Raw genomic sequence first — 272240 nt, 5'->3', positions numbered from 1 at the left:
GAGGGTGTGAAGATACTTTAGGTCTTTCTCATACTACTAATATCATTCAGTTTTAGGTATTATGTGATGTTACTTCTGAATCTGTCCTTTCTTTCATCCTCAAATGTCATGTTCACACTCTTAGCACTTTTCAATATATTCACGTGTATTTCTCCACATCAACTTGGCATCTTCCCATCTTAACACATGACACACATTGTGGTAGGGGGTGACCATTTTCTTTCTTTTTTTCTTTTTCTTTTTTTTTTGCTATATTGGGGATTAAACCTCATGCATATTAAGTAAGCATTCTCCTACTGTGCCATATGCCCCTTATCTTGGAGTGACCTCTTAAAAATATATATTACTGTCTGAATAAAAGTACTCCACAACATTACACATTTTTCAAAAGAGTTTGATCTCCCAACTGACTCATAAAATCTAAACAATATATGTTCCTGATGCTTAACTCCCCATACGTAGAGAGTCTTGCATATTCTTTTAGCTTTTATGAACTCCTTAAAAAATTTTTAACTTGAGAGGGCCTTCGGAGTGGTGAGATGATTCGGGCCTGCGGCAGGGGCCCGGCGAGGGGAAGCTAGGACTTTCCCCGACCCCATAGACTCCCAGGTCAGCCTGCTCTGCTGGCTCCACCCTGCTAGCTTCCCCGCCAGCCATCCCAGCTTCCATTCAGAGGGCCTTCGGAGTGGTGAGTTGATTCGGCCCGCGGCAGGGGCCCGGCGTGGGGGAGCTAGGACTTTCCCCGACCCCATAGACACCCAGGTCAGCCCGCTCTGCTGGCTCCACCTTGCTAGCTTCCCCGCCAGCCATCCCAGCTTCCATCCAGAGGGCCTTCGGAGTGGTGAGTTGATTCGGGCCCGCGGCAGGGGCCCGGCGAGGAGGAGCTAGGACTTTCCCCAACCCCATAGACTCCCAGGTCAGCCTGCTCTGCTGGCTGCACCCTGCTAGCTTCCCCGCCAGCCATCCCAGCTTCCATCCAGAGGGCCTTCAGAGTGGTGAGTTGATCTGGGCCCGCGGCAGGGGCCTGGCGAGGAGGAGCTAGGACTTTCCCCGACCCCATAGACTCCCAGGTCAGCCTGCTCTGCTGGCTCCACCCTGCTAGCTTCCCCGCCAGCCATCCCAGCTTCCATCCAGAGGGCCTTCGGAGTGGTGAGTTGATTCGGGCCTGCGGCAGGGGCCCGGCGAGGAGGAGCTAGGACTTTCCCCGACCCCATAGACTCCCAGGTCAGCCTGCAGTGCTGTTTCCACCCTGCTAGGCTCTCCCGCCTGCCATCCCAGCTTCCATCCAGGTACAAATTTCTATATTTCTCCCCTCCCACTGAGGCCATAAAATTTCCCCAGTTCAGCTGCCTTGCACACTGGGCCTGCTCTGTAGGGGCATCCCAGAAAGAGGGAGTGCCTGTGCTTCAATACCCTGCCTGGGGAAAGGTAGGCATTCTATCAGTGAACTCCCTGCCCAACAAGGGAACCTGACCCGATACCAGAAGTTCCAATAGAGAGCATTTGATCGAAGAGATGGGCAGACGCCAAGGCAAGACCTCCTCCAACAATCTGAAAAAATACATGAAAATATCAGATCCCAACGACCCTACAACAGAAGGATTTGAACACTCTAACCCAGATGAAGTGGAAAAAAGTGCCATTATGAAAGCAATAGAGTCCCTTAAACAGGATATGAATAACTCCCTTAAGGAACTGGTCGAGAAGTATAACAAAAAGTTTGAAGAAATGAGTATAGAAATGGATGAGAAATATAACAAAAAGTTTGAAGAAATAAGTAAATCCGTGAGTGATACCCTGAGAAACCAAGAAAAAACAATCAAACAAGTAAAGGAAACAGTCCAAGAATTGAAAACTGAAATGGAGGCAATGAAGAAAACACAAAACGAGAACCGGCTGGATATGGAAAACCTAGGTAAACGAGCGGAGACTACAGAATCAAGCATAACCAATAGAATACAAGAGATAGAAGAACGAATCTCAGATTCTGAAGATACCATAGAGAAAATAAATGCTCTGGTCAGAGAGAACGGCAAATCCAACAAATTCTCTTCACAAAACATTCAGGAAATCTGGGACACAATAAAAAAACCAAATCTAAGAATAATAGGGATTGAAGAAGGAGAAGAACTGCAGATCAAAGGCCCAGAAAATATATTCAACAAAATTATAGAAGAAAACTTTCCCAACCTAAAGAACGATATTCCTATGAAGGTTCAAGAAGCATACAGAACACCGAATAGATTGGATCAGAAAAAAACATCCCTGTGCCATATAATAATCAAAACACAAAACATAAATATTAAAGAAAAAATTTTAAGAGCAGCAAAGGAAAAAGGTCAAGTAACTTATAAAGGTAAACCTATCAGGCTTACACCGGATTTCTCTATGGAAACCATGAAAGCCAGAAGATCCTGGATAGAGGTACTGCAGAAACTAAGAGACCATGGATGCAAACCCAGACTAATATACCCAGCCAAGCTATTGTTCACTATCAACGGAGAAAACAAAATATTCCAGGATAAAAACAAATTTAAACAATACGTAGCTACTAATCCAGCCTTACAGAGAATATTAGAAGGAAAATCACTACCGATGGAATCCAACATTCCCAACATGGCCTACAATAACTCGAACATCTAGCGACCATTCACAAGCACAAATCAAAGAAGAAAAACACATACACTCTACTACCTAAAAAAAAAAAATGACTGGAGTCAACAACCACTGGTCATTAATATCACTTAATATCAATGGACTCAATTCACCTATAAAGAGGCACAGACTTAGAGATTGGATATGAAAACAGGATCCAACATTCTGCTGTTTACAAGAAACACACCTCAACCACAAAGACAGACACTTACTCAGAGTAAAGGGTTGGGAAAAGGTTTTCCAAGCAAATGGACCTAAGAAACAAGCGGGCGTGGCCATTCTAATATCTAACAAAATCGACTTCAAACTAAAATCAATCAGAAGAAATGGAGATGGACATTTCATACTCATAACTGGAACAATTCATCAGGAGGAAGTCTCAATCCTGAATATCTATGCTCCTAATATAAAGGCACCCACATATGTAAAAGAAACTCTTCTAGAACTCAAGGCGGTCATCAAACCACACACACTAATAGTAGGAGACTTCAACACTCCTCTCTCACCAATGGACAGGTCAATCAGACAGAAACCAAACAGAGAATTGAGAGACCTATTGGAGGTATTGAATCAAATGGACTTAACAGACATCTATAGAACACTCCACCCAAATAGGAAAGAATATACCTTTTTCTCTGCAGCTCATGGAACCTTCTCGAAAATTGACCACATACTCAGTAACAAAGCAAACTTCCACAGATACAAAAAAATATTAGTAACTACCTGTGTCTTGTCAGATCACCATGGACTAAAATTAGAATTCAACAATAATGCTCCCCCCAGGAAGCCAACAAACTCATGGAAACTGAACAGTCAACTACTAAATCACCCCTGGGTCAAGGAAGAAATAAAGAAAGAAATTAAACTCTTCCTTGAATTTAATGAAAACAAAGACACAACATACTCAAACCTATGGGACACTATGAAAGCAGTGGTAAGAGGAAAGTTCATAGCACTAAGTGCCCAATTAAAGAAAGCAGAGAAAGCACACATTGGAGACTTAACAGCACACTTGAAAGATCTAGAAAAAAAAAGAAGCTGATTCACCCAGGAGGTCTAGAAGACTGGAAATAATCAAACTGAGGGCTGAAATCAACAAAATAGAAACAGAGAAAACAATCCAAAGAATCAATGAATCAAAAAGCTGGTTCTTGGAGAAAATCAACAAGATTGACAAACCCCTATCCAAGTTAATCAAACGGAAGAGAGAACATGCAAATTAATAAGATCAGAAATGAAAAGGGGGACATAACCACAGACACAGAGGAAATTCAGAGAATCATTAGATCTTACTATGAAAGTTTATATGCCACAAAGTTGGAAAATGTAAAAGAAATGGACATTTTTTTAGATAAGTACCATATACCAAAGTTTAACCAAGAACAGGTGAACAATCTAAATAGACCTGTTAGTCGCGAAGAATTAGAAGCTGTTATCAAAAATCTCCCTACCAAAAAAAGCCCAGGACCAGATGGTTTCAATGCAGAATTCTACCAGAACTTCCAGGAAGAGCTAATACCTATACTCCTTAAGGTATTCCACAATATAGAAACAGAAGAGTCATTGCCTAATTCCTTTTATGAAGCTACAGTTACCCTAATACCAAAACCACACAAAGACACAACCAAGAAAGAGAATTACAGGCCAATCTCACTCATGAACATCGACGCGAAAATTCTCAATAAAATACTGGCAAACCGAATCCAAGAGCACATTAGAAAAATTATCCATTATGATCAAGTCGGCTTCATTCCAGAGATGCAGGGCTGGTTAAACATACGCAAATCTATCAATGTAATCCATCATATAAATAAACTGAAAGAAAAAAACCATATGATCATCTCACTAGATGCTGAAAAAGCATTTGACAAAATTCAACACCCATTTATGATAAAGGTGTTGGAGAGACTGGGGATACAAGGATCATACCTAAATATAATAAAAGCAATATACAGCAAGCCGACAGCTAACATCAAACTGAATGGAGAGAAACTCAAAGCCTTTCCACTAAAATCAGGAACGCGACAAGGCTGTCCACTCTCTCCATACCTCTTCAATATAGTGCTTGAAGTTCTAGCAATAGCAATAAGACAACATAAGGAGATCAAGGGGATTCGTATTGGAAAGGATGAAGTTAAACTTTCGTTATTTGCTGACGATATGATAGTTTACATAAGTGACCCCAAAAACTCTACCAAAGAACTCCTACAGCTGATAAACACCTTTAGTAACGTGGCAGGATACAAGATCAACTCCAAAAAATCAGTGGCCCTCCTATACACAAAGGATAAAGAAGCAGAGAGGGAAATCAGAGAAGCATCACCTTTCATGATAGCCACAAATAGCATAAAATATCTTGGGGTTACTCTAACCAAGGAAGTGAAAGACCTATTTGACAAAAACTTTAAGTCTTTGAAGAAAGAAATTGAGGAGGATACCAGAAAATGGAAAGACCTCCCCTGCTCTTGGATTGGGAGAATCAACATAGTAAAAATGGCAATACTACCAAAAGCAATCTATAGATTCAATGCAATCCCCATCAAAATCCCATCAAACTTCTTCACAGACCTTGAGAGAACAATAATCAAGTTTATATGGCAAAACAAAAAACCCAGGATAGCCAAAACAATCTTATACAATAAAAGAACTTCTGGAGGCATTACCATCCCTGACTTCAAACTCTATTATAGAGCTACAGTATTGAAAACAGCTTGGTATTGGCATAAGAACAGAGAAGTCGACCTATGGAATCGAATAGAAGACCCAGATATTAACCCACAAACTTATGAACACCTAATTTTCGACAAGGGAGCTAAAGGTATACAATGGAAGAAGGAAAGCATCTTTAACAAATGGTGCTGGCATAACTGGATGTCAACCTGTAAAAAAATGAAAGTAGATCCATATCTATCACCATGCACAAAAATCAAGTCCAAATGGATTAAAGATATCAACATTAATCCGTCCACTTTGAACCTGATAGAAGAGAAAGTGGGAAGTAGTCTACAAGATTTAGGCACAGGAGGCCTCTTCCTAAGTAGGACCCCAGCAGCACAGACAATGAGAGAAACAATGGGATCTACTGAAACTGGGAAGCTTCTGTAAAGCAAAGGACACTGTCAGTAGGACAAAAAGGCTGCCTTCTGACTGGGAGAAGATCTTCACCAACCCCTCATCAGACAAAGGTCTGATCTCCAAAATATACAAAGAACTCAAGAAACTAGGCACTAAAACTCTAATTAACCCAATTAAAAAATGGGGTACTGAACTTAACAGAGAATTCACAACAGATGAACTTCGAATGGCCAGAAGACACTTAAGGTCATGCTCAACCTCCTTAGCGATCAGGGAAATGCAAATCAAAACCACTTTGAGATACCATCTTACACCTGTCAGAATAGCTAAAGTCAAAAACACCAACGATAGCCTATGCTGGAGAGGATGTGGGGTGAGGGGAACACTCATCCATTGTTGGTGGGAATGCAAACTCGTGCAGCCACTGTGGAAATCAGTGTGGCGGTTTCTCAGGAAACTGGGAGTCAACCTCCCTAAGGACCCAGCAATTCCACTCTTGGGAATATACCCTAAAGATTCCCTAACATACTACAAAAGCATTTGTTCTACTATGTTCATAGCAGCACTATTTGTAATAGCCAGAACCTGGAAACAGCCTAGGTGCCCCTCAATAGAAGAATGGTTAAAAAAGGTGTGGAACATATACACATTAGAGTTTTACTCAGCGGTAAAAAACAATGACATCTTGAATTTTGCATGCAAATGGATGGAAATAGAAAACGCTTTACTGAGTGAGGTAAGCCAGACCCAAAAAGAGGAACACGGTATGTATTCACTCATAAGTGGATTCTAACCATAATTAAAGGTCTTTGAGCCTATTATTCGTGATCCTAGAGAAGCTAAATAAGAAGATGAACCTGATGAAGATTATTTAGCTATCCACCAGGAGGTAGGAAATAGACAAGAGTCCCAGGTAACCTCGGGTGCATGGGGGGGTGGGAGGGTCGATGGAAGGGGAGAGGGTTAGAGAGAAGGGAGTAGGGGAGGAACGGGGAAAGCTTGGTGGCCTGGGATGGGGGGGGGAGGAAGGATGAATATGGGATCAGGGAAGAATATATTTCAACTAAGGGAGCCATTTTAGGGTTTACAGGAGACTTGATTATATATGGGATCCCAGGTCCAAGGAGAGATCCCCCAGATTGCTCTCTGGACAGAGGAGAGGGTGCCTGAATCGGCCGTGGCCCATGACCATACTGATGTATATTTTGCTTATCACCATAGATCCTTCATCTGGCGAAGGACGGCGATACAGTCGGAGACCCACATTGGAGCACCGGACTGAGCCCCCCGAGGTCCAAATGAGGAGCAGAAGGAGGAAAAACATGAAAAACGAAATCAGTACTGCGAGGGATGCTATCACCCACTGATACAAGGGAACGGATCTGATGAGAGTTTACCAAGGCCAGTTGGACTGGGACTGAACGAGGACGTGATCTAACCAGATCACTCGGAATTTGGCCGGATTCTATGACTGTGGCTGGCCCGAAGTCTTTCTGAAAAGCCATTGACTATGACACTGGGACCTGTTTCCTCTACATATACTGGATTTTGGGGATCCAGTCTGTTTGGACACTCACCTTCCTGGACCTGGAGGGAGGGGGAAGGAACTGGAACTTCCCACAGGGCAGGAAACCCTGACTGCCCTGGGGGATGAAGAGGGCGGAGGAGGGGGAGTGGGGGGAGTGGGAGGGTGTTGGGAGGGGGGGTGGAAATGGAAACTTTTATAATTTAATAAAATTTACTTAAAAAAATTTTTAACTTGATTGTGATATTTCAAATCTCAATACCTTCATACATGCTCTGTTACTGCTGTCCAAAATTGTTATCTCTATTCAGTAGATCAGAATTCATCCATTCTGAACTTTTAGTACAACCTCAAAAATGACACTGTCTAAGATCCTATAGCACAAAAAGTATGTCATTAGTATACTATCTACTATTACACAAATAATGTCACTTTGCTTATGTGTTTTTCTATTAGATGGGGAAATACCATATACTTGTGATCCTGGTGTCTAGTTATGTGTCTTACATGGGATAAGTGTTATGCCAATATTATTAGGCAGCATGTGTGATTTATTGTACCCTGTAAAGATTTGTCACTTGTATTAGTTTAATAAAACACTGATTGGCCAGTAGCCAGTCAGGAAGTATAGGTGCTGTGACTAGAATAGGAGAATTATGGGAAGAGGAAAGGCTCTGTCTGCAGTTATGACCCAGACCAAGAGGAAGCAAGATGAAAATACCTCACTGATAAAAGGGACCTAGTCATGTGACTAACACAGACAAAAATTATGGACTAATTTAAGATGTAAGAATTAGTTAATAAGAAGCCTGAGCTAATAGGCCAATGAGTTTATAACTAATGTAGGCATCTGTGTGTTTCTTTGGGACTGAACAGCTGTGGGATCAGCAGGGACAGAAACCTCCATCAACAGATGATTTGGGGTTCTTGCTCTTGAACAATTTTGTGTTAAAATATTCAGCAAAAACTATGCAAGAAGTCTAAATGTGCTTGTTAGCACATGCTCCACCTTGCAAATGCAGTAGGTTTACAATGCAGAGTGAACTGTTATAGTTAGATAGGAATGATTTCTAGTGATCTATTCAGTGTATGGTGACTATAATAAATGTGACACCTTGTGTACCTAAAATTGCTGAAGGTAGATTTTAAATACGGTTTAATAACAAATAATAAATAGTTTGTCACAGTTTTACATGTCTATATTTTTAGCATAGAAAAAATAGAGGTAGGAGGATTGATTCTTTATTTATCTTTGCTATGTAGTGAGATAGGTAGTGAGACTCTGTCACAAAAATAATGAATGAATGAATGAATGAATAATAAACATGTGAAGTGATGGAGTGTTGACTATTCTACATTGTAAACATGCATTAAAATATAACAATATATCCTATGAATATATACAATTATTTGTTCATTAAAAATATAATCAAAATTTTCAGATTTTTAGCTAGGTATTATGGAACTAAGGTTCTCTTCTCAGAGACCATGATGATCAGTTACGAGGAACTCAGATTGACTTCAAAGGACTGGATGAAAAGTTTCCTATGTGACAGCAAATTCTATACATATAGGAGAAATGGCCACAGTTCTTGCTGAATTTGTCATTTCCTTTTCTCTTGTTGGAACGAGGTTTCTGAGGTATGGCTAAATTAGTTTAAAGATGAAGTGAAATGCCATTTGCCTTTGCAACAGCACACTGAGTTTCCTGGAATTTGTAGATGATATTAAAGCTAATATGAATCAAAAGGGTGCGTCTCAGGGACCTCACTGGGTCACTTATGCAAGCTCCACACTTACCAAGTAGATGGAAGTAAGAACTTTTTACTAAATATGAAAAGAGTAATTTTAAGAAAGCTTTCAGATGGCCATTCCACCAAGGAAAAGCATGTACTTGCATTAATATTTTAATGGAATTGATATGGTAGGGAGGACAGGCTTAGCAGTTCTGAATACTGTTTTCAAACTTATGTTCTCCAGATTATCTGCTTGTGTTTGGGAAGATGCTCACCGGCAAGTGATGTACGGACTGAATAAATATAGCTATTCACAGATAGACAGATATATATGTGTATAGAGGGTGCACAGTTCAGCATGCAAAGTTTACTCCTACTTATTTGTTTTTCCTGAAATAATTGATCGATTAAAAACTGTTATTATTTATTTACTGATTTTTCTGAATGACAGTGGCATGAGCTTCTGCATAAAGAGACGTTAAGACAGGAATAATTTGAGACCAATTCCTTCTGAGTCTAATATAATCCTTGTTATCAGTTTTCATTCTTTGGCAGAGCTCATGAAGGAAAATTAAAATTAAAATTAAAATTTTGTATTAAGGCGGCCAGCTCTCTCCCTTTAAAAAGCAGCAGATATAAAACAGGGATTATCTACCAGGGAACTCCCACAGCTGATAAACTCCTTCATTGATGTGGCTGGATACAAGATTAACTAAAAAAATATCAGGGAGGGGAATGGGGAAAATATATAGTTCAATAAAAAATAAACAGTAGCCCTCCCGTATACAAATGATAAATGGGTAGATAAAGAAATCAGGGAAGCAACATCCTTCACAATGGTCACAGATAATATAAAAATCTTAGTGTAACTCTAACCAAGTGAGTGAAAGACCTGTGTGACAAGAACTTCAAGTCTTTGAAGAAAGGAAGTAGAGAAGATATCAGAAGATGGAAAACTCTCCCATGCTCATGGATCAATAGGATTAATATAGTAAAAATGGCCGTCTTATCAAAAGCTATCTACAGATTCAATGCAATCCCAACATAGTTCCTTTATAGACCTTGAAAGAACAATACTCTGCTTCATGGACAAACAAAACAAAGCAAAAAAGCCCAGGATAGATAAAACAATTCTTTACAATGACTGGTCCAGTTAGAGACCCAGGCCAGGAGAGGGAGCCCACTCCTGATACTGCCTGGAGGGCCAGGACCCAGAGGCTGTTTACCCAGAGACCTAGGTTAGAACCAAACATAGCTCACAAAAATGTCAATGTAATGATGCCTAATGATATATATGATATTCTGCCATATGCATAGATTGGTGTCTAGCCCAATTGTCATCAGACTGGCTTCATCCAGCAACTGATGGAAACAGATGTACAGAGCCACAGCCAAGCTAGGAATCCTTAGCTTAAATCTGTAGAGGTGGGGCTAGAAGGACTGTAGGAGCCAGAGGATTCAAGGACAACACAAGAAAACTCACAGAATCAGCTAACCTGTGCTCACAGGGCCTCACAGAGCTTGAACCTACAACCAGGGAGCCTTCATGGGACTGACCTAGGTCCTCTGCATGTATTTTGTGGTTGTGTAGCTTGGTCTTTTTGTGCGACTCTGAGTACATCTGAGGTGTGATTATGCCAATTGTGGTCAGAAGACCTGCCCACTCTGGGTGGTGTCTTTCCTTTGACAGGGAATTTTGGATTTTATAAGAGTGGAGAAGAGGAGTGGACCACTGGCATGAATGCATTCATTGCTCTCTTTCTTACTGTAGATGAATGTCATGTGATCAACTGCTTTAGGATCCTGGTGTCTTGACTTATCCACCACGATGGACTGTAACCTGGATCCTGAGCTAAAATAAGTCCCCCCCCCCACTTAAGTTGCTTTCATCAGCATGTGTATTTTATCACAGCAACAGGAAAGAAACAAGACAACAAGTAGAACTAATTTGCTTCTGTGGAAACTGTTTGCAACGTTCCTGGTCTCTCTGATATGCAAATTAAGACCATCGATGATCTAGAATTCTGTAGTGGATTTGGCATTCCAAAAATGGTTTTTACAGAATCTATCACTGTTGTATACCTTCTTAATATTGTAAATTTGATTTCACACTGGAGATAGGGTTTCTGTCCCTTCTCCTTGAATCTGGGTGACTTGTTAGCTTAACTGGGAAAGTGGCATTTTGTCATGTCCCATTCAAGAGCAGTATAGCTTCTGCTATATTTGATGGGATACCTGGAATAACTGGAAGTTCTCATTATGAAGAAAGAGTCACCTCTCAGTCCCTTCTATATTCTTGATTTATTTCTTTGTGAACAAAACAACCTTGTATGCTAACACTGCCGAGGTATCATATCTTACAGAATAGCAAGTAGGGAAAAAAGTTTGTAAGAAATTGAATAAAAGTGACTATATTAAAAACAATTGTTTCAAATATTCATGGAGTTAAGCAGATACAACCTGAAGTTTACAAAATCTTTTTGATACCTTACATGTAGAAAATAGGCAGGAAAAGTATTTTAGATAGTAGTTTTGTGGGAGAAAGTGATTGGTATAGCCATGGCTGAAGAAGTCAGACGAATTTGTGTTTTTGTTATCTCCAAGTCAGAAGCAGAAAGTACCATGAAAAACCGAGCTTCACCTGTCAGTGAAACGCAGCTGAACGCGAATCTGAACCCCTTTCTCTCTCTCTCTCTCTCTCTCTCTCTCTCTCTCTCTCTCTCTCTCTCTCTCTCTCCCTCTCCCTCTCTGTCTGTCTCTCTGTGTATGTGATTGTGTGTGTGTGTGATTGTGTGTGTGTGTGTGTTATGTTTGAGTAAGAATTAATGGATAGAGATCTACCTATCTCAGAATCAGAAATTTTTGATACTTTCTCCTGAGACCTAAAAACCCTCTTTCTGACCCCAAAAGATATGATCTCAGGTCCTGTTCTTTGGAAGCAGATTCCTAGGGAGGTCACAGGCTCTCAGAGAAAAATATCTGTGTAGACACTGTACTTCCAGCTTCTGAGTTGCCGATAGGATTCTTGGGTATCAGGTTTTATCAACTAATTCATCCAGTTGTTCACCCAGTGCACACATACTGAGTAGGATTGTGGGCAGACCACATTCGAGGTTCAGGATATACCACTGGGAGCAATCAACACAAATCCCCTGCTTCGGATAGTGGAAAGAGTCTGTGAAGAAATAAATGAATAAGGTAATTTTAGTTAAGTCCTTTGAAGAGGAGACAAAATAAACAGTGTGGGCAGAGTCTGACAGAGAAAGCCTTCTCAGAGAAGATAATTCTACTTAACCTAAATCAGGACAATTAGAAGAGAAAGAACATTCTAGGCAGAAGAAACTGTGGCTAAACAAATCCCTGAAGTGGAAATGAACTTGGTGTATTCAAGGTAAAGAGAGAGTGAGGCTCCTGAAACGTAATAATGTAATTGTTCCCTCACACACTGTGTGTGTGTGTGTGTGTGTGTGTATGTGTATGTGTGTGTGTGTGAGAGAGAGATTGTGATGGTATGAGATTTTCTGTGTGTATGTGATTCTGTATGTGTGTGTGTGTGTGTGTATGTGACTGAGTTTTGTATGAGATTCTCTCGCTCTGTGTGTGACTGTATGTGTATGAGATTTTCTCTGTGTGTGTATGTGACTGTGTTTGTATGAGAGTCTGTGTGTGTGTGTGTGACTGTGTGTATGAGAGTTTTCTCTCTCTGTGTGTGTGTGTATGTGTGTGTATGTGATCCTTTCTGTACATATGTATGTTTGTGTGCATGTGTGTGTGGGGTTGAATAGGAATTAATGGCAATCCTCCTGTCTCGGCTGCCTGGTCCTTCTAGAGTACTGGGGTTGCAGACACATACGTGACTGCATTCAGCATTTTTGTGTGGGTCTGGAGATTTGAACTCATGTCCTAGTGCTTATTTACAAATGCTCTTACCTAATCAAACCCCTTCTTTGTCCTTACTGCACTATTTTTTTTTGCAACAAAGATACTGTATGAGAACAAAATTGATCTTAATTACCAGGTTTTTGGCATCTAGTTTTGTGTCTGAGACAGGAGTATCTACCACTTTCGCCCAGTACCAGCTCTGCTTGCAATCTTGGTGGGTAGGGGCACCGCCCAGCTCTCACTAATTTCAAGGAATAAAGGAACGGTATTCTATGAAAATCAATGAAGAGTGACTCTTGACGTCAAACCTTTTATTTTGTAAGTCCTTGGATTTAGTGCTTCAAATCGCAATGCCAAAGTTATTTGCCACTGAGTGGTTTGTGGTTGGACAGCTTTAAAATTCTGCTTCGAATACTTCATTAGAAATGCGTTCTGTGTCTACTTCAGGGCTTGCCTACCACAGAAGCTCGAATGAGGTCAAGTGTGTTACTGTGCAGAATAATATGCTTGGCTGGTCACAATAATAAACCTGAGATCTCTGTTACCGAGAAGGATTTCTCCTTAAAAATTAAAGCAATGAAACGAGATGAAATGCTAAGTTTTTGAAATATATTAGGTATCTGGAAAGGCATAATTATTGCATAGGTTGGATTGTGATGTCCCTACTCTCTGAATCGCTATGTTGATAGAGTAAATCCTGCGACCTCAGAATGTGACTGCATTTGCAGAAAGGCCTTTGTGTAAATCAACAAGCTGAAATAAAGCCATCAGGTGCATCCCAATCCACTGTTTTTCAGAGGAATGAGTAAGAGGCCCTAATTGTACACACATATGGACAGAAAGAAGACAGCATGAAAGCAGAGGGAAAACACTAGAGACATGAAGATGGTCAGGTAAAGAGGTCTGGACCAGATTCTTCCCTCCGTTCTCACGGAAGTGCCAGTCTCTTTGGGACCTTCCATTCTGACTTCCAGTCTCCAGACCTAAGTTGCTAGGGTTTAAGGCATCTAGGCATCTAGTTTGTGGGCGCTCACTAAACTCCCTAACAAATGAATTCAATTATGTCTGCTCATTACGCTGTCTTCTTCCTGGCCCCCAATCTTGCACATTGCAGTAGTCCTTATTACTACTGAGGTGAGAACTTTTTCTTATTAACTACGGAGAATTCCTCACTAGAGAAGATCACAGGCCTTCAGTGTATGCATGACCACCCAAGGCTCGGAATTCTCATTTCCAAGCCTCAAATGTTTATTCCTCCAATTGCCTGCCCTTCTGCATCTGCATACATGCTAGCTAATCAGAGGATAATTTATTTTTAAAAATTTATTCTTCCCTTATATATTACATCCCAACTTCAGTTTTGGGATAATTCTTTAGGAAAATATTATTTTTTTGTAGTTCTTTTCATGAGAAATTTTAACAGAAAATACTCCCATAGAATATGTTTTTCATCTCATGATCACAGTTTGTCTTGAAAAAGAAAAACAAGGCTTTGAGGACATTGTGAAATTACTGTGGGTGGGGACAAAAACTTAAAACTTGAAGAGACTCAGAACAAACTGATAACCTGATTTATGTTTTTCTGATACATTTATAGCTTTATAATTTTAAAGATTTTACTCTGTTTGTAGTATATGCTTTTAGTAGGCTATATGGAATCACATTCAGCAATATAATTAAAGGTTAAATATAATATTAAATGTACTGTGTTACACATGTGTTTTGAAGCTTGCATAGAGACACATACAGACAAACGCCACGGGTAATTAATATGCATTTCTTCACACTGCTATTCTTTTGCTGCAAGAACAATCTCAGAATCTTTCAAGAATATAATATGTTATCAATTACATGCCCGGTGTTGCAAATAGATGGCTTGAGCTTACTCTTTCTTGACTGACATTGCATATCCTTTGATCTACATCTCAACACCTCCCGCGCCAACACTTGCTCACCACCCGTGCGGCTTGGAGGCTGCGCCCTCCCGAGGGGGGCGTGTGAACAATAAACAAACCACCATAATGGTAGACACAGGGCGCTAAGATGAATTTGTGGGCTTGCAATGACGCATCTTGAATTTTCCTGTAGTTCTCGAATCACCAGTTTAAGAGGAAGGATACCTGAATGGAAAAGCTTTTGGACACCGCTGACTTAGGGCATCTTCATGGCCACCACACAAGTGTAAACGGCCCAGAGTCTCAGTTCTGCTGCGATTTCCGGCACTAACTGAATACAGCTCTCCACTGATGTCGAGAGTCGAAACTCTGAAATTTGGTTTGCTGCTTACTTATTCCCCCACAACATGATTTTTTTTTGTTTTGTTTGAGACAGGGGCGTTAGAGTCCTAGTCCTTCAGTCTCTCAGATTCTGGAATTACATGCATGTGACACCAGGCCCAACTATTCTTCCACATACTTTTGAAGTTTAGAGCATTTGCAATTGAGCTTGAAATGTAAGGTTTCTGTGAGAACACACTGAAGTATTGAATCTGCTTGACACATGATGCATTTTTTTCATTTCTCATTTTTGTCTCTCATCTCGGAACCTTTTAATATTACAGTTTTGATTGTCAGTTTTGCACCATTAATCATGTATTTTCTTCAGACACCTTAAGATTGGGTTTTCAAATCTGTATTCTGTTAACACATTTTTGTGTTTCTGCATACTTGCTTTCAGTCCTCTGTTGTTTTATAAAATGAGTCTGTTTATGTATCATTTTATGATCACATTATGTATGTGTGTGTGCATGTGTGTGTGTGTGTGATTTATTGCGTGTTTGAGGATCATCCATTTTAGCAACATCAGACTGACATTTCCATCCATACCTTCTCTGCTACCTTGTAAGTGTCTCTCCCTGATTCTTAAACCACAGACTGGCAATTGCACCTCTTGAGAGAGGTTCTTCTTAGAATTCTTTGAGAAGTTGTCTTAAAAAAAAAAAAACCCTGAAGAATATATGTGGGGGCACTCTATTTTGTACACTTTTGGTTTCTACATTATTTTCCAATTAAAATATTGAGTTCTGCCTTATTAGGAGTCTCGCTGACATTTCTTATGGTTGGCTAATTTGGAAGCTACAGATAAGTAGTAATCTTAATGGAAAGGATTTATTCTTAATTGCGTTTTATCCACAAGCAAGCTAACAGTTATTCTCATTTATTCTTTCATTTTTACAAGAATATACGGAATATTTATAGGTCAGACACTGCGCTAGACACTGAGCTACACAAATACAAATCCCACAGTCAATATCTTCATGTAACTCTCTGTCAAGGGTCATTAACAAGGCCTGTGGCCAGCTGTCTGGGGATTAAGTCCTTAATTGGTGTTGGAACTGTTCCCTGGTTCCCAGGCCACAGATGTGCTACACACTCATCTCTTTATGTGTGTGCTGAAAAGCCAAACAAAAACTGTATGTGTGGGGCACGCACAAGAGTTCAAAGAGGTGTCTACAACAAGTGATTCCTGCGGGGGGATTCAGGCCCTTTTCCTGTGATCTATGCATATATTTTCGCCATGTAATATGTTGTGATCAAGCAACTCCACTCCAACAGCAGGAAGCAGGCTTGAAAGAGTGTTAAGAGACTGGTGCATACAGGAACATTGCAGATTAATAATTAACTGACATTTAAATTGAGGAGGAAAGAGAAAGCCCATTACTCAAAATGAGGGCCAGGTATTAATTCATTGAACTTTACAGTGTGATACCAGTTTTCTCTTGCAAGGGTTAGCAAGCGTAGTATAGAGGTGAGGTCACACTGGCTGGCCTTCAGGCTTCAAGGTAAATTAGAATAGTTTCTGATATTTGCTACCTAGTTTTGGCTTACACAACAGACTGATGCAATGTGTGTGCTTACCGCACTCAATGAAGATGTCAGCTGGCACAAATTAAAATTCTTTATTATAAAGGTAGCCAAAGGCATATTTTAATAAACCTGTAGTTGTTACATGGCATAACATATTGTCCAAAATAATAGCATAGCCATGATCCTGACTGGTGTTTTAAAAAGGTGAGTGGTTAGCTATGGAACTCCCTGATGCAAACTTGGAAGATTATTTATCAGATCTCCCTTCGGAATCTCTCCCTTAGTAAGGAATCATCAAAGAATAAACAATTATTAACCTAGAGGACAAAAGAGAACACCACACACACACACACACACAAAAACAGTTGATGAAAGATCAAAAACTCGAGAAATCAAAAAGTGTTCCCATAATTAGAATGAATAGAAACCCAAATGCCTGTCGGAGGAGGAGTGCCTGTAAGACTCTGGCTTCCAGAATCTCTGGGCCATGGTGGTGAGGTATATGTTTGGCAACCCGAGTGAACAAAAATCTCTATACAAAGTAATTGAACTTCCAGATTCCTGCCATCTACCCAGGCAATGGGAAACCACCCCTCTCCATGTGTCCTCGCTGAAAGCTGGCTTAATCTGGAGGAACTGAGTTAAAGACTTCCTGCTCTAGAGCCAACGGTCATTGCAGAAGACAGAGGTGTATTTAGAAGCCAGGAACAGTGAGATCATGCAAAGTATTTAACGTTAACATTCACAATGTGACATGATGCAATATGATGTGAATTGATGTTATATGATATGTTATGTTATGTTATAGCTCTTCTCTTCCCTTGGGCACAGACTCTTTGGACAGTCAGATTCTTTCCTTCTTGCTATAGAATCCTGAGGCTCATCTGCTAATCAACTTCTTATTTTTATATGTGAAAGGGCAATTGATAAGAAGTAGACATTAGAGAAAAGAAGATTGTGCGTAGGAGAGACAGAGAGACACGCAGAGAGACTGAAAGAGACAGAAAGAGAACAAAAAAAGAAATCTTATATCAGTAAAGACAGTGGAACAGAATGAAAGGAAGGAAGGAAAGTAGGAAGGAGGGAAGAGAGGAAGAAAGAACATCAACAACAAAAACCCCATGGCTAATAGTCTGATGAAGAGAAGAGACAAACTCCTCAGAAATTCATATTTAGTAGAATTAAAAAGATCAGAAAAAAAGAAATTAAGATGTGATGAGCATGAGGTTTTCTTGAGCCTCTCTGGGTACCAGGGCTTCTGGGAAATATTCACCTGTAGGAATAGGAAATGTCAGAAAGTGTGTGGGCATAGACAAAGGCAGAGGTCAGGGATGCAGGAGGCGATGGACTGGACAGTGGACAGCGGTGTGCATGTGTGTGTGCGTGGGTGTGCCTGTTGGAGGCACTGCTGGTCCAGAGCAGACTTCTTATCTCTCTCTGTGCCTAGTTCTTTTTAGGCCAGCCACTGTATCATTTCCTATCTAGTGAAAAGACCGGGACGGTAGGTCTTTGGCAGCATAGAATCCATACTGAAGCTGCTGAAACTCCGCAGGAATAGCAATAAAAATTCTGACCACAAGAAAAAGGTAGTTCTTGTTCCAGACTACTCTTGTGGATCAGTAACAGTTTGGGTTAACCCAGAGATATATCAAATCTAGGGGAATTAGCCAACTTCTTTTTCCTTACATAGAAATTGAAACCTCAACCTCAATGTTTTTTACTTGGATCCAAGTCTGTTAGTCGTGGATACCAGAAGAGCTTAAGAATACAATATTTAATCACTCATCATGTAATCTAGATTAGTTGTTGCAAATGCCCAGACCCCCAAAGAGATGAATGGAAAAAATTACTCCAGAAAACAAAAGAAAAAACACAAAACAAACCAACAAACAAATACATGCCTCAGAGCTATGAATTAGAACCTCCGGTGTCTTCAACATTTTTGCTTCCATGATTCTGTTAAAGCTCCTACTTCAAGAAAGCATCCTTTGAATCATACCTCAGTTGGAAGCTTGACATTTCCTACTGGTCATTTCAAAAGTAAAGCTACATAATAAGTTTTGTGTCTTCTTAACCCGGAAGTAAAAACATTATGCTTCGTTGAATCGCAGCAGAATCTCCTGCTCCTTCCCAAGGGGGCTTGACGACTAATGAGTCCGAGTTCTTTCACCGGACCGAGGTGCTGTCTAAATGCCTGGCTGGGTGCTTTCCTCCTGAACTGTTGCACGAAGTTGGTTGGGATTGTTTTTCGGTGTGGAGTCCAGAGCTTTCAAAGCAGCTCCTGCAGTGTTTGAAGGGAGCCATCAGGATGAAAGTGAAATTGAGGGCGCTGAAGAAGCAAATGGTCGAGTTTCGAGGTCCAGCAGCTGTCCACCACAGGGATCAAAGATGCATTTCTCTGCAGCTTGCGAGCGGCACAGTTTCTGTGCCTTCCATTTTAGACATCTAATTGGACTACATCTGGGTTTAAAGGCTGCGGGAAGTGGGCGAAAAGGCTGACTTCCTCTCTAGCCCTCAGGAAGACAGGACGCACCGCAGAGCAGAGCTCCTGCTGTCTGTTATTCCGAGCAGACCTGGCCCATTTTCATATTTTAAGCCATCAAATGGACAGGTTATGGCCTCTCAAACAATGGAAAACAATTTAAATATTAGCACTTTTCCTGGGTGAATAAAATTAGTTTCTTGGGGAGCAGGCTTTCTTTTTTAAAAATCGTTTTTGCTTTTTTTCATATATTATATCCCAACAGTAGTTTTGCTCCCCCCCCATCACCCCTCATCCACTTTTCCTTTTCCTTTCAGAAAAGGGTAGGCTGCAAAGGCCTCTTATCAAGTTGCGATAAGACTAGACATTTTCCTTCATAATAAGGTCGGGCCTGGATGAGGTAATACAGTAGAAGGAAAAGGGTCCTGAAAGCAGGCAAAATAGTCAATACACAGCCTCTGTTTCCACTGTTAGAGTACCACAAGAGGATCAATATACACAACTATAACATCTACACAGAGGACCTAGGTCAGACCTATGTAGGTTTTGCCGGTTGGATCTCTCTTGGCCCCTGTGAACCCAGGTTCATTGATTCTGTGGGTTTTCTTGTGATGCCCTTGGTAGAAGACTATTTTCCTGCTCCCATAATTCCTTAGTGTCTTGTAGGGTTTCTTGTTTTTTGTTGTTGTTGAGGTTTGGTACCCTGTAAGATTTCTACATCTCCTGTTTTCATCTTGTCGGTTGGTGATGCAGGTCTTGCTTAGGCAGCCCTGCTGTTGAGACTTCATGGGTATAGCTTCCTTGGGAGAAAACAAAGCAGAATACATGGGAAGGGGTTGGAGGGAGGAAAGAGAAAAGAAACAGTGATGTAGTTAAATTTTAATGTCCCCCCAAAAGACCCACCCCGGAAATGTAGTGCCAATATCCCTCAAACTACTCCATAAAATAGAAATGGAGGGGATGTTACTTAACTTTTTATTTATTTATTTCAACTTTTTCTTTTACAGAGCCAGCATAGTTCAATACTCAACCCAGGTAAAGACAACAATGTAGAAGGCCGCAACCACACTCTCCACCATAGATGGCGCTGCACCACCAGGTGAGCTAGAAAGCTCACACGTGTTGGTATTTTTCCACTACTCCCAAGGTATCACCTGGGACTGGGAGCAGTTGACCAATCCAAGAATGACACGTCCAAAGCAGGGTCTGTTTCCTATATAAGGGATGGGTTCCATCTTATCTGGGTCTCCGCCATGTTGGCTGATGCCCGCTCTCCCAAGGGGCATTAAAGCTTTACTGCAGAAGGATCCTATGTGTACCGCGTGGTTCTTGCTGGCGAGACGGTAGCGCGGGACACAACAAAAAAGAAATTTCAAGGCCAATCTCCCAATGAACACAGATGTAAGTATTCTAAATACAAAACATGTACATTGGAGGCTCTTCTGGGCTACAGAGCGCAGTGCTGTTCCCCAAAAACTAAAATATACAAATAATCAGAAAGAAAATGTAACCATCACAACATGTGGATATATATCACGCTGTCTTTTCTGCATTACTCTGCATTCTCAACTGAGATATGAATCTTTTCTTGATTATGAAAAGGTCATGACGATTATGTGTTCTGTTATTCCTTCCCACTTATTTTTTATTTGTTGTTTTCTTTTATGAGTTTCTGTCTAATGAAAGTGGTGCTACTATCTCTGCATCTTGTGACAGTTTCCCCTGTAACATTACAGTGGGGGTGTACACTAGTGCATTTAAAAATTGTCTCAGTTTTTAAATAAGAATAAAATAAGAATAGAGTAACTTAAGCTATTAGAAAATAATGTAATGGATATTTACATCTCAAAATTTCACCACAACAAAAAACTATTCTTTTATGTATTTCTTGATACTCATCTGTGAAAGTCTCTTTAAAATTGTTTCTTAGAAGAGTTGCCGAGTCATCAGAGATGTACCATTCTGATAGATTATCAATGTGTCTTCCAAAGTAACCTCTCCAATTTTGTACCTTCTACTAAACATGTAGGAAAATAGCTATTTTGTATTTCTGCCAAGCTTTGAAAGTTTCACTCCTTTTAATCCTTGCCAGTCTTATGAAATACAATTCACTTTAATATGCTTTTTCCTTATTACGTGACAGGTTGAGCATTACATATATTGATGTAGCCAATGTGATTGTCCCCTATAAATTGCCTGTGTTGTAGATTTATGTCTTATTTTTTCTACTGTGTTTTCAAAGTAATTGCAATTAAGAACTTAGTATATATGCTTACACACACACACACACACACACACACACACACACACACACACAATTTTTTCCCCATGAGTCAGCATCTCATTCTGTAGTGTGCTCTCACATGGAATTCACTATGTAGCTCATATTGACCTAGAAATTGTAGCAATATTCTTACCTCAGCTACCTGGTATTGTAAGCACAAACCCACCATGCCTGGAAGACTCTGTCTTTTTGAAGCAAAATTTGTGAATTGTTTCCTTTGGCTTTGTGTTTTTCTTGGAAATTTTCTCCATGCTTTAATTTATATTTCACTTGCTACTTTGTACAATTAACAAATCTGAACTTGTACACAGAGACAGGGAATAACAATATTCAACCATAACTGAGTAATAATTTAATTATTCAAGTATTATCAGCTGTAGTGTCCACATGTTCATTTTGCTTTACAATACAGTCTTTATCAGACTAAGTTAAAATATATACATGGAAGTAATCATCAACCTTGGATGAATGCTAGTTGTAACATATTTCAACTTGTTATTTGCCGTGAATTAAGATGACATTTAAAGGCATTTTTATTTGGTCTAGGTATTTAACTCAATGCTAGACTTTATGGTGTTCAATTCCCAGTCGTCAACCCCTAATATCTAAAATAGAAAGCCTATCAGAAGTGTTTTTACTAAAGCAGTTGGTAACAGTATACCTGAGAGAAAAAAAATCAATGAGACAAAACAAAATTGTCAGATAAAAGTCAAATCCTGCAGAAAACCACAAGGTTTTTGGATAGTTTCCCTTTGGAAACATGAACACCAATAGGGGGGCATGAGGCATTGAAACTTGTCATTTCTAAGCAAGTATAAAGGTGACTTTTATTTACAACAAAGACAATAAATCATTGCTTCATCATGTGGTTTGATTTTTCTGCACAACCCACATTGTCTCCAGACCCTCTTTAATCTCTATTTCTTGGAAATGGTCATTTCATCTGAGACTGTTGATTCAACTGAACTGAACCATGACTAGCTCATATTTCTCCATCTTTTTTCAGATGATTCTATAAAAGACCTTGTCTACACCCACAAACTGACTAGCCAAGAATTTATGGCTGAAATTTCTCTATCCTGGAGGCTTGATGTAGATGGATGAGCAAGACTAATGAGAAAAAGAGACAATAAACAATTACCCAGATAACCAATTAGTAACAATTGTGATGTTGCTGATTGTATAAAATAGTTGCTAAGGGTCTATAGCTTAAACATTCTCAGTTGAAAAGAACCTGAAATTCAGGGTCTAGAGAATTAGATAATTTTGTAAAGCACTTATTGTGAAATAATGAAAGCATAAGTTAGTTTCTGTCATCCCACTGAAAGCCGAGCATGTCTCTGTGTGTCTGTAATCTCAGCCTTAGGGAGGTAGCAGATCCTTGGGACTTGCTGTCTTAAGAGTCTTACTGAATCTGTGAGCTCCAGGTTCAGTGAGAGAGCTTGTTTCAAAAGATAAGGTGGAGAGCAATTGAGGAAAATAATTGATCATGACCTCTGGCCTCCATGAACAAGTTGCACACATGTGCATATGTACCTACATAGACAGACAGGTAGAAACACACACACACACACACACACACACACACAATGTATCTGTATATGCAATCTAAAATCCCCAAATTCTTCAAAAACAACACTATTGGAGTACCAACATAATGTCAGAATGAAAAATTTGTCACTTCAAGAGATGGGTCAGAGTCCAAAAGCAAGCAAATCAAACCTGGTGTGTAAGACCTCTCTCTGCCTATGTAAGTGGAAACAAAGCATAAAGAACGCCATGTAAATATTCCAAGCTATAAAATGAAACCATAAACATCTCTGCATTCAAGCATTTTACATGAAGGATGCTAACCCGAACAAGGGAGCCTGATCTATGCTTGTGCTTGTGTGTGGAGTGCTTCAGGGCAGGAGTCCACAGTAGGACACAGGATCTGAGACAAGAAGTGGATCAAGTTTCTAGGTTAAGATGGCAGAGTAGGATATCATATCAAGACAATGAAAACACAACAGATTGAGGAAACTGTTTGGTATGCACAGATGTTCCACTTGGGAAAATACTCCCCCCTCCCCCACCGAGAGTATGTCATGTAGAAAAACTGCTGTCCACCATAAAAACTAACTGTGCTATGCACCAGATTTTCAGGGAAAGAGAGTATCTATGAGACTGCAATTTAGAAAGCGTAGAAGGAAGACAAGAGGAAGCATACTGCTTGTCAGTCTCTAGCAACATCTTCATCTCATATAGCTCATGAACCACACCCTCTAACCCGCTCTGACGGGGAAAGAGAGTCTTCAGGGTTCTTCACCCATCCTGTAACATGCTGAATATCAGAGGGACATTAGATCCTTCTCAGTCTTCCAAGGGTTCAGGTACTCAACAGGAATTGTTGAGGAGTGATGTCTACTTTGTATCCTCCATCAGGTGACTCATTTCAACTCTGGGAATGATATCCTGGACAGAGGGAAGTGATGCCATTTTGAGCCGACTGTTAATAAATTATGCCAACATTTGACTCTCAGTTGCTAGCCTATTTTATTCTTCATCTGGCAAGATAAATAAAATCCAAAATAATTGTTCCATTTTTCTTTTAAGACTCGTTAATTGTTTTTCCACCTTTCTCTTCTTTCTTTGGTTGTGTTTTTTGCCAAACTCATTTATATATTTTTTTGTGTGATTTTAAATGTGTTATGATCATGGCTTCCCAAAAAAGCCCCAAACTTTTAGGTGTCACTATTTTAAAATCACTAAAGACCTTTTGAATTGAGTAAATCATAAAGCTTTCCTTGTAGTACATTAGCATTTTGGGTTGTGCTTTCCATGTTGTTCCTCAATTAAATGATGTGACATAATTGCTTATTCATGGGATATTCGAAGAAATGCTTGATATTCTTTCTTAGGATCCAACTATCTAAGTCCATTTATACCTTGTTCTTAATCTAGAAAAGGGCAGTTTTCTGTGGGGGCAGAGTGCGGCCTGCATGTGCTGAGGACTTTCTTGCCTTATGGTTTTACGCACTATGGTGAACTTGTTTCTTCTTTAAGAGAGTCTCCCTCTTGTCACTGTTATTTAAACAATTGTTCCTTCTTGGTCATTATTAGTTCAGTTATCAATTTTCCAAATGGCTTCTACCACTGCCTAAGAGATGAAATTACCGGTGAAAGGAATCTATGTGTTCTTGACAGCCTATTGAATTCCTATCAGTTTAGTGGCGGAGGAGATCTTTCTGACTTGATTTCAGTGGAAATGTGATGACGGTTTGTTGTGGAATATTACTTGAACTATGTAAATATGTGTTACATTTGTTTCTGCTGAATTTGTTTAATGGTGTAAAGATGTGTTACTTTGCCCATCTTAGACATGTGTTTGGTATAATAAAAAGCTGAACAGCCAATACCAAGAAGTACCTACATATAGTAGTTATATGTAACATGAGGGGGCCTACTTGTTTGTGTTTTCTGTGCCTCACAGTACCCTGCAACTGTTTAGTCCCAGAGAAAATCAACCACAGAGAACTCCGTAAGTTATAATGCTGATTGGCCCATTAGGTCAGACTACTTATTAGCTAACTTTCACATATTGATTAACCCATTATTTTAATCTATTTTAGCCATGTGGCTCAGTACCTTTTTCAGTGGGGCAGCTCACATCCTGCTGTTTCAGTGGTCTGGGCAGGAGTGGGAGGAATCAACTTCCTCCTCCCCAGAATTCTCCTGCTCTCCTTGCATCATTTCCACTTCCTGTCTGGTTTTCCCACCTACACCTCCTGCCTGGCTAATCAGCATTTATTTAAAACATGATTGACAGAATACAGACAATTCTCCCGCACCAGCTATAAAATAGTATTATATTATAGCTATGTAGGCGAGGCTGGTGGAGAGAGAGAATAAGTAGAAGGGGTATCTAGGCTAGGGAAAGGAGAGAACAGAGAATGAGGGAGAAAGAGAGGGAGATGCCCAGGCCCAGCTAGACAGACATGAAGAAAGAGGAAAAAATAGGACACACAGAATGAAAGAAAGTTAAAAAACCCGGAGGTAAAAACATAGATAAAGAGAAACAGGTTAAAAGCAGTTATAAGAGCTAGTGAAAGAAGTATAAAATAAGGCCAAGCATTTATAATTAATAATAAGTCTCGGTGTCATGATTTGGGAGCTGGTTGGTGGCCCAAAAGAAGTTATAACAGTTAACTTAGCTGTGAGATAGACAGAATCCTACGTATGATGTGTTTTCTTTTCTTATGACTTACTTATATTTCTTTCTTGTGCGCGTGTATGTGTGTTGTAACTGTAATTTTTGCTTGATACCTGTTTTGTTTTATGTAACTTTACTATGTTAAAGTTAAAACCTTCCTTTTCATTTAAACAGGAAAGGGGAGGTGATATGGGAGTCCCCTCTGTATGCTATGAATACCACTGGTTAATAAAGAAACTGCTTTGTGAGCCTATAGCAGGTCAGAACAGAACTAGGTGGGGAAAACTAAATTGAATGCTGGGAGAAAGAAGACAGAGTCAGAGAGAAGCTGTGTAGCCCCACCGGAGATAGATGCCAGAACTTTAGCTGGTAAGCCGCAGTCTCATGACGACACACAGATTAATGGAGATGGGTTAATTTAAGATATGAGTTAGCCAGAAATATGCTTAAGCTATTGGCCAAACAACTTTGCAGATAATCTAGTTTCTGTATGTTTATTTTGGAACTGGGTAGAACAGAAACCTCTCATTACATGTGTATACCTATGGGCATGTGTAGGCCGTAAGAGGACTTTAAATTCTTTGGAGTTACAGTTACAGACATTTGTGGAACACTGAAGCTCCTGTCCACAAGATTGCAAAGCACGTGGTGTTAACCACTGGGCCATATTTGCAGGCCCAAAGTGAGCAGCCTATGTTTTACTAAGCACTTCAGAGCACAAAACTGTTGCTTTACCACAGCCCACAATGATTCGGAAGCTTTGCCTTCCCCAGCTTTAACTCACATATATCATACTTATCTGTTGTCCACTAACACAACGAGCTATTTCTCCATTTAGTCAGCTCTGCCTAGACAATGTTTTCCAACCCTGTGGACTGAAGGTCCTCCTCATTCTTCTTTTAAGTTTTTGTTAGAACCTTGCTATGAGTCAAAGGAGAGTCTTCCTTCCTTCCTTCCTTCCTTCCTTCCTTCCTTCCTTCCTTCCTTCTTTCCTTCCTTCCTTCTTTCCTTTCTTCCTTCCTTCCTTCTTCCTCTTTATTTCTTTTTTACTTTTTACATTTTCTTGGAAATTTCATATATTATTGTGTTTATGTCATTTCCTTTCTTCCTCTCTGTTGTAGGAGGAGGCTGCTTGTTCTTCCCAGCCACCCAGCTAGCTTAGCCCTGAAATAATCACACAGAAACTGTATTAATTAAATCACTGATTTTTGGCTCATTAGCTCTAGTTTCTTACTGGCTAACTCTTATATTAATTCAACCCAGTTCTATTTCTCTGTGTATCACCATGTGGCAGTGCCTTACAGGCTAATATTCTCAGCATCTGTTTCAGGTGGAGGATCCATGGCTTTTCTCTAACTCTGCCTTCCTCCTCCCATGCTATAGGCCAAGTCAGTTTTCTTTATTCATTAACCAATAAAAATCAACACATAGACAGAAGGACCTCCCACACCACCTCGCTTCTCATCCATCTCCCCCGTGTTCATACTTCCCCCCTCAAGTTCATGCATTATTTTTCTTTTTCAATCTCATGATTGCTGGGATTACAGGCACACATAACTCATCAAGCTTGGCCTGTGAATCTTCTTAACGTTGAGGTCATAGCCTGCCATATACTTTTCTGTAAGAAAAGTTTATTATTTCTTTATATTGTTTACTATAGAATGAAACCCTGTGTTTTGCTTATTTATTGTGCTACCAAGGGAAAAGTGAATGCTATGTCATGGGAATGGCATGCTTCATTATTGTGTTCTTGATAATTATGGTATGATCTCATGTGTTGTAAATCCTTAGTAAGTAATTAGAATAGGTGACCAAAAATTATCAAAAAAATTTTTTTTGGAGTCAGTGAGAAGTCTGAGAGAGTAAAGGCACTTGTCACACAATCCTAATGACCTGAATTCCATGTCAAGAACCTATGCAAATGTGGAAGGAGATAACTGACTCGAAAATATGTCCTCTGGCCTCTACATGCATGCTATGGAATGTACATTCACACACAAATACTAATAGTTAAAAACAAAAATCCCTTCCAAGGTTATTAAATGCTTGTTTAACTTATTTAATTACTAAACCGGAACAACCAATCTATGCTTCTGTGAGTAACCTTTAGCAAAGTCATAGACCTGAGCTTATATTAACAGGAGGCAAAGAAATACAGACCACTGAGAGCTTTTAGAATGGCGCACACAGCATATATTCAGACTTGCTTGAAGGTGCAGAGACTTAGCAAAATAATGAAAAATTAGGAAGCCAACACTAAGGAATAGAGAGAAACTCAGAACCAAGCCTGACTCTGAGGCAGTATTTTGGCGAAACAAATCTGCCAATTCTAAAAATGGTGTTTCAGAAGGTAGCATTTGTAAAGTTTCTAGATAAGCTTGTAGGGAAAATGAGGCTAAAATTTGTCAAGAAAGGTTAACACTGGTCGATGTGGTTTTGTACTTGATGATCTGTCTTTGAAAGCTCCAAATATACAGGTACTCTGTAATAATTACTTTTAATGAATAACTTGCCTAAAGATCAGAAGGGCAACGATAAACCACTAGAGATCAGGCAGTGGTGGCACACACATTTAATCCCAGGATTTGGAAGACAAAGGCAGATGGATCCCTGTGAATTCAAGGTCACCTTCGGTTACACAAGTTCAATGAAGAAACAAATCTAGGTTTTCGTGGCTTACACCTTTAATTACAGCACTAGGGAGTCATATGCCTTTAACCCCAGCTCTAGAGGGAGAGAATATAAAATGGGAGGAGAGAGAGGCTGAGTCTGCTTAGTCTGCTAGTCTCTGGTTGCCCAGCCTTGGTGAAGCAAAGACTTCTCTAGTGGTTTGGCTACTTTGTTTAACTCTTTTTTTGGGTTGAACCCCAATATCTTTCTCTGGATTTTTATTATTTGTGCTACAGTTCTCATTGTTATAATTATCATGATGCATATTCAGCTTCTAGAGCTCATTAATCATAGATCATCTATCCTCTGTACCATCTGAGCAATATCTCCTCACTTCTTGCATGTCCCAGTCCCTGAAAATCTCATTCTGTTCTACTTTTGTGAGTGTTTGGCTACTCTAGATATCAGGAACAAAGAGATCATGCAGTATCTGTCTTTCTGTGTTTGGCTTGTTTCATTTAGCACAGTGTACTTCAGATTAATCATGTGGGAGAAGATGGCACAATTCTTTCCTGTTAAAGAGGCAATAATACTCCATTGCCTGTGTCTGACATTTTTTTCTCTGTCCACTCATTTGATGGCAGGTAGTTTTATCATGCCATCCAACTGAGAATGAAGCTGGTTTGATGCAGACACAGAGAGTGGATTTTCTTTTTCTTGGGTGTTCAATCAGGAACATGATTTCTGCGCCATGTTCTGATTATCTTTACAAACGGGGTCTTGTTATGATATGCAGGCTGGTCATGAATTTGCTATGTAGGCTGCACTGGCCTTGAAGTCAGTATTGTTCTTCCTCATCCTTCTCTACACTAGAATTGCGAGCAAACCACATCAAGACTAATTACCATGTTTGCATTTCTAAGGCGTCACTAGTATTTTTCATCATGACTCTACGTATATTTCACGAAACAGTTCTTTCAATACATGGTTCAGTAATCAGTTAAGCAACAAAGCCACATAATTTCAGGCTATTTTTTTGAACAGCTTAAAACGTGTATTTTCTTGACATGGTTGGAAGGGATGCACGTTACTATAACTATGGAAGACAGTGAGACAACGTCTCCCTCTTACTGTTTGGTATATATCCTAATGAAATGAAATCAGCGTGTTGAAAATAAACGAACACTTTCATGATTTTTTTCAGCATCAATCACAATAGCCAACAAAGAAACAACTGACATAAAGAGAATGAGTTTAGGTATTTTAGCTCAGTGGTAGAGTACTTGCCTGCCACCTGTGTGCAGGTCCATGGGACTGATTCCTAGAAATTCAGAAACGGAAGGAAAAAGAGAACTGTGTTGCTTAGATGCCTTGGGTTATGTTTGAACTCTGAAATCGTAAAATCCCGCCACTGGAAACACTATGGATTGACTTGTAGACTATCATGTCAAGTGAAATGAGTTGGGTACACATAGAAAGTTCCTTGTGATCTTGGTCATATGTGGAGTTTAGGTATCAAGTAAGATGGTGTTAGTATTATTTAATAAATGAACCCTTAGAGCTGGCAATATGAATCTCTATTTATTTAAGTATGATGAAAATTGCTATATTTACCATATACCAGACAATTCAAATTCATGAGAACACGAAAAATTCTGTTTCCTTATTGTTTTATAAGACTTTTGTTTTATTTCTATATACATGTTAAATAGTATATATTCATTAAAAAGCCAACTTTTAAATTTTGGGTTTAGCTTCTTATATTTATTTTTATCATTGCTTATCTGGGATCAATTTTACTTAAGTTTAAAGTTTCTTTTCTTCCCTCCCTCCCTCCCTCCCTCCCTCCCTCCCTCCCTCCCTCCCTCCTTTCTTTCTTTCTTTCTTTCTTTTTTTCTTTCTTTCCGGTGGATCTTCTATTTACAGGTTTTCTCAGGTGAGTGTATGTGCTTGTATGTGTGTGTATGTGTATGCACATGTGTGAAAATCTTTATTTCTAAATGATATTTTGGCTGTATAATGACATTTAGCCTTCATTTATTTCTTCTAATACCTTGAAGATGTCATTTTTGTTTCCACAGCATCCACTGTTTCTGTTTCTAACTCAGCTGCTGGTCCTATCATGACTCACTTGGAAGGCTGTGTGGGCTCTTGCTACACTTGGATATTTTATCTGCCTGCTTTTAGCAGTTTCTTTCTGACATGCCTAGTTAGACTTATCATTGTATTAGACATGCTTTGGCTCCAGGACTGCTTCCTGAATCTGTGACTTGACGTTCTTTTCAGGTTTGGAACATTGCCACCTTTTATCTATTTAAATTATGCTTCTGTCTAATGATCCTTGTCCTTTCCTTTGGGGGTCTTAGCATCAGACCTGTGCAACATTGCCTGCATCCCATATATTGTTTTCCTCATTTTATTCCTTTTCTCTCCGTGTGTTTCAGACTCAATATTTCTGGCAGCCTGACAGATCCTCCATTTCATTGATAACTTCATCATTTGTATCTGATGTCCTGTTGAACTGATGTAATAATTTACTGGACTGTCAGCTGAGACTGACATGAGCAGGGAAATACAAAGTTGATTTTGGCATCAATTTTGTATTTATAGAACGTCTTGTGTTATAGCAGTAGCTATAAGGATCAGTTCGTGTTGGCTTCTCAGTGGATGCTAAATGAACTGAAGATGAAAGAAGATAATTGTTATGATCTTAATGAGTACCATTACTACTATATTCCCAGCAGGCAGTCCTACTCCCAAGTGTATATGAGCTGCATAAAGTGAACTCAGTGGGCCATCAAAAAGAAATATATAGAAGAAAAGAAAAGAGGACTTGAAGCTGGGGTGTAGGGTGGGGTGTGAGGGCAAATCAAGAAGGAGTTAAAGGAATGTGTGAAATTCTCAAAATATTGATAAAGTAATATAATTAGAAAAGTGATGTCACAGATTAATGGTTAGTCATGCTGATTAAAATGCAACTTACACAAAGTAGTTTGATGGGCACATAACATTGTTAATAGTATATATGGATCTTGTATGATTATAGATCTGATACATCACAAAAGATTGTATTAATTGTGTAGTATTCCTTTTAAAAATGTTTGATTGAGTTTAAAAATGTAGAAATAACAGGGAAAATCTGTAACTTGGTATATACAGTGAGATGAGCATTATGAGAAAGAAAAAAGAGGTTGAGAAATTCCATCAGTAAAGATATCAAAGAGACAAAATGAAAAGAATTAAAATTGATTAGCTACTCAATGGATATAAGCATTCTCCTCAAAGACAAACTTCAGAATTTAATCTGCAGCTTTTATTAGATATTACTAAGTTGTTACTTTTGATAGTTATTATGGTTATATGTAGGAGAGTGTTTTCATCCATAAGACATACTTAATGAAATACTGATAAATGAATATTTCAAGTCATCCACAACTTATTTTCAACAGAGTTGACAGATATATACTTATGTACATATCTATAAAAATAATTATATATGTAAATCGCACATGCTAAAAATATGCGTGGAGATTTTTCATCAGTGGTCAAATGAAAACAGCATAATTAAACAGTAGTATGACATTTTTCTCCTATAATCTCGGTGAACATAATTATGCATTATATATACATATTATATTTCTAATGGTAAGGCAGAAAATGTGGAATACATTTTGGGCAGAATTTTTTAAAATAATGAAAAATGAATATTTGAAAATAAAAGGATAGTTACTACATATATTGGAATTATTAACCTTCAAACTGTTTTCCAACTATTTAAAATGAAATTCCAGTTTTCGGTATGTATTAATCTAGAATGACTAGATTTGTTGACAGTGTTGGTTTTTATCTTTTTCACAACAGGGCAGCAAAACTGTCTTAGACATGTTATTGTATCAGTCAACAAACTATAGGTGCCATTGCCCGTTATGACCAGACTCCCTGCCTTTTGCTTTCATCTGAAGTATTTTTGCTCCAGCAGTTTTTTCTGCACAGGAAGAGACTGAAGATGTTTATTTCACCAGCCTGAGAATAGGGCTTCTGGGCTCTCTCTCTTTTTTTTTAATGGGTAGTGTAAGCTAGCTTCCTTCCTCTGCTTTTTTAGTCCAGTAATGGCACAGAGATATTTCTGTATCATGTTTTTCACTATGTAATAGATTCTAGTATGATTCCCCTGAGTTAGATTCTATGGAAACATTTTCCTTACTAAGAAAAAGAAGTGCATGTGAAATTAAAATGCTGCTTCTAACTCTGGATGGAAGTGATGAGTCTTGAGGTCTAATGAGCACACGTTTCTAAGACTGGTGAAAATCACAACTAAGTTTTTTTCCCTTCTATCTTAGAAGATGAAATATTAGATCATCCTAAGATGATCCTAGAAAATATTAGATCATCCTAAGATGACCTATTTATTTATTTTGTATACAATATTCTGTGTGTATGTCTGCAGGCCAGAAGAGGGCACCAGACCTCATTACAGACGATTGTGAGCCACAATATGATTGCCGGGAATTGAACTCAGGACCTTTGGAAGAGTGGGCAATGCTCTTAACCACTGAGCCATCTCTCCAGCCCCCTAAGATGATCTAATATTACTTTCTTTTTTTTTTTCTGTTAGACTTGTTTATTCAAGTATCCGAAAACACTCTTTCCACTTCCTTCCCTCCTCCCAATAACCTCCCGCTCCCCCCACTCCTCCCACTCCCTCTTCTCCTCCCTCAACATTCCCAAGAGCAGTCAGGGTTTCCTGCTCTGTGGGAAATCCAAGTTCCTTCCCCCTCCCTCCAGGTCCAGGAAGGTGAGCATCCAAACAGGCCAGGATCCCAAAAAGCCAGTCCATGCAGACGAAACAAGACCCAGTGCCATTGTCAATGGCCTCTCAGTCTTCATTTGGACCTTGGGGGCTCAGTCAGCCCCCATGTCAACCACATTCGGAGAGTCCGGTTTGACCACATGCAGCATCTGTGATGATATAACACACTCCCCTCTCATATAGAACCTTCTACCCAGGGCCAGTACAAATTCCTCAATTTGCCTTTGCATTTTGTATTGTGTTGTCTAGGGAGAAATTGTGAGAGTTTAAGAGCTATTTTTATTTGTCTATTAACGTGTAAGCATTGGCATTACGCTAGACCTTTTCCCATTTTATGTTGTTGCTATTTCTCAAGAAATGTGTGTGAAGCGTAATTGGGGAAACAGTTTAGGGGTGACTGACATTCTTGACGAGAAGAGAGTTGACTTTGAGGACTAGTCATTGTTCATAAGAAGATAGAAGAAGCATAAGATTAAACTGTGAACAACTATCATAAGACCACCCTTATTTCAGATTGGAAAGAATATGCTGGAATGAATTTACACTTATGTATTCACAGTTTGACACTACCTCCCTAAGAGGGGCCTTGTCTTCCTTTTTGACTCCACTGCACACCCTCTGTCTCATTAAGCAGAGTGACATCCCTCCAGGATTGTGGGTGACTGGTGCAGATATGAACTCTGTCAGGACAGTCACTGCATGACATTAAGTCTGGGCAGGCTTGAATGACAATCCAGAAAAAGAAACAATGGGAAATTATCCCAAGATAGGGAATCATTCAGTATGTTCAAAACCAGAAATAATGCCACTGGGCCTGAAGCTTAAGGCTGGGTTATAGTGTAACAGGAGGCCACAAATATGATTAGATTGGAATGAACTCTTTCTGCAGTATTGTGTCCTGGCCACCCCAACTTCATAAAACCATCAGCAATGATAACTTCAAGACTCTTATTTTATGCCACAGAGCTTTGGAGTGATTGATCATGCAATTGTCAACAGGTCAGAGTTTAACTCTGGAAGCGTGGAGCTCCTGTAAGCAAACACAGCTCTTGCCTAGTTGTAGTCTAAAGCTGAGAGAACACAGTAGCAATGGTTCATAAAAGATACAAAGACCTCGAGGCAACATTACGAAGCAAGGAAAATGCTCATGAAGACTGATAAAGGAGTATGGAGTGCCACAGCCCTATAGCCTACCGTGATGTGGGAAATGGGAGGGACCTCTAATCAGCTCAGGGAGCGGGCAGGAGAAAAGGCAAAATTTGACAACTGGATTCTTTTAGTACTTGTGATAAAAATAAGAGAAGAAAGGTAACACCAGGGAAGGAACCACACAGGCTGTGACAGAATTTTGAGAAATTAAACAAGACAGAACTTCCTGAATTGGAAATCGAAACTGTTTTCATTTCTTGGTCTCTTCCAGGAAAATAATACCAAAGAAATGAAATCCAAGCAGACCCATGAGAGCTTCTGTTAGAAGCTAGGAAAGACAGATGTTGGTGTCTCAGACTCTTTCAGTGAGGCAGAAGCCGTGGGCCATCTAAAGAACACAATGGCGTGTCTGGTAGACAGTCCTCACTGAAACACCGTCACTCTTGAGCCTGTGGCGTGAGCAGAATTAGTTTGGTCTTAAAGTGTATCCACTTTTTAAAGGAAAGATTCACGGTATGACTATTGCTTAATGGAATAAACTATGATTTGACAAATCAAGACTTAAAGGGACTTGTGTTAGTTTGAACTGCCAGTGACAGGAAAAGCAAAAATAAATAAATGAAGAAAGGAAGAATTGGAAAGCTCTTGGACTCTAACTTACCTCAGGTAGAAAAGAGATTTATCACAAGTTGCCAGATGCTGCATGTGCATCTTGCTCCTAGATGCATCTGACTAATGTCACAATAGGGCCTTAACTGAGGAAAACAGATACTGTGATTCCCAGTAGTGTCAGGAGCTACATGATAAAGTCTCACAACATGACTGCCTAAATATGAACAGGGACAACAACAAGAGCAACAGCCAGGACAAAATAAGCAAAGAAAAGCCCATGAGACCTCAGCCTTGTGCAGAGAACTACAGGCAAGAAAGGAATGTTGAATGTGGGAGAGATAATCATTCTCAGGAAGAACACCAATGGGCTATTCAGTTGGTATCAACCACCTGGTAGTGCTCAGCCCTGAAAGCATACATATGAGTAACATTAACGAGACTCAGTGGTCATATTTAGTAATATAAACATATATTTATATGTATATATTTATGTTTCTGTATAAATTTATTATATATGCATATAAATATACATATATGCATGCAACAATAACTTAAAAATAAATTTAAAATGGAGCAATGAGGGGCATATGGGAAGATTTGGATGGAGGAAAGGGAAGGAAGAAATGATGTAATTATATTATAATCTCAAAAATATCAGAAAAAGAATAAAATAAGCAAACCACAACAATAACAGCTAAAAATTTAACATCAATGTTATGAGAACATTGATATGGAAATACGTAAATGTTTACTAAAAACCATGCGTTTCCTAAATTTATTGCATATTGAAGGATGTCTGATTATCAAAGAAGAGCTACATTTAGACTTGTGAAGAAATTGAGGTTCAGTTAAAAACAGGATTGTATTATGAATGAGTAAGAGTGCAATGTCAGAAACACAACAGGATGGAATATGATATGAATATTCTATTACAGGAACTCAAACTTTTAATAAGTCATTCCCTGCACTTGAGAACAATCAATGAAAATAAATATTGCTAGGAAACACAGAAATTTTAAGTGAAACGTCTGCATTCAAGTGCTGTTTCTTCAAATCACTATGGCTTTGACTTAAGACAATTTAAACAATTTTACATAAACATATCTTTACCTATACTATATGAACAATTATTGTTCATATACCCTCAGACTATTAGGACAATTAAGTGGAAGAACATATCAGATTATCTATCTTAGAACCCGGAAAATGGTATGTGCGCCATAATGGCACCTGTGGTCACATTATCACTGTAATGGCTATTTCATCATTTGCGTCATCTTTATTATCAGCACTATGATATGCTACGATCCAGGCGCTAACCTGCATGTTGGGTATATCATTGTCATTGAGATGTACTTAATTCTGGTACTGATAGTCTAGCATGAGAGACAAGCAATTAAGTGAGTGATTTCAATTTTGACTTCTAACTGTCCTGAGGAAATAAAAGCTGCTATGTGCACAGGCATATGCTGAGTACACAGTGTGCAGCTTGTCTCAGAGCCTTGAGGAAGCCTTGGAGGGGGTGGAGTAGGAGGGCAGCCATTCCTCAAAACCTTTTCCAATGGCCCGAATCCAACCTAGGAGGCTTCTCTACTCTCTACCTTCATCATGACTTAAACAGTCTCTAAAATGCTCATCTCAAAACACCATGACATTAGAAATAAGTTTACAAATATGTACTTAGGGGAATACACTTAGATTGTAATGATGATGAAAGCTATTCTTAAATCTCAAGTGGATGTTCAAATTTAATTTTCACAATAAAATGATTCAGATCGTTCAGAGAACATTGGACTCTTTCTGGTTAAACATTTAAGTAAGACATTGAAGTTGGTGGGGTTGTGTGTGTGTATGCGTATGCATGTGAATGTGTGTGCACGTGCGTCTGAGAGAGAGAGAGAGAGAGAGAGAGAGAGAGAGAGAGAGAGAGAGAGAGAGAGAGATTTGAAAAGTGCACTGTATCTCTTGGAAATAAACTACAGTCTCTCTCCCTGCATGGCTTAGCCTTCTCTTCGAGGAGTTATTTTGCCATGCTAATTTGTATTGGAGTCTTCTGTCGTTTTCCACTTCCCTCTCCCAAATTGCGCAATCATCTGTGCTATCCGTAGTCCAATTTGAGAAATAATCGAATAAAAATAAAACTGAGAGGCATGTTTCCATGGCCTGGCTAAAGGGAAAAGAATTTCAATAATGTTGTCTTAGCACAGCTCCTCTCAGAACCGCTTCTCTGCCCTGATGTTATTTTTACTTCCCTCAATTCCATTGGAAAGCTGCAGAAAGTGCCTTTTCAGAAGCCCGAATCTCCACCTGTCTAGATGTCTTTCTAAATATTGAAACTGAGCTGGGGTGCTGTGCTTAGACACGCTCTCATCTTACTGGGAGTCTCTTCGAGCTCCTCATCCGGGAGCCCTGATTTTTATTTCCCCAGGAAACCAGCTCGATGACTCCCAGCCTTTGCAGAACAGTGTTTGTGACTCATGATTTCTATTCTTCTCCTTCAGCACAGATCAACTCCAAGCAGACTTCTGTTGCTTAAAACTCATTTTACTTGCCTATTGTGATCACCGGTTAATCATATGCTGTTTGTGAAACATAGGGAAGAGACAGAATTCTGATTTATTTAGATAATTGGTTTTCAATTCACAAACGACTGGGACATATCAAGTAAGATTTGTGGGTTTTTGTCATGTCTATCATCTTCTATCAATTTCTATACATTTCATGGTTATGCATCTGTTCAAATTGTGAACCTATCATTTATTCTCTGACCAAGATATGGACTTGGGAGTAAACAATGGTGGGCTTGAGTAATGCCAGTTCTACTGTGTGAACTTGAGTTAGTTATCTGAAAAAGTCACTCTCAACTTTTCATTCCTAACATGCTAGTAGCATAATTGTCTAATGATGGAGTTTAATCAAATGCTTTCGATATTTTATTTTTCACTTACGTGCTTAGGGAAGTTTTGACTGCTACAATTACTAATAATTCATTTCCCTTCATTACCATGACAATCATTGTTTAAGTAGGAAAAATGACTATTTAAATGGTAGGTTGGTAGATTTACCATGGTGCATCATAAAATTATATGTGCATATCTGCTTGTACATGTACATAGACAGATTGATTGATCAAAGATAGATGATAATATTTCACATAATTGATTTGCCCTTAGTAAAAGTTATTTCTTATCTGGCACTTTCCTACTATATATTGCAGACAGAATATTCAGTTAACATATTGCCTTATTTTCATAAACCTTAAACTCAATCCAACTTCCTCTAGAGAGCATTTTATAAGAAGGTAAGATACTCAGGCCACTGATTTTCAAGGTTTTATAGCAAACCAGCTACAGTAGACTCTCCTGGTATAAACTTTTGCATTACAAATGCTTTTCAAAGGGTATAACTAGAGCTTTTCCAATGGTCTTTATGGTGCGATAATGTTCCATGGCTGGAAGATTTTAAAGAAAATGTTAGAAAAGGAATCAGTAACAATGTATAATTGAATAAAGTAATACATATGCAATTGAAATAAGAGTAGAAAACAAGACAAGAAAATACTAAAAATATGTGAATCACATCTTATCTAACATCCATGATTTAGGAACAAAAAGAATGAGAATGTACTTTATTGATATTTGCCAATAATTTAATCCTTATGCAGAGGGCAATCACCTTAAGCATCATAATCTATTGTATCTCTCTCTCTCTCTTTCTCTCTCCATGTGTGTGTTTATGTGTGTGTGCGTTCATGTGTGTGTAGGACACTAACTGATACCGTGCATCTTCTTCAATTACTTCTTCCCCTTTTTTTCTGGGACAGACACTTTCATGGAACCTGGAGCTTTCTCTGTGACTGAACTGGCTGATGAATGAGCCACAGGATTGTCCTGTCTGCTTGCTTAGCACTGAGATTCCAAGGTATGCCTCACGGTGCCAGACTTTTTATATTGGTCCTGTGATGTCAGGCTTTTTATATTAGTTATGGGGAGTCAAATTCAGGTTCTCATGCTTGTGTGACAACCACTTTTAGGACCGAGTGTTCTCTACAGTGCACTTTCATCTATTTTAAATGAATTGCTGGTGTAGAAGACAGTGTTGCAGAATTTTCTATCAAAAGAAGCTATTTTCAACTCTTTTTAAACACTTATCAGCGAGCCCCATCCTATATACACGGACATGCTTTCTTTCTTTTTCAACCTAAAATACCTTTCCTCTGAACACTTGCACATTATTTTTTTGAGTAAGCAGTAAGTTCAGATGGACTAAATACCTTTGCTGTGATGATATTTATGAGAATCCCCTGTCCCTGAGAAAAGCTGTAGCCTGTGTTACATGGAAATGAAACTGCCACATTCTAAACTCATGAATTTATCTTACTGAAGTCTATCTGATCACAATCCACATAATGATTCGTTTAGGTAGGAAAGAAATGCATTGCATAAATGCTGTGGCTTGATTGTGTGCTCCCAGAGTATTTTGAAAAATTTGATCCCATGCTTGACAATTTTGGATGTGTTTGGGTATTAAGAATGGAGTCACATTGTTTATAAAAGGAGTGATGGGAAGTGAGCTCCTTCTTCCTCCTGCTCTGCTTCTGCATGAAAACACAGTAAAAAAAAAAAAAAGGTTCACATGACAGTCTAGAAACCTCATTCTGGACTTCTTAGACTCCTGAACTGTAAAAAGACAGAACAAAACAAAACCAAGTTTCTATACATTACAGATTAGTCAGTGATACTCTGTTAAGGTAACATAGACTAAGTTAACAGAATACGTCATTAAAAGATGGTTAAAACAATCATTTCAAAGAAAAATTATTTTGAAAAGCACACATTTATTACCAGTCTTTGAGAGCTTTATTTCCTTGTATTTATGCAGACTGCAATAGCCGAGTAGTTTGGGGCCCTGCACACAAAGCAAGTGATAGGAAATTGTGGTTATTTTTCATCTACCAGAGAGGAACTCTTTACGAATATATTACATTGCAAGGATGAGCATTTTTTTTAAGTTAGACTTTAAATGATTTAATTTTCTTAGCTATTAAACTTTTACAGGCATGCTATACTGAGTCAGGGTGTTTCCTTTTCTTTCTGAACAGGATCTCACTCTCTAGCCCAGATCATTATAGGTCTCACTGTGGAGGCAGGCTGGAGGCTCGAACATCCAATTGTCCGCTGTCCGCCATCTCCTGGGTGCTGGAAGCAGAGGCCTGAACAAGCTTACCAGGCTCACCGCTTGTTTTCATGAGACCCAGAGTTCTGGGGATGATGTAATGCTGACTCTCTGTAGCTTTCTCTGATGCTAAGTCCAGAACACAAAGGGAGCCACATTTCCGTTGCTTCCCTGTGAGCAGAACTGTCCACCCAGCCCTTTAAGCCTTTGCTCCACATCCATCAGAAAGGAAACTGGAGCTGCTGTTTTTTTTCCCTTCTCAGTGTTGCTCATCATCTTTTCATGCTTTGCTGTCTTTTCACTTTTATCTGAGTTTTACAGCAAGATCAGTGGAGATAGCTGGCTGGAGGGGTTTTCTGTTCTTGGCTCTCTTACATAACGAACCCTGGGTGTTTATATTAGGATGCTCTTATACTGACAAGGAAACAAAAGCGGCCTTCCATTCATTGCTCCTGCACCAGCTCTCCCTTAGCACAGGCACCCCACCCTATATTTTCCCACATTTTGTTGTCAGATTTCTCTATCGCATTCTCTAACTTTACATCATTGGATCCTAAGAAAATTCTGATTTCTTCCAAAGGATAACCCTCCTATCAGTATGATTATTTTTGGATAGCTTCTATCAACTCGCACCCCCTTGGTATGCTAGAGTTTACATCTTCCCTTTCCTCCCGGCTAGTTCTTTCTGTCAGTCTCCTTTCATTTTATGTTCCCTCAAATATTTCCTCGGCACAAAGCTAATATTATGAAACCGGAGTCCTTCATAATTGATTCCTGTCACCAATATATAAGATATAAATTGTTTTATATAGTCATTATTAGTATATACTATAAATATTTCTTTCATTAAAACTAAAACAGTGAATTTATGCAAAGAGTTTTGCAGTTATTATGCTTTCAGGAGATGCTATCTATTACTTGAAATGCATGGGTTAATTTGCATTTATTACTAGTCTTGCTATTGGCAATTTGCATTTAAGCTAACACCTTATTCCTTTTCTATATTAAACTTATGACATTATAGAGGCGAGAACAGACTTATGACTGGAAGAGAATGGATGGTGGAATTTGGATATAGTTGGCATTTTTTTTTAGTAACTGGAGTTTACCATTCTTACATTGATAATTAATCAAAAATATTCCATAGATAATTATTATGGTAATATCTCGGTCGAGGTTCTCTCCTCCCAGACATGTTAAGTTTGACAACTGAAGCTAACTTCGTCACCAAACAGTAGCATGGATAGCAAAATTTGCTCTTCAGAGATGTCTTCTTCCACTTACATCCTGGTACTTTACTTCCTTTTTGGATATTGATCCTTAGAACGCTGATAGAATTATAGAATGGCATCCTTCTTAGGCTCTGGCTCCTCCTCCATCCCACCTACCTCCCCGTCTCTCCTTGAAGTGTACACACAAATACACACAGAGAACATAATCTCTTTGGTGATGAATGTAGCATGACTTGCATCATGTTCTTCCTCAAGATGATCTTTCGGAGTCCTAATGTCCGCTACTTGGAGTATGATTTTGTTTGGAGACTGGGGCTTTCTAGAGGTAACTGGGTCAAAATGAGACCATTACCATGGGTCTCTGCAATATGTGGCTGATGTCTTTAGGAAAAAGAGAGAAAGAATTTGGTACAGAGATAACATACCCGGAGGAGGAGAGAGATGTGAGGGGACCTGGGGAGAAAATAGTCAAATTCAAGCTGAGGAGAGCTGGCTAGATCACACTCACTTCTCAGGGCCTACAGAAGGACCTACCCTGAATTCAGGAACTGTGGGACAAAACATTTCTTCTGGGATACCCTGCGGTTTGTAAAGCTTACTTGCATCAGCACTAGCCGCACACACAAGGCCCAACAGACGTTTGAGTTAAGCAGGACTTGGCTGATGAGAGCTTTGCTTGGTTGCTTGGTTATTTCAGACAAAGGAAGCTGAAGTTGTACTTTTCGGAGCATTCTGTTCCCGGGATCAACTTTGAAAACTTGTTTTGCTTTATATAACCGTGATGTGGTGACTGGAAACCTACATTTAAGTGAAGCGTGGAAGTGGGGCCTTGGAGAAGACACGGGGAAAGGCAATCCTCTGTCACCTGTAAACAGATGCATCCTGCCAGCCTTCATTAAGGAAAAGATGCAATTGGCTTTAGATTCTCGCTCACTTGTTGGGAGGGGTGGGGCAGTGGGGTGACGGGGTGTGGAGAACTATGCCTAAAGAGAGCAGGCTAAAGCTCCAGAGAGGGCAAGAATGGAGCTGTTCAGCCTAGATTCCCCAGACCCACCCACCCACTCTAGCTGTGTGCTCAGGCGAGCGGTGCTGAAGGAACAGCTCTAGCAGAGGCTGCTTTCGGGCGGGGGTGGGGGGAGGACTAAAGCTGTGGTTCCAAATCTTAGCTGGGCGCCTTCACTCTCAACTGGGTGAGCTTCCCGTCGTCCCCTGCCCCCTGTCCTCCGGTCGGCCTCCGCTCCCGGCACAGCCAGCCGGGCAGAAGGTCTGCGGCGGGGTCGGACTGCGCCAGCTGGACCCGCCCCGAGCTCCATGGTTCGCCCAGCCCCGCGCGATGGTGACTCTGGGCGCGGAGGGTGGCTGTGGGAGAGCCCGCAGATCGCAGCAGCGTGAAGGCGGGGAGCGCAGCGGGCGGCGGGCGGGGACTTTCTCCCCGACCTAAGCACCCAGAGAAGCGGCTCAACCACCTGAACCCCGAAAACGCCAACAAGTAGTTTCTCCTTTGAGAAGGGCGGCTCAACTGGCCGCAGAGACTCCGTCTGGCTGCAGGGAAAACCTCGACCACTTGGAGACCCAAGCAGATCCACTTTTCTCCCTGTTTCCTTAAGGTATCCGGGGACTAGGAGGGGGAGAAAGGAAGGGCGGTGCAGGCGGGCATCCCCCTGCCTAGCTGTAAAATTGTGGATGCGAAGCCCCAGGGAGAGACTTGAAACAGCCAGTCTTCCAGCTCAGGAACGCAGGGGGTGTGCCTCCTGCGGTTTCTCCTGGGCCTCACCCCTCCTCGAAAGCAACCCCCAACTCTCCAGACTCTCCACCCAAAGATGTTTGTCTTTCTTGGGAAGGGGGAGGGGTGGGATCGATTGCTCACTTTTGTCCTCAAAGATGGATCCTAGTTAGTCGTTTCCTTTCCCAAGTAATAATAACATTAGCAACAGGGATAACAGTAATGGGAAAAGGAAATTGGATGAGGAAATTAGTCAGAGGTCTCCTTGGTGAAAGGAACAGGCAGCAGGGACGTGTGTTGTTGTTGTTGTCGTTGTTGTTGTGACTTCTGTCTTCAGTTTTCTGCCTGGTAGGTTGCGGGAGGTGGGGGGGGGGGGTGGGTGTGGGTGGGAGGGGTGTGAGCCGGGAGCCCAGCGGGCAAAGGGTAGTCCCTGAGTACTGGAGACCAGAGTGCTGTCCAGGGTTGGCCAAGGGTACGCAGGCAGCTGGAGCGTTCGAGGGCCCCCGCTCAACACTGCTAAGTTGCCTTTGCCAACCTAACTCCCTGATAGGGAATTACACTGAAACCGGGGGGGGGGGGGGGGGGGGGCGGGGATACTGAGGGAGATAGGGATAGTGGGGAAGGGGGTCCATCTAAGGACAGGAACAGCCTGGAGCAAAGACCGGTGGCGGAAAGGGTCTGGGGAGGGAGCAGTGGAGGGTTTGGGAAAAGAAAGAGGGGCTTGGGGGCTTCAGGCAGATTGGATTTGGCAGGGATAGAGGAGAAACATGGTGGAGGGCAAAAAGGAAGGAGAGGTCAGAACCAAGGGTGGACTGTGTGCCGCAAGAGAAAAGGTTTCCTGGAAGGTCAAGGAAGACTCAACTGTTGTTCGTTCTCTGGGAACCTGGGCCAGGCATGATGCAAAAGGCGGGGACAGGACTGGACACCAAGCTCCTCCTGGGAGGGTCCTTCGCACTTGGCGAGCTAGGCATCTTGGCACTCTTGGGCTGAGGTGGGGGTAGGGAGAGGGTCATGGTGCGTATAGGACTCCCAAGAGCTTTAACTTGGTGCTGTGTTCGCCTCCCCTAGTCATGTCTGAGCCACAGAGATGGGCAAGATCGAGAACAACGAGAGGGTGATCCTCAATGTCGGGGGCACCCGGCACGAAACCTACCGCAGCACTCTCAAGACCCTTCCCGGAACGCGCCTGGCCCTTCTCGCCTCCTCTGAACCTCAGGGCGACTGCCTGACCGCTGCGGGTGACAAGCTGCAACCGCTGCCCCCTCCGCTCTCTCCGCCGCCGCGACCGCCTCCCTTGTCCCCGGTCCCCAGCAGCTGCTTCGAGGGCGGCGCGGGCAACTGCAGTTCCCACGGTGGCAACGGCGGAGACCACCCTGGGGGAGGCCGCGAATTCTTCTTTGATCGCCACCCGGGCGTCTTCGCCTATGTGCTCAACTATTATCGCACAGGCAAGCTGCACTGCCCCGCCGACGTGTGCGGGCCGCTCTTCGAGGAGGAGCTGGCCTTCTGGGGCATCGACGAGACCGACGTGGAACCCTGCTGCTGGATGACTTACAGGCAACACCGAGACGCGGAGGAGGCGCTGGACATCTTCGAGACACCCGATCTCATCGGGGGCGACCCTGGTGATGATGAGGACCTGGCGGCCAAGAGGCTTGGTATTGAGGATGCTGCAGGGCTGGGAGGACCCGATGGCAAGTCTGGCCGCTGGAGGAGGCTGCAACCCCGCATGTGGGCCCTCTTTGAGGACCCCTACTCATCCAGAGCCGCCAGGGTAAGACCCGAATCTCCCACCGTTCCCTGTGGTCGCAACTCTTTCAACTCTCCTTCAAACTTCGGTTCTTTTCTCCAACAGCCCCTGAGATGAACAGGAGGAGAGGAGCCCAGGAGAGATGGTTTTGAAGGGCTTCGTGTGAAGTAGGGAAAGCCCAGAGACCCCCTACCCCATCTTTCCACTCTCCCCGACAGTCACTCCACAGATCTCACACTCAAACAGATTTACTTTAGCAGGTGAGACTCATATAAGAGTCCAGGGCTGTGTCCTAATGCCGTTACTATATATATTCACCTTAGTTTTTGCCTTAACTTTTCTTCTTCCAACTTTTTCCTTTAGCTAGGGTGTGTTTCGGAGCCCGTTGCCCATCCTGATGTGACAATTTCAATGAGGCCCGACTCTCAGATCTGTTTCACCAGGGCAGTAGCTCCAATAAAGATCTAATCCGAGGACTGAGAGGGGGGAAATGGAATCCTTGTCTATGTGGTTGGGTGGAAGTAGGGGTGCAGGGTGCATTGTTTTGTGGGAAGAATGCTCTTGAGCTTGTCTCTTCCCAAGGGAGAAGATGAGTGTGTTGTTGCAATTGCTGTCCCCAATGATCCTGTCTGATGCACTCGCGGGGGGATCCTCAAGTTGGGTGTCTTTTCTCTTAGGCGGTTCCTTTCAGGTTGGTGGTGTATGCATCACCTCATTGAGCTGTCTTCTGTTCTCTATAACCAAGTAACGCTGATTGTTGAAAACTTTCCCTGACTTTTTATGTTAGACTCTTAGCCTCAAAGTTTCTTTTTGGTTTATCCTTTAAATGAGAGATTAAATTTAGTCCATGTCTTTCCTAGTTAACTTCCCAGATTCCCATGAAGGGACGACAGAAATCACCAAGGATGGTGTCTTCAGTTTAAAGGAAATAGGAAAAATAGAAACAACCAAAATAATACAGTATATGAACTGGTCTTCATTATATACGAGGACAGAACACTGAATTAGTAAATCTTTGCCAACTGCGTATGTCTTGTATTTGCAACCCAGAAAAGACCCTCACCACTGCAGGATGGGTAATTCTCCCTGCCTAAGTTCGGCTCCGTCTTCTTGACCAGTTTTACTTGAACAAAAGAAATCCCTGCATCTTAGCTATTATACCACTATCTGCCCACTAACTTTCAGGGAGATATACTTCTGACACACCTCAGAAGTGTGCATATCTATCTGTGTTGTTTTCAGGCAGAAGTAGAACACAAAAGAGAAAATATAAAATGGCGATGATCTCTCGAGTCTGGCCTTTGAAGTCATGCATAAGTTTTAGCATGGCCCTACATTCCTATATTCAAACATGGAAGTACTAATGTTAATCCTAAAATTTTGTTTTTAAAAGTACTCCATAATTACAAAAGAGTTTTCATTTTATAAGCGATTATTGATAGATGGACATGGTGGTGCATGCCTTCAATCCCAATACTTGGGAGGCAGAGGCAGCCAGATCCATGAGTTCAAGGTTAGCCTGTTTTACTACAGAGCTAGTTCCAGGACAGTCAGGCTACACAGAGAAACCCTGTATCAAAAAAGTACTTACTTATATAAATAAAATCACAGGTTCATAAACATTCCTTTGTATTTTTTGGTTTTCAGCTGAGTGCTACTGTGCTCTCTTCTCCCTGGGTGGTTAAAGAGATAATTTGATTTTGTTTACAGACTCATCATGTGAACATTTTCTTCAGTCTGTGTACAATAAAATAGACGGATGTTTTATTATCATTCCTCCTGATAACATAGCATGATACCTTCAGCTTGTTTTGTATTTGGTTGTAAGTCAGACTTTATAACTAAAAGCTTAACAAGGTGCCCAACTTTTATTCTTACTATGAAATTTGATTCTATTGATCATTAGCCAAAGGGTAATCCATTGACTTGACAGTCGCTCGGTTTAGTAAAAAACATACTTTGATTTTGTTGTAATTATGTGGAGGATTTGGCCTGTATCTGCAGATGAGGAAAGAATCAAAAGATTACCACAAGGTCAGGAGAGGGGAAAAACAAAATCAGCTGACAGTCACTGGCCTGAAATCTGTTTTAGAAGTCACCTAGAAAAGTCCTTCTCTTTCCTAAATGAGATGAGGAAAAATGAAGGCTCAGATATCAAGAAATGGCCAAGGTCATACGTCAAACTTTTAGCACAACCATAATCATTCTACTGGTGTCATGACATCCTCCCAACCCCTTCCTACAGAAACCTCTGATTATAACAGGCTAGACTGTGGCATCTCTGCAAATCCTAGTGCTCTCGTGAGTCAATGCTGCCTAAGACATCAGTTAGGGTTCCCTCTTGAGAAGGTCACGTTTTAAAATATGTACATTCTAGAACTTTGACTGGTAGAAATCTTACAAAGCACCATTCAACAAAGGGATCAAAATATGTGACGATCTTCACTTCTTTCATGAACCATGTTGGAATTTTCTGCTATTGGCTAGTCAATGTACTCGCTTTTGTTTGCAGACTCTGAGTTCAGAAAAGCACCTTTCCAGATCACTAAGGGTTACCTAAATCAGACAGCACAGGTTAGTTCATAAGCAAATTAATATTTGAGCTCCAATTATGGCCTGAGTTAATGATACCAGACTGTTCCCTCGTGCAGTATACCACTGAGGAGGCACCGGGTAAAGCTGTTTAGGTGGTGTGATTCTGGGAAACATATATCAGTTATCAAATGATTTGCATCAGCTATGGTCTTCTTGTCACAAATTGCATTCTCAATAAAGTTAAATATTTTATAAACTTTTTACTTTTACATTAGTTCATGTTTTTATTGAAATATGTAGATGAACAATTTTAACTGTGCTTCTTTTTCAGTTTTTATACTCATTCCTTGATTTGCTTTATAATTTTCCAATGTCAAGGAGATTTGTGCAATTTTAAAATAGGTCTGTTTCATTTTGACTTTTATGACATACACGGTCACACGACAATATACGAAATGGTAGTTGACTTTTATGACACTGTAATTTTGTCTTTTGTTGGCTGGCATGCCCTCTTTATCTAGAATTTTAATTTATGATCTAAGTAGATATTTGAGAGATTTTGGTCAGTAAGTTTCTCTGCCATACTTATGAGTTCCTTTCCTTAGTAAGAAATTTATAAAAAAATGCATTTAAGTTGTCAGGGAAATCTGTGTGGAAAACTGATCAGGAAAGAAAGGAGAGATGGTTATGTTGATGGTGTTGATGGTATTTGCAAATTGTGACTGGCAGGGAGGGATGCATTTGTGGAAGTGTTATGTATGGACTTGCAGATTAACATTTATGCTTTAGAGGATGAACTTTTATTCAATATTCAGTGCAATAAGAGGATACCATAGGCAGAAATTTCTTGGTAGAGCTGGTAGATTTTTTCTGACTCACTATTACTCTGAAAATACTCTGGTATAAATCACCAGGCTTGAAAATATTTCAAGAAATGTGTGCCCAATTCTAAAGTGCTGAGGGAAGGGATTATGTTGATCTTTGTTCTTCCTAGTTTTACTCTGTGGGTGAAGTGAGGTGACTGGCTAGCCTCACTTCTGTTTGAGAGTGTGTCCCCTTTGTGGTGACTTATGCATGTTTTTAATTACCAGGTAGACTTTCCACTTTTCGTAGCTAGGTTCAAAAAGGATTTTTTTTCTTATGGTTATATATAGCTCATTCATAAATGATGGTAGCCAGTTGTGAATTTATTTTAGAAATCTTGTCTCTCCAGGTTGTATTTATTATGTAATTACTCTACACCAAAATCTACATAAAATAAAGGGAGGGCATGCAGAAGATACACTTCTTTGTTCCCAAAAAGCTGATTATTTCATTTATAATAAAGCATTTCCCAAAAACATCACCTGGATTAGAAAAGCAAGCAAGACAGGAAAGCATTTCAAAGGCACTAAAGTGTTTCCCTAAATAAAGAAATAAAAACTCGTCTTTTTTCAATTGTTTGATTGTAAAATCTATATTCTACCTGTTGTTATAATACCAATAATGTTACATATTTTTCCACTCCAGAGACCCTGTTTGACCTTAGATTTCCATCTATCTATCTATCTATCTATCTATCTATCTATCTATCTATCTATCTATCTATTCATTTGTCCATTTACCTATGTATCCATCCATCCACCCATCACATATTTGTCTGCCTATCTATCTATCTATCTATCTATCTATCTATCTATCTATCTATCTATCTATCTATCTATCCATCCACCCGTCATCACATATCAGTCTGTCTGTCTGTCTGTCTGTCTGTCTGTATCTATCTATCTATCCATCCACCCGCCATCACATATCAGTCTGTCTGTCTGTCTGTCTGTCTGTCTGTCTGTCTGTCTGTATCTATCTATCTATCTATCTATCTATCTATCTATCTATCTATCTATCTTTCTATCTTTCTATCTATCTATCATCTACCATTCAAAGCTCATATCTCCAGACTTCAGCCTGTGTTGCAGTCTTCATCCTCTTCAACTCATTTTGGGTGTGTTTTTGTCACAATGATTTTCCTTAGTTAAAAATCTTTAGCTGATGTCATAATTTCAGAATAAGATTTATGTTACTTAATATGACAATTAGGATTTTTATAATCTAGCTGCTGCTTCTACCTCTTTGTTTTCAAAAGCTTCAACATCTTTCTTTTTGCCTTCAAAAAAAGTTAATGGTCAATTGACTAAAAATGGTGCTCTTGTATAGGTCAGTTAGTATAGTCCTGGAGTTTTAATTTGAGGCTTCTTTTAAACATGATTTTTTTTATTTTAGAATAATCTATAGCCCCTTTCCAAGTTCATGAAGGTTATACTTGTATCAAACAAGTGGACTATTAGAATGTGGCTAAGTTTCTTCATTTTTTTTCTCTATTAATTTTGAATCATGGCCAACTGAAGGACAAAGCAAATCCAAGTTCATATCCTTGAGAAGGTGTTGTTGTGATGTCTGATTATCTTTTTTGTTTTCAGTCTAAACATCTTTGACCTTTTCCAGGATGCTATATAATTCCTAAATAAATTCAAATCTAGTTAAGTTAATATATTGTGATGATTAAACAGGACCAGAGAGTATCTGAATCTCAACACATCAATAAAGGAACCAAGGCACTTATTGGTTACATTGTAATTTTGGTAGCATATATATCATGCAATGAAGAGTTGCTTCATTGTTGGGTACCAGGTGTACCAAAGATGGATGCGGTTGGGCACACTAAGTATGACTTTCATGTATCTTTATAACAGCTCATTTGTAGACCCAAGTTTAAAAAATTGAATGAGAGATGAAGTGTTTCTTCCTTGTCAAGAGGCTCTTTGCTAGGCAAATAAAAATAAGAGAATGTTCAAGTTTATGTGAAGATGAAGATCTAATTTTCCCATTTGAGCATCTAAATCAGCATGACTTATTTTTACTACCACAAATAAAGTAAATGTGTTTTTTAAGTCTTATATATTTTATACTTCTGAGTCATATATCCTTTTTATTATGGCAACCTTTAAGATATAGCTAAATGAACTAGCAAAGGCACTAAAGATAAATACAGGTCTCCAGAAGGAAATATATAGTGACAAAAATTCTAAATAATAACCGTGAATATATTCTAGAATCATAATTCAATTCTGCTTGAAATTTTAGGGGCTTTTCTTTCAGAACAGTTCAGACAGTCTTTTATGATAAAATAACATGGTTTACTGCTTGTTCCACAGGCTGAAGGGTGGCAATTTTAATTCTATGCAGTCAATATTTTCAAATCCAGGGAGTTGAATGTGGGTTTAGAGGAGGGAAAGAAAGCTGAGATAGAGAATATAGATAGAAACAACTGGGGAAAAATATCTGTATTAGGAGCTCTACAGGAACTTTGTTCTTATCCTGCAGTCAACACAAGTTGAGTTCAGTTCATCTGCCTCTGCCTTACTCCAATAAATAAATGATAAAGAAAAAACTGGGGATGACGCATTGGACTGTACCCAAATGTCTTTTCATCTCTAAAGTTTTGATGTTTGTAGGGTAATTATTGCTAAAGATCCTGGGTAGGAACAGCCTGTCTGTACTCATGCTGACTGCGCTCCGAGAACTGTCACACCAATAAGGTAAACCAGAATTGATTTTTTTTCATTTGTAACTTTCTGCCCTTTTTTTTTCTTCCCCCCTTACAGCTGTTGGGTAGCTGCTGCTCTGGTTACCATAGAAACAGGTTAGCTCCTAGCTTCCTGTTTCCATTGAAAACAGCTTTCTCTTAACCACATATTGATCTCAGGAAATCATTTTGCTGTGACTCTGTCAGGAAAGCCATAAAGATGATCTGCTCCATCATTTCCGAGGTCTAAGATGCAGGGCAGGTGTAGATCCATCCACCCACAAGGGTAACTGATTAGATAATCTCAATTTTATTTCCATTTGAAAAGTGCCTTGGCACAGACACCATCCTTTTCTCTTTGCCATATTTTATACAGCAGGGAGAGTCTTATTCATGTGAGCTTTCTGAGATGTGTCTAACACATTTAAATGTTTACAAAACTGTCGAAAATCCTCCAGTTTCTAGCTCCTTCATAACCTCGTCTATCAGAGCGAGTGTGGAGAATAGTGTGCTGTCCTGGCACACTTGAAAGCTAAGATTTAATGTGTTCATTTATGAGAACTTTCAAAATGATATGTTGTTTATTATATAGGGCTCTGCATTTCTTCTTTGAGAACACAGCCTATCACAGGATATATGTGTTTACATATAGAAAAAGATGAATACATTGTCAAGGAACAAGTTTATGTCATTTTATATGGAAAGAAGACGGAGGAGATTTGTAGGAATGTGGTTTGAAATTTCAAGAACACATTAGGTATTTGGGAGACATATATTTCCCAAATAGTTTATATTTGATATATATCAAATAGATATATACATTTACACACACACACACACACCTCAAATATAAACTATTTCCATAGGATTTATGACTGAGAAATGCAATAGACTTTTAGTGTTCATGAAGATTAGATTTGGAAGAAAACTCAGTCATCTGCCCCAATTTCCTCATTTTGAAGAGACAACTGACTTGTTCTGACCATGACTAGTTAGTGATAATCAAGGGGCTAGAATTAAGATCATCTGACTTCTGGGTCGGTATACTTTCCATTTAAACTTGCTTGCTTGGTCAACCATGTGCTTTGAATGCACACATTTAGCCACCAAGAAGCAGCAAGTATGTTAGGAAGAGTAATGTCAATCTCTGCCTAAAATGATCGATCTGTGCTTGTTAAGCAAATATCAGGAAGGGGCCACTTCCGTAGGGACCGTCAAACAGATGTATCGGTCCAGCGCTGCCTTCTTCAGCTCCACATCCTGTCTTTGTACCACCTTTAAAGCCTCAGAATTAACCTGCTGACAGGACGACATCCTTTTCATTCTCGGACCCTGAAAGCTTGACTCCTTGGTGTCTAGAGATCTTTCCTTGTTTGACTCATTAAATTTATTACTTTTTGAGGTTTGAGATCCTGGTTTAACCTATGAGGGATGGATAATGTATTTTGTAGAGGGCAGTCTTTTCAAATGTAATTAGCATGGATTATGTGTTTATACTTGGATAACTGGTGAGTAGGAAAGATAAAGTGTGTTTAAGGCTGGTGGCAATCTACGTGTGATTTGGGCCATTACTATGATATCAGTAAATAAAATGTACTTTTTTCTGAACTGTATTACGATGGTCAGTTAGTTGAAGGCATGTAGTGGGACTGTAAGGCAATGCTCTAACTTTGTGAGTGTCAGACAGAATGCTTGTTATAGGAATCAAAACAGGAAAGCTCTAGGCAAAATGATACTTATCATGTGTAGCTAAAAACACTTCAGGACTGCTAGAACTGGTCTCGCCTGAAACTTGAACACGATGAGGACATTCCTTCAACATGACAGTCTTTAGAATTCAACGTGTTCAGAAAATTCCACGAAGATACTTCAGGAGTGTCTAATTTATTCTTCACATTCTTGTGTGTGAAGATCTATACTTGTGTGTTATCAAAAAGTACTGCCATTTTTCATGCGTCTAACTAAATGTTTAGATTCTGTTTATGCAGACAAGGTCCAGCTAAGGTTATATTCCACCTGTTTACCAAGTTTATTGTTCCTGCTGACGTCTTTAAAAGCTGAAACAAAAGCTAACCGTCTTTTGAGGGGGGGAGCGGGGCTCTTTGATTTTTTTTTCCTTTTTTGAAGTAGGGTCTCATGTTGTTCATGCTGGTCTTGAGTTTATTATGCAGTTGCAGATAACTTTGAATTCCTAATCATCCTGTCTCTACCTCCCAAGTACTAGGATTTGAGGGATGTACCTCCATGCCTAGCCTGAGATAATCTTTTTTAATAGATACTTAGTCATTTAGTCTCAGCACTAAGAAGTGCTTCTCTTTAAGTTGCCTCTCTAGAAAAAGACTCAAAGACAAAAAGTCAACAACATTAGGCACATATGTTCTTTTATATTACATTGATATTTTGTGTAGGTTAATAAATACTCAGGGAATCAAGGGAGGGAAAATGATATAATATTTCAATCAAAACATCTTCAAATATCCAGTAAGCAGAAAATACACTACTTTTAAAATAAAATACAACCATTTAAAATATTATCAACATACCCAAATAATATGTTTAAATTTAAGACTATATAATAACAAATTATATTCATACAAAACCCCTTTAGTCAAATAATTGAGTTTTTGAGCACTTTATAGGAAGTATATAAAAATTTCACATCTGAGTTCTGAAGTGTACACCAGAAATTCAGACATGAGTTGTTTATTTTAGTAGTTTTGAATTTATGGATTTATTATAAAATATTACTTACTCAAAGAAAATATAGTATGCTAATTATGTTGATGCTGTAATAATCGTCATAGGACAAATAAACTTTTCTCAATTGGTGTTGTTATAGTGATTTTGGATGAGATTAGTGAAACTAGTGTTTAAAAAAAGAAAACCACACAGTTACTATGGTTTAACTTACCCTTGAGGAATCTTGCAGAGAGACATGATAGAGCAATTATGAAAGCTGTGAAAAAATCTGCAACGCCATGACTCTTGAAGGAAGGTTCAGTAGAAAATGAGTCTCGGTAGTTTAACCCGAGGCTATACCTGGTTGCAGGAAGAACCACAAACCGCGATTACCCAAGCACCACCCAAGAACAGACTATCCAAAGGAAATGTCTAACCTTCCAACCGCTGTAGATAGGATCACCTGCCAGCACACTCATCAGGACATCCCTAAAAAAATGTCAGCCAACCAGCGGTCCTGAACCTCAGAATCCCCTCACCCCCACCTTTACTACTAAAAAACTCAACTCTAACTGAGTTCGGGGCTCTCCAATTATGCCAATACATTGGGAATATGGAGAGACCGAGCTTGCAAACTCGTATAAAATAAAGGCTCTTTGCTTTTATATACAGGACGGGACTCGGTCTCCTTGTTGGTTTTGGGGGGACTTCGCGGATCTGGGAGTAACAGGTATCATCATGTAGTTCTGGTTGATTTGGAACTTGCCATGTAGACCAGGTTGGCACTGAAATCAGATTGCCAGCCTCTGACTCTGAGTGCTGTGATAATAGACATACACCTTCATGTCCCAATTAAAATCATTCAAAATAAAAAGACTCCCCCAAAAAGAAAATGTGCAGAATATAGCTGCATCCTTTTCTTGTCTATTAAACTGAGTCTGAAATAACAGGAGGTGTTGGTTTCTTCCATAACTATTAGAGTTGCATGATGAAATCAGAGGGATTCTCTCCCAGGACTGTCATATGATCAACAGATGTTGCAAAGTTGAACTACTGTATTTATACTATGAATGATATATACTGGTGAACTTATGATTCATCTCTAGTCTCATAATGGAATATATTATACCTTGCTATGTAGAGGCACAGAATGCAAACAAATTAATGGCATGAAATTTAATTTAATATATTAGACTTCAAAGACATTAAAATGACTAGTCTTAATGTAAAAGTTGGGTTGCGTTTAGTTAATTTTCTAAATTTTTATCTACTACTCACATGTTAGTTGCAATGTTCAAGTTACCAGATTTTTTTATAGTTTTTAAATTTAGTGTTATCTCTTTAACCTGTTCCTTTAAAAAATTTTGGATAGCAATGATTTAATGAATCTCTGATTCATCTCTCTTACACAATTTCTCTTTGATATTTGATTTGTAGTACTAAGCATAATTGACAGGGATATTCATACACTCCTTTGCATTGGGTTTCTTTGTTGATGAGCTTTTCTGTTTTCTCTCCCTTACATTCATTGGGTGATGAACTAGCATATTGTTGCAAAACATGACAATATTCTCATTTAACTGAGAACCAAGTGAGAAACGAGAATCATTGATCTCAGCGCTTTTAAATTTGTGTCTATCAACTCACAATTGCTTTAACAGTTGGCCAGGACTCCACTGCACAATAAGAATGCAAAAGAAATTGAGACTTGGCATTTGGCTCCAGGATACATATTTGCAGGAAGAAAAAGATCTATAACTTAATAGTTATAATATCCTGCATTACATCCTGCACATTTCAGTGGAGATAGGGATATAAGGTAAATGCACAGAGTAGGGCGGAAGCTGTGCTATTGTGTAAAGTAGACAGCATCTAAACTAATTCCCAGCAGATATGTAGACATTTGCAAATAACTGAAGGGAAGGTCAACAGAGCACAGAAAAAAACATGGATGCTTCATAGCGAGTATCACATCAGGTAATATTGAATAATAGTGAGGTCAGAGGGCATGGGGTAGACAGGATGCACAAGGGCAGAGGGCATGGGCTATAGTAAAGACAGGATATCTTAGCTTGCAGCACTGCCTTTTAAACCCCTTATCTTCTTTGGGTCAATGGGATGAAAACCTGTCTGTCTGCTCCCAGTAGGTTTTGAGGTGAGTGTTCAGGGTTGGACTCCATCTGACAAATTTTCATTCTCACAACATCTTAGATTGAAGTATGATCTTTGGAAGCTATTTCTCGGGGTTGCCTTTGGCTCACCAGACTAGAAAAAATTAACAATATTTTACTTAATGGTTGCTATATAGATAAACTAAATGTATTTGTGTTAAAAATTCAGGCCCCATTCTAAGAACATCGCTTGTATTGCTATAATTAATATTACTGTTTTTGAGGCATTTTGAGGGGGGTAATGTAGTAATAATCAATCGTAGGGAAATTTTCTTGCATCTGGAATGATCTTGAAGAAATTATTTCTCCTTGAGAATTGTCTTCTGGGTACGGAATGACTATTGGACTGGGAATTTGACTATTGGTCATCCGTGCTTAGATAGAGATTAATTAGAACAACATCCTATATATTTTCATGATGTATCACGCATTTTTCAAGTGACATACTGAAGACATATTCCCTGCCTTTAATATGTTTGCAACGTACTGAAAGAGAAAAGAAGGATGGTGGCTTTGCCGCATCATGGCATCATTAGTAGATACAAGTTAACAGTGCTTTGGAGACCAACACAGTCATGTTGGAACTGGAGCATCTTCCTGAAGAGAATGAGGCAGAAGAGAAAGAGAATATCCCCAGATTTCTTCCTCAGCTACCGGGAAGAGCCTAAATAAGTTTCAAAAGGAGAGGAGGGCGGGGCCTGTTCAAAGCACTGTGGGTAAAGGAATACAATTAGGTTACTTAGGGGTAGAACATTCAGCCAGTGGTCGAGCTGATTGGTTCAAAAGGCCTGGGAAATTCTATCGCACAAGTCTAGTATCTGTTGGTAATCAAACTTTTCTCTTCTTTTCTTTCTTTCTTTCTTTCTTTCTTTCTTTCTTTCTTTCTTTCTTTCTTATTTTTCTTTTTATGAATCTAGATTGAATGATTATGGTTTGGATGTTGGCTCATAGTAATCATTCTTTCATGGGCTCTAGAACTACCATATTTAGAATTATTTCTTATGATTCTTTTCTTTTCATATTTCTGTACCAGCTACCAAATTTCAAAAAACATTTTATAGATATTATAACTATTATGCTTTGTGCCTCTGAAAATTCTTCATAGGTATAATTCACGCCAAAGCAGGACAGAGAGGGATGAGCACCTTCCCATCCAGGAAATACAGAATTTATGTTGCTACTACTTTGAATTAAAGTCCATGAATAGAAGATTAAATTTTTCATTTCTCTGACACAGACCTGGCTGCCCAATGTCGTCATCCATGTGGATTCCAAAGTTACCAAATTGAACTAGAATACTATATGACTCAAAGGTTTGAATAAGCCTCAGGACATTGCTTCAAACAAGAGCTTTCTTTAGAAAGGTTCAGAAAGGAGCAAAAATGGTGAGGAAGAAATAAAGACAAACAGAAAAGCATCAGAGAGGAAGAAGATGGTGACGTCAGATCCAAGGACAAGAAAGTCCTCCCAATGCATATGCACACTTCCTTTTCTAAGAAACTTGTTTCTTTTCTTTGGCTATAAACTATGATCACTGAATTCTATAGCTCTTCAGATGCTTTGAGTAACTTCTCAAACGTCCAGCCATTGTTTTCAATTTTGCCATAAAAATACGGTGTAGTTCAAGTGATAGTTTCCCCTTTTAGCCTTGAATACAAGGAATGTGTTCCCATCTTTTCCTCAGGCACACCATGGTTATCACAGCCTGGAATGGCCTACCTCCCCACCTTGGTTTAATAGAGTGATGCAATGATCTTTTAACATCCGCAAGCCTTACTCCTTCTCATCTCGCAAACGTTCTTCAAAACTCTGTCTTTGTCCAAGCTTCCATCGCTCTTCACAGGCTTGATCTAGCGCTTCACTTTCTTAGGATTGCCATAAGAAACCACCACACAGCTAGTGACTTAAAACAGCAGAAGCAGACCCTCTTACACCTGTGGGGTCTGAAATCAGGGAACCAGCAGTTTTAGCTTCTTCTGGAGGGTCTGAAGGTCAAGCTACTCACTGCTGGTGACTGGTGGTTGCTCAAGGCCTTGGCTGCCTCTGGCCATGGGAGCATCACTCTAGGTGACGGTCACGTGCTTTCTGATCAGTCTTGTTTTTCTTCTGGTAAAGATCACAAGCAGTGGACTAGAACCTACCCCAATATATGTCTCCACTTTAATTTTACCAATTATATATGCAGATATGCTTTTCTTTTAGATAAGGTCATGCCATGATCGTTGTGGTATACAAGAATTTGAGCATTATTATTCATCAGTTCTTTCATTTTCTGTTTTTGTTATATAATTTAAGCTCCCGAGAAAAATTTCTTACTTTTTCTAAAATTTTCGTTCTTTTTTAAAAATTGAGACAGAGCTCTCACTCTGTAGCCCTGGCTCCTCTGGATCTCATTATGTAGTGCAGGCTGACCCTGAACATGCAACAACCCTCTCGCTTCATTCTCTCTAGTGCTGGGGTTGCAGACAGGACCCATTGCATTGAGTGTTTTTCTTATTTTCTTTTGCCCCTTTCCTTATTCTGTCATACTCTCATAGGTGAAATGCCTCTGTGATTCTTCTGAAGATATTAATTTTGGGGAATTAAAAAAACCTCTCTTTCATTCCTGACTTTAAAGCTTGTCTCTTTCTGGACAGTATTTTTCTGTTAACCTTCTCGCATCTCAAGCGATTGGTTCTCTTCAAATGCCTTTTCCCCTGAAGGGCTGAGGGTGACTGTGGCCCAGAGACAGTGGGCAAACAGACGATCATGCACAAACCACCTCTATGGGGAGTGTATAAGAGCAGATGCATGAACTCCAGCTTCCTGCACCAGTCTAGGAAAGTAAGTGTGATTTGGAGACAGGCTTTTTTGTTCTTTTTCTCCACGCACTTGGAGGAAATCTCTGGGTAACTTATCAGTTCCCTCTACTTTCCTCTGTCATACCAGCCTATTCATGGAGGAATGGATTTCCTTCTTGATTCAAGGGGATGTTTTGTGGATGGTATTCTTATGGCTAATTCTGTAGACAGTCACTAGGAAGCAGGGCTTACCCCAAACAGTTACTCCACATCCAGCTCCCTTACCAGGTTTGTTGTATCTGAATTTCAAGTTCCTCTAGATTACACTGGGAATGAAAGGCTAATCCTAAGAAATACTCTCAAAGCTGAAGAGATGGCTCAAGGGGTAAGAGCTTTAGCTATGCATGCATGAATAGCAGAGTTCTGCTTCCATCACTCATGTGGAAAATGGAAGTGGCAGCGTGGCTTTCTTAAACTCAAGTGCTGTGGACTTGCTGGCATCAACCTAGCATTAGGTTCATTGAAGAACCCTGTCTAAAAAGAATAAGGTAGAGATGGATAGAGAAGGACACTCGATGTCCTCCTCTGGTCTCTTCTCATACAGACTTTTACACTCTCACACACAGGTACACACACACACACACACACACACACACACACACACACGTATAAACACACAGACACATACAAGACATACACAGACATACATGCACAGACAGACAGACACACACACATAGATGCATACACAGACACACACACACCCAGAGCACTATCTCCTATAAATAATTTTTAATTGCATTACTCAATATTTAAGTTGCATCTTCATTAGTTAAAACCTATTTGCTTCATATCTGAATATTTTTATTTAGAACAAAATAATTTTTTTTCTGATCTTAATCCTTGTGTTTTATGTCAACATTTTAAATGAGATTCGAATAAGGAGTGAGGCTCTTGTCCTAGAATTAGATTGTGGTTGTGTGTCTGTGTGTCACCTAATGAAGGAAAGAACTGGGAAGTACAAAGTCAAGGGAGTTCATCTTTGTTAGAGTGTTGTAGTGTTCAGTTCCACAAACTTGGATGAATGTTGATGATGTCACACAACCTTTTCTTCCTTGGTTGTAGATTTGTATAACATTATATGCTTAATGCCATATTCAACATTCTATTAAGCATTAAGTCTTCACTTAAATGTAGTATAACAGATAAAATTGCATACTTATGTCGGACATTGTTTATGTAACTTACATATGAAACAGTAGTCACTAAATGTTAGGCCTGGGGCATTACTGTACTCTGCTGCAGATTTTATTCACACTTCAACTTATTTACTTTATAGATGCTTTAATCATTTCAAGCATTCAAGTTTGAAATGAACTGTGACACATATACATTGTGGAGCTGTACAATGTTTTGTTTTCTCATAAACTGACTCTATAAGCCTATTTCTATTTTTTATTATTGCTGTGGAATTTTTGCTTTGTATATGTTTTTCTTAGTGACTAAGACACAAAAGTGTGAACGAGCCTAGGTCTACACAGGGTCTGGATAATAAGTATCTCCATCCTCCTCCTGTGCCTTTTATTCCACAGGGAAGCTTTTCCAGGCAGCCACACACGTGGAGTTGTCATCTCTGAGGACAGGGCCCCCTGTAATGGAGCTGTTCTATAGTTAACAATGTTGTCACTGTAGAAGGTGTGCATTCTATAAAAATGATTTTAAAAAGTCTAGTGTAGCCCATGCATGACCCAGGAGCATAGCTGTTTGTTATTGTTATCGGGGATTCTGTGAAAATATGATTGTGATTTTTCTACTGCTGGTATCACAGTAGATTTGTTTATACCAGTGTTACCCCAAATGCACTGTAGATCATGCTGACACTTTATGACAGCTACCACATTATATTATTACTAGGTGACCAGAATATTTCAGCCCCTTTCTAATCAGATGAGCACAGCATAATACGTATGGTTGTTGCTTACCCAGAATCCCATTACATGCCACATGATTGTATATGCCCATAGACTTCTCGTCCTCAGTGGTTACGGAGTTGTGTAGCAGAGGCTCCTGCATCCTTTTGGTTCCCCATATTTATGGATAATAGGTGGTAATTTTCCTTGTAGGTTTTTTGAAAATAGCAATTATATATGTTTATGGGACATAATGTAATGTTTTGATATATATTTGTAATGTGGAATGATTAAATCAGGCTAATTAACAAGCTCAGAGTATCATATACTTATTTTTTTTGTAGTGAAAGCATTTAAAATCCTCTCATTTAGCCATTTTGAAATATAATATGAATTATTTATTCTAACTACCGTACCGTGCAGTGGATCTCAAAAGCTTAGTGCTCTTAGCAGGCTTTTATCACAGTCTAAATAACTTTCTGATTTCCTTGCCTAAGAGACTGTATTCCTCTCTGATTCTCTCCCACAGAAGCAGTATTTCTTTCCTCTTCTTCGTTCCACAGTTCTCTCACCTTGTTTTTTTTATCTACTCTAGTCCTCAAATACTCAATCCAAATGAGAAATTCCAAAGCCCATAAGCAGTGTGCAATTTTAATTCCTGTTAGACTAGCATTTAAACACTTTCTGGAAATCATTCTTTGGACAACAGTGACACTTTAATTTGTCACCTACCTACTGAGAATACATTTGTAAGAGTCTTGAACCTTGACCACTCAACAGATGCTCGCGAATCTCCGCAGAAATCATGCCCTTAAGTTGAAAGGATGTTTACATATTAGTGTGCCAGGGTAGCAATGTCAGTGGGAGAGTATGTCAAGTCCTCATTAGGCAGAGATGTATCTGCCTAGCAGTGACAGATGACACTGGTTGTCTTGCTAAGTAGATGAAGTAAGACCTTTGCTGAAGGATACTGTGTCCTCAGGAAAATAGATATTGCAGAAGTAATGAAATCAGACAAGGAGATAAGGCCAAAGAAAAAAAATTCCTATTTAGCTCATTTTTGTTACTTGACTTCATTTAGCAAATTAGGATTATCCAAAAGTGATTTCCCCCCACATAAACTGGAATAAATGATATCAAATAAATGAAGCAAAGAATTTTTATATTTAAAATACAATTATGCCCAGATATTTCAACTAAGCTGGAGCAATATAAAGGCACTTAACGAGACACACATACATCACTATGGGGATGAGAAAAACCTGTTTCTAAGACCTTACTCTACGTAACAGAGATGAAGGAAAGTTATTTTTAAAAAAATGTGAGATGGCACAAGAACTATAAATGATAACAGAATACTCAACACAGAATATTGGGATGACCAGGTTGTTTTAAAACAAAAGTCCTTTGCAGTTTATAGTCTCACACAAAAGTACTATTAAGCCATAAAAGTAAAACTTTTACAAAAAGACACTGAAAAAATATTGGCTAGATGAAGGGACACATTCTTTGCTTTTCTTTCAAAGGGTATTAGACACTCATCATATTATTTTCTAAGATAACATAGCCATAAAGATATGCAGAAGACTTTCAGTCTGTGTGTGTGTGTGTGTGTGTGTGTGTGTGTGTGTGTGTGTATGTGTTTACGAGTGCTAATGTATGGGTGCACATTGATTGTAAATGTATGCACACACATATAGAGGCCAGGGATTGGCTTTAAGAATCATTTCTTTGGGAACCAACCACCTTGTTTGAGAAAGGTACCTCACTAGGATCTTGGGCTCATCAAGTCAGTTAAGTTGGCTGGCCAGGGGTTCCAGAGATGCCATTTGTGTCCACATCTTCTTTCCTGGAATTACAGTGTGTGCAACCTACAAGCTTTTCATGTAAGTGCTGGGAATTGAACATGGGTCTTTTTGCACTGTACTGACTGAGCTGTCTATCCAGCACTATAGATATTGTATCTAACAGTTCTTGTGACCAGAAACTATAGAACCACATCTTTGAAATTTTTAAAATCAGATTCGGCTTTTAAATCTCAAAAGGGATTTCATACTTGACTTCATAGAGATTATCCATGTTTATCATAAACATTCTTTAACAATTCTCCTCCTTTGCTTCTGTGAATGGTATGTTGTCGACTGTGATATTTTATTTAGTCATGGGGTTATATAAGTACGTCATTAGTAGTTATGCAATTACTACCATAATTGTGTTCCTAACATGATTTCATCATTTTGAGTCCATTTTTAAATTTACTTTTCAGTTATCATGAGAAAAATTTTTGTGTATCCTTTTAGAGATGAGGGTACCCTAATTGCACTCAGATATGAGTATTATTTTCCATAGAGTGGAATTCCAGGGCACACAATTTTGCTTCCTAAAGCCTAACTTTTCGGGCTGATTCTCTGAAATTAAGGGAAAAAAAAGGATAGCTAAAATTCCTATGTGTTAGGAAGAAGATGGGAACCACTACACAAATTCTGGGCCTGGAAACGACTAATAAAGCACTATACTCACATTAAAATGTAAAGGAAGATGAGACATTAGCCAAAGGAGGTAAAGTGGCATTTAAAAATTAGATTTAAGAAATAAGGATTTGAGGGATGGAAGGGAGAGAGAGGGAGAGAAAGGAATGAAAAGAGGGAGGGAGGGAGGGAGAGAGAGAGAGAGAGAGAGAGAGAGAGAGAGAGAGAGAGAGAGAGAGAGATAGGACTGAAGAACTGACAATAGCCAGAGGCAGAGGGGATTAAGGGAAGTACTTAGGGAGCAAAGTGTCTCAGGAACTCACATAAAGTTGCTTTGGTTGATAAATCCTTAAAAACATTCTACCTACTACTATTAGTTTACTTTTTTATTTGTCAGTGTTCATCAATTTTGTATCATTATCTCTCATTTTATATTCTTGCAAAATCTCTGATGTAGTCCTCTATACTTCGGATTTCCTGAAGATTGTTTTGCATTTTTAAACCTGTTTGTTCCTCTGACAGGTGTTTACATTTTCTACCATAGCTTTACGGTTTTTGTCTGCTTGACAATTAAATTGCTTGGCTATTTAGATAGCTCTTAGTAGTTTTGGAGGGCTTATTTGTAATGAATTTTAACGTTTCCCATTTGTTTTTGCTTCGCTGATTCAATATCTAGTCACGTTCGCCAAAAATGTCAGTCAGGAAGATTTAAAGGAAGGCCTTTCGTTTCTGGAACTTTGGGAACATTTTGTCTATCTCTTGCTACAGTTCTGCATCTTCTTTTTATACCCTCACCCTGTATGTCCCTTGATATGTCCCCTCAGCAATTCTTTTTCCAGAGGTAGGGTACCATGATGACCACTGTCATAGGTGTTGGCATAGCGTGACATAGCATTATACTCACACTGCTATATAATAGACGTAATATATAATATATTCTTATAGTATATTGTATGACCTTGGCTGGCCTATTTCCATTTCATTTTTCAGTAAAAAGAAATTATGATGGTAGCTATAATGAGGCCTGACTGATGAGAATTAAGTGGCACCCTGTATTTACCTTGCACAGCGGGATGTTTTATGTAAGGGAAGCTTTCTATAGACCTGAGTTTTTATTATGTGGATCTCAAGTGAACACCGATGTTCAGAGTCTATTGTGTAATAATTGGTGCTATCAACCAACGCCTCATTGTGCGTCTAGGGTGAAGGAACGGAGGATTACTTTCCTTTGTTACACAGCTTAAAATCAAATCTAGAAGGTTGGGGAAGAGGTTTTAAAAAGTACTCACATAGTTTTGTCAATAGATTTTTATCACATAGCTGGTAGCCCTCTATCAATGCCTTGACCAGAAATCAACTAGGTAGGGTTCCTATGTAGAAATGAGATGTGACAACAGCCCTGATATCATTGCCCACTTCTCTGGATGACCGATAGGAGATGAATGCTCACCTGATAGAGGAAATAGAGATAACTTTTCTTTTTTAAATGAGTTACTTCCTGGGTTCTGGCCTGTTGGTATTGTCTGAAATATCTAGGGTTGGTACAGTGTGTTGTATATGTTTTTGTAAATATGAATTGCATGATCAAACATGATCCCTAGCAAACTTTCAGTTACAGCTACACAGTCAACAAGTATTTTTCTGTTAGTATCTATACTAAGTTGTGGATTGCTGTACACTAGCAACAACTGGTGATCAGAAATCCACAGATCACTAAAAGCTTGTATTTCTCTTTGTTCTCCCATAACACACACACACTCTCTCTCTCTCTGGGTGTGTGTGTGTGGACATATATAGGAGGTCTTCTTCATTCATTTATTTTTCTCCTGTTATCACTCCTTACCTTATATATTTTTATTGCTTGAGAATTATTATTACATTCATATAATGAGTTTTGTTAAAATTCACCCCCCCATTTCTCTCTCATGGAATTCCCCCCTTTCTCTCACTAATTTTCCTCTAATTTCATGTGTTCTGTTTTTATTTGTTTGTTTTTGTTTTTCGAGACAGAGTTTCTCTGTAGCTTTGGAGCCTGTCCTGGAACTAACTCTTGTAGACCAGGCTGGCCTCAAACTCATAGAGATCTGCCTGCCTCTGCCTCCCAAGTGCTGGAATTAAAGGCATGAGCCACCACCGCCCAGCTCAAGCGTTCTTAAAGCAACAACAACAACAACAAACTAAAATTAACAACAAAAACAGCAACAAAACCATGGACACTGGTTAGTGCCAATTGTATGTAATTGTATATGTATGGGTATAGACCCAGTTGGTGGAGCATGGATAATCTCTCAGTAGCCTCATCTGCATTCTGAAGAAAACAACAGCTATGGGTTAGCAATAGTTTCCTGTCCATCCTGGGATTATGGCTGGTTTGATCTTGTGCCTGTTTGGTGCAATCACTCATGGTTGCTCTGGGCTCATGTATGCAAGGGAGCTGTCATATCTGGGAATCACTGTTTCGCCATTCTGGCTTTGCCTCTGGTTTTTACAATCTTTCTGCCCCCTCTTCTTCAATGCCTTAGTGGAAGGGTTGTGATAAGGATGCTCCCCTTTGAGCTAGGAATTCCACAGTCTCTCATTCTCTGCACCGTAACCTGTTGTGGGTCTCGATATTAATTATCATTTCCTGTGAAAAAGTTTCTCCAGTCTGGCTTAAGAAAAGAGCTAATCTATGTGTATAAAGAAATACTTATAAAGTATAAGCCCCGAGGAGGCAGTTTATTAATATGTCCACTAGCAGAATAATAGTATTAGGCTATTGGGGTTTATGACCTAAGTGGCCTTATTTTATTTCCCTGGTTAATGCCACTGGGCAGGAATCCTGTTTTATGAGGCCAGCTTTAAGTTTAATCTGAAAAATTGTTGGTTACTCCTGTATATTTGTGCCCTTGTTGCACCAGTGAGTCTCTCTTGCCAGGTCAGTCATTATTATAGATTACAGAGTTCATATAACTGTGTAAGACCTTAGATAGTACCTTTTAGAACTGTGAAAACTAGGCAGTAGGATGGAGCTTCCAGCTTGGTGCTGTATTGAGTTTCCACATCCTATGTCTCAGGTATGTGATATCTTCAGAGACAGGGGCTCATCAACAAGTTCTGGAGGGTACCTAATAATGTTTAGTAGGGTCTATGAGACTCCACTGAATAAAACCTGAAAGGAAATAGTCCATGCTTGACACTGGGCTTTGCCTTTGATAGTCCATGGTGACAGGAGGCCACACTGTCCCATCACTATTGAGTAGCTCCTTTTATGCATGTGCCTGCCTTAGGATGCTTGCACAGTAGTGGGTCTGCACATCACATTCTCAAAGGTATTTAGTGATGGTTATTCTTCCCCACACTCCTTTCTCTGCCCTGTCTTGTCATACATACCTCACTCCATCTCAACCTTCTTGTTCCATTATTTCTCAATTCATTCTTCAAACAGCTGCATGCTACACCCTCGTCTCTTGAAACTCATTCACCTCATGGTGTTTTCCTATTTCCTGTCTTCTATGGGCACTCCACCTTAAACACAAGTAGATAAAGGTTCAAATCCAGCACACACATGAGAGAGAACGTGTGGTGTGTGTCTGTCTGTGCCCGAGTTAACTTACTCAGAATGATTTTCTTTTAGCTCCATCCTTTTCCCTGCCCATTTCATCATCTCATTTTTATTATAGCTGAATAATATTCCACAGAGTATGAGTATCACACTGTCATCTAACTGAAGGATATCCAGGCTGTTTTCATTTTCTATCTATTATGGATAGAACAGCAATGATCCTAAATGAGCAGGTGTTTTTGTTCCAGGATACAGAGTCCTTCGGGATATGGCAAGGTGTGAGGGAGCTGGATCATTTTGCAGGTCTATTTGTAGTTTGGATGGCTAAGGTACAAAAGACAAATGACAATAAATGCTCGCATGAGTGCGGTGAAAGGGAGTCGACTTCCTCACTCTTAGTCAGAGTGCAAACTGGTGAAGCCAGCGTACAAATCAGTGCTCATCATATTTTTGAGACAGGATAGCAAACTGAACCTGGAATTGACTAATTCAAAGAGAATAGCTTGCCAGTGAGCCGCAGGGATCCTTTTGTCTTTAATGTAGCAGTGTTGGGATGGCTGGCATGTACTCAGCTTTCTGTGGGTGCTGGGATCTGAACTCGTGTGTCCTGACTTTCACAGTACTTCCCCAATCAAGCCATCTCCCCAGCTCCTCTATCTTTATTTTATGCATCTACTCTTCCTAGGTTATATATTATAAAGAGAATTCAGAAGAAAATTTCTTCAGCTTTTATAGTAAAGCTTTTTTATATAAGAATAGTCCATGCCCACAAAATTCCGACTTAGACATACTTACGGTGCGGTGATGTGCCAGCTGTAGCTCAAGATCTAATTTTGGAAGCAGTTACTGCTCAGTTAGAGATAGGTAGCTCCTTTAGCCAATTATTATCATCACTGTAAGAACAAAAGCAGGCATGGTTGGGTCCTTGCCAGAGATGATTTTTATGGTCCTAGGGCTAGAGACAGGAAGATTTAATAGCATTTTCATGAAAACATTATTGGACCAAAATGTTTCAAATAACCTTGTATCATTTCCTGCATTTACTTACTGCTACATGTCTTTTATTATTTGCACTTTAATAGTCTATAAAATATTGCTTTTGGAAAAGGGGGAGATTTTATTATTATTAAATAACTATGCACAAAGGTGATAGAATTTGAATTTGAAGAATTTTCTTTGGAGCTACACAGAAACCTATCTCAGTACATGCAGATTAAAAAATGTCCAAGTGCATGCATTTTTTTTTGCAACTTAAGTTTTCATTCTTTTATTCATAGCCTTCAGGTTACCAAGTTCATGATAATTATTGAGGTCATTTCAGGTGGTCAACAGTCAGGTGGCAGTTAAATGTAAATTAAGCAGGTCTCTTTCCTCCTACACTCTGGGTAGGGTGTCTTCTTTCTTTATGTGGATTCTCAGTTACTCCCTATGGGTTCCAGTGTGCTATCTGCAAGTAACTGTCCTCTGTAGCAGGGGTGGCTTGTGTCACTACTGAGTTCCTCTTGATTCAGTGAGGAGCAAGAAGGTGAAGAAATGCATCCGGGAAAATGAAGATTAAGACAAAGGCCGTACCAAAGAAAACACTCTAAATGACCAATTGGGCTAGTTTGCTAGATTAACCTTTGAATACCCCCTGTGCTTTAAGCAACAGTGATATCAAGCTGAAGGCATGAGCTCCATTGGAAGAGTTCTTCATGACACACCCCCTTCAAGGTATTGTTCCCTCCCCTTCCAGATTCAGAATGCACATCCTTTGTTGCAGTCTCCCTGCAACATAAAAACTGCTTGTCTTTCTTCTGAACATTCAGATTCAGGAGAAATCCTTTGAGCCTTTCTTTTCCACCCAGACAATATTACCTTATGTATGCCAAGATGGGTGAATTCATGATCCTTCTGTTCCCAGCTTCTTTCAGGTATTGCAAGCATCCGTCACCCCATTTGACATGTACTTATGGCATATATTAAAGGAGAAATCAATTATTTATCTAGGTTTTGTTTTGGTGTGTGTGTGTGTTTGCACATTTGTGTATGGGCTATAGATTGACATTGGGGGTCTTCCTCAATCAGTCCCAATGTATATTTTGAGATGAAGTTTCTCAGTAAACCTATTACTCACCAATTCAGCTAGACTGTTGGCCAGTGAGTTCCAGAGATCACTTTGTCTCCCTCTACCAAGCACCATGCTCTGGTGTCTCTTTGTGTTAGATGAACGCTAAGGACCTAAACTCGGGTCCTTGCATTCAATGACTGACGTTACCGACTGAACCATCTCCCCAGCCCTGAATTTTAAAGGCCCTTGTCCTAAAGCTGTGTATTATTTTAAATGAGTTAAGATGTCTAAGAAAAAGAAAGTGGCGCCTGGGATTTTCCTTCTCCCAACTGCAGGACCGGAATAGAAAGATACCAGTTTTATGACATGATTCAGCTCACTGTATGCTTGAGTTTGGTGAGTCAGGACAACATCTGAAAGTTTTGGTTATGTAACTGCCATATACTCATGATGATGAATTGAGAAATAAGCTGTGAATATAGCATATCTTCCCTCTGAACTAATAACAACCCTTCTTTCCTTAGTGTGCACAACTGATGAAATGTTAGATGTGTGGTTGGCTGGATTACATTCCAATCTGGCATTCTCACTTTTAGCAATTAATTACAAGAAAATATATCAGATATGAAAAAAAAACTAATTTCATACTAAGTGTTCCTTGGAAAGTATATCGCAGTAGCAAAAGTCTTGAAGCAATCACTTTAATTTCAAACAGAAAGTTGTAAGAGTTGTATGTAAGTTACGACAATCCAGTTGTTTGCATCATGTAAATTGAATCAAGAGAAGACTGGAAATGTTCAGAAAAATAATTCCAGCTGTAGGTGAATTCTGAGGACAGGGTTTTCCCTTTATTTAGCCGCAAACAATGCAATACTGAAGACATTTGCATTCACTTAAACTGTAGTAGTTACTACGAGTAACACACAGACAGCTTAAACTGTGTAGGAGGGTGTATGTCGGTTACATGCAAATGCAGTTTTGTTCCTGTAAAAATCTTCAATATTAATGCCTTTTGATATCTATGGTGTCCAGAGACAAATCTGTTATGGTTAAGGAGGGAGAGTATTCCATTGGGGAAATACTTAGGATAATACAGTAACATAGAAATATATTTTCCAAAGTTTTTTCTTGTGTGACATGTCACTAGAGAAGCATGTGTTACATACAAACTAAGTCATAGTTTCGTGAGTTATAATTTTTAAGTTGAATCAAAGGCACATCACTTCCTTTTTATCTAAAAATTTATATAATTCTGAATATTTACTAACTTTATAAAGTGTACATATATGATAGCTTTATATTTTTATTTTTATGTATGTTGGTGTTTTGCCTATATGTGCTTGTCTGTGTACTATGTGTGCACAGTACCTGCAGAGGTAAGAAGAGGGCCTTGGATCCCCTGAGATTGGAGATACAGACCCTTGTCAACTGCCATGTAGGTATTGGGAATTGAATCAGAGTCCTTTGGAAGAACAGCCAGTGTCCTATAATTATTTTAATTAATTAAATATATTCATTTATTTTACATCCCCACCGCAGTTTCCCCTCCCTCCTCTTCTCCCATTCCCTACCCCCACCATCCTTTTACCCCGCCACCCCCAATCCACTCCTCCTCCTTTTCTGTTTGAAAGGGGCAGACCTCCCATGGGTGTCAACAAAGCATGGCATATCAAGCTGAGGTGAGACTTAGTTTCTCTCCTGGCATTAAGGCATGGTAACAGCAGTGCTCTTAATGGCTGATCTGAACCACCCCTCCAGCCCCCTGATGTAGTAGTTTTAAAAGATCAAGTTAGAGAAGCATTTGTAAATGAAGGTATTGGTACTGTAGATGCAAAAGCCCAGGGGATCTATTGACTGTCTTCTGATTTAAAGCAGCAGCGAATTTCTGCAGACTGTGACCTCTGATGTCTAAGCTCCAGCGTTCACCACCAAGAGAAAGCATCAGTGAGAAAAATTAAGCACCGAAATTGATTTCACTTTTTCAGGAACTAGACGTTTATTGAGTTTCATGTCCATTAAGTGTTATTGTTGCCAGAGACTATTGATGTTGGCTATGAAGAGATACAAAGTCCAAACAGGCATGGGGGTGGATGGAAGTGGCCGCAGTAGACAGGTGAGCAAAGTAATATGTATTTCAATTGATTCAAGAGAGAGGTGCATAAGAGACCTTAAGGATAAACATCTAAGGCCAACCTAAAAACAGTTACAAGCGATTTCCTTGAGAAACTGACCTGAGCAAGGTCCTCAAGGTTCTTTGTAGGTAGGAGCAGAGTAAGGAGAAAGATAACCTCAAGAAAGGCACATCAGATGTGCCTTGTGTTTAAGCACTCCCCACCCATCAATAATGTGGGTGTCAGCATGCAGAGGCATAGGGTGTGTGGTGCGGGAAGAGCTTAGTGCTTCTCTTGAAATGCTATAGATGCTAGAGTTCACAAACCCCAGAAAGAAATCTCAAAGAAGGCTAAAGAAAACTCCCCAGTGTGTAGGTTTGTAGCCTCTTCTGCTTCATAATGCCACTGAAGGCATACCTCAGTTTTCTCTCATTAGAATTTTAAGGGGTTGAATAACCAACATGGCACAAGAAGAATGATGGTCATTCATTTAGTAGAAGTAATAATTTTCTGGTCCCTGGCTGTTTTGCCATCTACAACGGAATACTAGAAACCGGGTAATTTACAAAGAACAATAACTTATTAGCCTGTGGTTCCTGGTGTTAGGAAGTACAAGAGCAAAGTGTCAGCCTCTGGCGAAAGCTCTCTTGCTGTTTCTCCTATGACCTCAGAGAAAAGAGGAGAACGGAGGGAGAGAATACAGACAGAAAACAAGGGCCATTTCTAAAAACTCCCTCCTATCATGATTGACATGTACTTAATTCATCAGACTGTTGTCCCCATGACACAAATTCCTTCTGTTTTGTCTCCATTTCTCAACACCTCAGCATTAGAGATCAAGTCCACAAGACATAAACATTGAGAAAAAATTCAAGCCATAACATTGCAGTAATGTTTATTTTAATACTTAGAAATGGAGCAGTTGCGCAAAGTAACAATCACAGGACAGTAGCATATACTCTTATTGACCCAGTTTGAAGATGTCTTGTAATTCTTGATAGGGGAGTGTAGCCAGTCACATTCTGTCTGTGGGGCATGTTGCCCTAAGGCAAAAATTTACCTATAAACCTGGCGGGTGTGCTTCCCCACGCTCTCTCGCTTGGCCCCTGTGTTCTTGGGTGGACCGTTGGGACTCTGGTGTAAGTTTTCCTTCTGTTTATTAAAGCTGTATTTTTATATTAAGCTAGTCTGGTTGATCTCTAATTACCGATCGACCGCGCTCCTTCAAATTCTAGTGCCCATTACTGTATGAAACATACCTTCTGTTATTATTCTGTTATTATTAAGTTGCAACTTAAATCCTCTTTAAACCCTTGTACTGGCTGGTTTGGTGTCAACTTGGCACAAGCTAGGGTCATCAGAGAGGAAGGAGCCTCAGTTGAGGAAATGCTTTCATGAGGTCTGTCTTTAAGGCATTTTCTCATTTAGTGATGAACAGCAATGTGGAAGTAAAAGCCAAATAACCCCTTTCCTCCCCAACTTGCTTTTTGGTCTTGTTGTTTTGTTGCAGCAAAAGAAACCCTAATTAAGACAAATTGGTAGAAGCACAGTAGAGTCTTGCTGTAACAGATTTGACCATATTTTTGGAGAGGATTGTGGAAGGATTTTGAAGCTTTGGGCTAGAAGAACAATTGGTTGTTAAGAGCTCAGTGGGATGTTCTTTAGGAGCTTGAAAGATAAGAATGTTGAAAGCAATGCAGAAGATGGAGGCCTGGCTTGTGAAATTTCAGAGAGAAGTTTAACAACTCTGTCAGGGTTGTCTGTTATTTCGAATCAAGATCCTACAGTTCTCGTTAGCTGGGGCTGAAGAATCAGCTGTGATTAACAAGATACCTGAACTACCAAAGCAGGATTTTACTTTGCTGGGATTCTTGATGCTGGTCTGCTGGAGTTAAGAAATTGTGGTGATTAAGAAGAGACCAGCTCTGCATACCAGGCTAGCCTAAGACTTTCATGGTTGTTGTGTTTATTTATATTTCTCCTCCTCCTGTTCTGTACAAGGGAGCAGGGAGCAGTAAATACAGTTAATGATGAAAATGCAATCTTGACACATCTATGAATGAATACCTCCCACCCTTTTGTTGTCTCGGGCAGCCCAGGGCCTGGAATATGCTAAGTACCTGCTGTGCCATGAAAATTAAAATTTATTATTGAAAAAAAAAAAAAAAAAGGAAGAGACCAGCATCACTGAAGTGAGATCTGGGAAGCATTTCCTGAGACCACACAGAAGTTGTGTTTCAGAGGCGGCCAAGGTTACACCTTGTGCTGGCAGCAGGACTTGATAATGTGTCAGAGTCACCCAGGTGGCACTGGTTTTGAAGGTATGAAGAAGTCATGAAGAGTAGCAGAAGCTTGTCACTGTGAGAGGTCAGAAAAGGTTACTGGTGAACATGTAGCCTTAGTGGCACTTGAAGACCCAGAACTGAAGGGTTCTTGCAAAGACGCTGAGGCTTGACACCATGAAGATAGCCTATGAGAAGCTACTGACGAAAGTGCGGCCCAGTTGCGCCAGAAGTCCCCAGCATTTTGGAGATGCCAGTACCATGGGATGACCACCAAGAACAATAGCAGCAGTGGAGCAAGCTGTGTGTGCTGCAGAGCAGGTGGGGCCGGAGAAGTGACCCAAGTCCTCTGGAAAAGTCTAGAAGCTCATGAGTGAATCCTAGATAATTGGACATTGAGTTATTTATACAGTTGGAGTTTGATTTTGCTTGGTTCGGATTACGATAGTGCCCTGATTCTTCCCTCTTGAAGAAGGTATTTAATTTTGATTTTTAAAGGAGCCCACAGATAAAAGACCTGAAGTTTTAAGATATTGGATATTTTGAAGAGACTGAAATTTTAATGTGTTTTAATTTGTAAAGAATGGGGTACTTTTAAAATTAGTTATGATTTTAGTATGAGATCTTGGGGATGAATAAGACAAAGAGTGTGGCTTAATACTGATGTGTTTATGTGTCAAATTGACAAGGGATGTATTGTTTTGTCTGGTTTTGTATGTCAACTTGATACCAGCTAGAATCATCAGAGGAAGGAGCCGCAGTTGAAGAAAGCCTACATGAGATCCAGCTTTAGGGCGTTTTCCCATTTAGTGATCAATGGGGGAGGGCCCAGTCCATGGTGGGTGGTGCCATCTCTGGGCTGGTGACCCTGGGCTGAGCAAGCCAGTAAGCAGTCCTTTTCCATGGCCTCCATATCAGCTCCTGCCTACAGGCACCTGCCCTGTTTGCATTCTGGTCCTGACTTCCTTTGATGATGAACAGCAATGTGAAAGTGTAAGCTGAATAAACCTTTTCCTCCCCAACTAGCTTTTTGATAATGGTGTTTTGTTTCAGCAATAGAAACCCTAACTGAGACACTTGACAATTTAGATTTCACTTGTATTTATTAATTTATAAAAAAAGATAATCCAGCTTTCAATTTCTTTTGATCATGGAAATAGTCCGAAATGAAAATATTATTCACGTTGACTTTCTGTTCTATGAAAAAGAGATTTCTATTATTATCATGGAAGATATAATCACAGAGAATCGATATTTGAAACATTTTTGTGGGAATAAGGAAGAGAGAGCATTAAGGTGGGTTTGAAAAGAATCACAGTTGTAGCAGTAAGATTCCTAAAGGATGCTGGCAGGATTTCAAAGGCCAGGAAAACCTTGTGAACATTAAAGAGGTAATAGTTTTGTCTCTGGGATTTTGTAATTCTGCAGTCTGTTCATAAATTGCCTAATTCACACCTGAAGATAACACACTGTAAATGAAGACCAGTGCTGTTTTTTTTTAAGTTATTTTTGGGTTAGGTATTGAAACTGAAACTACTTCTTTTAGTCATCTTCTATGATAAATGATTCACTTTTTAAAAGAAATTAGTCTGGCTGTGAAGTTGCATGTTTGCCTAAAAAGGATTTGTCAAATTTTGTTTTGAAGTCTCTGCATGCTTGGTCTGTTTGAAAACACACGTGTTAAGGAGCACTGATAACTCTGCACCGTATTCCTCTGCTCTCATGCCAGAAAATTCTAGTCCTTTCAATTCAATACTGTGGTTTCTCAATGTCTGTTATCATACAAAGGTTTCCTGAAAGGGGTCACTGTCAAGTTCATCTCTGCTATAAATACAATGATGAAATAGTAATTAGATTGCTGGCTACTCCATTAATGAGGGGCCGGGGAGGGCAGGAAGTGGAGGGACCTGTCTGTCCAGTGACAGAAGGTTGTTATAACGATGATGCAGTCATTGTTTCCCTTGCTTTGTGGTCCAACTCATTGTTTCTTAATTATTGAGTTCCTGTCCCCAGCATCCACCATGACTTAAAAAACAGAAAAGCTTCTGATCTCTTGTCCTCAACTCCAAAATCCAAAAAGGTCTGTAAAGAGTGCTCTTTATTTCCTTTAAAGCCGATTTCTTGTCCTGAAATGCGGTGAAGCTATTTATAGTCTTCTTTATTTATCACACTTAATGTGAATGTTTTGATTGCTGTAGCAATATTAATGTGCTTGATTATGGGGTACTGCCCTCCACCCTGCTGGAGGCATTGCTTAACACATATTAGACATATCATGTTGCTTTTCTGAAATCTAAAATGTTGAAAATTCAGAAATATATCTAACCTTCGAGGCTTTGAACAAGACACCAAAGACCCTAGAAAATCCCATGTGTTCTGTAGTCTGCAAGAGTCAGGCAGTTTTCTTATCCAAAAAATGAAGATATAATAGTGGTCACAATTAAATAATTCATGTTGTGTACTATGATTCATTTAGTACTTTCGCTTTTCATGCCAGTCATCCTGGTGACTCTGTAGGGTCTTCAAAGGACCCCACTTTAAGGCCTGAGAAACTTGAGGAGTAGTGAAGTTAAATAATGTACCTGTACCTTTTGGTATACCTGAAACTCATGAAGAAAGACTTGAATCTTTATCTGTGGGGGTCACTAAGGTCATTTTGCCCTTGTACCTTTTTAGTCTCTCCACAAAAGAAAGTTTACTCAAATTATTCTAAGAACCAAACCTGTTGAGTTTTACAGTCAGTTACAACTGGCACGAGCTAACTGTTCTTGCACACAAAACCCTACTTAAGAGAGGCTTCACACCGAGATTAATGGCCCACTCCTCCCTAAACATTTTGAGGTTCTAGTGGGATGTAAGAATCTGATCTACACAACGTTAATGAAACCGATGTGGTCTTCCCCTGGAATTTGTAGTAGTAGGGTCAGAAAACAATTGTGATACTGCTGATACAATTGCTCTTTATAAAGACAAAGGGCATGTACACAAAATCAGCATAAACACTTTTGAGTATTTAGTATTATATTTATTAAGTTTCAGAAGTGAAAGGAGCCTTTGGAAGCCTGACTTTAGGTCTCTCTTGAAATGACAAACAGCACAATTGCTTGTCGCACAACGGAGTCACCCACACCCATCAAGCCAGAGAAGTCAAGCATTCCATCTAGCGACTTTTTATGAAGCGGGGTCCTCAACCCAACTGGGAAAGAGCTTTAGTGACATCAGTTCTAGATTTACATTCTGGTGAGACCAAACTTCAATCCCCTAATGCTATTTATCTTATGCTAGCTTAAAATTTTAATTATTTTTATTATTTATTTATTTATTTATTTATTTATGCCGGTCTGACCTATAATGAGTCTTTCTCCATCTTGCCAACCAGCTCCCAAATAATGTCATGGAGTCTTCTTATTAGTTATAAAAGCTTAACTTTTAGCTTAGGGTTTTCTCAACTAGCTCTTATAACTTAAATTAACCTATTTATATTTATCTATGTTTTTTTCGCATGGTCTTACCTTTCTTTCATCCTGCACCTCCTGTTTCCTCTCCATCTGGCTGGTGACTCTGTCCTTCTTCTTCCCAGAGTTCTTCCGTCTCCAGGAGTCCCACCTAACCTCTCCCTAACTATTGGACATTCAGCATTTATTACACCAATCAAGGAAATATATTTTTACACAGTACACAACCATAACACTAACCCTTTGGTTATAATAATTTGATTTAATTGCAGGTGTTATATAAAAGAGTATACTCTCACAAATGGATGAGTTACTGGTCTTAAATATTTGTTATTTGTGCAGGAGACCCAGGCCTCACTCACCTCATTCTAACCCTAGCACAATGAGTATGTAACTCGAACTTACAGATCGTTTGATATTGGGGTGTTTGTTGTGGGATCTGCACGTGTTATTTGAAAATTGATGTTACACATCTGCACCCACTTCATAACATTTAGTCACATTAATATTCAAGAATGCTGATCACATGTAATTAATGATCTAGGATATTCAAGTTTGCTGTTGCTTCTACATCTTGTAAGAAATTAAAATTCCCTTAAATGATTTTTTTAATGGGGAGGGACAAAAGCCTACCCCAAATATAACACAGGAAACCCAAAAGGTGGGGATACGAAAATGCTCTGAGGTAGATTGCAGTCCTCCCTCTATATTGTTCCTTCATGTTTAGTGACAAGAATGCACCAATACAATTTGGCTGGTTGGGAAATTTATACATGAGGATAATATTATGGAACTAAAACAAAGGACATATTTTTAAACATATCTGAGTTTCCAAGCTTTGGAAATAATTAAATATTCAAATACCATGATGAATAGAGCAATAACGGCTTTATGTGAATTTTTGCATACTCAATTCAGATCTATTTTTACATCTTATGAAACTCTTTCATTATGATGAACTCTCTTTTGAAAATTTCTTTTAACTTCCATCCCTAAGTCCTACTTTAACATGTTTGTGTTTACAAAAGAGTATATAATTATGGAGTATATTAGTGAAGAAGGCAATGACAGGCACGGGATCACTATGGGACAAGAAGTGGTTCTGTGATAATATGAAAACCAGGCATGTGTATGTAAGAAGTGGGGTCTACTCTATATCCATCTTTTCTCTGTCTGCCTGCAAAAGGGGAAGGCAATATGGTGAGGCGGAAAATATGATTGACAGGTTCAAACATAAAGTAAAAAATTATTAAGTTGCAGTTCTTATTATTTTCCACGGACATTATAAAATAATTGTATCCATTGAGTAGCCTTCAGAGGCAGCGAACTTGATGTAATTCTTTCATGTCTGACGGATGACTGTGGAATTAAAAAGAAAAGAAGTATAGCCAAAGAATTTTAGAGCTAGAATGGACTTAAAATTAAGATGTGAGGATGAAAAGATGCTTGATTTTTGTTTGGTGAGGCTACAAATACAGATTGCAAAGTAGAATTTGTAAATTATTTTATAGTTAAGTGTATAAAAATTTTGTGAAATTGTTAAAAAAGAGATCGTTGCTAATAGAGTATATGATTGGTATATAATGATGTATAATAGAATTACATATTGTATTGTATAAAATATTGAACCTGATTATTAAGTAGTCTGTTAGGTCTTGGCATCTCAAAGATATTATAATGACCAGCTTCGCTTTACCCAGCTATCTCTGGATCCGTGGTTGTAATAATTGTACCATGTCCAAGTCAGTTCCCATCAGGGGGGTAGGAATTCCTAGACTGATGGTTTGGAGACTTGAAAGGAAGCAGCAGGCACACAGGGGGTGGGCTGACATGTGATGTTGTAGGATTGTACCCTCGCAATTGCAGCCTGTCAGAAATGAAGGTTGGCCTTGGCTGAGGAATATTACCTTAAGTTATAACCAAAGAGTGTGAAAGTCCCACACATTCTAAGTTCTCAGTTCCCAACACCCAGTGGGGAATGTTTTCAGTATTATAAATTCAGAAGACTTCCATGTTGGTGGTCTATGATGAGGTGACATATCAGTAATTTCATAAAGAAGAAAGCCGACTTACACATAGCCTGATGTTCTTTCAAAGTAGCTGGAAAATAAAGGTGGAGGTTGAACGCTGATGTGCTTTCTGTTTGAGCTTTTCTTTGCTACAGAATAGAAAACTGAATATTCAAAAATTATGAATGAGCTATGTGAATTGAAGCCTTGAACAGGCTTATTCTCCTCACTTAGAGTTATATAATTCATTTTTATTTTCTTTGCATATGTGTGTGTATCTGTGCCAAAGCACATATATATAGAGGTCAGAGGCCAACCTGTGGGAGTGTGTTCTCTCTATCATGTGGCCATAGTGCATTGACTTCAGGCCTCACGCTTGGTGGTAACCCACTGAACCACCTCAACAGCCTGATATCTAACATTGTTTACAAAATAATAAATAAAAGGTAATAAAAGTATTTCTATTGTTTATAATTTGTAAGCCTTATTTGTAAAATTGAGGCAACATGTTTGATAGGGATAAGTACACTATAATATGAGAGTCTGTTTCCAGTGACTGTCCACAGAAGCCTGCATCATCTCTTCCCTCTTAGACTAGCTGGGGTGAGTTAATAGGAATTAATGACAGGTCCATAACTGGAAAATATTACGTGGCAAAAATGAAAGTATTTTACAGATGTAATTAAGACTCCTAATCAGTGGAGCTTATATTAATCAAAAGGGAGTCTATGGAGGGTGGCTGGGAATTAATTAGATGGATCCTCTAAGACAATTCAGAGGTCAGACACGGACAAGGCCAGGGAATTCTGAATACAGAGAGAGTATCCTGCTGATGTTGAGTAATAAGTTTCTTGTAGTGAGAAGGTTCGATGGGGACTTTGGAAGAATGACCTTTAGGAGATGAAATGTCCCTAAGATGACAGCTGGGCAGAAAATGAGTCATATAGTTCTGTATTCTTGAGCAGCAGAAGCCTCATAAGAATTAAAGAACTCAGGAGACTATTCCATAGCCGAAACATGAAGGCAGAACAAACACCAGCTTGATATGCATGGCCCTGTGAAGTCTAGAGCAGCTATGTTGTGCCAGGACTTCCAATTTCAGGAAGTCTGGGATTGGTGTGGGACAAGTCTGTATTCTGTTGATTATGTTTTAAATAAACTCTGATTGGTCAGTAGCCAGGCAGAAAGTATAGATCAAACAACCAGACAGGAAGTACAGGCGGGGCAAGGAGAACAGGAGTATTCTGGGAAGACGGAAGCTCTTTCTGCAGTCCTGTCCAGACACTGAAGAAGCAGGATGTGACCTGCCCCGCTGATAAAGGTACCGAGCCATGTGGCTAGAATTTATACTAGAATAATGGGTTGATATAATTTATAAGAGTTAATAAGAAGCCTGAGCTAATGGGCCAATCTGTTTATAACTGAAGGAGACCTCTGTGTGATTTTCTTTGGGGCCAAATGGCTGTGGGACCTGGTGGGAGGACAGAAACCTCAATAAAGCAGGCCCTTATGTTACATGGGATAATGGATAGATGGGGTCCTCAAACATGACAAGGTCATATATGACTGCTGTTGACAAAGGTCAGCATAAACACACACACACACACAGACACACACACGAATTTGCTTCATTATAACATACAAGTCTCATTGATCCACACACATTAGGTAATATCAATACTTCTGGAAGAAAGCCATTAATAGAAGACATCATAGTATGTTTTTTTCTAAGAAATTAAGTTATGACTATTGAGTTTGCTGAGGATATTATAGATTTTCACTCTTCAATAGAGTGGTGTGAACCATGTGACTTACCCACATCTACATCATAGTCTAATAACTCCTCGCACAGAGGAAGCCTGAGCTCTGTTGTTTAGAATGGGTGCTCACAGTGCAGGCTGCTTTGTTGTTCTATGTCTACCTGAAAGCGTCGGGACAATAGGACTTTCTGTCTGGGCTGCTCTGTATGACCTTTGGCACAAGTCACGCAGCCCTTCCTGTGCCCATGCCTCGTTTTGTAACACGAAGGTACCCATGCTGGCTCCAGCTGCCTTGCAAGGCTGCATAAATCACATGTGACACTGGATGGGAAAGAACTCAATGAATCCACAGAGCTCAGGTTATTTCGAAGCCATCCTCCATGCCTTTGCCTTACCCTGTGCTTAGAATTCTTGAGATGTCAGCTTGGGAAAAGGTGTTGAAACACAATCATCCAGGACTCGTTTTTCTTTTACTGGAGCACAAAACATGGAAACAGCATTTGAAAGGTGTTCTCTCCTGTGCCTTTCATTTTTAGCACTGCCTGTCACTCCCAGGCACAGAGGACCATGGATGATTACAGGATACCAGGCACTTTTATGGAAATTATAATATGGGGTAAATTTTTTAATGTGTTCTTTCTTAGTTTTGAAAGTAAGGAAGGTGACATTTTATATTATGTAAAACAAATATGTAGATTGCATTAATTCTGATCCCACCAGAACTAAATGAGAAGTTTCTCTGCAGTATGATAGCTTTGTTATCCGATGGTACTTTCATAGCTCTTTTGATTAAACAGACTTTAAATGAGTCACTTTTGTATATAGAACTGGCCTTTTAACTCATATAGACCTTCACCGGTATCTTATCAACTTCAATAATTTGTGCTGCCTCACTGAGTATTCAACAACTCACCAAGCTATTTTAGCTTAACTAATTGTAATCGTCAATGAATGATTCAATCATTCATTAAAAATATTTTCTAAAAACAAGCAAACAAAAAAAGTCAGACATGGCACGCCTTTAATCCCAGCACTTGGGAGCATAGGCAAGTGGATCTCTGTGAGTTCAAGGTCAGCCTGGTCTACAAGAGCTACTTTCCAGGACAGGCTCCAAAACCACAGAGAAACCCCCTCTTGAAGAAAACGAAACAAAACAAAAAATTTCTTTAGTGTTTATTGTGAGCAGGATTCTGGCATTTGTGTGATCATGAATTTTAACCTGGACCAGAACATAAGGAACTCAGACAAAGTCAATTCCAATTAGTTTTAAGTTTAAAAGGACAATTTGGTTATCTCGATTTACTCATATTTATATTAATCTCTAGGTTTCAGAAAAGAAGACCATGTGTAATAAATGTGTTGTTTGTTAGATGATTTTGACCAACTCTCTCTCTCTCTCTCTCTCTCTCTCTCTCTCTCTCTCTCTCTCTTTTCCACACCTGTCTCTGATAAATTTTCGTGACTAACACATGAATACCTGAACTTCACAAAGAAAGATCCTTTTCTTAATTATTACTTGGGTCCTTTTTATATAAAAAAATTCTCTTATACATTACAAACCTACTGCAGTTTCCCCTTCCTCCACTCCTCCCAGTACCTACATCTCTCTCCCTTTCCCTCCCCCAGACTCATTCCTCCTCTGCTTCCCTTCAGAAAAGAGCAGGTCTTCCATGGATATCAACTGAACATGGCGTAGCAAGTTCCAACACTAGGTGCCAACCATCATATCAAGATTATATGAGGAAACCCAGGAAGAGGAAAAGGGTTCCAAGAGAAAGGTAAAAGAATCAGAGACACCCTTCACTTTCAGTGTTAGGAGTCCCATAAAAACACCAAGATACATAACCATAACTTAGCTCAGACCCAAGGACTTAGCTCAAACCGATGTGAACTCCCTGGTTGCCCCTTCAGTCTCTGTGAGCCTCTAGGAGCCCTGTTCATCCTGTGTCTGTGTTCTTATGGTGTTCTGAACCTCTCTGGCTGTGTTCTTATGGTGTTCTGAACCTCTCTGGCTCCTTCACTCCTTCCTTTCCTTCTTACTCAGCTTTCTTCATGCTCGGCATAATGTTTTATTGTGAGTCTCTGCATCCTTCTTGCACACAGATCTTCAGAAGCAGTGGCAGCCATGCCCTGATCTGGCATAGGGAATCTGGTGAAGGACAGTAGAAATCATGAGAAAGAATGTGAATATTTATTTCTGCCAAACTAAATCATTTGCAATGTGTTCTAATATCTAGCTGGCTTTCACAGACTGATATATTCTTTACTATCACAATCGATCACAAAAGTGATTTGATGCTAAATTTCATGAAGAAATGATTCTGATCTTTGAGTAATTTCCATAGATGGTTGAGTATGAAATAGAGACTGTAGTTGTCAAAGTGAAAAAATAATGCATTTTGTGACTGTGGTTTTCTGTAATGGAAACCAGGAGAAGCAGTCTTGTACTCCATGGAAGAATACACAAACTAGTTAGCCAATACCAAACGGTCAGTCCTTAAAACACACATGCGAGTAATATTATCCAGGCTGAGTAGGCTGTATTGAGGAATATACATGTCTCTGCAGATACATATATGTATGTAACAACAACAATTAGTGAAAAAATAGGCCATGCATTTGAAGAAAAAGAGCGAGGAGAGGTACATGGGAGGGTTTGGAGGTAGGAAAGGGAAGGGAGAAATTATATAACTATAATCTCAAAAATAAAAGAAAAGAGCTGTTTAAAAAGAACGATTAAAAATACATACAAAGTGGGAGCCTAGTCTGTTTGGAAGCTCACCTTTTTAGACCTGGATGGAGGGGGGAGGACCTTGGACTTCCCACAGGGCAGGGAAACCTGACTGCTCTTAGGACTGGAGAGGCAGGGGAAGGGAGAGAGGGGGGAGGGGGAAGGAAACTGGAGGAGGGGAGGAGGTGGAAATTTTAATGAATATATAAATAAAAAAAAGCAAAAAACATACGTTAAAGAAAAAGATGGCATTTAACATTTATCACTCTCCAAACAACTGGGTACTGTTTAATTTTTACTGACATATTTTCTGCAGAAAGTTATGTGAAATCTCTTGGTGTGTGGAAACTTGCCGGTGTATAATTGCAGCTTTGTAGTTAAGAGTTCACCCAAGGGGCAACTTTTGTCTACAGTCTGATATCAGTACTTTTCAGCTTCTTTGAACCATCATTGATCAGTTTTTTTTTGTTTTTGAATCAGTTCTCTGTTGTACAAGACAGTCTGGCATATATGTTTGGTAGAAGACTCAACATTTCTGGCAAATCTGTGTTTAACAAATGCTCCTTATAGTATTTTATGGACTACTATGTGCGCCACTATGCTGAATAACTGGGCTATATAGAAATATTTTCCTGTTTCCTGATTGCTTTGTTCAACAGAGCCATGTTTTTCAGTTTTGTTCAAATCACTTATTAAAAATATCAGCTTTTAATTTTATTAGTTACAGAAGGATGAATGATGACAGTTGGAAGAAATTGAATTTGTAGATAGCAATTCTAAATTGCTTGAGTTTTCAGCTCATTTTGGTTCTTCTTTCTTTCCCTTCCCTTCCTCCCCACTACCCTTCTGCCCTCTCGCATGATCCCCATGTTCCCAATTTACTCAGGAGATCTTGTCTTTTCTTACTTCCCAGGTAGATTAGATCTATGTATATCTCTCTTAGGGTCCTCATTGTTGTCTAGGTTCTCTGGGATTGTGAATTGTAGTCTGGTTTTCTTTGCTGTATGTCGAAAAGCCACTTGTGAGTGAGTGCATGTTATATTTGCCTTTCTGGGTCTGGGTTATCTCACTCAATATGATGTTTTCTAGATTCATCTTTTTGCCCACAATTTTAAGTTGTTATTTTTTTCCACTGTGTACTACTCCATTGTGTAAATGTACCATATTTTTTTCATCAGTTCTTTGGTCGAGGGGTATATAGGTTGATTCCAGGTTCTGGCTATGACAAACAATGCTGCTATGAACATAGTTGAGCACATGTCCTTGTGGTATGATTGAGCATCCTTTGGGTATATAGCCCAAAGTGGAATTGCTGGGTTGTGAGGTAGGTTGTTTCTAATTTTCTGAGAAATTGTCATAAAGGATAGATTTTAACATTCATTTACTTCTTCTCTGTTGAATTTACCAATAGTATATTTTCAAAAATATTTCTTAAGATACTCCCCACCTCCTCTTACATCTGGAGGATTTGGGGGGAGGGAAAACCATAATCAGAATATATTGTATGTAAAAAAAAGTCCACTTTCAATAAAAGAAAAATAGAAAAAGTAAATACAGGGAATTATAAAAATATTTCTTTTAATTTTTGAGGTCATAATATAATTACATCATTTCCCTTTCCTTTCCTCCTTTCAAACCCTCCATCCATGCTCTTTTTCAAATTCATGGCCTCTTTTTGTTATTAACTACCAATAATATTTTTATTTTACAGATAAAAATATTGCACATGTATGTATCTTTCTTGTTAAATATAAGCAAAAGAACACAAAACAAAGGAAACCAGAGTTAGTCACACATAACTCTCTGCATATAGACACCCAGCCTCCTTGATTGACATACATGGATTTGCACTTTGAAAGAAAAGTTCATTTTTGAGTTCCCATGCCATTATTTCCTGGAAACTAAGCCACGCCAGAACACATTCATTTCAATTTTACTTAAGAAGCGACAGAAAGTGACACTCGTGTGTAAATATAGGTTACACTGCAATTTTAACGGTTACAATATTTCGCAGGAGATGACTTTATTGAATCAGCGCCTGCTTTTGAGCGTCTGAAATGCCTGTGAATGGCAGGCAGCAGTGGGCGAGCAACTGTTATGAGCATGACTGCCACAGCGGGATTCCTTGCCTCACGTGTCAGGGCTGCGGGTAAGGACAGCGCGGTCGTGGGGAAGCTTCTTAATCATTCTTCTGTTTGTTTTCCTTGTTGGTAAAAAAGAGAAGTTGCAATGATAATCTCAGCATAGTGCGAGTCTGAAGAGTGAGTGCAGAGTGTCATAACATTTGTATAATTCGTTTGGGGCTGAAAAGGCAGGACGGAATCTCAACCATAAATGTTTGACTGCTAGAGAGGCAAAGTCCCACGGGCAAGGCCTGAAACAAGCATACTTGTAGGCCTTACTTTTAGATATTGAAATGCAGAGATGCATTGAATCACACAAAACAGAGAGTATCATTTGAAAAAAGCTTAGTTCCCCATTTTATCAGTTGCTTCCTACTTTATCCTTTCTATGGATATGCAATAATTGTGCAACAGTGTAGAATTTATAAAACAATGACATTTATAAAGCCAGAGATTGATTTATACTATAGAGAATAGGCTATTGATCTCACTTTTTTTTTAAAAAAATTTTCACATCACACAAAAACATATGTGTCTTTAATGTTCGTTTTACTACTTAGAACTTGTTAACTATAAGTGATTAGTATTCAAATAAGTTATTAATGTGCACACATTCAAAGTCATTTGCTCTGTTTGAGAAATGTTCTTTCTCACCATCTGGTTGATTTTCCATTCAGGAATCCGTTTTAAATAGCAGGTTTTTTACCACTTATCTGCTTATTCTCCATAATTTGCATATGAGATAACCCTAATTCATTTCCCTCAAGAATCCGGGTCAAGGGGATACAAGAAGTGACAGATAACCAGCAAGTAAAATAGTCTGAGAAACAGAAAGACTGTTCCCTCTCCCTACCATCCTCTCATGTTGGGCTTCTGTGGGAAGACATAGTGATGGCCTTGAACTCTAGGACAAACAGATATCGTCATCCTGCCTGAGACCAAACTCTCCCATCCTGCATGCCTGCCAAAAGGTCAGGTCTGGCCTTTCAGATGCACTTGTATGATTGTCTGCCAAGAATATCTTCCTGGTGAGGACAGCCTTTAAGAGGAAAGATCCTCTCACATTTAAGTATGGGAACTCACAGAAGTAGGTCATGCCTTTGGACTTTCAAAACTGGTAAAATACATCAGCCGTGAAACTGTCCCAAATAGATGCTGCCTAAAGGAGCTGAAAATATTCCCTTCCACTAACCTGAAGTACAGTGAGAGGAGGAGGCACCTTGTAAAAGAAATGAAGCCAAAAAAATGAGAGGTTTTCGGAGGATGAGAACAGACATCATTAAGTCTCACTTTTCTTCTTAAAAATCTGAGGCCCCATAGTGTAAACCTCTTGTATATGTAAGTGGCAGGCTTGTCTGCTGGATATAAAATCTGCATATGTTTAAAATACAGTATCTATCACCTCAAAGGATTGTCTGATGTTCAAACTATTGAGACTTGACCTCTGCTGGTATGCTAACAAGACAGACTAGGAAGAGAAAATTTGAAGTCATTCATTTCTAAGTTCAGAGATACACCTTATCAGGTGTCATTTGTATGGTGGAAATGGGTCTCACTGATGTGAATGGATCCTGAGTTGGTACTCTCAGCATGCCAAAGAGCTTAGTCTTCATTTTATTTGAAGCCTACCATCCTGGCCATTGAGAAACAGCAGGCTGTAGAACTCATATAGCCCAAATCTTTATTAAGACATAAATAAGAAATATCTGTCAAAGAAGTTGAGTTGAATTTTATGTGCATCTCAGAAAATTGTTTATTCCATATTTAAAAATTTTAAATGAGTGTTTTGATCTTGAGAGAAAAGCTCAAGGCAAAACTCAACCATGTAGAAAGATTCACTGGGGTTGAGAAAGGTGGATGGGAGAGGAAGAAGAGAAGAGAGATGGTAAGGACCGAGGAAGGGAGGGTGGGGAAGAAAACGGGAAAAGGAAGGAAAGAAAGGCAGGAAAGAGAATATATAATTTGTAACTGCCTGCAATCTCTAATGGATTTATCGTAGGGCTGGGTCAATGGCTTTGAAGGCACGAGCACACACTGCTCTTGTTGAGGACTCTGGCTCATTTTCAACACCCATAGTGTGGGTCACAACCATGGCTAACCCCAGGTCCAGGGAACCCAGTGCCCTCTTCTGACCACCACGGGCACCAGATATGCATCCATACTGACTTAACATTTATACATGTAAGTCAAACTAAATAAATATGAAAACGTAGAAATTCAGTCAATACTATGTTCTAGGAGAAACAAATTACTTTTGGTTGATTGGATGGGTGGTATATATGCTTTCTGGGACTGTAACAACAGGAGTCAGTCTTGATAGAATTTATTTTTGCTTCATTAATCTCTTTTCCATGTATTTCAGCATTTCTGCATTAATATTGTGATTTTTGTATGTCGGCATCCTTTCCCCACAGATTGAACCCATAGGTGACCAAGGATGGGGGAAAGGCTTTACTTTGCCATCGTAGGAAAATTTAATCAAAACATATTCCCTAGTTACAAGCAGTGCTGTATGAGCCCAGAGGGCTTAATTCCTGTTGCAGCTTGTGTGAATGTCACTCCCAAGAGCTGGGCAGTTGCTAAGCAGCATGACTGTGTATGGCGACTCTAGTTGCGAAGTCTTCTGATGCAGAAAATTTACCAACATGATTACAGCAATCTTTTCCCTTCATTTACATTGCTGGGGAAGAACTGGCAATAAAAGTCTCTACCAAGCAGAGGTTTGCGGTGTCCCAGTTTTGGGTTTGTAATACTTGATAGAACAGTGTTCTTCAAAGGTTCCTGAAATTGGGGTCTTTCCTCACTCAAAAGATATCCGAGTTCTTTGTTGGACAGTGCATGTTCGCTTGTCCTCTAAATTTGTTTTTGAGTCAGAACTTGAAATAGCTTTTCATGTGGGTTTTGGGGAAAAGTCAGTTCTTACTTGGATAAATGTCATTACATTTTTAAAGTGTTCCTATAGAAATAAATCTAGAATATTTATAATGTACTTTTAACTTTAGCAATTTTGTTTACTTCCTACAACTTAAGGTTTGATAATATTTGGCATTAGTACTTTTATGATGCCTGAAAGAAATTGCGCTCATTAATGGGTATGACATTATGACATCTAAGTTCCATTACTTTTTACAATATGAAATCTAATTTATATGTGTACCTATATATAGGTTTGCCACATCATACATCACAGTAAAATGTGGGAATGAAATGTTCTATTTTATTTGTATAGGTTTTATAGGTTATTTATTTTATTGTTAGCTGTGTGTATCTGTGTAAGTGCACGGGAAGGAGCAGCTACCTGTGGAGTCCGGAAGAGTGTGTCAGGCCTGGAGTTAGAAATGTTTGTGAGCCACTTGAACGTGGGTGCTGGAGCCATATTTAGGTCCTTGGCAAGAGCGTTGTGCTCTCTTAAAGAGTGATCCACCTCTCCAGTCTCTTATTTTTTATTTTTAAAATAGTTTCTGCTTAAGACTCTCTATTCTGATGGACGTGTTTTTGTTTCTCAGTTTTTTAAAGGAGAGAAGTGGAATTTTCAAATCAGTAACATAATTGAAAATTATATGTTATGTATTCAGAACTATATTTTGTGGTTTCTCTAGCCCATTGAGTTTAAGTATTTAAGTTTCACTTGGCTCTTAATGGAACACTGAGTATACCTAGGGTTTAGGAAGGTAGGATCGAGCTTAGAAGGCATCAGTGAATTTATCAAAGAGTAATTGTTTTTAACAGCCTCACCCTCACTATTTTATAGGTTCTATCAAATCTTAGACAATAATTTTAACCGTAGATTTATAATTAGAAGTAACACATTCAAGCACTGTGTGGTAGTCATTAAATTTTTCAAATTGTGGTTACACAGCTTGGTAAACTCATGTTTCAACCTTGGCCTTGGGATGTATTAACTGTATAATCTTGGGCAAAGTATTAATGTCTTTGTTAATGAAATTGCTCTAGTTAAGAAATGTAAGCGACTTTTCCCACTTTATAATATGATTTATACCCATTTTGAAGTTTACATATTTTTTCTAATGTCATTAACCTGCTATGCTGTCATAACAAAAATGGTTCAGGGAGATAAAAAGCAAAATTTAAAGTTACACATATCTGGAAACTAAAAGACCCATTGAAAGGGGCTGCTTGTGTTGGCTTCTTTGGCGATTCTTTTCCCTGACCAATTACTTGCTGTGGACTCATATGTTTTGTCTCTGTGTTGGTAAATGGTGGCTCTATGAGGGTCTCACTAATAACTCCATATAGTTCATCATCTCTTTGAAACTCCTCTCTTCACTGACATAGCCATATTCCAAGATACTAGCAAATAGGGCTTAAAGATAGTAAGTTTTGAGCATACTCATCCCAAGGTCTTTGCATTCATCTCTAACTTTTTCAGCTAGAGTCTGCTCACATAGGACCTACTCTGTGATAAGCTCTTGCTAGGTCCAGGAAACTCAAATATACCAAATACTCCCTCTGCCCTTAATTAAGTCATGGGAAGGTCAAACTGTTTTCTGAATTTGACTGAGCTACAGAATGACTGAAGGACTTAAACATCTTTAGACTCCTGAATACATGCAACTCCTCTGGCTTAGGCTTGGAATTTGTAGTTATAGACACATCACTGGACAATGTGACAGTTTTTCCATTGAATAGAAAATAGATGTTATTTTCCAGATATTCTGAGTCCTTTTCTGTTCACTAACTGGTCTATCTCAGAGATGTCAGTCCATGAACTTAGAATCTCAAGTGCATTGTCCAAGACTGACACAGCTGAACTGTGTAATAGAAAGAACTGTGCTCTCTGAATGCATTTCTTGCACACTGATAAATTTTCAGCCATACAGTCAGACAACCTCACATGCTTCAACAAGGCTGAATATGGACTCTGAAGGCAGCAACAAGCTAAACTACTATTCACAAAGCCAGAAGTCATGTGTTTCTTAACTTCTACTTGAACTGAAGGACCCTGTTTTAAAAGCTCGGCTGCCAATACAGTGTTGAGAAGAGTGGGAAGTGCCAAGGCATGAGAGTGCTGACCTACCATTTGATGGGAATGCTGAAGGATGTTGGGAAGCAGGAAGTTGAATCTAGTTGGACAAAGTAAGGAGTGGGGGGTGGGGCAGGACTTGCCATTGAAGTGTCTAACTTGTCTCTGGCCAATTTGCTCTTTCTGCTCTGTGTCTACCATAAGATGAGCAGCTCTTCCCATTCTGCCTTTACATTCTGGTGTTCTGTCTTCCTAAGGCACCAGGAATAAATGGTGCCATCCCACCACGAAACCTCCAAATTCACAAGCCCATTTCAATCTCTTTACTTTCTGAGGTAACAACAAGCAACAGAACATGGTCACACCTGAAACTTTTATTGAATGATAAATCAAAGTCCACTGCCAGACCCAAGTTTCTGGCTGTTAGCTTCTTGTGTTGCACACATTGTGACCTTCTGTCTCTTTCTCCTACCTAGGGTGTATTTTCACCATGTCTGAAAGCCTTTTGACACAGGAGGGTGCCCTTCCTGCTGCATACTCAGTGTCTGATTAGGACAAGGCCCAGATAAATATTGTGTGGTGTTGGTTCTATAACCAGGTTATATTCGAAGTCTGGAAGAACTAAAAGAAAATCTGTGGAAGAGGATACATTATTACAATATATATTATACGTATATCTGAGGAGGCCTTGGTCTTTGTATTAAAACTATCTAGGTCCATTTTCAGATTAATCTTTTCAGAGGAAAAAAATTCAAAGTAACTTTGTTGGCTGGAGTCCTGTTATGGTCCCTTAAGTTCCCAAGCCCCTGTTTCTAGTGCTTTAACAGCCAGATTGATTTTTTTAAAAAGTAAATGTCGTGGGAAATGTCATAACCGTGAAAAGTCTTTGCTTTGGATTTCAAAGTTCCAGTTCTCTCCAGAGGGAGAAGCAAAGTGACAGACACCCTGTGCAGAGACAGGAGGTGGCCTGGGCCTCTGCTTTCCCTGCTATCTAAAATGTGCGGTTGTGTCCTTTCTGCTTGAAGCATATCTAAAAATAAACGTCAGTCATCTGTTGAAAGGTTTTCAGATGTATGTTATTATTGTTAAAGCATTCAGCCAAAATGATGGTAACTCGCCCCCTTTCAATTAAAGTTACAAGTTAGATTTCACTGCCCTTAGCGATTACAACAACTTTAAAAGTTTTGCATAGCAATAGTCTTAATTTTATTTCTGATCTACTTCATAACCTGTCTTGGTGGAGTCACAGACCTACTCAGGTGAATTAAGAAATCAAAACAGTGATAAAATTTATGCACCTATAAAAAACATTGTGGGAAATGTTAATGTCTATCATTGACCTCTATTAACTTTGAATGTCAATTGCATAAATAGTCTAGCGTGAAGAGAGTGACAAATATTTGTCAAATACAAATTGCAACTTGAATCCATGACCTACTTGAGTAAAATCCAATTGATATGTATTTGACATCAGTGAAGCTAAATGATGTTTAAGTAATTTCAGGAGAAAATGCTTACTGGAGGATGTGCGAGCCAAAGGTCCACTAAGTTTTAATTTTCCACGTAAAATGTCTTTTAGTGATAATTTAATTGCACTTCATACTCGGAGCACACACCTTACCCTTTGAACCAGAGACATTGTCAAATAAAGCTCGGCAGAGCAGGGAGCCACATTTAAAGCTTGGCATCTCAAACCGCATTCTTTAAGGAATGCAACTTCTTTTCTTCACCCCTTCCCATCTCATAGGTGCTGTATATGTCTTTATCTCACACGAAAACCTGTTGGCTATGAGTGCTGTAATTGCTCACCTACAATAGTCTTGCTTGCTGTGATTTATGGAGCTATGGAAATAAGAATCAGAAAATGCATTAAGGGTGGATGGATGAGTTAGAGATTTGGCTGGAAGGCACAGAGAAATTAAAAGACAAAGTATGCGATTCATGTTTACAATTTATCAGGGTGTGCTGGAATAGATAGTTCCTGGTTCAGTATTTTAACAATGCCAAAGACTAGGTTTCTGTGATTTTTTTATTCTTTTCTCTGAAAACTACAAATAATTGATTTTTCCGTCATCATATGCATGACTCAGGGAGAAGGACAGTAAGGACTATGGACTATAGAGAGGTGGAAAAACCAAGCCAAACCCCTAAATCTTTCCCCCTAATATTTCTTGGCTATTACCAATTGATTATTGCCCTTTGCTTTAAGGCAAAAAGAAAAATTAGGAACAAGAAAACATCGTTCACTCTCTCCATACCTATTCAATATAGTACTTGAGTTCTTTGCTGGAGCAATAAGACAACTGGAAACTTTCAAGGGATACAAATTGTAAAGGAAGAAGTTAAAGCATCTTTACTTGAAGAGGATATGATTATATACATAAGTGAACCAAAAATATTCTCCCAAGAAACTCCTACTGTTGATAAGTACTTTCAGCAATGTAGCTGAATATAAAATTAACTCAAAAAATCTGTCTTTGCTACATACATTTGGCAAGCAGACCGATGAAGAAAACAGAGAAACACCACCTTTCATGATAGCCCTCAAATAATATGAACTATCTTGGGGTTACTGTAACTAAGCAAGTGAAAGACACATATAATAAAACTTTAAGACACTGAAAAAAACTGAAAAAAGATATGAGGATATGGAAATCTCTTCATGTACATCTATCGGTAGGATTAACATGGTAAAAATGGCCATCTTACCAAAAGAGCTCTGTAGGTTCAATGCCATCCCTTAAAATTCCAAATACTTCTTCACAGATCTTGAAAGGATAATATTCAGGTTCATATAGAAAAATAAAAAAATAACAGAATAACTAAAACAATTCTGAATACTAAAAGAACTGTGAGAGATACAACTAGCTCCAATTTCAAGTTGTACTACAGATCTATAGTAATAAAAAACCAAAGCAACAACATGAAGAATAGACACATTGATCAATGGAATTGATTTGAAGATCCAAACATAAATCCACATGCTTATAAAATTTGATTTTTTTGATAAAGAGACCAATGATATACACTGGAAAAAAGACAGCATCTTTAAAGATTGATGATGGCCACACTGGATGTTGGCATGTATAAGGAAGCAAATAGATCCTTACTATCACCCTACACAGCACTCAAGTCCAAGTGGAATAAAAATCTCAACATAAACCCAGATACACTGAACCTGGTAGATCAGAAAATGAGGAATAGCCGTCAACTCATTGACACAGGAAAATATTTCCTGAATAGAACCCTGCTAGCACAGGTACAAATCCCAAAAATTAATAAAGGGGAAATCATCAAACTGAGAAGCTTCTTCATGGCAAAGGGCAATGTCCTTTGGGCACAGTGGCAGTCTATAGAATGAGAAAATATTTTCACCAACTCCACATTCTATAAAGGGCTAATATCCAAAATGCATAAAGAACTAAAAAAAATGAGATAACAAAAAAAAAACCCAACCCAATTAAAGACAGGGTACAGATCTAAATAGACAGTTCTCAATAGAGGAAACTCAAATGGCTTAGAAACACTTAAAGGAGTGTTCAACATTCTTAGTCATCAGGGAAATGCAAATCAAAACTACTTTTTAATTTCCTCTTATACCCATGAGAATTGCTAAGATCAATAAAGAAATGCCAGCTCCTGCTGGCCTGGATGTGGAATAAGGGGAACACTCATTCATTGCTGATTGTAGTGCAAACCATACAGCCACTAAGGAAATTAGTGTGGCAGTCAGGAAGATGGGAATGGATCTAGCTCACGATCCAGCTTTATAACTCCTGGGAAATATACCCAAAGGGTGTTCATCCTGTATCTCAGAAGCACTCAATCATATTCATTGCTGCTATATTTATCAAAGCCAGAAACTGGAAATAGCCTAGATTTCTTTCAACCTAATAATAGATGGAGAAAATGTGGTAAATTTGAACAATGGAGTATCACCTGGCCGTTATAAAAATAAAATCATGAAATTTACAGGTAAGTGGATGGAACTAGAAAAAAAAATCATCTCTAGTGAGGTAATTCGGACTCAGAAAGACAAATATAGTATGTATTTGCTCATATGTAGATATTATTTGTTAAGTAAATAATAACCAAGCTACAATCCATAGAAACAAAGAGGTTAGATATTGGCTAGTGGGTAGGGGTGAGTAGAGAGATATTCCTGAGGAAGGGAAACAGGTAGTTATGGATGATGAATGAAAAGGATTGGAAAAGGAGGATTAAGTGAGAAGGGTGAGGCATGGGGAGGAGGGGTGAGGAAATTATGGAAAGAGACAGCTAAAATTAGGGGCCATATGAGGGGTAGTATGGAACCCTAATGCAGTAGAAACTTTTTACAATATGTCCATATATGAAGGTGATCTAATGGAAATCGATAAATAACGGGGGAGACAGAGCCTTGAATGGCCATCTCTTGTCAACAAACAGAGCTTCCAGTATTGATAATGAATTATAGCTTATTGAGTTGGTGGCCAAAGAGTCTCATGAAAATCCCCTAACAACCCAAGCCATTGTCAAAACTATATAGGTTGTTCTCCACCTACTGATGGCAAGGCCCCATTTCAGCAGACAGCATCCATAAAAGTCATTGAACATGAAGAAGTGAAGTTGGTGCCTACAAAGAGCCTTCACTCCTATGTGTTAGGGTTTTTGGTACAGGAAGGTACTTTCCATGCTTCCAGAGGAGAAGTGTAAACATCAACCTGTCACAAATTGTTTCATCTACCATGGTGTCTTGCCTACAGATTATGCCAGTTCAATGACAAAAATCTTGTGGGAGTAACCAGGCAATATCTGATTTTACTTTAGTCACACTCTACTAAATGGAACCCATACTTCACATTACCTTGGTGACCAAGAACCTGAAACGAGATAACCCAGGAACTTAGAGTAAAACCAAACGTTACTGCTCTGTTTAGAACAGCAGCAACAGCAAAAAATGAAGCAACTAATAACTCCTAATGACATTGTGCTATGCTCATAAATATGTGCCTTGCTCTGTCGTTATTAGAGAAGCTTCCTCTTGCAGCATTTGGGAACAAATACAGAGACTCCCAAACAGACATGATGCAGAGTGTCAGATCTTGAAGCACTTGGCTCTAATTGGTATGTCTCCATCACAAAATCCTTCCCCTTAGGGCTCAGGGAACCTTGCAAAAGGAAGGGAAGAGAGTCTAAGAGCCAGAGGGTGTAGAGGACACTAAAGAAACCAAGGCCCTCTAAATCAATAAGTTCAAAGTTCCTATTAACTTACAGAGATTACAGTAGAATGTATAGGACCTGATCTGGTCTGTACCAGGTCTTTCTGAATATTATGATTTCCGTGGTAGAGATTTTCATGGGGTTTCCGAGGGCACAAATGAGTAGGCTTCCTTTTCTTATGCCCCCGTTTATGATCATTCCCTTCTGTTTGTTTGTTTTGTTCTTTCCCAATGAGTTGATTTTGTTATATGCATTATTATCCCTTAGAACATGTTTGTTTTCTAAATAGAGACAGAAAAGGGGTGCATCCGGATGGGTGGGAAGATGGGACAAATCTGGGAGGAGCAGAGGAATCGGAAACTGTAATCAGGATATGCTACATGACAAAAAAAATCTATTTTCAATAACAGGAAGAAAAGTAGTTGCAAGGAAAATCTAAAAGAAGAAATATGGCTGTATTGTAAAAGAGCTTTTTTATGAGCTTTGAATTTTACTTTCCTATCGTCATGTATCCTAAAATAATGTTTTTTCATTGATACTTTTCAGCTCTTTAAAATTCTTGTGCACTGTACCAAAGAAAGGATGGGATTAGAGTTGGCCCCCAGGACATACTTGGTTGACTTCTGTTCTGAATTCTGCATATTTGGCTTTGGGGCTGTCTGCAGTCCCCAAAGAATCATTGCCCAGATTTCTGCCCACGTTCTTTGGGCTGGAACCCTCAAAAGCTCTGAAACACACAACCCTTCCTGTTGACCAGAAATCACACTGACCAAAGACTTCTCTAAACACTAAAATGCTACTTCACTCTTAATCTTTTTTTTAATTAATTTATAAAAATTTCCACTTCCCTCCTCCCAATACCCTCCCCCTCCCCCCTACTCCCTCTCCTCCTTCCTCTCCAGTCCTAAGAGCAGTCAGGATTTCCTGCCCTGTGGGAAGTTCAAGTTCCTCCCCCCTCCCTCCGGGTCTAGGAAGGTGAGCATCCAAAGAGACTAGGATCCCAAAAAGCCAGTACATACAGACAAAACAAGTCCCAGTGCCATTATCAATGGCTTCTCAGACAGCCCCCATGTCAGCCACATTCAGAGAATCCGGTTTGATCACATGCTCGTTCAGTCCCAGTCCAGCTGGCCTTGGTGAGCTCTCATTAGATCAGTCCCCTTGTATTAGTGGGAAAACACACCCCTCGCGGTCCTGACTTCCTTGTTCATGTTCTCCCTCCTTCTGCTCCTCATTTGGGCCTTGGGGGCTCAGTTCAGTGTTCCAATGTGGGTCTCTGTCACAGTCTCCATCTATCGTTGGATGAAGGTTCCCTCTGATCCTGACTTTCTTGCTCACGTTCTCCCTCCTTCTGCTTCTCATTTGGACCTAGGGAGTTAAGTCCAGTGTTCCAATATGTGTCTCTGTCTCTTTCTCCATCCTTCACCAGATGAAGGTTATATGGTGATATGCAAAATATTCATCAGTATGGTTATGAGCCAAGGCCAGTTCAGGCACCCTCTCCTCTGCTGCCCAGGGAACAATCTGGGGACCTCTCCTTGGGCCTGGGAACCCCTCTAGAATCAAGTCTCTTGCAAACCCTAAAATGGCTCCCTTAGTTGAGATATAGAGTTCCCTGCTCCCATATCCATCCTTCCTCCCTCCCCGCATCCATTCCCCCAAGCTTTCCCCAATCCTCCCCTTCTCCCTTCTCTCTAACCATCTCCCCTTACTTCCACTCCCACCCCCCATGCACCCAAGTTTGCCTGGCAATCTTGTCTATTTCCAAATCCAGGAGGATAACTATATGATTTTCTTCAGGTTCACCTTCTTGTTTAACTTCTCTAGGATCACGAATAATAGGCTCAAAGGCCTTTAATTATGGCTAGAATCCACTTATGAGTGAGTACATACCATATTCCTCTTTTTGTGTCTGGGTTACCTCACTCAGTAAAGCGTTTTCTATTTCCATCCACTTGCATGCAAAATTCAAGATGTCATTGTTTTTACCGCTGAGTAAAACTCTAATGTGTATATGTTCCACACCTTCTTTAACCATTCTTCTATTGAGGGCCACCTAGGTTGTTTCCAGGTTCTGGCTATTATAAGTAGTGCAACTATGAACATAGTTGAACAAATGCTTTTGTAGTATGTTAGGGCATCTCTTGGGTATATTCCCAAGAGTGGAATTGCTGGGTCCTGAGGGAAGTTGACTCCCAGTTTCCTGAGAAACCGCCACACTGATTTCCACAGTGGCTGCACAAGTTTGCATTCCCACCAACAATGGATGAGTGTTCCCCTCACCCCACATCCTCTCCAGCATAGGCTATCATTGGTATTTTTGAGTTTAGCTATTCTGACAGGTGTAAGATGGTATCTCAAAGTGGTTTTGATTTGCATTTCCCTGATCGCTAAGGAGGTTGAGCATGACCTTACGTGTCTTCTGGCCATTCGAAGTTCTGTTGAGAATTCTCTGTTCAGTTCAGTACCCCATTTTTTAATTGGGTTAGTTAGAGTTTTCACTCTTAATCTTGGGACCCTTGAAGTTTCTTCTTCATTCTTTGTGGTAACATGTCTCCTTTTATGTTCTGTTTTTTTCTTGATGCCCTCCCTCAAGTCCAGCAGCTTATACTTCCCTCATCCTTCCCCTCCGCAATATTAATCTCTATTCTGGCTCTTCTCAACTTCTTGGATAATGACTGTCATTACTTTTGCCCTTTTTATTAAGAAATAGTAAGTTGGGGTCACCTGCAGGTGCAACAAGTTTTCTCATCTTGTGTTATTGGTGGAGAAATGCAGCCCACGATCTTGTAGATAAAGAGAGGTATAAGGAAGGCTTTGCTTACGGAAAGTTGAGTTACTTTCATTTTATTCTAATATCTCTCGTACCAATTGTGATGTCAAAGGAAGTCCACCTTTGTTGGTTGGGATTCCATCCTGGTACAATCATTCTAGGACTGACTTTATTGTCTTAAGTGATTTTGTGTCGCATTTGCTTAAAATTTGTTGTAGTCTGGCTTGGATCACTTTTATTTCTAGTTTGATTTTTAGTACCTCCAAAGGAGCTCACTGTTCAATAATGAGAGTCAAGAATGTGTAGCCCAGGAATCACCTCCGTTTGCAAATGAAAAGCTAGTACATTGATGCATCCATAACTGCTAATCCAATATTGAACTCGAAACTTGTAACGGCATAATAAACAAGGGAATTTTTATTGTGAGAAAGGATTGAACCCAGCCATTCTCATTTCCCCTAAATTTGTGTAGGCAAGTTGTTTAGAGACAGTTAATTATGGAACCCTTTTCATATGCAGTTTATAACACATATGTAAGTGATGAAGTGTGTTGAAACTTGAACTTCTTAATAGAGCCTATCTTCAAAGACAGAAGCATTAATAAAAACAAATTTCAGTTTTTCAAAATGGTTAAATTGTGAAAGAGATTCTATGTGGCAGTTACCATGTTGGGAAAGAAATCAGAAGATTCTTCTATGACTATTTATAATCTATATAATTAGTATTTATAGCATAGCAGTCATATGATTTATGAAATGACATAAAAAGAAAATAGAATTATAAAGTCTTCTTGTGATTTTCCTCTTTTACTTGTTTGGGTGAGTGGCTCACACATTCTATGACTCAAAACACACCTTTGCCTGTCAGGTTTCTTTTTTTACAACATGATGGCTTCTATCTAGGCTTCCAGGCACACCAGATGGTATTGGGAGATTTAGTCAGCCTGATTTATTGTAGCAGAGTGTCCACGTGTTATAAATGCCAGAGATGAGGAGCCTTAGATGCCAAGATGCCAAGGCGGCATGAGATGGGATTTGGTGAACTTCCATGTGGGCATCAGGCAGGGAGGCTGGAGTTAGACACTGTTGAGCCAGGTGTAGTGGTTGTTGGAAAGATCTAGAACAAAGAGTCAGATGTCTATTCTAAAAAAGTCAATTCTATAAATTTATTTGCTTGAAATGCACCTTTACATGTTTTAGCCATCATTTCTCCAGGATCAAGACATTAAGAAGGTACTTGAAACAAATCCTTAAACATCAGTGCCAAGAAAGATTCCGGGGGAGTCATCTATTCCCATATGCTCCACCTATGTTTGGGCATGTTAGATTTAATCCCAGACTTTAGGGCATGGCAGGTAAGTGCTGTGCCTCAGGGTTACAACCATAGCCCTGGCAGATTCTCTAAATGCATTTCTCAATAATACAAAGGCAAATGACATTTTACAGGCTTAAAATATGTGAAATGATAGTATTCTGATGTATTTATGATAAGTTGTAATTTATGTTTATTTGGTGTTTTTTTTCTTTTTACTATTACTGGTACCATTTTGGATAAACTGAGTCCTTAAATTTATATTTCTCTTTTAATTTTAAATAATTTTTTATGTGCTTAGGGTTTTGCCTATGTGTATGTCTGTGCACCATGCACATGTCTGCTGCCCCGGAGGCTGGCATATCTCTTGGAACTGGAGTTACAGATGGTTGTGAGTTGCCAGGTGGGTGCTGGGAATCAAACTCTGGTCCTCTTGAAGCGTAGCCAGTGTTCTCAACCACAGAACTGTCTCTTTAGTCTCTCTTTCTCTCTCTTCTTGTTTTTGAAAGCTACACAGCCCATAACTATTTTTCTAGAGTCACCTTAGCAGATACACACAGTTCACTCCAGACTTTGTTATAACTCTCATTGCTTGGGTCCTGAAACTGTGACTAGGGGTAGTGAGGCAATGAAGGAAGGGCGGGCATACATATAGCAAATCTGGGGTATAGTGGGGATGTGTGTTTAGAGAGGGCACCAGCTACTGCTAGCTACCCAGAACCTCATCATGTTTATTAGTTAGAGTATGGGGGAGGATTTTCTGTTCTCTGTATGTGAGAAGTCTTAGTCTATAAATATCTAAGAGGAGTAGTTGCTAGTCTTTGGACACACTGACCTTTCACTGGCACTTGGACTCCAGAGGAACGCCTTGTTCTCTGGGAAAGGCTTTGCCACCCCTATGAGCCTGAGGCATTAGAGCCCTGGGCATGGACATGCCATGTCAAAGATACACATTCACTCAGGACTTTACACAATTAGGGTTTCCTCTTCTTCCTGCAATGCTTTGAGTTTTTTCCCTAGTCATCTGGCTATCATATTATTTTTAGAAGAGGATTTTCCATATGACGACTCAGAGATTCTCCACATTGTATAAATTACCTGTAAGAGCCTGTGTGAGCACTCATTTGCTGTTTTCCTTCCACAACAGAAAAGGTCGAGAGTTATGCTTCCATGATGTACCTTTTCAGACTGAGAGAGCTCATTTCTCCTGTACTTAATCTTTTTGTGCAAAATTTTATAAGGGTTCAGTAATCACCCTTAGTAGAAGCACAAAGTCTTTTTGCTTTATGCAAAAAGTGTCAAGGTAAAAAATATTTTTGGTGTTTACAGAGTTTGTGTAGAACATACAAACTATCATGATGTTTAAAGTGATGTTTTAAGTCTTAATTTAAGAACAATAATCTAATCTAATCTATCTATCTATCTATCTATCTATCTATCTATCTATCTATCTATCTATCTTTGTCTATCAAAATTCCATCTGTTCTTTAAATTTTCTATGGAATGTTGAAGCTTATATTTTATCTACTATTTTTTAATTTAAATTTTTATGATTATTTAATTTAACTATTAAGATAATTAATTAAAAAGTATTATTGACACCTAGAAGGTTATTTACAAAAATGTAAAAGGTATTTTATTCTATATCCAGAATTAAAGCTGGTTAAAAGAAAAAGTCCACATTTGAGGAACAATATGGGAGTTTTTTCTTTCTGAGTTTGGATGACTTCAATATTATATACTCTTAAGTTCATTCAATTTTCTGATTTCATATTTCCTTGTAGAGTAATTAAATTTTATTTTGTATGTGTATCTTATTTCATTATCCATTCAGATTTTGATATTGAGGTTGGTTCTGTTTCCAAAACACAAACAAAACATATGGAAGTGCAGAAGCATCTATGCTAGGGCATGGAGTTCTCTGAGTGTATGCCTGGGAGTAGAACAGCTGGGTGGAATGTGGGTATGTTATACATTGAGAAAGAGACAAAGGGTATTGTTAGGTGATGCTGAAGAGCTGAATCACATGAGATATGAAGTTAAAATATTAATTGGTTTTTCACTTTCAAATCTGTCATAGTTTTGTGTGTGTGTGTGTGTGCACACATAAAATCTGCAAAAAGTGTGAAAATGTAAAACTCCGAATGAAGCTTCATGGTTCAGAATTGCCATTCTAACTATGTAGAAATTCACTGAGATGTGTAGAGTTTTGAACTGAGCAAGAGTGTGTTAGGGTGGCTACCTTAATTTAACTGTGTGATGAGTTCATTATACTGAAGTTCTTTTCAAAAGTAAAATATTAATATTTTATTTATATTAAGTATGACAATAATTATGTCACCTTTTATTTTTAAGACTGTTATAGCATGCACAGATATGTATTTGGATACTCTTAAATGAGGGCTCATAGTTTAGTAAAGAGACATCCATATCACTGAATAACTATGACATACCTCAAAGAACTATCAATGTTTAGAGAAAGATCAATTCAGTCTGCTAATTGGATCAAAGACCTCAGAGGTGTGATCTTAATGTTGAATAGGTGTGTATCAAGTGCATAGATTTGGGGTGGAAATGATGTTTCTAACTTAGAGGGTAGAAACTGTAAAAGCTTGGCAGCACATTATGTTTTCCAGAAGGGAAGTATGCTAGTATCAACAGTGGGGGTACAGTGCAAAGTTGAGTAAACTTCTAAGCAAAAGTCCTCAATTCCTTCAGTACTTCTAGGTAACTTTCAGTTCTCAGGACCTAAAATGGGTTTTTAGTGGTGAATATCCACCACTTTGTGCTTTCTGAGTAAAGGATATTGGGGAGCTAATCCTAGTAGACCCTGGATGGAGAGGCATAATATTAGCATGTTAGAGGTTATGCAAGTCAATGGCATGAAGGCCAGAGAAGATAGGAGACAAAAATCATGGCAAGACACCAGAGTGTTTTGAGAATTTTGGGAAATTAAAAACTCTATTAAAAAACCAAGAATGTTTATAAATAAAAACCCGATAGTTTAAAAGCAATGACTCTATTGGCAGAACATAACTGAAGTTCTTCTTGAATTTTCCTCAATAATCTTCTGTTGAAGACCTGAGGAAAAACAACTTGAGAAAAAGTGATTGAGAAGGAAGGTGTTGATCATTTGAATCTAAATTTAATGATCATTTATGTTTGGTTTGATTTATTATCCTCCCTTTCATATTACCAGATAATTGTATGAGTAATTTTTCTAAGCAGGTAATTAAAATACTTTTCAGTGATACTTTAAATTCTGGGATGCTATTCAAAATGTAAGTGAAATAAACACTGGCCATTTAGTTTATAAATGTGGGGCGTTAATGAAGATTGAAGACGCCTAATCTGAGAATTGAGCTAGAATACTCATGGGAAGATAAACTATACTTACTGATTGTTGTTTAATTAGAAACCTGGCAAGGAGAACTATGCTCCACAGATGAAATTTCCAGTGGAAGCTGGAATTACCCAGTTAGAACCATATACATTTTCTTGACTTTCATCATGCAACTGGAGGTGATTTAGAGAGATGGTTGATGAACAGTGTTCAGAACACCAAGATACCGTAAGTGATGACCAGTGAGCGGTGTTGATTTGTGAATGGACGCTGTCAACTCAGGACACTCATACTAGGATTTATATTGCAAGAAGCAGAGTGGGTGTGGAAACTACAAAGCAAATGACATATTTGCAGCACACATAGGTACACACGTGGATTCTTCACATTTATTAGATGTTACCCGTGTGAGTGACTGTACATGGGCTGTCCTGAAATGCAGGCTCGTTTCACCGAGTGACTGGGAAGTGGTGATTTTATGATTTGTTTTCACATTTTAATATTCTGGTAGATATTGATAAGATGATAGCAACCTCCTGTTTCTACCAGGGCTATTTCTCAATTTTGAATATTAGTCATCATAAGGTCCATCGCCCTCATAATTACAATGTGACAGAATGATGTAGGATTCCCTTTGTATGCTGTGAATGCAATTTGTTAATAAAGAAAGTTGGCTTAAGCCTGTGGCAGGGTGGAGCAGAGGTAGGCAGGGAAGATCGAACTGAATGCTGGGAGATAAAAGGGCGGAGTAAGAAGAAGTCATGGAGCCACTGTTAGAGACAGACACTGAGAACTTTACCCAGTAAACCATAGCCACATGGCGACTCACAGATTAACGGATATAGGTTAAATTAAGATGTAAGAGATGGCCAATAAGAAGCTAGAGCTAATGGGCCATGCAGTGATTTAAATAATATGGTTTCTGTGTGATTATTTTCGGACTGAGTATCCGGGAACCAACAAGCAGCCTCCTCCTCACAACAACAGAAAGCAAATAAGAAATGATGTCACTTTTTAAAAAAGATTTATTTATTTTTGTTTTATGTGCATTGGTGTTTTGCATGCATGTATGTCTGCGTGAGAGTGCCAGATCCCCTGGGACTAGAGTTACAGACAGTTGTGAGCTGCCATGTGGGTGTTGGGAATTGAACTTTGGTCCTTGGAAGAACAGCCAGTACTCTTAACCACTGAGCCATCTCTCTAGCCCCCATAATGATGCCATCCTGAGAATCTTTACGTTGTGAGAACACAGAATCTTAAAAATTTGAATTGAAAGTTAGGTTAGAATGAAGAGGGGGAGGAAAAGACAAACGCTGGGAAAGCCGAACTAGATACATGTTATCATGCTAGGGGATATTAATGCAGGAAAAACATTCAGAAACTTGGAAGTTCTTTGAAGAAACGGGGCTAAATCTTTGGGAGAGGCTCTAAAGCTCCAGAAATAACTTCAGTCAACATCCCATTTGTATTTAGAAAAAAAAAAAAAGCAAACAAGACAAAACAAAAAACTAGATCCTCCTTCCCAAATGCAGTATAACACAGTGATAAAACTCAGCTCTCTTACTGAATTTCAAACTTTTGTACTTTCTTTTGCACTTTCTAAGCATAAAGTCGCACCTGCAAATGTTAAGATTATTCCTTTATTTTGTTTGTCTTTCAGACACTTTTCGTTTTGTTTATATTTATTTTCTCAGTTCTTCTATTTAGATCTCAACACAGTTGTACATAGAGTCAGTAAAAAGTATTTCTTAGGGAAAAGGAAGCTATTAACTAAAATGCTTACATTCTTAGTCACATAAAACGTTACCTCTTGAGTCTCTTATTTGCATATAGCTTTATATTTCAAATCCCTGCACAGCAACAAGATCCATTAGCTATAGGAGGCTGATAGTTACTCACTCGTCAGGATGGGGGAAGTTAATGCTATTGTAGAATTTATCTATAGAAGTAACATTGAGTTTATTAAATAATTTAAAACAATAGCAAAGAGACTTGGAACAGATATAGTAAAATATCATGATGCTTTAATCATGGATGTTATTTATAATAAACTGAATATCTTCTATATTCTTGGCATGTTTCTTAGCTAAACACCACTATCTGCTTACCCCAAGCATGTATGTTGTACTATGAAATGTTTATCTTGACATATAACAAGCAAGGTTCTGAATGGTATCTACTCTTCTTGACAGTGATTCAAGTTTTTAATTTTGTGGATTCATCTTTGGTCTTCATTTTAGGAATAGATAAAACAAAACAAAACAATACAAAACCAAACAAAACCCACTCACTATAGATGCTGACCTAGGAAGGAAGGCAACTGAATACTAATGATACAAAGTGAAACTATGCCCTAGGAAAGACCTAAGGTATTGTTACCTCAGACTTCTCCTTTAGGATATGGTGTTTTCCATGTTGGAAAAAACAGTGTGAGATTTGTAGTGGGAACAGCAGGCCACTTCCCACCGCCTGCCCAGCTAGCTTTACCCAAAATAATTACACGGAAACTGTATTCATTTAAACACTGCCTGGCCCATTATCTGTAGCCTCTTATTGGCTAACTCTTACATATTGATCTAACCCATTTCTAATAATCTGTGTAGCACCACGAGGTGGTGGCTTACCAGGAGGATTGTCATGGCATCTGCCTCACTTTCCTTCTTCCCAGCATTCTGTTCTGTCTTCCCCACCTACCTATGTTCTGACCTATCAGGCCAAGCAGTCTCTCTATTAACCAATGAAAGTAACACGTAGAAAGACACACCTACATCAGAGATTAATGTGTCAAGCATATCTTCATACTGTAAAGAATCAGCAGCTAGTACAAAAATCTATCAGATCAAGCATTTGTTCTTTTCATAATCTTAGAAATTGTTGGGTTTAGTTATTTCAGATTGCAAATTATAGATGTGCTAAAAGCAACATGGGGAAGTATTAAGAAACCCACTCCTGAAATTGTATCCATTGGTGGTTTCAGGTATGCATTTCTGTGGAAAGAGTTTGGAGAAATTCCTAAGTCAAGACATAGGTGAGGTCTGCAATTTGAAGATAAGTGGGTAGGCACAGATTGCCTTTGCATAGATAAATTGTGCATTAGTTCCAAGGCTTTAGATTTCTGATTCTGTTTTATTTTTTTTATTCCACTAAAACCACCCTAATCTGGCAAACCCAAAGTCTTTGTGTTGCATGCAGGCATTTTGTAGCCGACTCCCATGAAGATGTCTTTCCCCTGACTTTCCCATTAATACAAGTTTAAGTGAATATCAGGTTAAGTGAACTGACTTGGTTAAGCTCTTAGGGCCATTTGGAAGATGGACACAGTATTTGTGTCAGAAGGGGGGCATCATTCTCTAATGTCAATTAATAATTTGTATAACAGATGGAATCAGGGTGGCCCAGACATGGCTACAGTGTATTTGCAAGACAAAAGTATTTATAAAGTTGTGTTTGTGTGTGTATGTGTGTACGCATGTGTCTATGTGTGCTTTATAAGTATTAAAATTGTGGAACATATTTTTGGTAGGTTATGAAAATGTATCTGGTAGTTTAGTAGTCCTAATCTAATAGTGTAGTCAACTGTTGTAAATTAATAAGTTATTAATGATCTTGTAGACACGGTTCTGCCAATTCACTGATTCTCTTTGCTCTCTCATGTTGCTAACACACAGTGAGCCTTCTGCACCACATTTTAAAGATATTTCTGGGTAATATCCATTTCTTTTACTAACTTATACTTCAGAACATTTAATTCCCTGTGGATGCTTTTGACACAGTAATTTTAAACAGAAGATGAAAACTTAAAACATAATTGTTAGAAATATCAGGCAAATATATTCAATGCATTTATCTTTGTACAATAAAAATTATATTCTGCTTTTATCTGCTCTCAGTGATAAGTGAAACCATTATAATTTCTAGTACAATATCAGTCATGTAAAAATGGGCTTTCGTTGTGCGTGCCAATGTTTTCTTAGGCAATCTTTACTTCCATGTGATGATGCTTTGCCATCTGTATGTCATTTTTATTATCAATTGAAGAGTATGCCTACACGTGTATAAAAATACTGCTGACACTTAAATTAGTTTTAAATGTCTAATTAAAACTTCCATCAAAACATAGATGCTAGGAATTTTCAGGCTGACTTGCAGAAGGGTTTGCTAATATTTTGCAGACAAAGCAGAAGAAATCAAAGTGAAAAATATGGGAAATACGGGTAGTTAGTGGTTGCATTTGTAAGCATTGGCTGTGGAAAAGCAAGGTGTGAGGATTCGATGTGGAAACCAAGAACTAGTAGGGACCTTGGGGCCAGACTTCAGGGATTTCTTTTAGACTCGTGTGTGTGTGTGTGTGTGTGTGTGTGTGTCTGTGTGTGTCTGTGTGTGCTCGTGTGAGCACGTGTATACATATGTGTAGATACCCATGGTCAATCTCAGGTGTCATTCCGCAGGATCAGTCCTCCTTGTGTATGGAGAGGGTCACTCATTGTGCTGGAGTTTGCTGATTAGACTAGACTGGATGGCCAACAAGTCCTGGGGATCTGCTTGTATCTGCCTCCCCAGGTGATACCTTACCTGGTTTTAAAATAAATATAGATTTTGGGGATCTGAACTCAGATCCAAATGCCTGCATTACAAATACTTTACTGACACAGCTTTCTCTTTGGTCTATTGAAAGCTATGTAATTCAGGAGATTCAGGAAAGCTCAGGATGATAAAGAGGTGAACTGTTACTCTAGAATGACCATGACTGAGTGATGAGTCTTAGTGATGAGCTCAATCTCCATGAGGGCAAGCAGTTAGGATTATAGCCAGAGCAACTACCAACTCAATGCTGGTATTTCTAGTTAGTTGCCGCAGTAGAAGGAAGAGACCCAGTTGGTGAAAATCTTAGAAGGCTGGCTGTCTTCCAAGAGGACAGCAGCTGGTATACATGCTTGTTCAGAAAGTAGGGAGGGGCACTCAGCTGTGAACAATGATATGTAAGTTCTGGAGAAGAGCTGGGGCCTTGGACATTGCCTAGACTTATTTCTTCACTTTGCAGATGAGGGAACTGAAACCCCCAAAGCCTTAATTGCATAAAAAGTTGGTCCATTTTCCTGGGATTAGACCTTAAATCTGTCCACCTCCACAGTGATAGTCTTTAGAAGCAGCACTGTGTCTATAGGCTGCAAAATACAGACTCATGGAAGCTACTGCTTTGGTTAGCTGGTGCTCTGTGCCGCTCTCAGATTCGTTCAAGGTTACAAATGGGTCGCTGCTGCTGAGATATTGACCTCTGCCCCTACAGAGAGTTAAATTAAAAGAGAAAAATGGAGTGCAATTATTTAATCCTTTTGCCTCTTTTCTCTGGAAGAAAAATGCCTTTCCATGTTCCCTTCCTTTGAACATAGGCAAGTAAAAGGTCCCAGCCCACCCCAGCTGACTCCCAGATGACAATTTTACCCTTTGCTCATACAAGAGAACCATCTAGAAAGGGGAGCCTGGAGTCCCCATTCAAACTTCCAATAGCTGATGCCTCTGAGCAGAAATGACTTTTCTCTCCCTTTACTGAAGTTTGTCACCCCCAAATTATGACTGTTAGTTACCACGTTTAGGGGCTGAGTAGTCATCTCGCAGGGGATATGGTTATTTACTTGAGTAGCAGTTACCAGGGAGGTCAGATGTTGAAGAAACTGATGAGCCTATTTATTGGTTTCATTGTCCATATTATCTATTCCAAACTAATTTTTGGCTTACAAATGACAAACTTGTCTAAATGGTTTAACAAAAAATTCACTTGTACAGATTTGTGGTTTTCGTAAATATAATGGCCTTAATACTCTCCCCTTTGTCCCCCTCCCGGTGCCAGATTTTCTTGGTGTTAACTCTCTGGTCTACCAGTCATGGTGTGTTCCTGAACAAAGCCTTCTAACCTTTTCTGCTGCAGGAATTTTTCCAGAGGTCATTCAAGGGTGTGTAGTTACACACTGGGATTTAACCTGTGACCAGCCCGGAATCTGAGTTCCGGCATCAACAGCTCTAGTTATATCATCTAACCTCTGTATGGATGAACCTCCCAAGTGGTGTCTACAGTGTGGTACAAATAGGCTTCACAGACGTTTGCGTGTTAGGATGGCTTCTTATCAGCAATAGATACTTGACTTGCCTATTGCCATCGACCTAATTAGCCGCCCTGTGAAGTATTTACGAAAGAAACCATTGTCTTTTTAGTGTTGAACCAAGCATGGGATTGTTCGTAGTTTTCTTTAACTGTGATATTTTTAAATTTTTTTCAAGTAGCTTAGAAGAGAAACAAGTGCTCACAGTCATCACAGATTTCTTCAGGAATGTATAATAGATTTTAATGTAAAATATGAACTATATGTCCAAAGTCAAATGTTGGTCCATGTTACAGCTGAAAAGGGAGCTTTTGCAGATTTCTGGTGGGACATCCCCTCAGTGCAGGCAAAGTTATAGCAACCATCATCTGAAAATGTATTTTTAGAGAAGGAGAAGGAGCCTGGTAATAATATTTGTGATAATGAAAAGAAATTAAAAATGAAGAAGCAATTAAAATTGAATAGAATTTACCTCAAAATTATTGTGTGCATTACAAAATTTTGTCTTCAAACATGACCTCCCTTTTAAAGAAAACAATTTCATCCTTTCTCTTGTTTGCCTGGCTGTTTTCAAAGCAAAGTATCACCTAAGCTTTCCTGTCTTGTCTCTAACCGTAAGTCACGACTGCAATTGAGGATGAAGTAAAAATTTCGGTTCATGTTTTATTCTTTGTCATTATTTTTCCAAGACATGGCCTTATTGTTATATCTGGGCCAGCTTAGATACTTGAAAAGAATGCTTTACTGTACAGTAGAATGAAGTGAAACGAGCTGGTTATTTTAATTCTGAAGAAACAGAGGCAGCCATGCTGATCTTAAAGATGTAGACAGTAAGTAATTGATTTATTAGGTCCCTGGGGTCTCTAAGACATTATCCTAGAATGCCTTTATTGTTTCAACTGTCCTTCGGTGAGTAACCCTGGCAAGTGTCGGGAACCTTTCTTAACTCCTATCCAATCTTTATTTTTTGATTGTATTGAAAATGATTTTTTTCTCACATAATATATCCTAATTATGGTTTTCCCTCTCTCCTCCCAGTCTCTTCCCTCCTTCCTCTCTCAATCGCATCCTCCACTTTCCTGTTTCTCATTAAAGAAGAAGCAGGCTTCTAAGGGATAATCAAGAAGTAAAATATAAGATAAAATAATACATAGTAATATGACAATGTAAAGAAATAGATGGAAAAGAACCCAAGAAAAGAACAAGCAAAAAGATATGGATGCATATGCTCATTCATTTGCACACTCAGGAATCCCATTAAAACACTAAACTAGAGGACATAATACACACACACACACACACAGTACCCATAGGGTAAAAAGAGAGAAAGAATATCTATATAAATAAAATAAAATTGAAAATAAAAAATAAGATAAAAATTTTAAAACAGTCATGACATAACATTATGAGACAAGGAGACTACAATGATGAAATTGAGGTTTTTTTTTCTGCTACCGTGCAACCTACCCTTAAGATGAATTTGTTGCCAGACTGAGACTCCCTTGGAGAAAACTAAATTTTCATTTGAAAGTGATCTTCAATTGAAAATTGATTCTACGTTAGGCATGGGGTTGTGTGTCTCCTTCTCCTTCAGCTCAACCCTGTCTGGTGCACACTCATCCAGGCTCTGTGAGTTCATATGTACATCCATCCTGTTGATTTCCAGGGCCTTGTTTCCTTGGGGTCCCCCATCCCCTCTGGCTTTTATACTCTTTTTGCCTCCTCTTTCACAGGTTTCTAGGAGTCCCAAAGGGAGGGATTTGATGAAGACATCCCATTTAGGGTTGAATTTCTCAAGGTCTCTCATTCTCTGCTTGTCTGGCTGGGAGTCTCTGTATTTGTTCCCATTTGCTGCAGAAGGAAGCTTCTCTGATGACGGCTGAGCAAGCCACTGAAGGATGAGTGCAATAGAATGCCATTAGGAGTCATTCTATTGTTACTTTTGTTGTTGTTGTTTAGGACAGTAGTATTTGGTTTTACCCCAGGACCCTGAGCTATATAGTCTAAGGTTCTTGGTCACCCATGCAATGCCATATAGAGACTCTATCTCCTGGAGTGAACCTTAAGTCAGATCAATCTATTGGTTGGTTATTCCTGCAAGTTTTGTACCACTATTGTTCTCACATATCATACAGGCTGGACACCAGGGTTTGTGGCTGGGTAGGTGTTCATATTTCTCCTTTAGTAGTGTGTGGAATACCTTTCTGTTCCAAGGACACTAGTCTTTTTTTGAAGACAATCAAATGGCTTGGTTTGCATGTTGAGTTCATTTTCCTTTCTGAGAATTAGGACACAAAAAGACATTTAGAAAGGTTTTCTAGCTAGGACAGGAAAAGTTTCAGATACACTGTGCTCTAAATCAAGCATTCAAAAAAAAATTCACAGGACTCTGTTTATGTCAATATCAGTGAGTCAATCAACATGAGGGCACAGCATGGTCACAACTGGTTAACGGCAGCCCACTCCAAGCAGCCCGCTGTATTTCCTTAGTGAGCTTTCAGTAATGCTTATAATCTTGATTAATTAGACTTTTCTCTCTAGGAAATAAGCTCAATGATTATTTTTTGGTTATTGGTGGCTATGATAATAAATATGTACGGGTAGTAGGAACACTTGTAAAACTACCATAGAAAGTAATGGGTTTCAGTAGGCGTTCTCAGAATATTACATTTTTGTTGATCTTCTCACACTCCCCTTCTTTAGCTCCCTCCTGCCCCTGCTTATCCCCTTTCCCTCTTCCGCAGCCCTGTCTTAGTTACTTTTCTATTGCCGTGAGAAATCATTAGAACCAGTTCATCGTTTCTAATAAAGAGTTTACTGGGGCTTGCACTTTCGGAGGGTGAGAATTTACGTCTTGAGGCATGACTACAAGGTAGAGAGGGCTAACTGGAAATGATGTGAACTTTTGAAACCTTGAAGCTGCTCCCTAGTGACACACCAACAGGACCATACTTCCTAGTCCTTACATAACAATTCTATCAGCTGGGGACCTAGTATACAAACATGTGATCCTGTGTGGTCATATTCTTTCTCAAATCACCACAAGTTCCCTATTTCATTTTATGTTACATGTCTTCCATGAACCTGCTTTTTTCCCCTTCTGTTTTCTTTTGAATTTTTTTTTTGTCTCCTGGTCCCAACCATTTTTCTACCTTTCTTTTTTGTATATAAAGATTCGATTAGAGGTTGTAGCATTTATTTTGTTCATGTACAGGCTGTTTCATAGTGATGGAAATGGGAGTAGATGAGGATGGAATTTCAGCAGGATTCATGTTTGAGTTCACCCTTTTCCGGATTGCCTCATGCAGCAGTGTGGAAGATTTGCGTAGACATTTCATTGTTAAGACATGCGGCTGCAGGAGCCATTGTCACTCTTAACAAACTTGATCGTGTCTTTTCTTTAATATGTCCTAATTTACTCAAGCAAGATTAGTCCATTTCATTCTTGAATTGATGAAACCTTTGGTTATGACAAATAAATATATCACATCACAGATGTAGTCATCAACATCTTTAATAATATTAACTAATATGAAATTCTCCAGAACTTGGGTGCAGAACATGACATATAAAAGAGTTAAAGATGGAATCCTGGAGGAATTGGTATTTATAGGACAAAAAGGGAAGAAAAGTAAATGGTAAGGGCTTCAGAAAAATGGTTAATTAAATAGAATAGGGTAAGGCTGTATTTTGAGAACTAAAGAAAAAAAGGAATACCAAGCATGTTCATTAGATTCAATGGAGGGGGCAGGGCATCACTAGTGACCATGGCAATGACATTTTCTGAAAAAAAATGACATCAGCAAGTTGAAGCAGTGTTAGGAGAGACTTATGGTAAGGTAGATAGTGTCCTCATAATTACAAATTTTGTGGAGAAGGGAGGAGGGGATAAAACTGAAATAGGATGGAGTTTTTCAGTGGAAAATTTCAGAGCAAAACAGACTCTTCAACTGTAAAATAAGAGAGAGTCTTGACTTTTATTGTAGGTGGCAGAAAAGATGAGAGAAGGGTGAATGCTCAGAGGAGAGCAAGGGGAAGAAGTGGAGTTGAGTCTTGTTAATGTAAGAGACTTTGTACCATGTGTTGAAATAGAAAATTTGCTTAAACATGAATTTACTTTCCTCTAACATCAGGGAATGGGCCTTGAAAGTAAGTGTGATCTACAGAATGAAGAATTCTGAGTCTTTCCCCAATAGACTGTAAGCATGTCAGAGAAAGACCGTGTTACATTATTATGTGTTATTCTCAGGGAGCATGCACGGTGACATACGTAGCTCTCCAGTAGTGATCAGAAAACCTGAACTTGAATCTAGTCTTCTATAAAGCTAAGGTTTATCACGAGTGGGTAATAAGTGATCAAGAGCACATCCATTGTTACAATCACCGAACCTGTGATGGACACAAAGATGTTCTCTGTCCATGAATCCATATAAGATGCTCTTATATTTCCTTTCTCTGACATTCAATACGCTACCCTTGATCATTTCCACTTGCAGGACCACTACCATAGCCTTGCTATTACATATCCCTTGGTAAATTACATCTTGGGCTAAAAATACTTATTTTCATAAGTATAGGGAGTGTGGAGATTAGCATGTGATTATTTAGCTCTTATTTTTCTACAAAGAACTTAATAGAATCATTAGTGTTAAGAAAGTTGGAGATTGAGCCCTCCTGGAGGACTTGTTTAAATATGGGATTAAAATAATGGAGCTCGACCCTGCAGTCGTAAAGAAGGACACTTTGGTGCAACCACCATCTTTATCACATCCACACACAGCTGTGCGTGCATTATGGTCAGGGAGTTAAGAACATTGTTGCCTAATGAAATAAGCTCGCCTCCATCTGTTTCGCCCCGAACCCACTCCCATGTGCTATGTGACAGCGGACAGAGAGTTTTAAAAGAACCGGATCTTTCAACCTTACAACATAACAATCACTGTTATCACAGCTTGGCCATTTGAGTGACACAATAGGAAAGCAATGTATTTATTTACCAGGGTTATCTAACAATGTTTATGAATGAGTTTGCTGGAAACCATTCCTTTTTGTTAGAATAAGTATAATAATTTATAACCTGGCTAATCACACCAGCATTTTGGAGTATTTAAGGCAAAGGAGACTGCATCATATTTTTTTTTCTTCATATGATATACTTTAGTCAAACATTAGGTGAGTTCAGAAATCCTGCGGAAGAGGAGGGGAAAGGAGTATAGGAGTCAGAGGGGGTCAAGGACACCATGGGAAGGCTCGCACAATCAACTAACCTGGGCTCATATGGGCTCACAGAGACCGAACTGACAACCAGGGAGTCTGCATGAGACTGACCTAGGACCTCTGCTTGTATGTTACAATTGTGTAGCTTGCTCCTCTTATGGGAATCCTAATAGCAGCAATAGGGACTGTCTCCAGCTCTTTTACTGGCATTTGGGAATCCACTTCTCATCCTGGGTCACCTTGCCCAGCCTTAATACATGGGGAAGTGCTTAGTCTTACTGCAACCTGATATGGCACGTTTTACTGATTCTCTGGGAGACTTGCCCTTTCCTGGACAGAGATGGAAGAGGAGGTAATTGTGGGGTGGGGGTGAGGGAATGAGGAAGAGGGACTGGGAGGGGAACATTGTGGGGAGGCTACAGCTAGGCTGTGAAATAAATAGATGAATAAAAAAAAGACTATGCTTTAGGAGACATTTATATGTATTAGCATCAGCGAATTATCTATGAAAAAATGCTTCCAGAAAAGGCCAACAGCTGCTTGAAGATTGTCTAACCTTACTGCTTGCAGTCTGAAATTCTATCACTCTGCAAAAGGAGAACAATAGCACACCTTTTTCCTTGCCAGCCCTGCAGACACACTGAGACTAGTAATATTGTTAGAAATACATGTAATTGTGCTTGCAACTTCTTTCAGTCCTGACCTAACACATTTAGCCACCTCCATGCCAATCCAACGTTAGGCATTTCTCTTTTTCTCCAATCGCAGCGTCCTCTTTTCTAGGTCGCACTGCTTTAGAGAGCACAGGTTTCAGAGAGCACAGGTTTGCCTAATGTTTGGATAGAAGCATGCCTTTTTCCTCATATGCTTTTCTGGGTTAAGCAGAAATGCGGCAGAGGACTTTTGACTATCAAGTTACTTTGTTCAACAATAGTGTTGCTCATATCCACTTAGTTATATTTTACTTCTATCAAGCTACTTTGAAGCAATCGGAAACTGACCTGTCTGAGAATTGACAAGTGTCTCAGCCCATTTGTATCCAATTCACAGCTTGATGATAGCTCCATCTCCTTTCTGTGACTTGTTTAATTTCAGTGTCTCATACTTACATTACAATGTGTTTTTGAAATTCATAATAAATATCCAATATTACTCCTGATACAGATTATTAATATCTTCTTTTCCTGACACCAGCTGCTTTTGATAATTCCAATTATCAATACAAATTCTTCAGCATGGTTGTTTCAGGACTCTGGTTTCTTTGCAGTCCAGTTCTGGTTGTAGAGTATGTGATTTATACCCCTCAGGAGGTGAATAAATTCACACTGTTATTTCCAAATGCTTTATGAAGTCAAATAAGCTTTAAGTTTACCTCAAGCTAAACCAAGTCCACTTGTTTGATTTTGCACTGTTTTTTTTTCCTTTTCCACTGAGCCAAATGGAGTACTTCCAAGTGGACCTGAACTGAGGCATTGACTTTGAGTGTGAATGGCTTCTTATGCAGAAAATAAGAATATATTAGTCATCTCAGCTGAGGAGAAACTAAGGAACGGGGTCAATTCTTGCATTAGAAATAGAAAAGAATGAGAGGAAGGATTTTTCTGGAAATAAAGACTTGAGTATAAACTTTAGAGCTGGTTTGGGAGAATGTGATGGAGGAGGGTTATCTGTCTATTGTTACTTTCATTGGTTAATAAAGAGACTGCCTTGGCCTTTTTGATAGGCCAGCCCTTAGGTGGGTGGAGTAGACAGAACAGAATTGTGGGAGAAAGAAAGCAGAGGCAGGCAGACGCCATGACTCTCCTCTCTGAGACAGCCGCAGGTTAGAATCCTCCTGGTAAGCCATCACCTCGTGGTACTACACAGATTATTAAAAATGGGTTAGATCAATATGTAAGAGTTAGCCAATGAAAGGCTACAGATAATGGGCCAGACAATGTTTAAAAGAATACAGTTTCCGTGTAATTATTTCAGGGGTAAAGCTAGCTGGGAGGCGGGTGGCGGGAAGCAGCCCACCGTTCCTTTTACAAGGATGTTTTAAGTTCATTTTAGATAATTTAGTATATATTCAGTAAAAGCATATTTATTATAAATGATTGGGAAGGTTGCATTTAGCCTCTGAAACCTAACAAATCTCCTATGTAAACAGGACTCCATTATCAATTAACTGATTAAAGTAATTAAGTAACACATTTTGTAATTTGTACTATATTTGGCCACCAGATTTTGTAGATACTTTCAAATGTGAAGTATTACTACTGGAAAAAACCCCATTTCCATGTCCTTAATATTGGGCTTTAAAATCATGAGGTTTTACTTATCTTTTGTATATAAAATAAAAATTTAAATTTTTTTATTACTGATACAAATTCAATTCATGAATGAATAAAATCAAATCTTTGTAATCTGAAAAATATATTTCTTGTTTCTTTTTGCAAAATAGAGACCAAAAATTCACTACTGGATATTCATAGCTCAGTACTGTAGGCACATGCCTTTAAACACAGTGCGTGGGAGACAGAGGTGGAAAGGTCTTTATGAGTTCGAGGCCATCCAGGTCTACAGAGCGAGATCAAGGACAGCAAGAGCTGTTACACAGAAAAACCCTTTCTTGGAAAAGAAAGAAAGAATGAATGAAAGAAAGGAAGAAGGAAGAAAAAGAAAGAAAGAAATTCCCAGTATGCATTTTTTTTAAAGATTTATTTATTCATTAATTTATGATGTATACAACATTCTGCCTGCATGTATGCCCGCAGGCCAGAAGAGGGCGCCAGATCTCATTACAGATGGTTGTGAGCCACCATGTGGTTGCTGGGAATTGAACTCAGGACCTCTGGAAGAGCAGGCAATGCTCTTAACCTCTGAGCCATCTCTCCAGCCCCCCCAGTATGCATTTTAAAGGTCATGGTTTGTAAATGGCTGTCCCCACAGGTTTTAGGTCAAAATTCCCAAACGGACTTTCACAACTAGAAAGGAACAACTAATTGACCAGGAAAATATTTTTTTTTACTCTGGTCCACAGGATCTAACTAAATAGAAGTTGAGCTCACTGTCCCTGACAAAGGACAAAGCATGAATGGGGACAATTTGGTTTATAGTCCTCCTACGAGACAGAAACAGGTTTAACAAGTGCCCTCATCATTTAGGAAACAAAACATGTGACTAGTTCTTTCATCCCCTCTTCCCTTATTTTATTTTTTTTTCCTAGAATTCCCTTGAATTTTTTTCCCTTAGCAGTAAAAAAGAGAAAGCACAATTTCTAAAATTTTATAATTTGGCTGGAAAGTATGTGCTTACGTAAAAAAAAAATCATAATCTTTTTGTGCAAATATTTTAATATTCTTTGTGAGCACTCTAACTCTCCTCCTGAAACTTCTCAAATGGACCCAAAGGAAGAAGGGAGAAGGTCTACAGTGTCTCTGATGGCTTCAGAATTGAATTGTGCTGCGGTTTGGACAGGAGGATCAATGACAGGGACTATACTGATGACCTAGATAAATTTAGAGAGACACATAACTTCTTTGATTTGTCAAATTTTAAGTTCTTTCCATGATATAATTGTATAACTGCCTCGTCAATATGTTGTGTGCTTGTATCATAGAACCATTCTGTTAGGTCACAGTGCATCTAGGTGGGTGGCATTTAGAATTATTAACTTCTCCTAATTTGAAATATAGTTTCTTTATTCATATAATGTTCCTCTTCTTTTTCAATTCTATAGTATGAAATGATTGTCACCAGATTTCTTTCGGATGACATGGGATCATGTCACTGTCAACTACGTCTTTTCTGACATTTTCTGAGTATGTGGCTCATCCGTGAATCTGTTGCTATCTACTTTAAAGTGCAGACCTTTTCATTCCAGCAGTTTCTATCTGGTTCGAAACTTCCAACCCATTCTCTTTGTAATGAGTTTTTACACTGCCTTGTGAGGATTTTTTCTAATTAGATAACTGATTTAGCTACCCTACCCTTAAAAAAAAGCTAAAACCAAGAAGAGAATAAATGTATGTCTCTCTTTTATGAAAAGTTGGATTTTATGTTGTAGTATCACTTATCAAAGAGCTGTTTTTATTTATTTTTTTCACATGATATTTTTATTATGTATTTTCTACTCTTAAACTCTCCATCTCCCTACATGCCCAATCTTATGTTTATATTTCCTTTCCTGTTTCCTCTTGCCCTGTCTTAAAGGAAAAGAAAAAGAAAAAGAAAAAAAGAAAATGAAAATGATTTCTTACCATGGTATTTTGTGATTCCTAAAACTCAAATTTCATTTTCCAATCATATTTTCAGTTTTGTACAAATGTTCTTAATTTTCTCCTATCTTGCCCACATGCTGAACATAGAACAGTGAGAAGGAAAGCAACTCAGATTTTATATCTTTTATATTATATATAACTGAGAATGTGGGATTGAAATATCTAAAAACTGTATGTCTGAGGTGGAATGTTTTTCACATGTAAAGAACTCAAAACTAGCTGGGCGGTGGTGGCACACACCTTTAATCCCAACACTCAGGGAGGCAGAGGCAGGCAGATCTCTGTGAGTTCAATCCAGCCTGGTCTACAAAGTGAGTTCCAGGACAGCCAGAGCTATACAGAAAAACGCTGTCTTGAAAAACCACAAGGAAAAAAGAAGCTGAAGAGAAGAAGGAGAAAGAGGAGGAAAAGAAGGAGGAGGAGGAAGAAGAAGAGGAGGAGGAGGAGGAGAAAAGGGCTCATAACTAAACAGAAATAAGCAACTGGCACATTCTTAATTTTAAAACATTCAAAGGATATGATGGAACATTTTCCAATAAAGGGTATGAGATAACTAATGAACATGTGGAAAGATGCTCAACATCATTAGTCATTGAAGATACAGAAATAAGCCACAGTGAGAGACCATGTCACTTCTAGTAGGATGATTTTACTGAAAAAGAGTAGACAATAAAAAGTGTGGGTAAGGATGTAAATTGTAACACAGGGATATTGATCAGAATGTAAAATTTTATAGTAAAACTTTCTAATTTGGAAAAGATTTTGACTCTTTGGGTAGCTTAAACATAGAATGAACACATAACAAGCCAAACAACTGTACTTTCAGTTACATACTAAAGTCGCTTGGTTATAAGTCAACTTTCATGTGAATATTTATAGCAGTACTAATCACAATGATCAGAAAGTTAAAACTGTGTGAGTGCCAATCAACTGGTGAGCAAGTAAATACAATGCAGCAAATCCATACAAGAGATCATGATTGAGCTTTAACAGTGAAGTAGCGTTATATGAGTGGACTATGAAAATATTGTGTTAAGTGATAGAAACCCTATACGTAGTGACATTTTATAATTTTGTTTATAGGGAATATTGAGAATTGATACATCTGCAGAAGGTAGATGAGTGGTGACTAAGAACTCTGAAAAGTGATGGATCAGAAGTGAATGTCAAATGGGGTGGAATTTTTTTTGGCAATAAAAAAAGGCATAAACTCAGGATGGTGGGTAAAGTTATGTAATATTCTAATAAATTAAAAGCAAACTGGTGTACACATTGCAGAGGTGACTTGGAATGACTTGCAAATCACCTCAGTGATGCTGTTATAAAATAGACTGTTAGTTTGAACAACCAAAACTTAATAAAGTAATTGAACCTATAATTTAAAATGTTCCTACAAAGAAAATTCCTGGCCTCAGATGGCTGCATTGGTAGATTCTAGTAAAACAAACAAACAAACTGGAAGAAATAATAACCATTGTATGAAGACTCTCTCACAAAGTAGAAGAGGTAAAGATGCTTTCTAACTTATTCTGTGGCTTTTTCTCTAGCTTTCCTCTCTCCTACAAAAACAGAGCATATAGAAGAAATGAACCCTACAGATCAATGTTGCTTATTAACATGAAATCAAAAGTCATTTCATGCAGTATCAAATACAATCTAATAATATGTAGGTATCAGTTGAGGTTTATGACAGAAGTGTAAGCTAGATCTATCACTGACAAATCAGTGTAATTCACCTTTGTACCACATTAACCAACCAATAAAGGGAAACAGTGAAACTTTCTCAACACACTATGATATTAATCAATGACTCTTTATAATACAATTTCCCTGCAAGCTAGGGAAGCAAGGAAGCAAGCTCAATCAGTTACCACTCGTTAAAATAAACCCTGAAGCTACCATCACACCTAACAGTAAAAACCTGAATGTTTTTCCATTCAAACAAAGTGTTCCTTTCCTCACTTCAATATTGGATTTCTGATCCACTTTGCAGGAGCACGGGCTCCATTCATTTAATAACAGTTGCATTATCCAGCCACGGACTGAGTCTGTGGGGACAGTGGTATAGACGTTGCTCCCATAGTACCACAGTTTGCTTTGCTTTTGCCATTCTTTAACTCATTTGTCTCATTATTACTGTTAAGTAAAGCATCGTCTCGGGTGATCACAAAGATGTTGGATATTCCTTCTTAGCCTCTGCGGACTTCTCTGCACTCCTGTCTTCCGTGCTTTAGTTCAGTGTTGTCTTCTGTCCGCTGCACTCTTTGCTTTCTGTTTCCTGACGAGAGTCAGCCGATTGGAGGAGCTGACAGAGACCAGACTTCCAAGGTGTCTATTTGTTCCTCCATCATTTTCACTGGCAGAAGACCAAAGCTGCCTTCCAAACACCTGCAGCTCTGCAGAGTTGCATGTGGATTCCCTGAGCCTTTTCCCAGCTCACTCACTACAGGGGCGCCTAGTGTACATGCCCTGCTCTTCTTATATGCTTACTGTTTGTTCCTGGTGGTGTTCAAACAGAAAGTAATATTATTCACTTGGTTTGTATTTTTTTTTCTTTCCATATACGAAATGACGGCTGACTTGTTCTTAACAGTCTCTGAATATGGAAAAGGTGTTTGTGAGTGTTTTGACTTCAGGGGTAAATGAACATCTCTACAGCATTAGCATTCAGTTATTGGTGCCTAAGCTTATTATGATCAAGGCGAATATCATAGAAGAAGAGTTTCCACAACCTTTCATGAATTCTAGAATTGCATTTCTAGATCTAGTATTTTTTGATAAGTATTTATAACTTTTCTTTATATTTTATCAGAGTATGAGAATGCATACACTGAAAAATATCTAATCAGTCATCATCCCTTGAATATCGTTTTTCCCATCATCTGGGAGAGTTGGATTTTTACTCTAAATGGCTTATTAAATTGCTAATTTAATTTTCTCCTTGTACCTTGCATGGAATACACATGTTCTCCTGATTTACATTGGAACCAAGTCCTCTGAGTGCTATTCTGTGGTGATTGGTAGAATTCTGATGGGCGTTAAATTCAGTGTGTTTATAGCTTCATATTATTTGATTTTATAGTCTCAGAATTCTCTCTTACTCATTGTGTATTATAGTATACAGAACAATGATCACTTACATTGACTTTTGTAGTTAGGACACAGTGGTGAAACAGATGAACACTTTTCAAGATTTATTAGTAACATTCATTACAGATGCACATATGGTCTATTTTCTACATTTTTATAAGCTAAATTTTAAAAATTGCATTGGGCTTCATCAAATATGAATTTAAACTTAATATTTTATCCAATGATAGCACCATTCCTATGAAATACAGTTGCTAACTGGTAGCTTATATTCCAAACTTGACTGTTTTGGGTCATGCTAGTTACTTATCAGAATCCTTACACCATAGGCCCATAATAAACTTCTATTAACATTCTGGGTCTGAAGTAGCTATTTTTTTTTAAAAAAAGACCTATTGATTACAAATAAAACAGAGGTACACAGCATATTTAATAAAATATTTATTTAGAAAGACAATTATCACATGTATTCACTAATAAGCAGTTTTTAAACATAAAGCAAAGAAAGCCATCTCACAAATCACAATCCCAGAGACTCTAGACAACAATGAGGACCCTAAGAGAGACATACATGCATCTAATCTACATGGGAAGTAGAAAAAGACAAGATATCCTGAGTAAATTGGGAGCATGGGGACCTTGGGAGAGGATTGAAGGGCAGGGGAGAGGCAGGAAGGGGAGCAGAGAAAGATGTAGAGCTCAATAAAAATCAATTTTAAAAAAGTACCTCAAAAATATTTAGTCAGTCCATTTTTTTTGCAGTAATCATTTCCTTACTTAATAATATAGAATCTGGATGATCAAGTATTCAAGGCACCTTCCAAAGGCAATTAATCAGCTAGAAAATGTGGGTTTCAAAGTGAGAATGGCAATTTTGTCGCTTGAAGATGATATCACTCGTATGATTTGACCCCTCATATAATTCCCAGCCCCGGAACATCTCAGAGGAGCACAGGACATCACAATTTAGGAGAAGGCGCCTGAGTTGGAACCAAAGTTTACTCCCAAGGCTGGTGTTTGTACTGACAATATCTGGTTTACTTCAGTGTAGTTTTCGTTCCTCCCCCAAAACTTCCTGACATTCAACAATCTTGCTTATTTACATGTTTTTTACTGAAAGTGTCAAGTATATCAAAAGATGAAACAATCTTGCCTCGAGTAACCCTACCCCCCATTGGCTTGTGTACTATGCAGACTGAATTTTGCTTACTTTGTAATGCGACCACTTATTTATCTATTCGTCGTTTTATCCATTAATCTATTTATGTTTGGCAAATTCCAAAGTAAACTGCAGCTACAAACATACATCTGGCTAAATATGTCAACAAATGCATTTGATGCTAAATAGAAATAGCTTGTGTTTGTTTATATTTAGTGTAAGTGCTATGCAAAACCCTTTGCTAAGCCTTATAATTAGTGGTATCTTACTGATACCGCACACAGAGCTGTGAGTATGGCATTGATTTTATTAACTCCATTTTGAAAATGAAAATAGACTTAAAGCAGAAACATGACTTTCTCAAAGTTATTTTCACCTGCAGTGGCCAGCCAACTTGTTTAGTGTTAATATCCATTCTGAGGTTATGACTCTGAAGTAGGGCTGGGATTTGAACCAGAGAAGTCAGATGCCAGAGTCCCAGCTTCTGTATTTGTCTTCTGTTCCTGCTATAACACATAACTATGATCTTAGTGTTGAAAACAACCTCCATTTACTATCTTACAGTTCTATCGGCTGGAAGTCTATGTGGAGTACAGCACAATTAAACCCCTTGCCTAGGGGCTTTCAAGTCTGTGATCAAAGTGTTGTCTTGGCTGGGTTCTGTGTATACGAGGAGTCCACCTCCAAATCTATTGAGCTACTGGTCAAATTGGGTGACCTGTGGTTATATGATTGTCTCCACATGAAAATATCAGTTAAATTTTGAAATTTACCTTTGTTACATAACATGACAGATCTGAAGACATGATTGATGAGGCAGTTATGTTTGTCATTGTCACAAATCAATGTCATTGATTTCAACACTTGTTTATTGTAACTAAATCTTCTAATGATTTTTTAGTGCATATTAAAAATCGTGCACAATACTTGAAGGTACTATGTGGAGGAAAGTATTGTAAAGTTCATATTTACTGTTTGGTGTTTGAGTGATGTTGAGGGTCATGTATATTGAGATGTTAAAACTGAAGTCCTTTCGACTGGGCGGTGGTGGTGCATGCCTTTAATTGCAGCACTTGGGAGGCAGAGGCAGGTGGATCTCTGTGAGTTTCGAGACCAGCCTGGTCTACAAGTGCTAGTTCCAGGACAGGCACCAAAGCTACAGAAAAACTTTGTTTAGAAAAATCAATCAATCCATCAATCAATCAAACAAACAAACAATAAAAAAACAAAATAAAACAAAACCAAAACAAAACCATAAAGGTTCTCCAAGGTCCTCTGATTCAACTGAACAAAACTCATATGAGCGCATGGAGACTTAACAGCAAGCACAGGGCCAACATGGGTCTACACCGGGTTCTCTGTGACTTGATTATAACTTTCAGCGTAGTGTTTTTATGGGACTCCTGAATATGTGAACAAGTGGGTCTCTGATTATTATGCCTTCTCTTGGGGCTCTTTGCCTTTTGTTGGTTTGCCCTGTTCAACGTCAGTATGAGGACTTTTGTTTTATCTTTATATATTTTATTTTGCTTTGAAAGGAAACAGAAGCTATCGTTCCCTTTCATGGGAAATATCTGTTCTATATGCAGAGAATCACTGTGCTTCTCTTTTAGGAATCTTAACCAAAATTTCCCACCTGCCTATGAACATTTGTAATCATAAAGCTTTGTTTATTTTGGTGGATAAGTACCTTGGTTGCCTCCAAGCCTTAGGCATTTTCTCAACATATGCTTATTCTAGTAAAATCACAAAGGGCATTTTGCGCACGAGCGCCTTGGTGTTTCCAAATGGCAGTCATAGAGGAGCTGTAACAGATGGGATGGATTTGTCTGTGAATGGCAGATGTTAGAGATTCATTCAGGATTGTCTGTAAGGCTATATGAGTTAAAGGGTGGACTGAATTAGAGCTTTAATTCTTGCCTTTCTGCTTCACTTTACTTGTTTCTGGTCTCATTGATCTCTGGATACATATTTCGTTGTTTATTATTATGAGAAATCTTTTTATAAGGTATTGCTTCCACTTTAGGCTTTAAACAGAAATTCACCTCACATACAATGATCTCTTAACAAATGTAACATATGTAACAGTGTAACATATGTAACATATATTACAAATGTAACATAATACACAGATGAGAATGAATTAACTCATTTCTAGCACCTTCTCTGCCCACTGTGGGCTGCAACCTCTTTGCAGGGCTGAACGATCCTTTTGCAGGAGTAGCATATTAGATATCTTGTATAGCAGACATTTAAATTACAATTTGTAATGGTAGCCAAATTAGAGTTATGAAGTAGCAAAGAAATAATTTTATGGTTGGGGTCCCCACAACATGAGGAACTCTATTAAAGGGTGAAAGCTTTAGGAAGGGTGGGAGCCAATGAATGCTCAGTACTATAATGTGCTATAATGATTTCTGCATATTCATTTAACCATAACTTAGATGTGATTCACCTTTGAAGCATTCTCATTTCCTAAATCTGGTACTGGTACAAAGGGAGCACTCATTTTTTTTTTTTGGTTATTTAACTAATCCCATCATCCTTTCATTTTTATTAGATAGAGCTCTTTCAGATCTGTCTTGTGCTAGTCAAGGTCAGGACCTGAGACAAGACAGATGAAGATTTCTAAAAATGTTTATGACTTAGGTGAAAAAAGCATGCTAATAAGCTGTTGATACAGATTTTGAATTGTTATCATTAAGAGTATTAAAGGAACATGACCTAAGTAAGGTTAGAGACTTGAAATGGAAATGAATACATGCATGCCAATACATAACTATATACACATACATCTTATAGAAAATGTGTTCTTGTGACAAGTGTCCCTAAAGGATAAACAGAGAAAGATGTATCTTGTGATTGGATCATGGCTAGTGGTTGGCATATCATGAGTACTGTAAAGAACTGAGTAGAGCTGTGTAGACCTGCTGATTTTAGCAAACTGTGCAGAGATTTACTTCTGCCTAAATTTTTATGTATTCATCTAGCCCAACAAATTCCTGAATTATTAATCTGTCATAAATATGTCTTCTGAAGTGCAATAGTACAGTGAGATACCAAGCATAATAATATTTTATAAATATGTCACTTTTATAGTGATTATTATGGACATTTAACTTTTTATCTCTAATAAACATATTTTCATCCTCACTTTCCCACATGATCCTCACACCACAGCAGAGCTTTTCCTGAATAATCTTCTACTGCCCTCCAGTACTTTGTCTGAATTCCTCTCTCACTTTCTTCTGCTTCAAGTCATATACATGGGGAATGTTGGTATGCCAAGGGCTATACTATACACTGGAATAAAATAGGTAAAGACACACAGCCCTGAATGTATGCATTTTTAACACTTAGTTCTTGACAAATGGGAGAGTTGGGAAAGGCAAGCTCAATGTAATCTTTTTGTCTCCATTTGAAGCCAATGTGTACTTGTTTTCTAGAATATTCATTGATCTGGTTGTGGGTAGACAAATCCTTCCAAGCATGTTAATGTCCTGCCCATTTTCCCCCATCCCCTAGCTGTGTTGTATGCTTGAGTCGTCCTCCTCAAGTTGTGTGGATGTGCTTATTATTGATTTTCTGCTGCTTGTTCATTTGCCTTGAGTCTTGGGACCTGCACTGATAAGACAGTAGTGTGACGGGTGTTGAGATGCATAATCATGAGAGAGAGACAGAGAGAGACACAGAGAGAGAGAGAGAGAGGGAGAGAGAGAGAAACACACACACACATACACAGAGAGAGAGAAAGAGAGAAAAAGAGAGAGAGAGAGAGAGAGAGAGAGAGAGAGAGAGAGAGAGAGAGAGAGAAGAGGTTTGAATGAAAGTTGTCCTGGTCAACTCAGTACAAACCATGTCAGAAATGGCTATTCAGTCTTCATCTCCCTGTAAGGAGCTTGACTCTTAGAAGTGGAGGAAGATTTTCCCGTCTTGTGACAACCTGACCTTAGTTTTATGAATCAATATCAATTGAAATTCTGAGAGGCGGGAAGCCATACATCTCATTAGCAGGTGAGTGGCTAATTGCACCTTCTCCAAAGAAAACACGGAAATAAATAAAGCATAATGGGCTCTCCACTCACAGTTATCTGATTAAATGCATTTCCTTTCGCCAAGTAGATGAAATTAATGAGTTTCAAGTTTAACCTCATTTTTAATAACATACCCAGGCATTTAGAATCTTTCTGAGGTTTGCATATTTATTTTTCCTTCATGTAAGATTTGAAGGACAGAGCTCTAGGTAAGGCCTTTTATTCCTTCTCACTAACAAAGGAGGTTGAGAAGTGAGTATCGTGTTCAAGGATGTGAAATTCTAGCATTCCTGGTGGTTTATTTATTTATTTTTTTGGTGACAAATAGTGTTTTCTTTGAACTCCTTCTTCTTTTGGATACTTATATTTTAAACTACAAGAGACTTTAGTGCTCCAAATATTTGCTTGCCTTCTTTTTAACTATGTATTGGAAATTACAGCATTATGAATACCTTGTAGGGGTTCAAATACAGCAACGCAGCCACCAGCTCCCAGGGCGTGGTTTTAAAGCTGCAAAGTTTACTGTCAATAATTTAGCTCTTTCCATTTTCACATTGCTTACAGCATTTTTTGTAATAGACATTAAGTACATATATGCATACAGTCTGATGCTGATTGCGTTTCTATTGCTGAACGAGTCGAAAGAGTAAATTTGCATTGTAGGCCACACAGAATTAAGTACAGTTTAAGTTTATGTTCTTCTTGTTTTAATTTTTTGGTTATTATATGGAAAGGTATTCTCACTCATCCTCTAGGCTTTTTTTTCTTTAAACAAGATGTAGATAGTGTCATGTTAAATATTGTAATCAAAGTGGATTTCATCAGTAATTAGAGTAGGAGAAATCAGAGGGTCAAGGTAGCCTTGTAATCTGGATTTCCCACGAAAGTATGTGTTTGAAACTGGACCATCATGGCCCAGCACCAGATATTTTCTTGCTCGGCCACTTTCCTCTCATACTGAAAATGTATTTATCATTATGACATTTATTATTATTTGTGATTATTTTACTGTTAGCTTACATAAAAGTACTAGCTTCGGTAAAAGGACTTGCCATATATTTTTTAGATGGTTACAGACTTTTGTTGTATAGCTGGAGTATTTGTGGAAGAACTTTTTAAATTTAAATATGAAAAGGGAATTTTGTGAGCAATTAATCACTTATTTGAAAAGTTACATTGTATCAATGATTAAAATATTCCCTTGAAACTTCTGAGATAGGCTCTACTACTTTTTATTTTTATTGCATTTATCTCCCAAATAGACAGACATTATTTTTTTAAGGTGTTAGGTTTTGTCTTTTTCACCTGTCTCTTTGTTTTAGAGCAACACTATCTGATGTTTCCCAGTTAATTCTCTGCCAGTGTTCATCTTTATAATTCTCACCCTTAAGGATTCAGTTCCTCTTTGAAGATCTCTGGCTCGGGAGAGATACCCCACAGGATGAAGACCTGTCTGTCTCTGTCTCATGGTTTTTCTCCATGGCTTGCGATCGAAATGTCCCATTATTAATTCTGAGTGATCTCTAGAACTAAACAAAACAGGATACCAGACTGTCAGTTTCTTCACTTTCCATTGAGCCCTTAGGCAATGTTCCTTAAATAACGAGCTCTCTTTTCTCTTGTCAACAGTCGGAGAACTGGCCTTTTCCTCTGCAAGTGAGAGAGAGATCCTGTAATTTCCAATAGGGTTTGCATTTAATTTGAGCTACAGTTCTAACTAATGCTGTCATGTAGCTACTAATTCGCACTTTGTTATAAAGTGTGACTTTTGCCAGAACCCGGAGATTGTTACTACCTGCGCTCAGCAATTTCCACTGTTAAGATTCCATTCATAAATCTCTGTGACAAGTTCCAAAACCCAAACACTAACTGAGACAAACAAAGAAGAAAACAGCACATAGTGCATTAACTAATGTAGGGCACGTATAACACAGCATTGCTTTAGTGAACATTCTAAAAATGTTTTCCAAATGTTTATTATAAATGAGTGTTTTTCCCCCCTCTTAAGCTGTTAGGGTCATTCTGTGGAAATTATAGGGAGAGATAGTAGCTCTCTACCACCTAGTGTAAGAATTCAAAGAGCCTTTCACTTTTAAAAGTCTGGATAGGGCTCTTTTGGTCTTGCTGAATAGAAATTATAGATCGACAGAAGGGCAGTTCTCTTAATTTTTAAGACTGTGAGTTGTAGAGGCTCACAGGCTGGACTTCCAAACCCAGAGGCTTTTCCCTTTAACTCAGAGATCTAGAGGCATGGCTCTAAGTGTGGAAACTCAAATACTGAATACTCTTGGTGCTCAATGCAAAGGGTTTTTTTTTTCTAGGTTTAGTGTCAACACCCAGTGGCTACAGTTACAGCTGAACTTTAGGTATTGAGACCTTGGCCCTTTAAGCCTCTGTGAACTTCTCCATTGAGTCTCGTAAAGGAGGCAATGGAGTCTTTGTAGTTTCAAGACCCACATGAAGCTCTTTTCATAGTCTCTTATCTTTTGATGCTTCCGTGTTTCCATTACTTTATGGCTTTGAAGTACTCCTATGATTCTCAGTGTCAGCGGATTCTTCCTTCATTGCTCCTTGAAGTCCTGGAGCCATCTCCTCCACGTTTTATCTTTATGACGCTTGGCATGGAAGCCCTGCCTCTCTAGGATGCAGAGCTGAGTCTGTTACAAATTGGAGTTTAGAGTACCAGGCCATTGGTTCCTGTGGTCTCTGGGAAACTTTAGCCGCCTCCAGTTTGTATCAGGGATTTGTCAGCATCCTCCTGCCTGAAGTTGCTCCTGATACCATAGCTGTGGTTGAAAACTTCAAGTTTTCCTTTGTTATTGGTATTTGCTCCCAAGACAACCAGCTGAACCTACTCTATCTGTGATGAGCAAGTAGGCAAGAGATCATTTTGCAGAACCAGCACTGGGACCTAATGCTATAACTATGGGAGTGGTTGGTACCCAAGAGGGAAAACTTCTAGACTAACCTCAGAAAGTGGCTAACAGTGTGTTTAGTAATCAGGACCGGGCTGCTTCCTGCTTGTGCATCAACTGTAATTCAACCAATCTTTTGTATATGCTTGAATTCACCAGTTCCACCAATCACAGACCTCACACCAAAAATCAGTTATTAGCTTTACATCAATAAAGATCAATTACAAGTCTCACAAAAGTAGGGATAAGCATGCACGTGCGTGTGTGTGTGTCTCTCTCTCTGTGTGGTATCTGGGTGAGGTGGATTTCCTTCTAGATCTTGAGGAGGACCAGCTCAAGGAATGGGAGTCTCCGAGCAGCTGTCGTTTATAGCTGAGGTTTGGTTGGAGCAGTGCACGCTGCTATAAAGGTACCAGAGAGAGGCCTCCTCCAGCAAAAGATTACGGTTTCAGCAGAAGTCACAGCGGTGGTGTCCTTGGAAGACGGGTAAACTTTCCTCAAAGTGTTGGTGAAATGTTCAAAGCAACTAAAGTGTAGTAATGCTAGTCCAGTGTTCTGAACAATGGATTATTCCAGGCTCAAGGCAACTGGGTGCACGAGAATGGTCTGACAGTTCCCAATCAGTCAGTAGCCCAGTCAACCTGGTCCCAGTAGCTTAGATTATTTGAAAGAAAAGCGAATAACAAGAATTTTTATAAGTCCTATGATCAACATTAATATCCTCAGTACTATTCAACAATGGTTAAGTCTATCTCAATTACTTTTTTAAATTTATCTTTTTAATTTTATTTTACATTCTAAACAGAGTTCTCCCTCTCTCCTCTCTTCATCTCTCCCCAGCCCACCTCCCATTCACTCCTCCTAGTATGTAAAGGTTCCCATGGGGAGTCAACAAAGTCTGGCAAGTTAAGTTGAGGCAGGGCCAACCCCTCCCTGCTGTGTTAAGGCTGAGCATGTAATTCCACTATAGGAAAGGGGCTCCAACAAGCCAGTTCATGCACTAAGGAGGGACAGATCCTGGTCCTACTGCCAGGGGCTCCTCAGAAAGTCTAAGCTTCAGCACTGTCTCCCACATACCCGTGGCAGTTCCACAGCTGCTGGTTTAGATTTCATAATTTTCCATGAGCTTGATTCAGCCATCTCTGTAGATTTCCCCATTTTGATCTTGACATCCCTTGATCATAAATTCTCTCCTCTCTCTCTTCAACTGGATTCCCAGAGCTTGGCTTGGTGCTTGGTTGGGAATCTCTTCATCTGATTTCAGTAGTTACTGGATGAAGGCTCTTTGATCATCTCCAAAGAAAATTTTCTAATTTTCCTCATGACTAGAGTATTATTTCTACAACTAAAAGCCATTTTGAACTTTCTTGCTTATAACCACCTAAAGACTCCCTAAGTATTCAAGATGTTTTGAAATTCTTTGTTTCCAACCTCATTTTGTGTTCTGAGTGCTGTCCAGGGCTCTTTCGAATGATTTTGCATTACCGATACATCTCGCTCTACTTCTATTAGTGCAACCTTGGAATAGCCTGCGCTTCTTACAACAGCTTCCTGACTTTTCAAATGTGGCTTTCTTTGTCACATTACACATGACTCTTTTGACAACCCAGTACACCTCTAAATGTTTAGTACCTACAGCCCATTTATTTTTATTGCTTTCAAAAATATAATAAATGATTTTCATAATGTGCTAGGAATATATTAATGTCTCCTTCAAGTTTATTCTGAGCCCCTTGTTCAGGGCCTTGCAAATGGCAGGTGTTTCAAAAATATTTTTTGAGGAAATGTGTGACTGGGCAAAGCTATTTTAGTATTGGAATTTATTGTCTTATTCAGGAGAAATAGTTTTTATGTTCTTATTTATCATTTTGATTTGTTTATTTGTTTATTTCAAGAACTTGTCTGGCTTCCCTGGGGGTCAGAGCCATGGCCTTGAGGATGCAAGAGAAAACTTACCATTGAGTCACAACCCCAGTCTTCCAAATTAATCTTTCTAAACAAAGAAACAATCTAAGCAATATAACCCATTAACACACTATTAGTTTTTAATCATCTCCAAAGTAGCACATATTCATTTAAAATCACTTTACCTAGCACTGAGATAGGCTATACAGATATATTTCGTATCTGAAGTAGTAGTGTAGGCTTTTAAGCCAAGAATTCAGGAGACAGAAGCAGGTGGTTCTCTATGAGTTTGAGATCGGCCTGGTCTATATACCACATTCTAGTCCTCTCAAAACTACATAGTGAGACTTTGCCTCACAGAAAACAAAACAAAATACAAGGTGTAATTCTTCACTGTTTTATGCAGTAGTAAGGTGACAAGATTGAGGAAAGAGGGATTAAATGTTTAGTACTGACTCTGTAGCTCACTAGAAAGCCATGATATGATCTTCTATTGAGTTATTATGAGCAACAAAGTGATATCATATATTAAAGTGCCTTATAAATCCCAAGGGTAATAATCAAATGGAATTTTTTATTTGAAGATTTGATTTCCCAGTGGATATGTCCAGAAGAGGAAAAACCCAGAATTCTGATGAAGGAGATTGATTTCACTGGAAACCAGGGAATGTATAGTTTTTGTAGTGGTGCACATTAAACCATATAAAAAATAGTCATTAAATAGAATTTTGCTGATGAAATGACATGGAAAATATCCTTTACAATTCTTGTAACTTATTCTACATCTAGTCTTGGCGAAATGTCTTATAGTAATTATATTGACACTAATATGATGTTATTATAGGTGAGGCTAAGAGTTAGTGAAATATTTCACATTCCATCAAGATCGCAAAATGGAATTAAAGAGACCTACCTGATAGCTTGTTTCTCTGCTTGATTTTATCTTTTGGGAATCAGTTGAATAGTTCATGTTTTGTATACACTGGTAAGCGTCAGTTATTTGAGAGATGACTCAGTGGTTCAGAGTACTTGCCAGCAGTAAAGCCATACCCAGGACTTCTTAAAATATGGTTTACTTAACAAGACTTTAAGCATGACAACACCAAGTGACAAGCCACCATAGGTAGGGAACTCACAGAGTTTCACTCCTGGTATATGAACTACAGGCAATTGATGCTTACTGGGAGAGGGGTAATTTATCATTCTCCTGACAGGTTGGCCAGTCGCAAGGGATCAGCATTAATAAATATGTGCAACAAGGATCTCAAAAGATGATATTTACAAATATGTACAGATATATGTAACAATTATAACTGATGAATAAGGACCCATAAATTTGAAAGAAAGTGGGAGGAATACAGGAAGAGTTGGACGAAGGAGGTCAGGGAGAATTGTGCAATTACAGGGCTCACATATGAGAGTCTCAACAAATTAAAAAATAAGAAAGAAAAATTGTTGTAAGGAGGAGTGGACCTGCTTTTCATCCCGCCCGGTTCCTGGCCACTCGGCTAGCTTAGCCCCAAAATAACCACATGGAAATTGTATTAATTAAATCACTGCCTAGCCCATTAGTTCTAGCCTCTTCTTGGTTAATTCTTACATCTTGATTTAACCCATCTCCATTAATGTGTATCTCCACTTGACTGTGGCTTACTGGCCTGAGTCTAACCAGCGTCCATCTCGGAGAGGAAAGCCATGGCATCTGCCACACTGCCTTCTTTTTTTCAGCATCCAGTCCTGTCTTTCCCACCTATCTAAGTTCTGCCCTACCAAAAGGCCTAGGCAGTTTCTTTATTTGACCAATGAAAGAAACACATAGAAAGAAGATCCTCCTATACAAAAAATTATTGTTTATTATCCTACCAGAGCACCTGAGCTCAGATTCTTGCACCCACATCAGGGGGCTCACAGCAGCTTTTGTAACTCGTCTTCCCTTCTGGCTTCCACAACAATCTCACATGCAGTCATATGTGCACACACACGCACACATAAGAGAAAAAAGTATCAAGAAAAACGGTTCAGCCAAGCAATTATAAATCTTGGTACACTGGTTAAGATTGCTTGGAATGATTTTGGCTCAAATTCAAGATTTAGAATTTATTTTCCAAAACACTCAACTTAGAGTAGTACCTTTTTGCTTGGGCCATTGATACTCACACTTGCAAACCAATTGTTAAAGGAGACTCCCATCCGCACAAATCCTCCTTTCCCTTTGTCCAGTTATTTACCATTGGAGCACAACATGCACCAATAAACTAGATCTTTTAAATATTTTCTGACATTTTGGTAGTCATTTTTTTGTCCGTGATTATTGACACATGTTGAGTAAGTTCTACCTAGTAGGAAGAGTTTGAAAAATTCAAGTATGATGAATTTCATTAGGGGATTATAATTTTTGTACAAACTGTTTTAATCACCATTCAGAGAGCAAATTTTTTCCGGAAGGATAATGAATCATAATACATGGAAATTCTCCACTTTAATCCTTCATTCATACATAGAAAGCATTTTTGTCATCAAAGACTTGTCTATATCATGGTTTATTTTTGTAGACTCATGGGACTTCCCAAGCTCTTTGTCTTGTTACATGATTGAATATTTAAACTATCTTAGAAGGTTAATTCCTAATAATCCCACAAAATATCTATCTGCAAGCAATTTGTATTTATCTATCCTATCTCTATTGCAATTAAATCTCTTATTTTGGCCTTATTGAAGGTATAAAAAAGTTGTCTATCTGATATCTAATAAACCTTCATAGAACTGAAGATTCATTTGAAATAAACCTGCAATCTTTTGACTGAGACTAAATAAGAAGGTGTTTTCAGGGGTGTTTAAATGCCCTCAATATGGCTTGTGATATGGGAATAATCACATCTCTGTTCTTTCTTGAAGCATAAAAATTGATCCATGTAAGACAGATGGCTTTTTTTCCCTGGAGTTTTATATGATGTAAAAAATTGATTTGAAATGCAAGTGACTACTTAAGAGTATCACAACCAATCCATGGACACAGAAGATAAACTGTCATGGAGCAAGATTTGAGAGCTTTGAGGTATTTTATGGAATTTTCCATCATCTTCCTTTGGTTCCCATTGAAACTGCATTTGCTTCATTAAGTGAGTGGAGGAAGCCTTAGAAATGTTAGTACTCACTGAAAAGTGGCTCCATTGTATTAGAAGAATGATATTACGTTTAGCATGGTACAAATAATGTTTGGAATTTGCTCAGGTTAGTCTTTTAAATAGTCAGTTTCTCGAGTCCTATCTGGTTTGGAAGGTGTTCTTGTTTTCTGTGTGAATCTGAGCAATTTTTCCTGATTACTGGGATCCCCAAGGTTCCACCGTGATAAAGAATTAGAGGACAGAGAAGTTTGGTGCATATCCCAGAGGCACAACTATCCTTAGACTGTGTTGGCTTAAATTTTATTGGCCTAGAATCAAGGTCTCCAAGCTTGTTTTCAGACACATTAGGATGCTCCCCTAAGAGGAAGAAAAAGCAATGCTGCTATATTGGTTTCTTGGCAGAATGAGAATGAATGATTAGGAAACGGAGATTTTTTTTAGCAGAACTGAGGGTTACAAACAGTCTGTTCATCCCTAAAAGAGGCCCTTGTTAAAGGAAGACACTCAGGGTGCTGGGTTCTAAGGATGGTGGATGCTCAGGAGGGGTGGGTGGTACCAAGTTCCTTGCTTTGCTCTTCTAAGTGTGTTCTTAAAACATTTAATTAGAAGAGAAGTATTTCATTATATCTATTTTTATACTATTAAGAATAGAATTGGTTTCAAGCCATACCCTAGCTAGATTTACATAGCATTGACTTTAAGCCAACCAAAACAAAGCAAATACATTTAATGAAAAGTAAAATAAAACAAATACTGAGAGCTTTGCCTTGTATGTCTCTTTTGTACCTGATATTTGAGGCTAGATTCTTACGAAACTGCTTTATTTTTACATTAAAGTCATAGCTTAATATCAGATAATAGTATTAGGAAGACATTTACCTTTTAGAAATAATATTTTTATTATATTTTTGAGGATGTCGCAGGATATATTCAGATAACATTCACACCATTTCTGTGAGCTCCTCTGAGACCCACTCCATCAGTCTATCTACGTTTTCTTTTATAAAATCCACTGTCCAATTTGTGTCACCGAATGTTTTTGGGTGGGAGTCAACTCTTGGAAAATAGATGACTTACTGGTGTCGCATCCTCAGAAGCTATCAGTTGCCAATAGCTCCTCGACCAGCGGTAAGACTTTCTGAATCCCTCTCCTGTCCATTCTTGAACATCGTCTGGGTTCAGCGTTCATAGGTCTTGTGCTGGCTGTCATAACAACCATGAGTTCATACATGCATCTTCCCTGTCATGTTTGGAAAACTGTTTATTTCCACTACCCCTGGCTCTTACAGTCTTTCTGCCCGATCTTTTGGGATGAACTCAGCACCAGGAGAAGGAGTGTGGCATAGGGTTCCTATTTAGGACTGCGCCATATGTAGTTCTTATTTTCTGCATGTTGACCTTTTACATATCTCTGTGTTAATCTCCATCTACTTAAAAACAAATAAACCTCTCTCATTGGGGTTGAGAGATACATTAACACTGAAGACCTTCTAAAGAAGACACATGGAAGCCTAGTACTGGAGAGCCTTCCTAAAATATGTGCATATACCCATATAAAGAGAGTTTAAAAACCACCTATGAATTATCACATGTACTCACTCATAGGTGGTTTTTAAACATAAAGCAAAGAAAAGCAGCCTACAAACCACAATCCCAGAGAACTTAGACAACAATGAGGACACTAAGAGAGACTTACATAAATCTAATCCACATGGGAAGTAGAAAAAGACAAGATCTCCTGAGTAAATTGGGAGCATGGGGACCTTGGGGGAGGGTTGAAGGGGAGGGGAGAGGAAGGGAGGAGAGCAGAGAAAAATGTAGAGCTCAATAAATATCAATAAAGAAAAAGAGAGTTGAAGTGGAGTTGCCCTATAATAAGGAGAAAATACCCTTATTAGACATTACATGTCTAGGAAATAAAAAAAAAAACAGATCTTAGAGTGGGTTAACAATTTGGGTTGGCCTGTGGGGTCGCATAGAACCCCTCCACATACTACAGGCTATTTCTGTTATTCTTGGTTATGCTAGAACTTGACAGTGATACCTTATTGCTGGAAACACCTCATACTTGACTCAAAGAATGTACAGAAGTCAAGTTGATACTGATACGAAAGCTTCGTCTCTCCTGGCTCAGTTTTCATGGTGCTAGAAGGTATTGTGTGTGCTGTCAGAAGAGAAAAGCAATCACCATTCTCACTGTCCTGTGAACTCTGTGAACTATAATGATTGGCCTGGGAGGACACGCCAGCTGGTGCAAAAGTGACACAAATGGTTTGGGAATCACCAAATACTTTTTAATTGGGCTTAAGGATCACACCACAGCATGGTCCCATCCTTAGTACCGCTTTGGGGGCCAAGAAGCAGTCATAGACCCTGATGGAGAGCTTACTACTGTTACTATGCTAAACAGACATAGTACTAAGGAGACTCTAATAACTGACCCGTAGATGGGCAACTTTCCCGACATTTGCCTTCTGAGAATGAGGAAAGTTTTTACGTTGATCTTCATTTTTTTTTTCTTATCAAGTTTGCATTGTCTTTTTAAAGGACTATACTTAATGTTATGTAATCCCTTGATTTGTTAGATTTTATATCTAGAATTTGATAGACTCAATTTAAAAATATTCATGCTCAGTAAAGTGCTGGTAAATTACCAAAGAAGATTGGCCTGAGAATTGTATTTAAATCACTGTGTTTACAGAAAATATGTGTTCCAAAGGCTAGATTTTGAAGGAAGTATAATAAAATTGTGGCCCACAATACTGCCTGGTATTTCTTCCAGATTTCTGATTTTGACTAGTGTTTAAGTTTTATTATATAAACTTCACAGATGTTAGAGGGTAGTGGCTGTTCCACAGATGAACAGCAACAACAAAATTCTTGTATGTTCTTTATTATTTTTAGTTGTATTAGTTTTGATTTGTCAAATATCTTAAAAACATTCTATCCTTAGATTGTTACCTACTAAAAAAAGAGGCTTGTTATCTATCTTTTGTATGGCTTGCCATGATTTCTTTGGTACTGGAACACGTAGGGAGAAGACAAAGCGTAGTTATTATCGCTAGAAAAGTGCTTAACATCATTTGGTCACAAATGAGAATATTTAGTACTTGCTTGATGTTTTGTGCTCTAATATGTAGTCCTTTTATTTCATGGACATTCTTTTTTAATTGATTTTATTGAACTATACATTTTTCTCCTTTCCTCTTTCCTCCCCTTGAACCCTCTCCCATAGTCCCCATGCTCCCAATTTACTTAGGAGATCTTGTTTTTTTCTACTTCCCATGTAGATTAGAGATTAGATCTATATATGTCTCTCTTAGGGTCCTCATTGTTGTCTAGGTTCTTTGGGATTGTGATTTGTAGGCTGGTTTTCTTTGCTTTGTGTCTAAAAGCCACTTATGAATGAGTACATAATGATATATGTCTTTCTGGGTCTGGGTTACCTCAATATGAAGTTTTCTAGATCCATTCATTTTCATGCAAATTTTAAGATGTCATTATTTTTTTCTGCTGTGTAGTACTCCATTGTATAAATGTACCACATTTTCCTTATCCATTCTTTGGTTGAGGGGTATTTAGGTTGCTTCCAGGTTTTGGCTATGACAAACAATGCTGCTATGAACATAGTAATCAGAAATGAAAAGGGGGGCATAACAACAGACATGGATACATGGGCATTCTTAAGCTTCAATTTGTTTGGAATTATAAAGTGGACTCTTTCTATCACCTAAGTGGCTTGGAGACTCAGTATATTTCTTTCAAACAGGTCTTGGGCACCTGCTGATCAGATTATTGTAAGCGAGGGATGTCATCTTGATAGGTTATCTGACATTATGACTAGTACAATACAGGTCTAATTTTCCTGCTCTTTCCACTCTACACATTGAGTCTCATTGCTCATTGATCTACACAAGGAAAATTTCTCAGCTCTTCTAGGAACCAAGGTGGTGTTGACAAAAGTCAAGGGATCTTTAAATTTTTCTTCCACTACACCTCTGAGCTCTTTGGTTGGGCTGTTGGGTGATCTGACTCTCAATTTTGTCTTCAGTGATCTCCACGTGCAGATTCTCAGAACACTCTTCACCAAGCCGCTCGGGAAGCTGGCAGTCTGCAACACTGTGTTCTAAGTTTTTCTCTCCATTCTCTCTGAGGTTTTTTGAGTGAACTTAACACAAAGACTTCATTTCTGGTGGAAGTAAAAGCAGTCAATGATCACGTGGAACACTAGAAAAAGCACAGAGAATTTCACGCTTGTTTTACAGCTGAACTGACAAGTGACTAACACTTTCTTTAATTCATCATGGATGCCCATGGGTAAGATGGCTCTTTTTTTTTTTTAATAGGGAAACTCCAAATGAAACGGGACCCTGCACAGCTGCAGAGAGTATTTGAATCACATGCTGAAAACTAACCAAACTGATACAACATCCTGACCTCAATAGCTAATCAAAAGGCATAATTAAACAAAGAGGACTCATTATCGTCCTGTGAGAAATGCAATCAGCTCTTCCAGGGACTTTTGCAGACTCCCTCCAAACCCTGTATATTTTTTCCTTATCACCCATGACAACTTACATTTTATAGTTGTGTATGTGACTAGTTGCTCATTATCTCTTCCTTCCCAAGGGTGGAGAACCCACTTATTGCTCATGGCTATGTCCTTAGCTCCTTGTGCTTTTTACAGCCCCTTCTTCCCAAATTCAAGAATCCAAAAGCGGACTTGTTTGCAAACTTTTTTAAATCAGCTGCCATTGAGTTCAACTATACACTGAAAGAGAAGTCAAGAAGTCACAAGGATTAGTGATGGATACTTGTAGTGTGAGAAATTGGATCGAGATGGATTAGGACCTGGAGACATCACTAATGATTGGGGAAGGAAAAATGAGGTCATCAAATTAGTCTTGGCATCTTGGACCATGTGGGCTAGAGGGAGATGAAGAGGGCACTGGAACTGTGGAGAGGTCCACTTCCAGGAACTGCTTACATCAATACACAAGGCATAAATGTAGAACGGCATGGAAGGAGATGCAGTGTAGCACCTATTAGTATTCTAAAATGTTTGGGTTGAGTGTTTTGCAGATTAATGCTGCAAGCTTATGTTTAAGAAGAAAATATTTTGCCAATTCAAAGGAATTCAAAGGAAGTGAAATGTGAACTGCTAAGAACTGAGCCCAAGACCTTTTGAATAGACATATATAGACACACCACACCCCACTCCCACACCCCAGTTCTGTGGACTAGCCACTGCCTTGCTTGGCAGAGTAATTAATAGCCAGATGTCAAGGGGGGAGGGAGGTTGTGAGGGTCTTTATTTCTTGCCAGCGCCTTTCATCAACTTTAGCACTTCTGTGTCAGAAGCAGGACATTCTTTAAAAGATGTTGGCCTCATTTGTGGCCTTAACACACACAGGTAGCTTCAGATGCTCCCAGGAGTGCCTGGTCCCTAGGACTTAAGGGGAAGAGTCTTATGGATTCATTCCAAGTCCATAAACAACTGGCAGGACCAAATAAAGCGAGCTATAAAGAAGAGCTGCTCTACGTACTCCTCACTGTAAATCTGGCTTGATTGAGAGGACAGCGCTATGGGACGACAGAAGGAGGAGGTTACAGCTTCTGGTGTAAAGCCAGGCAGGAGGCTGTCTGCCAACTCTTATTGCCAGTACACCCAGGAAACTGTTCTGGGCTGCAGCATGAATCAACTGGGAGTGTTGACAACACACTGCTGCCATGTTGTGGCATCTCAGCAACTATTAAAGTGATAGAACGTTGGGGGATAACAGGAGTGGGTTGTTCTGCATGCCCCTTAAGTGCATATGACTAGAATTATTAAGCTAAAGCCCTTGAGAGACTTAGCCTTCTGACTTATTCATTCTGTATTTATTACTCTTGAATCCTGTCTTCTATTAATTATAAGTGAGAGAGAGGAGATGGCCGGGGAATCTCAGAAAGCTTTATCCAGAGTATGGGAACTGTCTGATTCATCTCTTGCCTGATTTGTCTTTCATTTTTATCCTGAAGAGCATATTCTTCATTCATTTGCACGGATAGTCTGCTTTTCGAACTAACATCTAAGGAGGTGTTGTTGCATAAGATGTCATACAAACGTTTCACACATTGCTCTAATTTCCAACAATAGAAGACATTCTAGAAAGTTTTATACTGATACAGAGTGTTAGAGGGATAGAGAGAGCTCTCAAGTGGCAGAGTTGGTAGACTGGCTTCTCTTGAGTCTGTTTGCTCTGGCACAGGGCTGCTTCCTGGGGGAAAAGAGGCTTTGAGAGTATAGGAACCCAAGAGGCAGAGAAATGACCTCAAAGTCTGTACTGTTATCCCAGGAATTTGCTGAGCTTTCTCGGTTAAGTTGCCAAGTTCCCTGAACCTGCTTACCTGTTGGGGATAATCATTATGGTAATATCACATCACAGTGTTATTTTGAGGAACATTTGAGACATTGGATTGGAAAACATTGTGCAATAAAAAAATTAAACAGTAGAATATAGTCTTACTCATGTTTAGTTGAAGTCTGTCTCCACCTGGGATGGAGGATTATATTTTAAAGGTTCTGTCAGAGTGACCTTTTCACGACAACTTGAGAGATGTGAGCTGGCTCGCCTGGAAGTCTCTTCTTGGGATATTGTTTTTCTGAAAACAACTCTGAGCATTTTCAGGTCCCATTTTGTGTGCTTACCACACGTGCACGATACTCCCTGATTGGACGAGGCCACTGAGTGAAAACGAAATGCCTAATGGTTGTAATGGGAGGGCATATCCCATTCCAAGTAACGCCTCAATTAATTGATGCCAACTTTATGACTACTGGGCCACTCTGATTCCGGAGAATTCTAATTTGGCCAGTTGATCAAAACTGTTACCATGATCAAGAGGCACTGGATGAGATTCTCTGAGAATTAATAAAAATATAGAAATTTAAGGTTTCTGGATCAATTTGTTTTGCAGCCAAATTTCCCTTGTGTAGTCCTTACTGCGTATCAATCACGGATCTTGAAATAAGGAGAGCTGTGTTAATCTGAAGCAATGTTCTGTATCGTTGGCTCTTCGCTCCCTTGAGGTGGTATAGACAATCAGAATCTGAGTTTGTTGCTGGCATTACTTCACTGGGCTGATGGGGGCCTGTTCTTCCATCAGGTTCTGCATATTAATTATAGCATTGTTCAGCTTTTAAATTATACCCCTCACAGACTACTCCCTGCTGCCCTTCCCTTCCCAGCTTTCATTTAGTTTCTAACTGTCACATAAAACAAAAAGTACACATTTATCGGATGCTCTATGATGTTTCAATACTCTGTGCATTGTATGATGTTGAAGACATGCTAAACAGGACTGTTTCCTTTAAAACATTTAATGCTGTAACATAAACATGCTCAAACATCTTACTTTTAGTTTTAAAAAGCATATGGCACACCATCATGATCTCTCTTGGTGTGCAATTGCTTTTTTTCTTAGTATTGTGCAATTTATTATTTGTATGTATGGACTCATGATTGTGTGTGTATACGCATGTGCACAAGTGTGTTTGTGAATGTGAGTGTGTGTATGCGAGTCCAAGTGCTATGGTGAGCATGTGAATGCCAGAGGGCAACTTTGTGAAGCTGATTCTCTTCCCAATTACTGTGGGTTCCAGGTCCAATTCTAGGTATAAGGCTTGCGTAGCAAGTGCTTATTTACTGAACCATTGAGCAGGCCCAGGTTCATTTTAAAAGCCTCCCAAACTTCCAGTGGAACAGAATGAAACCTGTTCCTTTGAACACACTGTATAATGCATAACCTATCCTGATTTCTTCCTATGCTTTGTTAGTTTGGTATATCTCAGCCACTCAAAGTTTGATTGAACACGTTTTGCATTATGGTATGACCACAAGCCTTTGGGGACCAAGATGTAGAATGTGGTGGTTTGAAAGAAAATGGCCCCCATAAGCTCGTAGGATTTGGCACTAGTGGGAGGGGTGACCTTTTTGGAGACTGTGTATCTTTGTTGGAGTATGTGTGTCACAGTCAGGGTGGGTTTTGAGGTCTCATATATGCTCAAGCCACACCCATTGAGGCATACTACTTCCTGTTGCCCGTGAGTCAAGATGAAAGAACTCTCAAGTCCTTCTCTAGCACCATGTGTGCCTACAAGCTGCCTTGCTTCTGCCATGATGATAATGGACTCAAACTCTGAACTGTTATCTACCACCACAGTGAAAGGTTTTGCTCTATAAGAGTTGCAGTAGTCATAGTGTCTTCATAGCAATAGAAAGCCTAGCTAAGACATCCTGCGTAGAATGCTTTTTCCAATTCATTTCCACTGTCACCTTCTTTCATTAAGCATCATCCTTCTTTGAAGCTGTCTCCTAACCCCTTATATTTACTGCCCACAGCCCTTGTTCCATTATGTTAACCAGCCTCATCAGCCATATCTAAAGTTATTTTGTTTTTTGTTTGTTTATGTTCTCATTACTCAAGTGTTCCCACCAGAAGTTAGAAATTCCACAGGAACAAGTAGATGTTGTTCTTAGCTATGCCTTGGGGGTCTGGCAAGTTGTGGGTTATTCAGTAATGGTACTCAGTAAACGATCAGTCATGAAACAATTGGAAGGTCTTGATAAAGTCACCTGCCTCTCTGGAAACTTGGTTTGTTTGTCTAATATCTTTTTTGAGAAAGATCCTCGGGTCTTGTGAAGCTTCCTAAGTGCCTACTTTGGTTTTGAAGAATTTCAGTGGCACAGAAGCACAGGGATGAGGGGCCGATCTTGTTTGGGTGAGTGCTTTGTAGTGAGGTAGCCACCTCAGAAACACATCTGCCTTTGAGTATGTTAATCACTGCGCAGGCTCTTTGGGTTGCTCAATTGCAGTGGTGTCTTTTGCTGGGATGTTCAAGCTTTCTATCTCTAAACTGTAACATGCGCTAATATAAAAATGCTTTTATGTATCAACTTGTGATCCCCATTAAAAAAACTGGTAGAGACCATCTTCCCATGTCCAGTGTTTACAGAACACTATACGGGTAAAGGACACTTAGGAGACATTAATATACATTATGTCACCTTATGTCACCTCATTGTCCTTCCAGGCTCATCTCTCCAGGCACAGGAACTCTAATTATTTTGCTTGTTCCCATGGGTTAATAATTTCTGTCTGAAAAATCAGTACCCTAAACACTGCAACATCACCCTTGTTAAGGCATAATGATGAGAACTGCAGCAAAGTGGTTTGGATGGAGGAAATAGCACCTGACTTTAGAAATCATTTGTATTCTGTAGAGTTACCCCAAGGTCCTAACGATGACCCAGAATAAGTCAGTGCTCTAGTCTTCTCTGAGGACAAATTGCTATATTCATGGCTGTTTGGCTGCTGTCATCCAGATCTTAAAAGCAATGCGGGGCCAGCCCGTTGACAGTGCAGCTCGTATTTTTTCCTCCTTTGTGTGTTCTGGAATGAATAGGCAAATGATTTCAAAAGAAAACCTTCTTGAAGCGTCACAAAGCACAAGAAACACAAAGCCGTAAAACCTAGAAACTTCCCAGTGTAGGAAGACAAATGTATAATTAAATTTGGGAGTTCTTCCTTTCTTCTTTGTTTTCTCCTCTGTAAAATAAAAAAAAAATTAACAGCAATGCAAAACATTTGCTATTACTGGCAGTCACTGGTGATAATGAGAGGCAGGAAGTAGATGTGCTCAAAACAAAACAAAAATAATAGTCCCTGTGTGAATGGGATCACAGAAAGAACAGTTGGAAAAGGAAGTGTTGTTCTAAGCTAGCCTGAAAGTTAGAGTTAGAATAGATGGTACCCCACTCCTTCAAACCTTCAAAAGTACACAGTTAAGGCAAGCTTTGACATGGTGGGGGACCACCTATTCTAACTATAAAGTAGAGAATAAGTTGTATCAATCACTGTTTGCAGGTGTTTGTCTGAAGAGTCTGCACACACTGTCTTCTAAGGACAGTGGTTCAGGGGTTTGAGCTGAGTGTGCCAGGACAGAGATTAGGGACGAGGTCTTTAGAGATCTTCACGGTTCCTACATTGCCCTTCTGTTCCATTTCTTTCAAGTGTCTTTCTGTTATCTAGAAATCTGAATTTCAAGCCCAAAATACCACTGTGTATTGTTTATTCCCATCTCTGTTACTTGCTGTTCAAATGTTGCTGCCTTTGTCTTAATAGTGGCCATCTCTATTCAGTATGTACACATCAGCAGTTACCTCAGAATGTTCACTTTATTTGAATCTGACAGAGACACATATGTGAAGTAAGGAAGAAATAACAATGATTTCTAGCAGACTGCTCTAATTTTGGAAGAGAAAAAAAATGATTCCTTTTGTCATTATGTTATCATTTTTCATATTAAGCGATTCCAGTCACATTTTTAGGTCGGAGCTGTCTTCTGATCATGCCTCTGAGGCCGGAGTGTAACAGTTCTCATTCAGCTGTCTTCAGACATTCCTCTGGACAGGAAAATGGAGATTCCACAGACAGCTTTGGAGTTTGTTTTCTAGGGAACCTGACACAGAGGTACCGCATTGCATTGGCTGCCTCTGTAAAATTCCAGGGTCCTATACACTAACCAAAGGAAATTCCATGGGTTTATCCCAGAAATCTATTACTTCTAATTACCTCAAGCACTGGGTTCTGTGACTCAGAGGATCTCTGCACCATGCCAGGCACAGCGGGAATCACAAAAGAAAGTCCATGTGGCTGTTGCTTTCATGGAACATAGAATCTCCTTGGGAAGCTTAAATAAATGATTCAAATCAGAGACGCCAGGGGTAGTTTGGGGTATGGACAACATTATATAGATATGCAAAAGAATGCACAATATATTCATTGTGTCCGTGTTGGGTACCTAGAGTTCTCATATGTTTTTAAAGACTTTTACTTAGAAGTGATGAAAACTCACACCGGCAGAGAAGTGATCAGATACCAATCTAGATAATTCTGATCCAAGAGGACAATGAGTTCTGGGAAGTGTCAACGTGACCAAAGCTAGTCAGGACAAGTTGTGGAAGCCTGGCCTTGATTAGTTTTGTATGCAAAACAGAAGCAGAACAGAATTGCAGGGCGAACTCTTGATCTTGAGTAGAACATGGGAGCCAATGTTTTCTTTCTGAATAGAAGCACACATTTGTAAATGAATGGAGACGAGGGAGATAGTTCAAATATCAAGAACTTGTGAATTAATGAGATTCATGAAGACACGAGTTCAATTTACCAGAAGCCATGTGAAAAACTGGGCGTGGTATACTTACTTTTAGTCTGGGGACAAAGCTCTGGCCAGTCAGCCCAGACTGTTCAGTGAGGTCCTGGATGGCTAGATAACCCCCCCTTTTTTTTTTTACAAAACAAAGTGGAAAATTCCTGAGGTTATGGTTATGACACTTGTGGTTGTCTCTTACCTACACACACACAGAGAGAGAGAGAGAGAAAGAGAGAGAGAGAGAGAGAGAGAGAGAGAGAGAGAGAGAGAACACAAACATACAGCATGGACAGACAGAGACAGAGAGAGAAATAATCAAATGTATAAAATGAAATATATGAAATTCAGAGTGTTTTGATAAATCTGAATTTTGAATTTTCTGTTTCCTCTTATGTGGTCAGAATCTTGCCTAATTTAAGTCAGAATTCCATGACCTAAAATATTGAATACCACATAACTTCTTAAAAAGGATCATGTGTCTGAATCATATAACACATGGAAGGCTACTAGGTAGGTCTTGGGTCCTCACTGGAAGCCTCAGAAGCATCAACCCTCTTCTCTTAGATTCTCTGTGTAATGCTAGTAAGTGTGACCATTGCTCATGAGAGGCGGATGTGGAATGTTGACTGGAGGTTTTGGAGAATGGATTATGAAAAAGTGTCATGAACTGATTGGCTTGCGGAGGAGTTTAAAGACATTTGAAAAAGACAACAAGCAAACAAATGTGTCAAGGAAATCCAATTGTAAGAGTAACTTTAGAGCAGGAACTCATGGGGCCTTTGCGCCTGCGTAGGGTTTCTCATGCGAGTAAGGCTATGATCAGTTGCTCTTCCTTAGCATTATAATTCTGGTGGCAGACATTGTATAACAATTGTTTTATGTTGCTTAAACAATATCATAGTGCAGGGAACAGACTCAGGAGAGCTCACTAACTGTAATTCTTCTTGTGAATCATTTCCTTTTACTTATTCAATGACCTATAGGTGTTTGCTGAAAGGCATAAACAATGCCTAAAGGATATGTTGGAGGCTGAGTGTGGTAGTCATTTAAGCACTGAGAGGGCTAGGGCTGGAAGACCCCTGCAAGAACAGGGCAGACTGAAGATACACATGTCAAAGAAAAAATAAAGGGGATCAAGGGAGGGATGAAGATAAAAGGAAGGGAGGAAGAGAAAAGGGGAGGCAAAAAATTGCATTTGAGTACAACCTCGCTCCATTATTGATAGCTTAGCTTAGCTATAGTATATGAAAGGAGAAAAGAGTCCAACCAGACAACTGTCTACAATTAATTTAATTTTATAACTCTGAGCAATGGTCACACTTATTAGCATTACACAGAGAATCTAAGAGAAGAGGGTTGATGCTTCTAAAGCTTCCAGTGAGGACCCAAGACCTATCCAGTAGCCTTCCATGTGTTATCTGATTCAGACACATGATCCTTTGTATGAAGTTATGTGGTATTCAATATTTTAGGTCATGGAATCTGACTTAAACTAGGCAAGATTCTGACCACATAAGAGAAAACAGCAAATTTAAAATTTGTATTTATCAATTATTTTAGTTAGTTATTGCTTTTAACAAAATGTTTGCCGGTAGTTGGTTTGAGTGTCTGAAACGAAAAATGAAAAGTTCTCTCTCTCTCTTTCTCTCTCTCTCTCTCTCTCTCTCTCTCTCTCTCTCTCTTTGTGGAATATTCTTTTTCAAGGCAGGGTTTCTCTGTAGCTTTGTAACCTGTTCTGGAACTAGCTCTTGTAGACCAGGCTGGCCTTGAACTCAAAGAGATCTGTCTGCACACCTTTAATCCCAACATTCGGGAGGCAGAGGCAGGTGGATGTCTGTGAGTTCAAGGCCATCCTGGTTTGCAGGAACTAGTTCCAAGACAGGCTCCAAAGCTACAGCGGAATTGTATTGAAAAACATCAACAACAACAAAAAAGCAGTAGCAATAATGCCAGCAACCAAGGGAACAGAGTGATTGTATGCAGAGGTAACCCCCAAGTAGCAAAATCTCTTAGTAAATATTTCGAAAATATTCCAGTTCTTAGAAGTCATCCAGAGTGAAATGTATGCTTCAGTGTTGTTGCTAATGAGGACAACAAAGCTTCAGATGTCCCTTTAGAGAGTTCACTTTCATTGCAATGTTGTCCTTCCACCAAATAGCTGACAATGCATGACCACTTTGTGAATGATGCAGGACCACTTTGTGAATGATGAAGTTTCCAAGGTCAAGCAGAACTGGAGAACTCTTCATTCAGCTTCTTATAGCTCTTACAATTGGAAAAGCAGCCACTTTCTGTGCTGGCTACTTTTTTTTTTTTTTTGCAATTTTGACATAATAGGAAGTGATAAGTTGTTGTAAATTGTAGGGAGTTATAATTGCCCTTTTATATTTCGGCAAAATAGTTCTAGTATTTATTTAGAGGTGCAAAATTTATACAAAAGAGACTGGGAAGAGACAGGGAAGGAACATGGTAGCGATGAAAAAATTACTAAAAGGAGATAATGATACAGATATGTACAAAAATCTCATAAGGAAACTTATTATATTTTATATGCTAATAAAAAATTTAACCATAAAATAAAATTATCCTACAACAAACAATATAACTGAATATAAATTTTAGTGTAAACCTAGTGGGGGTCTTCATTTTTTCATGTTTCCTTTCTTTATGTTTGGAATGTATATACATATATACATGTATATATACACATGCACACGTATATATACATGCACACACATATAACAATATTTGTATATATGGTAACAATCTGTATACACTCCCAATATAAAAATATATATTGCTAAAGTATATTGCTAACACACATTTGTATATATAATGCATATATATGTATACACACATACATATATATATATATATATATATATATAGAGAGAGAGAGAGAGAGAGAGAGAGAGAGAGAAAGAGAGAGAGAGAGTTAAAAAGCAATTTAATTTTCTACACACCACTCCTGTGATATTTTGCTGAGGGGACATTAAAAACAAAATGGTTGTGTCAGCTGTTTGTGTACTGTGCTTTTGTGTGTACCCCAAGAGCCTGGATTTTTGCTGTTTTGAGGCTTTACTTCTTAAGCTGTTGATTTAGAGTTTTTATAATATCTTTGCAATATGTTGGCTTCAACTTTCAACTGACAGCAGCAGCTTTCAAGTTCATGTTTTGTAATTACTATTTTTTAAGAGGAGCTTGTATCCCCTTCCTTTGCTTACAAAGGATAGCAATATTTAAAAAGCACACATTCCTCAAGACTCTTATTTTTTCCCTATGTGAAGGTGCTTTATTATTCTTTATTTTATTTTATTCTATTTTTATCTTTTTAAAAGAGTAATGGAATGATTTTTTTTTTGGTGGAGAAGATTTCAAAATAGACTAATAATGAACTTGTCACACATTTATCATGCTTATCAGCAATGACTCTTACGTATGTCTGCAATAAAAAAGTGGGGTAGAAAGAAACACAAAAAGTGTAGTCCGAAGAGAAGAAGAACAGGACATCATCCATGTGCCGAGATTAGATGATCAAGGGTGTGCCTGAACTATATCCGGATATCTATGATTGCTCTCAGGGCAAGACCCCACCCAGCTAAGTTTCCAGGTTGTGAAAGAAGAAAGCCTAAGCAACTTTCTGTTCTTAGGAAAACACAACAAACAAACGACTCCGAAAATGCCAAAGTTCCTACTAGGTGGACAGGTGAGCTTGGCCTTTTTTACATCTGATTTTGGCTTTTAGTGCCATGAAGGATGTGTGAGTAACTACATGAAGGTCCTGAAAGGACAAGAGATCCTGAGAGGCCATTGCTTGAGGCTGTGAAAATAAAGCCTGGGTTGCATTGTGGCCACCAAAGATAGAGGTACAAGAGTCAATGGATATCTGCCCATCACGAGCTGTATTCAGGGAATGCAACTGGACCAAGAGTGGAGGCAATGAAGCTGGAGGGATGAAGCCACCTAAGCCCTTTGACATTTGGTATTTCCAGTCTTGCTTTGGCCCAGCATTTCCTCACTATTTCTTCTTTCCTCTCATCTGGCATGATAATGTATATTCTGTGCAGTTGTATCTTAGAAATAAGCTATTTTCGTTTTGATTTTATAGGGGTTACAGTTAAGAGATTACTTCGAGTCTCAGAAGAGAGTTTAGCTTATCTCTAGAGTATAAGAGCCAGAATAGGCAGAGGACATCACAAGAACAAGGTCCTCTGAACCAACTAATCAAGGTGTATATGAACCCTCATTTATTGAAGCATCAAACATACGTCCTACATGGGTCTACAGCAGGCCCTTTTCAGATATAACTATTAGCCTAGTACTTCTATGGAACCCCTGACTGTGAGAATGAGTGGGTCTCTGACCCTTGTGCCTGTCTTGGGGCTCTTTCCTTCTGTTGTGTTGCTGTGTCCAACATCGATATAAGTTTTTGTTTCATCTTATATTTTATTTTTGTCATGTTTTGACATTGTCTCTTGGTAATCTGTTATTTCCTAATGAGAGACAGAAAGAGAGTGGATCTGGAGAGAGGTGAGGTGAGGTGAGGAGGAAGGAACTGGAAGTAGTGGAGAGGGGTGTTCTAATCAGGATATATTGTATGAGAAAATCTATTTTCAGTAAATGAAAAGAAACAAAATTAAAGACGGTCATACATTCAAAAAAGGCAAAGAGAAATCTTTTAATTCTTACAAGTAAAAAAAACTAAAAAAAAATGTTGGGACTGAAAGGCTGTGGAGACTTGAATTTAGACTAACCGCATTTTGCATCAGTCTGGTGACGACCACAGTCTCCGCCAGAAAAATGGATGCATATCTAGAGGTGTCTACGTCTTATTTTGTTGCGTAATAAGTGATACCTGAATACGATTTATACATAATATACAATGTGTATATACTAATATATATTAAATAGGTTTTATGTAGCCTAGGATGGACTCAAAATATACACATGAGAATGACTCTGGATTCTGATCTTCTCTATTCTACCTTTCCACTTCTTAACAGGCTTATACCACAAGGCTTTTTTGTAAATTGATTTTTATTGAAATCTACATTTTTCTCTGTTCTCCTCCCTGCCTCTACCCTCCCCGTTTCAACCTTCCCCCAAGGTCCCCATGCTCCCAATTTACTCAGGAGATCTTGTTTTATGTGGTTCTAGGAGTTCATGCATGCTATCATGTTCTCTGCTTAATGACTACATCCTTAGGCCTGGGCATAAGTCCTTAATCACAGCTGTCTCCCAATGGCCTGGAATAATGCTGACACTCTGGTGTTTCAGATATTTTTAAGTGCTACTCTGATTCCTTTAAATAATTCACCTCATCTTAGAAATTCAGAATAATTTTCCAGGATGTGTTTTTTTTTTTTCCCTCCCATTAGTCTTTGCTAGGACGGAGCGAACCCTTTCAATCTGCAACTCAAGTGTTTCTTCAGTTCAGAAAACGTTTTGTCTATTGTTGGCTTGATTATTCACTCTCTTCCATCTGTTCATTTCCCTTCATCTGAAATTCTCATTATTTGCATATCAAACCTCCTGTATTTTCCTTCAGAATGAACTCTTCTTTTGCAGTCTTTTATATTCTTATCTGTTCTTTCTTGCATCCTGCGATATCTTTGTGAATTCTTACAAGTTTTAATCCCATTTTAAATTTTTTTCTAGTACATTTAAAAAATTCTAGTTTGGAAAAAAATTTTACAGAAAATCTTTAGATGGTCCTCTTGTTCTCAATTATTTTATGTTATTGTCAGACTTTTTTTTAATGAACTATTTAAAACAATCTGCATGTTGCTGGATTTCTTTGTCTATTTGTAGGCATTGTGCCAAGTTTTCTGGATCTCATAAGCACTGGCCAACCAGAGAAGGGGATGATCTCAATATCCTCTTTTTTTTCCAGCTTGAGGAGGACTTGCAGTCTGAGGAGGCAACATGAGAAAAGCTCCTTGTGTGCTTGTATGTCTGTAGGATAAAGTGCAATCCTGTGCAGGTTAATTTCAGATCTAGTAGCGATGTCTCCCCTATTATAGCTCTTCTATTTGTAGACACTGCTAAGAAAGAGCTCCTCAAAATAACCCAAAATATGCAAGCAAGCAAGCAAACAAACAAGCAAAAAAAAAAAAACAAAAACAAAACCAGTCTTCGTTCGGAGTACCATGGTTTAAATACTAACTCCAGTCACATGGTTTCCTGATACTCCCCAGGAGAATTAATATCTACTTTGCCTTTTCATATATATCTTGAAGAAAAAAGCATGAAAAAGAATAGTAGAGACATTAAGGTTTAAGGTCCAAACATGCGGTCTCTCTAGAACCTTCCAAGTCATTAATGAAAGATTTTGCCTCTTCTTATGTGAGTAAATAAAAACATTGATAAGCGATCAATTTCCTCATTTGTATTAATGAATGAATATGATTTTGATTCTTATTTAGCTAGATTATAAACTTTGTACTTTGTCTAATATGTGACTGCATTAATTTCCAGATCACCTTGTATTTGATTGTAGGAAAATTGTGGCAGTCACTTTCCTCTTTTCTCTCCCAGACACATATGAAAATGCAGTTTCAAAAGATTAGAGTTGACTTGTTAGGCAATAGTTTAAATCTTACCTGAACCTGAAATGTAAAAATATTTAAATACCCCTTCCCAATTAAACCAACTGAGCCTTGAAACACAGTACAGATTCATGAAAACACGTTTTCTTTTTTTGTGTGTTAGAATGTATTAAGGCAAATAAAAATCCATGTATAAGAAGCTTCATGGGCAACAATTAGTAATTTTTGGGTTTATGAAATCAGCAGCTGCTCTAGAAGGGACAATGGCAGTTGAAAGCTTAGTGGAGCTCGTCACAGAGTTGACTTTGGGTGCATTTTTCAAATAATGCTTATAGAATGGATGCTTAAACAACAGTGTTAGACATTGATCAGGGACTCCAGGGATGAGAAGAAGGAAAAAAGCAAATCCCCCTTTTGCCCTTCAAAAGCATCTCCAATTCGCTCGCTATAGAAAAGAATGATACAGTTATACCATGATAAGTATAATTTTCTGGAGCTATAAATAGAACAGAATCATAATCACCACACACCCTCTTCCTCTCCTTTCTAACTATAATATTCTCTTAAAGTCCACACCATAGGTAATAAATTAGGAATTCAAGCATTCAGGGATGTAGAATGGCTAAACCATGGGCATGGATATTTTGGAGCTTATTAATAATTTCGAGGCAGGAAACAAATACATCATCACAGTGTAGCTGAGAATGGTCAGGGCAGCAACTGAGTGGTTCCGTGTTGTTTAGATCCCAGTTAGATGCTTTGTGTATGCCACCATGGTGTCTTCCAGCCAGACACGACATGTCCTATCTCTTTAAACTAGAGATTTTGTTCAATGCTGTGGATGCAGAAACTAAAGGTCAGAGAGGGCAAGCAGCTTTCTGAAGGTCGCATGAGTGACTTATATGTTTCTTATTTAAACATTTATCCTCTAAGTCATAAAGTCTGGGTGGTAGTTAATTTTCAAGGCATATTTATCATGAAAGAGTCATGTTAGTAAAGAAGCGAGTAGAACATGATGTCAAACCTTGCTCCTTCCATTTCCTAGATTCCATCTGCGTTGATGAATCCATCTCATCTTTGTAAATATCGACTGAAACTTTGAATCTGCTCCCAAAGGCTGGGAGCCCAAGGATGGCTCTGGGGACTTTTAATTTGAAATCTTGCAATTGTTTTCCTCGACTTTGACTTTACTTTGTCTTTTGTGATGGGAATGCAGACTTTAAAGGTGAATTGGGCTTGCACCCAGAACTCCATTTGCTACTTCCAGGAAACAGAGGAGTCTGGAGAGCTCTTCATCTTCATGCACCTCAGGCAGAGTAATTGCTTTGCAGCTCTCTCTGAATATTTTGGAAAGAGTAAGAGTGGTGACTCAGGGACTAGTTTTCTGTGTTTGCTCTTTCAGATTACTCAAAAAAATCATTTATTTAGGGATTGTCACATCACAAATTTCGTGTACCTCTCCGGATTTAAACCCAAATGTTGTAGCTATATTACTTGAAAGTGTTTGCAAGAAATATATTCAAATCAATAGATATATTCTATGCTTTCCTTCTGTGCTTCAACTGAACCTGTAACTATTACAAAGGTTTGACAAGGACTGGTCTTATCATTAAACAGGGTGTAATTTTAGAGAACTCTTTCCCTTTCAATAGAAGTTAGCAAAATACAGTAGATATTTCAATTAATGCATAGAATAGGAAAGCTACCTACTAATACTTGTTATCACTACTTCTATGATATGTAACTTTATAATGAGTTATAAATTTATTATGAAGAGTAATTACCTCTACTCTTAACTGTCATTAGTTTTATTTGCTCTTAATCAAACATAAAACGATTCACTTTAAATTTACTGACAGAAAATGGAGCTGTACTTAAAAATTATTGCTCATTTGTACACAGACACACACATGCGTGCACCCCCCACACACATGCACATAATAGATTACTAGTGGATTTCTCTAAATAGCACATGCAGAACTAAAAAAATGAAACACATGATTTGCCATTGCTGATATCATCTTTTCTCATAACACCTTAGGGCTATCTAAAACTTCAAGGGACATCAAGACACAGTAGTTGGGCTAGCAATCGCCTACACAGTATGTGGTAGTGATATGTTGTTCACCTCCTGCTTTTTTTGAGGAAATGGTGTCAAACTGAAGACAACCCAGGTTCTGTTCCACCTCCCTTGTTTCTGTCTCTCTTATTCCCATCGTTAAGTTCTGTTCTTCTGAGTGAACCCCCCCCCATACACACTGCAGTCTGCTAATAGTCTCTCCTGCTCCTTTGGTCCCATACCTCTTCATTCCACAGTAAGAAGATGTCCTTCTAACAGCGACATGACACCCTCTAACAATTCTGCTTGGTTTCACCGGAGCTTTGTTCATGTTTTGGTCACCACCATTTGCTGAAGGCATCATACTTCCCAGGACAGACCTCTCCCATTGACCTGCAATACAGCTAGAGATCCATTTTGACCGAAATGGTTTTCTACCCAGTATCTGCTTTTTCTTCTGTCTGCTCCTTTCCCCAATCATTTGCTGGTCTTTACTCTTCAGTATCCTAATTATTGGTCTGGGAGCTTGGTTTTCAAAGGCCTTCCCTCAACACCACTTCCTTCTCTACTTATGTCCCCATCTCTAATCCCCAACCCCAGAAGTTCTTCATTCCATGAAGGCTAAATTCCATCTCTGTACACTCGAAATTTCTTTTCTCCCAACTCAGGGTTTGTCTATTTAAATTCTTTGATGGCTATTCTCATCCTCCTTATAGGCACAATCACATACTAGACATACTCCAGTGAGCTCCTACTGGTCTTCCAAAGTCCCCTCCTTCTTATGATGTGGCAACTCCGTCCCTGTTTTGTGAAGGGTAAACTTTCAAATAAAGTTCTTTGCTTCTCTTTTCTCCAGTTCCTTAGTCAGTACCGGGAACAGGATGCTGCTCTTGCTTGGCCTTGTCAAATGCTGACCAGTCATCCTCTCATCTTTATTTGTACAGGGCAGCCTTTGAAGGACCTCAGTGCCTTCATGTTTTCACTTTCCCCCGTTTAGAGTATTGTGAATCCAAGATGGCACTGGAACTCACTGTGCAGCTGAGCGTGACCTTGAACTCTTGTAGTGTGCTCCGTAAGGGCCAGTTCATGTGGTGCTTGGGACCGAATCGAGAGCAGTGAGCATGCTAAGCAAGAGGTCTGTCACTGTGCGGCATTCCAGCCCCAAGCCTAGTTGTATCTTAGTGTCAAAGAGATGAAAGATTGGCTAAATGCTTCATGGTTGTTTGGGGGTAAAAGCGTTTAGAGCTGGACTCAATCTGTAAACTTTGCATTCTGGCTCTATGGCTTGCTTGACATGTTGCCTTTAGTAATAGAATCTACACCCCCCTTTAGTCTACTCTTATGAAAACAGCCTGCCATTAAAAATCTAGCAGTTGTTTTCCATTATTTCCAAATAAGAGCTGAAGCCCTTTCTTTGTCTTCCTTTTTTGGGTTCAGACCTTCATCTCTTTCTCTGCTTAATCTTTTTCTATCTGCCCCTGTGTTCCTGTTTCAGCTGATATGTTGGCTTTCTTGTCGGTACTCACATATATGAAACACTCTGTCGTCTTTGCTGTATGTCCTTCTTCAATATTCGCATGTTTATATCCTCATCTTTCGTCCCTCTCCCTAGAAGCTATATTTACAATGAAGACACTTAAAATGGTAACTTTTTCCTCCTTGTGTACTTAGCCATTCTTTTACTTATTGTTTCTTTTTCCTTCAAGTGACTGATGTCTTGTATATCATACGCATTTTGTTTGTTTGTTTTTGACTTCAGCAGAACACAGCTTTCTTCTAGTCAGGAAGGTGTATGCTCTTTAGTCCTTTCCTGTCTCAAGCACCTAGATTAGTGACATTAAATGTACAAAAGGTATCTACTGACAAAACAGACAACTGAAATTATTAATGTAGGAGAAAATGATTTCTATTGAGAATTAATGCCCAATGGTAGTGTTTTTGGATTTCAAGCAGACTTCTGAGCTTGAATCCTGATTCTACTATTTGGCAAATTGCTTAACTTTCTTGGGTTATTTTTCTTATGTGTATCTACTCTAAAAGTAAGTTACAAAGGTAAATATGACACTTGAGTCTTATTTAAAAGAAACCCAAAACATATTCATTTTAAGTAAAATTTTATGATGATGATGATAGTGTGAATTATTCAGAATTCAAAATCATGGGCAGAATGACAATTCTTGGGAAGCTACCAAAATGCAAAATGCTCAATAGTTAATATTTCTGGAATGTATATCTTGGGTTGATTCTTATAAATTATTGTCAATTTCTCCATGAACATGAAGTTTGTTTGTTTTTTAAATTTTTTTTTGAGATAAGATTTCTTTGTGTAACAGCTCTTGCTGTCTTGGAACTCACTTTGCAGAACAGGCTTGCCTCGAACTCACAGAGATCTGCCTGCTTCTGCCTCCTGAGTGCCATGTGCCACCATCACCTGGCAATTATGAAGCTTTACAATCAATTTGTAATGACAACTCTGCTTGATGGATAACTATGAATTACTAATGCTAAAGTATGTTCACTTCACCTTACAATAAGACATTTACACACTGTTTTGCACCATCTGGGGCTAGAGAGTAAGGAAACCAGTTAATGACAGAACAGAAGAGTCATTAATACTTCACAAGAAATGATATCAATAGGGGGCTGGAGAAATGGCTCAGCGGTTAAGAGCACTGACTGTTCTTCCAGAGGACCCGGGTTCAATTCCCAGCACCCACATGGCAGCTCACAACTGTCTGAAAAATCCAGTTCCAGGGGATCTGATACCTTCACACCAATGCACATAAAATAAAGATAAATAAATCATAAAAAATTTAAAAAAAAAAGAAATGATATCAATAATCACGGCAATGACAATATGAATGAATTCTCTAGGGCAATTTAATTTCTTTTTTTTTCATGTGATGGTTGAATTCTGCTTCAATGTCTTAACAAGGTTACTGGTGTTCTTTCTTCGGGTTCCAATTTGATAGATAAGAACCTACCTTGGGGTCTCATTGAACAACAACTTTTATTTGGGTAAAAAAAGAAGGGGGAGAAACCCACCCACATTTGAGAACCATATTTGCAAATATGTATAGCCTTTATGCCAAATGTGACTCACAGTGAGGCATTTTCAACTATTTTCGTGGGTTTGTTTGCTTTTCATGTGAGCTGGAATTTGCCATTTTAATCGTATGTACTCACAGATCCTATGGTTTGTCCTTGAAAATGATCCTGTAAGCAACTCAGCACTTTCTGAGGGGAAACTGAAAATAACTCTCAACATTCCCCAACCTTCATCGTGGCATCCTGGTTTTATTTTTTTACTTTTTTTCATGTGTGCACCCATGAGAATCATCCAGCACCATTTCTCCTCCTTGGTAGACCTACCTTGACCACCATTCAGTATAATTGCTTTAAATAATATGGATTCTTTAATTAAAGACTCCATCCCATAAAGTTCCATACGAAACGAATTGTGATTATTAATATTGAATGTATTTAGTTGAAGATATGTATATTTTTATTAGAAATCTGTGCATGAGTTTATACATGCATCCTTACATGTCCTTGGCCACATGTAGGAAATATGACTATGTCCAGACATTTATACTACTAGCGACCCCTATGAAAGTACATTTTGGTTCCCAACATGCTTTGTTCCCAAGTCTATCACCACGGGCCACCTCCATAATTATTAATAATAGGTGACATTACAAATGTCATCACACATATTTAATTTACATCTCATGATTTTATTTTAAATGCTATTCCAAATGATTGACTCTTCCTTAGAAAAGGGGAGGAGGAGGAAAAAGAAATCTGTTCTACTGTTGCGTTATCGGTTGTGTTTGTCATTACATACGGAAAACAACTCATTTCTCTCCTTTCTTAATTTTCCTGCAAACACAAAAATATGGCTACTTTCCCACAGAAAACCTGATTTCTTTTTCCCTAGAGAAGAAATTTGCTTGGAATAAAGATGGGTTGTTACCTGCGATCTTCATGCATTCTCCATTGGTGAAATTACCCTGTGACAAAACTCAGCATGGGGCTGATGCACACCAAGAAATTGCTCTTGACAGATCCCCTGGGTTGGGGACTTTCCCGAGCTGGGTACTCCATTGAGATGTCCCGTCCCTGCTTCCCACTTGATTATACATATGCATGTGTTGTCCACTCGCATTGCGAGGATAAGTGGTTTGAACCCGATGATTGGGCAGTGCACATGCATTATTTCCCCTTAAATGGGATTGCATTTTCTAGCAATTTCAAGGCTTGCTAAATTTGGTCACAGAGGAATATGAATTCAGTCTTTGTTTCACTTTCCTCTTGTTACTTTCATCATTTCCCTCTGGTGCTGAGAGGGAGGAAGAATATCATAGCGTCAGTGTGGCTGGACCTGAGGCTCTGGACCGTCTGTGCTGAAATTGTACAGAAGTCCACTTCTTGGTCCTTTCAATTTTCTTTGGATGACAGCATACCTGTATGCCTTGGAGCAAGGGATGTTAGGTGGCGGCCACATTTGTTTCTTTCCAGAAATGTTTATTGTATGGAAATTAGGGTTGCTTACACTCTTACACCAAATCCACAAATTTTTCCATCCTGTTGCCAAGTTCCATGCAAAGCTGCTCACATTGTGCCTCACCAATCAAACAGCCAACACTGAAACAAAACGTGGCTTCTGGGTAATCCACTTCAGAATGCTCAGCAGGGATTCCCAGAATAGGCTAAGATGTGAAATTGCTTCAGAATGATACAGTGTATCTCTGAACACTGTGTTAAATTCATTTCCTTCCTATACTGTTCTCTCTCTCTCTCTCTCTCTCTCTCTCTCTCTCTCTTTCTCTCTCTGTGTGTGTGTGTGTGTGTAGGTGAATGGATCAGAAATCACCTTAATTAGAAAGCTTTATCTGACCAGTTTTTAAACTCATGAGTGAAGCTTGCCACCCAGCCCAAGACACCTATATGTATTTGAGGAAGTCTCACTGGATCAAAAAGGGCAAGCAATTCTGTCTTGAAATTATTGTCTTCATTGAAGGTCACTGATAGAAAGCTATCAGTGTTGGTATGATGGGTGTGTACAAGCAACTCACTGCTTACATATAAGTCCTTTCGTTCAAAGCGAATTATATATATAATTCAGTGTTAAAACGTATCTTGAAATTACCTCCTTTTGAGACTGATTTCCTTAAACAGCCTTAATATTTATAATTCAGTGTTATACTCTAACTTTCAACCAGCTCCTGTTTAGAGAATGATTTTCTTAAACACAGAGTGTTAATATGCTTAAATATTTGTTCAAGTCAGTGGTTCTCAGCCTGTGAGTTGCGACCCCCCTTAGGGAGTGTTGAGTAATCCTTTCATGGGAGTGGACTAAAACCATTGGAAAATACAGAACTTATGTTATGATTAATAATAATAACAAATTTGCAGTTGTGAAGTGGTAGCGAAAATAATTATATTATATATTTCCAATTGTATCATATGCTGTGCTTAAATAAATATGCATTTATCACGTATTTAGCATTATAACAACTGAAAGCATGCTAGCTGGTGGGTTAAGAGCATGCTTATGGTTGGGGGCCAGGACAATGTGAGGAACTGTATCAAAGGGTTGCGGTGTCAGGAAGGTGGAGAGCCAGCGTGCTAAGCATTGATACCAAGTTTATCCAGAAATATGAAGAATGTGAAGTCATACCATATTGACAAAACATGGAAAAGCATGCTCTTAACCCACCATTTAGCATGCTTTCAGTTATATTATAATGCTAAGTACATGAAAAATGCATATTTACTTAAGCACAGCATATGATACAATTGGAAATATATAATATAATATTTTATGGGTTATAAGTAAAATATATGAAGAAAATTCAAAAGAGTAAAGGTTTTTAATTTTCCAGCATCTTATTAATAGTATACTTTAAATTCAATTTTATAATATAATGACTCAGGGAACTATTTTTCTTTCATTTTAATTTGTCATTCAATGGAAATAGATACTTTAACATTTGAAGTCCCCTTAAAAAGAAATTAAATTTTATTACAGTTAATTGATTTGGTCACATTCAGAGAGGATAAAGATTTGGATCCCCTGACACCTATTCAGTATTTTTCCATATCATTTTCTGTTTGTGACTAGATGCAAGGTTGGAAAACCTGAAAGCCAGAGAAGGGTGAAGAAGAGATGAAACATGCAAATTAAATACAATTTTAGTTGAGTTTCAACAATTGCCACTTAGCTATTGATTTTATTTTCCAGGTTATACACTAGAATGTTGAATGGGTAGCTTCAATTATCTTGATTCTTATATTCTGAGATAGTCCGTTTTTGCATGTCATCTAGTAAGAATATGTTTTCATACACATTATCAAATTATCTGAATAACTCAACGCAAAATAATCCCACAAGTATTGCATGAGACCCCAAGTAAGGACTATTTCCGTGGGCCCTGTCTCATGTATGTCTACCCATAGTATCTTTGTGACGATGCTGCACAGCTTCCCATTTCTAGCCCTTCTCGTAGGTTTACTTCATGTTGATTTCATGCCTATTTCTCTGTTGGCTAATGATGCTGAACTCATTTTTATGCACTATGTACAGCATCTGCTTTTTGTTTAGGGAAATATCTTCAGAGCTTTTGTGCAGTGTTTGGTTGACTCTCTTGATGCTCAGTTCGGAGTTCCGTGCATATTGTAGGCACAAGTCCTTCACCATTTGGATATCTTGCCAATGACTTCTGACCATTTTCCTGTATTGCTATGCTGTTATGATAAAAGCAGAAAGCAAGACCTCATTTTTTAAAAAATAATCTCCAGTTTACATAGGTTTCTGTTTATGACTACTGGGTTAATCCACTTCTCACAAGGTTTTTTTTTTTCCTATTGTTTTCTTCTGGAAGTCGAATAGTCTTAGTGTTTTTATTTAGTATTATGACCTTAATTAAGTTAATGGTTATATAAATGATGTTTGATTTTAAAACATTCTTTACTGCATTTCAATCATTTTGTGTTTTGTGCAGCGTATCTCTTGATGTCTGATTACTTCAATTTTTAATTTCACCTTCATCAGAATCTATGTGAACATAGTTTACCATTGATGATCTGAAAAGATTAAAGACCACCATGAATGTGATGCAGTTTGTCATGCTTGTATTTCCCGGGTGTCTGAGACAAACCTATATTGACAACTGTATGCAGTCAAAATTCTGTAATATAATTTTAGATTTTGAATAATTGTCTACATAGTTTGCCAATCTCTTTAAACTCACAGCCACTATTGAAAATGGAAGGGGTACTGGGAAAATGATTCAGAAAAAAAAATAAAAGGTTGTTTAATAACATCCCAAATTGTCTGCTTGTACATTTTATATAGGCACTATTTCCACATACTGTTGGCGGCAACATACATTTAAAAGGCACAGCCAGTATGCAAATTTATATATCTATCCAAATTCTATAACACTGGGAAAATACGTTGTTCATTTTTTATACATTGTTCTGACAGCCATGTAAATTGACATACTATGTTTTCTCAAAAAGACATTTGGAAATATATTTAAGTGCATAGTGCTATAATAACACAAGATTAATCAAAGCAGGAGCAAACCTCTGATGTACTTCTGCTTGAGGAGCAGATGGAATGTAATTCATTTAGTTTCATCAACTGTTTCTTTATTAGCTCTGCAATCCAAATGCCAAGGCTGTAGAAACCAGCCTATTCTTTAGGATGCATTTAGAAGAGCAAGCGCTTTTATTAAGCAGAATCTTATTACAACTCCAGGCATAAGACTTCATACAGTTAGACTAATGAGTAGGAGTCCCAAATCTCATCCAGTTGAATTCCTTTCTTTTCTGTTACCTTTACTTTCCCTAAGATGTGATCACAGAACCCAGTTTTGCAACAGAGCTTTAAAGCGGGTGTAAATGGCAGCCAACAAAGAGGATGGCGTGTTAGCCCAAGGTCAAACCACTGTTTGGTCTCAGAGAAAGCTGACACTGGTTCTACTGACTGTTTCACAGAACACAGAGAGATTTGCCTCCCTGACAAATGCTGTAACTTATAGAAATGTGACAGCAATTCCTAACGTATGTTTCATGTGCATATTAATTTGTTCTCGTCAGTACTTACTTGAAATTGGAATTGGAGTCATAGGAATATGGATTTCTTTTTCTGCAAAAGTGGAGCTCCTTATCTTCAGATAATTGATCATTTGACAGCTATGTGATGAAACTGTAAGAACTCAGGATTGAATTCTGATAAACACCATATGTTTATATGAGCATATCTGAATGGGATCTCTTTTATAATCCCTGTTTTCATAGAATCAGAAACTTTCTGTGTGACCTTCAGATGCAGGAAATAGGGACTCTACCATTTTTAGCACTGAAGGAAACAGGAGGAGGACAAACCCACTAATAAAGCTGTGGTCAAGAATGAGTGATACACAGCTGGGCAAGCAGCTGGGCTTTTCAGGGATGAAACAAAAGTGTGAACAAATGGAACTCTCTGAATGTGAATGGAATCCAACTCCAAGACCCCTGAATGCATTGTACAGTTGAGGGTTCACATGTACAATCATCATTTTTCTTCTTTCATCGCAGTCTTTGAATTCACAATTTAAGTTGAAGCAAATAGCCCTTGCATTTCTCAAGTCCTCTAAAATCTATTCATGTTTTTTTTCAAATTAATAGACTCTAGATTTCCATTTGCATTTTATTACAATCTTTGCATAAATAATAGTGATGCTTTGCATTTCTTAGTAGCACCCCTTGTGAGACTTGTCATTAAAGGAGGTTGTTAGTCCAGAAGCTACAATTAAAGAATGTAGAAATATTGACACCTTTTTGTTCATTTGCCCTATCCAGGGAAGAGCGCCCTTGAACAAGGTCAAACAATGAATAAGCAGGACACCAGGAGTGCATTTCTAAGCTCCCAAGGCAAAGTCCCACCCGTGGAGCAGCAGGTCTCCTGTGTGATGTTTTCCTTCAGACCACAATTTGCTTGTGATATTATTCATCCTTGAAATTCTTCCAGTATGATTACTAGAAAAAAAAAAAGAAATTCCTCTTACCAGACTATGAAAACCTAAGAAGTCTACAGAGAAAAGGGATTTGGGATAGCTTTAGAATGTTTGAAAAGCTTCTCTGCATTCCTCTGTGGAACTGAAACCTGAGTCAGCCAAGCAAAGTAACTTGAAATTAATATTTTACAAACAGCAAGAGATCACACAGCAACACCAGAGCCCAGTAGGACACACGCACACTTAAAGGGCTGCTTATAGTTCTTATTAAGAAAAATAGCAGAGGACGTCTAGAAAATGCTGCTGATGTTTAGTAACATCAAATATTCAACAATATGAGCATGTTTTGATGTTAATCTTGTCTAGCTAAGACCGGTGTGTACTTGCAAAAGGCTTGGATTGCATTCCAAATGCTGTAAATTGACCATCTCTTTAATGTTTGGAAATGAGCAAGACTTTTTAATTAAGCACATTCATTTCAGTGTAAACAACCTGCTTGCTTGTTGCAGAATTCTCAAAGGTGGGAAGTCGTACGTTCACACTAATGGCTCAGACTGAACTGTATCCTAGCTTGCTACCACTATTATTTTCACAAGAAGAAATAAGAGATTATTGGATTTCTCAATACTTCATAACAAGAACACCAAATATAGGTAATAGCTACAAATGCGGTCTCTGATTTGTAAATATTTAAACTTAGGTGCTGAGAGGTCAAGATTAATAATTGATTGGTCAAAGGTGATATAGCTGTTAGGGAGTAGAGCTTTTTGTACTGGAATTATTCACCTGTCCTCAGTGGTTGTCACCCAAATTACACAATATTGTTTCTAATTGTTCTTATTAAGTAGGATTACTTATTTAATAAGGTGGGATGCACTTTTCTTATTATTGTATTGAATTTTTAATGACCAGGAGTTGATTCATTTATTTGAAATTGTGGATTTCAACTTCATGACATCATGGAAAAGACAAAACTCTGGAGGCCGTGAAAGAGGTAGTGATTACAGGGGTGGGAACAGGGAGGAGAGAAATATACATTCAATATCCTTTTGTGTTTTGAGACTTAAGTTTTGTGGCTTTGCCTTACCCATGTGTCTGTGAACCTCTTCACTGTGGAGAGCTTGGTTGGTTCCAAACTCTGGTAATTCCTAATAAAATTGCTATTAACATTTATATAATATTTTATTTTTATATATAAAAATTTTCATGGTGGAGGTTACAAGTGAAATAGTATATACCTGGAACTCACAAAGTCCTGGCTTTAATTCTCAGTCCTAAAACTAGAAATAGTTTCAAGAAATTAATTATTATTCTTCGTAGTAGTAAAGCAGGAATTTGTTCAGTGTGTTAAAGCAACAGCAATGTTAGTTACACACTGAATATTACGACTAATATCCTAGCTTAATCTTTTCTTCATATATAAATTTGTTTCGTTTTTAAAGTATTGTTTGTATTAACTCATTTTATAAGTGTGTAAGGATGGAAGGCTAATATATAAGATTATTAGTACACACACACACACACACACACACACACACACACATATATATATATAAATGAGTGAGTTTTTACAATTTGTTACCTACCCATAGCCAAACCTTTTCTTCAAGGATTATTGCATGTTACATTTTATGTGCATGAGAAACTTCTCAGTAAACAAGCTCTTTCTCGCCATGGAGATTCCTTAAGCAGCAAATTGACCATGTGATTTTTTTTCACGTTTGACCCAAAGCTTTTTTTATGTAGTAAAGCTATAAGGACTTTAGGTCATTTTTAGTAGAATTGTACTTTAAATGAAGCATTATGAAAAAAAATTAATGAATGAGAAAGAGAGATGATGGTTTATTTTGTAGAGAAGAGGGCCCTTTACACTCTGACAGTCTTCCACAATTTTCTCCTTTCCCTGAAGCTGTTCCAAACTAATTTCAAAAAAACATAACTTGAAAATATTCTAGTTTATGTTCCTCATTATTCTTACATAAACTGAATCTCCTATAGATGCGGGAGAATGAATTGAGTATTTATTTATAAATGGAAATCAGTTTGACATGTGTTGCTTTCAATAGACTTGATTGGCTATGGCAATATGCAAATACTAACCGGATTTGTCCATTGTGTTTGTAGAAAATTAAGAAAGCCAATCAAGATGCAGATTGCTTGTCATAAGAAAGAGTGAAACCTTGTCTGTATATTGCTTAATAATTTCACCAGTTTGTTAAATCCCATCTAAATGATCTTTATGGTTTCAGATGAATCACGGCCATCTCAATTGAAATGTATTTCTCTGGAGGGTGGAATCCCAAATAAAATGCGTTTAAACTAGCTTTCTCATGGGAGATGAATGAATGATAATAATTACGGTAGAAGAGTCAAGATTAAGAAAATCGAGCAATTTAATGCTATTTAGCAGAATAAGGAAACATATTTAAGAACAGAACAGGATGCATGCATTAGATTCCTTAAGTCCCACACATGCTATCATTTCCTAAATTGTGGCGAGCGTTCCATGCCATGGGGTCTGCATCACCACCCACCAAGTATGGACCGCAACTCCATACCTTCCACAAGCTCTATAATGTCCTAGGGGTTAAAACACAAGACACACACAGATACAGAGTTCGAGTCATTCCCCAGAGGAGGAGAATGCTCCTTTATTTAAACTTAATCCAGGGTTAAATCCTTTTGCCCCAGAAGTAGAGAGCCCCCTCCCAGCTAGGAGTGAGATCAAGGTGTTGAGCGCCTGGCGCCCAGTGGCAGGAGCTTCCAGGCAGGGGATATGAGCTGGGAACCCTGACAGACAGATAGGAGGAGATTCAGGGCGCCTGTGAGAACCCTCCTTAGCAGGTGAAATTACCATAGCAAAGATGAAAACAAGGTTCTGAACTAATCCCCTCCAGCTGGCAGAATCGAGCAGGGGAAACTAGGCTAGTTAGGGTAAACAGTTCCCACATTCTGTGCTTGGCCTCGAGGAACAGGGAAGACAGGGCCTTATACTAAATGGTGACTTTCCAAGCCTTAGAAGGGCAGCCATAATGTCATTTAGTTTCCCATTGAAAATGAGACCAAAGTATAATATTAATAGTCTATGGAAAACATCATCCAGCACTAAGGACAAAATGGAACTTGGAATGAATTACGCAAATGATTGAATACCCCCTTATATGAATGAATAGGCCAGGGATTTGGTAAACTATAAGCTTGGTGGACAATTCAGAATAATAATAAAAAAATTCATCCAATTTAATGGGAGACCATGATTTAATTAAGGATAGTTAAGTATATATGGGTAAATTGTTGAATATGGATATAAGATGAAGGAAAGAAACTCGTTTTTTAATAGTCTTCATTTAGTTCCTTTGCAGTAAAATAATAACTCCCAATCAATAAAGAGAAACAAGAAGAGAAATATTCTTGGGGATGAAAGAAAAGAAGATATGAAATAGTCATGAAGGAGAGAAGAGAAGAGTAGTCAGAGTAGGGAGGACTTAAGAAAAATGTCAAAATGTGGGATCTTGCTACAGTTGATAGCAATGTCAAGAGATCGACAGTGTTTAGCTAAGTCCAATCCTTTCTAAGCATGACACTGCTCAACTCAACCATGGATTCTGGTCTAACTGACAGAATATAGGAGAGTTGCCAGCAACGAGGATTAAGATAATAACTTGCAAATCACGATGGTTGCATAATTTTTGTATTAAACATTATTATATATCATTCTCTTTCCTTGTACTTCTCCATCCTTGTGATTATGCAGTTATATATAAATCAGTAACCAATAAGCAAAGTTTCTTCTGTCCTTGGGACGGACAATGTAATGTTCAACCCTTTTTATAGCACGGGAACATTCAATGTTGGTTTCAGATTTTACTTCTCATTAAACTAAGTGCATTTAGAATAATGTTTCTAGACTTATCTGTTTCCAAACACAGTGGGTTATATACTCTCCCTATTATTGTTAGACCTTGTCCTTTGAAGTCTCTGCAGTGAGGGTTTGGTTAGAGAGGCAGGAAAGTCTTCATCACTGCCAATTTCTGTTGACAGACCTTTCGTTCTATTATTGTCCCCACATCAGCACTGTCATGAGGACAGATGTAGCTAATTAATCCTTATCGCTTCTGATTCAGTTAAAAAATGCCTGGAAACTTTTCAATGTCTGCTTGTATTGCTCTCTGGTAACCTTGAGTTTTAGAAAGGTTAAAACCTTGTTAAAAAGAAACAAGGACCTTACAATTCAGACAGTTTCTTGGGGGAAAGTGGTTATGTTTGCCAATAGCTTTAAATAAGAAGACAAATTATTGTTAAATACAACTTTGAAGAAATAGAGAATAATTTTGATGTTGAATTTTGCATTTTAAGCTAGGAGGATGTGACAAATAATAGATGCAGATGTTTATAAATATACAGGAGCAAAATAATATTACTTTAGGCAAATCAGGATAATATACTGTCTTCTTGAGACTGACAGCTTACCATGCATCATTTTGATATATTTTAAGATGGTTTATTTAATCAATATTATCAGATGGAAAAGAGGATGTACAGTAAGAAAAAGAGATGGTGTTTTGTCTTTACTATGACCTTTGTGTATCTTTTGATTTTTAAAAAAGTAATTGTAAGTCAAAAAATTACTTAATTCATGCAGCTTTATGCTCAACATGTAACTAAACTGTAACCACACAGATGATGAGTCAGTCTGTGAAAGCAGTCTTGAACTTTGTAACAGAATAATATCACATTAGCAAATCTCTTCTTCTTCCTTCTCTCCCTTCTTGACAATAGATACATATTTTGAATTGGAAGTAATATCAATGCCACATTAATTTTTCTGAAAATCTCGAATCTCTTGTGGGTAAATATGAATTCCAGTTGTCCCTAGACATGAAAACTGAGATTAGCTTTACTAAGTGTAGCCTTAAACCAGGACCTCCAAATCTAAACACAGTGTCACCAACCAGTCAGCAGAGTGGACACCTTCTTATCTCTTTAACATGCTTTTATTACACCTCCAGAAGTGTTGCTGGTTTGATTTCTTAGCAAACTGGAAGAGGGCCTCAAGACCTTGGCTATCCCCCTGATTCAAGTATCCAGGTAATGGTCTATATGTCTGATTTCCACCGAAGATGAATATTGCATCTGGGAAATCAAGGTTTGTGACTGATTTTCTGTAAGGGTATGAGACAGGAGCTCTCTTGTTGGACTCTCTCATTAAATCAAACTAGTCTTATAATATATTCAGACTTGACACTAGTTGGGCCATTGACAAAAAGGAAAACATTCTGAATGAAGTCTTGGCTAAATTTAATTTAATGTATGAATTAATGCCCCTTCATCAGAACACACACACATTTCTTTTCTGTTTGTGGCTGCAAGAGGTTGTGGTTCTATATATTCCTAAAATGATAGTTTACAAATGTTCACTTTTAGTTGATCTCATTTCATTCTCCAAGTTAATTTCTTTGAGGTTTTTTAAATAAAGGAAAAGAGTACAGAGGTACTCAACCAGTTTTAGAAAGATGCAAATATCAAATAATAACATGTACTAGATTTCACTGTCAGTCATGACAATGCTTATGATTAAAACTTGTTGATAAACTGATGGAACAATAGATACAAAAATAACTTCTACTAGAATATTGTAAGCCTTGATACACATTAGGGTCAACTTTCTTCAAGACTATTAACATGCTCCTTTTATTCAAAGGATGCCTTTGGAACTGAAATATAGTTTTGATATGTTACCATTTTTCAGATTGTCTCAGATATTTGGAGCTATGGGAAAAAGGAAATAATAGATAATTATTCATTCATTAATATAATACTTCTACTTTGTGTATTCTTTAGAGTTCCTTTTCATTACCAAAATCATCACTTAAGGAATAGTTTCATTCCCCAGAAATTGATGTGATGGATTTATCCAATTTGCCCTGAAGATATTTATATAAGTTGTCATCAGTGAATTTTAATGAAAAGTTGAGTCAAAATATACTTAGATGCATTTATTAAAGAATGAAAAATATGATTGCTTTTTTCTTTTTTCAGGACAGAACTACACTGATTAAGATATTTTTACAAATAAAATGCTGGATTTTGTGGTTGTTTGAATGAGACCGGCTCCTATAGTCTCATATGTTTGCTTTTTGGTCCCCAGATAGTGAAATAGTTTGGGAAGGATTAGGTGGCATGGCTTTTTTGGAGTGGGTGTGGCCTTGTTGGAAGAGGTGTGTCACTGGAGATGGGCTTCTTTGAGATTTCAGACGCCCATGCCAGGCTTAGTGTCTCTCTCTGACCCTAACTTATGTATCAGATGTGAACTCTCAGCTACTTATCTGGCTTCAACTTGCTTGTCTGCCACCATGTCTCCATGTTGATAACTGACTATCACTAAAAAACTATAAGCAAGGCCCTAATAAAATTCCTTCTTTTATAAGAGTTTTCTTTTGGTCATGTCTCTTCATAGCAACAGAGGAATAACCAAGCCAGCTGTTTAAGTATTAGCCAACATTACTTTTAAACTATCAAAATTGTCTTAAGAAAAATTGAAAGGCAGATCTGCCATCTTAAGGTGAAATTATATAGGTCAACTCAACCCTTACATCTAAAGGGAGAATTTTGTTTTTCAGTGTGTGTTTGGGAGAGAAATAGAGAACTTTTGTCTTTCTTCTCATCATGTTTTTTTCTTTGCTGCTCAGTTTCTATCACTCTAAAAATGATAGTATAATATTTTAAAATGTTGAGCCCTTAGATGTCATTTGAGGATAGTGCTTAAATGCAGAGAAGGACGTACATCCAAAATTCAGATTATTATAGGGATCCACGTTCAAATAAGCATCTCAGCTACATATGATACCCTTGAAGCAGGAAACACAAAGAGACATGGGTCACTCTTGAAACAAGAATGCCACTTTTATTTTGTTCCACGGCAGCTTATATAGGCCTCTGCTTGTCTAATGGCCGCACCCTAGCTCTTGAGATTTTTCAGCTGCAAGCCCACCAGAAACCACTCCCTTGCCATCAGGAACTCATGAGGGTCTCATGCCCAGAGCAGCTGCAAGCACAGGAAAACAAGCTGTTCACTCCGGCAGGCAGGGGTCATAGAAAATTTAGGGTCTGAAGGTCGGCAGTCCCCAACAGCTGGCTAAGCCTTACCAGGCTGGTCACTGCTGTAGTGAGTGAGACTTCCATCTTGTAACACTTACAATCAGTGTTCTCCACCAGCAGTCTGTATATAAATGATAACACATGCACCACAAATGCTGATCAGCAGCGAGAAAGCTTCCTGGTCTGTACCAACTAGTACATGTCATATGACCCTCCGTGTTATGTAACCAAGTGTGGTATCTTCCTTTTGACAGTCCTGCCACTAAGTTCTAATCGACATTCAAGAGTAATGGCACAGGCTGTATTGTGTTGGGGTCTCTATCCCAATGATCTATATCTAGGATTTCTGTTTAATAATTTATGGCGTTGAGGAGACTATTATCACTCCATGCAGATAATGCCATGTAAACATTTTGATTATGTATTCTAGCGAAATTATAAAATAGTAGATCCTCATACATTATTTTAAACCTGTTATTCATCCATTCCTCCTGCATTCTCATCTGCTCTACCATACCATTATGTTATTATATTTAAGAGCCATAAGTATTTTAGAATAACTTAGAAAGAATTCTTTCTGTAGTCCATTTCTAAACATTATTAAAAAACAAAACATGTTTACATCATTGAAATTAGAGGACTTTATGTCAGAGTGACATACTTGAATTTGTCTCTAGTTTCCATGAGGATAAAAGAACTTCCTAGTTGGCAAAGTTCTGTTTTTTTAAACAAAGTTTAAGCAAAGTTAACAAAGTTAGAGCAGAGCAGAGTATGAGAAAACTGAAATTCAAAACGAAATTAGCTTAAGACCACCTCAAAATGATTTTTTGTCCACAAAGCAAAATTTTATATTTTCATTAATGTTAAATTACCTTTTTTTCTTCTTAAAAAAAGACAGTTAAAAAAAGAAACAGTTAAAAAAAAGAGACAGTTAACTGCTTCTATGGGAGACTATTCCTGAACTGTTACTAGCATAGATCTGAACAAAAAAAAAATTGAAGAATGCAAAACTTCAAGTTCAAATAAAAATAAGTTCAATAATTTGTATAGTGTCCATGAAATAGTACCATCAGTTGGGTGGCATTAGCACGGTAAGGTATCTCAACATCAAGACATGCACAGTACAAATATCAACCACCTTTGTAAAGGGATTGAATTTTCAATTATTATGCTCTATCATGCAGAGGGTGTCTTCACACAAAGCTACTATTCATTCAAATGATTGTGCTTGACAAGTGGGTTGTGTGTTGTCTGATACATTTTTTCTTTACCAGTGCAACAAGACAGCAGGGTCTTTACGTGTTTGTCTAGGTAGACAACTTGGGGAATACAACTGAAGACATGGAGGATACGATCTAGTGAAAGCCCATAATCCCGATGATGTTGATGAGATTAACAGGAACAATTTATTATAGACTTTCATGTGGACTTTTGAGTTATGACTGAAAGAAAATATTGCTTCATGGGTTGAGGGATCAGCAATCACAAAGATTAAAGACCTTGAAGTCATATTCAGATATTTTGACAAATGTTCTTTCATAGTCCTTAAAGTCTCAATATTTAAAGGCATCGTGAAGGGCACTTGGTGGGGGGTTAAAACAATGGTTAGTCTCTTAATCTTTCCCTAAGCAGATGATGTCTCGTTTTGCACTCATATTCACTATCTTATCTTCCCTCCAAGCAGGCTGTTTTGGCTTTTATTTGAAAGGAACAGTATAGTGACAGAATGGTAAATAAGCTAGAGACAGTGAGGGTAGAGATGAAGAAAAATGTGTGTGTGTGTGTGTGTGCGTGTGTGTGTGTGTGTGTACATGTGTGTCCTTGTACATCAAACAAGTTAAGCATAAACTTGTTAAATGTTGTGTCTTCTTTTAGCTGTGTATTTCCCATAAGTATTAATGAAATATGGAGATAAAATTGTTTTCAAATATTTCAAAATTTGAAACTGGAATTGTTCAACGAGCATGCATTGGTGATAGTTACTTATTAATCGGTGCCGATTTGAAATGCTAACATTTCTTTTGCACAGTCGTGCACTGGGTGGCAATAAGCAAGGTCTGATGGTTCCTGAGAAGAACAGGGAGAGGATGCGGTGGAGATGCGAGATGTGCCTTTGAAGCTCATTTTGAAGTGACCTTGGAGACGGTGGCAGCCCAGAGAAGGGAAACAGGAGACTAGAGTGAGAAGCATCAGAGCAGTGTGCTGGAATGTCTACAGGGCTGTCCAATGGAGGCAGCATCAGGGCCGATGAGTACAGTTGGATCCTCTTACAAGGCAAGCATGAAAAGACTACCTTTTTAAATTGTAATATGAAACTGTTTTTTTTTTAAAATATGTGGTTCCAGATTTACAAAACGTCCTTGAAGTGGATATTAAACTTACCAAAAAAAAAAAAATCAAAGCTGAAAAAGCCTCCAGTAAAGCTAATACAAGGCCACCTAATATAAATTTTAGTGTTTCAAGTCTACCTAGTTTAGGAAGTGATCACTGTATGTGTTTAATGAATGCAACTGAGAAGATGACTTTAACTTTTATTTTATTTTTAACTCCTTTATGGTAAATAATATTTATATCCAGAGAGGTCTTATTGAAATAATTTCACCAAATTCATCACTCAAAAAGAAAAAAAGTACAGCTAGTTGAATAGAAAATTGTTAAGTGTTGTAGCTGCATACTCCTCATAAATGTGAATTAAGCATATAGATAAAATAGTTTTCAATGTTTCAAAATAATAAGGCATATTTTGAGGATAGCTAGGTTTTGCCTTTGCTTGACTTCACTGCAATTGAGACCACCATTCAAAGAACAGGCACTTCAATTATTGACAGACTATAGGTCTATTTCATGGTAGTATCACACACACAGTGTTTTAAGGGAAGACATCCATTTTAGAGGATTAGTTGGTGAAAGTTGAGGCTGTAATTACACTTTCTTACTTGACATAAAATTTTATGCATAGGTTGATTGCAGAGTAAACACATTCTGCTAGTGTGCTAGATCAGGATTATATGGTCACTTAATGTTTGGTAGACTATAAATGGAGAATTAATCATAGTATGTGCCTAACTTCATTTTAATTTCTTTCTTAGTAATTAAAACACACACATATATTTCAGCAGAATGCTTACATATGAGCATAGTGATTTACCCTTAATTTGTGGGGGTCTCCATCTATCTTCTAGAATTAGTTTCTGATAATTCTGACTTAAGCTGACTTTGGATTTTCTTCCCGTGGCTTCTGTGTTATTTCTTCTTTAGGAGGAACAGTATTTCCTCCTAAAGGTAAGTAGACAGTAAGTAGACAGTATTAACTAACTACAAAAGGTATTCTGTCTCAGATACACTCATGTTTGGGATTCAGTGTAGTTGTTCATTAATTCACACAGGCCAAGGAAAACTTACAAATTGGTTTTGAGCTCTAAAGTATGGGATCTTACATCTAGCTTCAAATTCTGTGCATTTTTTAAAGCATCAGTTGAAATTTTTACTTTGATTTCTCTGAGTTACTAGGCAGGAATTTAACTTAGAAAGGCATACACATCTCCAATCCCTTTAATGCCACATTCTGATTTTTTAAAAGTTTTCTGTCATATCCAAGAGATGCTACGGAAATACTTATAGATTATTAAAATTTTAATCGAGATAAGTATAATTTCATGGGTCTTTTCAAATCATTTTTCAAATATTAGTAGAATCATAAAATAGCAATAATAGATAGGCACACCTGGGAAAACAAAAAGCCCCAGTGGGAACTGATGCTAATATTTGGGCAGTGACAAAGACCTTTATTTGTACTTGAAGAATGATGATAAAACTTATCACCCAACTTTGATACTTTTGAGGTAGTGGGCCATAACAGTGACTTCACTGGACAGACAGACGTCAGACAGACGTTTGACTGCTCATGCTCTATACCAGCCATGGTGTTAAGAAACTCTAAGTGTCCCGGTTCATACTGTGTATGAACACACACACACACACACACATACACACACACACACACACACACACATATATATATATATATACACACACACACACACACACACATATAATAGAACTTTTGATTAACTACAATAGTCATGTGGAGATTGCGAGAGCTTCTTTCCTAACTTGGTGTCTACATAGTATACTGAGCTCACACTTATTAAGTTCATATTTCAAGTAGACACCAATACAAGTACATATAATGCAGGACCTCATAAAAGCCCCATACTTTATGAGATAGGTTAGTTTTGTCCTTATTTAATGAAAGAAAAAATTAATCTTCATTAAGCCCTTAATAAAGGACTTAATCTTCATATAATTTGGTAAAGTTTCTTTTGCCCTTGTCTCGACCCTGTGCTAAACATATATGTGTCCTCATTTAAGCCTCATAATGAATGCATTAGGCCAGTAACTTCGAGAATTTCCGTTGGCAGATGACTGTAAGTATCTTGCTTGTGGCACATAGGTGGTAAGTGTCATTACCAGATGTGAACTGAAGTCTGTCGGACTAATGGCTACTCTTCAATTACTGGGCATATTTACTTCTGGAAGTAAGGCTTGTTGTCATGAAACTGGACTCTGGCACAAGGACAATTGTCAATTTAAGGAGGAAGGAGTCCTCAGAACTGTTGACGTATATGAGTATGACCTAGTGACACCCATGTAGATGGTATTTGCAAAGGATGCTGAATCCAGGTATACAGTGTTGATGCAAGGAAGCTGCTCTCCTCAAACTTCCTGACCTTTCCTAGCTCTAGCTGTGGTTTTCTGGTTCCTCAGTACCGCACACCCACAGAAGAACCTGCCAACTAGCTCGCACTGGCCAAAAGATTCTCCGAGACTGAGTTGCATGAGATTGATGCGCGCAAATGGAAATGAAGCTGTGGACACAGAAAATAAAATACTTATTCCTTGAAATAAGGAACACATTTGAGACACTAAACACATTTGAAAATGTGTTATGTCTTCCCAAGTCCATTGGAGACTTCAACATTGCTGAAATCTACATCAAGCAGAGAGACAATACACATGGCTCCGCCCACCTAAAATAATACATTAAAGTCCTGCTTAATATGGGACATATCGAATCCTCATATTTTCAATTTAAGTGCTGCCTGTCTCAATCCTCTCAGTGCATGAATGTGCACCCGTTCCCTCTCACCCCCTCCAGTATTTGTAAGCAGAAACTTTTAGAACATTGTGCTGATTAATTGGAGGAAATGCCAACTACTGTGAGGAGTGGCTGAGACGAGGTTCTTCATTCTCTTCCTTTCCAATTAGCTCTGAGGCCTGTGAGAAGCCATTCTACATCCCTTGCGCTAATATTAGCTTCAATTCAGGCACATGACAAACTTCTTAGCTCAGAAGGTTGCCGTGAAGGGAAAATAGTCTGACATTTTAAAATGTTCTTTCGTTGGGCCGTTCCCTTCTTTCAGGGAGCTTCAGCTAGTGTGTCCAAGGGCTTCTCTTCACGCTCTAAGTTCTGCAAAGCCACGGTCTCAAACTGCCTATTCTCGAATCCTCAGTGGTTAGCAGAGATCTTGGCAGGAGAACATATCTGATTAGTTTTTTCATAGAAGAACTATGTCAATGAAGTATACGTAGTCAAAATGCCTTTGAACATATCACATATTGTAAACATATAGGTTATAGTGATTCAATGCCAGATTGCTAGTATATTCACATTAGTAGAATATAATGTTTCATTAATGTTCTACCTGATATGGAAAACAGAAAATTCTCATATTTTTAACTTATTGATTGGTACCCATATTATCTATCTCTGCACATGTATATTACACACACAATGTATACATATATAAATGATTTATATTTATATTATATAGTGTATATGTAATAGAATCTGCTTTATTAGGGAATCTATACTTATTTGAAGGTGAACTGAATTTATCCTTAACCTTGAAGACTGGATATGACCACCATAGCTAGTCTACTGAATCCCAAATATATATAGACTAAAACACATGAGAGAGATCTGACTTATTTGTATTTTAACAATTTGATCTGTGTCATAAAAACAAAAAAGAGTTGCCAATTTCCAAGTTTTTGTATAATTTGATTAAACTCTAACACTTATTTATGCAAACCGTAGATTCATATATGTCAAAGTTAGTATTCAAATATTTTAAATAATAATATATTAAGACAGGAGAGGTTGTTTCTAGTGGAGTTTTACAGATGAAGAGTTTCAGGAAATGTCTAAAAGTTCTTTTCCAACCAAAGGCAGAAGCTGTGCTGACCTCTGCCATCATGACTTTGCCTTTATTTATTCTTACTAGCTTCAATTTCACCCTGTTGACAAGATCAAGTTAAGCTATGTTCTTGACAGGATTTGCAGTTGTACTCCGAAAGTTTATCTTTAATATTGCCCAGCTAACTATTAATGCAGTTAGTAAATTGCCTCTAGATATGACTTAGAGCTATTAGTTTTCTTCTTCCTGTATACTAAAATGGCTAAGAGGAAAAAGGAGAGGCACCCATGTTGGTAAAATTATGATCTTGTTTATTTTAAAAAGTGATGGAATTTTGGACAATTTTGGAGTAATAGGCACATCGAGCTTTTTGAATCTTTACGACCTATATATCACCATCTCTAAATTTTGATAAACATGATTGTGTCTTATGTCTTTGCAGATGTCTTTTGCTACTCTCTACCCATACCTCTTGCTCTATCATTATCTGTGCAGCATGCTTGTCTCGGTCTCTTTTACTCTATTTGTATTTCATGTCTACACTTATTCATATCTCTCTATGTAGCGATTCTTAAATGCAACCACAAAGCATATGCAGTTCTTAAACTCAAATAGAATCATCTTCAATATTCTTTTGAAATGTGAGATGTAATGTCATTAAACATTTTCCCAAATATCATCTTACTTTGTTCACAGTAAAACAAGCTTTGAATGCCCCTGGATCTCTCTGCTCTCCTTCACTACATGGGTGGAGAGCTTGCTTACTCATTTTGTCACTGACAGCAGCATCCTAATGGACATTCTGTGGCTCTCTTTGCTTTACACATCGGTGATGGATAAGTTTGTTGTTAGAAGATTTTGTGAAATTCTATTAATCTTCTACAATTTAATTACAGTTTACTACCCAAACAGGAATATACTTCCCTGAATTTTATCATCAAGGATTTACATGTGCACCTGATTCAAGAAGTATTTTGTAAATACTTTGTACCTTACACTTATTTTTTTATGTAGTATGTGTGTGCGTGCGTGCGCTCATGTGTGTATGTGTCTGTGTGTATGTGTGTGTGCACGCGCGTGCCCATACTATAATACATGTGAAGGCCAGAAGACTAATTATAAGATTCTATTCTATCTTTTCAGTTTTCGTTTCTAGGATTGAATCCAAGTCCTTAGGCTTGGTGTAATCACCTTTACTCTCTGAGTCACCTCAATGGCTCACAAACATTGTTTTGATTTATTTACTTCTCTAACTAATAAAGCTAAGCCTTAAAACATTCATGATGAACGCTTGTGCTTAAGCCCTTGCAGATTCAGTTCTTGTACTGTGCAACTCATATTGTAACTAAAATAGCATTAATTTATTTTAAAGAGCATTTTTTATATTGTAAAAATAGTAACCCTTATCACAAATGTTATAAATGTAATTTTTCCTGATTTTACAACCACTATTATTTTAATCTTTATTATCCTTATTATTATTATTGCAGTGATGGGAGCTGAACACAGGGTCTTGCACATCCTAAGCAAATGCTCTATGGCTGTGCTAGGTTCCCACCATCTTAAGGATCCTTATTTTATTTTTAATTTACTTGAGATGTCAAAAGTTTTATTTGTCATACTGTTCAGCAAAGGCCACGATGAACTTTAGTTATCTCCTTGCTGTCTGATACTGGCTTCCCATACAGGGTTAGTACCCTTTCTCATATGTGGATGTGTCTTTCTTAGGTCTGACCAGTATTTCTCCTTTCCAGAAGTTTCAAGTCCCATTAAATAAGGGTAATATTTGTTATATTTATGTCAGTGAGAAAATAAATATTCATGACATGTTGATGTACAAAAACAGAAAACGAAGATAGAAATTCTAAAAAGTAAGAGTCACTTGACTTCAGTACATTTTTGAACATATCAGAGATGGGATTTTTCTATCCCTGAGTTAATTAAAGTCAGGCTCAATTCAAGGATTGTTGTAAAACTAGCATGATATCATTGTAAAACTAACTTATATATTATCTGCCATATAGTATAGTGTGTAATATATAATTCAGTCTGAAGGTATTTAATATACTAGTCAAAGATGCTATTGATTATTTTTCCCCACAGTTTTTGTATAAGGAAGACTGAACTTTTAGTACAAAAGATTGGGGGTCAAAGTAGTTGCAAGATTGGGTATAGAATTTCTCTCCCATTTGGATTCTATAACACGAAATTGCACTTATTGCCATTACTATAATTTATTCCTAAGTGTTTACAGACAATTGCAGTACCTTGGAATGTATCTTCAGGTTTCAAGATTGAAAACGTTCAATACCCATGGTATCTCAAAATTATGGTACTCAATATTTATATAGCATTTTTAGTGTTGTCCACAAGCAGTGCTTTAACTGATCTACACATTGAGTCTGTGATATAATAGTAAGAAATAAGTATCTATATGTTTTTCATATTCAAAAAGCAAAAACAAAACATCACTAAGGCCATTTGGTCAAGCTTAAGCAGAATTAAGTGATGCTCATACAGTTAAGAACCTGAAGTTCTCTTTAGGTCTTTTAAGTACTTGTTTTAAAGACACTGGATAGTACAAACTAGCAGAAAAACCTGTAAAAGATTGACTTTGTGATTTGAATGAACGTCTAGGTACCAATCAATCACTTTTCCAGATAATGTCTGTTGATAAAGGCTGCCTAAACTTAGCAGATGCACACCATGATTTTCAATTTATGCGTATTTCCACTAAAGCATTTACCATTCTTTTTTTCTGAAGTACAAAAATGTACTTATATTCTGTTTTTTCAAACTAGCATATAAGCATGACTGTTAACTGAGTTGGAAAATTTTATTGCTAACATTTTCCCAGAGAGCTGAAAAAAATTTATTGCAAGATGTGAATCAAGCTGTTTGTAGATGAAATATTTAGCCAACTATCCCCTGCAACCAAATTATTATTTTAAAAGAGAGCTGTAAATCTGTAGAACAAAGGTTTTGAGGTTGGTCTCATTATGATGTTTTATTGTGTCTCTTGCAGCCAAAGGGACTTCTAAGGTCAACATGAATGATTAAAAGTAGCAGCAAATACATTGGGTGTGGAGACTGTACTTCCAGTTTAACAACATATTGATTAGGAACTCTAAAGATCATAAAGATTAAATATGACAAAAATATCTTGGTTATTGAAACATATTGATATACCTGTTACATAAAATTTTCTTAAGGTACTTATAATGTAGTTCCAGGAATAAGACATTATTATGAGATTCTTGTTAAAGAAAGAAAAAGTACCTGGGAACTGGGGAGATGATTCTGTAGTAAGTATACTTCCTGAGCATGTGTAAGGATTTGAATTCAAATCCCCAGAGCCCATGTAATAAACTGGACATGGTGGCACACATACCTGAAACACTGGCATCGGATACGTGAAGACATAGAGACAGGAAAACCGATGGTAGTTGATGGCCACCAGTCTACCTCCAGGTTCAACCTTGTCTCAAGAGACCATGTGGAAAATGATAGAGGAGGCCACGGCGCTGACTCTTGCAATTGCATACACAGGCTCATACACCTGCACACACATGTGCTTCACATTCTTGTACACACACATTAAAACTATAAATACTGACAATACAGCCAGCGCATGCATTTATGAGAGGAAGAGCAATTTAAATTTTAGATAATAAGAAAATATTATGAAAGTCACACCTGTTACTGTATGCTAGACTAGCTTACTATTTCCAGAAGGAGTCTACATTGAGAAGCTAGAGATGCCATAATCATATTAATCAATCTTTGCAGTCTTTGTCAATACACATGATTGCTAAAAACATACACAGCATTACATATTAAGGAATGGTTGCTCAAATCAGGTAATTCAACCAAAGTTAAATTCTAATAGAAGTCATTCACATAACTGAGCATGAGAGAGAGAGAGAGAGAGAGAGAGAGAGAGAGAGAGAGAGAGAGAGAGAGTTAGGAAGGGATCTGGTGATAATAGCTGGCTTTCTGGTGAAGCTCAGGACTTAACTGAGAATATGGAATTGAGTCTTTTTCTAGCATCATTCTTCTTTGGAGACTCCTGTATGCTGTTTTTCTAAATGTTCTGCTCTTCTTCCTCCTTATATCATCGCTGTGGCAGAAGTAGGAGTCAGTTAATTTTCCCCTAGAAACACATCTTTTGTAATGTACTTTGAAGGCCTTATCCTATTATTACTTAGATATTCTAACAAAGACTGTTACCCATTGAAAAGGTCTTAAATTGCCTGAGCCTCCCTTCTGAGATTCTAATGATTACCATGATTATTTTAAAAAGGGTGACAGGTCCATTGTTACAAATTAAGGTGTATTTTGGAATCCTCTCTGAGGAGATGAAATTTTTGTCCCTCAGTGTTACCATGAGCAAAATAATAAAAGAACATACGAGCAATACCAAGGAGCCAAGTTGCATCTAAAGTCTTACCTTGTTTCTCAGTTACAGTTAGTAGGATGTATGGAATATCCCATCAGAAAATATTAAATCTGATCAGACTGTGATATGATGTTACGGAAATAAGCAAGCATAGGAAGCAATATCTATGCGTCATTCAAACCTGTAAAAGCAGACTGTTGTTAAATCTTATGAAACAGATTGATTTCAGTGTGGCTCACCATACATTACTGGTTGCATTCTTTAATAATGAAGCTCAAGAGGCTTTGTTTTTCCAGAAAAATGATAATGATACTAACAGGTACTTTGTGACATTGCAAATCTGTTACTGAACGTTGGTCAAATGGAATTTTGTAAATATATGAATTTATGTTTATTAATCAGCTTACCTTTAAAACTAATTTTAACCAGAAATAAAAGCACACTCAGATTTTAATAGGAGAAAATAAATGATGTTTGTACAATATTAGAGAGGCATATGGTACATTTAGCTGGAAAAAAGTTATTGAAGACCAACAATTAGCAAGCCAATAGATTTCTTGCTAAAAGCAGACATAGGTATCGGTTATTGAGAAGGATAATACTAAGAATCATGCACTTTGGATGTTAGTCATAACTAAAATACTGGCAGTAGCTAATAACAATAACAATAACAGCATCACCGGCAACAGCAATGCTCCTTTTATTGTGCTGAATGGTAAGTTGATTGAAAGTCCTCTGTATAAGTAGCTCTGTTACTGTTCAAGAACAACCCCTGGTGTTGAATACTCATTCTCTTGTTTGTCTTGTGGGTTTTTTAAAGCACCGTTTCACTATGTAGGCCAGGACCACTTGTGACTCACTATGCCTCCCAGCCTAGCCTTGGAGTTACAGCAATTCCCTGCATTTCCTCTGGAGTACCAGGACTCCAAGGCCTTCCCAGTCACCTGGCTTGAGCCTTTTAATGTTTGTAATTCTGTTTCAAAAAGGTAAGAGGAAAATGTTTATGTATATCCCAGTCCCCGGGCTACTATATGTGTGGTTTTTGTAAAGTTATTCTTGGATATGTGTGCATGCATGGGTGTGCGTATGTATGTGTGTGTGTGTGTGTGTGTGTGTGTGTGTGTGTGTGTGACTTAATGTTTATATATGCAAGAAATTAGAAAGTGAGGGTTATAAGATGAGAAACGCAAAATGAGAAAGTGTTAGCTGAACCCTCTTGGATCAGCAGCCTGAGCACTGGATTATTCGGCAGTTTTTATAGTTTGAACTGGTCCTTTTCAGAGGCCAAGAGCAAGGATTATCAGAGCAGTGTTAGATGGGAACTAATCAATTTATTGCAGCCCACTCTCTACTAGGTAAAAGACATTGTGAAAGGATGTTGGAGAAGATGCTGTACTCTGCTTCTTAACAAATGTGCTTATTAAAAGCTATCATGAGTATGGCTGTATCTAACCTCTCACTTATGTATTTTAGCTAAGATTGCATCGAGGTTCCAAATTTAGAGGGTCGACACTCAGGTCAAGAGATCTACCATGATTCTAAATAATATGTTATTCTTTCTAAAATATCTGCTGATTTTCAATTATAAGGCTGGAAGAATTTTGAGCAATAGACCTGGTTATAATAGTGGGAGACTTCTCTTTTCTCATCAAGGAATTAATCACGGCATCTCTTTGTTGGAGCAAAACTTAATCACCTGTTTGGTTGCCTCAAATGTAAGTTGAGAAAGATGGGTGAAACAAGAATAGAAGTGTAGAGTCGTTCCACATTTTCTTGGAGTTTCAACAGACAGGATTGATTCTATCAGCCTCTTCCATAGACCTTTCATCTTGCTGTAAGAAGAAGGTTGAGTGTTTTTTCATTAATGTTGACAGTCTTTTATTCTCTAATTTCACATTTGTTTATTTATGAGTGTAAGTACATGTGTGCATGTGTGCACATATGTGGATGCAATGATGTACTCATGGAAGTCAGAGAACATCATGCGGAGGTTGGTACTCTCCTTTAACTGGGCAGGTCTGAGGAACAGGCACAGCATGTTGTGTTTGGCAACAAGTGCCTTTACCTACTGTCCCCTCTTACTAAACGCATCTACGTTCAGAGTCAGCAACAATTACTTCTAACTTATAGTTTTATTTTTTAAACAAAACTTTCAACCAACAGCATATCCTTCTGTGTTTTACTCTTCCTTTCCCTTTTTCTTCCCTGGATATAGGTTTCTCCTTCCATAATCTGATTCTTAATCCTATTTGGCAATCCTGTGTTCTCATCTGGATTAGACTTGTCTCTTATTGTTCCTCCTCAGGTAAAATGATTTCCTTAGCGACACAACACTTATCACTTACCTGGCTACTGAGTCACCTGCCTTCCTGAACTAGCATTACTGACTTTGTGACGACAAAGGATTTATATTACGTATGACTTTGTAGTCTCAGTGGCTCCTGAGATGTTTGAAAGAGCCTAAATGTTTATTAAATCAGTGAGAGATAAGCAATGCTCTGGCTTTATTCAAGACGTAAAACTTTAAATTTGGAAGAGATATCCAAGATCTTGTCCCAATCTTGAATTGTGTGCATGACCCAAAGGATATCAGCAACAGACCAAGATTAAATTCCAAGTTAGGATAAACAAATGTGAGCTGAGGAATTTTTGTTTGCCTTGCGGTAACTTGATATATTGCTGACTATCCACAAAGACAAAGAAGAGTAGACGTGATCAATAGTAAAAACTTCATGCATGTTTGATTATCAGGATGAACAACCCAGGAGGGGAACTTGGAACCTGATACCACACCATTCTTCCTCCCTCTTTGTACAGTTCCAAATCTGGCTATGGGTTCTTTGCACTGTCCATTCTAGGAGCAAACACGGAAGAGTTTTAAAGAATCTCAATAGAAATTTTACCTATTGGGAGTAGCTATCCCTGGGTGACTTCCTGTCTATCTCCCTGGTGACAAGAATTATAGTATAATGTGTGAGCTTTGTATAAAAATAGTTCCATGAAACAATCAAAACTAAACTACCATCTTAAATAGCCATCAACCTAATTCTCTTCTTTGGCTCTTAGATGGCCAAATCTTTCTCATAATAGTTGGATTTTCAAAGGTCAGGCAGTATACAAAGCTATCAAAGAGAAGGATTAACTAATGGTCAATGTCTGCACCGTGTCAAATTGACATAACTCTAAAGACTAACTTCATCACAAAGCAAACATTTTTATGAGGTTAAATATATTTAGTTTTATTTAGATCAATTGAGCTAGGAATATAAATTGTAAGACATAGTAATATTTTAAGCATAATCATTATCTAGACTCTAGACAGAACAAAATTAATATGCTCTGTGGAATATTAAATTTCTTCTATGGCTTATTCAGTAAAGACATTAAAAAGTCTTCTATCTGTATTTTTTGGAATATGTTAGTCTTCCTCTTTAAAAGATGTTTTAATTGTACATAGTTTGAATGAATAATTCACAGCCTCCTAAATTTAGGTAGAATATTTCTAAATGTGCAGAATATTTTAAGAAAAAACAAAACATCCTAAATAAGACCATCTATATCTATCTGAAATTCTTATAACATTGCAACTGAGAGAAGAAAATTTTAAACGTGTTGAGACATTTTTCATATTGATATATTTAAGGTTAGCGTCATACAAATCTCATCTAGCTAAAAACATGAATGTGCACACAAAATTACAAAAATCTGGGCTCAAAAACTGATGTTGGAATCCTTATTTACTTTTAAAGCATGAAATTCTCAATGAAAATCAAAATTTCTTTTCACCAAAATTCAGACAACCGATAATTAGTTTGTCAGTTAAATTAATATTTTAAAACTCTTACTTAAATCACTGTCGGTATTTTGTCATACTTGTTTCAAGGCAGCTTAGAAAAGCATACAGACATTACGTACCCAGAGTAGATAACAGGGGGAAACAAGAGCAGCACCTCAGTGGGGATGGGGCCTAGGTCACCATTCTTCCTACATCAGCTGAAACTCTCATCAAGAAATCCCAAAGTCCTCAGTTGCTATAGAGGAGGCTGTTTGTTTGTCCCTGGCTGCTCAGCAGCTTAGTCCTGAAATAACCACTCAGAAACTGTATTAATTAAATCACAGATTGGCCCATTAGCTCTAGATTCTTATTGGCTAGGTCTTACATATTAATTTAACTCATTTCCATCAATCTGTATATCGCCATGTGTCTATGGCTTACTGGCTAAAGTTTTGTCTGGCTCCGGCAGGGCTGCATAGCTTCTCTCTGACTCCACCTCCTTTCTCTCAGCACTCAGTTTAGTTTTGCCCACCTAGCTCTGTTCCCCTATAGCTCTGCCATAGGCCCAAAGCAGTTCCTTTGTTAACCAATGACAGTCACAGCATACAGAGAGGAATCACACATCACTCAATAGTCTGCAAGCTATATTTATTTGGCAATTTTGACAGAGTTATGTCTTAAGACCATGTCAGATAAAAGTCATTTCAAGATCTGCAGTTCAAAAATCTTTACTGATAAAGTTTTGAAGTTTTGACTCCAACTGAGAATGGAAAGAAAATTTCAAGCTGTGGTTGTCGTTCCTAGGCACTCTGTGAGTTTGCAAAAAAAAACTTCAAGTTCTACAGATGTGTTCTTGAAAATCTAATAATAAATAATCTCCTGTACACAGTATTTACTTGATTTTTTTTCCTATATGTTTTCTTTTTTTTTAACTCTTTATATATTTCGGATCTTTTGGGTTTCCCAAACATTCTCTGTTCTCAATACTTCAGCAATATAGCAAGAATACGGTATCCAAAACATCTGCATTTAAACAAAAGCTCTCTTCAAAAGCTCAGATATATGTCTTATTTCGCTTTTATTTAAAGTTATAGAGAAAAATCCCATTCTTTTCACTTTTACATCTTATTTCTCTAAAAATTAGTTTATACCACGTGCTTTGGATTTAACAGTAGGGGTTAGTATCTTTTAAAACACTTTTAAACAAATCAATTTAGTAGCTGATAAAATTAGATCGCACAATTATCTTACCACAGTGCTCGACACTGTCAAGATCTTGACTTCTCTACTTCAGTCAAGCAATGTTTGGACACAGGTAGCAACAGGTACAATGGACAGCAACCGAGCAGCAGAAAGAGCAACCACAGAGTGCCCCGCTTCACAGCTACTGCCTCTGCACCAACAAATTTATGTATTAACACCAAGCAAACATTTTACATCTGCCGTTCTACTAGCGAGCCTTTGCTTCCATAAAGGTTCGGCTATTATTCACGTTAAAGGACGTGAGGAATACAGCATCCTAAGGTGTCTGCTGATTCAGTTGATTTTGGTGAGTTGTGTATAGTTTTAGTAGAAAGCCTAGCTTGTTGCTACCGCAGTCTTTGAAAATGGACACATTATGCACTGTGCATGGGATATTTATCAATGAGAATAAACTCTGTCCATAACCCCGTAAGGTTATGCAGGTGCCCATTTAAGACTACAAGAGAAAGTAAGTGGTCTCCTGGATTGTTTACCTTAAAAAGTGCAGCAGAAGTAACAGGATGCTTTCTAGGTCAGACTCATAAGGCAGTTAAGCCTATGAAGGAGAAGAGGAAGCTATTTATTGATCTCCACTTCGATAAGTGTACAAGACTGTGATGTTTGCTTTATATCTTTCTTTTCAAGTGCTGTCAAGGACTTTACGCTAGAAGGGACCCTGCCAGACATGACACAATGCCTTTACACCCGTCAGGTCATTTATGAGGCCAAACAGCAGCTGTATGAATAGTTCCATTATCTGTATCCTTAAAGTGGGTCGCAGGCCTCCCTAACTAAACGGCCCAGAGACACACAGATGGACCATATTAAAGCCATGACTGAGCTCCAAGCCTGTAAAATTTGCTTCCTTCTATCATGAAAATGAATGAAATACATGAAAATCATGCAAATGTGAAATAAAGTTCTGAGCATAATAAGAGCTATTGTAAAACACATGCCTAGAGCTCAGAAATTTAACTATTAATTTTATGGCAGGTTTTCATATTGACTTGGTGTGGATGCATTCAAGTGTCCCATTAGTATACTTTAGAGAGTTAAGTTAAAATATCTTTTTTTTTTCAAAAAAGGCTGCGTTCTATTTATTTCCCATACTGTTTTAATTATATTTGTAATTAATAAAGTTATTTTCTTTATATTCAATGAAAACACATCAACAATATAACATTTGTAGATAAATTATGTATTCAATGCATTTCTGCATATGTTATTACTTTTAGTAATGATATTTTAGAATAAACGTGAGATGACTCTCTTTTGAGAAGCGTGTGTACAGTAGAACCAGAACTAACTCTCCTTTTCTTATATGCATGTATCTCCTAACACCTATGTATTGCATATATTAAAATCTTTTTGTAACAAACTCCATATACATCCAAAAAAGAGTAGGCATACTATTTATTCTGAATTCTATTGCGCATATTTTACTTTGACAGTCAAAATAAATTAGCAACACATTTATTAGAATGTGGATGTTCTTTCCAATATATTTAATTTTTGAAAGTGTCTGCCTTTTCAATATTTATTTCCTTGCTTGGCGTTTAGAGTAACTATGTTCTCAGTAGAAATGGAGTATTTAAATGTATTCTTTCCTGGCAAACTCTGCCATCCAGAATATTCTTATCTTAACATTAATTACATAGTTTTATTGACATGTAACCTAACTGATGGTTATTTCCCACTTCTGTGCACAAATCAATGTAGTTCCACACAAGATAACCATGTTTGTCGTACTTTTATAAAGATGATGATCATTAATACTTTGCGTGATATACATGCACGTACAGGACTGTGTGTCTTTCTATGCCAGTCTTCATTTTAGTTTTTGAGACAAAGTCTTTATTTGAATCTAGAGTTTACCAGATGGTGGGACTGCTGGCCAAAGTTCCCCTGTATTTATCATTTTGTCCCCCCAAAGCTGGGGTTATAGGTTTGTAATGTCATGACCAACCTCTTAGGTGTGTTCTGGGGATCAAACTCAGGTCCTTTTGTTTCAACAGGAAACACTTTAAACTATTGAGTCTTTTCCTTGACTCTATAATTATTATTTTAATGATGAGGGTAGTGAAGTTGACTTTATTGTCTTATAAACTACTTATGAGACATTCTGTTGGGTCTTCCTAGACTCTGCACAGTGTGGTTAGTACAGCTGAAACACAGAGATGACACCATATTTACTCAAACTTTCATTAATCTCTAAAGCTTATGAACTCTCCCAGGAGCTTGCACTTGAGGCTGATGGTGTGGAAGATCATGTCTTTTTTTTTTTTTTGTGGTCTGCCTATCCGGTTCAAGGATTTCTTTCCTTTGATTGAATAGTCAACAATAAATAATGATTAACTGAGCCCACTTGTGTTAGATTGTTGAAGAACTGAAGTAAGATTTCTGTAAACTTTCAAACTTTGTACATAGAAATTATTCCACGGCATTTATTACTTACTTTAACTTTAGCCCTTTAGAAATTTTCAGTAGAAACAGCATGCTAAGCCTTGAATGAAAATCAATTTGATTCCATGAAAACAAAGTCATATTACAGCTAGTTGACCCATTTCAAAGGCTTTCTTTTCTTGAGATATTTTCAGAGATGTGTGCCTTCTTCTGTATGCCCAAGCTCCTCCATCCCACTGACATCTTCCTTCAGACCAAGGAGAAAATCCATCAAAGACAAATCATCCTCCCTTCACTTGTGCCAGTCCTTAAGGTTTGGCCTTGACTTCACTCTTCACACTGCTGATTTTGGGATGAACAGTGAGTCCTTCACATCATAGTCTGGAGCTATTGCAAGTTGGTTCTGGATTAACCCTCTCACAAAGAGAAATTTCATCTATAATAAGCATAGAAAAGGAATAGTCAAAATGACTTTTCATTCCTAAGTCTAAAGACCTATTTTAAGTTCCCTTCCCTGCCTTTCTGGTGTTTAAAGCTGCTAATTTCTTAGTCTTCAAATCTCTTAGCTCCTTTGATTTTCTGGAAATCAAGCCTTTTAAGAATGGAAGAAATCTCCCCAGTCAGTCCTAGGTTGATTTCTCCAAGTCCGGCAGCCAGAGTGCGTGGTATCTTTAGTAAAAGGGTTTTGCCCTGTCATTATAGTGCATTGGTAATAATTTGCATTCTTTCTTGAGGGGTGAGTGAACAATAGGGTTCCTTCATCAATGACCCATAGGACCAGTACACTCAAAAACACATGGCAGACATGACGACTTGTGTAAGACCTGTGTAAGATAAAGGCAGTAAGTATTCAGCAAGGACATGTGCTCTCAATTCTTAGTGCTGGAATGTTCTTTGTGGACTATTGGTGGGGTACGGTGTGAGAACAAAGTATCAATGATCTCAACATGTTACAACGCTGATCCATTAGGCAAGATGTGCCATTTTGTGCAATGGTTTAGTGACATTGTGTAGGTCACCAACAACTTTTTGAGGCCTGATATTATAACTCTGGGAAGCCCATTACTGGGGAGGCCACAGGGCCTTGGGAGAAGCTACTAATAGTAGTAATACTTGTATTAGCAGCAAACAACTGCTATTGTTTTACTAAATGCTGAAGTGAAACTGTTTTCTAAATATTTATGTTCATGCCCAATGGGGTTAGTATTGCACTTCACCCCAGGTCAGAGAAGCTTCTCTGTGGTGAGCTGTAGTTAGTGCACAGAGTCATTGACTGATTCAAAAGCTGAGAACAGGTGGCTGTGGAGAGCTCAACCCTAAATGGAACATCAGAATCATACTCCCGAAGGCTCGGGCCATATCATGGAAGTGTGAATGTTTCAACATGAGGTTTTTATAGCTTGCTTCTTTTGTAAAATTATTCTTAATGGTGTAAATAAGAATGCAGATTTAAAAATGTGAAAGTAATTTTAATTGATAAGTTTGAGAGGAGCTTGGTATTTTGTGTTATCTTTTGACCATAATAAAATTATAATTTTAATGAAGTGTAAAACCTCCTGGGTAAGTGAAAAAAATTTTCATATGTTCATGTGAAATAATCATGAGTTAAAAATGCCATTACTTAAAAAATATCTTATAAAATTGGGAATTTATTTTCACTTATCAGATTCATCAGATTGTATTTATATATTTATTTGTATGTATGTAGCAATACCAATCAATGAAAAGAGACCATGAATTTAGGAGAGAGTAAGGGAGGGTCATGAAAGGGTCTGGAGGGAAGAGGTAAGTGAAGGGAGGAGTATTATTGCAATTAAAATTTAAAAGTAGTAAGAAAAATGCATACAAACTTCATTAAAAACACAAGATCCAACCCCGAAGCCTAAATAGACTGAATCAATGCATATTCACCGCAGTAATTACTAATCTTTGAATTGTTTGACTTTTCACAGGGAATTTATTAAGTCTTCATGATTCATTCTTATTTCATCATTGAAATCCATTTTCACCAAGAGTGATAACCATAGGTCATATTTTTGTTTTTGGAGCATCAGTGTTTCCTTATGAGAAGTAAATTTATTAAATGGAAATCACTAGATGTTCAGATAAAAAAGAAATTTAGTGGTGTTTGCTCCTCTTTATAAAGTTGGTTTTTGTGTCTTACAGAAGTGCACACAATATTGAAATTTTGTCAACGTTTCATGAAATTTCTGCATGCATTGATGCTGTACTGTGTGTATGTGTATTTAGTAGCATGCTCACATTCACATTCTAAATTTCCCATAGTGCATAAAAACATGTTGGCTAGATTAAAAACAGTAACTAATATATTTTACAGAGTAAAATCCATAAAATTCAAATATAAACTTTTACACGAAAAACTTTTAAATGTATTTATTGGCCATTAGTGTTTGTTGCTTTGAGCATTTTCTTCTTTTTGTTGAGCCGTTTATTGACTGAAAGTTTTGCTTTGATGGAGTTTAGTTCTTACAATCCTCCATCACTTTTAGATGCTACCCATCTCTGCAGTGGAGTTGGTGAAGCATTTCTCCTATCCTGTATGCTGGTTGTTTATTCCACTGACGGTTTCCTATGCTTTTTAATCTTACACAGTCCTATTTTTCATTTCTTGGGGCCCTTTCGTGTGCTATTGTCTGTTCAGAAAGTTAATGCCTATGCCAATATGTCATAATATGGGATTGCAGGAAAAGTGAAGAAAACTGGGGCCCAGCAACAACAAATTGTGTTTGAAATGTGATAATGAAACTCAGTACTTGCTATGCTAATTTAAAATATGCAAAAAACAAAGGCTTTTGAGCATTAAAGAAATCTTTCCAATGAGCAGAAATCAGTTTGGTCAGTCAGTTTTCAAAAGGATGGCATAACTCGTCACAAAAAATGAACTCCACTGTCTTATTTATTTGGTATTATTGACTCATTTTGAAATTGTATATTTTTAATTGAACAGTTGTCACTGTTGACAATAGAAGAAAGATGTCTCAATGGAGGACACTTACATTGTCTTTCAATTGCAATGAGAACTCTTAGTCAGGAAGGTTCTGTCTGTATCAGTCCTATAACAGTTATGATTTAAAGAAACATTTGCTGGAGCTTCCTCTGCAGTTACAGAACACTTACATATCCTGAGAAATATAATTCAGTGTACTCATGCATTTTCCACAGAAGTGAAAAGTTGTCTTTAAATTTCAAATACAGTTGGAACGCTTTATTAAAGCAGTCACATTCATGATGTAGATATGAAGGGTTGGAGGTAAATGATGAGATGAAGGATCATGGTATTAGAATCTGTTAAATTATGGCAGACGGGTTTCTCAGATTGGTTTCTATTGCCATAAAGATCATGACCAAAAGCTGCATGGAAAGGACCGAGATTATTTGGCATAAATATCACAAGTCACAGTCCCCTGGGGAAAGCCAATGCAGGAATTCAAAGGTGGAATGTTGGAATTGAAGCTGAGATCGTAGAGGAATGCTACTAACTGGCTTGCTCCTCATGGCTTGTTCAGCAATTTTTAAATAACCCAGGACCACATCTCTAGTGGTGGAACTGGCTTATAGTAAGCTGCATCTTTCCACATCAATCATTAAGCAAGAATATGCCTTCAATGATTTGCCTATAGGCCAATTTGATGAAGAAAATTTCCTAATTGAGATTCCTCCTCTTCCCAGATATTTCTAAGTGCGTGTTAAGTTGACAAAAACCACAGCTCAAAAGACTGAAATGACTTCAGAATCGTGTGACAAAGGAATGGCAGCAGAAAGGTGCTAATACAATGTTTCAAAATACAACTCAGTGGAGAGTATGCACACATGTATCATCCTTGGTTCTTAGCTCTCTCTTTTTTCTCTCTACTTATTGAAATCAGATAGAATTTCAAACCAGATGGACAGTTTTTCATCATATTTTCATTTTGGTCACCTGTTGCTAAAAGTCATTTTTATAATATTGAGGAATTTTGCAATTATCTAGCTTTCAGTGTAACATTCAAAAATTCATCAAAATCAACAGAATGAATTCGATAGGGGAAAAAATAGTAATAGAAAGTGAAAATGAGCTCATTTCCAAGTTGAGGAAATGTAGGCATACGTGATCAGCCTTGTCCCACAATCTCATTTTCTCTGCTCTTTCTTACCTGCCTAGACATGTCCCGTATAAATTATGACAGCATTTGTTTTTAGATCTTGCCCATTGGAGTGTGGTTCTTTCCAACTGTAAAATAAGAATTATAAGGATTCCAAACACTTCAAATTGGCTACCAATGATTGCTTAGTCAATGGAGTTTCGGCTGTCTTCAGCCCACAAGTGACAATTCACCATCTGTCTTCTGTTCTACCTGTCTAGCACTGTCCCACCATCATCTCCAGCCCACTACAACCACGTGTCTGCTGTCCTCACTCTCTGTACTAATGGTAATTATTATCTGTAGGGTAATTGCTCTTTTAGAGTCAGACAAAGCAGGTTGTGAGAATGAGAAGTCCTTATATTTCGCACCAAGAGAAGCCAAGGCATGATACATAAGTTGAATGTTTACTTAGATTGTTGTTCCTAACCCATAATGCTTTACTCAACCCAGAGTTTTAATTCAGTGCTACTGTCTGTGATTTGTTATTACTTGAATGTCGTCACTCCATCACTAGTTCTAATGACTCCACTTCTGATATAACTCCTTGTCTACTCTTCCATCTCTCCTCCTTTTTTTTGTTCCCTTTCTTTTACTTTCTAATACCTTTTGTTCTTAGAACAACCTGAGACATTTTGTCCTCTTATTCCCTCTCAGACCATGGACAACCCCACGCCGTTTTCATTACAAATATCTATCTCAGATTTGTAGACTAAATCATGTCTTACTACAAAATTCAGATGTTGAAGCCCTAAACCATTGTTATGGTATTTGGAAATAGGACCTCTGAGGGCAGAGTTAGATTAATGAGGTCACAAGGAAGACTCTCTATCCAAGAAGGTTGCTTCCGTAATAGGAGGAAGAGATTATGGAGCACTCATCTAACAAATAAGGAGATAGTGTGAAAGCAGTTATCTGCAAACCAGGAAGCAACTTCCCCACTCACCACGCCTTCTATCAGCCTGACCACAAGCTTCTGCATTTTGTTTCAACTGATATTCCATAACGGCATCCCAAAAGCATTAATGCATCAGATTATAGCATATTTTTCCCATCTGTTTTTTACCTTCTTGCCTAAGTGAGATGACTTTTCTTGTCATTACCTGGAGTCAGCACTACCTTTTGTCATCAACCTGGAAAAGAAATATTTTTTTTCCACTTTCTGGCCTGCTGTTAAGTTCATGTCACCACTCTGAAACTTCCTTATTTGAATTAACTTTTGTTCCAGTGATCAGTATGTAAATTCAAGTTTCTCTGTCTTATTGATGTTATTCAATAATTTCTTAGTCTTCATTTTTATTTGTTAACAGTGGGCTTTTCTAATTAGGTTTCTTTTAGATTTTATTTTTTTCCACTTTACTCTATGTTGAGATCCTTTTGTCTTTGAACACAGGTTTCCAGTCCTACTGGGTAAGAAATAAGGTAGGATACAGGAAACAAGTTCATCAACAAAGCAGAACATGTAGCACGATTTCAAGCCACTATTTCACAGGGACCCTTTCCCTTAAAGGTAGCCTACAGAGAATGGTCATGAAAAAGACAAGGATGCCTCTCAGGGTCAGCAGCCACATTCATGCCTCTACAGAGGCAGCTGCAATTACCCCTAGGAATGTCTGGAAAAATCTTGAGTCACTAATTGCATCCCATCCACTAGATGAGCATTATCAGCTAATCAGGTCTGAATCATGACAGCAAATTAGCTCTGTCATCATACTACTGCAGTGGAGAGGGGGGCGTAAGAAATTCCAAGAAAAAGAAGGGAACAAAGGTTTACATAAGAAGACCTTAAGGTTATGGTTTTTGCCTGTTAAATTATATTATCTATGAACATGAATTTTAAAATTATTTTTCCTAAATATGTACCTTTTTGGTAATAAAAAAAATTAAGTCAGACTTTTCCTTATATTCTTCAAAGCTTTAAAATTGTTTCACATATGGTCAAGTTGATATATTTTTTGAATTTTGTTAATTATTGTTGTGGGTATGGTGTGTGTGTGTGTGTGTGTGTGCCATGGTACATAGGGAGGACAGAGAACAATATTGTGAAGTAATTTCTATACTTTTTTCTTTAGAAAATAGTTAGGAATTTTGCTGGTTTAGAAAAGTAGTGTTTTTAGTTTCTCCTCCAGATCCAGGAGTTCACCAGGACAATTTCTGCACCAAAGATCACTGGGTGATCACACTGGAAGAGGGGCTGACACTGTGTGAGAGCCAAAGAAACAGGAAGAGTTGTAGGAATTTTCTAAGAATTTCTGAACCTACACACATGAAAGTATTGCCATCAGGACTGCCTCCTCATGAGCTGAATGAGGACACTAAGAGGCATGTTAGTGTGGAAGGTAATGGGGTTGCTTCAAATTCCTCAACTCTACAAAATGTATGTTCTTTGTATGTAACATATAGATTAAGAAGATTGCATTTATATATTTATAATATTTACTCAGCACACACCAACCCACCCAATACACATGTGTGTGCACTCTCTCTCTCTCTCTCTCTCTCTCTCTCTCTCTCTCTCTTTCTCCCTCTCTCTCTCTCTCTCTCTCTCTCACACACACACACACACACACACACACACCAAGAATTAATGAAAAAGAGCTCATGAATTTGGAAGAGGGCAAGGGTGATTATACAGGAGGGCTTGGAGGGAGGAAGTCAAGGGAGAAATGATGTTAATATAATCTCAGAATATAAAATGTTATTTAAAAATATGATATAAAAATGTCAGAACACCCCATGTAGCACAGACCGTTTCTATGGAATTCCTATGTGTAGGAACTTGTTGGATATAAATGTGTCTATATATACTTCTTGTGCTTATTCTGACTTTTTTTGATGTTTTGTCCTAATAAGATTTGTTTCGTTTGGGGTTTATTATTAGTCTTTAGATGCCTGGTTTCTTTTCTTTTTCCCTTTTATTGAAAATATTTTTTTCATACAATATAGTCTGACTATGATCTCCCCTCCCCCAATGCGTCTCAGTTCCTCCCCATCTTGTCTCCTGTCCGCATCCACACCCTTTCTGTCTCTCATTAGGAAGAGACAGGCATCTAAGGAATAATAGTCAGATAATGTAGGATAAAGACAAAACAAATAAGGCAGACAAGGACTAAACAAGCAAATAGGAAAAAAGAGCCAGAGAAAAGGCACAAGAAAGACATGAGACAGAAATGGTGTGGATTTGGATAAGAGGGGGCTGGGTAGGGTCTCTGGGATGGGGCTAGAGCAAGGGAAACCATAATCAGAATATCTTATATGATTAAAAACTATCTTTAACAAAACAAACAAACAAGAACCAATCATTTCAATGAGAAAAACTGTCAAAACATGAATCTATTAAGATGGAACTCTGGGAAACTAATGAGTGGGACTCTTAAGTTGGCAAAACCTCTAGTCCTGTACTGATCTGGGGAGTGTGAACAACAAAGCCCTCCATCCATCCTCTGGCAAAAGCACTGCCAGGGATAAGCACAGGAAAAGCTGGCTGCGCTGGCTGTGGAAAGGAGAGGGAGACTGGGCTAGTCTGATGCTGTCTCCAGCACTCTGTATTCCTCATTGAGCTTCCTTTACCTGCACATAGAAAGACTTGGTTCTCTATTTTCCCTCTCCAAATAGATTACAGATTTCTCACACTTGGGGATTCATCTTGGTCTTCTTAGCTCCTCACCGTTGAGAACTTTTACTTGCTTGTTGGGAAATGAATATTTATTGAATTGCAGATGTTCGCATGACCTATGGTGATATTTACAATTCTGGCACGGCGGCAGATGATTGTGATGCCCTGGCTTGGGAGTGGGCACAAGGGTGATCACAAATTTGAGACTAGCATACACTTCTTAGTGAGACCCTGTCTCAGAACATTTCTCCGCGAAATGCCACAAAAGAAAATCAGAAGTCTGCTGAATAGGAAGCAATATAATCATGTTAAATATTTTTTAACAATCCCATGAATGACTGTAACACTTTCTGACCGCTAGGGCTACCAATCCAATTCTAATCTTTTCAAAAGTTTGCTGCATTTAAAGAAATATTTACATTTTTCAAAACAAAAAAATCAAAAAGCTTTGTCAGATTGGAACAAATTATTGAATATCTTGCATGACTGATTTGTTTAATATTTTTAAAATTTACCTTTTATCCACGCAAAGGAAACAAAAATGAGGAATTAAATAATACAGCACAAATCCTTACTAAGACTCTGGCCGTTGTCAAAGAGCTGAAATCTGAAAAGGGAGAAATGTTTGTGTTCGTTTTACAAAGGATGTACAGGAAGTTCTAAAGTACAGACAGGTCACAGTCATTTTCTCTTGATTAGCTGAGAGCATTCAATACCAATTTTTAAAGGAAACATTTTGATATTATGACTGTAGTCATCCACATTGTGGGTGTCGTTTTAGAAAATGGATTGCTGACTACATTTTTGAGAGTCTACATGTGGCAAGAGGCTGTCTTTCCTTCAGGGTCAGCTCTGGGCAAGTTCAAGAGCATATTAAATATAGCATTTCCTAGCTTTATTAAATATTCAGGAGTTTTTCTTCTGTTATCTCTTTATCGGGGCAAGGCCTTTAAAGTTTGCTCCAGAAGCTCTGAGAAGAGCTAAGTAATCTATGAAAACATCCCTGCCTTCACCAGCGGGAGCATAGAGGTTAGAATGGAAATAGAAAGGGCAAGGAATGACCCAGCTCACACGTGGCCATTTAGAGGTTATATAGTTTTCCAGTTTTTAGTGCTCAAATATCCACTTCTGTTTATTCACAAGTGCATTACCTTAGTTGGCTCCACGTACGGCCAGCAAACATTTGGCTATCATACTTCTACTTTATAAGGACTTTGAAGAATCCACAAGTTGGGGAAGAAAAGTGTAGGACTTTCATTCTTCCAGTTTTATTATATCCTTTATTATGGATATAACTATCAACAACCAAAGTTTAATATGTGCATCTTTGCATATGTGAATAAAATACTACTTACAAGGATATTGTAGCATTTGTGTTCCAAGCCTTTCTCTGCAGCAGAGTGGAAAACTATTGCTGAAAAAGACACAGTTAGAGATAATATACAGATTACAATGCAGACAGCTTTATTCTACTTACCAAACCTCAGTTTGGTTCTCTGTAAGATGGTATTACAGCAATTTGCTTACTATTTGTCCAGAAGATTTAATGAAATAAAAACTTTATTCTTAAAGGGATATGTCCACTGAGTTTTGTATGTGGATATTGTTATTAGTATCATTTTAGGACTTAAAAATGCATCTTGGTTTTTAACATTATTTCTCTTCTTACATCAAGATGGCATTGCTACTGGCCCTGTAAAGTCATTGCAGGTTTTTTTTCACATTTTTGCAGTATCCTTACCAGTGGCACACTCCTGAATTTCTTACTTTCCTGATGCCCTTAGTTCAACAGACAGTTCGAACGCAAGGAATTTGGTCAATAGCAATTACAAATAATACATAGATACTATGGCTCTGTGTTGGGTTACATTAAAAAGATGATTATTTCGACAATTCTTGTCATAGTATTCAGGAACATTTGACATTCAGAAACAAGATTATTTTACACTAATCCCGAAAGTTTAAACCCAAAAATGGGACCAGACACTGACATCATCTGTGTAGTTTTATGTAAGAATTAACATGTTTAGTTTTAGGAAAGAACAAGCAAATGAAATGTGATGGCCTGTGCTGATTTTTATGTACGGTTGTGTGCACAGTAACATGTGTGTATTCATGCACTTGACGCATACACTTCTTTGTACCAAGTAGTTTTTCAATCCTTGTAAGTTTTGCTTTATTTTACGTTACACAAAAATGTTTTGATAGACGCCGCCAGTGGATTATCTCATTCAGTATGCCTTTTTATATCTTTTTTTGGGACTCTGGATCACATGACATTGTTATTCCTTCCCTCAAGAGGTTACATGTTCATTTCCCATCACATCTCTAGCATTGACTTCCCTAGGAACCCTGACAATGTCCCATTCTTATATACCCTGTTCTTCTCTTCTCTTCTCTTCTCTTCTCTTCTCTTCTCTTCTCTTCTCTTCTCTTCTCTTCTCTTCTCTTCTCTTCACGACTAACATTTTTCATCCTATGACATTGTTTACTTTGTTTCCATGAGCCTTCTTAAAAATCTAACCCTAATGCATGAACTGACTTTGTAGAGCCCATTCTCTGAAAAGAGATACCTGGCTCAGCCTAGGCACAGAGGGGAAGGGGAGAATCCTTGGCCCTGCCTCAGTGAAGGGACCTGGAGGTCATAGTTGACTTTACAGGGGAGACCTTAACTTCTCTGAGGAATTCATGGAAGGTGGGGAGGGAGGAAAGGTAGGAATGGGAGGAGAAGAGGTAGGAGGAACTGGGATTGGTAGGTAAAAAATAACTAGTTAATTAAAAAAAATCTATTTGGAGGAAATGGCTAGTTGGGAAAAAAGGAAGCAGGATGAATGTGGTTTTATGCTTGACATGACCACAGCCTTTAGCATCCTTTCTGACCACTTACTTGCCTCAACACAATTAGCACGAAAGCAAATCTATTTATTTATTTATTTTGGTTTTTCTTTTTTTCTTTTTTCTTATTTTTTCAAATTTATTTATTTGTTTGTTTATAAAAATTTCCACTTCCTCCCCTCCCTCCCATACTTTCCCATTCCCCCCACTCCCTCTCCTCCTCCCCTCCACTCCCTCTCCTCCACCCTCTCCAGTCCTAAGAGCAGTCAGGGTTTCCTGCCCTGTGGGAAGTTCAGGTTCCTCCCCTCTCTCTCCAGGTCTAGGAAGGTGAGCATCCAAACCAAAAAGCCAGTACATGCAGACAAAACAAGACCCAGTGCCATTGTCAATGGCTTCTCAGTCAGCCCCCATGTCAGCCACATTCAGAGACTCTGGTTTGATCACATGCTCGTTCAGTCCCAGTCCAGCTGGCCTTGTTAGGGAATCTCTTGGGTATATTCCCAAGAGTGGAATTGCTGGGTCCTGAGGGAGGTTGACTCCCAGTTTCCTGAGAAACCGCCACACTGATTTCCACAGTGGCTGCACAAGTTTGCATTCCCACCAACAATGGATGAGTGCTCCCCTCATTCCACATCCTCTCCAGCATAGGCTATCATTGGTGTTTTTGAGTTTGGCTATTCTGACAGGTGAAAGATGATATCTCAAAGTTGTTTTGATTTGCATTTCCCTGATCGCTAAGGAGGTTGAGCATGACCTTAAGTGCCTTTTGGCCATTCGAAGTTCATTTGTTGTGAATTCTCTGGTCCTGCCTTTCTTGCGCACGTTCTCCCTCCTTCTACTTCTCATTTGGACCTAGGGAGTTAAGTCCAGTGTTCCAATATGTGTCTCTGTCTCTATCTCCATCCATCGCCAGATGAAGGTGGTTTTTTAAGACATGGTTTCTCTGCAGCTTTTGGAGTCTGTCCTGGAACTAGCTCTTGTAGACCAGGCTGGCCTCGAACTCACAGAGATCTGCCTGCCTGCCTCTGACTGCCGAGTGTGGGGATTAAAGGTGTGCACCATCACTGCCTGGCTATGAAAGCAAATTTAAATTACTCTGAGAAAGCATAAAAGTTATGGAAAAAATGAGTGCTGTAGTAGAGAGACGAAGGAAGAACTGACAAAAGAGCCTGCTTGTGCCTTTTTAATCAGGGATCTTTTAATGACCAGAGTTGAATCTTAAATTCTGTGCATTTCTTTACTAGCCATACAAAGAAAACAACTGTATTGAGAGGGAAAAGAACTGTGTGAACAGGACTGGCTATTTGCAGAGTTGGTGGTATTCACAGTGGGAAGGGTAGATTAAGAAGGTCCATGTGAAGAAGGATTTTGAAGACTAGGTTAAGAATATTATGGGTTAGCAAGTAATTAGAAGCTATTGAACTATTTTGAACAGATGGGCAGAATCACATTTGTTTCTTTAAAGGAACGCTTTTTCCAAGTAATGTAGAAAAGGCAATTAAAGGCAAATTAGAAGCTAAGCCCTTGACTCCACAATGTCGTAGATATTTAGAGTCAGGATTTATGGGATTTAGTGATTCAACAGATGTAGGCATTGAGGAAAGAAAGTGAGTAGTCATGCCTTTTTGGCTAATTGGAAATAGAGTATTCAAAACATGAAGAACGTATATAATGAGAAAGCAAACTTGAACAGCACATTGAGGTGTGCTTTGCTGTCTATCAGAGTTTCAATACAAAAATTTGTAAGCACCTGTTTTGATTGTCTTCATATTTCCAGTGGCAACTCAATGCGAAGAGTGTTATTGTCTTGAAAATAAAGATTATGGATCACAAAGTGTCAGGTGAAGATTGACGTTAGGTTGCTATTTTAACCTTGGATGTTGCTGGACTCGAAAAAGGAAATGAGATCAATTCATTTCAAATAAACCCCAGTGGTTGGGCAGTGGGCTTTTTTGTGGTTTATTCAAAATTCAGTGATTCTCAGAAATCCTTAGATCAGAGCCCAAATGTTCACATTTGTAAAATTATCTTGGCATAGTAAGTACATGTTGTTTATAATCTAATAAAGGTGTCATCTGTGTTGTGTATGTGGAGACTTTGAGACTAGTTTGTCCTTTCATTGATTTATAAAAGTTCTGGGAGTCAGTGTTTTTCTTCAACTAGAAACTGCCCAGTATTGTAAGTATTTTCATTGAAAAATAAAGATCTTAAAAGGAAAACTAATTCTGAAAGTGCAAGAATAAAATAAACAGAATAGTATTTTTTCTACTTTTTCAAATATCTTTCCTATTTGGTTTGATAGAAGACAATTATTTTAAGATTCTTTTGCCTGATTCTGCAGTCAATTTGTTGAGATACAATATCCTGAATTTCTGAAAAAAATCCACTAAACTAGTATGGCAATGAGAGAAAAATTAAATATAATTTCTTAATATCGATTCAAAACTTGCTATTGTTTGTGAACCCCCCCCAAAAGGTCTAAGGACCATTAACATTCCATAGACCACAGTTCATGATCTGTTCCTCTAGTGAAGGAAATCAACACTAATGCCCATCCCTGGTGCCTCTCCATTCATTGCCAACTGGTCACTTCTGGATTTTAATTAATATGCTTCTTGTAACCAGATTGTAATTTCCCCAGACTACATTACTGTTTTTGTGGCACACGCCAAACTTCCCTGTGTCTTCCATGGAGAACTGACAAGTATATGAAAAAGTGTACATGGCTTTTAATCAGAGGACAAAGTGGAATGTAGTATCAGCTAACCCCAGACACAATTCAGGATGCCTGCAGGAAGGCAGCAGAATGGGAGATCCTCATTTGTACTGACTAGTCAATGGGGCCCCTGTGTGCTACAAAATCCATGATCCAGATGTCAAATCCTAGATTGTGATGGGGTAGGTGATTTCATCCCAAGACAAACTGATTCTCTTAAAACACAAGATCTCATGCTCCATCAGCTCCAGTCCAGCTGGCCTTGGTGAGCTCCCTTTAGATCAGTCCCACCGTCTCAGTGGGTGAACGCACCGCTCATGGTCCTGACTTCCTTGCTCATGTTCTCTCTCCTTCTGCTCCTCATAAGGACCTTGGGAGCTCAGTCCAGTGCTCCAATGTGAGTCTCTGTCTCTATCTCCATCCATCGCCAGATGAGGGTTCTATGATGAAGCATGTGATCAAACCGGACTCTCTGAACGTGGCTGACAAGGAGGGCTGACTGAGACAATGGCACTGGACAAGGACAATGGCACTGGGTTTTGATTTTACTGCATGTACTGGCTTTGGGAGAACCTAGTCTGTTTGGATGCTCACCTTCCTAGAACTGGATGTGGGGAAGAGGACCTTGGACTTCCCACAGGGTAGGAAACCCTGACTGCTCTTTGGACTGGAGAGGGAGGGGGAGGGGGAATGGAGGGAAGGGAAAGGAAATGGGAGGAGGGGAGGAGGTGAAAATTTTTAATAATAATAATAAAAAGCCTGAAAAAAACACAAGTTCTCACTGGATCAATGATTAAGAGAACTGCCTGCTCTTCCAAAGGTCCTGAGTTTAGTTCCCAACAACCACATGGTGGCTCACGACCATCAGTAATAAGATCTGGTGCCCTCTTGAGGAAGAGATCTGGTCAGTCGTCCTCATCAACTTAGACCATGAAACCCAATGTGGACAAGTTCAACAGAACTGTTGCATACGGGCTGCCCATGCATGCTTCAGCATTGCCAGGGCATAAATTTCATTCAAATTCAATTCACACACATATTATATTGAAGATGGAAATTTGGAGATGTGTTTTCAATAAATGAAATTAGAAACTGAAAGTCTGGCTAGTGTCATGAATTTATGGAACACAGCTTTTAAATCATACAAGTAAGAAGTGGCAGTTTTTACCTTAGTATAGATAAGCATTTAAAAATTATTTTTATGAACAAAAATAGAAAATACTTTAAGTCTTATTATGAGACTTACAAAACTAAAATTGTGCTGTGTGTGCCTCATAATGGATGATTTTCAATGCTCATTACATGACTGTATGCCAGAATCTATTGCAATAATATTAATCAATCATGCAAAGCTCCCTTGCTTGTATCTTCCTAAATTATATTCATATCTAAACAGACTTTAACCAATTAAGATTACATTAAAATTAGTCTGAAATAAAAATATAAATAGAATGTTGTATATTCAAATTGTATAAAAATATTAAAAAAGATGAAAATATATATTATTAGAGCATACATGAATGTTAATTGTCAAGCCAATACCTGATAATATTTTCTTGTTTGAATAATGGGTGTTAAATTATGTCACATTAATTCCCAGTCCTATATTCATAGTGTAATAATTTCTTTATATAATCTGTACTTTGTATGTATGCCATACATAGAAAGGTATTTGTGTTACACGTCATATACATGCTTATAAATAGATGCCTGAAACGTAATCATCTCCTCTGATGTCTGAACTTGATAAGCATATACAGAGGCTCTACCGATGTGTGATTAGCTTTCCTATGAGTTCGCAAAAGCCTGGAGTTCTATTTTTAAATGGGAAAACGTGGATGACGCAAGCTTGATGTCTCCAGCCTGAGGAGAAGCTCAAGCTATTCTCAGTTCTCCATAGGAACAGGAGACTTGAGGGCCTAGCTCCTCCTGTCTGGATGACTCTTAAGTGGAGACTCACTAATGAAGGAGGTTTGCTTTGTCTTCTTCAAGACCATAGTACTGGGAGAAGCACGTCACCCTTGTTAATTATGGTAAAGCTGTGCGTAAGACTTGAATACGTGTACTACCAAGAGCATCTACTGATAAGATGCTGTAGGAGCAAAGAAAAGCATTCTGCTGTATAAGCGTTGACTAATAAAACCAAAAAAATATTCAGAGCGATCTGGTTTTAAACACTAAATTTAATATTCTTAGCTCTTGTCTTATTTAAATTTTATTTTAAAATTAAACTGGTAACATGCAATTAAAATTATTCTATGAGGATCTAAATTCAGACAAGAGTCTCTACAAGTAACACCTGATCCAATGCTACTCCCTGATGCACATGTAATACTGCTATTAAAACACAGTATTTCTGTTCATTTGTTTCCTCAGGTGTACATAAAGAAACAGAATTATACTGTATATGATTGTGCCATTTGGTTTTATTTTAACATTATTATTATTTGGGATTATCTCACTTAAATAAATGTTTACCTTTGCCATTATTTAATACTATATTATGGGCATACCACCAACTCGTGTACCTGTGCATCTTTCAAAATACAAATGCTAGCTACTTGCACACCCATATGAATGTATTCTACCTGTGTTTAATATAAAAATTTAACACAACAGGTTTCTGTAGGGGCAACTACTGTATCTGGGGCTCTATGAGCATCTCATACCATGGTCCTGGATGTTCTTGTTCTTTTCCTGTCTTTATGTCATTTATTTAAGAAAGAAATACGTAATAGAAGTGTGGTATTCCCAATTTGAAAACGTGCAATGTCCTTAGCTCGTAAATTAAAACATATACATTTCACTTGGAATTAGCATATGAGAAATTCTGTTATGTATTAAATTCACATAATAAAATCCCCCTTAATGTCCATTTTCAAGCACTCACTTGTCCGATTGACTTAGTAAGACTGATCTTATTTTCTTCATAACAAGTTCCCCTGGAAGGTTTCTATTACAGATGAGGTTTTCTGATCATTAATTATTAGCTGAACGAAGTGACAGATTCTGCTTTGGGACTATTGGAACTCTGGCACCGTCCACCAACATATTTAAAAATCTGTCTTTCTATTGAGTTAATATCAGGAACCAAACACCCACTTCATGCTCTTGGTCAGGTGACGGCAAAATACATAAATCCCATACTTGGAGCAAGTTACATTAAATTGAATTTTTTTTAAAAATGTGAAAAAAAATCACATCAATAGCCATACGTTATAGGAGCCAAGATAAGAAACAATAAACTGGAAAGCTTGACATTTATGAGTAAGCTACTAGAACCCAATTTCATTTACTTTGATACTAATGGGAAAGAGAAAATGATGAAAGTAAGAATAGACTCTCTTTTTTTCAAATCTCTCTCTCTCTCTCTCTCTCTGTCTGTCTGTGTGTGTGTGTGTGTGTGTGTGTGTTGGGTAAACTGATATGATCCATGCCTTTCCCAGACTCTGAGGACTTGCTCCTCACGGCCTGATACAGCAGGAAGCACTGACCACTTTTCATAGCTATGGACATTAGGTGGGAGGAAGAATCGTCTATATGCATTAGACTCACAACTCAATTTTTTAAAAGGGGTAGTTTCATTCTGGAGCTTCCTGGAATTTTGCACCAATTCTCTGAATCCGGTCGGCATGACACACCTTGTCTGAAAGCTTTCTAACACTTGAATTATTTACCTTGAGTAATTTTATTTTCATTAAATGCCTTGGGAGTCTGTGGCGTCATCATAATGGGAAAGCAAGAGAAATGGCAACGTGATGTTTCCCGATTCCTCCCTCAGACACATTCTATTAGCAGGATGGATGGAAGACCCTGCTAGAAACATTTGGGGGGGAAATGGACCTTGTTGATTGACTTCTGTTGTAAATTTGACCATTTCCTTCAATTATCTCATTGTTTGATTTCTGCTAGTTCTTTTAAATTAACATTTCAATCCCCAAAGAAATTGAATTGCACCTTATGTTTTCCGATCATTTGTTCCTCACTCTTCCTTCCTTCCCCTCATAGTTTCATCTCTACTGACCATCTAGGCACCAGGAGTCGGAGATTAGAAAATGGATATCACATAATTCCAGTTCGTAATGACTGTCCAGCTCAGTGGAGGGGAGAAAAACCAATTATCTCCTCCCAAATTTCTTTCCCTTTAATTTGTTTTTCTTAATATTCTAATCTTCACTCTAACTTCCCTTTTGACCATTTCAGCTCTATTCAATGAGCCAGAAAAGAAGACATTTTTTTTATTCCTGTACCCAAAGAGCTTCGCATGAAGTTCAGATAACTCACGTCAATCTGTTACTAATGCAGCCAATGTTTGCCTCTGGGTGATTGCGATCTTCAGAGCTCCTAGCATCATCCATTCGTTTGATATGTAAACTAAACTCCTAATAAACCAAGCCTCTCCTTATCCCACAGGAGACAGCCTACTCTCTTAAGATTTTCACGGATATCTGATGTCGTTGGCCCTCACTGAGTATTCTGCTCTGTGTTTGAACTTCTCTGGCTGTCTTGTCACACAGATGATCCCCCCCACCCCACTCACACACACCTCTTATTGTCATCACAAAGGCCCATTGCCTTCATGAGTTAAAGCAGAATTAGTAGGTTTTGGCTAATGGTAAACAGAGGTAGTGTTATCTTAAGCTGCCATACCGTCGGTGCCTGTCCAGATTTCTACAGGTGAGCCTGTGCACGTATTATTTCATTTGCATCACTAATTTATGCTCCTCCTTCGTGATTTTGCCCTTTCCCCTTTTTCTCAAACTTCAGCATCTGCCCTCTCAAGCATTCTCTACTCTCAAGCAGGCAGAAGACAACTCCTCTCATGGCATATAGCACACTGCTCTCTTACAGCTCTCTCATTTTACTTCATGTGTGGACTTTAACTTTTAAATGATTTAAAAAAGATTGTTTGTCTTTCTGATTTTAAGTAGACATAACACTTATCTACCTCTAAAATAGATGTCCCTCTTTATGCTAAAGTTTATTCATTCATTCTTTGAAATAGATTCTTCTCTCATTCATTACCTCCCATGCACAGTTCCACCTTCCTCCCTGTCTCCCAACTCCTCTTCACTTCCTGTCTCATAGAATCCACTCCCCTTTGTTTCCTCCACAGAAATGATCAGGCCCCCTAGAGACAACTGCCAAACAGGACAAAACAAGACACAGTAAGACAAGACAAAAGCCCTCATATCGAGGCTGGGCAAGGAAAGAGGTAAAGTGTTCCAAGAGCAGGCAAGAGTCAGAAAAACTTCCTCTCCCAGTTTGAGGAGTCCCACAAAAACACCAAGCTAACAGCCACAGCATATACACAGAGAACTAGGTACAGACCCATGTAGGCCCAGTATTTGCCTCTTCAATCTCTGAGCCCATGTGAGCAGTGCTTAGCTGATTTGGTGGGCCATGTTCTCCTGGTGTCCTCCATCCCCTCTGACTCCTACAAATCATTTCTCCTTCTCTTCCATGGGATCCCCTGATTTCTGAGGGGAGGGACCCAAAGAAGACCTCCAATTAAGACTCTCTGTTTCTCTCATAATGTCTGGCTGTGGATCTCTGCACCGATGACAAGTGAGCAAGGCACTGATCTGTGAATACAGCAGTATATCATTGGGAGTCAGTGTTTTACAACATCAGTGGTACCACACTCCAGCAGATTTATAACATACCCAAAAGTGAAAGCTACACACAGCTGTGATAGAGCAATAAAAATTGATGTGGAATACAAAATCATGGTGTGGTTCAGCTGTGGAATCCTAGGCCAACGACTCAATTCTGGGGACCCCAAAAGAAGCACTCCCATAAATGTCAAATGGAAATAAAGAATGTGTGAAAATCAGGAAAGGTACTCAAAACAGGATGACAGTTTTGTGGAGGTGAGGAAATGGTCCTGTGTTGGTATTTAGGAGCTTTAAGTTTAAATATCAAGAGGAACAGGGGCGAGGGTGTCAAGTAGTCTGTATATTCAAGCAGTCTTGATCAGACTGTGATCAGGTTGATCATAATCGCCTCATGGTTGGTCACGTGGGTCTTATTAGGAGAAAAGGAAGTCGATGCAGCCTGGGTAGTGATTTCAACTCATTACAAGATTTTTTTATTGTGCAAACCTGTTGTTCCTGGAATCCATGGTGACTGCAGAGGAACATGACTCACACGGAAAGACAGTGATGCCAACTTTCATCTTGCTTTTAGTTATTCCTCGGGCATCTGCAGATGCTTTTGGCGGAAGCAGCATCTAAGTTCTCATTATAGTCATTTAAGTTTTTTAACCTTTACATTTATTTTATGCGTATGGGATTTTGGGAAGCAGTTATGTTTGTGCACCACTTGCGTACGGCGCTCCCAGAAACCAAGAGGATATTAGATCTACTGACAGATGATTGCGAACAGCCATATAGGTGCTGGGAACTGAACCAAAGTCCTCTAGAAGAGCATCCAGTGCTCTTAACTGTTGCACCATCTCTCCACCCCCTTTTTTTATGGTTCTTAAAATAATGGTGACACGAATATTGCTAGTTCCATGCAGTTGCTTGGCTCCAAAGCTTTATGTTTTCACCTTGTTAGCATTTATAGGTTGTTCAGATGGCTTCTTGGCTCGAAAGTATTTTTGGAGAAAAGCAGAATTCCATCAAATTAGACATAAACATCCAGACATGTTTCTATCGAGCTGGTAAATGTTTATTATTAGTAAGCCTCCAGGGAGTTTTATTAAGAATATGGATGGATGTTTATACATTGAAGACTATTCCAACTCATTAGATAATTTGTTTCTTTTTTTTCTGAAAAACACACAAGAAATTGTTTTTCAGTTTTTAATATGCATATTAATCACCTGGGAACCTTGTTAAATGTTAATTTCTTCTCCTTGGAGAAGGAAGTCTGATATCCCATGGTTGTAGAAAATAAGGAATTCATAGTTTTGTGTATTTTTCAGAGGATTTAGGAACAGGGGTAGGTAACATAATTTGTTTCCAAAGACAAATGCTTCAATGCAAATAAACACTGTATTCTAAGAGCATTTTGAGGAAATAATTGTATTTTAAAAAGTTTACTAAAATAATGTACGTTTCAAATAAAAAAATCACTTTACCATCCATTTTCTATTTCCACGTTGTCTCAAATTCACACAGTAGTTTCAAGCAAGTGAATTATATGGAATAAGAAGCTCAAATGGTACTATTAGAAATTAAGTGTCTCTAAAGCTATGGTTGTCAATCTGGGGGTTGTGATCCCCTCTGGGTGTTGAATAACTTTTCACAGGGTTTGCCTAAGACCAAAGGAAAGCACAGGTATTGACATTATAATTTATAACAGTAGCACAATTGCAGTTATATGGTAAATAATTTTGTGGCTGGGGATCAGCACAACATGAAAAACTGTATCATAGGGCCACAACATTTGGACTGTTGAGATCCACTGATCTAAAGTCACTTTGTCGCTGTTTTCAAAGCCTGGGTATTATTTCTACTTAATAACATTTCCTGAGAGACATGGATTAACCTTTACAAAGACAGTCCCTCTGCTTGATGGGTTCTATAAATGATAGTCCATACACTGTTGGCAGATTTGGAAAACCTGCAACTCTTGTGGTATTGTTACCAATCATCAGTTAAGAAAGAAAAATAACAACAACAACAATTGGCTGGAGACATAGCTCAGTAGGTAGAACAATTTCCTACCATGCATAAAGCCTGGAGTTTGATCTCTACTACTGCAAAAACAAGGCTTGATGGTGCTAGCCTGTAATCCTAGCACTTGGGGGTTGGATTCACAGTCATGGTGACCCACATAGAGAATTCAAGGCTAGCCATAGCTATGATATCCATTCTCCAATCAAACAACCAGAGAATGATTTTGTAAGCTTCTTACATGGCTTTAAAATTTTTCCTTTCTTTGAAGTTGACTTCATCCTTCATTTATGACTGTGAGCAAAGGTCTCAGTCACCCCAAATATAGTTCATGTTTATCCTTTCAAAATCTCATATATTTTTCTTTACTGGACATATGACAACTACAATTACAGATCTTTTGTGTATTTAAGGAATTTCATGTCTGTATCCTCAGTGCACTGTGAATTCCTCAGTGGTTTCTGTCCCATTAACTGCTATTAAATTAAAAGCTTTACCTGAGGCCTGGCAAACAGAAGCATCTAATATGCTGTATGCATGCATGCGTGAGCGATGGTATAACAGAGAAACGCCCAATTATAAAAGTACTACTTTTTTTTGACAATCATCAATGCATATTATAGAACTCTTTTTTGTTGTTTGGATGTGGCAGGCACACTAGGACTTTCTGAAAGGTGAAACTATTAGACTGCCTCATGCAATAGTGCCATTTAAGATTCCAGTGTCCACTGAAGAGAGTGCTTCCTGAAGATGTGTAGAAACAGAACATAAAACTACAGCTTAATTGCTAGATCGTAGACTCTGCATGCTAATATTATGCCTACTGTGAAGTGCAGGGGACAGAATGGCCTTATGGGTATGGGGGTGGGGAGGAGAGGGAAAGGAGAAAAGTAGCAACATATGTGCAAGACTCTAACAACAAACAGTTTCCCATTCAATCAGAAACAAATACAACTTTCAAATCTAGAGCTACAGGAAGGATGTGGTTCCAAATCAATTACCAATCACACATAGCTACGGCACATCATTGTTTAGTGTATGTAAAGCTGTCGTGGTACTTAGTTTGCAACAATTGACTGAACGGAGGTGTATATTTATTTGTACATGAAATGAGAAAGTGAAATGGAATAAGTTAACATCTCAAATGTCCTGTAAGACTGAACAGCTGGATTATAATGCCAAAGCCAAGAGTGCTTGGAAGATTTGCATAGGGATCAGGTGAGTGCTGTAGATGTGAGATTTGTTCAATGTTGTGTGATGGGTGTGCTCAGATTACCCATGAAAGTCTTTAATTTGGGGTGATTATCTAAGGAGGACAGTCACATTGATTAGTCTTTTTGTGATGTCACCGCAAGTTTATTGAATTAAGAGAAGGGGGTCAATTTTCTTGAAATGCAGCTCAGCCCTTCTCAGTGGCAGCCATGCTTGAAGAACAACTGTCGGGGCACAGATGGGATATTGGAACTGGTCCATTATGTTCAACTAAGAACTCCTGCTTGCCTACCGTTTCTTTCTCCTGGTAATTCCACTCTTGATGAAAGGAACAGCTTGCTCGTTCAGCAAGTGTGGCTTCTGAGACATTCCAAAAGAGTACTAGAGGCCTCAGCTACGCTGCAGTGCCTCCAGTGAAGGACAGCAGTGCCCTTCAATCCAACACCTGCATTTCAAATGTTCAGATCTGTAGTATTAAGAACTGTGTGACCCCAGGCTAGGGAAAAGGGTTTCAACAATTTGTATTCTCCCTATTGGAATTCGATAACTTAAAAGCCTGCATGTTGGGGCTAAATTTGGCACGTTACTGTCTGAACTGATCACTTTATTCAAACTTACTTAGAAAAAGAAAGGTTGTAAATAGCCTGACTTGATATTCCTGAATCAGAAAATGGGCTAGTGGTAGTGCTGTTGTGCAGATCGGTGTCAATCAGTTCAACAGTGTGTGAGTCTAGCCAGAACTATATACCTGGGCGTTCTTAGGATTAATCTGCGCTTGTGGGTGCATATGCGTTCACGTATCATTAACTAAAGAAATGGAATCATCGATTTTGAAAAACTAGCTTTATAACGTATTACGTCAGCATTTTCAAGTTGTTATTTTAAGTCTAGGAAGATAATTGTATTCTAATTGCCTCCCTAAGTCAGCTTCTCTCCTTTAATTAATGTTGATTGAGTTTGCCCTCCACCCAGACTTACTGAATTGGGTAGGCTCTACCTTCAGCGTATCATTGTACACTTGGTATTCCTCTCATATTCATATGCATGATACCCAAAACACTTTATTGATAAGTAGAAGCTGACAGCTGCATTTGCATGATTTCTAAATTCCCAAGCGTGTAATCTGCCTTACATCTGCAGTTATAAGCCGTGTTTTAAAATGTCTAGGTCATAGGCAATTGTCAAAATTGGAGCTATTGTCACAATTTTGGTTTTCTTTTTCAGACTATTGTCATCAAAAATTGTTCTGAGATAACTTTTATGGTTTCTTCACAGTTTTCCCTCCTTCACAAAGCAAAAGGTAAAGCTTTGTCTATTTGTGAGCAAAGACAAGAGTTTGGAGAACCTTACCGGTCTGGCCTGGTTAGCTTTTTAGAACCATCCCAAGTAACATCCCCAAATATTCCGTTATCCTTTTGGTTGCCAGTGATCACTGCCGTTTGGATAAAGATATACATCTGTGATGGTTCAGGTCACTGTGCATTTCTGTTTCTTTCTTTCTGCAGTTTATTGCTTTTGCTTCTTTATTCTTCATCTTGGTTTCCATCACGACCTTTTGCCTGGAGACTCACGAAGCTTTCAATATTGTTAAAAACAAGACAGAGCCAGTCATCAACGGCACAAGCGCCGTTCTCCAGTATGAAATCGAAACGGATCCTGCCTTGACGTATGTAGAAGGAGTGTGTGTGGTGTGGTTTACTTTTGAATTTTTAGTTCGTATTGTGTTTTCACCCAATAAACTTGAATTCATCAAAAACCTCTTGAACATCATTGACTTTGTGGCCATCCTCCCTTTCTACTTAGAAGTGGGACTCAGTGGGCTCTCCTCCAAAGCTGCTAAAGATGTGCTTGGCTTCCTCAGGGTGGTTAGGTTTGTGAGGATCCTGAGAATCTTCAAGCTCACCCGCCATTTTGTAGGCTTGAGGGTGCTTGGACACACTCTTCGTGCCAGCACCAATGAATTTTTGCTGCTCATCATCTTCCTGGCTCTAGGAGTTTTGATATTTGCCACGATGATCTACTATGCCGAACGAGTGGGAGCGCAGCCGAACGACCCCTCAGCTAGTGAGCACACCCAGTTCAAAAACATCCCCATTGGTTTCTGGTGGGCTGTGGTGACTATGACGACGTTAGGCTACGGGGATATGTACCCTCAAACGTGGTCAGGGATGCTAGTGGGGGCCTTATGTGCTCTGGCTGGAGTGCTGACAATAGCCATGCCCGTGCCCGTCATTGTCAACAATTTCGGAATGTACTACTCCTTGGCAATGGCGAAGCAGAAACTTCCGAGGAAAAGAAAGAAGCACATTCCTCCGGCGCCTCTGGCAAGCTCACCTACGTTTTGCAAGACAGAGTTAAATATGGCTTGCAACAGTACCCAGAGTGACACGTGTCTGGGTAAAGAAAACCGGCTTCTGGAACATAACAGATCAGGTAAGGCATGATTTTAAATGTGGACCACGTAATACTTTATGGACCAGTGTATCCTATCGGTAGAGGGTAGCTGTAAATATACATGAGTTTTCAGTTTTAACTTCTCCTAAAATGTGTGTTTGTGAGGCTTATAGATAATTAAACTGTAGCATTTCTACATTTGGGTCTGCAGAGCTGGTCGTGGGGGTTTCTGATATTGGTGGGAATGACCTCTGCTGATAGAGCCAATATTTTCTTTCGCCCATTTGTTGCTTCTGTGCCAATGTTTCTTTGTTTCTCGGCATGATGTGATGGTATGACCTTAACCATTTCCCATTCTTCATCATCAAAATGTTCACCTTCATCTCATTTGGCTTGCTGTGTTTGTCTCAGCTTTACCTCTGCCACATGGTACCCTGCCTCTCAACCTAATTCAGGAGAAGCAGTTACTTAAGGAGAACGGATGCTTGCACATCAAAGGCCTAGACACTAAAGAGGTGATGTGGAAGAGAGCTATTTCAATAAGAAAGCTCATTATTATTAATATTCTAGACTGACTAAAGTTTTATCATTTTAAAATTAGGTAGGATATTGCAACCTAATTCTTTTCTTGAAATAAAGTCACATATAACGCAAAAATTAAACACCATAGTTCAGGGCACAGGTAATCTGCCATGGTAACCAATGACAAAACTCCATCTCATTCCAGCAATCATTTCTTACTGTGTTGTGCCTTGGCCTCTGCTCATTTCTAGAACTGTATTTTGAATATTTTGTTGCTCGGCATTTGCTGGAATCTTGCTTCCTATTTACTAGAGGCAACATACAGTTGATTGATTCTGAGCTGAGAGTCAGTCTGTCCAAGCCAAGGCAGAGGGAGTCCTTGCTTGTCTATTTTGTCCTACTAAGATATAGTATTTTTTAGATTATCAATTTAAATAGCGTAATTTTAAATTTAAAGTAAACATATTCTCTCTTTTAGAGCTACTTTAACTATTTTTTTGTATGAGAAAATAATCACCACGGATGATCTCATGTCTCATTTAGAAACAAGATCCCGCTTAGCTTCTGAAAATTTTTATGAGGAAAACAGAAAACACTCAAAGAAATGTGTCTGGAGATGAATCTTCTGTTTAAAATTTTCATCCGCAGTCATTATATGCATTTGGGATTTCATCTGGAAATTCTATCAACACATATCTGACAACTATTGAGAATATTTATCTGAAAGGGGGAACTTAGCTGAGGTTGTTGCTATTACACTGCTCTCAGTGTATTTATGCAGAACCCTTAAGAAAGCCATGGTCAAAGAAGACACAGCTTCTCCATTCAACATTGTAATATCAAGTCAGGGTGCAGGCCGATGTATATAGAAAGCTCCTGACAAGCATGAAGAAGTAAACAACACTTTCATGGACACAGGACATCTTTGCTGTGTGCTTTACTCAAAATGATTTCGAGTCTTCAAAGTGGGATGGTAGTTCTTATGCTTCGGGATTAGTTTAGTAAAGATTTTTTGGGGGTGGGAAATTGAATTTCAGGAAAGTAGGAAAAACACGTCTCCTTAAGAATTGCACAGCCAGTCACTACTCAAGAGTTTTTTCCTAAGTCGCCCATTTCCATTCACGGTGTCTGAATAACGTTTAACAAACAACATGGTAAATTTGTCCAAGTTTATTACTGCATTTATTTTGAGTCCATACCCCCTGTGTGAAAGCCGATATCCATTTAGATTCCAAAAATGAATCAGAATTTTGTAAGGAGCACTCCTCCCTTTATCAATGCATTTTCATTTTACTTGGTGTAATTCTCTTTAATGTGCTGAGTACGGTGATGTGAGTACTGTGTGCTGTATATTGAGAGGCTGGACTACAGACATCTGCTGTAAACGCTTTGTCCTGTCTCATTTCCTCATCTGTCACTGTCTGTCAATGGGCGTGGTGCTGTGACCAGTGTTATCAGGTGACGACAGTACAGGAAGTGAGCCGCCACTATCACCTCCAGAAAGGCTGCCCATCAGACGCTCTAGTACCAGAGACAAAAACAGAAGAGGGGAAACGTGTTTCCTGTTGACGACAGGTGATTACACGTGCACTTCTGATGGAGGGATCAGGAAAGGTAGGCATGCATTTAATCAAATCGTAGTAGGTAACGTAGCCATTACGTAAGAGCGATGCAAATTGCTTATCATCATGTTTCCGGGGAACGCTGCATGTGATGTTCTTCTCTCCATCACATCTGTCATTTTAAGCATTCTATAATCACCATTATGATGGACTACTCTATTATTACATTACCCTTTAATCTTTATACTTTCTTCATCCTTCCATCTACCATGTGTAAGACTAGGTAAACACATTAAGTCAGTCATTCATTATTTTATCATAGCGTTTTTTTTTTTTTTTTAGCAGCAGTCTTTAAAAGTTATCTTTTGTATTAAAACAACACTCACTAATTGGCTCTTTGACTATATTTGTTAAGTAATTGATGACCATTAAACAATTGATAAGACATATTCTTTTTCAAATGGAAAAGCTAAATACCCTTTAAATAGCCTTTCCAACACTTACCAGGGCAGCTAAAGCCAGTAGCACCAATGACTGTCTCAATGGGCAAGATCCCCTGCTCTGCCATGCGCATTTGTAAAAATTACTTGAAAGGTCACTTGTGTGATTAAAACTTCCCGTTTTTTTTTAGACCCCCCAAATAATTTTAAAACCGTTAACATTTTTCACTAGATACTAAATAGTAGTCAGCATCTAGGAAATGATAAATATTTGTTGATGGAATTAAAATGGTCGAGCAAGTGTCTTCTTGAACGAACAGGAAAAGATCTGTAATGACTTATTTATTACCCTTGCTAGCTAAATCTGAATAGAAAATTTCACATTTTGCTCCATTGTATTCTGTAATTGATGTCCATGTTTGTTATGCAAAGCACTTTCCCCAATTCTTCAATATTTTAAACTTAAAATGCTTGTTTTGTGGTGGCGCCCTTAAAAAGTTCTCATAGCTCAAACTCTAGCAACCCTTTATTTCCTCTGAGCATTTTACTGCTTTTCTGCTTTCAGTGTCTTTGAGACATAAAAGCAGAGGGCTCTTCATTTTGTTTTCATTTATTTTTTTGCTGAGTAATATATCAAATAATTCTCCATCCCAATCATTTCTATGTGTTCCTTGAACAAAAATGTGCTGCAGTCCTCTGAATGGGTTTCTTTATTATTTTATATTTATACATGTGCTAAAGTTTAAATGTTTTATGAGGATAGCTAAAATCTTATAGTAGTTGAGCAAAATATACAAACACACGCTAATAGTAATGTCTTGTGTTCAAAAGAATTTTATAAATGCATATATATCCTAACAAGTTTATCTCTGTATATATACATGTATATATGTGTATACACATATATATACGAGATTAAACACATATTTATCTTTATACATCTTCTATTAAAGTATTGTATACTGTGCTTATACAAAGGTAATGTATATAAATATCTTGAATCAAATTTTCTTCTGTGTCAAATAATGCTTTCTACCTTAAACAGTTAAGAAATGTTTGAGAAAAGCTTCGAACAGTATAAGCTAGCATGTTGATATAAAATTTTACTAGAAAATTGCAAATCTGTATGAACAAAGCACTTAATAAGATATTTATTTTGCATGGAAAGATACATACAGCTTTATTTCACAAAAGGGCTTTTTTGATGAGGATTTTTCTTTTTTGTAAACTGATAAGCTCACTTGAGCCTTTTGTGCTTCATTATTCCTTGCCTTGTTGCACCAACTCTTCCACTTTGTTTTTTAATTGCTGTATGTTCTTCCTGCGTGGGTATTGTTTCTGGAAATACTTAACCATGCTGACTTTTGTCTTTGCCTGTCATATCTACCAGAAAGCCATCCATTGCCCTCTTCTTTCCTTTATAGAGCTTATAGGGTTCTTTTATTCTTCCCAAATACTTACTTCCTATAAGACACATTCACTTTTCAAATGGACCTTTCTATTAATTTTATTTCAAATTTCCAAAAATTCTCTCTGTACCCAATAAATTTTAAAAATTATTGGATTCCTATATATTTTACATAGAAGTATAAAAATAGTCCACAATGCTTTTAGAGAAAGGAAAGATTTGTTTAAAGAGGAACCTTTCAATATTTAAGATCTTTGTGCTTCCTTCAAACTGTTTTTGAGTAAATATTATCCAGACTAAAGCCTTCATGTGTGCTATCTACATAGCAGTCTTAACAGTATCCCAATTGAGTACATGTTCCTTGGAGCTGAATAAAGTTGGAATTCCATATTCTGATGTTGGTTTCAAGTAGATTTAGTATTGTTTAATTTTCATGTGTAACAAAGATTTTATACTTAAATCATCATTGATATTTTCAATGACTCCAGGAAAAGTTTAATTAAGTAAAAAGTATGTCAGAATTTCTAATGAGAAATATTTAGAATAGGTAAAACTAAAGATGTATAAAGCACATATAATTTTACTAATTAAATACTTGTTACTAAATGAGGAGAGCTTTTTAAAATGATATTAAATCACTGATATTAAAAAGAAAAAGATCCGTAAATAAAATAACAAATATTTACTTTAAACTATATAATTTAGTCTAGCAATCAAGATTCATCTATCACTTGGTGATTAAGATAAAATTATCTAACAGATCATTACATTTCGGAGAGATGTGTCAGGGGCTTGGAGTGTAAAGTTCCCCTTTGATGCATTCACACCCGTAATTAACATTCATCAATGTTTATAATCTAGTTTTCATTTTTAGGTCACATAATCAACTTCTACTGCATAGGAAAAATCCTTTTCTCTGTGATTTTTAAAGTTATAATATTAACCACTTTAGAGAGGTGCAGTTACAATGGAGTTACCATGCACATGGTTTCTATGTAATGATAAATTACTTTCAATTAAAAAAATGAAGGCATTCTTCCATTAACTATCAAATCACTTAGGAGCATGGAATGAAAACACCCTCCTCCATGTTTTATAATAAAGGATGCTAAAAGAACAGAGGCAGGTAAATGTTTATTCAACAGAAAGCAGGCCCCTAAAAACACTATTATAGTTAATGGAATATCTATTCACAAAACCATTTAGAAGACATCCAGTCTACAGGAAATCAGTGTGTGTGCATGAGGTACGGAGTGTTCGTTACTCTGCTTTCCTGTTTCTCCCAGTGTTATGCCGTTATGAGGTTGTTATAGAGTCTGTCTTGATGATAGATGTCTTGGCCTCTCCTGTGTCAGATTGATAGATAAATTACGTCAGTCCCAATTAAAAGAAATAGAGGCAATTACAAAAGACTCTTTCTTTTCTCTTCGTCCCACGTTCAGCAAGCACACTAGATCCCATGGAGAGTGCCACACAGTCTAGAGGAGACACAAGACAAGAAGCCCATTGGAATTGTGTGCATTTACTCAATTTTGGTTGCCCTACAGGAAGTTCATTTCCAGCCCTGTAACTGTTCAGTGGAACTGCCAAAACATTTATGTCCAAAGCAGTGTGATAGAACTTCATTTCCATTCAAATGTCTTGCTTTCTACTTCATGTCCCATTTTATATGAGATGCAGCCCAAACTCATTCAACTGCCTCTAATGTTCTACTGAGAATACTGCACCATGTGAATCTCTCCAAAGGTCACAGGACGGGGTAACTGGCTGAGTGGCTAAGGAAAACAACTAAGCTAATGTTTCTGAAAAGTTGTTTTAGTGTCTAAGTGCATGGATAACAATAGGTTAGGTTGAAAAGTTTGGACTAAAGTAAAATTTGCCTCAATTTCTAGACTGTAAAATTTAGAGGGTAAGGGAAAGAGATGAAGTCTTCTGAGAACATCAGATTCATATTTATTTCACTGAAATTATGACTCAGTTTACATTACATTTGTTTCTTTTTATTTAACTTTATTTTATTACCAAAGGGATTGGTAATATGCTTTTCATCCTGTATCACCTGAATAATGGCACAAAATGCCATTATTATTCGAATCACCCTTTTAAACTTGTAAAACTCAAAATATACTTATGTTGGAAACAAGTGTACACTTCAAGTAAAGCATGCTTCATTTGCTATTAACACTAAAATTAAAAAGAAAAATGCCTCATGTATTTTTAACGTTCAGAAACACATCCTGAACTTGAAAGTGTTGAATGTGTAATCTTATTTAAGTCGCTTTGCCGAAGTTTTATAAGGTTTTGTAATCTCTATGCCCAAATTGCATCAATGCTAACTATAATCTGGACATAAACATATTTTGGAACATTGTAGCTAAAGTTTATGATGGCTGGTTTAATCGTTTCAGGATGCCAAATACAGTGAATTTCAGCTTTCAGATGTATGAACTGTCTCAATATCGAACTCTTTACACATGGTTTGAGCACAAAAGTAGCACTTTTGATTACCCTGCATGGTATTGTTTGTTTCTGTCTATTTTCTGGTTGAATTCAACTGATGTCTGTGCCTTTTTTCATAAAAGGATATGAAAAATCCCGAAGCTTAAACAACATAGCGGGCTTGGCAGGCAATGCTCTGAGGCTTTCTCCAGTAACATCACCCTACAGCTCTCCTTGTCCTCTGAGGCGCTCTCGATCTCCCATCCCATCTATCTTGTAAACCAAACTGCATCAATCGGCTAAATTATATCAAAACAAGTACTGCTTATCCTGTAATGGAAGTAATTAAATGTAGAGTTTCTTCAGGCTCCATAATACAGCATAAATCCTGCATGATATAACTATTTGAAGTCAGAAATGCTACTTGAGTAGCTAAAACATTTTATTCTGGCTTTAGTGATGATTTAAAGTAGTGCTACTACTCAATATGAATTGCCCAAATTCCCTTTCGCAATACAGTGACCAATAGTGCCAGATATTGGCCAGTATACTTACTAATGTATAACCTTATCTTCAGGGAGATATACTTAAATAGTGTGCTTCTAAATGCCAACCACTTCATTGGACCTTCATTTCTTGTGACTCCAAACCATTCAGAAGATGTCTGGGATCCTAATCTAGTTTGCACACGACTTGACTTTGGTCAGTTCATTTGCATGGACCATCTTGTCTGTATCACCTGAATACAGTGTTGTAGAGTCCTGGAACTGGACGGCTCAGGATATGTGTCCTTGCTTCAAACCATTCTGCCACTGTGAAAGCACCAGTCGCCTGTTCTGCATGTTGAATTGTGGGGCAGGGAGGGTGCCCTTCTCTTTGGTATGTTCCCCCTATTCTTTGACAGAAATAGTTGTTTTAAATAACTTAATTTCTTAAATGATTTATTTGTCTTCAAAAAATGCTGTATTGGTGTTCTGAATGTTTTTGGTTGTTTGTACACACAGATAACTGCAAAGAGGTTGTCATTACTGGTTACACGCAAGCCGAGGCCAGATCTCTTACTTAATGACTTGGGGAAGGCACAAAACATGAGAGAAAGGTAACTGCTAGCCAGGCTTGCATTGTTTAGCCAGAAATTGCTGCTTGGTAATAGAATCATAACCCCCGTTCTTCCCTCCTCCCTGTAAATCCTAGAATTTGTCATTATTTTCAAAGGTAGAGTGCTAAATATTACCCAAAGCTCTCGTGTAATTTTATTTATGATTTTGTGTGAACATCAAAGTTTACTGGTGTTCACTAGAGGTTTTTGCTTGTTTGTTTTGTTTTTGACTAGCCTTAAAATTTGCATCAAAGGACTAACCAGACTTTTCATGCCGTGTTTAATCAGGTGCTGTGTCCTGTGTGTTGTTTCCATCTGTCCGTCTTAGCTCCCTGTCTTAACTGTCTGTGTCATCTGTCTCTACAGAGGGTAGACATGCCCTGATAAGCTCTTTAAACTTAGCGCTAATCTCCCTACTCCTGCCCCCTGACTTCTTCGCTTCTTGGAGCAGCCTCTCTGCTTTGTATATATGTCAACGATGCTCTGTAGACTACCTAAATTAATAGGCACTGTGAATCTTCTTTGATGAGCAGGACCGAAGCAGCAATCTCACCATAGTAGTTGGTTGCCTACTGCAATGTCATTTCTACTACCTAGCAACCAGCATTCATCACTACATTCCAGCAAACATCCCTAAGGAGTCTTTTGCAGTCTGGAGGGAAGAGAGTCTGTTTACACATCCCTACCCAATGCCATAGCAATAGTGGGTCTGATATTTTAGGTATATGAGGGAAGAAAAATGCCATAATATAGTCGCAGTGTAGACGATACCTTTGACACATTGATCCTTAAGATTGTTAATGAATTCCTAATTCTCACGTTTATTTTTGATAGAAAGACAATTGTCTCTTTTGTTATTGGCTAAAGGCATGTGTTAGTCTTCACCCTCAAGCTGTAGAGCATGCACTGCATGTCAGAGATCTTGTTCAGCAATGTATTTGCCCAGACGTAGCCATCTGAGACTTAGAGATACCATGATTCTTTTGATAACACCGCTATAGAATGCTATAAACATGCAGAGGTTTATGGTAAGAATTAATATGCTGTCTGGTGCTGCTGTTATTGACTGCAGTGTTGTACAGAATTTATCATGGATTTTTGACTGCTGAAAAAGGGACAGTGAGATTTAGCCATACCCAGGATTGTACTGGAAATTTCCACTACTGGATGTGCCCTGCTGTGACCAGCTTGCGTTCAGAAGAGGTCCCGCACCTTCGTGAAGCCATTGAAAGCTTATAAAAGAACAGTGATCGGAACTGAAACGGTGCTCGCCAAGGAAGAGTCTGCTCGTCGGCGGACCAGTGTCCAGGAAACACCTGTAAATACCACCGTGTGCATGGGTCAACCGCTCCGACAATCTCATAGCACAGGAAGTCAGCTTTATGATTAACATCCCCGGAGTTTCAAGGAATGCCCATGAGACTCTGAGGGTCTCCTCTCCAGGTCATGGTGGCTTTGCTGAGAATTACCGAAGGCCGTGAATCCGATGTAGTATAGGTCTGTTTTCATTCCTTATTTGTACATTGTGTGTTGGTCCCCAAACCAACTGCCTCATTTTCTTGCAGACCACTGATATATCAGCTTGTTCACTGTGCTGTAGACTCTTAGTGTCTCCATATAAAATCTAACAAATTTTTAGTCATGTATTCATTTAGTTCTGGAAAAGTGTCGTTAACTAAAAGCAATCCACCAACAGTATTCATAGTTTAAGTCTTCTGTCGTTGTTACCTCAATTATAAATACAAAAAAATATAAATTCTGGCAATGAGAATATATTTTTATTAAATGATCAAGGAAAATGTCAGTATATAGTAGAATATTATCAAATTATATCCTAAAAATGTCTATTTTGCATAAAAGAGATATTCTTTATTCGATTCCTTTTTTGTGAGCTTTGTGGCTAATGAGGCGTGTATTTGTCTTTAACACTGCTGTAGCTCAAATTGTATGAGAGGTTTTCATCTTGCTTAATCAATATTTCTAGATTCTATTAGTTCCCCTGGGATTCTGAATATACTGTATAACCTAATTATGAACCCCTGTATCGTGTACCTTTTGTGACCACCTCAAGGTGCATGCGTAACCTTGGTGATAAGCCAATGGACATGTTACTAACTGAAATGAAGAATAAAAGGCAAATGGCTGGGGATTAACTTGAATCCTATCTGATTAAATTATTCATACCATTCTCTGGGCTCCTTTCTTCGTGTGTTACTATTTCAACGGGTTTCACTGTTGTTTTGCTTCATGATGTCACTTCACACACCCATACCTTCCAAAGCAGTAGGGAATGAATGGCTTTTTAAAATGCTGAGGCGTCATTTGCATTCAAATCTTAGAAACATAGCTAATGTTTTCCCCTTTCTATATTTCTTCTTGTTTCCTCAGTCTAAATTCCTCCCATAAAAGAGCATAAAATTACTAATTACCATAGTATTCAATATTCATAGGCAATTTTATGACCAATACTAAAATTTTACTTTTATTTCTGATTTGTCATAGTTCTTGGCCCAAATCCTTTTGATTTAATATCATCAGCAGTACAGTTAAGGATCTGGAAGGCACAAAAAACAAAACCAAAACAATTGAAACATCAAAGACGGTGGGCAAAACCAAACCTTTTTTATAATGTATCAGCATGCAGTTTTCTGCCTCCAAAGCTGTTCAGTGTTAATTATTAAGAGAATACCTTGAAGCTGAGCTTGGCCAAAGAGGCTTTGCAAATAGAATTACCTGCAAAATGTGATTTCCATTTTGGTAGTAACAAGCAGTGGTTTCAGGGTGGATTATTTATTGTGCAAAGGAACACTATGTTAAGAGAAACCATGCACTTACATACATAGTAATTGCACCAATTCTTATTTAAAAATTAATTAAGCTATCATGACTGAAGAGTAAAGACATTTATCTTACTTTTAAAATAAATCACAAGTAGAGGCCTGTGAGATGCCTCGGGGGGAGGGGGGCTAAAGCCCTGGTCATCAGGCCTGGCAATTACAGTTTAAGCCCTAGGATCTACACAACGGAAGGAGAACTGACCTTTACATGGGAATTATAGCACACACACACATAAAAATAAAATACAGAAATAAATAACAACTAGTCAGGCTGAAGGATAGCTTCCCAGTGAACTGAGAAAGACTTTGGGGGTGGGGCCTACACTCTGGTTGAAAACATGTATGACTAAATGAATCAGTTTAAATATTGAAATCTTTAGGAGTCAAATTTGATTAAAATATGTCCCAGGAAGTTTTCCTTACTGAAAAGAATGTCCCCCTTTTCTTCCAATTTTCATTTCCAAATGAAAATTTTAAGATTTAACTATTATTAAATGCTAGATTTGCATTAATATTCTATTGTAGGTTTAGTGAGCTCAATATTGATATAAAAATTCCATCTCATTCTTTCTTGAACTGCTTTTGCTTAAAAATATGACATTGGCATTGTTTTTGAAAAGGAAATGGTTGAATCCTTATTATCACATTTATTTTGCCACTGCATTATCAAGTCAAAGTAGATAACAACAGAATATGTGATTTGGGAATTGAATTATTGTTTTCATAGTCTAGGAACACCTCCATTCAGATCTTCCTAGCACGTATTATTTTAAAAACAAAATTTTTGTTCCTCCACAACAGAAGGCACAAAGTTCCCCTGGTTCTTTACCTGCACCATGTAAATCTCCCAGTACCATGAGCAATCTCTTTGCTTCAGTTGGAGAGTCTGGGTCCACACAGTGACATTATCAGGTAAAGTCCATGGTTCAAACTAGAGGTCACCATAGGTACTCTGAGTTCTATGGAGTTTGAAACATATGTAGTGCCCCGTATGTCCCTTTATGGTTCCACAGCGAACCACTTCACGATATGAAGGTTTTAGAGGCAGCACCTCTCATTTACTAATATACACTAAAAGTCACACTGTATCTTTTCAAGCCTTGTCACTATGACACAGACAAGAGTCACCTAGGGTGAGGAAACCTGGGTTCAGGAAATGCCTCTATCATATTGAACTGCAAGGCGCTTCTGTGAGGACACCATTTTGATTAATGATTGATATAGGATGGCCCAACCCACTGTGGGAGGACCTCCTTTGGGAAAGTGTTCCCTGGTTGGATAAGAAAGCAGGCTGAGCAAGTCAATGAGCAGCATTTGCCCATGGTCTCTACTCCAGCTCCTGTGTAGCGTTCCTGCTGTAGCATCCTTCCATATGGACTGTGACTTGGCAGTATTAAGATGAAATAAACCCTTTTCCCTTCCAAGCTGGTTTCAGGGAGTTTTATCAAAGTGACAGAAAAGCAAGCTAGGTCATTTGATAACTCATTTCTGTTTGTGATTCCTTCTTTATGTGTACCATGGTTTCTTTACTATTACAATAGTGAGCTGTTTCTGCAGAAACAGGACCAACAGAACACACACACACACACACACACACACACACACACACACACACACACACGTGAAGAGATTTATTTTAGGACATTGGCTCATGGAACTATTGAGGCTCAGAATTCTCAGTGTGGTATTTGCACCCTGGAGGTGGTGGTAGATTTCCACTGTGAGTCACAAGGTCTGAAAACAGAACTCAGCTAAAGCTCTAGTCTAAGTCAGAAGGCCTATGCCTTGAAGAAAGGAACTGTAGCTTCAAGTTAGCCTAAGCCCTCAAAGCTAGTAGTAAATACTGGCAATAGAAATCCAAGTCCAGGGGCATGAGAAGACTCATATAGCAGCTCAAACCTTCAGTCAGGAGATCAAACTCCCCTTTCTCCACTATTTTCTTCCATTCAGTCAGTCATTCAACAGATTGGATCTTGCCCACCCACATTGGGGAGGGCAATCTGCTCTGCTCAGCCTGCTAATTTAAATGTTAATCTCTTCCATAAATACCATCAAAGACACATCCAGAAATAATGTTTAGTCAGAATACCAGTCCAGTGAAATGACACATGAAATTTAGAGCTAGAAGTCTGCCCTTTGGGCATGGGTTTTCCAGGTCCATAATAGAACACTTACCCAGAACATACAGAGCTTTGATCCTCAACACTTAGAAACCAAAGCAAACCACACAACCACAAAAAAACCCTCAAATTTTCAACTCGTAACTTTGAACCCAGAAGTAGATCGTTAAGTGATACCTAGTCTTCAAGTAAGGATAATAACAAGATCACAATTCTGATTAACATTGTGTAACTGGCTCCTGAATCTCTTGTTCCATATCTGAAAATTCAACCATCTATGGATAGAAAGTAACTAGGAAAATATTTTTTTCATTGCTAAATATGAATAACTTATGTTTGCCATGATTTACTAAAGAACATCCTAATCACTACTTGCATAACATTTATGTTCTATTAACTATATAAGTAATCTCTAGGTTATTTAAGACATAAGGAAAGATGTACATAGATAATGCAGGTCCTTTGACTTCTGGTATAAGAAACTGAAGCATGTATGCATTTTGTCTCTGGAAGGTAATTTTCTGGACCTAATCCTTCACAGATACTCTGTAAATCCTGGTGTGACTAACTAAAATATTCTACTTTATTTTAAAAATGTACTAAATCATACTGTAGAAAAGGTGGTAAAATCTTTAAGTGGTGGTTAATTATTTTTTCCATAATAGCTCCCATACTGTGTTATAAAACTAAGAGTACTTAAGTGCTGTGCTATCAAATTAATAATATTTAAATACTATGATACAAAGTCAGCACTTATTGTGAATCATAATAGAAGTGAAAATGAGAAGAAATCAATTATATCTTATGTTCACATAAATGACATACATACTCATGAGGAAAGAAACATGATCAGTTGCATCATCTGTGTTGGGCATTCTAATTGCCCTCTTCCATGACTCTCTGTATTTTTCATCATGCAACTTGTGATTTCTTACATTATAGAAAGTCACAAACCTTCACTCCTTAAAAAGTTGAGCCTCTGCAATCCTGTAGGATTGAGGAATTGTACTTGCCTTTAAAGTTAGTCATCAGACAGAATAGTAATGAGATATCCTATGAAATGTTCCAGATACATTCTTTTGGAAATCACAAGACACCCTTGCTAATACACTAACACTTTTGATGAAAAAGAATGAAGATCTCAAAGGAATTGAACAGTAGTTTGGGACTCTGAGGCTTCCATAGAGATATGATGTTTCCTCCAACATAACATAAGGGAAGATGATAAAACAAAATTTTTCTACTGGGCCACTTGTAATGGGAGTGAATAATGCTCTCCACGTTTCCTCTCCTTAAGTCTTGGATCTATGAACCATAGTCCGGAGGGGAAAAAAATTTGGTGTAGTTTCAGAGTATATAGAGCTTTCTGAGAAGACATGCAACTTGTTGTCACACTGACGGTGATGCAAACAGGCTCCCAAAAAGTCATTCGTGACAATCACATGGCACTTTCTTCTGAATGGTTGTGGTCATGGAAAGACCAGTGAATTCTGTGTCACTAGCCCATAGACAGGCATTCTGTCAGCAGACAGAAGGAGTTTAGTTAAGAACACTGCATTCAAGGAAGGAAAATCCATACTTGGAGTGCCTGTATGTTTCAATTAAATTAAAACACTGCATCAGGGAAGATGAATGCTGTTCAGTATAGTCAATGTGCTACCAGACAGCTCTCTGACCATCCCTTCTGAGGAAATGATGCTGCATCAGGATTCAGTATGGGTTTCTGCCGCTGGAAGATTGAGTCTGCAGCAACGGCTGTAGCCAGGTCAGTCATGGTGAGTAGGATTCTGCCTAGTTCAACTTGTTGATTTGTAACCTAAATCCCTACCACTATAGAATTTTTTCTCTTAATCCCATTAGTCAATGGCATTGGTTGTTGGGCAAAAAGATTGATATTGACATAAAGGGCATTCTGTGCATTGACAATAACCGTAATTTCCTCCTCTGGTTACTCTTTGGTGAGCATTTATACAGGATAAAATTTCTACATTTTTACTTGTTCAAAATGTATAGCGTATATTCATAGAAGTCTACCAGTTTCCTTGTCCCCAGTTTTCCAAACACGTATTCCAAAGTTTATTATTATCCAGTGAAATAATTGGCCATACACCATATATTACAATGCAGTTATAGGTCTTCATTGTATATGTGTAGTTCCTTTCAAGAAAGAAGAAATAACATATCACTGTACAATTTCTGACCACTGAGAAAATTTTTTATTGGCCCTTGCATTTAAGAGATGTCCCAGAAAAAAGATGCCTATGTACCCCAGCTGTCCCCTCTCAGGCTGTGTCAACACATGATGCTGAATAATCAATAAACCATTGCAGAGTCTGTTCTTATCCTGACAACTGATAGTAGAGAACTTCTCGTAAGAATAGACTAGAAGACAAGAAGCATGGTAGCAGTCCACTGATATTTATGCTACTGCTTGTGATACCTTGCTTTCAGAGACTGTTAAGCCAAAATTGTATATATAATCACTATGCATTAGTGGAGTACTATGCCTTCCCAAATTGATAAAGCTTGGTGTGTCAACACTCAATTCATGCAATTAGGTAAAGTGGCATAATGATGTAGTGGCTATATTATTTCGTTTATTACTAGGACAAAATGCCTAATGAAACTAACTCAGGGAAGAAGAGGCTTATTTTGGCACATGGTTTGAGAAGACACAGTTCCTTGTGGCAGAGAAGATATGAGGCAGACATGTAAGGTAGCCTGACACACCATAGGCTAGAGAGAAGTGAATGCTAGTGTTTTGGTGTCTTCTTCAGTGAAAATGTTTATTCATGGAGGGACCCAAGTACATGGGATGGTGTCGTAATTCACTGGGGGTAGACTTAAGTGTCGACATTTCTTTTTTTCTGTTTGCTAGCACAAAAATGCTAGACTAGGTCTTCCTTCTTCGTTGAAACATTTTCACAGTTTCTCTTAAGACATACACAGAGGTTTAACTCTTAGGTTATTGCAAATCTTACCAAGTTGACTTTGGAAATTAACCATGACAGTAGTATGTGGTATGTGCTTAGTTCCTGTATGCTGCAAAACAGACTAAGATCTCTTTCTTAAAAGGGGAACACTCATTTATATAGTATGGCACATGTTTTACTCCAAAAATCACAACAAGATCTTGTTATAATTTACCTACGGTTATGGATAGGCTCCAAATAGCATCCTTAGAGGTTGTTAACACTTTACAATTAGACCCATTCGATTATACAACCTGTCTATCATCGTAGCTGGTATAATAGCCTGAACCTGTTCTAGTGCCTTATCTTTTACTACGTCCCATACAAAAATAGCAGGTTTTTGGATCATGCAACAGATGGGCACCAATAAGACGTCCACACCAGTTATATGACACCTTTACAGGCTAGAGAAGTTTCTTAAGTGCTGTGATTCATTTTTGTTGGGGAAATTAGATTTAACAAGCAAGATACATTTTACCTTGGAAAGAATATCTTGACATGCTCCATACTAGAATTCTCTAGAATTGAGAATTCTGTTGGATTATTTTTCTATTTGCTGACACTCAAACATGTCTTAGCAATAAGTCGAGTGTAGTAGCTGCTTCTTGATTGTTAGATCAAATCAAAATAATACTGTTGATGTTATGAACAGACGTGCTATCTTGAAGAAGAGAAAGGTGATTACGTTTGTGTCAAAATGATGGTTAAAAGCTATGCGACCGAAGCACTGCTGAAGAGAAGGCTAACTGTTGTCCTGACCAGGTGAAAGCAAGCTGCTGTCAACAGGAGCGGGGGTAGATATTTGTCCGATAATAGTTGCATTCCAGATGTGGTCTTTAGCTCAGACAAAACCAAAAACAAATCTGAGAAAGCAGCCTCAATTATAATCCTTCCCTGGTTAGGTTTATGAGAACTCATCGTCATTTCCCAAGACTCATTTCTCTTTTGTATGCGGTAAAATGTGCTAATTGAAGAGAAGTATGGTAAGGTTATTTCACGTTCCTCTTTTTTTGAGGTTATAATACAATTACAGAACTTTCTTCTTTCTTTTCCTCCATGCTTTCCATTGTAAAATCCTTGCTTGCTTTCAAATTCATGGCCTCTTTCCCTTAATCCTTGTTTCATGTATATACATATATATGAAATAAGTATCATAATATATACTTATAACATAATTCAGTAATATAATACAGTATAATACATAATTTAAATATCACACTAACCAGTGTGTAGAAAACTGAGCATAGACCCTCATTTTACTAACTGTTATAGGATTTCCACTTGATTTTTCTCACCAGAATAGCTCCTACTTTATAAGTCAGAATATGAATACAAGAATTCTGTCAGCTGTTGAATATATTTATCCAAATGAGATGAGAAACACCCAAGTTCATTGGAAGATGGACCTGTGCCAAAACTACCAATTTCCCACCTTCTGTAAACTTCTGCAGTGACCATTTGGTTTGTCCTAGAATAGGGTGATTTCAAGTTTTGAATTCCAAGACTATGAATAATGGTGTATGTGCATTTATGTGCAGTTCTGTATGGCTATGCATTCCTATTTACCTGAGTGACTACCAAAGAGCAAAATTGATGGGTCATATGCCACGAGTGTACTCAGTTTACACCTTTATTGATACATGTGTAGTGCCAGAGGAGTCATATACAACGAATGTGGGTCAACTTTTTCAAATATGTCACTCGAGGTTGAAGCTGTAAATATATTAGATTATTAGCCACAATCAGAGTCTTCCTTTTTAAAAATAGTCCTTTGAATCAATACATAATAAAATGGTAATATGAATTAATTAGAAAATAAATATAACTTTTTCATTTGACATTCTAAAATATGTGTTTCCCTTCTGTTTTTTTCACCAGTACCTTACTCCTGAAAGCTACTCTGAGAATGAAACTGTCTGCTAAAGGAAAATGAAAATGTTCTATAATCATACTTAAAAAATTAGTAACATCAGTATATTCTATTAGTGATTCCTAAAATTCAATTTATCATGACTACTCTTTTAGCTTTTTTAGAGTTTGAAAAAATTACTCTTTTGTTTTGTATACTTTTATATATGTGAGGTCATGCTGTATTGGAGATTTACACTTAGGCAGCAATGATTGCTTAAGGATATTTAGACTCAAAATACAGAAATTTAGTACCACAATTGCAATCCTTGGAATTCTATGTTTGGGTGAGTTAGAGGGAGGGGGATATACAGAAACAAAGAAAAGCTGAATTAAGCAGCAGACACTCAACACTGCCTGGAGTCACCTCATTTAGTCTGAAGTAAATGAGATCATCTGAAAGTAAAAAAAAATAAAAATAAAAAAAGTTTCGCAATTCTGTTCAGCAAACCATCTCGGAATCAGTTCAGCATTGAAAAACAAGAGGTACTCTTTTCAAAGAGAAATTATTTAATACATAACAGGGAGATGGGAGAAAAAATAATCAATCTTTTATATTCCCTACATTGTAAATTTAGCTAAATTTCTCCTAAATACTTTGCTATCCTCAGCGGTTGTGACAAAGGAACTTACTATTTGCATACAAACTTTCTTTACATTTACATGTTACATACTTTAAAAATCAAAAAATGACTCTAAATACATAATATATAACTGCTTTTTGCATAAAATGTTTATATAGACTTAGGTCTCACTTACTAGAAGAACAAGACATTGTGACACATTTGGATTCCTACGTGTACAGATGAAAGATGAACTGAGTGTGGATTGTGACATCACAGGAAAATGAGATTTAGTCGGAACAGACCACTAATCTCTAAGTAGACCTTATCTCTCTGATACCAGGTATTTCCCTTTAGCCAATCAAATGCTTTGCTTTCCTTCCATTAGCACCATGTGGAAGCTTCCCTGCTGGTCTCTTTTTGGATCCTGAATAGCATACATTTTGACACTTTGTAGTTGATAAATTAACATCTGTGTAAATCAAATTTTAAAAATTGATTTGTCTAAATTAATTTTTAGTATTTCTTAGAACAGCTATTAATGTACTATTTACTTTCCAAAATTAGGAGTCATTATGTTTCTATCTGTTTATGATTTAGAACAAATAATTCTATGCATAACACTGAGTGTTGAAATACTGCACACAGAAAAAGACTAATTTCCATTGATGAAAGCTTCGCTTAGCATTGAGTGCATACTAAGTACTACTTCCATCAATGGCTAAAGACAGAAAGAATTTGTAGTATATGTGTAGAAAGAATACAAACTATTTTATGAAAAGACATCATCTCACATGTCATCGACTACAGACATAGGACACCCAACCCCTCCTAATACCCTTCATCTAAGCCAGATCAACCGTGACCCCGTTTTATGATGACAAATGTCAGTGAAAAACACTGGGTTACCAAATGCTATTCATCATAAAGATGACCTTACCTTTCTTTTACCTTAATAAAATCATGAGCTTCTTACAAGTGTAGACCTTGAACAGCCTTTTGCTTAGACAATTTACTTTTGCAAATTACAACTATAAATAATTTTACTGCCTTTTAGGAAAAACAAAATCTTCTTCCAATGTCTTGCCAGATTTGCAACTCAGGATTCTCTTTTCTGAACAGTCTGAGAGACATTGTTAAATACTGTCATTTAGAAATTTAGCGTTTCAGACTCCCCACTTCTGTGAGAAGATAGGAGCCAATTCCAAAGAGTCAGTTAACAAAAATAGACAAGTTACTCAATCGACCAATCCCAAAATTATTTAAACATTTCCACTATCTCGTCCCAGGACCTATGTCTCGCCTAAAAGATGCTTCTCTTTCTAAAAGTCCAATATTTATCCCATTTCTATAGTTTGGATTCTATTGCAACTTTTAAAAGGATCTTCAGAGATCATTTAGGATTTTCCACAAGTATTATCTGTCAAAAAGCTGTCAAAAAAGGTGCATCTGACCAATTAGACAAGGAAGGCTTTCTTGAAGATTATTGCAATAGAACAGCGATGTGGAAGAATGCAACCAATTTGCAAGCTATTTTAATTTAGAATGGATCTCTAGAAACCTTTAATCACAAACAAAAAAAATCAGTTTCTTTCTGTTTTCTAATATTCAGCTCCCTCTTTCTGAAACTGTTGTTTACTGCAGTTCATCTTTTTATTTTCACTCTGTCTTATCTTACTTTTTATATTTTATTTTATATTTTACTTTACAGTAAGTAAACTTGATACAATGATCTAGGTGGTCATGTTTTTTCTCTGGATATTAAATTCCAGATTCCCCCAGCAGGCCTTTCTCACTTCATCCTCCCGTTTGAAATTATTCTGGGGTCCAAAAAGATGTTTAATAAATCCTTCTTGAATGGAGCAATCAGTTACTCAGACTGACTTTTCTGAAATTTTTATCTCCCTGTGGTGTCCCCTAGTTGTTCATCTATAAACCTCAGAGGATAAAAAAGTCCACAAACTCTTAAAATCTCACCCATTCAAAGCATTTGATCTGACTTTTACCTATCTAGGGTCAGGTGTGAATGCATTCTTGATTTTTTTCCTCCCCTCATCATCTCCAGGACTTATTGAACTGTCCTGGATGTTATAGACAGCTTTTACCCCCATATTTGGATCTCTTGATCTCCCTCTTATTTTGGACTGGACTCTCTAACCCTTTAATGCCAGTGTAATGTAATTTATTTTGCCAATGAGTCTATGGCTACTATTTTAAAAAGTCTCTTATAGGTCCTTAACATTTTCCTGAAGCAAAGTCAGAGTGAATTCCTAGGGCCAGAAATCACATTACTGGTCTCGCCTGGTGCTTCTCCCCGCAGCTAACTCAAGTAATTGTATCTTGCTATGTCTTATAGATTCAACCATGGCAAAGAAAATGGGTTTTAGGGTCGAAGTAAATTTAAGTTGAGCTTTTGCTCCTCTTCTTTATTAGTTAGCTCTATGGCTTCAGGAAAGCAGTTTGTACTGTAGATTTTATAAAACTCAGTACATTAGAAAAACTAGTAGTACCTTATAATCTAGTCATATGATTTCAATAAGATTATATAAGTGATATATTTCTAGTACAGTGGTGTGCTCAGAAATTCCACTCAACAAACAACCTTAAGTGATTATAATCATTATGTTATCATTGATCTGTTTTTTAACAAACAATTCCTATGGCTTAGCAACTTGTCAATTTTTTTCTTCCAACTGATTTTATTTGGAGTGTCTGCCATAGTACATTTTTTAATTTTTCTTTTTTATTGATTTTTATTGAGCTCTACATTTTTCTCTGCTCTCCTCCCTGCTTCTCCACTCCCCTTCAACCCTCTCTCAATTTTCAACCATATTCCCCAATGTCTTTAAAGATAATACATCTTATTTTAAGTTCATTTTTATCAACATGTATATACATTCAGATATCTTTGGTTGTTGGTTGACTAAGCTTCCAGAGGTAGGGATAATTATGTTTTACGAAAATGAAGAGAAACTGGTAGAATGTGTTTATTTAAAGATAAGAGTTTTGTATTCCTGAAGCGTATACAAACATCTCCCATTAAAACCAGATGGAGGTTTTGGTCATGAGGTAGATACATGAACCTGCAAACTAACTGGGAAATCTATGTTGGGAAACATTAACTTTGACATTGTTAGTCTACTGAACACCTTTAACGCCATCCAGCAGGTGAGGTCTTCAAAGAGGGCAGGGTGTGGATATGAAAAAAAAGCATATTTTTGTTAATTGATGAGGAAGAAGGGTTTGTAAGAAGCAGTAAGGAAATTAAGAGTAGACAGTGAGAAAAGAATCCGAGAGTTTAGGAGATGAAAATGTGTTGTAAATGGAGGTTGTCATATACTGTGAGATCTTGCAGTTGAATTTAGGACTATTACTTTGGCAAGAAATAAGTACAGCAGGATTTATAATATTTTCACTAACATGTTTCACTTATTTCTGGACGATAGAGAACATTTCTTTAGACTAGTCTTTCCCAAACTGTGGACCACAACCCCTTTGGGGGCTGCATCTTACATGTTTACATTACTATTCGTGACAGTAGCAAAACACAGCTATGAAGGAGCAGTGAAAATATTTTATGGTTGGTGTCAGCACAACATGAACTATATTAAATGGCTGCAGCGTTAGGAAGGTTGATATACAGCATATCAGATATTTATACGATTATTCATAACAGTAGCAAAATTACAGTTATGAAGGAGCAGTGAAAATATTTTCTGGTTGGGGTCAGCACAGCACGAGGAACTGTATTAAAGGTTTGCCGTATTAGGAAGGTTGAGAACCGCTGCTTTAGATTGTTCTTTACATGGAAAAGTACGATCTCTGAAGTGAACGATGCTTCAAGTGGCTCACAAGGAACGGAAATAAGACTCGGTTTTTATTTCTCTGAGAAGATCTGTTTCCAAACCAAATTTCAGTTTTGCCTGTGATTATCATTTCAAGTACAGCTTAACATTTGAAATGTGGAAATTTGTTCTCTCCCATCTTAATCACAAATGCCTCATGTATGTTTGTCATTCCGTTGACTGATAGTAGCGGACACAGTCTTCAGGATTTAAAATTGACCTTTTGATTGGCAATTCAATATATGTTTCCAGAGAAGTTGGGTTATCACAGTGTAACTTGGCATGCTAATACAAAAAAAAATCAAGTATTGCCATCTATTTTCGTCCCTCCACCCCTTCCTCTTCTATATCTTATCCTCAATTTAGGGTTTGAAGACAATTTCCAGTAAATTTATTTGATTTTTCTAAAGAAATTAAGGATGAACAAAATTTTTGAAGAGGAAAGACTGGATACACCTTCTTTAGGGATGGGCAAAGCTTCCTAAGCCTGGGAGGAAGAAAAATATTTAAGGCATCGTGGTAATTATAGGAATCATATCTTACAGTATGAATATTCATCTACCACTGAATCTATATGTATGTTGAAAAATAGCACTAATATGATGGTATTGTGAAGAGACTGTTTTCAAAGTTGATTAAATCGTAAGTGCAAATACTTTACAAATGAGACTTCATAAAAAGCTACACAAAATTGCCTATTCTGTTCTGTCATGTGGGTTATCACTTCAAAGCATCTCCCATGGAAGTTAGTATCTTGATTCTAGACACCAACACATTCAGAGCTATGACAAACCCATTTACTTTGTATAGGGCAACTATCAACATAATCGAGGGGTTTTATTATATCAATCAAAACGAAGTAGAGCAACTCTACCCACATGGTTATGATCGCTCAAGAGAAAACACTGCCTATGGAAATGGCTGCAGGCCATAAAATTCTAAACAGTCTCACAGGTTGGATGAAAACAGACTATAGTGGGGCTGAAAGTGGAGGATGAAATAGGCACCTCAAAGCTTCAGTAACTCTTTCACCCACCAGCAAAAAGCTCAAGTTGAAATACTTGAAAATTTCTAGCCATCAGTGAGAGCCAAAGACCAGGGAACGTTCACTCTCTGAACTTGACGAGACCCTAGCATCTTCCTAGAACGTTAGGAAAAAAACAGAATAAAATATATAATAATGACTAAAGTTTGTTTTTTTTACCAAATTGGCAAAAGCGTATAAAACAAAATATGACCATAAATTTACTATAATTGATACATGTTTTGGAAATCAAAACTGCATTTGTCACTCAACTTTATAATACCATTCACCGAGAAAACCACCGAGACAGCTGACCAGAGCGAGTGAAAGCTAGGGATCCTACATGGGACTGAACTCAACCCTCTGAATGAGAGTGACAGTTATGAGGCTTGACCTGTTGGGGGACTTATGCTGGGTGTGTGAATTGGCTTTTTTGAGTCCATTCCCTATGGTGGGATACCCTGTTCAGCCTTGATACAGAGGGTAGGGGTTTGGTCCTGCCTTAACTTGGTATATAAAACTTTGTTGACTCCCAAGGGAGGCCTTATTCCCTCTGAGGAGTAGATAGATGTGGGATTGGGGAATGGGAGAAAGGGAGGGAGGGTGGACTGTGTATGGTATGTAAAATTTAAAAATTTTTAAATTAATACAGCATTCATAACCTACAATTTCAGTCACAAAATACAACCAATTTCTGGTCCTGGATTGATAGTAAGGAATGAAAGAAAGACTTTCACATAGTTGTTTATTTTTGTATTGGTTTTATTGACATTCTTTTATCTATAAATATTTTCTGAACAACATTATTCTGATGATGAAAAGTGAAACTTCTGGAATGAGGAGGTAGTTCTGGTGTGCAGTGCTCACTTAACTTGGACAAGGTTCTAGATTTGATATACAACACTGCAAAAGAGACAGAAGTAATAAGAGCAAAATAAAACCACCTTGGTTCTATATAATAGTTTATGAAGTTGGAGTTCTGAATGACAATAGTCAGAGAATTAATATCCTTTGTTTATGTAACACATTATTTACTTTAATATGTTTTCACAGTTTGCCATTCCCACTATTTTAACAGTTTCAGAATGATATGATTTCTTTTATAATATACATGATACATAAAGTCTGTACTGATTCATTCATTAGTAAATAATTATTGAACATCCGTAATTTTCCTAGGCATACAACTTTAACAAACTAAGTAAATTCTTTGCTGACTGTAGTGGAAAAAGGCATAAAATATATGAATAAATGCTTCTAGAAAGTGATTAGGGATATAAAGCAAAAAAGGAAGGGTTGTGAATGTGGCTTTGTTGGTAAGGTGCCTGTCTAACACAAGAGGCTGGGCTAAAGCCTCATGCCAACACTAATGTGCACAGGCTCCTGAGTTCAATACTTAGTATTAAAATAGGAGTTGTGGCTCACATATTTATTCCCAGCTCTGAAATCAGAGAACCAGGATAAGAAATTCAGGAACATCCTTCGCTAGATGGTAATTTCAAGGCTATCCTGGGCTATGTGAGACCTTGTTTCAGAAATAAACAGAGAGACAGACAGACAGACAGGAACAAGGAATTGATGTGTGAGTACTATACTATATGGAGTGTTCAGGAAACATCTTACTATGAAACAAATTAGGGAGTTTTTAAATGAAGGGGGATGGAGATACCATAGCGTGGCTGGGGTGATGGGGAATGAATGAGATAAAGAGGGACGATGTGGAATCTGAACCAGATGAGGCATTTTAGGCCATCATAGGAAAAACAGAAAAAACCCAATAACAATAATTATTTACAACTGCTATCTAATTAGTTGACTTAATTATTTTATGTAATATGAAATACATAACTTGGAGTGAATCAAACTGCTAAAAATGTCTTCAAAAAGTGTTGAATAAACTTGAATTTTTATGTCATATAAGTGACATATATCAACAAATGTGTAGATATACCTTTGTTTGCAGTGGTCCCCACATTGCTGACTCTTGTTTAGCTTTGGAGACTGAGTCTCCGGCTTCTGAACACCTGCGACTTTAGGCTGACTACTCATAGAGCACTGTCACCTGTCAGTGGGCAGTGTGGGTAGACCTGCCCACACACTGTGATTCAGCTCGTCTTAAACCAGAATCCCGCCACTCCCACACACTGTGATTCAAAGACATTTTCCCCTTCCCTTGCCACAGGGCTAAAAATTACCACATATTTTAGTCCCCTGAGTTAAGCATTGGAGGTTGCTGATAATTATTTGACTACCTTTCAAGAAAACAGACAAAATAGCCCATTATCCATTAAAAAAAAATTCTCTCAAATCTAATTATTTGGCAAGTCATCCGCCACGCACTGGGAGAGCAGAACACGAGTAAGGTGTGTTGAGAGTGTGAATGGTAAAGGCGTGAACCCGACCTTCCTGTAGAAGTTCTCCTGGGGCAATCCCTGAGCAGCCAGGAAACAGGAGTGCACCGACATCAGAGGGACGTGTTTAATTGGTACACTCATGACCTAAGGTTTGATCTGCTCAGAGAATGAATACACAGGTCTTAGGCTATGGGTGGACCCTGGAAGCAGAAGATCTGGGTCTTTGGGTAAGTCATGTCACATGTTACAAGGCTGGAGTGCCAGTCTGAAAACTGTACATGAAATGCTTCCCGAGGTGATGAATAAAGATATGTTGTAGCACTCCTATAAGTCACAACAGCGTCTCCTGGACGTCAAAGCATTTCAGGGTAGCAGCCAGCTCGGTCTCTTGAAAGTAGTATGCTTAAAATAAGATTTTCATCCCTGAATCCTCTTCTGAGTATTTCTTCCTAGTCATTATTTTCATCAATCTCACTTACAGGCATGCATCACCACTAAAGTATTGAATATCACTAAGTGATATGCGAACCTTAAATGCATGACGAGGACAGAGTCATTGCAATAAGGTTGTTTCTATGAGAAATATGGGGAGATGCCAAAAATTCAAAGCTGAAAAGTAAGTTCGAAGATCTCTTTACCACCCTCTGAAAAGAACAGAGGAAAATGAATTAAGACTTAAAGAAGCTAAGTCTAGCTCTGGGCTCTCAAAGCCTAATGGAAACAGTTGGTCGCGGGACCTTTTCTTTTCTTTTCTTTTTCTTTTCTTTTCTTTTCTTTTCTTTTCTTTTCTTTTCTTTTCTTTTCTTTTCTTTCCTTTTTCTTTTCTCTCCTCCTTCTCTCCTCCTCTTCTTCCTTTGATTTAAGATGTAGGTTGCTGATGATTATCGGAATATCCTTTCTTCCTTTTTTTTCTTCCTTCCTTCCTTCCCTTCCTCTCTCCTTCCCTCCCTCTCTTCCTCCTTCTCTCCCTCTCTCCCTCCCTTCCTCCCTCGCCCCTCCTCCCACCTCTTTCTTTCTTGTCTACACAGCCTGGTTGTCCTGGAACTCTCAGAGATTCAGATGCCTCTGCTCCCCCACCAGTGGTAGGATTAAAGGCTAAGAACCTGAACCAATAAATATTTTCTGATCTTTCATTCCAACTGTATTGACTCTCATATCATATAGTATACAGTAAATATATTCATATATTCACACATCTATGTGATTTATAGAATGACTTTAGATTCAAAGGATACATCAGAGTTTCACGAATGGACAGGACAGAAAGAAATGTTAATGAGGTCTATGTTGATTGATAGGAACTCAAACCAGCCCCTAGAAAGAAACCACTACACTCAGGCTAGGAGAGTCATAGCAGAGACCAAAGATCAGAGCCCAGCTGGGGTTTGCAGCTATACCCAGAAGCACAGATTTCCTTCTGTCTCAAAATGAAGCCAGAAAGTCTTGGTCAAATAAAGCCTTATATGGTGAGACACAGCCTGAAACCTATTGTTTCATACATCGTGGAGTAACACTGTTCAGAGTTGCCTAATTTCAACAAATAAACCAGTCATATCAGAAACTAACTTCGGTGATGAAATAAAGTTCACAGTAAAATGAAGTTAATCAGATCAGAGCTTCTTTTTTTTCCCCTCAAAGTTTATTAAAATACAAAAGTCTCCATTTCTGCCCCTGCTCCCAACACCCTCCCACTCCCCCCACTCCCTCCTCTCCTCGCTCTCCATCCCCAATAGCAGTCAGGGTCTCCCGCCCTGCGGGCAGTCCAAGCTCCTCCCCTCTCCCTCCAGGTCCAGGAAGGTGAGCATCCAAACAGAGTGGATCCTAAAAATCCAGTATATGCAGTGGAAACAAGTCCCAGTGTCATTGTCGATGGCTTTTCATAAAGACTCCGGGCCAGCCACAGTCAGAGAATCTGACCTCAATCAGAGAATCTCAGACCAGAACTTCCTAAGGTCCAATCTGAACATCAAACATGTATTACTAAGTAAATACTCTTGTGTGAAAGAAAAACATCAGTAGTCAATCAAAGAATTGTTTAAAATTGCATAGTAATGAAAACACTACATTCTAAACTGTGTGAAGACAAAGCTCTGCAGAGATATTTACACTGTTAAGTATATTAATCACAGAAGAAAGTAAAAAGAAAACCATCAAAGCAAACATTCTGAAAAGGTAGGTGCCTACTGACAGAATGATAAGGCAGCTCTCGTCAAAATAAGGTGAGAAAGACCTCAACTAAATAACCATAAAGCATAATATGAGCCAGGGAATCAAATAGCACCTAGTCTCTAGGATTACTAATAAACAGACAATTATCAGGCAACTGATCACAGAAATAGATACAATTTAGAGATGCATAAAATCTAGAAGAAAACTAAATGACTATGGACACTATATTGATCTTAATTATAAAAGGAATACTATTAGTGGCTACGTGAAAGCAAGTCCTAGAAATCTAATAGAAGTATTCAAAATTTCAGAAATTTTATATGTAAAAAATATAAAAATTAATGAAGTCCAAAGTAGAAAAGTTCGACAGGCCATAGCCTTCTAGTGAAATCCAAATGGTAATTAACATGCATCCCATCTCTACAAAGGCATGCTGCGGAGCAAATGAGTTTGATTAATAAATTCTTGCAAACATTCGAGAAGCTGGTGCAGAATATAGAAACGGAATGGAAGTTTCCAACTTATTTTCTCTGAAGTTAATGTGACTTCAATATGAAATAGAAAATGAAAGTACAAGCCAAAACTAAGTAAGTCAAAGAATGATAGGCTCATATAAAGTATGAAGTGCAAAAATGAGAAAAAAGCCTTAAAATAGTTCATTTTGCTCAACTGGTGTTGACTACAGGGATATGATTGTTGTCCCGTATCAGAAAATGGATTCTTTTGTAAGTTGGTGACAGGAAATTAAAAAAGCCTCATTATTACATACAAAGACTGTGATTAGAATAAATACTTAGTTATGATCTATTTTAAATATAGGCATTTGTAGGGGGAAACTTCTATAGGTCCTAAAACTACAATAACAAAGCCAGGGTATTCAGAAGCACATAATTCATGGTGTGTTAGTCACATTGCCAGTTATGTGTCTTGGCACTGCAACCGTTAACATTGTGCCCTAGTCAGCTTTAAAAGAAAAGAATAAGAAATGGAAGTAAAGGAATTAGAAGACAAATATTATGTTATTTGACTTGCTCTGATAAGTGAAAATAAGATGCAAAGTTTCTAGTTGAAGATAAACTTGGTAGAGCTAATAAAATCTCAAAATTAGGTAGTAGTCCAAGGCAATGTAATAAAACTACGGAAAAGTTAAAACTCTACTAAACACGTAAATAAATGCAAATCCCTTCATGCTAAGAATTCAAATTTAACCTTGCAGAAAATAATGTATTATAAACATGTGCATGATGTAACACAAATTAGTTTCTAACTCCTATCTAGTGATTTCCCTGTGCCAGAAACTAAGGGAAACACATTTGAGTCCTTCCACAAATAATAATACTCAAAGTTCAGTGCTCTCAATGAGACGGCTTGTCATATCAGTTCACCTACCTTGGTTGCTCGGCCAAGGCAAATGAAAGCTATTTTTTTATTGCCTCTGAATCAGTAATATTAACTTTCATGTCACACAGTGCACAGGAAATCTACCCACATGCACATCTATAGTTTACATATGCATTCAAGTTTTAAAGGCTGCTGTTGAGGTCAAGAGGTTTCTGAAGTGGGCCAAGAGAATGCCTGGAGGAGATGATGAACCCAACCAGAGCCAGGAAGCATCTGCTACTGGATCCAGGTTTAAGAGCTATAAGAGCTCAGTTGAATGAGACGGAGAGCTGGAAATCGACCCAGAACAGGAAGTGGTGGGTCGACTCAGGTGAGTGAACGTGTGGACAGGCAGGCAGTTGAGTAGCAATTCCTTGGTTTTTGCCCCACAAACAAGGTATCAGATGATAGGTTGCAGTGAGGTCATGCCATCTCATTGCTATGTACCATGTCACTTTTGGGGGGTTCTAGTGAAGTAACAACACCCTTTCCTTGGGCTGTAGCGTCTGATAAGTTCTTGGGTCTGTGTTCCATGGTGTGATTTTAAGAAGCCCATGTAGGGGACATGCGTGGTACAATCCATCCAGTAAATCTATATGGTTATTGACTCCCTTTATATGCCCAGTAATATTTCATGTGATAGATGAATGGCACCGGACGGTTTCTGCTTTTACCCAGAGAAATTGAGTCAATTGAGAAATTGTAGTATGGAGTCTTACAGAGAAATACACATCCCCAAACTAAAAAACAAAACTCACAAACAAAAAAAAACTATATTATTTAATACACAGAAGTTTTTTAATAATTTAATATTTGCTAAAATTTATGAAAAAATGTACACACCTTTGAATCCATCTGTCAGAATAGCATGCAGTGGATGGGTTTTGACAGCTGATTTTTGTTTTTACACAGTTCTGGATACATAGAGATACATTTATACATAGAAGTCGTGGGAGTCTGTATCTGGTGAAGGCTCACTTCCTGCACAAGTCGAAGGCAGTCATTTCTGCTCATTCCTCACATGGGGGAAGGAGAGCTTTTCAAAGGGGTATGAGTTCCAGCAGTTGAAGACCTGACTCTCACGATACCATTTCACACAAGAAACTCTACCTTCAATAACCACGGCACTAGGGTCACTTCTTTCTTCGTACTCAGCATAAATAACTGTGCCAGTTTTGAAAAGAAGAGCGAAGCCAGGGACTATTAGAACTAGGGATGCAATCCAAAATGCAGCAGAGTATTTAGAGAGAAACAGACAAGACCACAGATTAGAAACTCAAAAACAGACCTGCATTTACGCATAAAAATGGACTGTTGGTAGGGAACACAATTGGGGAAATTGTTCAATTTATCAAGAAGATATTATGGTCATAATCAAATTCAAATTGAATTTAAAGCAGACACAATTGGTGTAACGTCAAAGGGAGATTTTTGCACAAGTGGAAGAAACTGTTAGCCAGCGCTGTGAAAATATCTGATGCTATGATTTTTAAAATGAGAGTCCAGTTCAACAAACGACGAGTTGCCTGAAGTCTACAGATTGTCACTTTTAAATTCTAAAACTCAGTTTTCAAGGAAAGATTAAAATACCCATCTAGGAACCTCTATTAGCTATTAGTCAGAGAAGCAAGTTTACAGAAGGGCAAATAAGAATGGTTATTAAGCAAATGAAGAGGTTCTCTTAACTTCACTGAGAAGTGTAATTATAGTGAAAATACAATTCTGTTCATGTTGACTAGCTGATGAATTTTATGAAAGACTATTTTTGAGCCTAGTGTGGAAGAGTACATGAATAGAGATGTTCTGTAGCTATAGCTTATGTAAGTCAGTGAAAGGAAAAGCATATGGACTTTGCAACTATGCCCAGCTAAGGATTGAAAGAAAAACACACAGGTGTGCCATGATAGACAAGTATCGAGATTTTCCTTGTAATACCTATTTTGATGTCAAGGTTGGAAGCAATCTAGCTTTTTATTTCTATGTCAATGGAAAAGTAAATCTTGAGCTGCTATGAAAGAACAGAGCATGAATAGAATTTAAAGTGTTAAGGGGAAAATTCAAGAAAGCATGTTTTTGTACTGTGTCTACAATACAAGTACATGCACTTTCTACACATACAGCATAAACTAGGTTACACATTATGTATGTGAGACAGAATTAAGGATTTGGAGGCTAAAAATCTGTCAAAATAAAATAAATTTATATGAAAAACAGATATTGCATACTTTAAAATGACTGAGTCAACTTTCTATAACCACTACCATAGAAAATAATCAATTCTGATAATATTTACTTTCAAAATAATCACTAATATTGCATTTAAAAAAATACAGCAATGGAGGTTGTTTTCCCAACCTCTCTTTTTCCAACTCAACTTCCAAAAGATTCCATGGAATGGAAGAATTTAATGGAGACATTACATTTGGGCTTTTTTTTTTTTAAATCTCACTCTCTGCATAATGGCCGGCTGAATCTCTGTATTTGTTCCCATCGATGGGGACTTTTGAATTTAGACTAACTTCATTTTTCATTGTAATATGACCACAAACCAATGGAGGCCAGGAAGAGAAATATAGTGTCTTAAATGAGAATGACCCTATGCTCATGCATTTGAATACTTGATTCCCAGTTGGTGGACTTATTTCGGAAGGATTGGGTGTGGCCTTGTTGGAGAAGGTGGGTCAACTAGGAGCCTCCTTGAGGCTTCAAAACACTCCTGCTATTTTCATTGTGCTCTCAGCTTTCTGTATATAGATTGGAATGTGAGTTCTCAGCTGCTGATCTTCTATGTCTGCTGCTATGCCATTTGCCATCATGGAATGAACGTCTATGCCTCTAAATCTGTAAGTCCCCCCAAAACCCTTCCTTCGGTTTCATACCTTATTAATGGTATTTTTACCACAGCAATAAAAGAGACACCAAGACAATACATGGACACATATATGCACATCTGACAATCACACTGTTTTTTTTGTATTTTACTTACATATTTTTTTTGAAAAAAGTTTTTATTTCACACAATATATTCTGACTATCATTTCTCCTCTATTAAAAAATGAACAAGATTCTAAGGGATAATAATAAAATAAAATAAAAATACTAACACATCAAAGTTAAATAAAAAAACAAGCCAAAGGAATAGTGCCCAAGAGAAGGCACAATAATCAGAGATTCACTATTCACATACTCAGGAATTCCATAAAAAAAAACTAAACTAGAAGCTATAATGTATACATAGAGGATACAGTAAATACCCATCAGGCCTTGTGCATACTGCTTCAGTCTCTGTGAGTTTGTAAGAGCTTTACTCATTTTGATTTAGAGGGCCTTGCTTCACATCTCTTCTGGCTCTTATGTTCTTTCCACCTCGGTTTCTGTGAGGTTCCCTGAGCTCTGAGGGGAGGAATTTGATGCAGATGTCTCTTTTAGGGCTGAGTATTCCAAGGTCTCTCACTTTGTGCATAATTTCTGACTGTGGCTCTCTGTTTGCTCCCATCTGCTGCAGGAGGAAACTTTTCTGATGATGGTTGAACTATGATCGACAAGGCATTGATCTATGAGTATAGCAGAATCTCACTAGGAATCATTTTATCACTACATCTTTTTCCTTTTAGACCAGTGTTATTAGCATTTGCCCTAGGTCCCTGGGCTATAGAGTCTCAGGTTCTCAATCACCCAAGGAGTGTCAGGTATGGGTTCCTACTCCTGGAATGGGGCTGAAGTCAGATCATTTATTGATTGGTTACTCCCACATGGGTTTGTCACCATTGTACTAGCATGTGAAGTCCGAACACCACTAAAGATCAAAGGGTTTATGGCTGGGTTTGTGTTTACATTTCTCTTTAATAGTAAACCCAGTGCCTTTCTGTAACAAAGACACTGGAACACACCAGTGTTACATCTCTATGCTCTGTGACCTGTGTAGGTGTTGTCTTTAGCCATGGGGTTTTGTTGTCAGTTTATAGATATCGACCTATTACTTCAGTAAGAACCTGAGTTGTTTGGGGTGTCCCACAGGGCCCCCTTGACCAACAAGTCCATTAAATGTAACTCAGACCTAGTATTAAAAGCTTCCTTTGGTGACATGAGATGCCCAGTTGAGTTTCTCTCTCCCCACTCTTCGATGATTTCATTTAGATTGCCTTCATATATGATTATATTTTAGGAGGTTTCTACTATATTGGGTCTCCATGCTACCCTCAAATATTCCTTATAATATTAGTTGTCTCTCCCTATAGTACATCATACCAACACCTCTCCTTTTCTTCCCCATTTGATCCTTCCATTCCAGATACCATCCCCATCTATCCATAAATATCTATCCTATTTCCATTCCCTAATGAGATCTACCCGTTCCCTCTAGTCTCTTACTCCATATCTACCTGAAAAAAGTCTCATTATTATCAGAAGGTGAGTGACATTTATAGATAAGGCAACTATGAGGGAAGAAGATTTCTTTCTTCTTTGCCCCAAAACATATCATCAAAACCTAGATCAAAATAACTTCTCAGCAATTGTCTTAGCACTGAGTAATAGCATCAGCATTGAACAACAAACAAAACAGCATGTCAAAAGAGCTGGCTTAAAAATAACATTCAGCTAGCTTTAAAAATAACACATACCTGACCCAATTACTACAAACACACTTCCAATTTGGACACCATCGTTCTCAGTACTAACTTGGAATAGTGACCATATTCTATTATTCAATGCTTCCCTGCACAGGGTAAATCTGAGTTTCACATCTATGACTGAATAAATCTGTGCAAAACAAAACTTTTTAACACTCCTGCATAGTATTCATAAATGCTAACTAGCAAAAATTATCAATATTAATTTTAAAACAAGTCAAAATTGTAAAGAACGAAATTTAATTTCAGAGTTTCCGTATTCACATTTAACAAAGCTTAAAATATGAATGAAACTTCTACAACTAAATTGAAAAACAAATCAAATAGTCCTTTTTTAAAAAATGAACTTAGCAATTGAATAGACATCTCTCGAAAGAAGATATTAATTATGGTCAACAGGTTCTCATCATCACTAACTAATCATCTCTGAACTGAAGTTAAAATCATGGCAAGACAGTATTTTACTTCTGTTAGCATTGATGGTATTTAAATTTAAGGATAACTGTGATGCTATTGAGAAAAGGAAACTTTTGTGATGACCTACATTTCCAAAACAAGTAAGAATCCTATTTCTGAGGGAAGACAAACAGACAGACAGACACACATCTAAATTGAAATCAGATACCAAGAGCTACCTGTGCATCCACAGTCACTGAAACAATATAATAGTCAAACCGTGAACCTGGATATCTATCATCACTTGAGTGACTAAAGATAGTGTGATACACATACCCAAAGGGATATTTGGATATTTTCCTTAGGAAGATAAGGAAATCCTGAATAAATAAAATAATTTAATGCTGAGTGCAATAATCCAGGCACAGAAGAACAATAGTCTATGATGCCTTTTATAGTACGAATCTAGAATACTTTGACATAGGGTCAAAGTCAAGTGAGGGTTGTCAGCCTGCAAGATATGGGGCCACAAAAGATGTTAGAATGAGAAGACAAAGTTTGAGAACTATAGATAGACAAGTCTAGCGGCCCACTGCACATATAGTGCCTATGCTAAGTCATCCTGGAGTATTTGCTTTAAACTTAAAAAAAGGGTAGTTTATATATGTTCTTATCACACACACACACACACACACACACACACACACACACACACACACTTCATATGGATATATTTATCTACAAACATATTAGGCTGTATGCATCAAGTTTTTACATAACTGTTTATAAGTCAACCACAATGTTATTTGGGTTGCAATTTAAATACAACAGCCTGTATTTAAAAATAATAACCAACCCAGATATAGTTGCAATTATTTCACTTGATTGGCAGGCTGAGGTAGGACCATCACTCACAATTTCAGGACTAATTTTGATTTTCAGGGCAAATTCCAGTGAACCACAGCTGCATAAGTGACCTTGGGTCCCAAAGACAAACGGCGGGAAAGTAAGATGGCTTTGAACGTAAAAGACCTTGCTGCTAAGCGTAATGGTGTAAGTTCTATCCCTGGGATCCATATGGTGGAAGGTGAGAACTGACTACTGAAAACTGACCTCTGATCTCCATATATGGGCCATGACATGTGTATTCACTCAGATGCAGGATAAATACATAAATGAACTGAAAATCTGAAACAATGAATGAATCAATCCATTCTTCCTCTATTATATATGTGTGGTGGCAGATTATCGTATAAATACTAATATAAAAATTTGTTTGTTTTACACAGTACTACAATAATAGAAATATCAATTCCTAGCCAAATATTTTTCAAAAGACCGATTTTCAATTGATAGTTTTTTCTCATCTGCTTATATCTTTTTTGAGATAATACAACACAGAGACCCAAATACTTTGAGTGAAGTTATTTTGTTTAGAAAAATTATATCCACTAAAACATTTGTTCCTTCACTCTTCTGGCATGAATGGATTAGTGTATGAGGAGGATGCCAAGCATGGCAGGCATTCATCTAAATGTTCTTCTTGTATTCAAAGTGTGCTAAGGAAAATCTTAAAGCTGTTGCTTTTGTAAACGAAAGTAGGCAGAGACTGCTTGCTTATTTCCTGGCTACTCAGACCTGAATAATCACACAGAAACTATCTTAATTACAACATTGCTTGGTCCATGGTTCAGGTTTCTCATTAACTAACTCTTACATCTTAAATTAACCCATTTCTATTAGTTTGTGTATTGCCACGAGGATGTGGTTTACCTAGTAAAGTCCTGGCTGTCTATCTCCTTCAGCAGCTCCAGGCCATTTCCCTGACACCACCTACTCTCTCTATATCTCTGTTTGGATTCCCTGCCTAGCTTTGCTCTGTTCAGCCATTGACCAAAACAGATTTATTCATCAACCAATAAAACAACACATATGCAGAAGGACATAATAATAATAATAATGTACATCAAGTGCATTAAAGTTAAAATATAGAAACCCTTGAATATAAATTGATATAAATACTCTAAATATTATATTATATTTCAAATATCTGATATATATTGGATGAGAGTTTTAAAACTTTCAGGACCTATGAAGCACACATTGTGTATGTGTGGTATGTGTGATCTTGGTGTATGTGTGCATTTTTTTTTTGGTTTTGTTTTTGAGACAAGATCACACTATGTGGTTCTTGAGGGCTTAGAATTCACTATACAGACCAACCTTGTTTCAAACTCACAGAGATCCGCCTGCTCTCTCCTAAATGCTGTGATGAAAGGCATGTACCATGATGAACTTCAGCTGTTCATTTTAGAGATAGGATTCTGCCACAGCTAAGGCTGACCAGAAATACTGCCTCAAAATTCTGGGGGTTACAGACTTCATGTGCATTACATCTAGCTATCCTAAAATTATTATAAATGTAATTTTAAATCAGTGACACATTTCATTGACAGAATATCATAAATCACACTAGAACATGAGTGTTTCAATGATGTCAGAGACAAAGTACCATTTTCTGCAAGCCATATTGATGATGTAATATACTAACTGAGGCAGAATGCTCACCCTCTGCTCGCTGTTTGATAGGTGCCTCTTCAAACAGTGCTCCGGCTGTACTATAGAACAAAACAGATTAGAAAGCCGCTTTCCTCACAGGCTTGATACTTTCAATTCCTTAACTGTTTCAAACTTCAAAAAGCTAGTGAAAGAAATTCTGTAGTTGGCTTGCTTGAGAAATCAGCAGGGATCTGATCTCCCCGATTCTTGACTTTTGTTCTGCAATCAGCAGACAAAACCAAAATAGCATCTAAAATTCTTGTTCAGGCAAAGACCAGATTAGATCATAGGGAAAATGTGAAATTCTAAAAGACAGCATTCACGGTTCTTTTCAGACTTACATTGTTGGAACAAAATTAACTGAATTAGTAGTTTTCTTATTTATCAGTTAGTAATGGGAATTTAGATTAAAGTTTTTCTTCATTTTTTTGTCACTTCTTTAAATGTTTTCTGGCTTAAAGGTCTTGGAAAATATAGAGTAGTGCGAGAAAGCAAATTACCTGACCTTGTAGTTAAACAAGTAGCCCCAGGCAAATTTGTTTCGTATTCCTCTGTGCAAAATATTAGGTGTTGCAAATTTTCTTCAAGTACATGACCTTTCAAAGATAATTTAATATTCTAGTGATCAAGATTATTTAAATTTCAAGGCTGGGGAAACAGCTCTGTGGGTAAAGCACATGTCATGCAAGCCTGAGAATCTGAGTTTGAATTCCCAGATCTCTTTCTAACAAGCAGGCTAAGTAGAGCACGTTTAGAATCCCACTGCTCCCCAAGTGACATGGGAGGCAGAGAGAGAGGAATCCGGAGAAGCTTGCTTGCCAAATAGTCTGGTGTTCAAGACAGCAAGCAACAAAAGACAGACACGGTAGCAAATATGTTGGAAGGTGAATGCTGACATCCCAGCTTGTTATCAGATCCCAATATCCATAACATAACATAACATAACATAACATAACATAACATAACATAACATAACATAACATGCATATGTACCCTTCCACCACTAAAAAATTAAAATAAGATTATCTAGTTTCACCAATTTGGCTGCCATTTGGTTATGTGAAAAAAAAATGGGAAGCTAATTTTTTTAATAAAGAGTCCACATAATTTTATTTACAACTCATATTGCAGTAGGGATTTTTTTAAAAAATAAATTTATTTATTTTACATCCCAGTTCAGTTACTCCTCCCTTCTCTCCTTCAAGTCCCTCACCCTGCCACCTCCTTCTGTTCCCACCCACCATTTCTCAACAAACCAAGGAATATCAAGTCGCTGTATAATTTTCTGGGAGGAATTTTTTTTTATAACCTTTCTGATTCAACAGTAATAGAAGGAGGATATTCTATCATTGGTGCCAGAAATTAATAAGTAATTACTGCTATTTCCATTGCTCTTTTAGTTTGCCTTTCTTAATAATAGTGGGAGTTATTTTTTTCACAATGGTGCACATGGGGTAGAAAGAAACTCTGAAGTTTAACATGAGTTGAAGCCTCTTGCCAACTGAGAGTAAAGAAGTATACCATATTAACATTTGTTATAAAATTTACCAACACAGAGATATTTATTGTATGTAAACATGTTTTCAAGTAAGAACATTTAAATAACAAAGAAGTATTTTAAAGCCTAGCATCTATTTCCATTCGCCTTTCTCAGCTTTACATCTGCAAATAGTGTTGAAATCTCCCAAGAAACAATATGTATAATAAATAGCATGAGATAATTTTCTTATGCAACCCTTGAGACCATACTTTTATTTTTGGATTAAAATCCCATCAATGAATGTATCCACTAGGGCCTTCACTATAGGCCTTCACTATAGTTATCCACTATAACTTAAAAGTCACCAAAATGGCTTTTGCTAAGGCAATTAATGTGGCTCTTCCTTGAAAAGGCCACATCCAGGCTCTCCGATGTATACAGCTTTCTCTTTTTCTTAATCCCTGTGCTTAAATCTGTATTAAAATTAGAGGATGTATTAAAAATAGAGGATGGAGAGATGGCTCAGGGCTTGAGAGCACATGCTACTCTCCCAGAGGACCCAAGTTTTGCTCTTAGCTTCCATATCAGGTAGTTTACAAACTTCAATTCTATGCCAGGGTTCTGAAACACATTCTATACTCTTTGGTGCTTACACTCAAATATAAAGACATACCCATAATTTTTAAAAATCTCCTTTAACAAACTGTTTCACATTGACTCATCATGAAATTCCTTTCTACAGAGAAACCAAGGATTCAGATTTATCCAAATAGAGTTCGCTAAAGGATAAGAGAAACCCAAAGGCCTTTATGGTCAATGCTAGGCTGTGTCTCCACCCCATTGCTGGTAACACAGCAAACTCTCCTCGTGTTTCATACTCAGGGATTCTGCTTGAAGATGGTACAAGATTTTACTTGTGTAAAATATACAGCTTTGTACAAAGATGTGAAAAATTCACAACACACCAGAGATTCTAACTAAAGTCATGATACAACTAAGTCACTATTTATTTATTCCCAAAGTACCATCTCTGGGCACAAAACCTTTCTACTTTCTCAGAAATAAATAATAAGAAACCCAAATAATAAACATTCTAGAAGGACACTGAACTCTTTCATCATTTTCTGACAGTTTACTTCTGTAACTAAGTTTTAAGAGCCATAGTCTATTTGTACCTTTGGCCCTTACTTTTAGAAAAATACTCCCGTATGTTATATTAGTTTGAATGGTTCAGACTTCAACTTTGTATTGCAGAAGCCTACTATAAATCAAGTTTTCCCTTCTGCTAGGTTGTATTATCTTTTTCCAGGTGAATTACTAATTAAGAAGGCTTTATAAAAATAAATTCAGATAGTGTTGTTGGTTATTGGTCATGGGTACAGAAAAGTATCATTCATTTAGATATGATTTTCTAATTACATAGTGTAAACTTTAGAGTTGTTTTAATAAGCAGCAGCAAAGATAAGACTTATTACAGTCCTGGCATGTATCATGGAAATAGCTGTGGGACACTAATAGAAGTATAAAGGGGCTTAACAAACAATGAGAGAAGGAGACCTGTGTGTGTGTGTGTGTGTGTGTGTGTGTGTGTGTGTGTGTGTGCACGTGCGCATGTATAAGACAGGGTGAGCAGCATCCAGATAACACCGCATAGTGGATGTTATGGACAGAAGTGGAGGGAACGCATTCTTCTCTTCAGTGTTTCAGCAGATCGTCAACATTTCTAATGCAGGAGGTTTATTTCTTTGAAGTTATGATATTGCCACAAAGCACTGTGAATATATAATCATTGTGCAGAAGACTCGGTGTTGAGGATTTATTAATGCTGCTTGCTGACATGGATAGAGTATTGGGGCATGTTGATGCTGAAGATCCTGTAACCGAAAGTTTCCAGGGGACCATATTTCCAAGTATGCCTACTGCTATTCTATTACTGGTGTGATACATTTCAACAAAGTTAGTGGCTTCTGCTGATACAGATTGATTTTTCTTACCCTCCTGTAGCTAGAAAAGCTCTGAGTATGCCTTGCTAGTTTAAGATCAAAATATTGCAAGGCTGTTTTTCTTTTAAGGCATCCAAAAGAGAATCTTTCCTAGCCCTTTCCAGCTTTCCAGCTAGAAACCACTTGCATCATTTAGCACACAAAGGCCGTTCTGCCATCTACAAAGCAAGTAGTATAGAAATATCTTAACCCTCCTGTGCCCCTATAAGAACTTTTAAGAACTCTCATGGTCATATTGACTCCAATTAATCTGAAAGGATCTCTTTCTGTTCAGATCATCTGGTTGGGAGACGAATTCTATTTTCAAACATAATTCTACTTTGTCAAATAATATACAAATTAATAGATTAGGATTGGCACATAGAATTATGCAAGGAAAGTACCATTATTCTGCCTACCACAGCTGGGAAATCAACGGTGAGACGAGAATTAACACTTTATTTTACTTAATTCTGGGAGCACAAGAGTGTGATAATCAATGTTTATCATAGCTGACTGGATTTAGAATCGACATGGAATGACATCTCTGGCTACATCTATGAGATGGTTTCCAGAAAGGCTTAAGTCGGAGGCTTCTCATTTCCCAGAAGATCAGGAACATCATTGCAGGGGCTAAAGTCATGCACTGAATGTAAAGGAGGACGAGATCAGAGCAGCTGCACCCAATTCTGTGCTCTCCCGATTGCAGAGATGATGCAACGACATACCTGATATTTCTACCACAACAGCTTTCCTTCCACAAGGACTGAACTCTCAACCTAAAGGTCTTTTGTTAAGTTGTTTTGCCAGATATTTTGCCCCAATAATGTAAAAACTAACTGTATAAATCAGAGATTATTTACAAAAAAAAACCAAAACAAACAAAAAACACCCAAAACTGTCAGGCATTTTAGAGGTTATCCTGAGAAATAGACAGCGAAGAAAATGGTAAATCTCAAAAACCAATAAAGATGAAGTTGAGGTTGCAGGCACTTAAGAAGCAAGTGAGAGTTGTATTTTGAAACCAAAGGCAAAAGTAAAGTGAGTAGCAGGATAATATTAGCAAGAAATAGGAGCTTGCATTCACATACATTAAAATAACATTAAAAACAGATTACACGTTAATTAGCAGCACTTTCCAAATTAGAATTTCATTTGTAAATATTTTGCTTCTCCTTTAATTTGCAGTTATATTATTTTAGATTCTAACCATGAGTCATTTTATGATCACATAGTGCTTAATAGAAATTGTTAGCAAGGTCATCCTGGACATCCCAGTAGTGTTTTACTTGGGGTCTCAAGAAATCCAGCATTGAACCTTTTACAGGGTAAACCAGGTAACTAGTGCCCTTAGAAAAGCTGATTACCTCATTCTTAAGCATGCCCTTTGCCTTGGCCCCCTGGGTTCTTAAAAGCCAATGACACAGCAGCTCTGGGTCTTTGAAGTGAGTGCCAGGTGGAGGGAAAAGCCCTAGTTTCCATTTTAGAGCTGGATCTCAGAGAATGATTCAGGTTTCAAATGAATATCACAACTCCTGAAAAAAATCACTGGCTGGAAAATAGGATCTGGAAATAGCAACCGCAGTAAAAGGAGATATGCTCTGGGGAATACGTGTCACTAAATTATTCAACATGTTAATTACACGTCCTTTCTCTGCCCAAGAGCCTACTAGAAAGCATCCTGTGATGATTTCTCTGTTTCTTAATGATCAAAGCTGCCAAAATAGGTAATTTCTCTGTTCTCTCCTATATGTTTCTGTGTGTGTGTGTGTACGTGTACGTGTGTGTGTGTGTGTGTGTGTGTGTGTGTACCTGTGTGTGTTAATTGAAGAAATGGAGTAATACCAGCTGAAATGTGAGATTTTCAAAGACAATGTGCTCTGATACATGAATATTCAGTGCTGAGAGCCAAAACCTAAAGAATTCAAAGGGCGTGTTGTGATCATCTTTTTCCATCTCCTGGAACAACAGGTCCCCGTGATTCATTGCTTTCTTGCTTAAGGAAATAGCACATGAACTGCTTCTCTTCTTATTTGTACTATTACTCTTCATTTCCTTATTCACTGCTACTTTGAGAACCCATCCATCCTCAAACGTGCAAGCTCATTTCCTTGACCTCACAGTCCACGAGTTGCCTTTCAACCCCATCACCCTTCTGTCGTTGGTACTTAGCCTACTTTTGATCAATAATGAAGGGCCATCCCTCTCGCAGCTCAAACTTCTGCTGCAGCTGCTTTTATTCCTGACATCATTAACATCATCAGTTACTTGATAATCTCTCCTTTGATTTCAAATATATTTATATTTAGTGTCCACTGTTCCTATTTCAATACGCTTTTTATAATGCGCTCAATTAATTAATAGAAATCATTCTATTTCATTGCCATGAGCAAGGCAACTCTTAAAAGAGAAAGTCTTTAATTGGAGGCTTGCTTACAGTTTTAGAGGATTAGCCCTTGATCATCATAGGAGAAAGAGACAGGTCTGTACTGGAGGAGCAGTTGCTGATGGCTTTACATCCTGATCTACACATAACAGGCACAGACAAAGAGAGACACTGGGCTTTGCATGGGATTTTGAAACTTCAGAGCTCACCCCAGTGATACACTTCCTCCAATAAGGCTACTCCCAATCTTTCTAATCTGTCCCAAACAGATCCATTCCCTAATGAGTAATCATTCAAATATGTAAGCCTATGGGAGCCATTCTCATTCAAACCCCTAGAGTTACCAAGTACACATTGTTCACATGCATCCAGCATAACTCCTACTGCTAATGATTCTTGCCTTTTTAGTGAATTCACTTACTTTTGAAAAAATTCTCACAATGTGACCAAGAATTACCAAGGTAAACTCTATATAATTATGCAACAACTCTGTTACTAAATATATGCAAATCACATAAAATTTGTAATTATAATCTTGAAGTTTCTGAAATCCTGAACTTTACCCAAACTAGAGTCTTGATATCTGCATTTGGATGTTGTAAGAACACTCATGAGTTCGGATTACCAGCTTCAGGTCTGGTGAGAAGTATTGTTCCTAATGAGATAAAATATACAGTGGTTGATCAGGACATATCATGTCCTCCTGTGGCTTCCACAAGTTCTTGCGTACGTGCACGTGTGCACATTCACACACCTACACACTCAGCACAAACATTTGCACAAGCTGTTTACGACATCACAGTCCTATTTCATTCTCTATGGTGTCACATTAGGAATTGATTGTATCTTCCTAATTATTTCTCAAGTCAGTTTCTCTACCTCCATTGTCACGGCCTTATCCCAGACTGTGTAGTTCCTTGACTGCTGTAGTCATACCCAATTAATTCTCCTCATGCCCAAACAGCATTAAATTTTATCTTCCTACTACAGTCCAATATTTACAAAATGCAAGGTAAGATATCACACCTCTAACCTACAAAGCTCTTTGCTCATAGTAACAAAACATTTAATAAAGTTTAAAATAAGGCCTTCGAAATGGACCCGAATTGTTTTATTTTTCTCCATCTTTTTGTTCCCTGCATTAGTCTTACTGTCCTGTACTTCTCCTTGAGTGTTTCCTCCTGATTTCATCTTCTCTACCACTTAACTTCTCACTTTCATCATAATTAAGTTCAATTATTATTATTTCAGAACAAATATCTCTGATATAGATAAATAAATGCCTGATTTGGAAGATTAATTTTACAACCATTTGGGTATCCAACTATGACATCTTTAATTTTATAGCCTTGCATGCATCTCGTATTAATTTCTAGCCTAATGAACAGTAATCTTACTAGTGATAAGGAACACAGTGAAAATGAATGAATTTCTTATTACTAACTTTGCCTACTAATTTCGTTTCTGATCTCATCCTGAAGTCTGCAAGTACTAGCTTGAATTTTGAGAGTGTGTTTAATAAAAGTAAAAGAGGTTCTTGAGGCCATTTTTGTGTGAGAAATATGCAACATTTGCTTTGGTTCAACAGAACTTTTGTTTGTGTTGTTTCAATTACTAGTGTTTTTAATTTCTGGCTCATATTACCTTAAGAAACAGAAGGACACTTCTGGAACTTGAGAGATGACCCAGGAGTTAGCAACATTTCTTGCTCTACCAGGGTAGAGTGTCAAACACCCACACGGAGTCACTCAACAACCATTTGCAATCCAGCTCCAGGGGATCAGATGCCCTCTTCTGGCCTCCACAGGTACCTTCACACATGTGGAGTATATACACAGAGCTACAGATACACACCTAAATAAAAGTAGAAACATATATTTGAAAACATTCCTTCTGTGGTTTCTTTTTCACTGATTAACCAGTTGTTCTAATGACTAGCCCTTCTTTGGTCCATATAAGCCTGGGAGCTTGAATGAATGCTGACTTCCGATCTACTTGATTTGAATGCTGTCATATGCTCAGCTCTTTTGCCATTGCTATATTTTCTGTCTGGATAGACTCCCTGAAATTTGGATACTCATTGAATATTCATGTCTTAGTTAAAAGAACAACAATTCTGTCATGTCATTTTATCTGCTGCTTTCACTGCAAGGAAATTTTGGTTGTGAATTTACTTTTAAACTTTTTTTTTCAAAGTTTATTAATTAAACTTTTTTTCTTAATGTTCACTCTTCAAATAATAGTTTTGCCAGGTGTTTTGGTTAGTAAGGACTGGGAATGGTTAGGAACTTTGCTTTATTTTATGCTTCCTGTCCTATAGATGTGAAATAACAGATAGTTATAAATATAAGACTTTGAAGATTGATACTCATACTTGGTATTTATACTATGATCATGCATATAAAAGTTCTTGGCGACTAAACTATATCTCAGATTTTTGTAGCAATTAAATGTTTTCAAACATTTTTACCTAAAATATTTCATCTTTTCAGTTACAGTTAGAAAGCCATAGATTATTAATATTATCTCACTATTTGAACCCCCAAAATAAACAGAGAAAACATTACTAGCTATAACTAACATCATATAGACATTACTGACAAGGAAGTAACAATCTTGTTTTTCTGATTTGAAGCCTAATAATTTTATAATTATAATAATTGTTTATTGGGAATTCCTTCAAATTAATTATAAAATACAAATACAGGGCTATTGTTTAAAAACACTCAAAATACTTATTTTTATTTATAAATCATTTGGGAATGTCTGGCTAGCATGGAGTGGTACTGTAAAGACAACGAAAGGAAAAGGAATGTTTATATTGGCAGGAAGATCCTCATAGCAGAAAATATAAAAAGAAAATACCTTTTGTTTTTCTGTGATCAGACACTATGACTCAGACTATGCATAGATGAGCTAACTCTTAGGTTTACAGTTTCAGAGGTTTAGAATCTATGACCACCGTAGTGGCACCAGGAGTTGGGCATGGTGCTGGAGCAGTAACTGAGAACTCATGAAATGTTATCTTAAAGTCTTGTACAATCATGTAATGCATGACAGTATCTAAGAAATTACCTGTATAAGTATATTTGCACCCACTAAGATAGTGGTCTGTCTGTTTCCTCCAGTTTTCAGCAGGAGACTTTATTCGCAGAGAAGCCTAAAGTATAACTCTACAAAGTAGAAACATGGCCCAAGGAATGTCCATTTATATTAAAAATCAAGGGATTATAAAGCACAGCAGGAGGTAAGGTGCACAATATGACTCTGTAATCAGTGCTATTGTCCTAGCCTTTGAGAACTGATTCCTAGGGAAGAACTGTGACACATAGGCTTTTCTGATACTTGTTTATTGTGGTCTTTGTGTGTTTGATTTTCATGATGAAGAATACATGTCATTTTTGAACTTGATTGTGAAAACTTCAAGGACTTTTAATTACTTATATATATCTAATTACATATATTTTTGTTTAAATATATATTAATATATTTTATATATGTACTAAATTTCTCTAACTTTTGTAAGTATGCATCACTTTTTTATCAGCTTACTTCACCATGATTTCAGTGGGAGGAGGTCTGCAAGCAGGGAAATTGAGACCCAATTTCTGATTTACCTAAATAAGCAATATAGTTTTAGAAAAACACTGACCTGAAATAACTAAGAAAAAGTTTCCTTGCATGGTTCTTTCCCCCAATAAGTGGTGAAAGCATGTGAAATTTATAATTTTAAAAAGAAGTAGCCAGCAAGTGCAAGAGTGGCCTGCTGGAGATTTCAATCACATTGTTAAGTCTGAGGCAAGTTCACACCTTGGAATAAAGTGTGAAAAGCATAGCATCCCAAATGGCTGAGATGTATTTAGAAAAACTGTAATCTAACAAAGTCAACTTAACAAACATAAATAACAATGTATGTGTCCCAGAACAGCACAATACATTTGTATACTATGTGGCATCAAAGTGTTAAAGGTTGAACAAACGTGGTTGGTCTAAAAGAAAAATAAACAACCGGAATGGAATTTGAAAAAAAAAAAAAAAGATGTACAAAGAATTTGATGTTATGAATGGTGTTCCAACAGCTTTAAGGAAACCTTGGAATTAGCCTTGGAGTCAATCTATAACACAAAATGTTTCTAGATAATAGAATATTCATTTGGGTAAGAGAAGATATACCTACGGATATTTTCTATTGAGATGGGTTCACACAGTATGTTTGAATAAACCTATCAATATATGTCTATGAAAGCGTGAAAGGGAATAACTAAAAGAAGGAAACAGTCAGCATCGGGAGAGCAAGGATGGAGGACACTGGGGGAGAGAATGAACGAGAACAACGAATATGACATGGACATCTCCCAGTTATTTATCTATTGCTGTGATGAGATACTAAGGCAAAGACAACTTACAAAAAATAGGTTTTGGGCGGAGCATAACATGTCAGAGGATTACAGTCCATGATCATCATGGCAGAGAGCATGGTAGCAAGCCTGTAGGCATGATGCTGGAGCAGTATCTGGAAGCTTATATCTGATTCACAAGCATGAGGAAGAGTGAGGTAACTGGAAATCTTGTGAGCTTTTGAAACCTCAAGTTCCACTCCCAGTGATGCACCTCCCCCTACAAGGCCATGCTTTCTAATCCTTCCTTAACAGTTTCATCTATTTGTGACCAAGTATTCAAACTCATGAACCTATGGGGACTGTTCTCATTCAAACCACTATAGTAAATATAAAGTTGCCATGTAAAATCCATTACTTTATATGCTAACATATTTTAAAGGAAGTAATAAAAGGAAATGGTAAGCACATGGTTGATAGTGCATTAAAGATCTTAAAATATATACTAGCACATAAAAATATATCTGAACCACAAGGAGCCAAGTTTACAAACTTTGCTGAATCATACATATCTTGAAATTAGGAGACTATATCTTGTATCTCAGTTTCCTATAATAGAGTGCATACCTAATGCAAATTTTTGTGTATTGGTAAATAAATTAATGAATTTCCTCTAAAAATGTCCATTTTTGAATATAACAAGAAAATAATTCCTTTTTATAAAAACATATTTAGCTTCTGCCTATGAACAGTTTATTCCTAGACAGTACAATAGATCTTGCTTTCATTATTTTATAACTCTATGAAATAATTGAAATAGGGATTGCTCTCCACACTTCATAAAAAATAAATTAAAATGAAGTTCAGAGAAGTCAAGTGAGACAGCCAAGGTCATTTGGCTAAGAAGAAATGCTATTTTTGGCCAAGATGAAATTTATGTACCTATGTGAGTGCTTGCCAGTTTCCTCTGACAATACACAAATTATGATTTTTAGTATTTCTATCCTATATGCTTAATTTAAGCTTAGAGAATTTCAGTGTCTTTTTCAGACTCAGTGAGCCAGCACGCACGCACACACACACACACACACACACACACACACACACAAACCCACAACAACAAAGTTCATTTTCAAACTTGAATCTTCTGATTCTGATTCTACTGAATACTCTCTTGCCCTTAAAATCATTCTGATCTAAGAGGACAGTGAAGATGTCGCAAGGACTTGGAAATCTACCAAGTTGGAAGGCCAGTTTGTTTTCAGATAAAGTAACCTCTTTTGTGCCCCATCTGCTTGCAGAGTAGTTTGAGGGATTGAGAGCTACCCATTTGCAGAAACACACTGCATTTCTCCTTCAGACTTATGCTCTGTGTCCTCCAAAAATTCAAATCAATATGATGAACAAATGAATCATCTTCTGTCTTAGTCACTTGTACCTGTCACTTCAGAAGCACTTACCTCATCCCCTTCTCGCATTGCATTCTATGTGGCACAGGCACTGCTCAAAATAACTTCAGTTATTTTAAAACCTATTAGTAGAATCTACACAAGTCCAGCTATGAGATTTTCAAACAGTTTAATCTATACATAAATAGAAGGAAGAAAGTGAGAAGATCTTTATAATGTAGTGATTTTTCTGTGGGTTGATGTTTAACTGTTTTCTCTCTATATATTCATTTCTTCCATGTATACATGTATGTACCTGTTCTCATGTGTGGATGCACATGTGTGTCTGTTTGTAATATTCACACTGTTTTTCTTCCTTGATTATGCTCCATTTTTACACTGAGGAAATGTCCCCTGATAGTCTCAGAGCTCAATGATTCAGCTAGTTTGTTTGGCAAGCTTGTGTCTGGGTTCCCCTGTGTCTTCCTTCTCAACACTAAGATTTCAGGCTGGTTGCTATACCTACCTGGCTTTTATGCAGGTTTTGAACATCTTAACTCTAATCCTCAAATTTATTCTACATGTGCTCTACTTGCTGAACCACAATCCTAGTCCTCTTTTAAAGTAATTTCAACAGCCTGACACCCACAACGCTACAGCCCAAATAGGCCTCCTGTCTCAGCTCCCTAAATGTTGGAATGGCAGTTATAAGTGAACTTGCTTGGCATTTTCTTTTATAGGTTTTGAAAAGTCATTCACTTCCAGGATTTGCTTATCAACTGAAATTAGCATTTTTATGTGATTTTGCTATAAAAGTTAAAGAAATCAGAGAATTTGTGGCAGAGACACATTAAATGATGACTTGATCAATAGAACCTAAATAAATGCTGTAATTGAAATAATGCATATTCATATGGAAACAATATGGAGATAAGATTTAGCCAAAATACATACTGTATACTTTATTATAAACAAAAGTTTTGAGTATGTGTGTAATCTAGGAGCATTCATTCTCTCTCTCTCTCTCCTCTCAATGTGTGTGTGTGTGTGTGTGTGTGTGTGTATGTGATATGTGTTTGGTGCATGTACATATGTACCTGTGGAAGCCAAAGGAAGATGTCAGATATGTTTCTCTACTGATCTCTGACTCATCCCCTTGAGCAGGATTTCTTATAAACTGGAAGGAAAATCACTGAGCTCACTGTTTTAGCTAGGCTGGCTGGCCAGATAGCTCCAGAGATCTGTCATCCCTACCCTCTACAATATTGGGGCTATGGACATGTGCATCCATTCCTGGTCTTTTACATAGGTTCTGTGGGTTGGAATTCAGGTCCTCAAATTTGCACAATAAGTGTTCTCATCACTGATCCATCTCCCCAGCACCTAAATTAAAGTATTTAAAACACTACTTAGAATTTGATAAAAAGTATTAGAGGTACAATATGTCTCATTAAGCTTATTTGGGGCAATTGTTTTATCTTAGCACACAAACAATATGGCAAATATTTTGAAAATACTTATCTTCAATAATTTCTAGAGAGTTTTGAAAATCATTTATAAGTGTTGCTAAGTAAATTTATGTTTCCTAGCTGAGAGTATGAAAGACAGCAGAATAAGAATTCAACAGCAATCAAGTCTACAATTATAGTGAATAATTTTGTCATCTACCAGTGGCTTTTTAACTTCTCTTGGCCAGTATTCTGTAGCAACTATGGTTTTAGTCTTTTGTTCTTAATGATCACTTCTTAACTTGCTTAGAACACTTCAGAAAGTCTCTTTTTAAAGATCAGTATGAAGCAACAATGAACTGTAGATGAAAGAGGCAGCTTCACTTGAATTGTGCCATCAAAACCTTAAACTGTCTTCCTATTTGTAGACAGGAAAATGCTTTGGAATGGATCAAGGCACATTAACACCATGCACATTGATTTCATCTGGGGTTGATGCCAGATCGAACATCTGCCCTAATGTAGAATGAAAAGGGCAGTTGGTAAATGAAATGATAACAATAAATCTCAGTGATGGGCAGTAGAAAGGGATATATCTGAGGAACTGCAAAAAAGGCAAAATGGTTCACATTATAATAAGGATTTAAGGGATTATACAATAAAACTAGCTGTCTATGATTTTTTCCTGAATCTTTTTTGTTTTCAGCTTGTAGTGGTTTTGTGTTGAAATTCTTAGTACTGGTTAAAAGCTCCATTGGAATAAAAAATGAAGAATTGAAGGCAAGGATTGTTGGAATTGTTGTTAGGAGCCTTGGACTAGAGTTGTGATCCAGCCAGATGGTGAGAACTTTATCTTTGGAAGCCATGCTAATTTCCTTGACTTCAGTCCTCCTCTTCAATCTTAACCTCTAAGTCACGCTTTTATGGTACGTTTCTGTTAAGAGATGAAAAGTACTGTAGGCTCTGGGAAGCAAATATAAAATGGTAGAAAGTCTAGAAAGTCTAAATACCTTTGGATACTAATATTTATTAAAATTAAAAATAGTTTTTGAATACATATTAGACAGTATCACATAAATAAAAATCAATCATCTATTTAACCTTACCAATCTATCAATCTATCTATCCATTCATCTACCTATCATCTACTAATCTATATACTTAAGTAGCTTAGTGTTCAGAAAAGGGAAGCAGCAATATGGCATGTAATTGCAAAAACACTGTATGACTCTTAGAGAAATTATATGTTCATCTGAAAAGGCATGGTATTACGGCAGAAAAATGCTGCCATTAAAGATATAACTCAGAAGTGGTTGGCTAGTCACATGATGTTTGTACCACTATTGTACCAGTGGTTAATTCTTACCAGACCAGTCATGTTTTAGCTAGTGGGGTTTATAGATGGGGTTAATTGATAATTGATATTTTTCCTTCTGGAAGCTTTCATAGGACCTTCCAGCACTATGAAATAGAGCCAATAGGGATGACGCTTCCAGATCCATACCAGCTTGAACCCACCATGTTATTTGACTAAAGTATGTAGGCTCTTTAGCAATATGGTCTTACCATCAAGTTCTGGTAAGTAGCCAAAAGCAGTGGCAATATTTTGTAATGTTAAGGGCTATCTATAAAAAATCAACTGCCAACAGCTTCAAAATAAGCAATCTGTTTCTGTCACTGGGCTTTTTATGAGTTTGCTTCTACTGTCTAGTAGGGGCATTGTTGTCTGGTATAGGGTAGCTCTCCCACCCCACTTCTCTGTGTATGTTTATGAAGATCCAGCAGTAGGTTTATATATCTTTTTAGAAAGGTCTTTAACTTTAGTATTAGTTGAAGCTCCCCTCTACATTACCCTCTGCTCCTCCATTCCAGTTTGACACTTCGTTTCCAATTATTCCCTCTTAACCTTCTATGACAATTCTTTTCATCTCCCCTCTCATGAACGCCCCACCCCCATATTCCCTTAGTAATTTCATGAAAAGTTAATAAGTTTTACTTAATCTTTATATCATTGTAAAAAGGCAAAATATTTTTATTGACTTTTCTTTTGGGGACACAGTCTCATTACAAAGCCTAGGCTGTTTGAACTTTCTATGTAGCCTAATTGGTTTTGAACTCAGTATCAACATCCTCTTTGCACATTAGAATTGCAGGTGGGTAACACCAAATCTTATATAAAATCCAAGATTATTTTTTCTTCACTAAGATAATTGTGTACATTTATTAATATATTTATAATTATTCATCTGACATTTCAGGTCAAGTATCACAACAAAAAATGTTTTAAATATGTTATTTTATTCTAAAGAGGTATAAAATATAGTGAGTGAGACAGATAACTGCAATCTTAAATTTCTTTCTCGTTCTCTTCCCCCCCCCCCGCACACACACATACACAGGCACACATGACAAAGATGTAAGTATGTTTTACACAAGTAATAAACAAATGGAACAACAATGAATTTCAGTATCTATGATATGTCTTGTGCTCAACATTTATGGTCAACTGTTAATGCTCTAAGAATGAGAAGCAAGATCATTCTAATAGTTAGGGGAATAAATTTTATCAGTCTCATCTCAGAAATGCTGCAGATAGGGCAAAATCCAATCCATTATAATTAAATATTATTTTTCCTAAAAATAGCAAAATCTGGATCTTTTCTACATTTTAAGTGTTAGTATTTCCTTTTAAGTAGCTGAAAATTAAATATAGTATTTAGAAATTTGAAGAAAGCCATTTTTTCTTGCTTTGTGCCTGAGTTGAGAGTGGGGATTTTAATTCTAGTGATGTCAGAGAGCAGGGAACATTGTCTTCTGAATATAACTTTAGAAAATTTACAACAACCAATAGATGAACTAAACACTGACTCAGACAGTCAGCCTGTATTTTGCTTTGGTTTATGGGTGGGGTGGTCTTTTTTCCCAAATTCATCATATTATAGTGCAATGAAACAGAGAACTATCTCCTGGCGTGGTGATATTATCCTTACACGAATACCAGAGTCACTTAGAAGATCACATTATAGTGAGTATCTTTGGAAGCAAGTTGATTTCTATGATCTCATAATGATAAGTCATTGTTTACTTTTCTGTATAGTTGCGAGGAACCTCCATTCCCTGTTGGAAGAGGCTGCTTATTCGTTTCTGGCAACCCGGAACCAAAATAATCACTCAGAAACTGTATTAATTAAATCACTGCTTGGTCTATTAGCTTAAGCATATTTCTAGATAACTTACATCTTGAACTAACCCATTTCTATTAATCTGTGTATTGGTATGTGACTGTGGCTTATAGAAAAGGTTCCAGCAAGTCTGTCCCTGGTGACAGCTACATGGCTTCTCCTGACTCTGCCTTCTTTCTCTCAGCATTCAGTTTAGTTTTCCCCACCTAGCTCTATACTTCCTATCACAGGCCAAAGCAGTTTCTTTATTCATTAAACAATAAGAGAAACACATAGAGAAAAGGACTTCTCATACCATTTCCCTTTTCCTGTTGAAAGAAAAAGGAAGGTTTTAACTTTATCATAGGAAAATTACATATAGCACAACAGGTATCAAGTAAGAATTATAGTTACAATGTTTTATCTACTTTATCTTTTATCACAACTAAGGAAAGCTATAACTAACTATTCTTCAACTCCATCAAAGACTCCATATACATAATATTATCTAAGTAAACAGGAAGTACATTGTAAGCAACTTCCCAAACTCTAGAATTAACAGAGACATCCCACTTCTGGACAGTCACCCAAAGTTCTTCTGTACATTGTGGGCACCCATCTTCAGTCTACTGGCCCATATTATCTGCCAGACTTTCCCATGAAGCAGGAAATTTCAAAGGCAGCCATGCCTAGATTGGCAGTTTGTCAGTAACTCTTTTGTGTCCTTCTGAATGTCTTGCAGACTCTTTTATGAAGCAGGAACACCTCCTGTCTCATCTTTAGGCAAGTTTATCAGTCATTTCTCTGTGGTTCCTGCATGTCCCGTTCACACAGTATACCATCAAGCAGTCCAGTCAAGAACAGTTTCTTGCCCAAATGGTTAATAAATTCCACAAGTAGCCTCTTCTTTGTCCATCATCCTCTTGAAGTAAATTGGTGCTGCCAGGGACATATTTGTTTCTGTCTATCAATCTATCTATCTATCTATCTATCTATCTATCTATCTATCTATCTATCATCTATTTGTCTTTCTATGTATCTATCTATGTATCTATGTATCTATCTATGTATCTATCTATCTATCTATCTCCAATTAATAACCATACACAAAAGAAAAATTCAGTTTTCTTTAACAGGGTTTCCCTGTGTGTATAGAAACTACATTTAAATGCAACTCCTATGCTTAGCAGTAGATGGTCACACAACTCCCAAAAAAGTCAATAGCACTTTTGAAGTCTTCTTCCCAACTTACAAATCTATTTCTTATATATTAGGGTTTCCAGTTTTGTATATTTATGGAAATTCTAGGTATGCAAATTTGTGTGTCTTTGCATCTATATTTTTTTCTTGTGCTTTTTCTTTGACTCTTTTATCCTGATCATTTTTTATTTTGTCCTATTCTTGTTGATTTGTTTTATAAGCAATATTATAATATTGTTATTCATTTTAGAAGCTTCTTTGTTGTTTAATAAGGAGTAAAAAATCATGGAATTGATTTGGTGGGGAAGTGGAGATGAGTTGAATGAGAGAAAAATGTAATCAGAATATAATATATGAAAAGATCTAGCTTCAATAAAAAATTAAGCATCACTCTATATTTAAAAAAAAAAGGGCTGGAAAAACGACTCATCATTTAAAATGACTGTTGGCAGGAGGCTGCTTGTTTGTTCCCAACTGCCCAGACCACAAAATAATCACACAGAAACTATATTGTTTAAGTAATTGCTTGGCCAATCCCTTAAGTATATTGCTAGATAGCTCTTATATCTTTGGTTAGCCCATTTTTATTACTCTGTATATCACCATGTAGTTGTTGCTTGCTGGAAAGTTTCCAGTGTGCTTGCTCAGCAAAGTGGCTACATGGCTTCTCCCTGACTCCATCTACTCTATTTATAGCTCTTCCAGCCTGGCTATATTCTGTTAAGCTATTTGCTGAAAGCAGTTTCTTTATTAACCAGTAAAGATAACACCTACAACCACACCATTTCCCTTTTTCTGTTTAAATGAAAAGGAAAGTTTTAAATATAGTAAAACTACATATAACAAAACAGGTATCAAGCAAGAATTACAGTTACAACATTTATATCTATCTTAACTAAGGAAAACTACATCTTTTCTTTAACTTCATTGAAGACTCCAGAAAGATATAATATTACCTAAGTTAACAGGAAATGAATTGTGAGCAACTTCCAAAAATTTAGAATTGACAGAGACATCTTGCTGCCTGGGCATTCACCCAAAGTTGTTCTGTAATGTTGCAGGCAACCATCTTTGGCCTATTGGCCCATAGTAACCAGCAGACATTTCCATCAAGCAGGAAATTTTAAAGACAGTTTCACCTATATTGGCCATTTTTCAGTCACTTTCTTCTCTGTCCTGCAGGATGTCTGGCAGACTCTTTCATGAAGCAGGAACCACAAAGTACTGTCTCATCTTCTTTAGGCAGCTTCAGCAGTCATTTTCCTGTGGATCCTGCAAATACAGCCAGACAGTCCAGGCAGGAGCAATTTCTTGCCCAAATGGCTAACAAACTCCATGAGGAGTCTCTTCAATGCCCGTCATCCTCTTGAAGTAGATTGGTGCTGCCAGGAACATATTTGTCTCATTTCACGAAAAGTCCTAAGTTCTTAAAACATTTTAAATGCCATATTCTGAAGGTCTCTGAAGGATTTAAAGAATACCTATCTAACTGAATTGTATCTTTATATGTCATATGTCTTGAAAACCTAACTAACTTGACTATAAGCTTGATTATTCTAGACAACTCTCTATTAACCTATATTTCTTAATTATACATTACATTTTAAATGAACTGCACAAACATAATACCTTAATCAAGAGCAAAATCATACATATAGCAAAATTGACATTAAATTTGTATCAATAAACCAAGATCCTTAACAATGCAAATCATTCACCTCTATATCATATCCTCCTTTAAATGTAGACAAATATTCATAAACAATATTTAGGAATTTGGGCATAGTTCTCTCCAAACTGCTTCTTGCTTTTTTTTTGGGCTGAAATATTTTTTAGGGTGTTCAAAGCGACTTTTCAGAGGATCTTGGTCCATCAAATCACATTAGTCTGGAAGCAATCAATAGGTTTTCATCTTCTGTGGAAACAAAAACAGAACCTCTTTTCCAAAGCAACAAATCCTTAGACCCAAGTTTTAAAATCAAGATACGTTTCAAATATATAGGTTGGTTTATCTTAGCAGACCATGCAATGTAATGTCTCTCTGCACTCAGCTCTTTCACAGTGAAAAATTCAAAGAAAACACAATAGTATACATAATCCATACTCTCTGTGTATATTTTGTTTTTACATGGCTTATTATTTTTATTCTATTACTTTTTCTACAAATTTAATATTTTTTGTTATCTTTACTCCTTTAATCTATGACTGTCTGTACTCTTTTACTCCCTCTCTACTCTTTTTTCTTCTCTCTCCCAAGTCTATGTACATTTTGTAAACACACTGTGTCTCGTTTAGAAGTCTTTTATGTCTGAATCTGTCCTATTGTGTATCTGAAGTCCTTTCCTGTCCAGGAGCCCAGAAGCACTTCTTAAAATCTTAAGCAGCCTTATTAGGACTAAGGTTGCTTTGTCTTTTGGCTCCACCTAGTTCAACATGTTGGAGGAGTTTTATTCATTGCCTCTGAGAGTCATTCTCTCTACCTCAGATACAGGGTAGGGTTTTATTCATTGCCTCTGAGAGTCATTCTCTCTACCTCGGATACAGGGTAGGGTTGGGTCACAGCAGGTCTGTGTTGTCATTAAACAAATTGCAGCACTCTGTTCATAAACCCCATTTAAATGCTCCATAGCCAGACCTCCTGAAAGAGTCAGAGTTCACACCTGCAGCATGGCCCAGGAAGCCACTGTTCATAACCATGCTATTTTTTTTTTTTTTTTGCTACGGCTGAATTAGGAAAAACCTCTCTTAAAGGAGCAGCTGCATGCCACCAGCAAATAGAGCAAGAAGCTGTGTTAAACTCTGTTTTTTTTTTTTTTTTTTTTTTTTGTGTGTGTGTGTGTGTTTAGAATTCCTTTTTAAGTTTTCTCAGGTTTTATGTGGATAAGTCAAGCACATTGGAATGCCAATTATCCCTCCTGGAAGTGTTTCCTATGGTCCTCTTTTTTTATTAGCTTTCAGAAGTCTGGTCTCTTTATACTATTCCCTTTTTTATAAAGAGTCAGAGACAATATAGCACAAAGTCCAAGGCCATGGATTCCAGTGACAACAACAGCAAAAAGGATTAAAGCTGATTTTACTTCATGTGAAGTGAAATATTGATAAAAAGAGGAAGCCCTAATACACAAAAGACTATTCCAGGTATGTCCTGAATGATATTTTAATATTTATTGATTCTTTCATTCCCAACTAGATGCCTACATACCATTTGTATTTCTTCACAGATTATGTAACTTTTCCAATTGCTGAACAATTACCAAGTTCCAGAACTGAACTAAAATATTCATGACTTCTATCCTAGCATTTTCAGAGTTCTTCTATTATGTGGTAGAGAATGAGAAAAGATAAGAAATGAGAGACTGGCTTTGGGCTGTATTTTATCCCACAGCACTGTAAATGCCTCTTAGCTCACCTGTTTTCTTTTGAGTAACAGAATGACCCTTCTTACTCATTCTCATTTAAGTCCATTATTTCATTTTGGCGCAGTACCAAATGTCCTTTAAAAAATATTGATGCTGTCTTTAAATCTATAACATCAAGAGTGTTTACCGATGCATGAACTACATCCAAGGCTATGATAGCACTGAAAAGTCATCTCTCAGGAAATCTTGGGTATAGGAGAGTGAAAGCTAGGGCCTGATAGCATCCTTTATAATATACAAGTCCCGATGAGTTCAAGTGGTGCAAAGGACAACAAAGCAGCTGAATGCTCAGACTGTGAGGGTGAACTGGAGAAAGTTTCTGCCCTTCGCTGACATCTGCACTGCACACCTCTGTAATAGACTGAAGGTCTTTGCTACTTGAACTGTTCGGGATTTTAATTTTGGGATGTGAGCACGCCCCTGGCTTTGCAACAGCACAGAGCAAAACACAGACATTATAGAGCTATTCAGAGTTGAGTCTGAATTACTGTTTTCATTTGTATTTCCGGAGCTCATAAAACGTAACTGCTTTGCCACAGTGAAACAGCAAAAGGACACGCTAACCTGTGCTAAGCTTTCCAACTCCCCTAGGTGACATGTTCAGGGCAGTGACGCTGAAGAACAATAATCCTCTGGGCATCTTGTTAACAATGTACTAATTTTTGTGTCCCTTTTGCCCTAGAAGCTGTCCTTGCATTAAAAGAGAATATACAGACAGATCTTTCCACTGTAAAAGCTATTCCTGAAATGTTTCAACGAGTAAGTCACTTTTTCAGCAAATATATAACACCTGTAATTGTGCCAAATGCTACATCTGTGGATCCAGAGGTACCCAAAATGAAGAGAGAGATCATGTGTCAACACATGGATATTTGCTGAAGGATCCAAATTATATCAGCTAGCACCATGGCTAATAACTGAACCTAGAATTTAATAGCTATTTTCCTGCATATTCCCATAAGAAATATCAGTTCCATGGTGTGTATGAGTAGTTTTCTCTAGTGTATGTGCATGTGTATATGTTCATTTTTGTATATACACATATGTGTGCTAGTGTGTGTGTGTGTGTGTGTGTGTGTGTGTAGGCAATATGTTGATTTTGGATGTCTTTCTCAATTGTTCTCCCCATTAGTTTTTGAGACTAGTTTTCTCACAGGACTAGAAGCTCACTAATTCGACTAGATTGCTTGTTCAGGTAATTTCAATGATCTATCTATCTCATTCCAAGAACTAGCATTACTGATAAGCCCTGCCATGCCTGACCTTTAACACAGATGCTGAAAATACCAGTTCCTGTCCCCATGTTTGTCTGGCATGCACAAGAACCACGTCCCCAGCCCCAGTGTCCTCAGTTATTTTGAAAAGTAATCTTGTTTGTTTATTTCCAAGTAGATTTGTAGCTGACCCTGTCCATTAGCCAGGTTGCTATCAAATATGTATGTTTAGTAGGAAAACCGTTCATTTGATTATTTCCATTATTTAGACACTATAATTTTGTTTTTGCTATTAGCTGCTTGAAGTTATCTTCCACAGATTATTACCACAATAATTGCAGCCTATTATTGAAGATTATCATTATTTTAAATTTTAATTATTGCTATTATGAGGCATTTTTGAATGTATGTTTAGGAGAAAGTATTGGGAAATACATAGTAAAAATAGCCAAATATCCTACAAATGTACACAGGTTAGAATTTTTATATTTTTCAGAAACTCATTTAAGTATGCATTTTTAAGCAACATGCATCTTTTAAATATTGATTAGATATGTTTTAAAACACTTATCACATAATATCAATAAATTACTAGATGCAGACGTGTTCATATCTATGAGCCAAAGTGACCAAAACGAAGTCAGGAACAAATGCCCAGATGGATAATATTTGTTACATCATAGGACAATGTAGATTCAGCAGCATAACTTAAGTTTAGTTTAACAACCAAAACTTTTACACTGCCATGATAGAAGATTTAGGGATATTTATAAATGGATTTAGAGATAGATAGATAGATAGATAGATAGATAGATAGATAGACAGACATAAAGATAGAGAACAGAAACTATATGTTGTCCATTGAAATAAAGTTCTGCTCTTAATTGTCATAAAAATTACTGCCATTGATTGATACTGTCTAAAAACTTTTGAAGTATCACATGCTGATTCCTTTGGGAACAACTGGGACACTTCATTAATCATCAATATACTAATAAAAGCTGTCTCATCATTTATATCCTAGGCTATAATTTAATCTCATATATGTATAACATACATTAAATAATGTGAAACTATTGGAAATCAATATGTTTCATTGCTCAGAGATTTATAAAATTTATTATGGAGCCTTTTCTATATTAAATGGCATAACCTAAAATACAATTTCTGCTTCAAATGGTTACTCATTCCAACCCTGCCTTCTTTACCTCTCTTTTATTTTCTTTTAAAAATAACACCTTAGTA

At 37.9% G+C, this 272240-nt stretch overlaps 1 protein-coding gene across 10 annotated transcripts; it reads left to right on the top strand.

Moving 5' to 3' along the window:
• Positions 1-42364: 42364 nt before the first annotated feature.
• Positions 42365-222410, top strand: Kcnc2 (potassium voltage-gated channel subfamily C member 2). 10 transcript variants are annotated; one of them, XM_048418604.3, is made up of 6 exons: positions 42365-42832; positions 44017-44722; positions 211864-212791; positions 213164-213267; positions 214724-214888; positions 220128-221438. In XM_048418604.3, exons 2-5 carry the CDS (start codon positions 44036-44038, stop codon positions 214841-214843), a joined length of 1839 nt encoding a protein of 612 aa, XP_048274561.1. In that variant the 5' UTR covers positions 42365-42832; positions 44017-44035; the 3' UTR covers positions 214844-214888; positions 220128-221438. The 10 variants fall into 10 exon arrangements, with proteins under 10 accessions (XP_048274561.1, XP_085539501.1, XP_048274562.1 ...); XM_085683375.2 differs by having other exon boundaries at positions 221295-221433; XM_048418605.3 differs by lacking the exon at positions 220128-221438 and adding an exon at positions 219267-219401.
• The last annotated feature ends 49830 nt before the right edge of the window (positions 222411-272240 follow it).

This window comes from Myodes glareolus, chromosome 26, assembly GCF_982192425.1.
Source record: "Myodes glareolus chromosome 26, mMyoGla1.1, whole genome shotgun sequence".
NCBI lineage: Eukaryota > Metazoa > Chordata > Mammalia > Rodentia > Cricetidae > Myodes > Myodes glareolus.
The sequence above is the reverse complement of the archived record's forward strand: the minus strand, read 5'-3'. Positions and strand labels throughout refer to the sequence as shown.

Excerpts from the sequence above, each read along its gene's own strand:
- Kcnc2 (XM_085683372.2), top strand. The coding sequence starts at position 44,036 with ATGGGCAAGATCGAGAACAACGAGAGGGTGATCCTCAATGTCGGGGGC. Across the intron at positions 44,723-211,863 it reads ACTCATCCAGAGCCGCCAGG|TTTATTGCTTTTGCTTCTTT; the intron begins GTAAGACCCGAA and ends TTCTTTCTGCAG. Across the intron at positions 214,889-221,294 it reads TGATGGAGGGATCAGGAAAG|TGTTGTACAGAATTTATCAT; the intron begins GTAGGCATGCAT and ends TATTGACTGCAG.